The sequence below is a fragment of the Schistocerca cancellata genome, chromosome 2 (assembly GCF_023864275.1).
Source record: "Schistocerca cancellata isolate TAMUIC-IGC-003103 chromosome 2, iqSchCanc2.1, whole genome shotgun sequence".
In the NCBI taxonomy this organism is placed as follows: domain Eukaryota; kingdom Metazoa; phylum Arthropoda; class Insecta; order Orthoptera; family Acrididae; genus Schistocerca; species Schistocerca cancellata.
Genome location: NC_064627.1, coordinates 711,788,829 through 712,077,186, shown reverse-complemented (window position 1 = coordinate 712,077,186; position 288,358 = coordinate 711,788,829). Strand labels below are relative to the sequence as shown.

The 288,358-nt window shown below is 40.3% G+C and overlaps 1 protein-coding gene across 1 annotated transcript; it reads right to left on the bottom strand.

Annotated features, from left to right (window-relative positions):
• Positions 1–49,185: 49,185 nt before the first annotated feature.
• Positions 49,186–271,906, bottom strand: LOC126158058 (Down syndrome cell adhesion molecule-like protein Dscam2). The gene is made up of 24 exons (XM_049916417.1): positions 271,771–271,906; positions 263,205–263,368; positions 258,730–258,835; positions 239,420–239,703; positions 235,863–235,995; positions 232,652–232,810; positions 232,102–232,386; positions 215,976–216,144; positions 200,955–201,130; positions 200,427–200,855; positions 175,195–175,433; positions 149,315–149,552; positions 124,325–124,471; positions 119,213–119,365; positions 107,533–107,672; positions 106,955–107,223; positions 106,694–106,848; positions 101,221–101,238; positions 97,955–98,053; positions 85,774–85,959; positions 83,714–84,007; positions 83,226–83,402; positions 60,728–61,011; positions 49,186–49,677 (listed from the first exon to the last, which is right to left on the bottom strand). The coding sequence occupies exons 1-24, from the start codon at positions 271,904–271,906 to the stop codon at positions 49,564–49,566; spliced, it is 4,554 nt and encodes a 1,517-aa protein (XP_049772374.1). The 3' UTR covers positions 49,186–49,563.
• Between the last annotated feature and the right edge of the window lie 16,452 nt (positions 271,907–288,358).

Here is a 288,358-nt window from a genome sequence, read left to right as displayed (position 1 = left end):
GCAAACCCAATCAACCACATAATCAGACAGTGATTGTCATTCATCCGTTCGGCTTTACTCCGTTCAGCTCGTATAGCCCTGCACCTTTTTGTCGGCGGAAAGTTTATTTCTAGATGCGACGAGGATTCTCCTGATAGAGACATCACGCACTCAAAAATCAACTTATGATTCATTCAGAAATCAACTTAAAATGTGTGCAAAAATGTTCAAAAACCAACAGGGAAGTGTTTCAAAACCATATGAATAATCGATAGACAAACATGCGCTGGATGCTAGGCGCTTTGTGAAACAAGTTCTTTTCCTCAAGAATATGAATTTGGCGCCCCCTTTTCCCGGTAGCATCTAGCTGCTTGCTGCGTCTCTTTTTACGGACCTTGGCTGCGTCTGCTTGAGCAGCCAACAGCCACATTCCTGTAGCCAGAAGCGGGAGAATCTGAAACTCAAACGCGACTCAACTGCGCATGCGTAAGAGCCCGCTAGTACGAATCTAATGTAAACAGTTGTGACTTCACGCTCATCGGAGGCAATTTGTTGTTATGATGAATTGCATAGTCTTCTTAAAGCCTTTGACACATTTTGCTGTTGGCAGACGCTTGCATGAGCACTGTGTGGCGTTGTTGTATGTGGTGCATTTCCTTTGCAATTTAAGTTATTTTCGTTTTTTTCTCTCGTTTATGTTTTATTGTTGAAGTATTATTCTTTAATAGTGGGATACAGTAATATCCTTTGTTAGAGTATCGGTTCTTACCAGTCAAAATTACAAAAATTAACTGAAAACTAAAACAATGGAAAATTCCTGGAATTCTAAAAAATTCCAGGTTTTTTCCCGGCTTTCTCCCGGATGAAAAAATTTCCTGGTTTTTCTGGATCTCCCGGTTGTCCCGGCGCGTATACACCGTGTTAGTATAAGAAAACGCAGTTTCCTCAGAAAAAGGTTAAAATAAGAAAAAACACAGAACAAAGACATACCAAACGTCGCTTCAATACTTTGTCGAACTTATATAAAATGTGTTTCTGTTATTCACAAAAAAACTTTCGCACATATCAATAGTAACAGGAAGCTCTTGCCTCTGATCATGATGAAGAACGTTTTATTGAGTACAAAATAACAATAATTATATAGATTTTTTATGTCTGTGCATATAAACTGCACTTGCATTGAAAATAATTGCTTTTGTTACATAACAGAGCAGAAGTTACACTATCAGCTTATTGCTTATTAAGTCCAATCTATATTTTGTGAGGATATAAAATATGCAAAGGACTAATACTGAACAATGTGCGATTCTAATTATGTGCAAAACAAGCAAGCAAAAAACAAAAAGAAGTCGTCCGCTCCCGATTTCTGGTAGGCTTTCATTTTGTTTCCTTCCCTACCATTGCTACCAATACTACCGGCAACCTTATCATTTACCACGTGATTCACATACCAAAACTGCGGAACCGTTGGTAGAAGGCCAAGGAAAGTGACCGGTTGCACACAGTATTTCTGGCGTTTATGGGGAGGGAGGGGAGGGTGGTTGCCTAACAGGTCGTTTCTGTAAAGCAGAAGGTTGTTACAAATAATAAAAAGTCATAAGGTACTTATACGTACAATGTTCTTAATTTTGATGTCAATAGTACAACTTTACTTAATTTTATTTATTTATTGCCGGCCGTGGTGGCCGAGCGGTTCTAGGCGCTTCAGTCCGAAACCGCGCGACTGCTAAGGTCGCAGGTTCGAATCCTGCCTCGGGCACGAATGTGTGTGATGTCCTTGGGTTAGTTAGGTTTAAGTAGTTCTAAGTTCTAGGGGACATGTGCTTTTTTTCTAAAAAAACTGAAAATGCTTTTAGCCATTACGTCATCAACATCATCAAGATAGCGGGACCGTAGAGACATCTATCGGTACCTCGGCGTTTGAGCTTACGCATACCTGTTTAGCATTACCATCGCCCACTATTAGCGGGCGACGGCACTACATGCTTGTCGAACTGGCTGCCAGCAATTCAGTTGCCGCAGCTTCGAAATGCTTGAAACAATCAATGACATAGCTTTTCCCACCAAATACTGAACTGCTATCGTTCGTATTGCAATTACCAACACGAAAAAATGAAATAAAAAATTTACGTCCGTGAAATAAATCTTTGGCACTCTTCCAAGTTCTCAACATCGTAAAAAAATTACTTTGGCGACGAAAATGTTTAGAGGTACGCATCCCTCAGCGTTCCCCCAGAAAAACAGCACTGGTTATGACGTTCCTTTTCCTGTTTTCGGTAAGTCCATGAGAACGGCCGCTGCCCTCCCTCGTCGCTGTACTGTAGGTGACGTGAGACGCACTCCGTTGCGCAAAGTAATTTTTACTACATCATGATCGGTAAAGGAAACGTTAAGTACATTTTTATCGATGGTTCTTAGAAATACTTAAAGATTCGCTTTAAATCACTAGACAAGAATATTTCGTCATAATTAGTATGCCACCGATTTTAGCCCCAGCTGTAGATAAGTCAATTTTCTCAATAAAATTCCTTCTTCAACTGTTACCTTTAGAGTCTAACCAAACAATGCCATGCTCAAGTTAAAAAAAAGTCTACCACCTGTTCCCACACCCAGCAGGATGTCTCCTTGTGCTCTAGACTTCCCAAGGGTTTTTGCTGGGTCCTCTTAATCTCCAGTCTGCAACACATTCAGTTTAGATTAGTCGCAAGGTCTCACACTTGTCCCGGTCCCGCAGATGCTTAGAAGGACTTTAGTGTTACTGTAGACAGAGAGTCAACTTTACACCTCTCACAAGGGGAACACCCCATAGCACCCCATTCAAATTTAGTTGCAAGATGACACAGTGGATAACCCGTCAAAAACTGAGCACAAATCAAGCATGAAAACAAGAAGAAGGTGTACTGAAGTGTGGAAAAAAACACAGAATAGAAACAGTGCACGGTCCAAGCTCAAGATGTCCAACACCGAGCGAATTAGAAGAACCACGCCGGCCTGATTATGTGGTCAGGGTGTTTGACTTCACGGGGGAGAACCTTATTCGAATGTCTCTCGTGCCCATTTTTTTTTCTTTTTGTCACAGAATTATTAGCTGTCCGTCCGGCCGTCAGCGTGTCTGTTCGCTGTATTCAAATTTGCGCCTGTGTCGTAATGTAACGTCCGTTTGCAACAGTGAAGTGTAAGGAAGGGACATCCAGACATACGTACCTGATATTTGTTCTACACGAGTACCACATATTATGACTCTGGTGTCCTGTTTTCGAATTTTTGAATTCCTTGGTTATTACATAGTTCACATCCGTTTATTTCTGTTTTAATTTCTGGCTATTTGTTATAAACAAGTACTGCTTGTTATGGCTCTTGCGTTCCGTTTTGGAAGTTTTGAATTCCTTTGTTGTTACGTAGTTCACACCCGTTTATTTGTTGGTCTCGTTTCTGTGAGCGGTCTATGCTGCATCTCACCTGCTCTCACTATTCATCACATTTACTTGCGACGGTAATAGGTTCTTATCACATGACTCATATTCTATACCCACTGTACGGTATGATAGTTGTTAAACGGCTATAGAAGAAGAACAGACACGTCAGTCACCAGACGGACGGTTCATAATTTTGTGGGAATAAAATGGGAGCATGAGGGAGATTTGAACACGGATGTCACCCTTCACGTTCCAGTAGCTTGACCACACAAGCATGACGCAGCGCGACTTGGTATTTGCTTGATGTAGCACAACTTTAGTTTGGATCGTGCACTGTTTCTACTTCGCTTCTTTTTCCACAGTTTAGTACACCTTCTTCCTGCTTTAATGCTTGACCTGTGTTCAGTTTTTGACAGGCCATCCTCTGGGCCATCTTACCCTTAACTCTAAGGGGGCTGCAATGGGGAGTTTCCCTCGTCGATACATCGTTCTCTATTGCGGAACGTTAGCACCACCGAACTGATGTCGTAGGAGCATCGCGATGCGTACTCTGTGCATCAGTGTTTCAGAACACTCTAACGAAACGAAGATCGGTCGCTTACCCTTCCACGTCTTCCAAAACAACATGGTTCACGACCCCCTGTAATCTCCCCATGGAAAATTACCCTCTACCACGCACCAATTAATCATTGTCAATCAAACCATCCACGTTCATTCACTTTGGAAAAGTATCTGATCTGATTTTCTAGTAATATATGCGCCGACAGCTCGTCGACGCCAAAGTATTCTCTAGTACGTTTATTCTTTGGAATAACAGAGAAACAGGTATGTATTCTCCAAGGTTGTTAGAGAGGTAACTAGGACAGCTTCGAAGTATCTGTTAAAGGATTGAGGTGTTTACCGAGAGATAAATATTTGCTTTTCTTCTCGCTAAAGCGAGCTATTAACATTTGTGCCACTAGCGGGTTATTTGAAGAGAAAGAAATTGTAACGGAAAATAATTAAGACTTGGAACCAACAGAAATCTGGACATGTAATGGAGATGGATTGAGTATACAATTTCCTTCATAAATAAGGTTTGTGACCCTTTTATTCTGGAGTGAATGAACGAATGAGTTCTTTGTCGGAATCATTGATGATCGCGTTGGCCCTGTAATTAGTGGGGAAGTTTCAGCTGTGTCGAAGAGAGCCTGCAATCACCGAGTCTTTGTTAAATCGTCCAAAAAGGCTTCGTACACACCTGGAACAATTCGAAATCTTTCGTAAAAGGAACGAATTGTTCAAACGATTGATTTTCCCAACTGAATGCAGCGCTTAACAATAATAATAAATGTAAAGATCTCTTACAGCAAGCCAGCCGCTGAATACTAAGACGAAGGGCTCCACCAGAGATTCTATTGGGCTGATTTCACGTAATGAAATATTATATTTAAAACTGTACATAGATAAAGGAGAGAGAGAGAGAGAGAGAGAGAGAGAGCGAATGAAATTAGACAAAATACTAATAATCCTCCATTAGTCTAATTTTTCGCCTGTCTTATCACGGATCAGCCTAAAGACAAAACGGGAGGCCCTTACTTTACTGTATAGATTTATGTGTGAAAGTGGAGGGATCTTAAAGGCAACAGATACACGTCTATACAGACAAGACATTACACAAAGTTAGTGGCAAGCTGCATGCATTCATCACGCATCATCTATTCTTCTTACATTAATACATTATAATGGCCAATCCGTGACAGGACACGTTTTTGGACGTTGCTAAAATAATTTTGTTCTCTGTTTCATGTGAACTACGACGAGCTAACTTAACTGACGCTTGGAAAAGAGAGGAAATACTCGCAGTCAAATTAATTGGAGCTACAAGTAAGAACGAAAGACAGACAACACGCGGGGCATAGAGAAAAGGCCAGATCTATAATTTTATTATTAGAGCTTGCTAGTACAGATGAAGTATACGCTTTTCTGTTTAGTATTATTGGATATCTGATCATTGATTAATTGTGTTCATGCTAGATGTAGTTTGATTGACCTGCCCCAGTTGCATTTATTTGTATAAGTACAGTAAGAAAGTAGCCACAGAAGTACTCTTGTGGGAACGGAGTTACACATAGTGACAGTAGAAGGGATATATATATATATATATATATATATATATATATATATATATATATATATATTGACAGTAGAACATTTATATGGTTTTTACTAGGGCAATGTTTAGGATGAGTCAAGCAGAGCATAGCAGCACGCAACAGCCTTCAGCTGTTAGCACTGATAATAATGATGCAGTAAGAAGTGTTGTAGAACCGATCGCTACAGATAGCGCAATAGAACGCCCTGTAGACACGGCTGGAGATGTAACAGCAAGTACGCAACATGGATTAGATCCATTGGTGATTATCATGAGACAGATGCAGATGATAACCGAGAGCATGAATAATATGAAAACCGACATTAACGCGAAATTAGCCTCAGTTACTGAAGGGCAAAATGATTTGAATACAAAATTAGCCTCAGTTACTGAAGGGCAAAATGATTTGAATACAAAATTAGCCTCAGTTACTGAAGGGCAGGAAATTCTGAAAACCGACATTAACGCGAAATTAGCCTCAGTTACGGAAGGGCAGGAAAATCTGAAAACTGAGATTAAGCAGCAGTTACAAGACAGTTTTTCCGAATTAGAGCAGCGGATAGAGGCGAAGACTAAGGAACTCAAAGATCAGGCCGAAGAGACGGAACGAAAATTAACGGCACAAATAGAATTGGTGAAAGCTCAATGTGAGGAATCTACTCACCGCGTACGTGTAGAAATGAAGGAGTATGTGGCTATTAAGATAGATACTGTACGGGAACAGGTGGAAATGGTTCCGCAATTAGTACAAAAGCAAGACGCCATGTCATGTGCAATTGCGCAACTTCCTGAATTGGCACGTACGCAGACTAACCTAAAGGAAAGTGTTGAACATCTGACAGAGCGTCAAGACGTTATAGACCACCAAATTAACGTATTAACGGGTAAATTATCCGAAATCACATTAGAAAACAAAAGGCTAATGTGTGAAAACGTTGAGCAAAATGTTAAGGCAGCATTCCAGAGTTTATCTGGCAGACAGGAAGAGAATTTGTTTGCGAAAGGACTTGAGGAGGTGCGACAGCAGTTAGGGGCTGATTTCGAGCATTGGAAACAAACGATAGAAGAGTCGATGCGCGCTTCACAACAAAGCTCAGAACAAATGAATACAGGCCAGCAGCAGAAGTTGGCAGCGACTATAGAGCCAGTTACTGCACATTCGCACACGATACCGACTTGTGTAAGTAACTCAAACATTAAATTGCCACGAGCTAGTTGTTCGCGTGAATTCTTATCTAACGCAGATTACGAAAGCCTTTGCCATGCCGAAGAAAAAATGATAAAGCATCGGCAATTCCAGATTTTTAACCCTGACAAAAGGGGGTCCATCCAATGGTTTTTATTCGAAGTTTCAGAGGAGTGCTACCCAGAAATTGGTCGGAGTGGCAGAAGATCAGTTTTGTTACAGGATATATACAAGGTTCGGGGGCGATCTGGGCCTCGGACATGACTTCGGTTTGCTCGACATATGACGATTTTGAGAAGGCGTTTTTAGCAAATTTATGGTCAGAAGGGATACAGGAACGCCTAAGGCAGGAGGTGCTCTACCCAGAGCCTTTCTCCTTTTCGAAAGGAAGCCTTAGAAAGTATTTCGAAAAATATATAAATAAAACAAGATACTGGGACAGACCTATGCCCTTGCCAGACATAATAAACATACTTAAGGCAAGACTACCAACTAGCATCCGGAATCAATTGATTTACGGCAACGATAAAGACTTGGAGTCGTTCCTCGCGACGTTAAACCATATAGATATTATCGAGGAGAACAACCAGAAAGCCCGTAATAACAGATTCCAATATAGGGAGATAGAACCTCCGCCAAACGGTAGGCAAGGGAATGAACAGAGATCGTTAAATAATGGAGAAACCCCTCAAAATCTCAATAGTAATCCCGTCAATAGTCTTGCGAGGGGCTATCCAAGGAACAACAGGAATGGGAAAAGATACAATCCCGTGTGGGGGAACGAAAGGAATTTCAGACCCCAAGCCTGGAATAATAACAATAATAGAAAGTGGAATCAACCGGGGGGAATGAATTCAAATAACCAACATCAGTGGGGACGGACATCTGCGAATCAACCGGTAATTACCGAAGTGACGGATGATGTCAACCAGCAAACAAATCAAAATCCAACAAACTTGTAAGGACCCACTCGTGCCCCGGAGGAGCGGTCAACAATTGGTTGAGGGGCAACAGGATATGTGTACCCATGCTAACGTATAATGATGGACGATTACTGGCAGATGAACTGACCGAGGACTTAGAACCACAAGATGAGGATAAGGAACAGGTGGCAGTAGCCGAAGTGCAAGTCATTTTGGAGACCGTACCTATAGTGGCGGTTTTAGATACAGCTGCAACCACAAATGTTATTTCGGAGGCTCTATTCAACAAGATTAGAAATATAAGACGAGTACCAATTTTTCCCGTTCAAAATTGCAGAATAATAGGCGCCGTTGGGGCTAGATCGGCTAATGTAAAATTGTAGTCACTACTTAGTGTAGAAGTCGGAAATGTAGCAATATTAAGCACATTCCTTGTTGTGAAAAATTTGGTGGTAGATTGCATTATCGGAGTCGACAGCCTACGTCAATACGGATGCAGAATAGATTTTAAAACAGGAAAAATTTGGTTGAATGTTAATAAACAAGAAATTGAGTTGGAGTTGTTGGAAAAAGAAAGCCTTACGAGAAAATATAAAAGTGGGATCAGTGTGCAAGTAATCAGGACGGCACAAAATTCGAAAGAGGACGTAATTAATGAGTTCCAAGTTAAAGATGATTTCGGTCAATTAGTGTTTGAAAAGTTAAATGAATCCGACTGCATTATCGAAGATCAGAAGAAGCAGCTCAAAGAATTATTATTAACGTATAAAAACGTGTTTGATGAAAGGCCAGGAGTTATTAAGGGATACATATGCCATCTCTACGTTAAGCCGCACGAAACGTATTGTAGAACTTTCTATCCTGTTCCCTGGAGGTTAAAGGCTCAAGTTCAAAAGGAAATAGATCGCATGTTGAAATGGGGTTTGATCGAACCCTCTACAAGCCCATACTGCTCCCCATTGTTAGTCGTGCCAAAAGCAAATGGGACGGTTAGACTGGTACTCGACGCCAGAGAAATAAATAAAATCATAATTCCAGTAAGAACACATCCGGAAAACATAGACGAACTTATACAACGGTTCCAGGATGTCCAATATTTGACGAGCATTGATTTGCGGAGCTCTTATTGGCAAGTCAAGCTGGATGAGTCATCAAGGAAATATACGGCTTTCATTTATTCTGGAAGAAGTTACCAATTTACTGTAGTTCCTTTCGGACTCAACATTAGTGCTGGAATCTTTATAGCAGCTCTAGATTATGCACTAGGCCCAGAACTCAGAAGCAGGATAACAGTGTTTGTTGATGATTTGCTTATTGCATCTAAAACTTGGGAGGAGCATATTACCTTACTGAGCCGGGTGTTGGACGTGTTCAAAACCATGGGAATAACTGCTAACCTACAGAAATCCCATTTTGCAGTAAACAGAATCAAGTTCCTGGGGCATATAATTGACGCAAAGGGAATTTTACCAACCAAGGAGAAGCTAATTGCGATTAGTAAGTTTCCAACACCCAGAAATAGGAGGCAATTAAAAGGGTTTATGGGTCTTGCCTCATTTTTTTGAAGATTCATAACAAATCAGGCCATGAACGCAGCAGCTCTAAATAGTCTGCTGAAGAAGGATGTGCCCTGGCTCTGGACATTAGAGTGTCAAGAAGCATTTGAAGAGATAAAGAAGCAATTAGTAAATGCACCGCTTTTGTACCATCCGGACATGCAAGAAGAATTTTTCTTGTCAACAGATTCGTCGAATGTGGGTATTGGAGCGTGCCTTTTCCAAGTACGCAAGATAAATAGACAACTCACCTTCTGTCCTATTGCGTTTGCTAGTCGTGTTTTGTCCAACTGTGAACGAACTTACACGACGACAGAATTAGAGGCTCTTGCGGTCATCTGGGGATTTAAAAAATTTCATTATTATCTATATGGGTCAAAGACTATCGTATATTGCGATCATCAATCATTAACGTTTTTACAAACGTGTAAAATGTTACACCCCAGACTGGCTAGATGGACTCTCGCTCTGCAACAATACCAATTTAAAATCGTGCATGTCTCAGGACAGCAAAACATTATTGCTGACGCTCTATCAAGGTCACCACAGGGTTTGACCAAAGAGATTGAAGTAAATAATAACTCAGAGTTCCCTGTATTGCTGCTGCAGGAAAATCCATTTAAGACGTACTACGTCAATTTGTGTGCGCATATGGCACAGTTACAGAAAAGAGATGCTCAATGGGGAAGTGTCATTCAAAGGTTACAACAGCAACCTTCGGATCAGATGGCAAATTAATACAAGCTGGTAAATGGCGTATTATTTTTCCGCTGTGGAAGGCCAAACAAAGTCCGTTGGTGTGTTTGTATACCTGAGGCGCAAGTAGAGAAACTCGTATGGTTCACCCATTTAACCTGGGGACATTTCGGTGCGACAAAATGTGCAGACAAGATAAGTGGGTACTGTTATTTTCCCAACATAAAGCGCAGAGTGCATGAGGTCTTGAAGAAATGCATAATCTGTCAAAAAACAAAGCCGGATTCAAAAGGGAGTAAGCACCCATTATGCTCTATATTAGTCCAAGAACCAAAAGAATTAATTTCGTGCGATCTGTGTGGACCGTTACCGACGTCAAGAGGTGGTGTTAGATATGTGTTGGCTTTCTCGAGATGTGTACGAAATACGTAAAGCTATACCCGATAAAGGCGGCTACAGCCAAAGTAATTGCATTAAGATTGACAAGGGATTATCTTCCACATGTTGGTATACCGAAAGCAATCATAACAGACAATGCTAAGATATTCACGGAACTCCGATGGAAACAGGCTTTGTCTCAAGTCGGTGTGAAACACATACTAACATCATTTTACCACCCACAAGGAAATTGGGTTGAGAGAATTTTTAGAGAGTTCAATCGATTTATGAGGACGTATTGCCATAATAAGCAGACTGCGTGGGCAAATTATGTGGAAGAATTTGAACAGGTATACAACAACATGCCCCACTCCTCCACTAGATATACACCTCATGAATTGATGTTCGAGGCAAAAGAAGAAAACTTCTGGACTGAACATATGCCCAAAACTCAGGAAACTGAGATGCCTTGGGAAGAAAAAATAAGACAAGCCATCATAAATATGACACAAAAGGCTGATCAGAGAAAGCAACAATATGACAAATTAATCAAGAGGGTACAGGCGTACCACGTCGGAGAGAAGGTGCTAGTCAAAAGACATACCAAATCATCCTTAATAAAGAAGAGTATAAAGAAATGGGAGTTATTATATACTGGCCCATACATCATTCTACATATTCCGAATCCTGGGGCTTATCTGTTAACATACCCGGGATCTAACAAAATTAAAGGGTTATTTTCCCATAACGACTTGAAAAAATTTTATGAAGATTAGAAGATAGGGAGGAATGGTGTTGCGAGTGACAGAGATGAACGCTCGTAAAAACATAACAATAAACTGTGTGTGTGTAGTGTTAGAAACCTTTAAACTGAAATAATTAATCAGTGACACAGATTATAGAAATAGTGACTAACTATTACTATCGAGTACTGCAAAGAAGATAGTGGAGATAGGCTTCACCTGTGTTTGGGTAATGTCATCAAGATTTATAAAGGATCTGACTGACCTTCAAGAAGAATGAAATGTTTCCCGCAAATGACGCTGCATAATCAAAAGAGGTTCCTAGTGAATGTTCATATATTATTTCAAGTGCACGCTTAGATGTGTAAACGTGTGAAGGGGTGCGTTTAGGCAGTGAATCATGAGTGACGGTTAACGCCGCAAAGATAATTTCCCGCGCAAAACAGTTGACGTCGGCGCGAGAGTTAGAATCGATATAGACGACACAGATATGCTTTGTAAGAGACTCGCATCAAACGCGAGGGTAAACTGATTGATGTTGAACTTTAAAAAAAAAAAAGTGTTATAATTAGACGTTAAAAGTTCTTAATTTATTGTTGAATGTTAAAAGAAAGTAATATTCATAGAATTAGTAGTTATTTAAGGGGTCTTGTTCGTTTTGGAATTTTGTTTGAAAAATCCATTTCCATATATGTGCATGTATGAACGCCGGATGAATCAGAGAATAAATGAAAGAAGTGAATCCGCATTCCTCAATGCTAATAACTTTTACATTACAGCAATCAAGCGGAGAAATATATGTATTTAGGATAAAAAATTTTTGAGTATAGATAAATTATATGACTTTTCAAGGAAATGATGGATTATGTCTTTATATAAAATGAACCACACTTTCCATTATTCGATGATTTGAATCCAAAATCTACTGTAAGTTGCATGAATCCTTTAAATTACGAAGAATAAATCATTGACAAAAACGTGTCAGAATTTTTGGACTTATAAGCACAAGTGGAGATGCAAAGTCCAAAAGAATATTCAAATTAGAGTAAATATGATGATGTTTTTGGCAACAGCATTAGTCAATGGCTAAATGGAAAACTTACGTCAATGACTAAATTCCTTGCAGTACATCGTAAGAAAAAGGATGCATGAAGCCATAAGGATTTCGTTTTCAAAAAAGAGAATCTTGGACGGTGCAACCTAACCAGTTCTTTTACAGGAAGAGTTTCCCTTTCGGTCATTGCTAATTCTTTTGGAATGAATGTTGCATGTGAATTCGGGTATCCCTGTCCCTTCTGCTCTTCCCATTGTGGGCCGCATAGAAGACCGACTACAAAGGTGGACGTCGGGGACATGCAAGATCCGGCGGAGTTTCACCACCGCAACGGGGACCTGCAAGATCCGGGGGAGTTTCAGCACCGCAAGATATTGTCCTAGAAACAAGATTGTAAAACGAAAACTCACGTTATTTATTGTAAAATATTTTTTTTTTTATTTTTGCTAGAGGCACAAATCACTCTTCTCCAAATCGTTATATAAATCGATCCCTATCTTTCCTTTAGAGATCAATTTCAAATTTTTTTTTTCTTCTGTAGGCTTTCCTATCTTCTATGTACCGTAGGCTGGGGGTCTAGGCTTAAGAGGTTTTCCAAGGTTTCCCTGCTTAAGAAAGTTCCCGAATGGGTAGACCCTGATAACAGTTTTATGAAAGATCATCTTCCTTGGTTGTGAACAGCAGACATAACACCTTGATGCACGTAAAAGCAATACAGCCGCGGTACCTGTCTCTTCATTTCTTCTGTTTTCAATATTTCTTTTCTTCGTCTGTCTTAAACATAATTTTTTTTTTCAGTCGGAGGACTGACAATCATCACTTCCGGGTTATCCACACTAATAGATAGCTCGCGAAGTGTGTTCGGTAAATCAAAATTAAGCTCACAAACTTCGCTCGCTGCGAGGGGCATTGTAATCTCCCCATGGAAAATTACCCTCTACCACGCACCAATTAATCATTGTCAATCAAATCATACACGTTCATTCACTTTGGAAAAGTATCTGATCTGATTTTCTAGTAATATATGCGCCGACAGCTCGTCGACGCCAAAGTATTCTCTAGTACGTTTATTCTTTGGAATAACAGAGAAACAGGTATGTATTCTCCAAGGTTGTTAGAGAGGTAACTAGGACAGCTTCGAAGTATCTGTTAAAGGATTGAGGTGTTTTCCGAGAGATAAATATTTGCTTTTCTTCTCGCTAAAGCGAGCTATTAACATTTGTGCCACTAGCGGGTTATTTGAAGAGAAAGAAATTGTAACGGAAAATAATTAAGACTTGGAACCAACAGAAATCTGGACATGTAATGGAGATGGATTGAGTATACAATTTCCTTCATAAATAAGGTTTGTGACCCTTTTATTCTGGAGTGAATGAACGAATGAGTTCTTTGTCGGAATCATTGATGATCGCGTTGGCCCTGTAATTAGTGGGGAAGTTTCAGCTGTGTCGAAGAGAGCCTGCAATCACCGAGTCTTTGTTAAATCGTCCAAAAAGGCTTCGTACACACCTGGAACAATTCGAAATCTTTCGTAAAAGGAACGAATTGTTCAAACGATTGATTTTCCCAACTGAATGAAGCGCTTAACAATAATAATAAATGTAAAGATCTCTTACAGCAAGCCAGCCGCTGAATACTAAGACGAAGGGCTCCACCAGAGATTCTATTGGGCTGATTTCACGTAATGAAATATTATATTTAAAACTGTACATAGATAAAGGAGAGAGAGAGAGAGAGAGAGAGAGAGAGCGAATGAAATTAGAGAAAATACTAATAATCCTCCATTAGTCTAATTTTTCGCCTGTCTTATCACGGATCAGCCTAAAGACAAAACGGGAGGCCCTTACTTTACTGTATAGATTTATGTGTGAAAGTGGAGGGATCTTAAAGGCAACAGATACACGTCTATACAGACAAGACATTACACAAAGTTAGTGGCAAGCTGCATGCATTCATCACGCATCATCTATTCTTCTTACATTAATACATTATAATGGCCAATCCGTGACAGGACACGTTTTTGGACGTTGCTAAAATAATTTTGTTCTCTGTTTCATGTGAACTACGACGAGCTAACTTAACTGACGCTTGGAAAAGAGAGGAAATACTCGCAGTCAAATTAATTGGAGCTACAAGTAAGAACGAAAGACAGACAACACGCGGGGCATAGAGAAAAGGCCAGATCTATAATTTTATTATTAGAGCTTGCTAGTACAGATGAAGTATACGCTTTTCTGTTTAGTATTATTGGATATCTGATCATTGATTAATTGTGTTCATGCTAGATGTAGTTTGATTGACCTGCCCCAGTTGCATTTATTTGTATAAGTACAGTAAGAAAGTAGCCACAGAAGTACTCTTGTGGGAACGGAGTTACACATAGTGACAGTAGAAGGGATATATATATATATATATTGACAGTAGAACATTTATATGGTTTTTACTAGGGCAATGTTTAGGATGAGTCAAGCAGAGCATAGCAGCACGCAACAGCCTTCAGCTGTTAGCACTGATAATAATGATGCAGTAAGAAATGTTGTAGAACCGATCGCTACAGATAGCGCAATAGAACGCCCTGTAGACACGGCTGGAGATGTAACAGCAAGTACGCAACATGGATTAGATCCATTGGTGATTATCATGAGACAGATGAAGATGATAACCGAGAGCATGAATAATATGAAAACCGACATTAACGCGAAATTAGCCTCAGTTACTGAAGGGCAAAATGATTTGAATACAAAATTAGCCTCAGTTACTGAAGGACAAAATGATTTGAATACAAAATTAGCCTCAGTTACTGAAGGGCAAAATGATTTGAATACAAAATTAGCCTCAGTTACTGAAGGGCAGGAAATTCTGAAAACCGACATTAACGCGAAATTAGCCTCAGTTACGGAAGGGCAGGAAAATCTGAAAACTGAGATTAAGCAGCAGTTACAAGACAGTTTTTCCGAATTAGAGCAGCGGATAGAGGCGAAGACTAAGGAACTCAAAGATCAGGCCGAAGAGACGGAACGAAAATTAACGGCACAAATAGAATTGGTGAAAGCTCAATGTGAGGAATCTACTCACCGCGTACGTGTAGAAATGAAGGAGTATGTGGCTATTAAGATAGATACTGTACGGGAACAGGTGGAAATGGTTCCGCAATTAGTACAAAAGCAAGACGCCATGTCATGTGCAATTGCGCAACTTCCTGAATTGGCACGTACGCAGACTAACCTAAAGGAAAGTGTTGAACATCTGACAGAGCGTCAAGACGTTATAGACCACCAAATTAACGTATTAACGGGTAAATTATCCGAAATCACATTAGAAAACAAAAGGCTAATGTGTGAAAACGTTGAGCAAAATGTTAAGGCAGCATTCCAGAGTTTATCTGGCAGACAGGAAGAGAATTTGTTTGCGAAAGGACTTGAGGAGGTGCGACAGCAGTTAGGGGCTGATTTCGAGCATTGGAAACAAACGATAGAAGAGTCGATGCGCGCTTCACAACAAAGCTCAGAACAAATGAATACAGGCCAGCAGCAGAAGTTGGCAGCGACTATAGAGCCAGTTACTGCACATTCGCACACGATACCGACTTGTGTAAGTAACTCAAACATTAAATTGCCACGAGCTAGTTGTTCGCGTGAATTCTTATCTAACGCAGATTACGAAAGCCTTTGCCATGCCGAAGAAAAAATGATAAAGCATCGGCAATTCCAGATTTTTAACCCTGACAAAAGGGGGTCCATCCAGTGGTTTTTATTCGAAGTTTCAGAGGAGTGCTACCCAGAAATTGGTCGGAGTGGCAGAAGATCAGTTTTGTTACAGGATATATACAAGGTTCGGGGGCGATCTGGGCCTCGGACATGACTTCGGTTTGCTCGACATATGACGATTTTGAGAAGGCGTTTTTAGCAAATTTATGGTCAGAAGGGATACAGGAACGCCTAAGGCAGGAGGTGCTCTACCCAGAGCCTTTCTCCTTTTCGAAAGGAAGCCTTAGAAAGTATTTCGAAAAATATATAAATAAAACAAGATACTGGGACAGACCTATGCCCTTGCCAGACATAATAAACATACTTAAGGCAAGACTACCAACTAGCATCCGGAATCAATTGATTTACGGCAACGATAAAGACTTGGAGTCGTTCCTCGCGACGTTAAACCATATAGATATTATCGAGGAGAACAACCAGAAAGCCCGTAATAACAGATTCCAATATAGGGAGATAGAACCTCCGCCAAACGGTAGGCAAGGGAATGAACAGAGATCGTTAAATAATGGAGAAACCCCTCAAAATCTCAATAGTAATCCCGTCAATAGTCTTGCGAGGGGCTATCCAAGGAACAACAGGAATGGGAAAAGATACAATCCCGTGTGGGGGAACGAAAGGAATTTCAGACCCCAAGCCTGGAATAATAACAATAATAGAAAGTGGAATCAACCGGGGGGAATGAATTCAAATAACCAACATCAGTGGGGACGGACATCTGCGAATCAACCGGTAATTACCGAAGTGACGGATGATGACAACCAGCAAACAAATCAAAATCCAACAAACTTGTAAGGACCCACTCGTGCCCCGGAGGAGCGGTCAACAATTGGTTGAGGGGCAACAGGATATGTGTACCCATGCTAACGTATAATGATGGACGATTACTGGCAGATGAACTGACCGAGGACTTAGAACCACAAGATGAGGATAAGGAACAGGTGGCAGTAGCCGAAGTGCAAGTCATTTTGGAGACCGTACCTATAGTGGCGGTTTTAGATACAGCTGCAACCACAAATGTTATTTCGGAGGCTCTATTCAACAAGATTAGAAATATAAGACGAGTACCAATTTTTCCCGTTCAAAATTGCAGAATAATAGGCGCCGTTGGGGCTAGATCGGCTAATGTAAAAGTGTAGTCACTACTTAGTGTAGAAGTCGGAAATGTAGCAATATTAAGCACATTCCTTGTTGTGAAAAATTTGGTGGTAGATTGCATTATCGGAGTCGACAGCCTACGTCAATACGGATGCAGAATAGATTTTAAAACAGGAAAAATTTGGTTGAATGTTAATAAACAAGAAATTGAGTTGGAGTTGTTGGAAAAAGAAAGCCTTACGAGAAAATATAAAAGTGGGATCAGTGTGCAAGTAATCAGGACGGCACAAAATTCGAAAGAGGACGTAATTAATGAGTTCCAAGTTAAAGATGATTTCGGTCAATTAGTGTTTGAAAAGTTAAATGAATCCGACTGCATTATCGAAGATCAGAAGAAGCAGCTCAAAGAATTATTATTAACGTATAAAAACGTTTTTGATGAAAGGCCAGGAGTTATTAAGGGATACATATGCCATCTCTACGTTAAGCCGCACGAAACGTATTGTAGAACTTTCTATCCTGTTCCCTGGAGGTTAAAGGCTCAAGTTCAAAAGGAAATAGATCGCATGTTGAAATGGGGTTTGATCGAACCCTCTACAAGCCCATACTGCTCCCCATTGTTAGTCGTGCCAAAAGCAAATGGGACGGTTAGACTGGTACTCGACGCCAGAGAAATAAATAAAATCATAATTCCAGTAAGAACACATCCGGAAAACATAGACGAACTTATACAACGGTTCCAGGATGTCCAATATTTGACGAGCATTGATTTGCGGAGCTCTTATTGGCAAGTCAAGCTGGATGAGTCATCAAGGAAATATACGGCTTTCATTTATTCTGGAAGAAGTTACCAATTTACTGTAGTTCCTTTCGGACTCAACATTAGTGCTGGAATCTTTATAGCAGCTCTAGATTATGCACTAGGCCCAGAACTCAGAAGCAGGATAACAGTGTTTGTTGATGATTTGCTTATTGCATCTAAAACTTGGGAGGAGCATATTACCTTACTGAGCCGGGTGTTGGACGTGTTCAAAACCATGGGAATAACTGCTAACCTACAGAAATCCCATTTTGCAGTAAACAGAATCAAGTTCCTGGGGCATATAATTGACGCAAAGGGAATTTTACCAACCAAGGAGAAGCTAATTGCGATTAGTAAGTTTCCAACACCCAGAAATAGGAGGCAATTAAAAGGGTTTATGGGTCTTGCCTCATTTTTTTGAAGATTCATAACAAATCAGGCCATGAACGCAGCAGCTCTAAATAGTCTGCTGAAGAAGGATGTGCCCTGGCTCTGGACATTAGAGTGTCAAGAAGCATTTGAAGAGATAAAGAAGCAATTAGTAAATGCACCGCTTTTGTACCATCCGGACATGCAAGAAGAATTTTTCTTCTCAACAGATTCGTCGAATGTGGGTATTGGAGCGTGCCTTTTCCAAGTACGCAAGATAAATGGACAACTCACCTTCTGTCCTATTGCGTTTGCTAGTCGTGTTTTGTCCAACTGTGAACGAACTTACACGACGACAGAATTAGAGGCTCTTGCGGTCATCTGGGGATTTAAAAAATTTCATTATTATCTATATGGGTCAAAGACTATCGTATATTGCGATCATCAATCATTAACGTTTTTACAAACGTGTAAAATGTTACACCCCAGACTGGCTAGATGGACTCTCGCTCTGCAACAATACCAATTTAAAATCGTGCATGTCTCAGGACAGCAAAACATTATTGCTGACGCTCTATCAAGGTCACCACAGGGTTTGACCAAAGAGATTGAAGTAAATAATAACTCAGAATTCCCTGTATTGCTGCTGCAGGAAAATCCATTTAAGACGTACTACGTCAATTTGTGTGCGCATATGGCACAGTTACAGAAAAGAGATGCTCAATGGGGAAGTGTCATTCAAAGGTTACAACAGCAACCTTCGGATCAGATGGCAAATTAATACAAGCTGGTAAATGGCGTATTATTTTTCCGCTGTGGAAGGCCAAACAAAGTCCGTTGGTGTGTTTGTATACCTGAGGCGCAAGTAGAGAAACTCGTATGGTTCACCCATTTAACCTGGGGACATTTCGGTGCGACAAAATGTGCAGACAAGATAAGTGGGTACTGTTATTTTCCCAACATAAAGCGCAGAGTGCATGAGGTCTTGAAGAAATGCATAATCTGTCAAAAAACAAAGCCGGATTCAAAAGGGAGTAAGCACCCATTATGCTCTATATTAGTCCAAGAACCAAAAGAATTAATTTCGTGCGATCTGTGTGGACCGTTACCGACGTCAAGAGGTGGTGTTAGATATGTGTTGGCTTTCTCGAGATGTGTACGAAATACGTAAAGCTATACCCGATAAAGGCGGCTACAGCCAAAGTAATTGCATTAAGATTGACAAGGGATTATCTTCCACATGTTGGTATACCAAAAGCAATCATAACAGACAATGCTAAGATATTCACGGAACTCCGATGGAAACAGGCTTTGTCTCAAGTCGGTGTGAAACACATACTAACATCATTTTACCACCCACAAGGCTATTGGGTTGAGAGAATTTTTAGAGAGTTCAATCGATTTATGAGGACGTATTGCCATAATAAGCAGACTGCGTGGGCAAATTATGTGGAAGAATTTGAACAGATATACAACAACATGCCCCACTCCTCCACTGGATATACACCTCATGAATTGATGTTCGAGGCAAAAGAAGAAAACTTCTGGACTGAACATATGCCCAAAACTCAGGAAACTGAGATGCCTTGGGAAGAAAAAATAAGACAAGCCATCATAAATATGACACAAAAGGCTGATCAGAGAAAGCAACAATATGACAAATTAATCAAGAGGGTACAGGCGTACCACGTCGGAGAGAAGGTGCTAGTCAAAAGACATACCAAATCATCCTTAATAAAGAAGAGTATAAAGAAATGGGAGTTATTATATACTGGCCCATACATCATTCTACATATTCCGAATCCTGGGGCTTATCTGTTAGCATACCCGGGATCTAACAAAATTAAAGGGTTATTTTCCCATAACGACTTGAAAAAATTTTATGAAGATTAGAAGATAGGGAGGAATGGTGTTGCAAGTGACAGAGATGAACGCTCGTAAAAACATAACAATAAACTGTGTGTGTGTAGTGTTAGAAACCTTTAAACTGAAATAATTAATCAGTGACACAGATTATAGAAATAGTGACTAACTATTACTATCGAGTACTGCAAAGAAGATAGTGGAGATAGGCTTCACCTGTGTTTGGGTAATGTCATCAAGATTTATAAAGGATCTGACTGACCTTCAAGAAGAATGAAATGTTTCCCGCAAATGACGCTGCATAATCAAAAGAGGTTCCTAGTGAATGTTCATATATTATTTCAAGTGCACGCTTAGATGTGTAAACGTGTGAAGGGGTGCGTTTAGGCAGTGAATCATGAGTGACGGTTAACGCCGCAAAGATAATTTCCCGCGCAAAACAGTTGACGTCGGCGCGAGAGTTAGAATCGATATAGACGACACAGATATGCTTTGTAAGAGACTCGCATCAAACGCGAGGGTAAACTGATTGATGTTGAACTTTAAAAAAAAAAAGTGTTATAATTAGACGTTAAAAGTTCTTAATTTATTGTTGAATGTTAAAAGAAAGTAATATTCATAGAATTAGTAGTTATTTAATGGGTCTTGTTCGTTTTGGAATTTTGTTTGAAAAATCCATTTCCATATATGTGCATGTATGAACGCCGTATGAATCAGAGAATAAATGAAAGAAGTGAATCCGCATTCCTCAATGCTAATAACTTTTACATTACAGCAATCAAGCGGAGAAATATATGTATTTAGGATAAAAATTTTTTGAGTATAGATAAATTATATGACTTTTCAAGGAAATGATGGATTATGTCTTTATATAAAATGAACCACACTTTCCATTATTCGATGATTTGAATCCAAAATCTACTGTAAGTTGCATGAATCCTTTAAATTACGAAAAATAAATCATTGACAAAAACGTGTCAGAATTTTTGGACTTATAAGCACAAGTGGAGATGCAAAGTCCAAAAGAATATTCAAATTAGAGTAAATATGATGATGTTTTTGGCAACAGCATTAGTCAATGGCTAAATGGAAAACTTACATCAATGGCTAAATTCCTTGCAGTATATCGTAAGAAAAAGGATGCATGAAGCCATAAGGATTTCGTTTTCAAAAAAGAGAATCTTGGACGGTGCAACCTAACCAGTTCTTTTACAGGAAGAGTTTCCCTTTCGGTCATTGCTAATTCTTTTGGAATGAATGTTGCATGTGAATTCGGGTATCCCTGTCCCTTCTGCTCTTCCCATTGTGGGCCGCATAGAAGACCGACTACAAAGAGGTGGACGTCGGGGACATGCAAGATCCGGCGGAGTTTCACCACCGCAACGGGGACATGCAAGATCCGGGGGAGTTTCAGCACCGCAAGATATTGTCCTAGAAACAAGATTGTAAAACGAAAACTCACGTTATTTATTGTAATATATATATATATATATATATATATATATATATATATATATATATATATATTTTTTTTATTTTTGCTAGAGGCACAAATCACTCTTCTCCAAATCGTTATATAAATCGATCCCTATCTTTCCTTTAGAGATCAATTTCAAATTTTTTTTTCTTCTGTAGGCTTTCCTATCTTCTATGTACCGTAGGCTGGGGGTCTAGGCTTAAGAGGTTTTCCAAGGTTTCCCTGCTTAAGAAAGTTCCCGAATGGGTAGACCCTGATAACAGTTTTATGAAAGATCATCTTCCTTGGTTGTGAACAGCAGACATAACACCTTGATGCACGTAAAAGCAATACAGCCGCGGTACCTGTCTCTTCATTTCTTCTGTTTTCAATATTTCTTTTCTTCGTCTGTCTTAAACATAATTTTTTTTTTCAGTCGGAGGACTGACAATCATCACTTCCGGGTTATCCACACTAATAGATAGCTCGCGAAGTGTGTTCGGTAAATCAAAATTAAGCTCACAAACTTCGCTCGCTGCGAGGGGCATTGTAATCTCCCCATGGAAAATTACCCTCTACCAGCACCAATTAATCATTGTCAATTAAATCATCCACGTTCATTCACTTTGGAAAAGTATCTGATCTGATTTTCTAGTAATATATGCGCCGACAGCTCGTCGACGCCAAAGTATTCTCTAGTACGTTTATTCTTTGGAATAACAGAGAAACAGGTATGTATTCTCCAAGGTTGTTAGAGAGGTAACTAGGACAGCTTCGAAGTATCTGTTAAAGGATTGAGGTGTTTTCCGAGAGATAAATATTTGCTTTTCTTCTCGCTAAAGTGAGCTATTAACATTTGTGCCACTAGCGGGTTATTTGAAGAGAAAGAAATTGTAACGGAAAATAATTAAGACTTGGAACCAACAGAAATCTGGATATGTAATGGAGATGGATTGAGTATACAATTTCCTTCATAAATAAGGTTTGTGACCCTTTTATTCTGGAGTGAATGAACGAATGAGTTCTTTGTCGAAATCATTGATGATCGCGTTGGCCCTGTAATTAGTGGGGAAGTTTCAGCTGTGTCGAAGAGAGCCTGCAATCACCGAGTCTTTGTTAAATCGTCCAAAAAGGCTTCGTACACACCTGGAACAATTCGAAATCTTTCGTAAAAGGAACGAATTGTTCAAACGATTGATGTTCCCAACTGAATGCAGCGCTTAACAATAATAATAAATGTAAAGATCTCTTACAGCAAGCCAGCCGCTGAATACTAAGACGAAGGGCTCCACCAGAGATTCTATTGGGCTGATTTCACGTAATGAAATATTATATTTAAAACTGTACATAGATAAAGGAGAGAGAGAGAGAGAGAGAGCGAATGAAATTAGAGAAAATACTAATAATCCTCCATTAGTCTAATTTTTCGCCTGTCTTATCACGGATCAGCCTAAAGACAAAACGGGAGGCCCTTACTTTACTGTATAGATTTATGTGTGAAAGTGAAGGGATCTTAAAGGCAACAGATACACGTCTATACAGACAAGACATTACACAAAGTTAGTGGCAAGCTGCATGCATTCATCACGCATCATCTATTCTTCTTACATTAATACATTATACCATTATACCCCCCCCCCCCCACCTTCATGGCCACCTTCATAAGTTCTCTCCTCAATATCATTCTAACATCATGTATATTCATGGTAGGTTGAAATGTGGTCTTACAAATTCGTTCAGTACTTCGTAATCTCCCTATACTGTAGCGCTCGATGATTTTGATATTAATAAAATCTATCGCAATGCTGCTAGAAGTGCTACTAAGCACAACAAAACGTAACTAAATCAAAATCGCATCTGACGCGTTAGAAAATATCCGTTAGTAATACACCGCGATAATTAGAAATAGGCGTATTCTTTTATTAAATTTCAAAAATTGGTGCAGTATAAACCCTTATTATAGCCACCGTAAAAAGCAATTTCCCTCTTCTCGAAACATACTACAAAACTGACACGTTAATAAAGAAGACCAATACTGGTGGTTGGTGCTATTAAACAGTACCTTTTCTGCCTGAATGAGATTTTTTTGGAATATGCATTCTGTTGTTCAACTTAACGGTTATTGTTGCCATTACATTCAGATTGCCAGCCATATTATCAAATTGCAGTGGCAGTGCAAGGAGATGAAATGTTATTGTTGTTCCGGTAATGACCTCATTCGCAACTCTCCTGTTCACACAAGTTACGGAAGATGAAGCGGACTTCCGAGTACAGTGTACGGCTGTGTGTGTGTGTGTGTGTGTGTGTGTGTGTGTGTGTGTGTGTGGGTGGGTGGGTGGGTCGGTGGGGGTGTGTCTGTCTGTCTGTCTGTGTGCCTGTATGTATTCGTGTGCGTTCCCATAAAAAAGATCGACCAAATAGCAATACGATAAAACTAAATCGTTTTTCAATTTTAGTAACGTGGAACATTGATGGTCCCGTTTTCTAGAGTTATAGAACTGCACTCTGGGCATCTTTCATCTAAACGACAACTGGTTTTGTTTCACCTGCAGCTGGAAAATTGCTACTCTACTGAATACAAATTATGCGGAGTGCCAAACTATAATGAAAGTCCTGAATTTTCCGGTACGTCATAATAACTTCTGCCAGAAAATGTGCTGATACATGACAAAGAAAAATTTGATACAAACCCTGTTAGGCTACAACATCCTCTCTGTTAGCAGAAGAGAAGATAAACTCCTAGCAGGGATCGTGTAAGTTCAACAGTGACAAATTAAGTTTCCTGTTTCATTTCAAAAAGAAAAAACAAGTTTGCTACGTTCTTTCAGCAGTTAACCAAATTACGTCTTCTACATTAGTCTTTAACTTTAAACAATCAGAATGTAAAAATAAAAAAGGAACCCTATTATCTCGTACTAGTTTTCAACCACTCTTCAGTGTTTTATTTCATATTTCATCTACAAGGAAACTTTGAAGTAATAGCAAAGCTTAGCTCTGTTTTTCAACTACCCCAATTATTTTTCCTTTATTATTTGATTTTGGTTCTTATTATATTACGTTTTGTATTTTTATAATTTTGGCTTTATTGGTTAAGATGCCACTGTTTTTAGTTGAAAGTGTTTATAACGTTTGTTTTTAATTGTTATTACGGTAGCAATCGTCATTCGTTAATTTTTATGTGATTCCATGTTGAAAGGACGTTTGATCTAAGCTTCAGCCTTCTAAGGAACACGTTTCTTCATCTATCACGGAAAATGTAAAAGAAAAAAAAAATGGAAAGATCCTACCTGAATTTGTACTTCGTGGGTGCGCCGGGAATGAAATACTTCCTCACATTTAAATTACATGCAGTAGCATTTTATAACATCTCTACTTTGCCAGCATCAATTATTTTGCTAACAAAAAAGCAAAACACATCCATTACGTAATCTTGTGGGTGCGCCGCACAAAATAAAATATTTCCCACTTGCCTTTATCAAAAATTAGTGACCTATAAAACGTATCTGTTTCAGATGTGTTTGTGCAGAGGTAACCAAGCAATACATTCCCTCGTTCCTTGCCTTTCTCTGGCCAAGCCAAAGGCACTCACCAGGATAACAGTCGTATTATACTTCGAATGGAATACCGTCTTTTCGGCTTGCTTTCATGTTTCCTTACAAGTGGAATACTACAATACGCCCACTCCATTCGTTAACAACTGTTTATAAAATACCTGCTTTGCAATATTGAGCAGTAATAAAGAATAATCCGATGTACAAGGCTGTCGTTTTGTTTGTTGAGACAATGGCTAGGAAGGATCCGGGAGTTTATATTGTAGACTGAAGCACTGTTACCGCATTAATAATTGCTACAAATAGAAGTGTGTCTGTTGATGGGATGCACGGCGCAAAAGCTCTTCGCCGGTAAAAAAATTTCGCAGTTTTCAAATGTTGCTCGATTACTGGACGCAGGTGGAAAGCTGAAACACAATATTCAGTATTGCTTCTATACATACTTTCGAATTCGAACAGTTTCCTAGTCACTATGGATAAATTCGTCGTACGTTTGTCGTCATCATCGCATGTGAATATTACTAACACCGACAATAGAGAAAAGCTTGTGTCTTCTGCCAATTCCTGTAGTACATCAGGAAGAGGTGACAAGAAATCATCAAGCTGGTCATACCATGAAGGATGGAAAAACATATTTCCTTGAATTTATTACGACAAAGAATTGAACAATGTGTTCTGTAGTGTGTGCAAAAACGCTTTTTATTCCAGTATAGTACTTCCGTCGGTAACTGCCACTTCTGCAGATAAAGATTCGTGTAATGCATTCGTTCGAAATGGATTTTCTCAGTGGCAAAAGGCAATTCAAGGTTTCAGAGTTCATGAAAAGTGTACACTTAAACATTCGTCCATGACTGCTCTGGCAACTACGAAACAAGGTACCAATGTGTCATCCCTTATCTCAACATGAATTAGAAGGTACGAAAAACGCACACAAGGCTATTTTAAAGATAATAACGTCCCTCCAGAGTTTTTAAGTCAGCAAGGAGTAGCAATTCCTGGTCACGCCGATGAAGCATCAAATATTCATCAGTTGCTGCTGCTTAGAGCACAAGATGCTCCTGACTTGAAATCTTGGCTGCAGCGAATTTCATGTAAGTGGAATTCTCACGATATACTAAATTAAATTGTCTCGTTATTATCCAGCGATTAACAGCAAAAAATTGTAAAATCAATTAAGGTGCCACTATATTTTCTCTTATTGTAGATGAGACTCCCGACATTTCAGTGAAGGAACAGCTATCCATATGTTTCAGATATGTCGATGAAAATCTTCAAGTTGAAGAAGTTTTTATGGACTTCTGTGAAGTAGCTTCAACAAGTTCTAGAACATCATTTGACAAGATTACAAAGAAGGATTATTCAATTGGAGCCGAGAGCTATATTTGATCATTGTTCGGTGCGTAATTTGAGTCTGATAATACAAGATGCGATGCAAGGTTTCAGCTATCTGCCAGACTTTCTGGTGATTCTTAGTGAATTAACATCATTTGTAAGATATTCGCCAAAGAGGCTAGTGGTGTTTCAATTGCTACAAGAAGAGAATGAAGATTCCGTCGTAAAAAACATTCATAGGCTGACCTTGCTTTTCAAACCTGCGTCAATGAAGATTTATTATTCCCTTGAAAATGTTAATTTCAGTTTTCGGCAGGTCTGAGCAACTTCATTTTTCTTTTCAGAAGAAACCATTGTCATACCGAGAAATCGAAACATTGAGCGCAACTTAGTCTGGAAGTTTAGCTTTACAAAGGGATATATATATTTAGCTGTGGAAAGAAAATATTAGGAAAGCGGAGGAACTTAACATTGATGAATCAGTTTTGCCCACAAAAAGGAAGATGCCAAAACGCTACGACAAAGATAGTGATTCTCATACCTATCAAACGCAGGAGGAAATTAACAGATAACTTTTTTTTAATAATTGATATGGCTGTGGATTCGCTTAATCGTAGATGCCAAAACGCTACGACAAAGATAGTGATTCTCATACCTATCAAACGCAGGAGGAAATTAACAGATAACTTTTTTTTAATAATTGATATGGCTGTGGATTCGCTTAATCGTAGATTTTACTCAAAGGTTCTGGAACTTATTTCAAAACTTGAAGCTTTTGCTATCGGCCAAATTGACGCTGATCGGATCTTGCAGCTCTATGGTGTAGACTTTGCTAAAGACAAGCTAACACGACACAGGGACGTGTTTCTAGATGTGTACGGAACGAAGAAAGAGGAAGGGGCCAACTTGTCAGACATTACAAATATTTTAAGTAGAGAAAACAGTGGTCTCATGAGTAAAATGCTCACAGAATTTGTTAGGTTTGTTCGGAAAACTTTAACTATACCTTATTACTTCTTATACCTCTGAGCCGTCGTTTTCAGCACTTTTAGACACAAAAAGGATTGGATGATTTGGCAATTTTAGATGTTCATAAGGAATAAGAATTACCAAAATTGCAAACAAATTCATATGTGCAAAAGACCTAAGAAGGAAAATGTTTTATACTGAAAGTTAATATTTCTTGATTATTATTTGGTACGCAAAGTGGGTTATTTCACAGTTCTGTTCAGAAATAAAGCTTTGATATTTCTTTCTCCAATAAATTAAAACTATCTGATTTTCGAAGATTTTTTCATTTTGATTTGTATGAATTTATTTACCGTTAGTAACGTGTTAATAACATCGTTGCCTCTTTCAGTCATGAACACCGAAATATGTATACGTTAACAAGAAGGTCAAACGTTTAAAAATGGTCAAATCAACACGGTTTCGTAGAATCAGTCAATGCTAAATTGAGTTTAGCACGTATTATGTAAGCAATGCTTATTCTTGCCATCTCTCGTATCACTTTGATTGGTGCATGTCGGACCTCACAAAAAGCACGGCGCAGATTAGTTACTACTAAACAATGAAAATGTAAACCAAAATATTACATATAGGTAGATAAATCTCCATTCTTGTATTTAGTGTACTGAGACTGTATAATGCACATTTTTCTGAACATTTAACTTTTATCATATCTTTATTCGGCAACACTGTCAATTATCCAATAAGTATGGTGTAACTACGGGCAGTCTACTCGGTTTAGCACAACGGTTACAGAAGTTTGTAGTGTCACAAGTGATTGCTATTGTGAGAAGTTATAACAGCAGTTATCAAGGCGAAGGTCTGTTAATATTGCCGACTATTAAAATGATCGGGCAGATTATCAGTTGGACGTAAATGTGGAAAATAAAAAGTTATTTGTTTGACAGAATCCTTCAGCTTGGAGGGAAGTGATTCGAGACTGGAGACGGCTAACGAAAAGTATAGTGTGACACGAAACTATACGTATATCTGAGGGCATGCGTTGTATTCAATTCGTGGTGTAAGAAACGCACAGTTGACACCGGTATGTTTTCATAACTAAGGAAACGTGAGAACGTATGAAAGTAGGTGCTTGAGCTTACTGTGAATATGACGATAACACTGGAATCCAATAAGAAAGCTTTTCGGTGACTTACGAAAAAAATAGGAAAATCTAACAATGGAAACTTTTTGTCAGTTATCACACATCTCAGAAAGTAGAGAAAAATAGTCCTACACCCAAAAATACCTTAGCGCTTCAATGCAGAATGTCCTATCTTGTGTAGTTGGAAAAGAAATTATTAACGACATTAACGCTGCCTCTTTATTTTGTATTGTTACACAAGCAACACAGAACATTACAAAAAGAGATCAGTTAACTCAGATATTTAGATATGTCACAGTGGAAAGCCTTGTGGCGTGAACATAAATGAAAGCTTTCTAAGCCGCGCGGGATTAGCCGAGCGGTCTTGGCGCTGCAGTCGTGGACTGTGCGGCTGGTCCCGGCGGAGGTTCGAGTCCTCCCTCGGGCATGGGATTGTGTGTTTGTCCTTAGGTTAATTTAGGTTAAGTAGTGTGTAAGCTTAGGGACTGATGACTTAGCAGTTAAGTACCATAAGATTTCACACACATTTGAACATTTTTTGAAAGCTTTCTAAGTAAGCCGTGGTGGCTTTAATTTTGGCGGGCTTGCCACTCCACTGGCACCACTAAGTACTTGTACAGTTGATATTTATCCTGGCTATATGCCAGAGCTAGGGTCTTTGGTCGAGGAGTGTGTTGCTGGATTTGGCGGGCCATGATACCGGAGTTAGCGGGAGGCCACGTGGCTGGCGAATTGGTTTTGCGACTTTTTTGATGTCCGGGCGTGAAGATCGTTAAGCAGCGAGTTGTTACGTTGGTCGCAGCCAAAGTTTTCCTGCTGGATTAAGTATTGATAGCGGCAACTGGCGGGAAGGGCGGGTGACGACGCGTGCAACCTGGTCAGCAAGCAAAGGGCCAACTCTGGAGACTTGAACATTACGGCACCTGTAGATCACCTGCACGGATTGGAGACAAATTACCCCTGCTTGGAATCTTGGAAGTCAAGGCTCTATCGCACTTGAGTGGAGTTAAGTTTTGATCTTTTATTGGTACTTGTTACTGTAAGCCCATGTCTGTGTTAATGTTGAATTAGACTCGTCGTGTTCACTACGACTGCAAGTGATTGTGTGGATGGTCACCGGTCTGTGTAACTGATTTTAATTTGTTTTTTTCCAGATCATATTCATTGCAAATGTATGAATACGTTGTAAATTGAGTTGATGTAATTGGGACTGCAGTATTGTGAGCGTGTGGGTGTTATTCAGTCATTCTGCACAAGGTATTAATCTGAGATGTACCCTTTACCCTGTGGCTTCTGCAACATGCAGTTTCCACCCCCATACTACTACAGAAGTCAGACAGACGCTCCTAACGTTCTAAAGAGAAATGCCTGATAAACTTTCAGCAATAAATATCTTCTGAAGTCGCACAAAATTTCTTACGTAACTAGTGGGATACTTGGGTACTGGAGTAGTGCTAGTTGGTGTAAGAAAAACATGAAACTAACGAAAATTATTATTTATTTTGCAAAAATTCTGAGAAATCACAATGGCACTTTTAATTATGAACTGAACAAGTTATTTCTGGGTTCTTCTCGGAATGTGAAGTTACCTCTTAAGGATAGGATTCGCTAATGAAATTTCTATACAAAGTTTAAGATCATTATTGACTTGGCAGAATGGCTGAGAGCCGTACCTACTCAACTTGAATAATTATCAGTTAGAATGTTGCTAGGTACAGTCGAGGCTGTCGCATGTGAAATGCAGTGAAGTGTATTGTTGTGGAGGAAATATGGGGCTCACAAGAGCTGTAGCGCACAATACCGTAAGCTGCAATGACTGCTGTCTGCGCCACTCGCTGCTGACAACTAAGATAACTCTCGTTCTATCTGGATTGACCTTTGCCAATCAAACTCTCCCTACGTCTTGATGAAGTCAAGGACTCCTATTCACCCCTAGTCTAACTATTGGCGTGGTACACTGGTCAGATAACCAGTCCACCGTGATGCCACTCAAAAATTCGCTCGCAGGCATTTAACTATAACTCTGTTCACACCGCACAATACGTGTGGCAGCCAACACAGTGAACAACGCTTAATCGCAAGGACTCAATATAGAGTCGCACTCCGATTCGCTCTCGACAGAGGTGCTCTCCCAGTGAAGTACCAAGGAGAGACTTGTTCCTCGCTCTTTGAGTACACGTACGAGCGTGCACGCTGTCGTTACGTGTTCTCGCTCCAAGAACGACAACAGAATGGCCCCTCTCCATGCCAGACGTGAAAGGGTATATCTTTCAGTCTCTTCCATTACTACTTCAGCTCAATGTGTCAGGAATATCGTCTGCCAATCAGAATTGCTCTTCTAAAACGGGAGAATGACATTTCGTTTAAGGCGACCAATCCGGAAATCTGTAGCATTGGCGTTTGGCGTTTGCTGTCTCCCTGTGAAAATCTCTGAAACTGCGTGCTATATTTGTAAAGAATGTGTAGGCTGGGCGCTCTCACACAATGTAGCGCAATTTGCTTTTAAGCCGAACATGGGGGCGTTCTTCCTTTCGCTCGGGCAAACGCTGTCCGCTCCACGGGCGGCCGAGGTTGACTCGTCCTCTGAAGGGACCGGCCTCCTGGCGTGCGGTCTGCCTCTCTCGAACTAAAAGCTCCTGTGACCGTCATGTCTGGAATGTATGTGTGTACGCCAGCCTCGAGTATTTCAACCACGGTGCGCTTACTTGTTATTTGCATATCGTTTGCGTGAATTCAGACAATATTGATTTTATTTTATCGAGTTTGGGTTCGAATGAAGCGTCCTGATGTGCGGAATATGACTGTGAGGGCGGAATATGTAAGCAATGAAGGTCAGGAGACCACAACGTCTTACAATATAGTCTGTGTTGTCGAAGGCAATGCACTTTTAAAAGAGGTATATGGATCTGCGGGTGGTTGTAGTTCATGGCATCAATTTTAATGTAATATTAAGGAGCGTCAAGTTAGCGACTTGTATGTATAGCCACTTCTGCAATAAGTTGATATTTCCTACATCTTAGATATTGTCGTTTGTAGCCTTAGTTGGGCAGATTACTGTTTCCTTCCTGACGTATGTTGGCAGGGTAGTTCTGGCAGTGAACGAGCCGTTCCTGTCTCCCGGGCCCGGAGCAGAGCCGTGTTTTCTCCCTGCGCAGCGATACCTCCGTCGTCGCACGACGTCTAGGTTTGCCTGCAGCCAGGCGACTCCATCAGCTGCCTCGTGTTAGCTCAAGTTAAGTACATTTGTTCGTTTTTGTCGCTCAATTAATTCCCGAACCCTTGATCTATTCAAATATTGAAAGTTGAGCAAGCACACAAGCCTTAAGGTGTGTTCAAGTCTGAAGTCCTTTGTGACTATATTTGCCCTTTAACAACTTGTTTAAATCTTGCATGCCCTAGTCTGCTACTTCTGGGGTGTGTTAAGTTTTAAAGGCTTTTACTTATGAGTATGAACTGTTGAGTTTTTTTTATCCACAGTCGTTAGCCAACTCCATTCATTGTCAAACTTTAGTGGTTGCTGCCAGTTTGCTGTGATAACAAGTTGCTATAATTTGTCACCTTTCGTGTATTTTGAGGCATTATTTAAGGATTATTATTAATGTTTCTGCTGATATAAACCAGTTTGTAGGCACGTTTAGATTGTATGCCTTCCCAGCTTTTCATGTATTTTGGGGGATTGTGTATTTTATTGCTTAAGTGATTTTATTAAGGTTAATAAATTAATGGCTTTCCAACAGCCACAAACAGTGGTGTGACTTGTTACCCTTTCTCTAGTTTTGGTGGGCGTTGTCTATTTATTGCTTAAAATTTTATCCATTCTTGGGAACTGTTACATTTTTAGTGGCAGCCATTTGTAATTCATTTTACTGATAAAACTCAGTTTACTGAGTCAGCTTGCAATCACATCTCGTTGGTGTGGCTTCTTACTTGTACTTGGGGCTTATGGATATCCCTGGTTTTAAGCCCTGTTCTTAATGGTATAAATTGTCAGTTTTTTTATTAATGGATTCATCCTGTTCAAGTTCTTTAAATTATTGTGAGTTGTTATTCAATTTTGGACAAGGTTTTCAATTTGTAATCATAATAATTGTTGTTAAGCAATAAAGTGTATTCCTTGAAATAACAAATGACGAAATATCTGGGTCCACCTTCCATGTGTCTTTCCTTAAAATTATCCCAATCCTTGTTGTGGAGTATCAATAAGTTTTCGGGAAATAAAAGATCAATGAGCATTAAAAATAGAAAAGCAAATACTACGTGCAATAGATGAAAAGAGGTATTTTAACTAAATGCTGTAGTCAGGATTGTGACGGTTGTACCTATATGTTAGGCATACATATAGCTATAAGAACGAGAACTCAGTAAAGACAAAACACTGCAAAATAGTGTGCATTGTGCAGTGCAAACTTGAAGGCTAGCACTTAACGATGCTACATGTGGAATTCAAGGAGTCATGTCCTTTTACAAAGTAGTAGAAACGATGTGCCTTTTCGTCAGTCACAGAATTAAAAGATGGGGACTTTTCGTATCTTCTTGCACGTTATAAAGTTTGGCCCAACACATTTGTCTTAAAGATATCAGTCTGTAAAGGCCCTTCGTTATGCTTAAGCCTCCTAGGCTGCTTTAGGCTACGTAGAAAATAATATTGACATCTAAGTAAAGGGAAGGAAGAGAACAAGCTGTGCTTTTGAAAAACCATTTGGAGAAATGTGAATTCATTTTTCAAAATTCTGCTTCCGACTAAGAGATTCACAATGCAGGAGTAATTTTTCAAAATGGGCATGAGGAGGATTTAGCCAGTAAATTCCCAGACCAAAAAAGCTCTGAAAACAGAAATAGCCCGATTAACCTCGGTAGATCATTATTAGTAACAGAGAATTCAATCGCAGCAGTAGCATTCCAGACTAATGCACAAAATTTTAATTATTTATAACTATTCATGTTGCTGTTTATTCGGCTGAACGCTTATTTTTGAAGTTCATACTCATAAAAAAAACTGTCTGTGGAGTTCTATGACCCAAGAAACATTAGTGAACTCAATTTCCACAGTGTCCAAAATGATCTAATAATGCCAGTGAAATAATCAACACCGTCCATCATAGAAAGTAAGCCGCATGGTCCATTTTCACTTGAGGTCAAAGTGATCAGAACGAGGTTTTGTAAGTACAAATCAATCAAACAACAGATAGAACAATAGGCCTATGCTTATTGATATTGACTGTCAATCACTATAATATGTTTCGAAGCGCAAGTCGCCGAAGTGGCATCAAATCGAAAGACTTGCACTAGGCGACCGGTCTACCCGACGGGAGGCCCTCGTCACACGACATTATTGTTATTACTATAATATGTTTAATTTTTAATAACATTTATCAGTATTAATAATTTTTGTTTAGTACTTTGAATATAGTAAACGAATAATCTCTTTGTTTATATTACATTGGATTTTATAACACACTACATTAAATTTCTGTTTCTACCTACTGTACTGAAAGTTACTTTAGTTAATGACAGGACATACATTTCACGTTAAGGGGTCAGATTTTTTATTTTTGCAGGTGGGCCCGTATCGCGCACGTTAAGCTTCTGGGTTGTGGGTTAGTCCAAGTACATTTGAACCCAAATTTGATCTCATTTCTGTTGCTTTTAAGTCAGCTGTGTTACTGAATGAGCTACGGCAGCCTCAACATATGCTTATAGTACCGGTATATTTTTCTTTATCACAGCACGGATCTTTATGACACAGGCTGTGTTCATAAAAGATTATAAATGAAACGTAATCATTTTTAAAAAATATCGAGACTCCCCAGAAAACGTGTACTACATTCCGCCATTGATATACTCCCACAGAAATTTTGGGAAGTCGGCGCCCTTGCCAGCCTCTCATCAAAACCGTTGCCCCTGCAAGTACTAAGTAGGCTGCCACACCTCTTCAGGAACTATACGAGGTGCATTCAAGTTCTAAGGCCTCCGATTTTTTTTCTCTGGACTGGAAAGAGATAGAAACATGTGCATTGTTTTAAAATGAGGACGCATTCATTGTCAATACGTCCCAGAGATGGCAGCACCATATGGCAGATGGAATTTTACCACCAGCGGCGAGAATGAGAACTGTTCTAAATACCTAAAATGGCGACGTTTTCCTTACGTGAACAGCGTGCAGCCATTCGTTTTCTGAATTTGCGTGGTGTGAAACCAATTGAAATGCATCGACACTTGAAGGAGACATGTGGTGATGGAGTTATGGATGTGTCGAAAGTGCATTCGTGGGTGCGACAGTTTAATGAAGGCAGAACATCGTGTGACAACAAACCGAAACAACCTCAGGCTCGCACAAGCCGGTCTGACGACGTGATCGAGAAAGTGGAGAGAATTGTTTTGGGGGATCACCGAATGACTGTTGAACAGATCGCCTCCAGAGTTGGCATTTCTGTGGGTTCTGTGCACACAGCCCTGCATGACGACCTGAAAATGCGAAAAGTGTCATCCAGGTGGGTGCCACGAATGCTGACGGACGACCACATGGCTGCCCGTGTGACATGTTGCCAAGCAATGTTGACACGCAACGACAGCATGAATGGGACTTTCTTTTCGTCGGTTGTGACAATGGATGAGACGTGGATGCCATTTTTCAATCCAGAAACAAAGCGCCAGTCAGCTCAATGGAAGCACACAGATTCACCGCCACCAAAAAAATTTCGGGTAACCGCCAGTGCTGAAAAAATGTGGTGTCCATGTTCTGGGACAGCGAGGGCGTAATCCTTACCCATTGCGTTCCAAAGGGCACTACGGTAACAGGTGCATCCTACGAAAATGTTTTGAAGAACAAATTCCTTTCTGCACTGCAACAATAACGTCCGGGAAAGGCTGCACGTGTGCTGTTTCACCAAGACAACGCACCCGCACATCGAGCTAACGTTACGCAACAGTTTCTTCGTGATAACAACTTTGAAGTGATTCCTCATGCTCCCTATTCACCTGACCTGGCTCCTAGTGACTTTTGGCTTTTCCCAGCAATGAAAGACACTCTCCGTGGCCGCACATTCACCAGCCGTGCTGCTATTGCCTCAGCGATTTTCCAGTGGTCAAAACAGACTCCTAAAGAAGCCTTCGCCGCTGCCATGGAATCACGGCGTCAGCGTTGTGAAAAATGTGTACGTCTGCAGGGCGATTACGTCGAGAAATAACGCCAGTTTCATCGATTTCGGATGAGTAGTTAATTAGAAAAAAAATCGGAGGCCTTTGAACTTGAGTGCACCTCGTACTTTCGTCTGGCCGGTTCACAGATACCCCTCCGATGTGAATGCTTCTACGTTATGTCTACCTCTATCGTACAGCCATGCAAGCGACCCACACCTCAGCAGGATCCATGATTTATGGTGGGGTGGTCCTAACACACACAGAATCCCAGCGTCACAGTACCACTGCGGGCCTATAGCAGAAAAGCTATAAAGCGGCGCACCCCATTAACGATGTGGAGTATCTTGCGGTAATCCGTTTCCTGCATTTCAGAGGAAACGCTGTAAAATTCCATGATGAGTTGATGGTAGTGCATCCCAACAATGTACCATCATGTTACCCAGAGGTTAAGTGTTGCTGACGCTTCCCCAGTGTGCTCAAATAACTCTGAATGATGAAGGATGAATGACATTCTGTCATTCTTTGTTGGGATATCGCAGGAGAAGTGGAGACTTTGGTGCTCGAAGACTGGCATATCACGAAAGAGGCCATAGTACAAAAAATGGAAATCAGTAGTGAGTCAGTTTTTCAAACACTTGCACGACATTTTGGACACAATAAAGGATGGCACCCACGGGTTCATTCAAGAAGCGCGCCGAAAGAAGGCAGCTATGGACAAAGAAAAAGGTGCTTTTTCTACATTGGCATTCCACCGTCCACTCACGACCTACTGCTTGGACTGTCACACGCTAACTGACTAGCAAGTCGCAGTGCACTCAAGGACCAACCAAACAAACTGTAAGCAAACATCTTACCTAGCAATTATGTAGGCTGAATGGCACTGTTTCATTTAAAAAAGTACATGTTTGCGAAAAGGATACATTTTCTATTATTACACTCTGTTGATTGGCTAACAGTACGAGGTCCTGACTACCAATCCATTCTGTGAAAACTGCACATCAATAGTACTTTCCATTTCCGCAATATTTGTCGTACAAGTTTTAGATGATTCACCCTGTGTACACGGAAACGTGATGGTGGTTTGTGCTCGTTAAATCATTTGTATGTAACCACCATTGTATTTACATGTATCGGAGACTTGTAGGTTTTCACTGTTCGTATCCACTTGACAATGTAATATTACGGAATGGCAAAGGCTGCTAGTCACAAAAGAATGCTGTCGGGATGATCTTTTTTTTTTTTTTTTTTTTTTTTTTTTTTTTTGCTTCTAATGACGTGCCGATAATTTTATTTTAAATAATAGATTACAATACGCTACACATTTAATACGAAATTCTTTTCCCACTTTACACACTGCTCTCTCTCTGTCAAATCTCGCCTGAAGTAACCTGGGAGCTTGTTGCTGTATAAAATGGGATGTTTTTCAAGTTCCCGTACAACTTGCTCGTTCATCTTCGAATTAAACCCAACACACAGCTGTATTCGAGAACACGACGCAACTCAGATCGCTTAGCAACGCGGGCACCGAGTCGTTGGCAACTGGTTGACAATGCTTCGCAAGCGATTGATTGGGGAGTGACTCTACAGTCGCGTCGTCTGCGAAGCCCTATTTACATGGTGGCAGTTATTGAACAATATGAAAAAAGTAAATTAATTACAAACTACGGAGTGCATTTCAATATGTAAACGTCACTACAGGTATTCGGATTTAGTTTATGACGTGTTCGATATGCCTGCCATCATTGGCGATGATGTGGCGCAGACGAATAGCGAGGTTCTGCATGACCCACTGAAGTGACGCAACATCGATGCTGTCGATGACGCCCTGAAAGGCTGTTTTCATCTCAGCAATGGTTTTAGGGTTATTGCTGTACACACTGTCTTTAATACAGCCCCACAAAAAGGAGTCGTATGTGTTGAGATTCGGAGAATATGGCGGCCTATCGAGGCCCGTGCCAGGGGCCTCTTGAGTACCGCAGAGCCAGAATGAGGTTCCCAAAGTGCTGCTGCCCGCATCTCGTGGTCGTGCGGTAGCGTTCTCGCTTCCCACGCCCGGGTTCCCGGGTTCGATTCCCGGCGGGGTCAGGGATTTTCTCTGCCTCGTGATGGCTGGGTGTTGTGTGCTGTCCTTAGGTTAGTTAGGTTTAAGTAGTTCTAAGTTCTAGGGGACTGATGACCATAGATGTTAAGTCCCATAGTGCTCAGAGCCATTTGATTTGAAAGTGCTGCTCCAGGACATCAGACACACTCCTGCTTCGATGGGGTCGAGCTCTGTCTTCCATGAACCACATCTTGTCGAAATCAGGGTCACTTTGGATAATGGGGATGAAACCATGTTCCAAAACCTTCACGTACCGTGAAAACCTTCATCGTGCCATCAAGGATATCGCACCGATTATTCCGTGACTGGGCATTGCACACCACAACATCAACCGTTGAGGGTGAGAAGTAACACCCCATTGAAATCCATTTAAACACGTAATTTTCAACCATAAACAGAAATTTCTGACGTAAATACTATAGGGTGTAGGCAAATCTGTACTTGTGGAAAGGTTACAAAGAAAACACTTACTAAATTATAAATATATTAAAGTGCTGTAACTGGTAGGAATATTCTCCGAATCATATGTTTAATAGATAAGAGTCAATGTAATTAATGAAATATTGTACTAATTCTGAGAGATGAGTTTCTTTGTTATTTCATTGAAAAACCATTTACAACAATACAGAGGATTGTGCATATGTGTAGTGGCAGCCATGTTGGCATAGGCGCGCAGTATTTTGTGTGATTTTGGATGGAAAGCATGTGGCTTGTTAAGTAAGATTCATTTCTGTGTTGTAAGTATGTTAGAAATTATTTGATTTTTTGTAAAGAAGGTTGGATTTTTCGAAATTACAATAAACAATATTTTGAAACTTAACACTCGATTAAATATTCATTTAACGTAACAGTCTATTTACAGTTGTTGTCTAAGAATCCAGGACCATGGCTGCGACATATAATATGGATGAGTACAAACCCTGACCTCAATTCTAACTAGAACCAAGAAACTTTTCATGGGTGAAGAGACTTCTCGGTCGAAAAAGGCGGATTCTCAGTCCCCCAAATGCGCAAGTTTTGCTTATTGACGAACCCATCCAAATGAAAGTGGGCTTCGTCGCTGAACCAAACCATGCATGCGCATAATAGTTCCCATCATGCCCCGCCGGCGAACTTCCTAATGCAAACCTTTCAGAAGTTATGACGATTTTATTTTATAAATAATTTTCTCCCTGTAATTAATAACTGCACAGGAAGCGATTCGCTGTTACAAACTCACTTTGGCAACCACTTATTTTTGAGTCGTTCCGTGTGCGGAGGGCATTAACAGTCTACAACCACACTTCTGAATATGGCGACCAAGAGGAATGGGCAATGCACAATAACGGAAGTGAGAAACTGCTCGTCATGTGAAACTGTTTTAATCGAGGTCTGTATTTTCTTTGTTCTTTGGGCATGACCACATTTGTTCTCCCCACTGGGATATGTTTCACGTTACTTAAAAATACTCTATTTCAAAATATAAAAGACGTTTAATGTAAAAGGGGACAATATACGTCCCGTACTTATCTTGTCGGGGCGTTGTGACACGGAACCCAAATAAAAGATGAATCCTTAAAATACGGGACGTCTGTGTATCCCTATTAAGATGCATAGCGGAGAGTACCTTGTACCACCGAAAGTCATTTCCTTTCCTATTCCACTCTCAAGTGAAGCGAGGGAATAACAGCCATCTATATGTTTCCATACGAGCCCTGATTTCTCTTAAGCAGTCTTCATGGTGCGTAAGCGAGATATACGTAGGTGGCAGAAGGATCGTTCTGCTTTCCACTGCAAATGTCGATTCTCTAAACTTTTCCACTAGGTTTCTTGAGTTGAACGTCTTCTTCCCTTCTGAGATTCCCATGAAGCAATTTTTTGAGCCAGGAAGTTCTTCCTACCTCCAAGAATGCAGTCAGCAAATATAAACCAACACCAACCGGGACTACGATGAAAGCTACTTACAATTTGGTTTTACAGTAAAAGCCAGTACAGAAACCAGTGATAACCCAATTCTCCAATGTGTGGTATGTTTAGAAACGCTTTCAGATTAATGCACGAAGCCTTCATTATTAAAACATCGTCAAAGTTCTAATCAGTCTGATGTTTTTTCATATTACTCGTGTGGTAATCGCCGGCTGTTGTGGCCGAGCGGTTCTAGGAGCTTCAGTCTGGAACCGGGCGACCACTCTGGTCGCAGGTTCGAATCCTGCCTCGGGCATGGATGTGTGTGATGTCCTTAGGTTAGTTAGGTTTAAGTAGTTCTAAGTTCGAGGGAACTGATGACCTCAGATGTTAAGTCCATAGTGCTCAGAGCTATTTGAACCATTTTTCGTGTGGTGATCGAACCCACCAATAACTAATCTTGCAGCAAACCTCCAAATTTCCTTTAATCCGACCTCGTAGGTAACCCAACCCCTCTAACAGCACAAGCGTTTTGTACGCGGTCTCCTTGTAGATGAGCTCTACTTTCCTAGGATTCTCCCAATAAACCGAAGTCGACTATTGGCCTTAATAGCAGTCGACCTTACACGCAACTTCCATTTCCTACTGCCTTGCAACGTTAGACCTAGATATTAAGCGAAGGGCATAGCAGAGACTGTGTCAACCACACACCGTTCACACCGTTTATACTGTATTCAAACTTTATAAGATAGTTTTTCCTATCGGTACTCATCTGTATTAATTTACATTTTTCCACCTTTAGAGCAAGCTACCATTCATCAAGACAAATACACTACTGGCCATTAAAATTGCTACACCACGGAGATGACATGCTACAGACGCGAAATTTAACCGACAGGAAGAAGATGCTGTGATATACAAATGATTAGCTTTTCAGAGCATTCACACAAGGTTGGCGCCGGTGGCGACACCTAGAACGTCCTGACATGAGGAAAGTTTCCAACCGATTTCTCATACACAAACAGCAGTTGACCGAAGATTTCCTGGTGAAACGCTGTTGTGATGCCTCGTGTAAGGAGGAGAAATGCGTACCATCATGTTTCCGACTTTGATAAAGGTCGGATTGCAGCCTATCGTGATTGCGGTTTATCGTATCGCGACATTGCTGCTTGCGTTGGTCGCGATCCAATGACTGTTAGCAGAATATGGAATCGGTGGATTCAGGAGGGTAATACGGAACGCCGTGCTGGATCCCAACGGCCTCGTATCACTTGCAGTCGAGATGACAGGCATCCTATCGGCATGGCTGTAACGGATCGTGCAGCCACGTCTCGATCCCTGAGTCAACAGATGGGGACGTTTGCAAGGCAACAACCATCTGTACGAACAGTTCGACGACGTTTGCAACAGCATAGACTATCAGCTCGGAAACCATGGCTGTGGTTACCCTTGACGCTGCATCACAGACAGGAGCACCTGCAATGGTGTACTCAACGACGAACCTGCGTGCACGAATGGCAAATCGTCATTTTTCGGATGAATCCAGGTTGTGTTTTACAGCATCATGATGGTCGCATCCGTGTTTGGCGACATCGCGGTGAACGCACATTGGAAGCGTGTATTCGTCATCGCCATACTGGCGTATCACCCGGCGTGATGGTACGGGGTGCCATTGGCTACACGTCTCGGTCACCTCTTGTTCGCATTGACGTCACTTCAAACAGTTGACGTTACATTTCAGTTGTGTTACGACCCGTGGCTCTACCCTCCCTGCGAAACCCTACAAAAATGGTTCAAATGGCTCTGAGCACTATGGGACTCAACTGCTGTGGTCATCAGTCCCCTAGAACTTAGAACTACTTAAACCTAACTAACCTAAGGACATCACACACACCCATGCCCGAGGCAGGATTCGAACCTGCGACCGTAGCAGTCGCGCGGTTCCCGACTGCGCGCCTAGAACCGCGAGACCACCGCGGCCGGCTGCGAAACCCTACATTTCAGCAGGATAATGCACGACCGCATGTTGCAGGTCATGTACGGGCCTTTCTGGATACAGAAAACGTTCGACTGCTACCTTGGCCAGCACATTCTCCAGATCTCTCACCAACTGAAAACGTCTGGTCAATGGTGGCCGAGCAACTGGTTCCGTCACAATACGCCAGTTACTACTCTTGATGAACTGCGGTATCGTGTTGAAGCTGCATGGGCAGCTGTACCTGTACACGCCATCCAAGCTTAACTAATAAAGCCGATCTCAGTGATTGTAATACTTGTGTACATGTCGCTGAAACGAGTCCTACGCGAAAGGATCCAGTAGTGTTTGATTAGTGCTGTGTATGTAATGTGTGTGTAAGGGTTAGCGTCGTTGTGTGTGCGTGTATGTTGTTGTTGCTGTTGTTGTTTTTGGTGTGGTTATCATCTGTAATGAAACACGGAATTAGAGGGCCATACCCAGGATTCAGGATCCAAACACATCAATAAAGAAAGCCAGACAAGCAATTGGAAGGGAACTAATTGTTGTGGCAGTTTGGCAACCGCGAACGGCTCGGGCGTGATTTTGAGCGCTGTGACGGAAGCACAACGCATGCTATTAATCATTTGCTGGTAGGTAGGTGGGATATGCTGCAGGCGACTTCAAATCTACAATCACAGCTCCAATGCACGAAGTGTCAACTATCAAGAAATCTTAATCGGACTATTTGGTTCTGAGGCTGGAATTACACTATGTTCTTTGTCAAAGTTGATATGTCAGATATTTATGTCAAAGAAATTTGATACTGTAACAGGGAATCTCGCTTTTCATCTAAGGAATATGATCAAATCTAGGGCCTCGCCGTAGACTTGATCACTGAAGTCGTTCGTCTTCTGTTCCCTGCAATGTGGGATGTAACCGCTTGGAACTCCCGGCTTCATTACAGCTATTTGATGTCTGTAGTGTGTTTTCAAACATGGCTGCAAAGTTTAGTTAGTTTGTTTCTCCGGTTATTTTTAATGTTCTTGCTTCGACTTGCTTGACGGGGAGGGGGGTGGGATGAGCAGGGGCACAACGCATGCTATTAATCATGTGCTGACAGGCAGGATGGATATGCTGCAGGCGACTTCACAATCACAGCTTCATCTGGAAACATCCAGGCGGCTTTTCAACAAGTCAGAACAGACGAGGAAACACTCTAAAATAAAAATAGTTATTAGCTCTCCATCATATTTTGTCTATTTTTGAACTGTGGATGCCACAAGTTAAAAAGTGCTTCATCTGTTTCATACTTTGTAGTTGTTGGAACACTAATTCTATTAATTAAATTATTAAAATATATAAAAATAGTTCTTATTTCCCGTATAGTGCACTAAACGTTCATTTATCTTCAGATATTCCTCGTTCAGTGCTTTATAAATAACTTCACGCGTTGTTTTGGTTAATGTGCACTGTTGTATTCGAGAGTTGTATTGTTAGCTAGAGTACTCATGAAGTAAGAAATCGCAGTGTTATGGTGGGCATGTCTTCTGCACATACAGCATGTCTCAAGTGAGACTGTGTTTTAAAATATGAGGAACCACTTTACTGAGCAAATATTGAAATGCACTCTGATCCATCTGTAAATAATTTATGTAAGAATTGACGTCCACCATTTACGACTTTCGTAACAAATTTTGCTGAATGCTTTTACCATCTCGACGTAAAACCCATGCCTTCAAACAAATATGTTTCCTTTATTTCCTCCGCTTCTCTTCCAAAGGCATACACAAAGAAATTTTCGTGCTAGCAACTCCAGCGCATAATTAGGTTTGGCAACTTTAACTGGAGCCAAAACGGAAAACTCAAAAACGTATTATTATTATTATCATTACTATATTTTCGGTACTGTTATTACTATTATTAGTCACAACACAATACACAATACATACCTTATAGTTTCTACAAGAGGATCCATGCATTTATTTAACACTATATTCACTAAACACTGTGAATCTTGCCATTTCTGCGAGAATCTTTGCTAGTTATATTTTGAAAAAATGCTTCTGTTTTGACTTCATAGCCTTAACAAATTTAGCAATTTCATCACATTTCATATGGTAGTTAAAATTCACAAATAGTTAGGCTTTCACTATTTCCACTTTGTCTGTTTCTTTCATTGCTCCAGATATTTAGCATCACACTGAAAATCCGCTGTACAAACGCAATGGACAGTGACACTGCTAGCACATATTGAACAACTTTCAGCTTTGTTTGAAGTGATTGAGTCTGGTAAGTCCTTAATGAATGGTAAGACGTCATCCAGTGCACATATTGCAGAAAATAGTTCGTCACCGTTTGTATTTGTGTTGAAATAATCTGTAAGTTTCAGTATGTTCTCCATTTTAAGGGGCTCTTTAAGATTTAACTGAGAGCTAAGCCTGAAAACTCAATCTTCACTAAGTCGAACCATCTTTCTAGAGATTCCAGAACTCTTAATATGGATTTGCTGAGCTCCTCTGACAAATTTTGCTTGTTCATATTGCGGACATTTTTCAGCTGTTGTAACACCTTCAAGCGAAGAAATTATTTCTTTCAGTCTTCCTGGCACATTAAAGCTGTGTGCTGGACCAAGCCTCGAACTCAGGACCTTTGCCTTTCGCGAGCAACTGCTCCTACCCACTGAGATACCCAAGCACAACTCAGGATCCGTCCTCACAGCTTTACTTCCGCCAGTACTTCCTCTCCCTTCCACACTTCACAGAAGCTCTCCTGAGTGTTGAAGAACTAGCATTCCTGTCAGAAGGGAACCCTTGTGAAATTGGACAGGTAGGAGACGAGGTACCGACGAAAGTTAAGCTGTGGGAGGGGTCCAGAGTCGTGTTTGAATAGATCAGTTGGTAGAGCACATGCCCGTGAAAGGCAAAAGTCTGGACTTCAAGTCTAGGTCCAGCACACAGTTTTAATCTGCCAGGAAGTTTCATATCGTCGCACACTCCGCTGCAGGGTGAAAATTTCATTCTGGAAATTATTTCTTTTTCTGTTAATAATTTCTGCACACAACTTCAGGAACGCAGAATATACTTCAGTTATCTGTATGTAATCACTTTCCACTATTTTATGGTTATATTAAATAAATACATAACATTCTGGACAAAATAAATGTAAATCTCTGAGAGTGTTACCTCATCATTCACTTCAATGTCGTTTTCATAGACTGCAAATGTTCAAATAAGTTTGGCGGTATTGTCTTCACCCTGGCTTAGAAAATAGCATTCCAATAGTGGCCAATTCTGGAGCAATCTATCTATAGCAGAAAAAAAGAGTCGAAAAGCGTCTAGGAACGTGCCGAAGTAGTGTGGAGTACTCTGACTGCAGGAACTCAAAAATCGCTTCAGCTCACTCACCTTCATCGCTCTTGAAGAAAACTCATTAAATACATTAACCATTCAAGATTCAGCATCGAATGACAATAGTTTCAGAGCATATTTCGCAGTATATGCATGTGACAATGTTCTGCAATAAGATGTGGTGCTTTAAAAGTTTTTTCAACTCCACGATAACACACTGGTTTTTCCTGTCATTGACGGAACAGTTGTCCCCATCATAAGCAAGTAGTTGCGATCCTGAAAGACCAGTCTCAATGATGCTCTCTTTAAGCTTCTTGGCTATAGAAGTTGATGTTTCGTCAGCGTCTTTGCCAAAATCTGTAACAGCCGAAGTCACTCCCATTTCTTGGTCAAAGTACCACATATCAACAGGAAATAATTTCATATATCCTTTATTTGAAGCAACACATACAATCGGGAAAGGAGTTGTACTAACTTTTTTCAGAATTTGTTGCAGAGGATGTGGAACAATACATTCTCTACTATAGCTTCATCTTTAGTCCGTCCACAGTGAATTTTGGATAATGGTTTCGTATCTTGAAACAAAAGGTGGGATAGGAGAGAGCATTTCCAAAGCCTTGTTACAGGTAACCGTGTATATGTTTCACTCCATAATGATTTAATATTAGGACCGTTACCGCGGGCATGAAATAACCTTGGAACTGTGGATTTCATCTTGTTTCGAAAGCTGCCCCGAAAAGTCTGTTCCTTGTGGCCATTTGTCATTGAAATGACACTCACGGCGCTGCCTTTTAGCCTCTTGCATTTTAGAATCACCCTTAATACGGTATTATACGCTTGTACATATTACTCTCTCACGACAATGCCGTTCTTAAACACTTCAATTTTAAACTAAACGCTTGCTGTGTGCGATTCACCTAACAGAGCCACGAAAAAATACTTCGATCATCTGCGCGCAACAATGGGTATACTTGGCGCGTTCATTTGTTCAACAGCGGTATTCGTTTTAAAATTAGTGGGTCTTTATTGCAAGCACCGGTAATAATATGAAAATGTTTGTATGTTGTATTTGGCGCTTTATGATAAGTGTGAAGAAAAACAAATAGACATAAACTGAATTGTAGCTCTGCTTTATTGTCCATGTGGAAGTGACGTGCAGCTGTCATGAGGAAATACAAGATGTTATTAGCCTGTCTGTCCTAGTTAGTTCTTATTGGCGCAATCTTCAAATGACTTGACGACAATGGAAAAAATTACAAAGCCTCTTTGACACGGGTTGTCGAGCAAACGAACGAGCCATCCTATACTAAAATGCAATGGAATTCGTTGTGACGAATCAACAATGCTCCCAGCCTGTAACACAATCTGATATAGAATTCTGAAACCAAAGAATAATCAAACTGAAAAGTTTAACTGACTCCGTTTTCAGTATTTGTCTCCTGTAAAAAAAAAATTTAAAAAATGAAATTAGTAAATATGGAATGGCCCTAATTTAAGGGACCCGAAAACCGAACTTTTCATGTCCGGTCGTGACGTTCGTTCGGACAGCACAGTTTTTATTTACTGCCCGGTCTAAAACCAGATAATTGGCAATCCTACCCATAACAAATTTTTGTTGTGCACCGTCTTGAGCTTTGAAGTAAAATATACCGTTTTTAGCGCCATGTAAAAGATTTTTGTCAAAGAAATTTGACGAATTTTTGATCATAGTTCTTTGCCAAAGAAACAAATTTGTCTTTACTGTAAAATAAATGTTTCATCGCTCTGTTGCTATGCATTCGACTGTTCTTCGCGTTCGAAAGCAATTATTGTGACGTAATAATGAATGTATTTTTACCTTAAGGTCAGTTTAATTTTTGTAGTTGCGTTCAAGTGTCTATCCATAACGCACGATTAGCTACCAGTATCGCCAAATCAGCTGTGTTAGAGGTAAATCCAGCTTCTTAAAATCATTTCGGTGGCGAATGAATGAATTACTTAGGATCCGGAAGTATGTCTCATTTGGTTTCTTTTCCATCTTTGTTTTCTTGAATAAAGGAACATGAAAATACACGCTGATTAAATGAAAATTATTTGCAGTGAACTATGGTCCTGTAAACGCTGTTGGAGCGTAGCCGACATCAGCCAAGTACTACAACTTAACAATAATAAAGACACTTGCTCTAAACAAAGTGTATCTTGAGTTATGCAGGAAGAACCAGAAGTAATCCACTCCACAGTTGCTATAAATGAGCCACCGACTGAACTGATTTCGGTAGTTTGGTAAGTGTAAGAAATAATGCAATATTACAGTGCATGTATTGTGAAGTTTGTCCTGTATGTACCTAGCAGAAACATTATTTATATTTTTATTGCAAGGGAAAGAAAGTTATGCGAGAGGAACTGATATATAGCTGTTCATTTAAATATAGATGTTTATTTAAATACATTTTGGCGTAAAACATTATATATTTTAAAAATGGTCAGATATTTTCCATGCATATCGTATAAATCAAATGTCAAACTGTTATACGTGCATTCGAAGCACAAGTGCATCAAGAAATCGTTTCTCTAATGAGCTGCACATGGCACACCTCTAAGTAGTTATTCTTTTATTCTTTCCATAAGTTTTATACTTTTGGATATCAGTACATTTTTCTCAGGCTACTAAAGCCATTAAAATGAAATGTTGAACACGCATGTAAGATATGATAGAATGTTCCGTGGAACAAGAATGTTCCGTGGAACACTATCTCCTTAAGCTGTTTTACATTGAATTGTATACCTGAAAGGAGTAAATCTGAGTAAATTGTTTTACAGGAACTTGATTCCGAAGCAAAGAAAAGAATTCCTTCAGAATAATATCTGCATTGATTACGTTTTTTGGCTTGTGTGTGTAAAATTTGATCAAATTATTCTACATACATTTGGAGTTCTCTCTGACAATATCTGCCTTACTACATTTTCGTGCAGATCCCCCCCCTCCCCCCCACATATAAAGTATAATTACTGCAAAAATAAAGCTGCACAATAATGCACCTAGTTTTATTTCAGGTTTCTCCTGGCTTGCCTTGTAGGCACATTTGGCCTATTTCGCTTTTAAACGTTGGCAACACTCGTAGCGACTATTTGAATGACAAAAATAGGTGTAAAAAACTGTACCAGTGTGAAATAAAACGTCAATATAAATCCTGTAATGAGTCTAATGCCTATTTTCATACCGAATATTTATTCTGTGAAAGGGAAGAAGGCACTATCTCTCTGAAAACTGGCATTGGAGTCCAGTATTGCCAGTGGAAACAGCATGTGGAAGATATCAACCTCAAAGAATCTAAAATAAGCCCTAGTTTATCAGTAAAAAGAGTCAGTAAATAATTATACAATTGGTCCAGAGCCAAAGGGCATTATACATTTCAGACTTGCAGATGTAAGTATCAAATGAAAATCTGATTCTACAGCATTTGAGGCATTATTACATCAGGTAACGAAATATAAACAATACTTTCTAGAAACTGTACAGAGGCTGCCTCTTTCTTAATGGAGCATGACAACCTGTAAATTTCACAAAATAGTATGCCCTGTAGAATATGAATTATCAGGTCTGTCTCCTCATAGTGTGCAGTGCTATATATATTGGTTTATGGGGGTGTTGACTGGCACAAATCTCATTGTTAGTACTGTAAATGGCCTAAATTTGGGTAAGAGCTTTACGAAAATTTGTGTCAAACAGTTCTCTCAAACTCTTTCAGTGTTTAACTCCTGTTAATTTTAGATTGGCATGGCCATGGGCATGTGCGTTTGAGTGTCTGTGTTGTCTGTGTGATTATGTTTACTTATACTAGAGAAAGAGCAACAGCTCGGAAAGCAGTATAAAATGCTGTTTTCTAATGTGGATTCCATCCATCAGCTATAGGTGAGTGGTGGCTTTTCCTTTTATGAGTTTCTGTGCACCCCACATCCATCAGCAATAAATTGCCCTTCCTTTATTTCATGTATATCCCTTTTCATTATTGTAGCTGCAATGTTTAATTCTTGTAAGTGGGAAAGTAAAAAACGAGCAGTCATGAATCATGTTCCGTGATTTATTGTACATCAATTTTATTATAAAATGAAAGCATGAGAAAATGTCACCATACAAGCTTTAAAATATGGGTACATGTTTTGGAGACTTACAGTCCTGAAAGAAAGTTAATATCACATACTTATTAATACCACTGGTAAATTACATCAGCAGGTTTTTTTTTTTTTTTTTCTTTAATTTAAATCACATTTCGGCATTTTATCTCCTATGAGACTATTGAGAAAGTAACAGAACATGTGATCATAATACAAACATTTACAATAGTGTATTATCAATAATATGGTATAAAATGTCAGTCAAATATAAAATATAACCTTTTGTTAGTAGACACAAATTTACTGTGGTACCAAGACAAGTTAATGCTTAGAGGAAACTTTTGATATAAAGTATTTGACACATTATAATTCTTAAAATGTGTGCAAATGCCATATGTCACACAGTAACAATGATTCAAAAATATTTATTCTTTAAAATGTATAGAGTGTGATTTTTGATACAATATAAAAATCTTTTCTCCTCTTCTGCTGCTGTTGTCTCTGAAGGCACTTGAATATTTTACAGTTACTATTTGTACTTATATTCTCTTCCATGATCACAAACACTAAACACTGTTGTCAGCAGAGAAAAATCTGGAGCCAACAAGGCACAAGCTACTCCAGACTCAGTACCTGTTAGACTGATGTAGGCTGTGGAGTGGGATCCAGTCAACAACTTCGTTTTCAGATCTTGTTCTACTAGGTATTTTCATCTGGACTGATTGAATGCTGCTACTACTCTGTAAAATCCCAGTGAAATTTTTAGAATACTGGACACTGTGTAGTAACTTTGTGAGATCTAATTATCATTTATAAATAATAATAACTATAATAATAACAATTATTATTATTATTATTATTATTATTGCTGTTTATTTGTAGAGTATAAGTCATAGGTCATGATACAGGTTTCCGAGAGCTACTTAAAAGTCTCCTCAAATTACATGGTAATACTGATTTTCTTCATTATCGTCAAGTAATTGAAGGGAGCTCTCCCAGTTATATTAAACCATAACTGCACACATAATTACAAGTTCTAGTGTCAAAACATAAGCATTATTCCAAAAACAGTGAGTTGTACACAAAATATAAGTATTGCCTGTAGATATATCCTAAAAAACCATCCTGTAGAATGATCACAAGGAACTTATTTGATATACTTTCATTATTAAAGATCTGTTCCTCATGTCCTTGGTTGATTTTTCTATAGTCTGACTGTATCACACATTATGTAAATTGAATGTATAAGGGGGAGAAAGGAAAGGAAAGGGAAGGAATTCATTATGTATCCAAGCTGCAGATTTTGTATGGTGTGTGGTTCTTTTTGACATGCTCAAAAGAACAGACACCACACATTCATATATATCACACATGTTGCAATCTTTTGTCTGTGAAACTACTAGATATTTCATTTCTTGTAGCCACCACAGCTTACTCCACACTTGGCTGGAGCAGGCCACAGGTGGGCTGCCAGTTAAGAAAATCCAGTGGCAGACACTGTCATACTGCTAACTTAAGTCCTGCACGTGACAAGATGCCTTACGACAGTCCAGTTTGCTCTACATGTACACCACCTGGAACAGCTCATCTCAGTGTAAGCGACAACAAGCAGAGCTTTTTGTCACAACAGTATTGTCTGAACAGCTATACTTAGGCCTCCAAGCCCTGCAGAAGATCATTTGCACTGGGGACATGTCCCTCACCACACAACATTAGAGTTGTCGTGCCCTGACATCAGGCTGGGCTTCTGACATGATGCATAGTGCTACGCTTTGCTTTCAGTTGTGCTTTGACTCCAGTCTCAGCACTGATGCAGTCTCCCTGCCAACCAACTGCCTTTTCAGTCCACACCAGATGCTAGAGACAGTCACAGGCCTGCTAGCATCAGGTAGCACAATACTGTCACGTAACAGACTGGGCAGACTCCAGTTCAGTCATTCAGCACACACCAGCACATAGCAGTCCACCGTCTCTGTGGATCCCAGGTCATGCCAAATCTGGCTTTCTCTGGAGTTTGCTGTGTTGATCCTGCCAACTCAGCAAGGCTGCCACCAGCACTGCTGATAATACATTCTATCACTTCAGTTGCTCTTGACTAGGGGTACTAACTGACTGTGTTGTCTAGAATGAATGCCAATAAAAGCTGTATATGACCTGAGATCATTCTCTAGCTTCACCATTTCCACAGCTCTGCCATTACCCATTTCCTCAGGATACCCATAATCAACACTCAGAAGATCACGTGGCTTTCTGTGTGTACTTGGGTGATTACATTGCTGCCAGCAACCCAGACTGCTAAAGTTTGTTTACAGAAGTACTGCCAGCAAAAAAAAAAAAAAAAAAAAAAAAAAAAAAAAAAAAAAAAAAAAAAAAAAAAAAAAAGTTTAAATGTGTGTGAAATCTTATGGGTAACTGCTAAGGTCATCAGTCTCTAAGCTTACACCCTTCTTAACCTAAATTATCCTAAGGAAAAACACACACACCCATGCCCGAGGGAGGACTCAAACCTCCGCTGGGACCAGCCGCACAGTCCATGACTGCAGCGCCTTAGACTACTGCCAGAAAACAGTGAACAACTTTGTGAGGCAATTGTCTACAATGACATTCCAGCACAGTGAGTGCAGTGCAATATTTTTCACACTGGTAGTTTTGTTGTTGATTCTGTTCCTGTTGAATATCTTCTCTGTTATTTTAGGCACTGGCTTTGCAAGGTCCAAACTGGGGGGAAGATTGGGGGGGTGGGGGGGTAGAGAAGGATACTACTGCAAAATCCACTCACGCTTTACTAAATCAAGTGTTAAAGATGTAAAGATGCAGGCAGACCATACAGAATTATGCAAGCAGTTAGAGGCATTGAAATAAGATAAGAGGGAAGTCTTCATCCAGTATGTCAGCACCCTTCCTAGCTGCTAACACTTCTGGCTTAGTCTCTCCTTTTGACATTTGTGGATAACATGTTAACAATCATTATGTTGCAACTTTTATATATTAAATATGGATAAATTACATTTTGATTGGGGCCACTAAGGGATATGTAATGTTCAATGAGGAGTTAATGGAATGCAATTAGAGAGTCCTAAGTGCTGGGTTGTTACAATGGAAGAATGGCTGTAGGTATTATAGAGAAAAGTTAAACCATGTGTCACAGAAGCAAGAGGAGTCTATTGAGAACTTTGTGGACAGGATTAAAACGTTATTTGTCAACACAACAGACAGCAAGGATACAGACAGGAGCAACGATACAAACAGGGTCTTTCTGCAAGAGGCAGAGCAGAACACATTGAATGCATTTTTGTGGTGTCACCTTTTGATGTGTCAAGGAAAGTAAGGGCTGAATTCCCTAAAAATTTTACTGAAGCCATGGGAATTGCAGCAGCATTGGAAGAAGCTGATGCAGTGACACAAGTTCAGGATAGAAGTAGAGTATATTCTGCAGCAGTCAAGGTTACTATTCTGGGTGGTCAGGCCACATATGGTGAGAGTGCCTTTAGCCACAGTGTAAGAAATGTGGCCCAGTAGGGCATTGGGAATAAGCTTGCAGACAGAAAACTAATAAGGGGCATGATTGAGGGTCAAAGGAGGGGAATAGTAAGCCACCGTTAAACAGCAGTGGGGGCTCCAGGCCTGCCTGCCTGGCACTCCCAGTAAGTACAAGATGTCCATGTTAAACATATAATTATATAAAATGTAGCAACTTGAGAAGTAATTGAGATATTTATTGATGGTATATTTCTACAAGTTTGGTAACTAAAAATGTTCTGTTACACATTTAATACTTTCAATATGCACACTATTAATGGTGCGATACGCATCTAATCTGTATTACAATTCTCTCCAAGTTTTCTGCAGCGCTGCAAGCATCACATTTGCGATAGCTGCACAACTGTGATGACAGAGATCTGGTAGTCATGAACTGGTGGTTCCTGGCATGCTTGATTCATGACAAAGCCCCACAGAAAAAAATCAAGTGGCAAAATGTCTGGGCATCTAGGGGCCCAATCCAGCAATCTGGAACCTCAAGATCGAAGACATCCCTCACAGTGTCTGCTAAATGGCATGATACACCATCTTGTTGAAAGGCAACATCACGAGAAAGTTGTGGCATGGCATATAGCTTCAGCATATCTACGGTTCTGTGTTAACTGTAGGCTCTGTGAAGAAGAATGGGGTCTATGACCTAGTCCAGTCTTTCAACAATCCACACCATACATTCATTTCCAGAGAGTCAGATTCACACTCTTATCACAACGTGGGGATTCACTTCCCCCTATGCGGCAGTTGTGCATGTTTACTGTGTAAGAAATATGGAATGTGACCTTGCCCGTGAAACAGGCAAAATTGGGGAATGCATCATTGTCATCCATTTTTCCAGAATAGTCTACACAAATGCCTTCCATCGTAGCCTGTGTTCTAATTTGATTTTGTGATGAAGCTACAGTTTGTACTCCCACTGACTCAATCTTTTACGAACAACATTGTGTACTGTCGCCCGCAAAGGGGGAGAAATGGTTGCAACATTGGCTTACCTGGGGCACAAGTGTGCTACCAGTTACAGGAGTCATTGAAAGACACTGACATACTGCTAAAGCAGCATTCGTAAACTGTCTTGAGACAGGTCAGCAATGTCTTAGCCAGCACTTTTCAGGCATACAAGACAACAAGCAGTGCTTTTCTTCACAACACTGATCGTACAAATACATTTCGGCCTTCAAGTCGTGCCAAACATCACTTGCACTGCGGGCAGATATCTCATTACCAGGTATTACACTTGTACTGTTCTGATGTCAGACTGGGTTTCCTAAGTGACTACCTCTGGCACCAGGCTGTGCTTCAGCTCTGGCCCTGATTTCTATACCAGCCTCAGCACCGATGCATCTCGACCCCAGTTGGCTGCCTCCTCTGTCCATGCTGGCTGCTAGGCACAGTCTTGGGCCTGCTAACACCCATTAGACTGAGGCTCTCAGGCACTGAACTAAGTCCAGCCCAGTGGGACCATTCACCACATACCAGTGCTGTGCAGTCCACTGTCTCCGGGGATCCTGGGTTCAACCTATGCACACAGAATCTTGCCTGCCATCTCCCAGACTGCTGGCACACTTCTCTGCTGCTGTCCACTTCTCTGGGGCAAGCTGTGCTGATTCCACCAACTCAGCAAGGCTGTTCCAGTCGGCTGCCACCAACACTGCCGAAAACCCGTTTTACCACCTCAGCTTTTCCTGACCACAGATGCCAGCCGACTTTGCTGTAAATAACGAGCTGCCTATAAAGGCTGTCCCCTGAGGACATTCTCTGGATTACCATTGCCACAGGTCTGGCATTACCCATTCTCTGAGTTCACTTACACTAAACATCCTGACGGTCAGGTGCTATCCTTGGGTGACTGTAGCAGTCGCCAACCTGGCTGCTACATTATATAAACAAACACACACACACTCACATGCACACACACAGGGGGGGGGGGGGGGGGGGAAGGGGAGAGAGAGAGAGAGAGAGAGAGAGAGAGAGAGAGAGAGAGAGAGAGATAGAGGTGATTTCACTGGTTTACCTCTGAAATCTGCCTATCATGTATCTTAACTGTGAACTTAGGAATGATAGTTAGGAATTAAGAAAGCTGTGGTAACCATTGAAATGATACTCCACAAAATATAAAATTTGTACCAAGCAGACACATGTACTGTCAGGTATTTCCTCACCAGTCAACAGAATTCAAGGTAGATTAATGATTTGCAGTAAAATGACCTGTGACTCTTGACTTGGCCATCTCCAGTTTTGTTGAAATTTGTACAGAATGTACCTAATGGACATGCATAAACTTCTGCCAAATTCAGCTCCATCTATGGATTGGTGTAGACAGCAGAGCTATTTTCAAAAATGGTTCTTTCTTCAGAACAGAAAGTGTCAGAAAATGTTCAAGTTTGGCACACCATTGTTCCTGACCTAACAGAGCTAAGATTGTAGAACTTGCTGCATTAACACAACTAACTGTGCACAACATCTTGCTTTTAAAAAAAAAAAAAAAAAAAAAAAAAAAAAAAAAAATGTTGTGACAAGTTTTCCCATGTTTTTATAAGAAACTCGAATTGAGTAAAATGCAAGGGAAACATGATCCTTTGCCAGTGCATTGTCTGTCTGTCTGCCTGTCAGAAGACTAGTGATTCATGAACTTTTGTGCAAAGGTATTCACAATCAGCTTTCAAGGTTACAAAGAATACTGCGTGTACCAAACTGTCCCCATTTGTGACACTACATATCTTAAAACTGACAAACCTGATTTTTTATTGTGTTGAAAACAAAACATTTAATCAGTCAGAAACTTCTATTTCTATTTTGATGTCATGTCAGTTAAGGTGCAGAAATTACGCTTAAATTTTGGTGTTTCATCAGTGAATTTAAATACTGTTTTTAGTTTAGTGAAGAATAAAATTTTTGTTCCCTCTTTCAAAATGTGATTGGAACATTAATGCAGTGTGTGCTCATTGTTGAATTACATTAAACATCACTGCCTGACAAAAAACTTAGGTGCCCAGAAGCGAAGGAGGAAACAAAATGAAGCTGAATGGATTGAGAGGGTATATGAAGTATTTTGATGATTGCACTATTGACTCAAATTTAGAAAGAACTTGGCAGTGTGAGTCCACTTATCATTATTACAGTGCATTGTTCTGTCTTGGATGCAAGCACTAATTTCTTTGGGAGGGGTGTCATAAATCCACTGTATCCTGTCCTGAGACAAGCTGGATCACAACTGTTGTAACGGTTCCTTGATATCATAGATACTGGGATAAGGATGAAGTTGACTTCTGAGCTGGTCCCACAGATGTTTTATTATGGAAATATGTGGGAATTTCTCTGGCCACAAGTGAACATCAGCATCATGCAGATAGCATTTAGAGATGTGTGAATGAGCATTGTCCTGTTGAAAAATGTCACCATGGTAGTTTTGCATGAGAAATAACTCATGAGGATGGGAGATGTCCATGACATACCATTGTGCCATCTGAGTTCCCTCAGTTACTACCAACTGGGACCTGAAGTCACCCTGATGGCTTCCCACATTGTCAGGCTAAAAGCCTCTGTAAAAAATTGGAAGAATGGAACTTTTTTCCAGGTTGCTGCCATACTCAGCGACGTCTGGACAGATCTGCAATTAATTGATGCATACAATACAATGCCATTCATCAGCAGTTCTGGGTCACAGCACCATTCCAAATACAGCTGCTTGTTTTATGGTATTAAGAGCACCGTACTCATGGGACGGTAGTACCCTACTCTGGTTGCTGTTAGTTTCCAACCAATAGTGCGGGATGACACACAATGTTGCAGAGAGATCATTACTTGTTCTCAGATGACAGATACAGGTGTGAAAGGATTGCAATTTGCTTTGTGCACAATATGGCAATTCTCCTTTGTGGTCATCAGATGTGGTCAACAGGAACCTTAATGAGTATGTCTGCCATCACATTTCGATGCTGTCCTGCATGGGGCAATTGTCACATTTGAATGCTCTACAGGTCTGGATATTGCAAGATCTACCAGCCAGGCAAATGGAGAGCCACAATTTCAAACACTGTCAGGTATTGATAACATAGTCTCACACAAGTACACGGCACCTCTGTCCTTCATAGTGATCACTTGACGTCTGACACTGTCCACACCCTTTATATACCCTGGTAACAACATTTAACATCAACGACACTAATGCTCTCAAGTGGCTGATCTAAATGTCACAGAGAACTAATCATTTACATACCCACCAATGGTGTGTGCTTGTATGAAGTTACATTGAAATCTGAACATGTCTTCTGAGTGCTTTTACTATTTTTATCAGGCAAGTAAAAATACGCTCAGGATTCCAAGACAAGCCGCTGTCCAGCATGTAGGGAATAATCAATTATAAGCTTGCAGCTTTGAAATGTTAACAGTTCTCTGTGCCATTTGACTGTTTACCACTGCACAGGCCTAAAAGCCCCAAAAGCACTCTTTTAAAGAACAATAGCTTCAAATCAATAAAATTATTTATGCTGGGTAAAATGACTAGCTATGTTTTCATCATGAGGCACTGTTCATACACAGTATGAATTTTTAAAAAAATCAAACTATACACAGTTTGGCAAAGAGACTCAAAAATATGAATATGGCTGTGCTTAGCTGAGTTAGATGTGGCTTATCACCTAAAATTTATGTCTGATAAAGAACCAGCACAAAAATGTGCCCATAAACTAAAAAAATTCCATAAAGGGAACATCCCAGATGTTAATTCCATGTGAATTAGGTGAGGGTGATGTGATCAAGATCTATAACTACCCCAATAAATCAGTCTTTGGTATAGCACCTTCAGAATTTCAACAGATTGGTTCAAGAGATGAAAAAACCTACGCAAAGCTAAATATTCATGAGATTGGTGATATAGTTATTAAGAAAATGTCACCATGAAACTTCTTGGCAGATTAAAACTGTGTTGTGGACCTAGACTCAAAATCAGAACCTTTGCCTTTCGCAGGCAAGTGCTCTACCATCTGAGCTACCCATGAACAACACACGACCCATCCTCACAGCTTTACTTCTGCCAGTACCTCATATCCTACCTTCTAAACTTCACATAAGTTGTTCTGCAAAACATGCAGGACTGCTCTCCTGAAAGAAAGGATATTGCAGAGATATGGCTCAGCCACAGTGTGGGACAGGTCATGTGTTGTGCTTGGCTAGCTCTTTGACAGAGCACTTGCCTGTAAAAGGTAAAGGTTGTGAGTTTGAATCTCAATCTGGCACACAGTTTTAATGTGCCAGGAAGTTTCATATCAGCACACAGTCCACTGCAGAGCGAAAATTTCAATCTTGAAAATTACAACAGCCGGTGGACTTGACTGTAGAGAATTGGAGCAATCTAACACAATTAAACAGGGGCAGTTTTAAGGCTCAAGTGATACATGCCAGAATGTATCACTTGGGGTGCCAAGCTAAGAAGGGTACCAGAGGCACCACAACTGTAAGTTACAGGACATGAAACAAGTAGTAGTGACTGCTTGGTATGCCAAACTGTGAGGGCACCCAAATGCAAGATTTGTATACATTTGTATCACAGTTAGTAGGGAAAACTGATATGAGTGAAAGATATGTGGGAAATGAGGAAGAAGGGGGCTGCCAAATGATGTCACTTGTGTGGAAAAATGTTCTCAAATCGACTGGCCTTGCAAACAGGCAATTTCTTAACTGTGTATGTTGCAAGTAGCCAATCAAATAAATGAAGAAGTAGAATACATCTACCACCAAGAAAAAAATTAATTTTGAATTTAATTCCTCAAGTGTTGTCAATTAAATAGATTAAGTAGCCCTCGTGAAAATGGCTTTAGTACCAGTACCAATAGGCTACCAAGTTACAAATAGAACTGAAGACTGACGGAAGTTCATGCAGGTAAATTCTGCACAATTTTCATCAAATTTGTAGATGGTCTACATCCATGTTGGGTCACTTCACATAGAATGGCACCAAGGAAAATATTAATTTGTAAGAGAGCTATTTGACTGAGTCATCCGACTGTGACATATGGGAATGTCAGCAGCACCAACAAGTAAGATCACACAGTCTGATCATTTTAAATGAAACTGTTTGTAAACTAAGAAGATCTTATAAATAATATCTCATTCTGAATGAATGGATGTGTTCTTCCCAGTTTACTATTAGGTGACTACTAAGTACACACATGATATTGTGTTACATATACTTTAACGTCTGCTACTGCCATTTAAAAAGATGATTCATATGCCAGAAATAAAAAGTAAATTTAAAAGACAAATAGCGAAAAATTCACAGTCTTATGTACTAGGCCCAGAATTATCATTTCCTATTGCTTACTCAAATGTTAAAATGGTGGTCATTTGGAAATTCTTATGAAAAAATGTATTTATTTCATGCTATAGGGGAGATGCATATTGCAAAAATATACATACAATAAAAAGTAAAGAAAGAAACAGCTGAAACTGAAAGAAAATATAAAGTACATTCCCTGGAGCAGTATTTAGTCAAAATGCTTAAACTATCAAAATGAAGTTTTACTACTTCAGGAAGAAGTGCTGAAAGATGTATGTACTGCACTAAATAGGGAGTGAAATATCATCACAGGCATATGAAAGTACATCTGAAGACAAAATATTACATATGAGAAAAGTAGGCCAAAGAATCATTTTGGTTCTAAATAACAAAGGGTTTTCCATTCTTATTTGCTTGATCAAATGTCTAGACAATTGATACAATCAACTTCTGACAAGCAATTAAATCAGTGCATCTAATTTGCAGTGTTGGTATGCTAACATACGAAAGTTTGAACTTGTTGAAACTGTAGGCTTTAATTTAGATACAGCAAATGTGACTGCAAAAGGAATAAATGAAGTCTCTGTGCCGTTTACTCACAACAACAGATTTTAGTTCTGAAAGAACTTCATGACAAAAATGTCTCATTATCAAAAACTGTCAAATGTGGAAGATAGAAAACAGTGACAACAGTAAAGTAATAGTGTTATTAGTACTACAATTATGGAATAATGAAGCTCATTAGTCCCTAAAGTGAAAAAGAAAGAGCTTCATTGAATCAAGTTCCTCATTATCAGAAATATCAGAAACAAAAGCAATTGGCCATGAGCATTAATTTATATCAGACTGATAATCTTAATAGGCAGTTCAAAAGATTTCTGTAAAAATATCACAAAGTGGCTACAGTGAATTAAAAAATGTGTCCGAGTTGGCTTACCGGGCACTGTCTTCAGGTAAACTGATTAGGATGGTGCCATAGTCAACTTTGTCTTAAAAAAAAGGTACATCCTCCTCTAAGAAGCTCACTCTTGGCTAATCCTGTGTCCAAGCTGTAATGGTTCATTCTTGAAGTTTGAGGAATATATATTGCAAGAAAAATCATCAATATATTTTTCCACCTACACGCATCTCATAAAATGACCATGTCAGAAAAATAAGAGAAACTTGTACTCGTATGAAAACTGACAGTTGATCTTGTGTAGGCTACATCATTCATAAGTGGAAAATGCAAGGGGAGAAATAAAAACAATACACAAAGTACAATATGCTGCATACCATAATGTTCACACACAAGTGCAGCTACATTAGAATTTGTGTGAAGATATGTATAACACAAAGGTTTACAAATTTAAGCAGAAGGGCATATGAAAACTAAATAACTAATAGACTGGAAGTTTTAATTAATGAAAACTAAATGCAGTTCAGTGAAAATTGGGGTTCTAAAAGCGAGTAGGAAAGTGAGTAGTGAAAGTCAAACCAAATTTTTGATTTCAACCTTTGTTTGCAGAAAGAGGAAAAACCAGTTGTCATCATAACATGTGAAAGGGAGCAGTAAATTCCAGTCACCTGTAATTATGCTTTATCACTAATGAAAAACATCTATGGTGAAAAAATTAATTTACAGTGTGCTTGCTGTGTAGGTAACTGTACACCTGTTGAACAGTAACCAGTCTCTCATTTTACCATAACCCGATACACACTGCATTAACACTGACATTGTAATTGCAGCAGAGATGGTACACTGATAATAATGATAAGCTGATGTCATGGCACCTACAACACCAACATTTTCTATTTTCAAATCTACTTGCAGAACTGGAATTTTGGCTCCTGATAGTAACTACTGAGCAACCAGTTGTATCCTTGTACTTTGAAAATACACATTTTTTCCTTAATTTTCAATAACTGTTATATTATTCTTATTTCATTTGTGTTTGCAGTGGAGTTAGAAACTATAAAACATGTTCACAGTTAATACTCACTCTTTCAGAAGGCTGGTAATGAAAACATTGATCTGATGATAATGGGGATCCTTTATCTGAACCATCAATGTTGATATGGTTGGGAACCAGAAAAGTAGCATACGGGCTAATATCCTCCCTGCAGCCAAATGATACTCGAGATGGAGTTGAAAGAAAAGCAGCTTCTTGTGCATTTTGGCACATTACAGCTGCAGCTTTCATGTTGTTCCCTCTCACTGTAGACGTTGAATCACATCCTCCAACATTCTCCATATCTGCCACAAGTCCAATTTCTGACGGCTTTCCTTCAAAAATAAAAGCAGTCATGTTGTTTCTTATCGGCTATAGATCTACATGTAAAAATATATTTTAAAATTTAGCATGAGTTTCTTTTCTCATTAGTATAATGATAAGATACATGATGGACAAAACATGTGCAATTTGGAATAATTACTATCTTATCAAACTATTGTTGAAGAAGAAAGGAAAGACAGTTGAAATTTTGTGAAGACTAGATGAGCAACAGAAATTATCAGGAGGTTGAGTGTAAATAAATTGTTTAGTAGTGGATGAAATTTGATTGTTTTCATCTGCAAACTGAAAAGCTAGCTAATTTTTTTTACTTACACCTAGGTTAGCTCTATGAAATTATGTTCTTGATTACTACAGCTAAAGAAAAAACTTATATCATTATATGAATGCGTGGTGTCTGTTCTTTCAGACATGTCCAAAAGAGCAAGATACCATGCAGTCATGTAATTGATTCACCTCAACGGGCAATGAATCCACCAACCTCTATGCGGATACACAATTACGTCCAGCCTCCTGTGGAAGTCTCAGTAGAGCGAGCATGGGGGGAATGGACAGGCACCGCGGACAGGTGGCTCTATGTGGAAATGTGGCTCAGCCCAGAGCAATGCCGAGGTAGTCCACACAATAAACACTGTGTCAGGGTTAACACAACTGCCTAGTAAGCAGGAGATCACAGGTTAGGATGCTGGTCCTGCACACATTTTCGCTCATCTCCGCTGATTCCACATAAAGTCCCAATGCAGCTGACATCAGTACTCCCTTCACTTTCTTTTCCCTTCTCCCTCTCCATCTTCAGCTTACATAAAGAAAAAAATTATTTAGCATTTATTTTTATTTAATTTATTTATTTAATCATATGGCTAGGGCCCCCCATCGGGCAGACTGTTCGCCGGATGCCGGTCTTTCAATTTGACGCCACTTTGGTGACCTGCAGTCAGTGAGGATGGTAGGATGATGATCAGGACAGCGCAACACCCAGTCCCTGGGCATGAACATTCCCCAACCCAGCCGGGAATCGAACCCCCAGAGGACTGACAATCCATCACGTTGACCATTCAGCTACCGGGGGGCAGACATTATTTAGCATTAATGAGTAATGAAAATGTCATTTCGAATATTTGTTTCCACATCATGTAGAGGGCACTACAAACATCCGGAAATAGTTACATTCATATCTTCTTAACTGATATTTGAAGCTGATATTGAAAAGCAGTTTAAAATTAGTTGTAATTACCCTAACCACAGTATAAGACACAAATATAATTCCCATGTAGACTTTGCTTGTGTGTATAAGATTCAGTGAGATTCTGTTGCCTATAGCAAGATCTTTGACAAGCTGGTAATATAACAACACAAATAACGCATGGCCTGACAAAAAAAGAGAAGCACACAGAAAAGGAGAAGGTAATTAAATGAAACATAACATTTTGTGAAAGTAAGTAAAGTTATTTCAGTTGTCACACACTCAAGTCAAATTAACAAAGAACTACACAGTGTGAGTCATACTTATCAGTATGATGTCACACCCCCTTTGGTGTGAGTGTGTGCACAAATTCTGTTTGTAAGATTGTCAAAAGTTATTGAATCCTCTCTCGAGGCATGATGGCCTATAAATGTGATAATTGGTTCTTGACATCACAGAGTTGACATCCAATCTGGTTCCTCAAATGTTCTATTGGGAACAAGTACGGTGGTCTTGCTGGCCAGAGGGATATCTAACATCATGCAGACAGTTCACATAGGCGAATGTGCCCTGTGTGGATGAGCACTGTCCTGTTGAAAATGGCATGATGCTACAGTTGTGTGAGAGGTGGCAACACATGAGATGCAGGATGTCTGTGAAGTACCATTATGCTGTAAGAGTTTCCTCAGTCACTACCAGCCCCATCCTAGAATTATAGCCAATAGCTCCCATCACCATAACATCATGAGTGACACTGTTATGCCTCTCCAAAGCAATGGAACCTCTCCCCAGGTTGTCACCATAATCACTGACAGTGATCATCCACGGTAGTGTAGCATTGTGATTAATTGCTGAACACAGTGTGTTATCACTTATCAGCAGTCCATGCTTCCCAGTCAATGTACCACACCAAATGCAATAATTTGTGTTGTTGTGTTAAAGCAAACCTACGGGGTAGTAATTCTTTAGTCCAGCTGCTGATGGTGAAGGATGATACAGTATGTTCCAGGGAGTTCATTACTTGTTGTTGAATGGCATGTGCAAATGTCAAGGGGCTACAATGTGCTTGATACAGAATGTAGTGATCCTTCCTTGTGATGGCCTCACAAGGCTGACAAGAACCTTGATGATGAGTATTCGTATACAGCACAACATTGAGCCATTATCACATCCAAATGTCTCTCAAATCAGGATATTGCACAGTTAGTGTAACTGGGCAAATGGAGACCCAAAATGAGGCCTTTCAAACTCTATTTTATTTCTGATAACACTGTCTCCATGAATACATGACATCTTCATGTCCTTCACAGTGATCATTCATAAACTAAACTCTGTGCCATCATGACGTCACACACCACAACACCCTTACATCACAGGTCAAAGCTGACAGGTGGGATTGGACACCTCTGTTGACTCTGAAAATTATTTCGAGCAGTTAGTTCATGAGCTCACATGCATAGTAAATGGTTGTGAAAACACACTTGACCTCTTAGCAACAAATAATCCTGAGTTAATAACAAGCAGTGCTGTTTTTCTGGGGAAACGCTGGGGGATGCGTACCCCTAAACTTTTCCGTTGACAAAGTAATTTTTTTTTACGATGTTGAGAACTTGGAAGAGTGCCAGATTTATTTCACGGAGGTACTATCGAAGACAGTGGTGCCAAAGCAGAGTTACTAAACACAGCCTTCCAAAATGCCTTCACAAAAGAAGACAAAGTGAATATTCCAGAATTCAAATCAAGAACAGCTGCCAATATGTGTAACATAGGAGTAAATATCCTCGGAGTAGTGAAACAACTTAAATCACTTAATAAAAGCAAGTCTTCTGGTCCATACTGTATACCAGTTAGGTTCCTTTCGGAGTATGCTGATGTATAAACTCCATACTTGACAATTATATACAACCGTTCGCTCAACAAAAGATCCGTACCAAAAGACTGGAAAGTTGCACAGGTCACACCAATATTCAAGAAAGGAAGTAGGAGTAATCCATTTAATTACAGGCCCATATCATTAATGTCGATATGCAGCAGGATTCTGGAACATATATTGTGTTCGAACTTTGTGAATTACACTGAAGAAAATGGTTTATTGACACACAGTCAACATGGGTTTAGGGGACATCGTTCTTGTGAAACACAACTAGCTCTTTATTCGCATGAAGTGTTGAGTGCTATTGACAAGGGATTTCAGATCAGTTCCGTATTTCTGGATTTCGAGAAGGCTTTTGACACTGTGCCACACAAGTGACTTATTGTGAAATTGTGTGCTTATGGAATGTCGTCTCAGTTATGCGACTGGATTTGTGACTTCCTGTCAGGGAGGTCACAGTTCGTAATAATTGACTGAAAGCCATCGAGTAAAACAGAAGTGATTTCTGGCGTTCCCCAAGGTAGTTTTATAGGCCCTTTGCTGTTCCTTATGTATATAAATGATTTGGGAGACAATCTGAGCAGCCATCTTAGGTTGTTTGCAGGTGACGCTGTCGTTTATTGACTAAGTCATCAGAAGATCAAAACAAATTGCAAAAAGAATGGTGCGAAAATTGTCAGTTGACCTTAAACAACGAAAAGTGCAAGGTCATCCACATGAGTGCTAAAAGGAATCCGTTAAACTTCGGTTACACGATAAATCAGTCAAATATAAAAGCCGTAAATTCAACTAAATACCTAGGAATTACAATTATGAACAACTTAAATTTGAAGGACCACATAGAAAATGTTGTGGGGAAGGCTAACCAAAGACTGCATTTTATTGGCAGGACATGTAGAAAATGTGACAGATCTACCTATGGAGTCTGCCTACTCTACACTTGTCCATCCTCTTTTAGACTGCTGCTGCGCAATGTGGGATCCTTACCAGATAGGACTGACAGAGTACATCGAAAAAGTGCAAAGAAGGGCAGCACGTTTTGTATTATTGCGAAATATGGGAGAGAGTGTCACTGAAATGATACAGGATTTGGGATGGATATCATTAAAAGAAGGGCATTTTTCATTGCAACAGAATCTTCTCATGAAATTCCAATCACCAAATTTCTCCTCCGAATTCAAAAATATTGTGTTGCACCGACCTACATAGGGAGAAACGATCACCACGATAAAATAAGGGAAATCAGAGCTCGTACAGAAAGATACAGCTGTTCGTTCTTTCCGCATTCTTAACAAGATTGGAATAATAGAGAATTGTGAAGGCGGTTTGATAAACCCTCTGCCAGCAACTTAAATGTGATTTGCGGAGTATCCATGTAGATGTAGAACTGTCAGTGGTGTGTATGTGTATGAAGGAAGTCACACTTACCACTGACCATGTCTTCTGGGTGCTTCTCTGGGAAAGTTTTAGGGAGTGCGTTACTTGTTCTTGGATGGGAAGTGCAGATTTTGAGGGGTTGCAATGTGTTTTGTACAGAATGTAGTGTTCTTTCATTGTGAAGCCCACATGCGGTTGACCAGAAACTTTATGACGAGTATGCCTGCCTTCACATTCTCAGACAGTTCAACATTGGACCATCATCACATTCAAATGTGTCTCAAATTTGGGTATTGCATGATTAGTCCAACTTGCCAAATAGAGATCCACAATGAGGCCTCTTTCAAACTCTGTCTGATTTCTGGTAACACTGTCTCCATGAGTACACGACATCTCCAGGTCCTTCACTGTCATCACTCATTATCTGACACTGTACATGGCCCATTGTATACTCTGTCAGGCCCTAACAACACTAAACATGAACAACACTAATGTACTCTGGTGTCCACTCTTCTTTTCACAGAGAATTGCTACTCTAAATCATTTACACACCTACCAACGGTGTGTCAAATCAGTAATTATCAGATCTGAGATGCAAGCATTCAATAAAATTTTGCTGTGTATATGATCATATGTTTCATAGACAAATATTCTGACCAGTGTAACTGGTCTGTGGGTTAATAGCACTTGCAAGTGTGCCCCCATAGGGTCTAGAATTAAACATAATGGCTGATGGCATGCTGTATCATCAACACCAGCCAATAGGCATTAAAATAAGTACTATCAATAAAGGATGTAAGTCTCCACCTCCTCATTCTTGCTATAGAGTCATAAATAGAATTCATAGGCATTCTTAACAGACAAACATTTAGAGCATGATGAAATTACACTCTGTAAGACCTGAAAGTGGCACTGTTTTGATAGTAAACACACCATACTAAAGAAAATGCCTTGCAACTGTGGCCAAAATGTTAGTCTGTCTGTATGACAGTATCATGAACATATATCCACAAAAGCATTACTGAGAATAAAATGGCCACAGGACCTAACACTTGTGCAAGAAAGCCAATTGATCACCAGAGGTGGACATGGTGTGCTGTGTGACATTTTGTGTTGATACTTTCATTCATGTGAAATTTGTACAAGATTTTAATGCAGCAGTGAAAGATTTATGATTTTTACACAATTTCCGAACTGATACATCTTTTAAGATTGCATATTTATGTAAAACATCATATTACAGAACACTTGTGTTATTCCTGACCAGACACTAGAAACAGCATCATTGCTGTAGTTTGGCTCCCCATTTTCCACAGAAAGAAAACCATATCAAGTCTCTCCAAGCAACACAGAGTCAGCAATACTACTACCTTAAGGTAGCATTTTAAGTAGCCTTCATCCAATGCTTCCTATTTGTTAACGATTTTTTTAAATTTAGCTTTTCTTCCAGCATTGCAAGTAGCACCTGCCAGCTGAAATGGCAATTAGATTATGTACTGAGTGGGCAGTTAAAACAGGTCTTAAATTTTCAACTAAAAATGTGTGTGTGTGTGTGTGTGTGTGTGTCATTGAACACCCATGCTCCGTTTTCTACTTTTGGTATTTTAGACATTAAACAATCAGTGAATTTTCTGTGACTTACTTTTGATGAAAAGGTTAGTCGGCTGCCATGCCTGAAAGATTTGTAAGCAAGGTGCATCACAGCTCAAAATATTTTAAAATGTGTTAGCCCCAGAGCTTGGAGAGCAGACCAAACTTATCAAATCTCTGTATGATCCCAAGTTGACTATGGAGTTATTGAAAATAGTGAATGTTGTTCACCATGATGATACTAGATTGGTCACTGAAGCGTTTGGGACTGGTCCCATTCCCAAACTTTGTTCTGAGGGTGGTGAGGCACCACTCAGCATCAGGCGGCAACTCCTCATTGTGACACAAACATACAAAATGTACTCTTAGCCCCTTTTCACCTACAAACCATTCCATTGTTGGCTTTCCATGCAAATAACTCTGTAACATCTGTTTGCGAGCAGTGATATCTTTCAGAATATATGCAAACGGTTTTCATTTAGAATTGGGTGTAGCACATAATATGTTACCCAAAAGTTGGACTAAAATTCCATCCTCTGAAAATGCACAGCATTCTTTTAGAATTAACTACAGTAAAGAAAGAACCCCCCCCCCCCCCCCCCAAGTCTAATTTTATGTGTATATTTTTATACTACATATGAATAAAAATCAATTGCCACATGTATAAATATCATCACTTTAGAACGGCTTGACCAATTTGGCTTATTCTTTTTGTATTGTGTTCTAATTATCAGCACAAGGTATTTATGAAAAAAATGTTTGGAAAAGCCATGGGGAAATTCAGAAATTTAGATGGTATTTTTGTATGAAAATCTCAGTGAAAGAAATGTGATCGTTTGTTTGACAGAACTGTCGCACATTTTTATAACAAAAAATATGACTTTCAGGTTGACAGTTCTGCTGTTGTATGTTTTCATAACAACAAATTATACACTGAAAATAGATATTTTATGAACATGAATATGACAGAAAGCAATATTTCAGTGTGTTATCGGTGGTGATCATATCTTTGGTGTTTTGCAAAGATTGAACTGATGTCAGTTTATTGTAATTTGCTGCGTTACAAACATTTGATTGATTTTTGTTCATGGTTTATTTCTTTGGGGAAAAAATGCCAGCAGTGAGGCATTGAAATATCTCTCGGCTTATACACAATGCTGACTACAGAATGAGTGTTGAGACAATAAAAGGAAACAGCCTCGTATTGCAGTTAAAACCGGCTGTGCAAACAGTTTTAACATAAAACAGGAAAGTTGTATTTATGACTTATCAGCTTATGATTAGAATACTACCAGAGAATCTGAACCATCCCAAAATAGTAATTTTACCCATTTGCAGATTAGAACCATGCAAAATGTTGTCACTGAAGCTACTGTTCTCACATATCCAACATCGGTGAAGGTCTCTCCCATACCCCATGTACGAATGGTTCCAACCAATTTACCTATTCATTTTAACCAACTTAAATTCCTAATTAAGGTGTCCTTTGCAATATAAATAAACAAAGTTCAATGTCAGAGGGGTGGGGGAGTGTGGTGGACAGAGTGGGGGGAGGAAATGAACATAGAGAGCAGGAGGAAGGAGATGGATAGAAAGGGGGGACAAGGACGGTGACAGAGAGAAGCAGGCCTAGGTGATGCACAGAGAAAAGAAGGAGGAGATGGACAAAGAGAGATGAAGGTTAGGATGGACATTGTACTGTGCGAAAAATTTTTCTTAAGATTTTTTTGTTTCCCATTACATAATAGAGCCAGCTCAACTTAGTCTAGGCAAGAAAATGGATGTTTAAACTTTGTGAAAGTTAGTGTATTTCTTTGACATTATAGTATCTAAAGACCAAGAGAAAAAGCTAACAAAAACCAGCTCGCAGTCAGAGATGCTCTGTCACAAGAGCAAGTGGGTAGCAGCATGAGTAAACAATGTCACAACTACTGCAGCTGGCCACCAGAAACGTTGCCAAAGGCCACAAAGAATGATTTTAACATGTACAAGGGATAATTACTTTTTTAAGATTGTTTGAAAAATGGTCCTTAGTTCGATACTGAGTGTCAGTCTAAACTGTACAGATAGCTTGAAACAATGAGATTCCCTTCATTGTTGAGTAGCCTTTCCCTACCATATCTTCAAGTTTCAACTTCGAAACAACCATTACAGCATTTAGTACTGAGTTGTATATATTCCTGAAGGCACTGCAGCAGATGAGAGGTCATCAGAAAAAGAAGTTTCTTATCTGCTCTGACTGCCTTAATGCACTACAAGTGCTGCAGCTAATGCACACAGAAAATAAAATATTCCAAAACATACATCATTCCCTCCTTCCACTACAATGGAAGGAGAAATATGTATCATTCTTCTGGACACTAGAGCATTTAATAGTTCAAGGAAATAAGCTCACAGACACAGAAATGAAAGGGGTTTGCAGGGAACTCAGTGTGACACAAAATGCTGTTCACTTGCAGGCTGTTATCTCACCATTGTGTCAGAAATCCTTGATGCTGTGGGAGTAGGAGGCAGCTGCCAGTGATGTGCAATAAGCTGTAGTCGTGGAAACCAACTATGTGGGTGTGATGTATATCCCGCAAGTTCACTCAACAGGAATGAAGTCATCCTGTCTCCATCCTGGACACTTTCCATTAATGTGTGGCTTCATCTTGCAGTAGGAGGACAACTGTACTCCCTTGCCACTCAGTCTATCATACTTCTGGCATATGAATCACCATATGCAACATTTTAACTGTGTGTGTTTTACATTTTGACCAGTGGGCAGCACTGAAATTAGAGGGGGACGTGCCCGTTACAATGAGATGAGTGTAGCAAAACTTTTAAAATGCTGTTAATTGCCTGGACTCCAGCTTAAGTTTCTTGGTCGGACTGTTTAGTGTGTTGTAGACCATATGGCTCATCTTCTTTCTGTATCAAATTCTATACACACATCAAAAAAAGTTTTGCATCACCTCGGTTCTGAGAGTTCCGGAACCTGTACAGAAAATTGGAATAGAGATCAACATAAACATCATTTCCATCCTTTATATTGCTCAAGAAAACCACACATTGCATATTGTACCATCATACAGTAAGACCTTCAGAGGTGCTAGTCCAGATTGCTGTACATACCGGTACCTCTAATATGCAGTAGCACGTCCTCATGGATTGATGCATACCTGTATTCATTGTGGCATACTACCCAGAAGTTCAGCAAGGCACTGTTGGTCCAGATTGTCCTACTCCTCAATGACTATTCAGCACAGATCCCTCAGAGTTGTTGGCGGGTCACGTCATCCATAAACAACCCTTTTCAATCTATCCAGGCATGTTTGATAAGGTTCATGTCTGGAGAACATGCTGGTCACTCTAGTCGAGCGATGCCGTTACCCTGAAGGAAGTCATTCACAAGATGTGCACGATGGGGGCACGAATTGTCGTCCATGAAGATAAATGCCTTGCCAATATACTGCCGATATGGTTGCACTATTGGTCGGAGGATGGCATTCATGCATCATACAGCCATTACGGTGCCTTCCATAACCATCAGTGCCATATGGTGGCTCCACATAATGCCACCCCAAAACAGCAGGGAACCTCTACCTTGCTGGACTCGCTGGACAGTGTGTCTAAGGCATTCTGCCTGACTGGGCTGCCTCCAAACAATTCTCCAACAATTGTCTGGTTGAAGGCATATGCGACACTCATCGGTGAAGAGAATGTGATGCCAATTCTTAGTGGTCCATTTGGCATGTTGTTGGGCCCATCTGCACTGCGCTGCATGGTGTCGTGGTTGCAAAGATGGACCTAGCCGTGGATGTCAGGACTGAAATTGCGCATCATACAGTCTATTTTGTACTGTTTGAGTCGTAACATGACATCCTGTGGCTGCACAAAAAGCATTATTCAACATGGTGGCATTGCTATCAGGGTTTCTCCGAGCCATAATCCATAGGTAGCGGTCATCAACTTCTGTAGTAGCCCTTGGGCTGCCTGAGCGAGGCATGTCATTGACAGTTCCTGTCTCTCTGTATTTCCTCCATGTCCAAACAATATCGCTTTTGTTCTCTCGGAGATGCCTGGACACTTCCCTTCCTGGCACAGAGTAACAATTTGGATGTGAACAAAACACAGTATTGACCATCTAGGCATGGTTGAACTGCAGACAACACGAGCCGTGTACCTCCTTCCTGGTGGCCGGTGGAATGACTGGAACTGGTTGGCTGTCAGACACCCTCTGTCTAATAGATGCTGCTCATGCATGGTTGTTTACATCTTTGGGCAGGTTTAGAGACATCTCTGAACAGTCGAAGGGCCTGTGTCTGTGGTACAATATCCACAGTCAACGTCTATCTTCAGGAGTTCTGGGAACCGGAGTGATGCAAAAGTTTTTTTGATGTGTGTATTATTGCTATGATATGTCAAATTGATCATTCATTATTTAATGCTGTATGAAAGAATTGTAAATTAAGTGCCTACTGACAATAAAACCATGTTATTATCAAAATTACAATTTTGGCAGCTTATAATAACATATTTACCAGTTTGCAATTAGTGAAAACAAAGTTGTCAAATTGAAAAGAATACTACTGTGACTTCGGTAGTGCTGTTATTTTCATATTAAATTAATGAGTAGATTTTCTAAAAAGATACTGTGTAATGTCAAGGGTAAGTATTGAAATAGGAAACAGTTCAGTAGATGATAATCTTCAACATGGTTCTTCAGGGTTGCCGCAGGTTCTGGAAATCAGGGAATTTCCAACTTGTCAGGGAAATCAGAGAAATACCAGGGAAATTTTGAAAAAAAAAAGGCTGAAAAAATCTCGTTTTTGCCTCAGTAGATGAAATGGTTTGTTTACTGAGGTGTCGTGCATCATTGAGTCTGTGTCACTTTCCTACTCCCTCATTCTTACTGCTTGTCCCTTTCCCATTGTTCTCCTCAGCTTGCAGTCAGCGCTGCCACCACTTCTTGCCACTAGCCTAGCAGTTGCCAATGAGAGGCAGCGAGGTGTGAGGAGCGATTTGTGTGGATCTGATTCTCAGAGATTGTTGATGCAGCAGCCGGAGATGGCTGTTATGTGTGCATGAGTTGTGTCTGAGTTTTACTGTGTAAATGTGTGTGTGCTCTTGTTTTCTGACAAAAGCTATGGCCGAAAATTTAGTTGTGAGAGTGTGATTGTCTTTTCTACATGCCTGTCAGTGGTTCAATGACCATTTTTATGGTGAGTTGCTATCTATCCTCATTCATAGTGATTCTCAGAGTATTTTTGCAAGTTATCTGTTGCATGGATTGATCACCACGGTCTCATTTCATCAACATGGTGTCTGTGATATGTGAATAGCTGGTCACATGAATGGACTTCCACAATGGCCCAAAAACTCAGGGCATTTCTGCAGGTATCTCTAAAGGATCGGGCCTGCCGATCTGAAGCCCCTCGTTACCCACTAATGTGCAAGCCCTGCCCATCGGATCTACCGTAGTCTCACTGATCTCCTGCAGGTCGGGTCTGTTTGTGTGTGGTACAATGCAGCAGATTTTCCTTGTTTATCCAAGGACCCAGGACTGCAGTGCTCCTCGGCAGGACAATGTATTTCAGAAATTGTGTCTGTCTCACCACAAGTACGTTGCAAGGTGAGGCATTTTATAGACATTTTAATTATTCTAGTACATTTTGGCACTTTGAAAGTAAGGAAGAAGAAACTTGTGCCAGTCGCTGGTGCTTTGTACACTATGTACTCAAATATTTCTTGAAGGAAAAATCACATAATACCAGTGAAATAATAGGTGTTAGACACAGTAATAACTGACAGTAGTGAACATAACTTAAAACCAACATTTTATTGTCAGTCACCTATATTGTTGGTTTACACAACTCTTCCCTGCCTTATACACTTCTTTTGAGAGATCTATTTTTTTCCTGAGGTTATTTCTGAAATCAGTTAAAGTATTTTAAATCTGTCTTGTGACAGATATATACTTTTGCATACAGATGCATACTTTTCTCACCAAATGTGTTTCGCTTTATTGGGGGTGGGGACCCACATTGGTGGTCTTAATGAAACATGTACACCATTTGGCTTGCTTTCTCCACCTAAAAACAGGTCATTACCAAAGATGTTGATGCTAGTACTTTGGATTTTTGCTCACATTAAGAAACACCATCTACTTGCGAGTTGTATTTAGTTATTTCCTCATTTGGCACTATTGATTCTTTTACCATAGCTGTGAAGATAGATTGTCAACATAATTCTTCTTTAGCCTTGAGATCTCAAAATTCGTCAGGGAAAAATGCTAAAACTTGTCTGGAAACCACGGAAATATCAGGGGAATTTCACTTGTGGATACTTGTTGCAATCCTGTTCTTAGAATATTTAGATATTAAGTATCGTAATTCTGGCACTGAAGCCTCTGAAAATGGTAGTAATTAATATGATTAAGCACTTCAGTGGCAACTTGCATTTTAAAAAGTAAGTATTAAAAAATTAATACGGTATTTTACAAATTTTTGACAGAAATTCAAAATACATTAAAATGTGTGTCAAACATTTTACTTTTTGTTGTAGAACATACTGTTATACTTAAGTTTTCATGAATATGTAATTTTTCATTATAACATTATTAATGAACCAGAATCACACTGTGTTTTTCATCATAAATTTCTATGTTTGTATATAAATGCTGTGCAACGCCAGCAGGTTGTGGTGTGTCTTCCATGTCTTTGATTAGAATTGATGATTGTGAAAAATTATGAATGGATTTTCTGCATCTAGAAAGAATAAATAAAATATATAGAAATATTTGTCTTGTGACAGCCAGAGCGAGAGCACCAGCAGCAGCGAGTACTGTTTGTATAAAGCGTTTTTGTACTTATTTGCTGCGCTTAGCTTTTAAATAGTTTTTCTGGGAAAACCTAGCGTAGTTTTCACGTCTCGTATTTCAGTGAGTGTTTCTTGATTATCAGAGTAGCTCATCAGAAGATTATCTTGGGAATTTGTCACCGTATAGGGTAGGGTAAACATAGTCATGTGTAGGGACTGTGGTTGTTGTGAGCGGACGCAAGGAGAATTGGCCACTCTTCGGGGGCAGGTGGAGGCTTTGTCTGTTAGGCTCATCGAGCTCGAGGCACAGGCGTCGGCTCGTAGTGGCGTTCGGGCAACTGTGGTGAGACCTATGCCTACTTCGGTGGCCTTGGAATCACATGGAACCCCTGATGTCGCTGCGTCTTCCGGCAGTGAGCATCTTACCGGTCAGCCATCACTCCAGGGTGAATGGCGGACAGTGGTGGGCTCGCGCATGCCTGGCCGAAAGGCGAAGGTGAGATCTGGCCGCGTGGCAGCTGCCTTACCCCTTTCCAACAGGTACGGGGTGCTTCCTAGTGGTGATGGCATCGTTTCCGAGCCACCACAGGATGCCTCGCCTGTTGGGCCAGTGGCCGATTCTCCGGCAAGGTCCCGACAGTCACAGAGGGTGGGCCTATTAGTTATAGGGAGCTCCAACGTTAGGCGGGTTATGGAGCCCCTCAGGAAAATAGCGGGTAGGTCGGGGAAGAATGCCAGTGTGCACTCGGTGTGCTTTCCGGGGGGTCTCGTCCGTAATGTGGAAGAGGCCCTTCCGGCAGCTATTGAACGCACTGGGTGTGACCGGCTGCAGATAGTAGCACATGTCGGAACGAATGACGCCTGCCGCTTGGGTTCTGAGGCCATCCTTGGTTCCTTCCGGCGGCTGGCTGATTTGGTGAAGACAACCAGCATCGCACGCGGAGTGCAAGCTGAGCTTAATATCTGCAGCATAGTGCCCAGAGTCGATTGCGGTCCTCTGGTTTGGAGCCGTGTGGAGGGTCTAAACCAGAGGCTCAGACGACTCTGCGACTATAATGGTTGCAAATTCATCGACCTCCGTTATTGGGTGGAGAACTGTAGGGCCCCCCTAGACAGGTCAGGCGTGCACTACACACCGGAAGCAGCTACTAGGGTAGCAGAGTACATGTGGCGTGCACACGGGGTTTTTTTAGGTTAGAGGGACCCCCCCTTGGGCGAAACGATAAAATACCTGACGGCTTACCAGAGAGGACATTATCATTGTTGATAAAGAACGTCCGTCCTCAGAGACCAAAAACAGGAAAAGTTAACGTAATATTGGTAAACTGCAGGAGTATCCAGGGCAAGGTTCCTGAATTAGTATCTCTTATTGAAGGAAATAGTGCGCATATAGTATTAGGAACGGAAAGTTGGTTAAAACCGGAAGTGAACAGTAAATCCTAGACACAGAATGGAATATATACCGCAAGGATAGGATAAACGCCAATGGTGGAGGAGTATTTATAGCAGTAAAGAATTCAATAATATCCAGTGAAGTTATTAGCGAATGCGAATGTGAAATAATCTGGGTTAAGCTAAGTATCAAAGGTGGGTCAGATATGATAGTCGGATGCTTCTATAGACCACCTGCATCAGCAACCGTAGTAGTTGAGCGCCTCAGAGAGAACCTGCAGAACGTCATGAAGAAGTTTCGTGATCATACTATTGTAATAGGGGGTGACTTCAATCTACCAGGTATAGAATGGGATAGTCACACAATCAGAACTGGAGCCATTATCCTGACTGCCTTGTCCGAGAATTACTTCGAGCAGATAGTTAGAGAACCAACTCGTGAAGCTAACGTTTTAGACCTCATAGCAACAAATAGACCGGAACTTTTCGACTCCGTGAATGTAGAAGAGGGTATCAGTGATCATAAGTCAGTGGTTGCATCAATGACTACAAGTGTAATAAGAAATGCCAAGAAAGGAAGGAAAATATATTTGCTTAACAAGAGTGATAGGGCACAAATCGCAGAATATCTGAGTGACCACCATCAAACGTTCATTTCTGAGGAAGAGGATGTGGAACAAAAATGGAAAAAATTCAGAAACATCGTCCAGTACGCCTTAGATAAGTTCGTACCGACTAAGGTCCAAAGCGAGGGGAAAGATCCACCGTGGTATAACAATCATGTACGAAAGGTACTACGGAAACAAAGAAAGCTTCATCATAGGTTTAAGAGTAGTCGAATCATAGCTGATAAGGAAAAGCTGAACGAAGCGAAAAAGAGCGTAAAGAGAGCAATGAGAGAAGCATTCAACGAATTCGAACATAAAACATTGGCAAACAATCTAAACAAGAACCCTAAAAAGTTTTGGTCATATGTAAAATCGGTAAGCAGATCTAAATCCCCTATTCAGTCACTCGTTGACCACGATGGCACCGAAACAGAGGACGACCGAAGAAAGGCAGAAATACTGAATTCAGTGTTCCGAAACTGTTTCACTGCGGAAAATCGTAACACGGTCCCTGACTTCAGCCGTCGCACAGACACCAAAATGGAAAATATTGAAATAAACGATATCGGAATTGAAAAACAACTGCTATCACTTAGTAGCGGAAAAGCATCTGGACCAGACGAGATACCCTTAAGATTCTACAGTGATTATGCTAAAGAACTTGCCCCCTTTCTATCAGCAATTTATCGTAGATCGCTGGAAGAACGTAAAGTACCTAGCGACTGGAAGAAAGCGCAGGTCGTTCCCATTTTCAAGAAGGGTCATAAATCAGATGCGAATAATTATAGGCCTATTTCGCTTACGTCAATCTGTTGTAGAATAATGGAACATGTTTTGTGTTCTCGTATTATGACGTTCTTAGATAATACAAATCTCCTTCATCATAACCAACATGGATTCCGCAAACAGAGATCATGTGAAACTCAGCTCGCCCTATTTGCCCAAGAAATTCACAGTGCCGTAGACACTGGCGAGCAGATTGATGCCGTATTCCTGGACTTCAGGAAGGCATTTGATACGGTTCCGCACTTACGTTTAGTGAAAAAAAATACGAGCTTACGGAATATCGGACCAGGTTTGTGATTGGATTCAGGATTTCCTAGAAGAAAGAACACAACATGTCATTCTTAACGGTTCAATAATAATGGAATAATGGAACATGTTTTGTGTTCTCGTATTATGACGTTCTTAGATAATACAAATCTCCTTCATCATAACCAACATGGATTCCGCAAACAGAGATCATGTGAAACTCAGCTCGCCCTATTTGCCCAAGAAATTCACAGTGCCGTAGACACTGGCGAGCAGATTGATGCCGTATTCCTGGACTTCAGGAAGGCATTTGATACGGTTCCGCACTTACGTTTAGTGAAAAAAAATACGAGCTTACGGAATATCGGACCAGGTTTGTGATTGGATTCAGGATTTCCTAGAAGAAAGAACACAACATGTCATTCTTAACGGTTCAAAATCTGCAGATGTAGAGGTAATTTCGGGAGTACCGCAAGGAAGCGTGATAGGACCTTTATTGTTTACAATATACATAAATGACTTAGTTGACAACATCGGTAGCTCCGTGAGGCTATTTGCAGATGACACGGTTGTCTACAAGAAAGTAGCAACATCAGAAGACTCGTACGTACTCCAGGAAGACCTGCAGAGGATTAATGCATGGTGCGACAGCTGGCAGCTTTCCCTAAACGTAGATAAATGTAATATAATGCGCATACATAGGGGCAGAAATCCATTCCAGTACGATTATGCCATAGGTGGTAAATCATTGGAAGCAGTAACGACCGTAAAATACTTAGGAGTTACTATCCGGAGCGATCTGAAGTGGAATGATCACATAAAACAAATAGTGGGAAAAGCAGGCGCCAGGTTGAGATTCATAGGAAGAATTCTAAGAAAATGTGACTCATCGACGAAAGAAGTAGCTTACAAAATGCTTGTTCATCCGATTCTTGAGTATTGCTCATCAGTATGGGACCCTTACCAGGTTGGATTAATAGAAGAGATAGACATGATCCAGCGAAAAGCAGCGCGATTCGTCATGGGGACATTTAGTCAGCGCGAGAGCGTTACGGAGATGTTGAACAAGCTCCAGTGGCGGACACTTCAAGAAAGGTGTTACGCAATACGGAGAGGTTTATTATCGAAATTATGAGAGAGCACATTCCGGGAAGAGATGGGCAACATATTACTACCGCCCACATATATCTCGCGTAATGATCACAACGAAAAGATCCGAGAAATTAGAGCAAATACGGAGACTTACAAGCAGTCGTTCTTCCCACGCACAATTCGTGAATGGAACAGGGAAGGGGGGATCAGATAGTGGTACAATAAGTACCCTCCACCACACACCGTAAGGTGGCTCGCGGAGTATAGATGTAGATGTAGATGTATTGTCATGGTGTTGTTTTATGATAGAAAATCATGAGCGTGCTACTTCCATGTGGATGATAAATACAAAGGTTATTTTTGTTCTAAAGACATCCCGTTAACTAATAGTATGTTGTGATATGTCTTGGTTGATTAATATTTTTGAAAAAAAAAAAAAAGAGACAACTCACTGAGGAAACAATCAAGTAGTAATGTTAGGGTGCCAACACACACTTAGAAACTTCAGAAAAATATTTTATTTTTATTCTACCATAGGTTTCATTAGTCATGTGAACCACATTCATCTCATCAGTTTTTAGTGAGAGCAAAAGACCTTGATTCCACTTGCCCAAACAATCATAATCATCATCATTAGGTCAGACAGAGATTTAGGAACCAGGTTTTAAATTGTAAGACATTTCCAGGGGCAGATGTGGACTCTGACCACAATCTATTGGTTATGAACTGCAGATTAAAACTGAAGAAACTGCAAAAAGGTGAGAATCTAAGAAGATGGGACGTGGATAAACTGACTAAACCAGAGGTTGTACAGAGTTTCAGGGAGAGCACAAGAGAACAATTGACAAGGATTGGGGAAAGAAATACAGTAGAAGAAGAATGGGTACCTTTGAGGGATGAAGTAGTGAAGGCAGCAGAGGATCGAGTAGGTAAAACGACGAGGGCTAGTAGAAATCCTTGGGTGACAGAAGAAATATTGAATTTAATTGACGAAAGGAGAAAATATAAAAATGCAGTAAATGAAGGAGGCAAAAAGGAATACAAACGTCTCAAAAATGAGATCGACAGGAATTACAAAATGGCTAAGCAGGCATGGCTAGAGGACAAATGTAAGGATGTAGAGGCTTATCTCACTAGGGGTAAGATAGATACTGCCTACAGGAAAAGTAAAGAGACCTTTAGAGAAAAGAGAACCACTTGTATGAATATCAAGAGCTCAGATGGAAACCCATTTCTAAGCAAAGAAGGGAAAGCAGAAAGATGAAAGGATTATATAGAGGGTCTATACAAGGGCGATGTACTTGAGGGCAATGTTATAGAAATGGAAGAGGATGTAGATGAAGATGAAATGGGAGATATCATACTGCGTAAAGCGTTTGATAGAGCACTGAAAGACCTAAGTCGAAACAAGGCGCCGGGAGTAGACAACATTCCATTAGAACTACTGACAGCCTTGGGAGAGCCAGTCCTGACAAAACTCTACCATCTGGTGAGCAAAATGTATGAGACAGGCGAAATACCCTCAGACTTCAAGAAGAATATAATAATTCCAATTCCAAAGAAAGCAGGTGTTGACAGATGTGAAAATTACCGAACTATCAGTTTAGTAAGTCACGGCTGCAAAATACTAACGCAAATTCTTTACAGACGAATGGAAAAACTGGTAGAAGCCGACTTCAGGGAAGATCAGTTTGGATTCCGTAGAAATATGGGAACACGTGAGGCAATACTGACCCTATGACTTATTTTAGAAGCTAGATTAAGAAAAGGCAAACCTACGTTTCTAGCATTTGTAGACTTAGAAAAAGCTTTTGACAATGTTGACTGGAATACTTTCTTTCAAATTCTGAAGGTGGCAGGTGTAAAATACAGGGAGCAAAAGGCTATTTACAATTTGTACAGAAACCAGATGGCAGTTGTAAGAGTCGAGGGACATGAAAGGGTAGCAGTAGTTGGGAAGGGAGTGAGACAGGGTTGCAGCCTCTCCCCGATGTTGTTTAATCTGTATATTGAGCAAGCAGTAAAAGAAACAAAAGAAAAATTCGGAGTAGGTATTAAAATCCATGGAGAAGAAATAAAAACTTTGAGGTTCGCCGATGACATTGTAATTCTGTCAGAGACAGCAAAGGACTTGGAAGAGCAGTTGAATGGAATGGACAGTGTCTTGAAAGGAGGATATAAGATGAACATCAACAAAAGCAAAACGAGGATAATGGAATGTAGTCGAACTAAGTCAGGTGCTGCTGAGGGAATTAGATTGGGAAATGAGACAATTAAAGTAGTAAAGGAGTTTTGCTATTTGGGGAGCAAAATAACTGATGATGGTCGAAGTAGAGAGGATATAAAATATAGACTGGCAATGGCAAGGAAAGCGTTTCTGAAGAGAAATTTGTTAACATCGAGTATAGACTTAAGTGTCAGGAAGTCTTTTCTGAAAGTATTTGTATGGAGTGTAGCCATGTATGGAAGTGAAACATGGATGATAAATAGTTTGGACAAGAAGAGAATAGAAGTTTTTGAAATGTGGTGCTACAGAAGAATGCTGAAGATTAGATGGGTAGATCACATAACTAATGAGGTGGTATTGAATAGAATTGGCGAGAAGAAGAGTTTGTGGCACAACTTGACAAGAAGAAGGGACCGGTTGGTAGGACATGTTCTGAGGCATCAAGGATTACAAATTTAGCATTGGAGGGCAGCGTGGAGGGTAAAAATCATAGAGGGAGACCAAGAGATGAATACATTAAGCAGATTCAGAAGGATGTAGGCTGCAGTATGTACCGGGAGATGAAGAAGCTTGCACAGAATAGAGTAGCATGAAGAACTGCATTAAACCAGTCTCAGGACTGAAGACCACAACAACAACAACAAACAATAAGGTCAATGACACCTATCCGTTGCAAAGTCCAAGAATACATTATAAGTTTCACCTCAGTGCCATGTACTGAATAAAACTTGTGTTTTTAATGATTCCTGAAACAATAATCTTGTGAAACCCAGCTTAATTCGAATATTCGTGAAAGATTAAAACCTTTTTCCAGACTGCGGCGTGAACTTGAATTTTAGTCTCAATTATACAGTTTTAATTTGTCAGAAATGGGTAGTACAACAGCACGATTTTCATTTCAGTAATCACCTCATTCCTGTATGTTCACAGATTTTTACAGCTGCAGTCTCCACAACATTCTTCTGAATTGGTGAACCCTTTATAGTGAAAAACAATGATCCAAATGTTTGGCCACTGCTGCAAGTGGCCTTCATTAAGTAATGTAACACAACCAAATCCATGCAACTTTAATCTAATGCCTTTATTTTATTTGTAAATCCCTTATGTTTCCTAAGTCTTGCCTTTCTCATTTCCTTCTCTAAATGCTATTTTCCTTTCATTGAATATCCTAGACCACTGCACAGGCTATCAGATTCTTACAGTGAAATACTCAAATCAGTTCAGATACAAACTGTGGTGTCCCCGCCAGACACCACACTTGCTAGGTGGTAGCCTTTAAATCGGCCGCAGTCCGCTAGTATACGACGGACCCATGTGTCGCCATTGTCAGCGATTGCAGACCGAGCGCCGCCACACGGCAGGTCTAGAGAGACTTCCTAGCACTCGCCCCAGTTGTACAGCCGACTTTGCTATAGATGGTTCTCTGACAAATTACGCTCTCATTTGCCGAGACGATAGTTAGCATAGCCTTCAGCTACGTCATTTGCTACGACCTAGCAAGGCGCCTTTATCAATTGCTATTTATCTTGTGATGCATGTACCGTCAGACCAGTGTTCACCAATTATGAGTTAAAGTTAAGTATTCCAGATGTTATGTACTTATATTTACTAGACTCAATTCCCTTAACTGTTCCAGACCTCACGCCAGCCTGCGTGAGCTTAACGCTTGCTTTTTGGCTACCGGTCATAGTGGCTTGGCTGTCTTGCCAAGTCACAACACAAACAATGCAAAAGCATTGGTTAAGTGTGAGTGGCATAGCATGATTTGGTTTATCAATAGCTGCAGAATTCAGTGTTCTGAATTAAAGTGACAGCTAGACCAAGCTATTGGGTGTTCTAAGCTAATACTGAAGGTCACAAATGGTGATAATTAGGCTAGCAGCTGTTGTTATTATAATCCCTCTGTTGTTATATAGGCCTTCTTGACCGTATTCAGAATGGGCAATAAGCTCTGGGGCCACGAAACATGAAATCAGTGGAGCATATTATTACTTTTATGACTTGTGTGTAATTTATGCTTTATCTCTGTTATTTTCAAGAGAACTGCAAAGTTTTTGTGATCCAGGTCTATAATATTCATGAATACTAATTAAGCTCTACGCTATGTGTAGATTTCTCAATAGTATTCACGCTGCACTTAGGGCAAGAGGGCATACAAGCACCTTCATGTCCTTAGAGTATTCATCAAACTATTCTGACACAATTAAGGAGCAATGGGTTCTGCATTATCTTGCTAAAGGAGCAGATCACCTGCTGGATGCTGAGAACAAATGAATGGATGCACATGATTATACAGTAGGTTCCTGTACCATTTGCAGGTGAAGGATGATGAGAGACCTCTATGGGGCCACGTGAACACAGTATAAATGTCCCCCACATGAGAATATCGCAACCATCTGCCTAAAAAGATACTTCATAGTGAGCAGAATGCATTTCCTTGTTTGATTAGTGACATATTTGTGCCCTTGCATTGGAATGTCATATGAATGAGGAGACTTTCTACTTTACTTAAGGCAGCCAGTTGTTGTGTTCGTAATCTCAGTGTCCTAGGGGGAAGGGGGAGAAGGTTGAAGATGCTTCTTTAGCCTGCAGTGCTAAAGTAGATATGGATAATACGGCTAATCACTAGTTGCTGCTCTCAAGGTTTGAACTGACAAGTGGCACGTATCTCTGTTGTTAACATTTGTGAAACTGAATGCATCTCAAATGATCAACCTATTGTTGCCCCTCATCAAAGTAGCCACTGTTCATTCCTTACATGATTTTAGAATTGGAGTGTCCCATCTGCCAAGCAAGTGTGATCCGGCCATGATATCATCCATATTGGCCATCCATTGCTTGACTTACATACCAATTGCTACATCATGGTCATCACAGTCACATGTTTTAGCAAACTGTTCAATTCGCCGATACAAGAAGAGCATTCTTGGACACTTCTGGTATCTTTAATTCAATAGGTCATAATCATTTACAGCAAAAATTAAGCTGAACATAAATATTCTTTTTTACAAGAGATGATGTGTCTGTCTTACCTCCATACTTGTTGGCTAAATACGTTTCATGCTTCTTCTTCATGTACAAGAAAAATCCCAGACTGGAAACTCCTACAATAATTAGGCTGGCAACTGTTGTTATTATAATCCCTATGTTGCTGTATATGCCTTCTTGACCATATTCGGAATGGACAATAAGCTCTGGGGCCACGAAACCTGAAATTAGTGGAGCAACGTAATTAGTGTTATGACTGTTTTGTGTAAGTCATGCACTTTGAATATGTGCATTACTAGGCAGCTCTACTGTTTTCCCACAGATTAAATTCTACTTGTGAGGTGTGCTGGGCTTTTTGTCTTAAATGCTTGTAATTTTAAGTTGAAATATTTTTCATGCACATAAATTTTCTTTTCAGTTGATAATGACTTCAGCACATGAACCACATTTTTGTTGGTAGATATATTTGGTAATTATAGCAATTTACATATGTAGATCTACGCCTGTGATATTATTCTACACAAGATCTTACCTCCTGAATGTGTGAGTGTCACGAAATCATATGTGGAAACAGTAGAGCCAGCACTGTTGTGTGCTGTCATACGAAGAGTATACCAAGTTTCAGGGTTTAGATCAAGTACAAAATATTCTCTTTGTTCAGCTTTTAGGTTATTTGATACAAGTGTCCAATCAGTTCCATGTTTCAATCTGTACTCCACAACAAAAGATGTTATGGGACAGCCACCATCCCTCCATGAAGTAATATTCAAAGCAATTGATGTTGAATTCACATGTATAAGATCAAAGTTACTGGGAGCAACTGGTGCTGTAAAAGAAATGAATCAGTTTTCATTAATTTCACAAATTTATACAGAGGAATCATTTCTTTTTGTGTGTGTTGTTGACAACCAAGCAATAAAAGTAGCAGTAACATTTTTTTACACTGTATTGCCCATGTAGTATTCACTGCATATACATGAAATTGCATTATCAATATGTTTCAAGGTGTCACAAAAGGAAATCCATTTTGAAACTGATCTGAGGAAAATGTTTGGTCCTTTAACATGATCCAAATGTTTTCACAGAATAAAACTACATGCCATAGAGGCACTCAAATAAGAACATCTCATACTCAGAACATGTCATACTCAGAATGATAAACTTGGGTACTGTAAAACACTTCTGATCTTTCAAGTTCTGCAGTGATTTTCCTGCTAACCTGTTTTATGACACACCACTGTCTCGAAAGGTAAATGAAATGTTGGTATGTAACAAAAGGCAACTTTTATGTGTGACCATTACTATTATACATTTATTCAGTGTTTATGCAAAGTCATTGTGGGTCATTTACTGCTCACATATTTAGCTAAAAATGGGTTACATTAAGCAAGCAAAGATTTTCAGTACTTTGCTGACATGTCATCATGACCAAAAAATTACTATTTTCTGTGATTTAATGATTTTCTTATTTGTTTACTTGTTGTATCCTTCAAGTGTCCTTAATGTATATTCTGTTACCTAGAGGGTCTACCTATGTGAATCTAGTAAAGTCTGTACATGACTGATTATTTGTAGTCACTGTACTATCTACCATCATGAAGAATAACTGCCGAAGTGCATAACATCTCTTTTCTTTGGCTATTCATGATGCTTTAACATAAAAATGTTTAATATACATGTAGGCTTCCACAGCCATTGTCACAGTCAGTAATTTTTTTTTTTTGGGTTTGTGACTGAATTGTCAATATATAAAATTGCCAACGTTTTATTGACAGTAAAAATGTTAATTGAATATCAGTGTCTGTGGTCTCATTCTGATATTACCTGTCCAGCTGCTCCACAGTTTAATTCAGAAAAATGGTTTTCATTTTATCACCTTTGTTTTTGGCACACAATGTTTTGGTTTAATATTAAGATTCTTTTGCTCTAATTTACATCACCAGTCTTGGTGAGAAACTAGATTCAAAACAACAGGATATATTTAAGTAGACTAAACTTAACAGGCTGTTTCACACTCATTAACAGGCTATCTAGCTCAAATACCCATTTTAATATTATTTCATTATGTAACTAACTGAAGAACAATAACTTTGAAACAAGTATTTAAGTGTAGTTTTAGTATGACCTTTTGCCTCTGTTGGGAGTGTTGCTACAGGGCATAAACCAAAGCTTACAAATTCTTGATTCTTATGACAATCAAAATTAAAGTCCCCACCTAAAATGACTTTACAATTATTTTAGAAAAGTCTTGTTCAAAAATCCCCATGGTGCATAATGGAGCTTAAAACATTTGCTGTCTATGACTTTTAGACTGTTAAGAGTACCAACCTTTATGTTTACTAGTGTGAGATACTTTGTTTGTTAAGATCTAGGATCTGGGACATGGCATTCCATTTTGGACACATCAAACTTCCATGCTTTTGGAGATGAAGTCAGATTCAAAAGAAGATCAACAGGTTGAAACCATATTATGCTTTAATTAATTTCGTGGACACATTGTAAGAAATGGGTGTTTGCCTGAAGTGGGTAGCTATTCTTCTTAAAAAAAACACTCATATTCAATAATCAGAGTAGTTTGAGAAGATGACATACCAGCTCCTTGAGTGTGTAGAGACACAATTGGCGTTGGAGAACTTTTCCCTAGTTGATTGAATGCCTGTAGATAGAGCTGGTGTCTAGTTCCACACTGTAGACCTCTGACAGTATAGCTTGTTTCATGTGCTGGTATACTGATCTGCTCCCATTCTCCAAATTCTCTCTTGAAGTGAAGATAATAACCTGAAAACTATCACTGCTATAAAAGCTAAAATCATTTCTTCAGTCTTAGAATTAAAGAAACTTTATTGTCACATTTTCCATTCTTTTACATTAAATGGCCTTTTCCTTTACAAACAATGCATATCTGAAATGGTAAATAAAATTAACTATACCAAATTTAAAATTTTCTGCATAATGCAAAATTCCTAAGTTTGACATGTACAAAGAAAATGCCTTAAAAATTTCATGTGTAAGTGAGAATACCAGACACAAACAAACAGGAAACTCCATGTCAAACATGTGAACATACACTCTCTCCCCTCCCTCCCCATCGAGCGAGATGGCGCAGTGCTAAGACCCTGGACTCGCATTCGGGAGGATGACGGTTCAATCCCGCGTCTGCCCATCCTGATTTAGGTTTTCTGTGATTTCCCTTAATCGCTCCAGGTAAATGCCGGGATTGTACCTTTCAAAGGGCACGGCCGACTTCCTTCCCCGTCCTTCCCTAATCCGATGAGACCGAAGACCTTGCTGTCTAGTCTCCTTCCCCAAACAACCCAACCCAACCCCTCTCCCCCCCCCCCCAACTCTCTCTCTCTCTCTCTCTCTCTCTCTCTCTCTCTCTCTCTCTCTCTCTCTCTCTCCCCTCCCCCTCCCCCTTTCAAGAATTTTTGTACTTCCGTTGCGTTGTTTATCATAGCCATTTGGTAAATTTTTAGTGCAACAGTTCATTAAGTGAGGTTATTATTTACTTAACAATATTTCTAACTTCCTTCACTTTAAAAGTGATAGGTAGCAGAACAAAGATACGCATTTCTAAATAAAAATAAAGCACGCAAAACAAGAGAAAGACAACCACTCAGCTATAGCGCATTTGTGTGGAGCACAGCAACAACAGGAAACAGCATTTTTGAGCACTAGCTATTTTTCTGGCACGGGGTTGTGGTTTTGGGTGACTATGGGGTTGTGTTTGTCAATGTGTGTACTATTGCTGGAAAAAGAGCTAGTGCTCGAAAGATAGTGTAAATGATCTTAGCGGTGTTACGGCACTCCATGCATCTGTCTGCTATAGTTGACTGGTTGTGTTATTGTTATAAAACTGGAGTATGCTTTCTGGTTAGCTGCTTTTATATGCAAGAACAAGAGGGATGCTTATTATTATTTAAAATTTTAAACAGTTTGAAATAAATAGACTTTAAGAAATGGTTAAATACATCCCACATATATGTTGTTATGGTCTTCAGTCCAGAGACTGATTTGATGCAGCTCTCCATGCTACACTATCTTGTGCAGGCCTCTTTCTCTCCGAATAACTACTGCAACCTACATCCTCCTGAATCTGCTTAGTGTATTCATCTCTTGGTCTCCCTCTACGATTTTTAACCTCCACACTTCCCTCCAATACTAAATTGGTAATCCCTTGATGCCTCAGAACATGTCCTACCAACTGATCCCTTCTTCTAGTCAAGTTGTGCCACAAACTCCTCTTCTCCCCAATTCTATTCAGAACCTCCTCATTAGTTATGTGATCTATCCATCTAATCTACAGCATTCTTCTGTAACACCACATTTTGAAAGCTTCTATTCTCTTCTTGTCTAAACTAGTTATCGGTCATGTTTCACTTCCATACATGGCTACACTCCATACAAATACTTTCAGAAAAGACTTCCTGACAATTGAATCTGTACCCGATGTTAACAAATTTCTCTCTTTCAGAAACACTTCCCTTGCCATAGCCAGTATACATTTTATGTTCTCTCTGCTTCAACCATCATCAGTTATTTTGATCCGCAAATAGCAAAACTCATTTACTACTTTGAGTGTCTCATTTCCTAATATAATTCCCTCATCATCAACTGATTTAATTCAACTACATTCCATTTATCCTCATTTTGCTTTTGTTGATATTTATCTTATATCCTCCTTCAAGACACTATCCATTCCGTTCAGCTGCTCTTCCAGGTCCTTTGCTGTCTCTGACAGAATTACAATATCATTGGCAAACTGCAAAGTTTTTATTTCTTTTCCATGGATTTTAATTCCTACTCCAAATTTTTCTTTTGTTTCCTTTACTGCTTGCTCAATATACAGATTGAATAACATCGGGGGTAGGCTACAACCCTGTCTCACTCCCTTCTCAATCACTGCTTCCCTTTCATGGCCCTCGATTCTTATAACTGCCTTCTGGTTTCTGTACAAATTGTTAATAGCCTTTTGTTGCCTGTAGTTTACACTGACCACCTTCACAATTTGAAAGAGAATATTCCAGTCAACATTGTCAAAAGCTTTTTCTAAGTCTACAAAAGCTAGAAACATTGGGTTTATCTTTCCTTAACCTATCTTCTAAGATAAGTCATAGGGTCAGTATTGCCTCATGTGTTCCAACATTTCTATGGAATCCAAACTGATCTTCCTGAGGTCAGCTTCTACCAGTTTTTCCATTCATTTGTAAACAATTCATGTCAGTTTTTTGCAGCCCTATCTAACTAAACTTATAGTTCGGTAATTTTCACACCTGTCAACACACGCTTTCTTTGGCATTCGAATTATTATATTCTTCTTGAAGTGTGAAGGTATTCCACCTGTCTCATTCATCTTGCTCACCAAATGGAAGAGTTTTGTCATGGCTGGCTCTCCCAAAGCTATCAGTAGTTCTAATGAAATGTTGTCCACTCCTGGGGCCTTGCTTTGATTTAGGTCTTCCAGTACTATATCAAATTCTTCTCGCACTATCATATCTTCCATTTCATCTTTGTCTACACCCTCTTCCATTTCCATAATATTGCCCTCAAGTACATCACCCTGGTATAGACTCTCTGTATACTCCTTCCACCTTTCTGCTTTCCCTTCTTTGCTTTGGGCTAGTTTTCCATCCAAACTCTTGATATTCATACAGGTGGTTCTCTTTTCTCCAAAGGTCTCTTCAATTTTCCTGTAGCCGGTATCTATCTTATCCATAGTGATACAAGCTTTTACATCCTTACATTTGTCTCTATCCATTGCAGCTTAGCCATTTTGCACTTCCTGTTGATCTCATTTTTTAGACGTTTGCATTCCTTTTCACCTGCTTCATTTACTGCATTTTTATAGTTTTTTCTTTCATCAATTAAATTCAACATCTCTACCATTTTCTGAGGACTTCTACTAGCCCTTTTCTTTTTACCTACTTGATCCTCTGCTGCCTTCTCTATTTCATCTCTCAAAGCTACCCATTCTTCTTCTACTGTATTTCTTTCCCCTGTTCTTGTCAACTGTTCTGTAATACTCTCTCTGAAACTCTCTACAACCTCTGTTTCTTTCAGTTTATCCAGGCCCCATCTCTTTAAATGCCCATATTTTTGAAATTTCTTCTGTTTTAATCTACAGTTCATAACCAATAAATTGTGGTTGGAGTCCACATCTGCCCCTGGAAATGTCCCAACCCACATATGCTAGAAAATCAACAGAAAATAATTCTGCAATATGATAATGAGCTGATAGTTCTGTACGTGATTCTCAAGAAGTTAGAAAGAACCTGTGGAACATGTGCTGGTGCAGATGGACTTGTGGTTTTATTTTCAACTGTTTTCTTTCTTGATATAAGAGGTGACCATAGGGAAAATACAATAAAGATAATATGAAATGTGGTTCACATTCCAGAATTTTGCCATGCCGACTTATGTCTGATTAGACAACAGTCACATGTGCATGAGGTGTGTGTGTGTGTGTGTGTGTGTGTGTGTATGTGTGTGTGTGTGTGTGTGTGTGTGTGTTTGAGGTGTGTGTGTGTGTGTGTGTGTGTGTGTGTGTGTGTGTGTGTGTGTGTGTGTGTGCGTGTGTGTGTGTGTGTGTGTGTGTGTGTGTGTTTTCTCCTGTCTTTTCTTAAGAACATTTTGCCCAAAAGCTCAGTGTGTAACTGACTTTTCATTATGTCTGTCTGCAACTCAACGTATCATCTTTACGGTGAGTAGCAATCTATCCATTTCAGAGCTGTGTTGATATGCAACCTGGACTTCCAATTGTTTGGTTGTGTATCTTCTGTTATCTGGCTCTGCCAACCATGGTACCTTTTCTTATACCATGTAACTGTAGCTGTACCACAACTGTTTACTGTGTAACAGTTAGGAAATGGGTTTGTTCTAATAGAAAAATCTATATTATTTGTAACCAAGCAATTATAAAATGAGAAATAGCATGGTAATTATCAAATTGTTTCCAAGCTTTACTTCACATTAAATTTTAATACAGGCATTGTTTACTTTATACACTCCTGGAAATTGAAATAAGAACACCGTGAATTCATTGTCCCAGGAAGGGGAAACTTTATTGACACATTCCTGGGGTCAGATGCATCACATGATCACACTGACAGAACCACAGGCACATAGACACAGGCAACAGAGCATGCACAATGTCAGCACTAGTACAGTGTATATCCACCTTTCGCAGCAATGCAGGCTGCTATTCTCCCATGGAGACGATCGTAGAGATGCTGGATGTAGTCCTGTGGAACGGCTTGCCATGCCATTTCCACCTGGCGCCTCAGTTGGACCAGCGTTCGTGCTGGACATGCAGACCGCGTGAGACGACACTTCATCCAGTCCCAAACATGCTCAATGGGGGACAGATCCGGAGATCTTGCTGGCCAGGGTAGTTGACTTACACCTTCTAGAGCACGTTGGGTGGCACAGGATACATGCGGACGTGCATTATCCTGTTGGAACAGCAAGTTCCCTTGCTGGTCTAGGAATGGTAGAACGATGGGTTCGATGACGGTTTGGATGTACCGTGCACTATTCAGTGTCCCCTCGACGATCACCAGTGGTGTACGGCCAGTGTAGGAGATCGCTCCCCACACCATGATGCCGGGTGTTGGCCCTGTGTGCCTCGGTCGTATGCAGTCCTGATTGTGGCGCTCACCTGCACGGCGCCAAACACGCATACGACCATCATTGGCACCAAGGCAGAAGCGACTCTCATCGCCGAAGACGACACGTCTCCATTCGTCCCTCCATTCACGCCTGTCGTGACACCACTGGAGGCGGGCTGCACGATGTTGGGGCATGAGCGGAAGACGGCCTAACGGTGTGCGGGACCGTAGCCCAGCTTCATGGAGACGGTTGCGAATGGTCCTCGCCAATACCCCAGGAGCAACAGTGTCCCTAATTTGCTGGGAAGTGGCGGTGCGGTCCCCTACGGCACTGTGTAGGATCCTACGGTCTTGGCGTGCATCCGTGCGTCGCTGCGGTCCGGTCCCAGATCGACGGGCATGTGCACCTTCCACCGACCACTGGCGACAACATCGATGTACTGTGGAGACCTCACGCCCCACGTGTTGAGCAATTCTGCGGTACGTCCACCCGGCCTCCCGCATGCCCACTATACACCCTCGCTCAAAGTCCGTCAACTGCACATACGGTTCACGTCCACGCTGTCGCGGCATGCTACCAGTGTTAAAGACTGCGATGGAGCTCCGTATGCCACGGCAAACTGGCTGACACTGACAGCGGCGGTGCACAAATGCTGCGCAGCTAGCGTCATTCGACGGCCAACACTGCGGTTCCTGGTGTGTCCGCTGTGCCGTGCGTGTGATCATTGCTTGTACAGCCCTCTCGCAGTGTCCGGAGCAAGTATGGTGGGTCTGACACACGGGTGTCAATGTGCTCTTTTTTCCATTTCCAGGAGTGTAAATCAAATGGAATTGATGTAAGCAATTGAAAAATAAATAAAAAGAAGAAAACTTTTAGAAAAGTGAGAATGTTGTGAAAGGAGTAAATGGTATTCTCTAGAAAACTACCACTTTTATGATAACTTTCAGTTTTTCTGTGTTGCCTTAAGATATGTACATCAATTTTGTCGGTCTTAATATGAGACACTTATGTCTAAAATAAATCCTCAAGTAGCTAGTGGAATATGCAACAAAGCTTTGCAGGTAGTAACAACATTTGTACTCTTTACCATACATTTATGTTAACCTTTCCATCAGTCATACAGTCTAGAGTCAAGATTGTTTATCGTTTGTAGAAGAGAAGAAAATTCAGGAGTAAGAACAATGAAGTAAGCTCAAAAATTCCTTTTTTAAAATTAATTTGATTATGGTGTTGAAAAGAAAGAATATGTTTCAGACTGAATAGTGCCAGAAGAAGGTTGCACTAGTACTTTCGTCTGTAGGTGAACATGATAATGGTAAACATCGAGTTACAGTTCCCCTAACCATTTCTCCTTGTGGGAGACTTCAGTGGTCATAATGCACTTTGCAGTCTGATACCAACTGCCTCAAGGATCAGTTTGACAGGCTCATACTGTGAGAGAAGCAGTGCATTTGGAATATTATGGTAGAACACACGTCAGTAGCACAGTGGGAGGTAGTCTCCATAATCAGTATGACTTACATAAAAGTGAGTTTTTCCTTGTTGATCTAAACATCAGATAGAGGCTTAGTAGAACAGTCCACATGATATTCAGCTCATTGGTTGTTTCTGATCAATGCACATAGCAATCAAACCTGGTCAGGACACATAACAAGTAAGATCTGCCATGTTGTTGATGCACATATCCCATATCACCATGTTAGACGAAGAGGCAAGCTGTCTCATAGTGAATTGGTGAGTGTCACCATGCAGTAAAGATCAAGAATGTCACACTTTTTAGAACCCCAATTGTCTGCAAACGTCCTAAGGAGCATTTCAAATGAAAATTGCAGACGTATAACAACAAAAGAGGTAAATAAAAGATAATGATAAATGTTTTGGTCTCAATTAATGATTGAGCTGGGTGCACAAAGGCACAGAAACCATCAGTAATACAGTAGACAGCAAAAGCTCGTTTTAATTTGTTTCTGTGCTGCAAAAGTATGTTTGCAAACAACATTGGAGACATTATTTTGACAATGACACAGTGTTTCTCACTTGAATTATCAGTGAGAATTGAATTATGGGATACTAATACTATAAGTGAGTGGGAATAAATTCTATTGAGTAGAACTAACAATGGAAAATCACGATGAAATAATGACAATATGAAAAGGTAACTGCTATTCAGTATGTAGTGGAGATGCTCATTCACAGATAGGCACAACAAAAAGAGAGTCAAACAAAGCTTTTGGCCATACAGATTGGTTGGTAGCTTTGTTTGAAGTCATTTTGTTGTGGCTACCTGCAACTCGGCAAGTTTACTGAGTAAAACTACTCATCCCTACTAATTTTTTATGTAATTTTTTTCTCCTGGAAGACAGTCTACTAATTTGTAATGCATGTAACACACACTTTTCTGTATGGACACTGCATTGGCAAATAAATATTTACTTCCAGACAGCTATATTATTTTTCTGTAACTTAAGGAGTACAGGTAACATCTCCCTGAGTAGTAGAGGCATGGGGTCATTGATGGGGACATAAACAAGTTTTTTGGACTTTAGAGAAAACACACACGCACACAAACACACACACATGACTGACTGTATTGGGTAGAATGGGCTAGAGAAGAAAGGAGGTGGGGAGTAAGGAGGGTTGGGATTGATGGCGTCTAGAAGAGGCAGAGCAGATGTGCAGGATAAGAATGCAGATGAGAGGGGTACCAGAAGTATGGGAATATATGCATCATGAGCATCTGCACCAGTGAGATCAAGTTCCTGTAGCCCACAGTTATGTCAATAAGTGGAATGGGAAGGAGTGACAGAAAAGAGAATGGGAAAACTACAGGGAAAAAAATATGGGTCTAGGATGAGTGAGGTTAGGATCATACAGAAGGTGTGGAGGTGTGGGTGTGCTGTGTGGGGCTAAAATAGATGGGTTGGGTTGATTTGGGAGAGGAGACCAAATAGCGAGGTCTTCAGTCTCATGAGATTAAGGATGTATGGGGGAGGAAGTCAGCCATGCCCTGTCGAAGGAACCATCCCGGCATTTGCCTGAAGCAATTTAGGGAAATCATGGAAAACCTTGATCGGGATGGCAGAACACGGGATTGAAACACTGTCCTCCTGAATGTGAGTCCAGTGTGCTAACCACTGCGCCACCTTGCTCGGTATCGGAGGATTTTCAGGAAGTACAGTTCACATCTATGTAATTATGAGAAGGTTTGTGAAGCAGCCAAGGAAGTCAAGCATGTTTTGCTCAGTAGCATGGTCTGCCACTGGGTGGTCAACTATGCTCTTGGCCACTGTTTGACAGAGGCTGTTCTTTCAGGTGGACACATGGCACTGATCATGCCCACATAGCCTGCTGTGCAAAAATTGTAGCAGAGCTAGTATATGAGATTAGTACTTTGATGTGGCCCTTTCTCCTATAGGACAATGTAAGACTGATAAGACTGGAGTAGGATATGCTGGAGGGTGGATTTCCAAGACAGGGTATGGTTGCACCAAGGATATTTTTTAGACTGGGTGGGGCTCAAAAGAACACTTTGCAAAGTGTGGGAAGGATTGTTGATGGGATGTTCCTCATTTATGAGTGTGACAATAAGAAACTGAAGCCCAGGTGAAGGATGTCGCTCAGTTGTTCAGGTCAGGGATGGTACTGGGTAATGGGAGGGGAGTGCTCCTTTGCATCTGGTTCTTGGGCATAGTCAGAGGATTAGGTGTGTGAGAGTTTATCATAGTAGGAAATCTGTTAGCAGACTAGGTTTGGAGAATAGTGCCTGCCTGTGTGAAGGCCTATGGTTGATGAAATTGAATACTCCACCTACTATACTAACATTTCATTACAACTGATTTATTGATACAATATTAAAAATGTGTTACTATGATTGGAGAAAACTGTCATCAAGTATGTAGCTTCCACATGATAAAATAATACCTACAATTTAGACCATTTCTTATTATGCAGCTAATAGTTAATCAAGATAACTTCACTAATAATTTTATTTTAGTATGTTTTACTTTTTATGTTTTTTGTGTTAATATGTATAAAATGTAATAACTTATAATTTTAGTGTTTTGTTATTTCCATATCATGCTTCTTTATACAGGTGTCACACAGATTGCCTCAGGCAGTTGGTAACTACTCGCCAATATGTGCACATCTTATGATCAGTGTTTGGCTTTCATCACACCATTTTCAATTGGTGAAAAGCACTAAACTAGCAATAAGCACCCAGCATTTTTCAGTTGATGGTTAGGATTCAATTACCAGTAAGCACCAACGTGTAAAGTTCAACAGTTAGTACACTAGTAAACTTCTAGGTCAGGATGCTTTGTCACTTGTGAATTTGTGCAGCCATTGATAATCTATGCAATGTGCCAATTTGTTTTAAGAAATTTATATTAATACATACAAGCAAGGTAATGGTCAAAACTGAGTTTAGTATCAATAAATGGGAGGAGAATGAAAATGTAAATTTTAGAATTGTGCCTATTTATTCAACAACTGTTCACTATATCAGAAATCATAGAAGAGAGATCAAAGAAGAAATTCCACAGGGACTATGAGATCTCAGATAGGTTGGCAATACTTCAACACATCTTGCCTTTCCAATACTTGACTGTCAACCCGCCAATCTGTACAAGGCCTGATGAAATCCCAATCTTGCAGAATGTATCATAGATCTATTTACTTCACAATGTCAAAAAAGGGGACTGACGCTCTCCAACACATCACTTGTGTCTGATTCAGTTGCTCATGAATGTATGAACTGTAGCCATCATCTCAAACAAATAAAGTTGTGTAATTCATTTTTTGTATGTTTGCTGGTGTGTCCCTGCAGTTCTGGTATGTGCTGAAATCTCTCCACCACAGTAACTCTCTCACTTCTAAGGCAGTCAAAACTTAATGGTACAACCCATCTGTATTTTGTCAATGGGCTGTGCCAACTTGTTGTTGGTCCTCTAGCAGCATACTACTATGGTATTGTGGTACCAGCAACTTATCGGTTTGATTAAAGCAGCTATCTTCAGTAAGGCACTCAGTATCCTTCTTCTTATATCTTTGCAGAAATTTGAGAACCAAACATGTGGTCTCAGATCATGAAGCCAGATATTTCCCCATTCTGTTACAATGATGGTACACTTGTGGTAGATGTTGTTATTTTATATGTGTCTGAAGCAGCTCAAATTTTCTACATCTACATATATACTCTGCTATCCACCAAGCAGTGTGTGGGAGAAGGCACTATTCGCACCGAAGTCATCCCCCCCCCCCTCCCCCTCTGTTCTTCTCATGGATCGCACGAGGCAAAAACGACTATCTGAATGCCTCAGTACAAGCTCTAATTTCCCTTATATTTGAATGGCGATCATTGTGTGATTTGAAAGTTAGTGGTAATAATGCTCTACATCCTCGGCGAAGATCAGATTTTGGAATTTAGTGAACAGCCCCTTCCATTTAGCGTGTTGTCTATCTGCAAGTTTGTCCCACTTCAAACTTTCTATGAGACTTGTAATGCTCTCACAATTGCTAAATGTACCAGTCACGAATCTTCTCAATCTCTTGAATCAGACCCAACTGGTAAGGGTCCCATACAGACGAACAATACACTAAGACTGGACAAACTAAAGTAATGTAAGCAATTTCCTTTGTTGAAGGACTGCATCGCTTCAGGATTCTACCAATAAACCACAATCTAGAGTTGGCCTTACCCGTTACTTGTGTAATCTGATAATTCCATTTGAGTTCATTTTGAACCATTTGAGATCATTTCAAATGGTCACACCCAGATACTTGATGGATGTTACCGCTTCCAAAAACTGGGTATTTGTTTCTAACTCATACATTAATGGGGATTCTTGCTTTGTTATAGGCAGTAGGTTACACTTACTAATATTGAGAGATAACTGCCAGTCATCACACCACGCGTTTATTTTGTAAATCATCATTGACTTGATCACAACTTTCATGTGATACTACTTTCCTGTAGACTACAGCGTCATTGAAAAACAGTCTAATGGCGCTGTCAATACCATCAACCAGATCGCTTCTGTAAATTGTAAAAAGCAGTGAACCTAATACGCTGCCCTGGGGCACACTTGAAGTTACACTTGTTTCTGTTGAAGTCACCCTGTTCAGGACGACATACTGTTCCCTGTCTGTTAGAAAACTTTCTATCCAACTGCATATGTCATCAGATAGACCAGAAGCACACACTTTTTGGAGCAAGCGACAGTGTGGAACTGAGTCGATCCCCTTTCAAAAGTCGAGGAACATGGCATCAACCTGGGAGCCAGTATCTATAGCGTGTTGTATATCATGCACAAAGAGGGCCAGCTGTGTCTCGCATGACCGCTGTTTCCTATCACCATGCCGGTTTCTGCAGATGTGCTTCTCAGAGTCTAGAAAGGTCATTATGTCTGAACAAAAAATATGTTCCATGATTCTACAACTAATCAATGTCAGTGAAATTGGCCGGTAATTATGTGCATCTGTTTTTCTACCCTTTTTATAGATTGCTATGACCTGGACCTTCTTCCAGTCCCATGGAACTTCCCACTGTTCCAATGACAGATGATGGATAAGATGGATGATGGATAAGAATGGTGCTATATTTGTAGCATAGTCGACATAAAATCTTATGGGGATACGTCTGGGCCAGATGCCTTCCTGGTGTCTAAGGATCTTAACTGTTTTACAATACCAGATACACTAAACGCTATGTCAGCCATCCTTGCATTTGTTCAGTAATAGAAAGGGGGGAATGGGGTTGCAGTCCTCTACCGTAAATGAGTTTTTTGAATGCTAGGTTTAGAGTTTTAGTTTTCTGTTTATCATTATCCATTACATTACCCATACTGTTGGCAAGAGAAGGTATTGATTTATTTGTAGCATTCATAGATTTTATGTATGACCAAAATTCTTTGGTGTTATTATCTGCAGATAAAATATTGCTTTCAAATTCGTTAAAAAAATCTCTCATAGACCTTTTGACAGCTTTTGACAATTTTACCGCATAGTGAGATGGTATTTAAATGTGTTTTTCTATTTGTTAAGTAATACTTTTCATTCATGGACCATATTCATTTTAAAAGCAAGGAATAAGTTTAGTAGTGCTTCTATTAATTCTGAATGCATTAAACTACACATGCTATGCAAATATCAAATTTTACCTTACCTTTGATGGAACTACCCATTGCTGTTGGTGGCTGCCACTCAACATAAACACTGGCTGTAGTAGATGATGAAGCTTGAAAATTTGTTGGTGCTGAAGGTACTGCGGTGACACAGAAGATATAATTTAATAGAAAAATGAAAAGTATTACTGTGAAGCACATTATGATATGTTATAAATTTATAAAATTATTGATAAAAGAAGATATAGGTGCTGAACAGTGCAAAGAAAACGTGAGTCTCATTTCAAATAGGTACCCCACATACAATTACAGTTGGTGGTGACTTCAATCTACCCTTGATATGCTGGAAAAATTATTCATTTAAAGTTGGTGGCAGGCATAAAATGTCTTCCAAAATTGTAATGAATGCTTTCTCAGAACATTATTTTGAACAATTAGTACATGAGCTCACTCGAAGCATAAATGGTTGCGAAAGCATACTTGACCTCTTAGCAACAAATAATCGTGGACAAATAGGGAGTATCATGACGAATACAGGGATTAGCGATCACAAATCAGTTGCTGCTAGGCTAAATACCATAAATCGTACAACCATCAAAAAGAAATGCAAGTAGATCTATTTTAAAAGCTGATAAAAATGCTCTTAACACCTTTTTAAGGGACAGTCTTCACTCTTTCCAATCTGATCATGTAAGTGTAGAAAAGTTGAGGAATGATTTCAAAGAGATAGTATCAACAGCAATTAAGAGATATATATATGTACCACATAAACTAATAAGTGATGGTACTGAACCCCCGTGGTACACAAAATGGGTCAGATCGCTGTTGCAGAAGCTGTGGAAAAAGCATGCCAAATTTAAAAGAACACAAAATCCCCAATACTAGTGAAGTTTTGCAGAAGTTCGAAATATAGCACGTACTTCAATGCGACGTTCTTTTAATGACTTCTACAACGAAATTGTCATGAAATCTGGCAGAAAATGCAAAGAGATTCTGGTCATACATAAAGCACACCAGTGGCAATACCTTCACTGCGCGATAACAGCGGTGAAGTAACTGATGATGACAGTGCCACTAAAGCAGAGTTATTAAACACAGTTTTCGGAAACTCCTTCACCAAAGAAGACAAAGTAAATATTCCTGAATACCAATCAAGAACAACTGCCAAGATGAGAAACATAGAAATAGATATCCTCAGTGTAACAAAGCAGCTTAAATCACTTAATAAAGCCAAGGCCTCTGGTCGAGATTGTGTACTACTCAGGCTACTCTCAGAGTATAATGATACAATAGCTCCACATTTAGCAATTATATACAACCGCTTGCTCACAGAAAGATCCATACCTAAAGACTGGAAGCTCAAGTCACACCAATGCCCAAAAAGGAAAGTACAAGTAATTCACTGAATTATAGGTCCATATTAATAACACTGATTTGCAGTAGGGTGTTGGAACATATACTGTATTCAAACAGTATGAAGTACTTCGAAGAAAACAATTTGTTGACATATAGTCAGCACGGATTCAGAAAATAACATTCTTGTAAAACACAACTAGCTCTTTATACTCATGAAGTAATGAGTGCTATCGACAGGGGATGTCAAATTGATTCCAGATTTTTAGATTTCCAGAAGGCTTTTGACACCGTTCCTCACAAGTATCTTCTAACCAAACTGCGTGCCTTTGGGATATTGCCTCAGTTGTGTGACTGAATTTGTGATTTCCTGTGAGAAAGGTCAAAGTTCATAATAATAGATGAAAAGTGATTGAGTAAAATAGAAGTAATATCCGACATTCCCCAAGGAAGTGTTATGTGTTATAGGCCCTCTATTGTTCCTGATCTATATTAATGACATAGGAGACAACCTGAGTAGCTGTCTCAGATTGTCTGCAGATGATGCTGTCATTTACCATCTTGTAAAGTCATCAGATGACCAAAACGAATTACAAAATTATTTAGATAAGATCTCAATGATGGAAAAAATGGCAATTGATCCTGAATAAAGAAAAGTGTGAAGTTATTCTCATGAGTACTAAAGAAAAATGCTAAATTTTGATTATGCTATAAGTTGCACAAATCTGAAGGTTGTAAATTCAGCTAAATACTTAGGAATTACAATTAAACATAGCCTAAATTGGAACAGTCACATAGATAATGTTGTGGGTAGAGCGAACCAAAGACTGCAATTCATTGGCAGAACACTAAGAAGGCGCAACACCAAGCTTGTCCACCTTATTGTGGAGTATTGCTGTGTGGTGTGGAATCCACATGAGGTGGGATTGACAGATGACATTGAAAAAGTATAAAGAAGGGCAGCTTGTTCTGAATTATTGCAAAATAGGGGAGATAGTGCCACACACATGATACATGAATTGGAGTGGTAATCATTAAAACAAAGGTGGATCTTCTCATGAAATTTCAATCACCAGTTTTCTCTTCGTATTGGCACCCACCTACATAGGGAGAAATGAACATCATGATAAAATAAGAGAAATCAGGGCTTGCACAAAAAAATTTAAGTGCTCGTTTTTCCCGTGTGCCATTTGAGAGTGGAACGGTAGAGAGACAGCTTGAAGGTGGTTCATTGAGCCCTCTGCCAGGCACTTTATTGTGAATAGCAGAGTAATCATGTAGATGTAGGTGAATGTAGCCTAATTCCTTTCTGGAGTTAATATAGTTGTCATAAAATAATAAAGTAGTAGTTTCACACCCCACCCAGTCACCACTCCCATCATGCAGTGGTGCTACTGCTCGCTGTGTGGTTCCAGTCGCCTGAGACTGCAGTCCTGCATTTGCATGAGTGTGTGTGTGTGTGTGTGTGTCTGTTGTCTATTGTTGATGAAGGCCTTAATGGCTGAAAGCTTTATTTGTGAAAGTCTTTTTGTTGTGCCTATCTGTGACTCAGCATCTCTGCTATATGGTGAGCAGCAACTTTCCTTTTCATAGTATCAAAAATAACTAATTTCCAATGTTGTAGAAACATTATTTGTAGGTAGGTGTGAAACTGCAAATGTAAAGACTCAGAGCTATCTGTTGTCAGTCAAAGGATTTTTTTTTTTCTGTTTGATTATTGCTTCTTTTATCTGTTGCAATTATTAGCACATGCAAAAAGTGACAAGATATGTCACAGTTTCTCTATTAAATGCTCTGCATGTCATTGCAAAGGTCACAGTAAAGCAGCGATATACCACCTCCAATAAGACCATTCTTAGTAAGGCACTACGTTGTTCATATCAACCTTCAGGTTGATGACAGTTTTAGTTCAGAAATATAATATTATTGTGAGTATGTATATGCTTTTACTTACCTCCTCTTATCCTGCTCTCTTCAGGGAAAATTCAGAAAGAAAATAAAAACTGTATTAACTGTCTCTGCAAATACATTTTTGAACAAACAATATATATAATTTCTATTAAGATGATATGTTTTACATTGTAGTAAGTGAACACTGTGATTAACATCATTGTATTTTTTTTTAAGTGTAATTATTTGTGCACTTTCTATGAAAAGAATATGAAGTCCAAAACCAGAAAACAGTTTTAAACTTTCATTGCAAAGTTAATATATTTCACACTTTATGGGAAGATCTATCTTGTAAGTCACTTTTTTAAGCATATAAAAAATATTTTTTTGCAAAATTTGTGATACAACAACTAACTGTTGCAGTACTTGGACATGACAGCAATATGAGTAATATCTTACATACTAACAAAACACTGAAACAAGAAATAAGTCATTGAGTCTCACATCATCTGCTGGGAAATATGATGAGTGCTGTGTCAAGGGGAGGCAAATAGAAAAGGGTAGGGTTTATTAATCATCAGCAGTTCAAACATACAGTTAATAGTGGTACCCATTAAGGAAATGGCAGCAAGGGAAGGGAATCAACACCATGTGCTCTCAGTGTGTGTGCCTAGAAGCCTCATTCAACATTTGAAGAGACAGTTCCGGCAACCATTGAGGATAATGGAAATACCGTGTGGCAAGGGCCTCCCATCGAGTAGACCGTTCACCTGGTGCAAGTCTCTCGAGTGCATGCCATTCCGGCGACTAGCATGTTGATGTGGATGAAATGATGAGGACAACACAACACCCAGTCCCCGAGCGGAGAAAATCTCTGACCCAGCTGGGAATCAAACCCGGGCTGTTAGGTATGATATTACTTCGTGCTGACCACTCAGCTACCAGGGGCAAACGACCATTGAGGGAACAGTGTGTAATCACATGCAGATTGTGTAATTTATTGAGGCAAATGATGCCTTGGGTTCTAAGGTCATACTTGGATTGTTCCAGTGACTGGCAGATAATGCCAGCCTTGTTCATGGAGTTTCAATGAAGCTCACAATTGACAGCATAGTCCCTAGACCAGATTCTAGCCTCCTTGTTCTGAATTGAATGAAATGCCTGAAACTGTGACTGAGAAAATCCCAAGGCAATTAGGACATGACTTCCTGGACTTGTGTCATATTGTTGAGAACTGTAGGGTCCCCATAAATGGATCAGTTGTGCACTACACATCAGAGGTTACTGCTCAGGTGACTGTGTAGGGTGCGAACAAGAACTTTTGGGAACAGGCAACTCTTCATTCAGTCTAGATAATTATGGCTGTAGCAGACCTGGAAGTATCAGTGTAAAATCCTAGGGGTTGACTGTAAAAGCATTCCCAATAAAGTACCATAGTTTGAAACACTCCAGTAAAGCAGTGAAGCTCACAAAATACTAGGTACAGAAAGCTGGTTGAAATCCATAGTTGGCAGCAGTGACATTTTTGTGGTACATATAAGCATATATCGAAAGGATAGGCTAATGGGGAGTGGAGGTGGTGTATTTGTGGCAACAGACAGGAATGTTGAATCGAGACAGTAATTGAAGCTGCATGCAAGATGGTTTCAGCAAGTTTCCTTATCAGAGGTGGTCATAAAATTATAATTAAGCCTTCTATTGACTAACCTTCTGATGTAACCAAAAACTTTAGAGAGAACTCTTTTCACTAACATGTAAATTCCACAGTCATACTGTAATCATCAGAGGAGACTTTAATCATCTAACAGTCAATTGGGATACTTACGGTTTTGTTAGTGGTGGATGGGACAAGACATTCTGTGAAACATTAGTAAATGCATTCTCTGAAAAGTGCATGGAACAGATGGTTTGGAATTCCACTCATGATGAACATATTTTAGATCTGATGGCAGGAAACAGACCTGATCTCTTTGAAGATGTCCACATATAAACTGGTGTCAGTAACCATGAGGGAGTTGTAGGAATCGTGACTACCAAAGTACAAAGGACAACTAAAACAAGTAGAAAGACTTAAGATATATCTTTAGTAAATCAGATAAAGCAGCAGTGGTCTCATACCTAATGAGGAACTTCAAACTTTTAGCTTGGGGCAGAAGCATGAAGAGGAAATACAGCCCAAGTTTTAAAAAATAATTACAATACATCATAATATATCTCCCCAATAGAGCAGTTCATGGTGAGAGGAACCCTCCATGGTATACAGTCACTGTAAAGAAACTGCTAAAGAAACAAAGCCTACTGCCTGATAGATGTAAAACAAAGCAAAGGCATATAGATGCAGAGATGTTGAATGAAACACATTTGACTGTCAAGAGAGCAATATGTGGAACTGTCAGTGAGTACTGTAGCGCAATATTGTCAAATGATTTTTCACTAAATTCAAAGAAATTCTTCTCATATGTAAAGGCTGTTTGTGGCACCAGTGATAGTGTCCTGTTGCTCATGGACAAGAAAGGAACTTACCGTATTTACTCGAATCTAAGCCGCACTTTTTTTCCGGTTTTTGTAATCCAAAAAACCGCCTGCGGCTTAGAATCGAGTGCAACGCAAGCGGAAGTTCTGAAAAATGTTGGTAGGTGCCGCCACAACTAACTTCTGCCGTCGAATATATGTAGCGCTACAAGGGGATGCTTTGTAGGCACAGAGATAAATACTGGCGCCAAAATCTCTGCGTCAGTAAATAAATTAAAAACAAAAAAGGTGGAAGACGAGCTTTTTTCTCCGCCTTATCCAACGAAGTAAATACAAATTCCGTATTGTTCATCTTCGAATGTAGCAGAATTTCAATGTACTACGAAAATCCGACTGGCCAGACTGTTTGGGATGTTAGTCAATATGGCCATTCTACGTGTTGAATTTTTTACTACCTGTGAGAAGAGGTGGTTGCTAATAGGAACCTGACGAAATGTGAATCACATGCAGTATTCTCTTCACCATAAGAATAATATGAATGTAAACATTATGCCACGTATTCTTTCGTGTTTGCTGCTATTTCATTTAAATCCTATCTGCCTAATAAACTACGAAACTAGAGTGAGACAACAGCAAACGCGGAAGAATATACGTATCGTGTCATGTTTACATTCGTATTTTTCTTATGCCTAATAGTGATACAGTCAGAAATTAAGCACGGCAACTGATTAGATTTTTAAATCTAAGATGACTAATTCCTGTGCAGAATTTGACGTACTAGAGAAGCGGCCGCAAAGATTTTCAACCGGAGAAAAATTTTCGCCTAAATCTCGTTCAGAACATATTCTATCATATGCAGTCTATTATTTGGTTCTTGTTGATCATTATCAAAGAAAGCAGTGTAAGTAACAACAAATAGTAGTCTCTTGCCATTGTTTCGCTAGTGAGACGATTCCTCTCTTTTCTTGTTTTTTAATTGTAAGCGGCGGTAGCGCGCACAAAAGCAAGCCATGCGCGCGGCGACAGGCCGTAAACACGCACTATCAGAATGAGACAAACAATGCATTACACAGTACAGTAATGCATTTTCAGCTCAGAGTGACGTTAACACCTATAACAAAGAAAACGGCACTTATCTGATCAAAGCAAAATAAGCAATCGATTCAAACCAGACGAAGCACGTGAAAAGGAAGGGTACCCATATAAATACGGACGGAGCGCCTGACGTATAGCAATGGCTACCTGGTAAAACTTAACTGTTAACCTTACGACTCGAACCAAACTCCTGTAGCTGTATCGTCATTCATTCGACCTAAATTGTGTCTCGTATTACAATGGACCAACTTTGTTTTGATTTGGAGGTGCGGCCTAAAACTTTTCTCTCCCCTTGAATTTCGAGTCTCAAATTTCAGGTGCGGCTTAGATTCGGGAAAATTTTTTTCCTCGATTTCGAGTCTCATTTTTCGGGTGCGGCTTAGATTCGAGTGCGTCTTAGATTCGAGTAAATACGGTAAATTGAGACTAGTATAGCAAAAGTGGAAATGCTTAACTCAGTTTTCAAATATTCCTTTACAAATGAAAACCTAGGAGTATTACTCCAATTTCATCCTCATACTACACAAAAGATGAGTAAAACAGGTACTAGTGCCAATGGCACTAAGAAACAGCTGAAATCGTTAGAACTAAATGAAGCACCAGTGCTTGATGGCATCTCTATCAGATTCTATACTAAAATGATGGTTGAGTTAGCTATAATCTACCATAGATACCTGACACAAAAATCATACCTAATTCATCCAATACCCTTGATGTGTATTTGTTGTAGAATCTTAGAACATATTCTGAGCTCTAATTTAATGTGATATCTTGAATAGAATGCCCTCATCCATGTCAAATAACAGGAATTCCAAAAATGTTTATAATGCGAAACCCACGTTGCACTTTTCTCATATGATATCGTGAAAGCTATGGATAAAGGCAAACAGGTGGATGCAGATATCTGAAAGGCATTTGACTAAGCTTATCATCAAAAGTATGATCATAAAAAATACTAAGTTAAATCTGTGACTGGATTCAGGATTTTTGGTAGGTAGGACACAGCAAGTTATCTTAGATGGATAGTCATCAACAGATGTAGAAGTAACTTTGTGTGTGCCACAGGGAAGCTTGTTGGACCCTTGCTGTTCATGTACTATATTAAGTACCTTGCAGACAATATTAATAGTAACCTCAGACTTTTAACAGATGATGCAGTTATCTATAATGAAGTACTGTCTGAAAGAAGCAGCACAAACATTCACTCTGACCTTGATAAAATTTCAGGATGTGGAAAGATTGGCAATTTGATTTAAATGTTCAGAAACATAAGGCTGTCTACTTCACAAAATGAAAACATGTAATATCCTATGACTTCAATATCAGTCAGTTACAGCTGAAATTGGTCAACTCATACAAACACATTGGTTCAACAATTAACTATGATATGAAATGGAATGTTCATGTAATCTCAATAGTAGGTAAAGCAGGTGGCACACTGCCAGTCCATTGTAAGAATACTAGGGAAATGTAATCAATCTACAAAGGAGACTTAATACAAAATACTCTTGCTACACATCCTAGCATAATACTCAAGTGTGGGGCCCATGCCAATTAAGACTAACAAGGGATGTTGAACAGGTACAAAGAAGGGCTGCAAGGATGGCCATAATTTCATTCAACCCATGGGAGAGTGTTATGAAGATGCTTGAAGATGGATGCAAACCATCCCATGAAAACTTACTTAGAAAGGTTCTAGAACCAACTTTAATCTTGGAACACATTACAACACACTACATAACACTTAGAGGAGGATCACAAAGATTAGATTAATCACAGCATGCAAAGAGGCAGGTAAGATTTCATTCTTCCTGTGATTCATATGTTCTTCAACTAAAAATTTTAAAACATTATCGTCACCCAAGCTAGATGTATTGCTTTAAGAGCTATATTCATCACTCAGTCTTGTTTGTAATGCATTATGAGAATATTGCATTATGCCATGTTGGCTATCCATATTGTTACCTTACCTTGCACAGAAACAATGTATTGGATTTCTTCTTTCCCAAAAATATTTTCAGCTGAACATGAATAATTCCCAGCATCCGTAATTTGTACTGAGGCTATATGAAGTGTGCCTTCAGAATTTACTTGCAAATGGTTGTCCTCATGGATTCTCTTGGCGCTGTCAACATATAAGACCTCTGCATTATTACATGACCGTATATCTAATTTTTTTCACCTTAATGCCTAAGATATTATTTGATGTAAAACTGTTGAAGATTTATTACTTTTTCTTCCACTGAATGTGTGGATTTGGTTGTCCAACTGTTAAGCATGGCAACTTGAGCTCTTCTTTCCATACAGTTATGACGTGCCCACCAAATGAGGCAATACGAGCAGGGACATGGTTAACTGCTGACTGCACAACATGCCTCGATGAAGTTCCTTCACCAACAATAGTACTGGCAGTCACCCAGAACTCATATCTGTGATGTGCAACCAAGTGGCTAATACTATAATAGGTCTGTTCTGAGGGCAAATCATATTGATCTCTTTCCTGTACAACAAACAGAAAGGAGAAAAAGATGAAGTAATTTTATATGACAATAGTAACTAAAAGAGGACTGTCATTCCCATGTAACAGAAATATTTAAGTAAGGTCAGAAGGAAGTACAGTTTGTAGAGCTAAATGTATGTAATTATTTACTTCACTGAAGTAAAGAGTGGCAACGTAATTTCAAAGAGAAACTCGTCTGAACATAAGGAAGGAATAAGTGTTGGTAAGGCATTCATTACAAATGTTAACTGAGACCAGTTTGTTTAATAATGTTCGTAATTTAGTGGATAACACATATGCAGTACAGACCAGGCTAACACCATCCAGTGACTTCAAGTACACCTTGTATTTTCTGATTCTTCCATTTGGATATCTGGGAGGCTTCCAGGAAAGAAGAATTGTTCTGGAATCCATTATTAGTGCCTTTATGTCTTCTGGTTCACTTGGAACTGGAATAAATTACACTGTAAGTCTATATATCATAAAACAAACATTTTTGTATGACTGGTTATGGAAAGAAATGCAAATTAACTTAATTCACGAAAAGTTTTTGAATGTTATACACACATCAAAAAATGTTTTGCATCCCGCTGGTTCCCAGAACTCTTGAAGATAGGCGTTGACTGAGGGTATTGTATCAGAGACACAGTCCCTTTGGCTGTTCAGAGATGTCACTAAACCCACCCAAAGATGTAAACAACCATGCATGAGCAGCGGTTATTAGATGGAGGGGGTCCGACAGCCAATCAGTTCCAGTCATTCCACGAAGAAGGACATACACAGCTCATGTTGTATGTAGTTCAACCATGTCTAGATGGTCAATAACGCAGTTTGATCGCGTTACTTTGTGCCAGGAAGGGCTTTCAACAAGGCGTCTTGGAGTGAACCAAAGTGATGTTCGCACATGGAGGAGATACAGAGAGACAGGAACTGTTGATGACATGCCTCGTTTAGGCCACCCAAGGGCTACTACTGTAGTGGACGACCGCTACCTGCGGATGATGGCTTGAAGGAACCCTGACAGCTATGCCAACATGTTGAATAATGCTTTTCGTGCAGCCACAGGACATTGCGTTATGACTCAAACTGTGTGCAATAGGCTGCATGATGTGTAACTTCACTCCCAACGTCCATAGCAAGGTCCATCTTTGCAACAACGACACCATGCAGCACGGTACAGATGGGCCCAACAACATGCCAAATGGACCGCTCAGTATTGGCATCACGTTCTCTTCACTGATGAGTGTTGCATATGCCTTCAACCAGACAATTGTCAGACGTGGTTGGAGGCAACCCGGACAGGCTGAAAGCCTTAGACACACTGTCCAGTGATTGCAGCAAGGTGGAAGTTCCCTGCTGTTTTGGGGTGGCATTATGTGGTTCCGACGTATGCCACTGGTGGTCATGGAAGGTGCCATAACAGCTGTACGATACATGAATGCCATCCTCCGACCGATAGTGCAACCGTATTGGGAGTATATGGCAAGTCATTCACACCCCCATTGTGCACATTTTGTGAATGACTTCCTTCAGGATAACGACATTGCTCAATTAGAGTGGCCGGCATGTTCTCCAGACATGAATCCTATTGATCATGCCTGGGATAGACTGTAAAGGGCTGTTTGTGGACAATGTGACCCACCAACCACTATGAGGGATCAACTCCAAATCACCATTGAGGAGTGGGACAATCTGGACCAACAGTGCCTTGATGATCTTGTGGATAGTATGCCACGACAAATGCAAGCATGCACTAGTGCAAGAGTACTCGCTACTGGGTGGTAGAGGTACCGGTGTGCACAGCATTCTGGACCACCACCTCTGAAGATCACGCTGTATGGTGGTACAAAATGCAATGTGTGATTTTCGTGAGCACTAAGAAGGGTGGAAATGATGTTTATGTTGATATCTATTCCAATTTTCTGTACAGGTTCTGGAACTCTCAGAACCGATTTGATGCAAAACTTTTTTTGATGTATGTATTTGAAAATAATTTTCTGCAGTCTCAGAACTTTCCAGCTTTGCTTTATTTTGTTCTACAACATAAAAAGACCATAAAATTTCAATCAGCAGATCATAATGATAAAATAAGTAGCTATGCATATCAGTAGGAAGACACCATAAATCAGCTCTCTCTCTCTCTCTCTCGCTGTGTGTGCGAGCACGTAGTGCTTGGCAATAAGCTATAATATAAAATACAAAATGTAAAAAGTTAATCCAACAACAAACTTATGAACAATGACATAAGTTTTTTGTCAGTAAGGTAGAAAGCTGTATTTAGGACTCCATAGGTGGAATGTCACGGTTGCAAGATACTATCACGAATTGTTTACAGACAAATGGAAAAACTGGTAGAATCCGACCTTGGGGAGGATCAGTTTTAATTCTATAGAAATGTTAGAACACGTGAGGCAATACTGATCCTATGACTTATCTTATAAGACAGATTATGGAAAGGTAAACCCACTTTTCTAGCATTTGTAAACTTAGAGAAGGCTTTTTGACAATCTTGACTGGAATACTCTCAAATTCTGAAGGTGGCAGGGGTTAAATACAGGGAACACTAGAGTATTTACAGTTTGTACAGAAACCAGAGTTGAGGGCCATGAAAGGGAAGCAGTGGTTGGGAAGGGAATGAGGCAGGGTTGTAGCCTACCCCCAATGTTATTCAATCTGTATATTGAGCAAGCAGTAAAAGGAAACAAAGGAAAATGGAGTAGGAATTAAAATCCGTGGAAAAGAAATAAAAACTTTGCAGTTTGCCAGTGACATTGTAATTCTGTCAGAGACAGCAAATGACCTGAAAGAGCAGTTGAATGGAAAGGACAGTGTCTTGAAAGGAGGATATAAGATGAGCATCAACAAAAGCAAAACGAGGATAATGGAATGTAGTGTAATTAAATCAGGTGATACTGAGGGAATTAGATTAGGAAATGAGACACTTAAAGTAGTAAATGAGTTTTGCTATTTGGGGAGCAAAATAACTTATGAATGTCAAAGTAGAGAGGATATAAAGTGTAGATTGGCAATGGAAAGGAAAACGTTTCTGAAGAAGAGAAATTTGTTAATGTCCAGTATAGATTTAAATGTCAGAAAAACATTTCAAAAAGTATTTGTATGGAGTGTAGCCATGTATGGAAGTGAAACATGGACGATAACTAGTTTAGACAAGTAGAGAATATAAACTTTTGAAATGTGGTGCTACAAAAGAATGCTGAAGATTAGATGGGTAGTTCGTGTAACTAATGAATAGAACTGGAGATGAGAGGAATTTGTTGCACAACTTGTGATCAAGCAAGCTGGGATCTTTTTAGTTCCTCTCTTGTTTTGCCATCTGACTCCTTAAATCCATTTTTGTTTTTTTTTTGTTTTTGAGGAATTATTAACATACATGAGTATAATCTGAATTTTCATAAAAGAGAAAGGTTAGCCCTCAGTTTTAAAGAATATAGCACTAGATCTAATGTTGTGCTTAGTTTTGTGTATGTAATTAATTTCATGATTTATTTTGAATATTTCTAGTTAATATATTTCATTAAAGGGTGAAATCAGTAATTGTTCCATGACTTAAATTCTATTGTTGACTTATAAACAAATATATATTCTGTTCTAATTATAAACATTTGGAAGACGAAACACTGGCATTCTTTAATTATTTATTTGGCCCTATTTGAAACCAAATTAGCAAAGCAGCCCTAAATTAATTCCAAATTAATTACCAGTTTTGTCAAAAGGTTTTTGTATAACTATATCTGTTGATCTCATCATTTAAATAAATAATTTGGCTTAATCCTTGTGGTAGAAGAAACTGTTAAGAAAGAACCAATTTTCAATGTATTTGGTTAATTTAATGACTGATGTTTTAATTGTAATTTCTGTAAATTAAACTTCAAACAATGTATAGTTTCAGTACCTATTATTATGATGATATACAAAGGCCTGATTTTTGGTCCTGAGACAGTCAGTCTGTGGCCAATATTCAGATGAGGAACCCGAATTGATTAGATCAACAACAATGCATCAACTTAACTGTGAAATAAGTGTAATACAAATAGGCCGTGTGTTAAAACAATGACAGTGTCTGTTCAATACGTACTGCATTATTCTGCAAGAATTGTGAACTGTGTTGTTTGGTTTCTACTGATCATAGATATGCAACAGTAAACTATGGTAGCAACATGCTGATGTTTGCCTGCTTATCAACATTTGCCAATAGTTAAATGCTCATATAAATGTGTAACATTTGGGGGGGGGGGGGGGGGGGGGTGTTGTGGACAGTTAAAGTAAAGAACTGTGAAATGCAACTTTGCAACTGCTGGCTACATCATTTTCAATAATCAGTGTTGCACTTCCATCCCCCATTTTTCAGCTACTATAACAACACAGTATGTCGACACCGAAGACTATCAATGAGATAATAAAGCAGGTGAACGTCACAAACATGACTAGAAGAAGGGATCAGTTGGTAGGACATGTTCTGAGGTATCAAGGGATCACCAGTTTAGTACTGGAGGGCAGTGTGGAGGGTAAAAACCGTAGAGGGTGACCAATAAATGCAACAACAACAGATGGAATGTGGAACGAGATTTCAACACTGGAAAGGTAGGGGCAGCAACTGCAAATGATTGGTACTTACTGTTGATGTGGATAACCCAGAACTTAAATAGTTGAATTCTCAACAACAGATTCAAAAAGAAAACCTGACAACAGAATGTCCCACAGCTGAAAATAGGTAGGCTATTTACTTACTGGTATATGGTATGGCATTATAGTGTGTCTCTTTCATTATATCCAACTTTTTAGAATTACGTGTAATTACATCCAGAAACCACAAAATGTAGTAGTATTATTATGTTTAAAATACTTTTCAGATGTAATAAATTTACTTATGTTACGTAATTAGTAAAGTGCCAATTGAATGTGTAGTGCACAGCACCACAGATATACGCAAAAGATTGTAGTGAAGGTCCAATAAATGTAAGTCCAAAAACAAATTCTTGTTGTGTTATGAGACATTATCCTATGATAGCCATTTGTTTGTTGACAATACAGGAGATGTTCAGTGTGGTTTCCACTAATTCTTACACATCTTTCGGTCCTTCTCCCCAAAGAACCGTGAACCTGTACAGACATACATGACTGTTCTTAGACTAGGTCATGTGCATGGTACACAAATCAGAGTGGCAATTCTTCTGGAAAATCAGGAACTCTCAGGGAATTACATTTTACCTGAAAAAAAAATCAGGGAAATCTCAGGGGATTTCAGAAACTTCATAAAATCTCCGGGAATTCTGTGTTTTTAACTTAGCATTGTAATTAAATTTTATCAAGCTTTATAAACCACAAATTTTAAAATACCTAATGTTTCAAGGCTACCGTATTTACTCGAATCTAAGCCACACTTTTTTTCCAGTTTTTGTAATCCAAAAAACCGCCTGCGGCTTAGAATTGAGTGCAAAGTAAGCGGAAGTTGTGAAAAATGTTGGTAGGTGCCGCCACAACTGATTTCCGTCGTCGAATATATGTAGCGCTGCATAGGCATGCTTTGCCGGCACAAAGGTAAATACTAGCGCCAAAACCTCCGCGTCAGTAAATAAATTAAAAAAAAAAAAAAAAAAGGGTGGAAGACGAGCCTTCTTCTCCGCCCCGAGTTTCGATCACTGCATTTTATACATTATCCACAAAGTAAATACAAATTCCATATTGTTCATCTTCGAATGTAGCAGCATTTCAATGTTGAATGTACTATGAAAATCCGACTGGCAAGACTGTGATGTTTTGTCAATATGGTCAACCCTACGTTCTGAATTTTTTCCTACCTGTGAGAAGAGATGGTTGCTAATAGGAACTTTAATGAATTGTGAATCACATACAGTATTCTCTTCGCCATAAGAATAATACGAATATAAATATTTTGCCGTGTATTATTCTTATGCCTAATAGTGATACAGTCAGAAATGAAGCACGGCAATTGACTTGATTTTTAAATCTAAGATGACTAATTTCTGTGCAGAATGTAATGTACTAAAGAGGCGTCTGCAAAGATTTTCAAACGGAGAAAATTTTTCGCTAAACTCTCGTTCAGAATGCCTTCTATCAAAAGCAGTCTATTATTTGTTTCATATGTTGATCATTATCAAAGAAAGCAGCAGTGTAAGTAACAACAAATAGCAGTCTCTTGCCATTGTTTTGCTATGAATCGATTCCGCTCTTTTTTTTATTGTAAGCGGTGGTAGCGCCCACGAAAACAAGCCATTCCGCGAGCGAGTACAGGCCGTAAACACCCATTATCAGAATGCGACAAACAATTCATGACAGTACAGTAATGCATTTTCAGTTTAGAGTGACGTAAACACCTATAACAAAGGGAACGGCACTTACCAGATCAAAGCAAAATAAGCAATCAATTCAAACCAGACGAAGCATGTGAAAAAGGAAACGTACCCGTATAAATACGGACGGAGCGCGTGACGCATAGCAATGGCTACCTCGTAAAGTTTAACTGCTAAGCTTACAACTCGAACCTACTGTAGCTGTATCGTCATTCATTCGACCTAAATTGTGTCTCATATTACAATGGACCAATTTTGTTTCGATTTGGAGGTGTGGCCTAAAACTTTTCTCTCCCCTTGAATTTCGAGTCTCAAATTTCAGGTGCGGTTTAGATTTGGGGAAATTTTTTTTGTTGATTTCGAGTCTCATTTTTCAGGTGCGGCTTAGATTCGAGTAAATACTTCTACGAATATTGGCCACAGTCTTTGTACAGCTTCGTTTGTCAGTATTTCAACCAAACATCAAAGGGTGTTGTAGCTAGTATCGATATGGTGACCACACATTGTCACTATGTAGTTTTGCCTCTTGTTTCGAAACCTGAGGTTGACTGAATGCCACTTGTACTTCCAGGTAGGATTATTCAAATCATAATCTCATGAATAGTGGAGTGTTTGAGTTAATTGAACTTTAACAGAAAGAAATACATTCATGTGCATATGTGTACAATTTTATACCTTATTTAAAACCTACTGATTTCAAAACGTGAAGTCTTACAGCCCACCAACATCTTTTATATGTTTTTCTTCTTTTTGTTTTGCAGTGACACAATATAATTATTAACACTCAGAAGCACAAATGCAATGGCCACAATCCATGCATCATATATGTTTACGTTGGCTGCATCTGAGTTAAACTGAAAGTTGTCTTGATTGTGTCATCATCGTCTAATAAATATTGGCCAATGTTGGCACCAATGTCCAATCAAAGGGAACAGAGACCTGCATTGCAGCATTGTAACAATTGTATTGTTAAATAATGGTTTTCTTAGAAGTTAATATGCTCCAGTCATTAAATTTTATTGTCACGTTCGAATTGTTGTAAGAAAGGTGAGGTAAAAATAGTGTTTTCAGTACAACATTTCATTTATTGAAAAACTTGAAAGCTATGGTATTCATGGACATGCAGCCAAGTGGATAAAATCATACATCAGCAGCAGAGAGCATTATGTGGAAACAGAAACTAGATGAATTTTAAATCTAAAAAAAGACAATGTTCATGGTGTTCATAAGTAGAGAAAAGGAAGAACACATAGATATATTCATAGATGAAACAAGACTGGGAGAAGATACCACTAGTAAATTTTTGGGGATTGCAGTTGACAATAAGCTCCAGTGGAATCAACATGTGGATAATGTTTACTAAATTAAGCACTGCAATATATGTTATGAATCAGCTTGCACTTTATGCCAACAAGGATCTTCTATGTGCAGCGTATTATATTCTATTTGAGCCATACCTACAATATGGAATTACTGTTTTGGGAAATTCTAGCAGCAAAAATACAAAAAGAATATTTACATTGCAAAAGAAAGCTGTTAGGACCGTCTTGAACAAGAAACAAAGAGACTCATGCAGAACTGTCTTCCATAGTCTAAAAATACTGACATTTCCATCTCTATACATTTACAAAACAATAATATCATTAATAAAAGGATATGCAGTACTAGAAAGAAATGCAGATATTCATACATATGAAACAAGAAATAAAGGCCAGCTATACAACAATGACTGAAAGTTGCTGAAAAAGGTCTTCGATATGTGGGTGTCAAACTCATGAAGTGCATTCCAAAGAGTTTGCAGGACGATGTGAGCAAAAAGACATTCCAAAAACTTTTAAATGATTATTTAATGGAAAAAGAATTTTACAGTGTAGAAGAGTATGTGTATCAATGAATGAAAACTGTTACTATTACTGATATAGAGGTACTGTAACTAATTGAACGTATTATGATATGTAAATTACTTGAGAACATGAATACTGAGAGAAAAAAATAAATATGAGTATAATGTAGTATGTAAATAATTTTCAGGACCTGAAAAATGGGTAAAAAATACATGCAACATTATTATAAGTATTACCACTTTGATGTATTACATAGTAAAAAATAGGTTCAATATTGCAAGAAAGTAGGTTTAAATTGACTTGTCCTGTATTACAAGTACACACTTTGTACAAAATGTAATCAAATGGGACCAAATAAAAATCAATCAATATTACATGTTTACAAGGTGTTTTCACAGTCAACCTTAGCAAATAAGCTTTTTCAACATATGATCTGAAGTCAACATAAAATGCAATATGCGTCTCATGTAAACTAAAACTGATATAGCAGATTACTGTATGTAAACACGAAACTAGGTAGCTCTGCATTCACATGATAACACGTGAATTTAAATCTCATTCATGTTGATTTGAACTTATTCTACATTTTTTCTTTTCTTTTTTTCTCAGTATTTAGTTCATTACCCTCTACTATGTTCTCTGCTGGTGGTTAAATGTATGTTTTTGGAACGGTTGGTTTAATTTGTTGATGTTAAGAAAATCGTTATTGTTCTGCATTAATGAAAAAGAGATACATAGGGTTCAGGGTCATTATGAGTTCTGAAGGTGCATATACACTGAGCTTGAAACATGTTTTCAAAATATATTTCTGGTTGCTGCTTGTGGACGCCATTTTGAAACCTCTTATGAAATATGGAAATAAATACCCGTAGCGATGGGATCGAAGGAAACAGTTTTTCAGGCGGCCAATACATGTTACTGACTCACTGCTGCAAGACACTAGTGCATGTTTACATATTGTGTCTGGTGTACAGAGCCAAAATGTATTAAATTTTTGCTTGTTGTTGTGAGTTTTTCCAAAAAAATTGGGTGGTCAGTGCAGAAGACTATCAAATTGTTACACATCTCGGTAGGTACCAGGCTGAGATCTGCTTGATGAATGCTTGAAGCAAGCAGTAAAAGAACAGTTCAAAAAGGGCACTCTGCAGAGAATTGCTGCTATGATCACTCTTCTGTCACATTCATAAGCATACCGGAAAGTAACAACATTTGCGAGGAAGTAATTTTTGATGATTTATGCAGAATCATACCAACTGAATAAAGATCTGATAACAGTGCATATTTAACAATGTTTCTCATTTAGTTACTGTTACAAAAACCATGAGGACTTCCACCAATGCCCCTCTAATTTCAGGTACTATTTGGAATCCAAAATCGGTGGATGACATCCAAGTGAAGTTACAACAACCAAAGCCATCTTCCATATTCAGCTCCTATAACAAGTTATTACTGCCAGTTGTTCTCTAGTATATTTTCGTCCATCAACAGCGACATGACATTTTACTTTGTTTCCACAAGGTATTAAAAAAAAGCACATCAATCAACTTAGCTCCTGCCAAGGAAGAAAAAAACTGTTACCAGCAAAAAACATAATTCTAAGTTTTGATACCCGCAAAGAATTAAAGAAACCAGTTCGAATGTAAGAACTGTCAATATTCTTAAGTTCTGACAAGAATGTAAGACAAGTCTTCAAACATTTGTCATGAAACTTAATAACAGGTCACCCTTCAACTACCCACTGACACATGCAGTTATGTGTCTTGACCCAGGTTTAATTGTATCAAACATCAGTTTGGCAAAATTACTTCTTGATAGGCTGCTTTGTATTCTCACAGAAAGTAATCACCCAAGTGGAACTGCATCAGATAATATAAGGCATGGATTCGAGAATCTGACTCTCTACCACATTTTATCAATTATTTTAAAGAACACAGCAATTCTGAAAAAAAAAGAGACGATTATTTCTAGTGGGATATCCTTAATGATAAATACCAAAATTTGATGGTTGTCATGAAATTAGTTTGTAGTCTTTCCCATGTAAATGTTAACATTGAAAGGGGCTTTTCAATTAATGGTGAATGCCTCTTTCGAAACATGAGGCAGAAATCAGTTGTTAAACATAGCCAAATATGTGATGCTGTGTCCAATACAGGCGATATTGAAAACTTGGATATTCCAAAATTTCTTATTCACAGCACAAGGAATGTACACTCACATTATGTAGAATATTGTAATCAACTCAAAGAATACCACCTTGCAGAGGAGCATTTTATAAAAAAGGAAAAAAAGACTCAGTAGTGAAAGAGTCGGAATCAAAGTGTTTGAAAATTTTAGAAAGTGCTACAAAAGAAGTGTTTGCACTTGAAGAACAAATAAAGACTTTGAAAAATTAGATAACTGCATTATGACAATGTTTGTGTTTCATAAATAGTGAAATTATAAGAAAAATTCAAAAGTTTGCTCCTCTGCCAACTTTCTAAATTTTTATGTGTTTTGAGGTGGTACTTGAATGTTACAAGAAATCCTTGGGACCAGCATAATTGAAATATTTAAATTGTAAGTACACATTACTTGTTATTGAAAATAATATTGAAAATGGTTTTTTTTTTTTTCCTTGCAGATAATTGTTTTATGTTATATAAGCCCGATTAATTTTTAGTAGATTTCTATTCCTGTAATATTTTTGGCTTTATTTGTGAGTGGCCTTTTAACAGCTATTTTTAACTGCTTCATTTTAAATCTCCTATAATAGTGTAGGATATCCAACCAGAAACGCACCCTCTCGAAACCTGGCGAGCAAGCTACGCCGCGATGCAAAGCGCCTCTCTTGCAGGGTCTGCCACTTGAGTTTGCTGAACATCTCCATAACGCTATCACGGTTACCAAATAACCCTATGACGAAACGCACCGCTCTTCTTTGGATCTTCTCTATCTCCTCCGTCAATCCGATCTGGTATGGATCCCACACTGATGAGCAATACTCAAGTATAGGTCGAACGAGTGTTTTGTAAGCCACCTCCTTTGTTGATGGACTGCATTTTCTAAGGACTCTCTCAATGAATCTCAACCTGGTACCCACCTTACCAACAATTAATTTTATATTATCATTCCACTTCAAATCGTTCTGCACACATACTCCCAGATATTTTACAGAAGTAACTGCTACCAGTGTTTGTTCCGCTATCATATAATAGAACAATAAAGGATCCTTCTTTCTATGTATTCGCAATACATTACATTTGTCTATGTTAAGGGTCAGTTGCCACTCCCTGCACCAAGTGCCTATCTGCTGCAGATCTTCGTGCATTTCGCTACAATTTTCTAATGCTGCAGCTTCTCTGTATACTACAGCATCATCCGCGAAAAGCCGCATGGAACTTCCGACACTATCTACTAGGTCATATATATATATATATATTGTGAAAAGCAATGGTCCCATAACACTCCCCTGTGGCACGCCAGAGGTTACTTTAACGTCTGTAGACGTCTCTCCATTGATACCAACATGCTGTGTTCTGTTTGCTAAAAACTCTTCAATCTAGCCACACAGCTGGTCTGATATTCCGTAGGCTCTTACTTTATCAGGCGACAGTGCGGAACTGATATGTTGTAATTTTGAGGAAAAACTAAAAGGAAAGAGAGTAAGAGATAATGATATTTAATAAATGACAATTTTGTGTGTGATATTTGTTAATATGAGTGTCACTTGCTCAAGTAGAATTGACTGCTAGAAAATATGGAGGTCTCAAACAGTAATTCATTCACAAAATAGCAATACAAAATATAGTAATTAAATAGCTGAAAACAATGTACCATCCTCTTGTGTTCGACAGAAAACTGGGTTGCTTGCTGCACCATCTCCTTTTCGAGTGTAGGCTTTCACTTCTATACTATAATTGCAGAAAGGTATGAGGTCCAGCAGTTCAATTTTATTTTCTGATGTTTGTTCTTCCATTGTTTGAAGGTCTGGAAAGAAAAAGAAACAGAAACACACGTAAATGATTGTGGGAGACATTGTTCAGGAGTCAAATTAGAGTAATTTTGTATGTCATTGATTATACATCTTTTAAAAGTAAGTGAAGTTATGTGTCTCCTGTAAGGTATGTTTCCATTACTTCAATTTATGCAGATTCTTGGCAAAATATCTTTGCCATTGTCAGTGAGTTTTGTTTACTAAACAAAAATAACATATGTAATCAGAGATAGATTATTGGTTTCATGGATGGTTAGCTGGCATTTTAAGTAGTGATACATAGCATGCCTGTAAATTATTTGACTGCACTAATTACACTAGCAAAAAATGAATGCATGAAAGATTGCTCTGTTGCTTTGAAGAATCTACTGGGTCAGCAAAAATTGTAAACATGCCACACTGGTGTCAGTGCACGTAACACAGTTAACTGATTCAAGAATGACTTACAAGCTGTACATCCTGATTACGAAGATTGGTAGTGTACAAATTTACACTTGATTACTGCATTTAACAAACAGCCATTGCCTTTTGCATTGATCATAACACAAATTAGAACCAATACTACAACCAGAACGTCAGCTATGTCTATCAATAACTGAGGGTTTAAGTAACCTCTATCTTATGAATACAGATTAAGAGATAAAATCAAACAGTGGTAAATCCTGGATGGAATAATGATAGTAATATGAAAAGGATAGATTGCTACTCACCATACAACAGAGATGCTGAGTTGCAAATAGGCACAATAAAAAGACTGTCAAGCAAGTATACTTCCAGCCAAAAAGGCCTTCTTCTGAACTAGACAGTGTACGCACACACACACACACACACACACACACACACACATAATTAAATACCTTTGTAGAGATAGTTAACTAATATCTGAGAAATCTCTGAGGAATGGATACAGGACTTGCAAAGAAGTATATTGTCAGCTTTCTATTTTCTTAGTTACAGACAGTTTGTTGTTGTTACATGTTTGCTTCAGTTCTATCCTAATTTCCAGCTTGGGTCTGTGGTATTTTTTCTTTTGAAGTGTTGTCTTCTGATGGTTAAATGAAATGCTCAAAATGTTTACCATTAGCTCTGAAACAAGGTCCTAACTGCCAAATCACGGATTGTCTTACTCATTCCCATATTCCAGGTGTCTGCTGTATCTGGTGAAGAATGTCATCATTTGCAGTAGGTCTTGAATACACTATATCTTTAAATGCTCCGCAAAATAAAAATCCAGTGGACTGAAATCAGTAGATCAATCAGGCCAAGATGTTACTGCCCCTTGACCTATCTATTTCTTTGGGAAACACTGATTTAACATTGTCCTTGCTTGAAAAGCAAAGTGAGGTGGTGTCCCTTAGTGTAAGAGCCACATGTTCTGACATAAGTGTAGTGAAGTTTCTTCAGCAAAAAATTAGATGTTCCATTAAAAATTTACTGTCCAATAGAAAATGAAAGATCCACTTAATCCGCCCCCAATTATGCCAGCCCATATATTGCTGCTAACTGTTGTTGATGCCTTTTTTACCACAACTCCTAAAGCATTCCCATCTGCCCATAAAAGAATGTTGTGGAATTCTGCACTCCATTCCTGGTAAAATTTGCTTCATCAGTGAACAGCTGAATGTGTTGATCCTGTGCACACATCTCCAGCAACCAAGTACAAAACGCTTTTCTGTAGTGAAAATCTCTTTCAGTAATATGTTTCACTCACTGAAGATGTTTCGCTCACTGAAGATGGTATGGATAAAGGAGATACTCCTGTATCACATTTTTTACACTATCACATGACTCACATTATCAGTTTCTGATTTCTCTAGCACTACTGCCATTATTGTCCTGAGTGTGATAATGTACTCAGTCATTTAACTCAGGTGTTCTAACACTATTTGCCTTTTCCCAAAAGACTCTGCCTACACAAGACATTAATGTATTCTGTGGAAGGTCTTGTTGTTCGGTAAATGTTTATTAGGAAATCTTTCAGACTTTAAATGTCTGGATTAAGACACACTGCAATTTGCAAGTGCATACATCAGATGTGTTTGGGAACAGCTGAACTGGTTCTTGGTGTGAGAGGAATATTCACTACACTAAACACTAGCCCAGTAAGAACTGCAGAGTACGCTTCCACTACTGATTGCGTTCTCAATACTCAAAGAACTTGTTTGTTTATTAGTACCATGGCAACTATGAAAAAATATAAGAAAATAATAGAGGGAAACATTCCACGTGGGAAAAATTATCTAAAAACAAAGATGATGAGACTTACCAAACAAAAGCGCTGGCAGGTCGATAGACACACAAACAAACACAAACATACACACAAAATTCAAGCTTTTGCAACAAACAGCTGCTTCATCAGGAAAGAGGGAAGGAGAGGGAAAGACAAAGGGATGTGGGTTTTAAGGGAGAGGGTAAGGAGTCATTCCAATCCCGGGAGCGGAAAGACTTACCTTAGGGAGAAAAAAGGACAGGTATACACTCGCACGCACACACATATCCATCGCACATACACAGACACAAGCAGACATTTGTAAAGGCAAAGAGTTTGGGCAGGGATGTCAGTCGAGGCGGACTTCCGGACTTCCGCCTCGACTGACATCCCTGCCCAAACTCTTTGCCTTTACAAATGTCTGCTTGTGTCTGTGTATGTGCGATGGATATGTGTGTGCGTGCGAGTGTATACCTGTCCTTTTTTCTCCCTAAGGTAAGTCTTTCCGCTCCCGGGATTGGAATGACTCCTTACCCTCTCCCTTAAAACCCACATCCTTTCGTCTTTCCCTCTCCTTCCCTCTTTGCTGATGAAGCAACTGTTTGTTGCAAAAGCTTGAATTTTGTGTGTATGTTTGTGTTTGTTTGCGTGTCTATCGACCTGCCAGTGCTTTTGTTTGGTAAGTCTCATCATCTTTGTTTTTAGATAAAATATAAGAAAACTTTGAATTGATGAACACTTCCCAAAACAAACAATATTTGAAATAAAAAATATCTACTTTTCCATCTACACTCTGCAAGCAACTGTGAAGTGCATTGCGGAGGGTATGTCCCACTGTACCATTTATTAGGGCTTATTTCCATTCCATTCACATGTGGAGTGCAATAAGAATGACAGTTTAAATGCCTCTTTGCATGTTGTAATTAATCTAATCTTGTCCTTATGATCCCTACAGGAGTAGTATGTGTGGGGTAGTAGTATATTACTACAGCCATCATTTAATGCCACTTTGTGAAACTTTGACTCTCTCTGGATAGTTTCTGTCCATTCTTAAGAATCTAACAGTTTAATTCTTTCAACATCTCTGAGTTATTCTGTGACACTGATCAAACAAACCTATGGCCACAGATGAAGCTGCCGAAGTTACTGTTCTTGCTTCCGTTGCTATGAATCCACATGTGAGCACACGACAGATTGAACATGAGATTGACAGTCCTAAAACCAGTGTACATCATATTCTTACATATCACCAGTTCCATCCTTACCATGAACACCTACATCGAGAATTGAATGTGAATGATTTCCAGAATCATGTACAGTTCTGTCGGTGGGCACAGCAGCAAATCCTTGCCATCCCGAACTACTTCCCAATGTTCTATTTACTGATTAATGTACCTTCTCAAACAAAGGACAGGTAAATACAAGGAACATGCATTATTTGTCCAGCGACAACCTACGATGGCTTAGACAGGTGGAACATCAGTGTCAATGAAGAGTTAACATCTGGTGTGGGATGCTTGGTACTACAATTATTGGCCCGTGTTTCATCAATGGTAGTCTAAACGTCACAGCATATGCTAACTTCCTCAGACGAATTCTTCCTCCTCTTCTGGACCAACTGCTGCTAAGAACCAGAATGCTTATGTGGTATCTACATGATGGATGTCCAGCACATAATGCCTTGCGTGCACATCATGTTCGAAACGGAAGCTATCTTGACAGATGGGTTGGTCGAGGAGGAACAGTTACTTGGCCTGCTGGGTCTCCTGATTTAAATCGTCTGGACTTTTTTCTTTGGGATGTATTAAAGACGTTGTCTATTGCTACATTCGATCAACTCCAGAGGACATACAGGAACGTATTGTGCTCGCTTGTAATTCCCTTCAGCAGGCAACATTGGAAGCAGTAAATAATTGTTACATTCAACGAGTGCACCACTGTATCAGTGTCCAGGATCACCACTCTGAGCACCTTTGAATGTTCTTCTCCTGGGCAATGGTACAGGAGAGTCAAAGTCAATTTTGTGCTATGTTTTTACTTGGTTTTCATTTGTTTCCTGACAACTCCAGTAAGTTGACAAGATTGTGAACCTGGGCTCAAAGTCAGTGTTGAGTTATGTAATTAATAATGTTGTGTCTCAGCTAATGGTACACTGTGATACATTTCTGAACAGGTTTTTAGGAGAGGAAATGAATTACCGAATAAAAAATACAGGGTGCCATTTCTAAAAGTCATACCGCTGTTCATATCTTCGTAAAAAACAAAGCTACAATGAAGGCAATCATGCTGATTGATGTCCCCCTGATGGCTAAAGAACATCTGCTTGAAACATTTTGTAATTTGCATCTGGACAAACAGTTATTTAGGGTGGTCAAGATAAATGGGACACCCTGTATATGTAGAACAATAGCGGACCTAAGATTGAGCCTTGAGGAACTCCATATGCTTTAGAGTGTTCTCAATATTTCACCTCACACCAATACGGAATGTGAGTAATTTGGTGATAAACATTATGCAACTACTGTAACTGGGAAGATTTTGTGTGTAAAACTGAATAGGGAAATATCTAATGACAATTATAATCATGCAAAAGTTGGTCTATCAAGTATTAATAAACTGAACTTATTTTAAAGTTGATATTCAGTTAGTATATATAGAAAAAAATTAAAAATAAATCAGTGCTTCTTACAAAACCATAACTGCAGAAACAAAGCTAGGTACATGTTTTAGTGGTATTACTTACCATCCCAAGTAGACAGTGCACGGTACACTATCCGGTAACCCAAGAGAATACCATTAATCTCATTGGGAAGTGGTGCTGACCACAAAACTAAAATGCTGTGGGATGTTAATGAAGTACATTGTATGTCAGTTGGAGGTCCTCCTGGAACTGGAAAATTAAAAAGTGTGTAAGTAAATTATTTCAAGTAAACAATTTATTTATAAATTATGGTGAGCTTATTCATTGACCACGCTACTGAAAACTATTTCAAAAGAGGTATATAAGCCAGATATACTGTAATTTAAATTGCAGATTGTGAGTTACTGTTCAGCACTTTAAAAATATGCTTTAAACTGCTTTAAGTGCATGACAGTAGGTACTTCTCGTTATCCTATACAGTATGTGGCTGAACATTCATGGAAGTGACACTGAACACACACTGTGTAACAGCAGACATTGAAGCCAAGAGTATACAACTATTAACTACAATTCATTAATATCCAGGATGTGTTTTCCATCGGAATGAACTAAAGGAGAGAATTGATTGTATTTGAAACATGCATAAGAGTATGGGCACAGAGTTCGGGAATTCGATCAGAGAAATTCTACAGTTATTACATTTCATTAGGTCCATCGTTAACACAATGGAACTATAATTTTACATTCTCCGATGTTATGTTTTTGCGATTTTACACCATAAATTTGTAGCCCCTATGGAAAACTCTGCTAAAAACTTCTCAGTTTTACATATCTTCCTATTAAGGTTTACCTTGATTCTAAGTTCTTACTTGACATCTTGCCTGAATCCATCCTGTTTTCTTCATATTGACATTTGATGTATCTGGACAAGTTATAAGCAGCTCAAAATACAGATGTTTTGGGTGGTAGCAGAATTAAGGAAATATTTTAGACCATTGTGGAGAGGGGAGATGTAAGAGAGGAAATGCTGACGTAATCACTGATCTGTGTTGCCAACACAGCTTGCAACAACATTTAGCTTCAGTGCACAATTATGATACAACTACTATTAGGTTGCAGAGATAATGGAAAAACAAGACAGTCGATGCGAAGCATTGCGGACTGAGCCAATATGTGATGAAGAGACCCTGCCACCACCTTTTCTTGTGCCACTTATAACTCAATTTCATCTTTTTGTATGTATTTCCAATGTACTGTATTCAACAACAATATCAATCATCAACCTTTTCAATTCAAACACTTTGAGTCTTTAGAAAATGCCGAGTCATAATTGAGGAAATGTCACCCATTTACAGCTAGTGAACTCTTATTGGTTTGCGACTTGAAGTCACCCAACAGCCAGCACAGCCACTGTACCACACCAACGCTCACCTGCTCGATGTTTGGAGAGCGCAAGTGGCCCTTCAGTGATCGGACTGCAGGTGGGGGTGAAAGCATTTTGTGGAGTGCTGAAAATATACTTTTTGTGTAGATGATGTGCTGTGACAGAAGTGTCACACAGAAGTAGAACAAGGGTTTTGCAATAGCACATTTTAAAGACTTTTGTGTCCAAATCTGACAGGAAACAGTTGCAACAAATACATACACTACTCATGTAAATACTTTGCACCGCCTACACCACACAATGAAGATCATAAAGATTGGCAGTAGTGATAGAGGGCATGAAGAAAGACTTAACACCTGAGCTTTCTTTCAAATTTAATTTTTACACAGTGTACAGAAATTCACTGAGACAACTTCTAGTCAGCTAGTAATGCCAGTTGGGGAAGTAGACTCATTTTTCACATCTCTCATTCTCTCATCAAGCCTAAAATCACACTTTAATGGTCGTGAGCACATGAAGTGTGGCTCATAATAAAAGCATTAAACAAAACAGCAATGTATGTCATTAAGCAGATGTCCAGATTTATGCTTATGGTTTAACCACTTAGCTGCTGTGATGTTTTTGGTTTAATGCTACATGTTCATCAATTTTTGCTTTTTTCTGGGTGTACACAAAGGGTAACCTCTCAAAAATGTATGTTTTGAACATATAATTTTTAGTCATAGCCTGTCAGAAAACAGCTCAATTACCTTGTTCCCAGATACCAGTTTCAATTTTTTGATGAGTTTTTACTGGCTGTTACACATTTGTGATTTTTTAAAGAACTGACAAAATACCATACCACACATTATTACACAAACATTGTGTTGCACACAAAGTATTGGAGAGGATTGTGATTTGTAATCATATATGCCAATTGCGTTTGCTTTTGATCATATTTGGGGGTTTTAACATTTTCATCAATTCTGTATTTTCTCAGTTTTGCGTTTTTTGAGTCTCAACCACACAAAAATGTAAAGCAGGGGTTTCACTGTACTGTTATTATGTAGCGATCTTAGTAACACTAAGTCCAAGGACTGAACTGGTAACACCAAGAAATAGTGGGCACTCAAATTTCAAAGAACAATGTAGAAGCCTGTCTTTGAATACTCTTAACTATTGCCAGAACTTTGACTGAAATCTTGATAAAGAGATCGGAGATAAAATGATCTGTTAAGAAGCAATAGAACTCGATTTTAAGAGTTTTGGTGCTGCTCAGAGCCACAAAATTGGAGAATGGAATTACCGGAGTATGATGTGAACATAGTGAAATTAGTGGTATGTTTTGGGATAATATTGCTTATTTGTCCTTGGCTCAGTAGCTGTGATTAAATGACAAAATGAACGTATGTTTAATTTTTTTGCTTTTTCCAGTGTGTATCATGTACAAGAAGGTCTCAAGAAGACAGCAATGTAGGGATTAGAAATTATATTTCCTACAATGTATGAACTCAATACATATGGTACCAAAAGAGTGCTCACTGTGGAATTGGAAACAGAAGTAAAACTGCCAGTTTTGGATGTTGACCAAGGAGAAAGCCAACAACACAAAGGGGTAGTGTTCATCTGACCTATACCTTTGTACAGCCATAGTTTTTTTATCAAATACAGGTGCAAAACGCGACTAACTTTCGAGCAAACACAGGCGCAGAACGTGACTTTAAGTGTGACACTAGGGCGTGAACCTTGACCAGATTCTCTACCCCATTGCCACCTCATGTAGAAAGGTGGGAGGGGCACTCACATGTATAAAGTGAGAGTGCTCCATACTCCGAAGTTTATTCCATCACTACCTCAATGATGATAGCGTGGTCTGTTGACAGAATATTGTGCAAGTCTGTTATCAGATGAAAAGGGGGAAGAATGGACATCTGAAAAGGCATCTCCTTCTTACATTCAAAAAGCATTTGAATGTGTAACTAAATTGTTCAAATCAGTGAGGCAATGTAATAAAAATAATCACAGCTAAAAAGCTGACCAGCTGCTTGAATACAGGAAAGTAGGTGCATTATCTTTTGTGGTGAAAACATATGGTTCCTTAACTAAACCTATGGTGTTGCATGCTTGATACTACAAATATTGATGCAAAAGAATTGCTGAATGAATGAACTGATGAGAGAGTAATAAATGTGTAGAACATTATGAAGTGGGTCAACTATGAGCTTGAAAAGACTGCTACCTTCATTATAAATTTTGTTGCTCCAAACATACTGGAGCACTTTAAGCAGGATTACTCCTTCTGAAAGTGCAGCAATCCATACTAAGACTTCTGAGATGTTTTAAGTGGCTGCAATATGGCCATACAATGCTTACAAACAACGGGCAGGCAACATGTGGCAGATGTGGAATGAAGCATCTGTTCCCTCTCACATTTCTATGTCAGCTGCTCTAGCAATCAAACAACATTGAAAAAAGCTGCAAAATATTTAGACTGAAAAGAAAGTGCAAGGCATATAAGCAACCAAATAAGTTTCCTGTGCTGAGGCGAAAAAAATGATACTGGTTGATGCAGCCTAGAAACAAATATACGCTCCTGCAAGTAAGGCTGGGGGGCAAAAAAAAAAAAAAAAAAAAAAAAAAAAAAAAAAAAAAAAAAAAAAAAAAAAAAAAAAAAACTTCCCAGTAGCAAGTAAATCTTTTATGCAGAGTTCTGTGGGCACAAAAATAAGCAAGCCCCATCACATTAAAGCTTGTTGCAAAGCATAGCAATCAGCTTGCCAAAACATTTGTCACATCCAAGAAGAAATTCCATTTGTATAAACACAAGCAGAGGATAGTCAGCCAAAACCATCATATTATGCTACACTTGCTCTGACTTACTAGTTTGAAGAAGTCTCATTCAAGGAAGTAATAAAGTATGAAGCTGTTGGAGGGAACCAACCATCTCCTCCTCTGAACCATCAACAGCCATATATCTGCAATCTCAGCAGCAAAATAAAAAAGGAGATGCAGAAGAAATATTGTTGATAATTTGTATCCTGTACTGCAATGGAACCTGAATGAGTTCAAGGTTTATGTGGAGGGACTTAAGACTGTTGGCACAAGGTATGTTAAGGAGTATGACAACCCTTTACTAATAGGCTACAGTTTACACAGAGAGGCTGATCTTGGTGGAGAGGCATCTGAAGGTGGTTGGCCATATTTAACAGTGACAAGTACCACTACTGGCCTCCCTTCTTCATTGCAAACTTGCAAGCAGTTGCTGGAGTAGTACACGTCCCATATAGGATGAAACTAATCTCCCTGTACCTATTTCCTAACAAAGACATGGTTCACTAGGCTCTCAGCAGTGTTACTGCATCGCTCCCCTATTCATTCCTCCTGTGTAGGGATTTTGGTGTATGCAGATTGCTATTGGGGTCTACCACAACCTGACACCATGTCAAGCTATTAAAAACCACATGTCTTTAGAAGCGTTATGCCTTCTGAACACGGGGCACAGCTCATACTTCAGCTCTGTTTTAGGGTGTTCTCCACCATAGATCTCTCAATATGCTCTCCTGGGATAGCCTGCATCAGACAGAGCAAGGAGCACAAACACATATGCCATTAAAGTAGAGGCTGAGAACGGCTAACTGTACACTGCATAGTAATAAATGGAAATGCCGTGTAGCTAGGGCCTCTCGTCAGGTACACTGTTCGTCTGGTGCAAGTCTTTCGAGTTGACTCCACTTCAGCGACTTGTGTGTTGATGGGGATGAAGTGATGATGATAAGGACAACACAACACCCAGTCCCTGAGTGGAGAAAATCTCTGACCCAGCCAGGAATCAAACCCAGGCCATTAGGTATGACATTCTGTCACGCTGGCCATGCAGCTACCAGGGGCAGACACTGCATAGTAATCTCAGTAATCTGACTGTGTTTGAGTATTGAGACAGCATCCAGAAATAGGTGGACAACCTTGCTCCAATTTCCCACAAAGCTGCCGATACACCTACTCCACGATCTTCAGACAAGACCTTCTTAGACCTGGTGGAAAGAGGAGCATTGCTCATTATCAGGTGGATGGCATTGCACAGGTTCAGATGATACTGCACAGAGTCACAACCAATTTGAGTACAACCAACTTGAGTACAGCATACTGCAACAACTCAGAAAGGAATCGAAGAAAAGTCTGCTAGAATTTGTTGATGGAATATGGCAGACGACAAATGGAGGGCGGCAATTTTGGTCCTCTTTGTCAAATCAGGGAATTACTGAACATGCACCAGAATTATTGGATAATTACCTTAGCTAACTATGTAGGAGAGATCTGGGAACACATAGGAAACTATTATCTGGTCTAGATCACAGAGACCTAAAATCTCCTTGGCCACACCAGTGTTGGTTCAGTAGACACAGATCCACTAGTGATAACCTGATCCTGCTGGAAGTGCTCATGCAGCACACTTTCCCATGGAAACAGCTTTTCAGAATTATATTTTTCAACACAGATAAGGTACGTGGTACTACTATGGAGCACAATTTACTTGGATAGGTCTTGAATAGGACTTCTGTGCATACCTACTTACACTCATACAGTTCTTCCTATCACAGTGTATATTTACAGCAAAGTGCTCTCTGACATACACTCCTGGAAATGGAAAAAAGAACACATTGACACCGGTGTGTCAGACCCACCATACTTGCTCCGGACACTGCGAGAGGGCTGTACAAGCAATGATCACACGCACGGCACAGCGGACACACCAGGAACCGCGGTGTTGGCCGTCGAATGGCGCTAGCTGCGCAGCATTTGTGCACCGCCGCCGTCAGTGTCAGCCAGTTTGCCGTGGCATACGGAGCTCCATCGCAGTCTTTAACACTGGTAGCATGCCGCGACAGCGTGGACGTGAACCGTATGTGCAGTTGACGGACTTTGAGCGAGGGCGTATAGTGGGCATGCGGGAGGCCGGGTGGACGTACCGCAGAATTGCTCAACACGTGGGGCGTGAGGTCTCCACAGTACATCGATGTTGTCGCCAGTGGTCGGCGGAAGGTGCACGTGCCCGTCGACCTGGGACCGAACCGCAGCGACGCACGGATGCACGCCAAGACCGTAGGATCCTACGCAGTGCCGTAGGGGACCGCACCGCCACTTCCCAGCAAATTAGGGACACTGTTGCTCCTGGGGTATCGGCGAGGACCATTCGCAACCGTCTCCATGAAGCTGGGCTACGGTCCCGCACACCGTTAGGCCGTCTTCCACTCATGCCCCAACATCGTGCAGCCCGCCTCCAGTGGTGTCGCGACAGGCGTGAATGGAGGGACGAATGGAGACGTGTCGTCTTCAGCGATGAGAGTCGCTTCTGCCTTGGTGCCAATGATGGTCGTATGCGTGTTTGGTGCCGTGCAGGTGAGCGCCACAATCAGGACTGCATACGACCGAGGCACACAGGGCCAACACCCGGCATCATGGTGTGGGGAGCGATCTCCTACACTGGCCGTACACCACTGGTGATCGTCGAGGGGACACTGAATAGTGCACGGTACATCCAAACCGTCATCGAACCCATCGTTCTATCATTCCTAGACCGGCAAGGGAACTTGCTGTTCCAACAGGACAATGCACGTCCGCATGTATCCCGTGCCACCCAACGTGCTCTAGAAGGTGTAAGTCAACTACCCTGGCCAGCAAGATCTCTGGATCTGTCCCCCATTGAGCATGTTTGGGACTGGATGAAGCGTCGTCTCACGCGGTCTGCACGTCCAGCACGAACGCTGGTCCAACTGAGGCGCCAGGTGGAAATGGCATGGCAAGCCGTTCCACAGGACTACATCCAGCATCTCTACGATCGTCTCCATGGGAGAATAGCAGCCTGCATTGCTGCGAAAGGTGGATATACACTGTACTAGTGCCGACATTGTGCATGCTCTGTTGCCTGTGTCTATGTGCCTGTGGTTCTGTCAGTGTGATCATGTGATGTATCTGACCCCAGGAATGTGTCAATAAAGTTTCCCCTTCCTGGGACAATGAATTCACGGTGTTCTTATTTCAATTTCCAGGAGTGTATTTGAGCAGGAGAATGGCATTTATTAAGTAGTTTACACCTATCTTCCATTGCCCTAATTGGTATTATGACCATGATAAGAAGCCCTGTGTAATTACTACTATTTGTGGAAAACTTTGCAGTTTTTTGTTCCTCTTCCCATCCTACAAAAGCAACTAGTCACCTGAAATTTACAATTAGGAGGATGGGATGCCCACAGAGAGAGGGTGAATTGATTTTAACAGCATTAGACAGATTTTCTATTTACTTAACTTACAAAGACGTGGTGCAGTTCTGGATCTCATGTCTGATCTGAAGCTGTCACAGGTATACCTACTGTCTGTGCTGAGGCCCATGAGTTTCCATTGCCATCCGGTAGCAATTCCTCATGGTCTGTTATGTGTACAGATTTGTTGCTATTCCAGAACCACTTCTGTACCAAACTGTGTCTTGCTCTCCCATGGAAGAAGTTTTTACAAATTGTCCATGAGCAATTAGAACAACAGAGGAAAAGAATGAAACATATACAAGATAGTTACAGTCAAATTGTACAAAGCAGTGATGGAAGTATATAAAAAAATGAGGGGGAGTGGAAATCGGGTCCATCAAATAAAAAAGAAGAGTGTGGGAAAGCAAATATTAATGAACTGGAGCTTCTTAGGAATCAGAATGAGGTGAGGAAATGTTATAGGAAAATAAATACTGCCTGGAAACCCTTCACTACAAAAACTACCTTGGTAAAGGATGAAACAGGGAAAAATCATAGGTGATTCGAAAGAGATTTATGAAAGATAGTGGTAACATTTTGATAAACTCTTCAACTTCAAACTGATAGTAGTAGAGAAAGATCCCATAGATGTGCATGGATGATTTAGATGAAAATCCTGTCCCACCAACTCTTGAACGACTGCTTTGAAAAAAAAAAGAACAGAAGAGCACCAGAAACAGATAATATTCCAACAGAACTATTCAAGAAAAGTGGCAGGCACTAGAACAGATTTTCCTAAAGGTGGTCATTTCATTATGAGATGGAAGGAAAATGCCCGCACAAGTGAAGAGAAGGAATTATATGCCCTGTGTACAAGAAAGAAGACATATTGGGCTGTGACAACTATCAAGGAATTACGAAATGTGGTATATGAAGTATTCTCCAACATACTGTCTATCTCCTCCCAACTCTTCAGAGAGAATGAGACTTTCTCCCAGGGAGACCGACAGTAGACCAGATCTTCAATCTAAGGAAAATTTCAGCAAGGACAGTTGAATTTGGGATTGGAACACATCACTTTTTTTTTTTTTTTTTTTTTTAACAAATCAATTACCAGTTAGCAAATGACATTGACAGGGGGAAACTTGATTGAACTAAGACCTCCTTAAAAATTATGAAGTTTCCTGAGAATAACAAAGAATGAGGTGCTAAGATAGCCTAATGGTATGGCAATCACTTGCAATAAGTGGAAAAATCCAGGTTCGAGTCCTGGTCCAGCACAAATTTTCGTTGTCGTTGCTCCATTATACAGTTGATGGTTGTCCATATTTGCAACTGCAAATACATGCCATGTATTTTGTAATGGCTGTAATCATCACAGTGCTTGCTCCTTCGGATATGCATTCATGCCTGAAGAAACACTGCATCATGTTTCTAAACAACACTGGCACTGCAATATTAAATGATGTCAGATTCACTAGATATATGAGATAGTGTAAGGCAAGGAAAAGCTCTGGCACGTCTCCTTTTTAATATTACCTTGGAGAAGATCATGAGGTACATAAACCTGTAGAGCAGAGGAATTAGCTTGTACAAATCAGTGCAGATACTCACTTATGCTTATAAAATAAATATCGTTGCAAGAACTCAGAAGGCAATGAAGGCAACATTCATGACACTTGAGCAGGTCAGTAGGAGTAAGGGACTGAATACCAACTAACATAAAACAAAATATATGGCTGCTGGGAGAGCACACAAGAAGAACATGCCTTCCTTAATAACTTTGGGCAATTATACTTTTGAGACAGTTGAACAGTTTAAATATCAGTTTAAATATCTGGGATTTATGGTCAACCACTCCAATGACACCCCTTATGAAATTGAACACAGATTAATAGCAGCCAACAGAGCCTATTTTGCATTAAAAACCTATTTTACTGAAGGCCCTTAATAAGAAAATTAGCATTTAACGTCCTGTCGATGATGCGTTCATTACAGATGGAGCACCAATGAAGGATAGGAGAGGAAAGCCTTTTCAAAGGAACCATCCTAGCATTTGCCATAAGAATTTTAGGGAAATCAAGGAAAACCTAAATTTGGATGATTGGACTTAAATCTGAAATGTTGCCCTCCTGAATGTGAGTCCAGTGAGATAACCATTGCACTACTCTTAATCTGATCACCAAATTAATTATTTATGAAACACTTGTGAGACATGTGCTTACCCTAAACCTGGGAAACTTGGTCACTGGCATCTAAAGGTATTGGAATATTAGGTGTCTTTGAAAGAAAGGCACTTTGAAGAATTGATGGCCCAACCATTGAAAGAGGAAGACGAAGGAGGAAGCGCAGTCATGAGCTGTTTGCTAATATAAAGATCCACCCATTAAAAGAATAGTGTATTTAATCAGACTGAAATGAGTGTGGCATGTGGAAATAACTAAAATAATATTAGATGGAAAGCCAGGGGGGTCGAAGAAGATGAGATCTCTGAGAACCACTTGGATAAACTGGGTCATGGAGGATGTGCAAAAATGGGATTACAGGATTAAAAAAAATGTGATAGCTGCTGGATTGTTGTTGGAAAGGCCAAGGTTCTCAATGAACTGTAGAGCCACAGAAGGAAGATTAAATTTTTAATGAGCACCACAGTTAATAAGCTGTATTTACAGATGTGTCTAAGAAGTGGGGACTCTTGGTTGCTCTGTGGTTTCCTGAGCAATATTTGTTTACAAAATGAATTACTGTATGTAACACAGAATTACATACAATGTTGAGTGTACTAGAGCAGATGGGATGAATTTGTTCTGAGAATTTGTCTTAAATCTGTTCAACACAAGCACACAGCAAACAAATATACTGCCTGACAAAAGAAGTGATGCACCCAGAAGAGGAGAAGTAATTGGAATGAAACTTCAAAGGTTGAGAGAGTATGTGATATTATTTCAGTGATTACAACATTGACCCCCCCCCCCATGAACCATGGACCTTGCCGCTGGTGGGGAGGCTTGCGTGCCTCAGCGATACAAGATGGCCGTACCGTAGGTGCAACCACAACGGAGGGGTATCTGTTGAGAGGCCAGACAAACGTGTGGTTCCTGAAGAGGGGCAGCAGCCTTTTCAGTAGTTGCAGGGGCAACAGTCTGGATGATTGACTGATCTGGCCTTGTAACAATAACCAAAACGGCCTTGCTGTGCTGGTACTGCGAACGGCTGAAAGCAAGGGGAAACTACAGCCGTAATTTTTCCCGAGGACATGCAGCTCTACTGTATGATTAAATGATGATGGCGTCCTCTTGGGTAAAATATTCCGGAGGTAAAATAGTCCCCCATTCGGATCTCCGGGCGGGGACTACTCAGGAGGACGTCGTTATCAGGAGAAAGAAAATTGGCGTTCTACGGATCGGAGCGTGGAATGTCAGATCCCTTAATCGGGCAGGTAGGTTAGAAAATTTAAAAAGGGAAATGGATAGGTTAAAGTTAGATATAGTGGGAATTAGTGAAGTTCGGTGGCAGGAGGAACAAGACTTTTGGTCAGGTGATTACAGGGTTATAAATACAAAATCAAATAGGGGTAATGCAGGAGTAGGTTTAATAATGAATAAAAAAATAGGAGTGCGGGTTAGCTACTACAAACAGCATAGTGAACGCATTATTGTGGCCAAGATAGACACAAAGCCCATGCCTACTACAGTAGTACAAGTTTATATGCCAACTACCTCTGCAGATGATGAAGAAATAGATGAAATGTATGACGAGATAAAAGAAATTATTCAGGTAGTGAAAGGAGACGAAAATTTAATAGTCATGGGTGACTGGAATTCGTCAGTAGGAAAAGGGAGAGAAGGAAACATAGTAGGTGAATATGGATTGGGGGGAAGGAATGAAAGAGGAAGCCGTCTTGTAGAATTTTGCACAGAGCATAACTTAATCATAGCCAACACTTGGTTCAAGAATCATAAAAGAAGGTTGTATACCTGGAAGAATCCTGGAGATACTAGTAGGTATCAGATAGATTATATAATGGTAAGACAGAGATTCAGGAACCAGGTTTTAAATTGTAAGACATTTCCTGGGGCAGATGTGGACTCTGACCACAATCTATTGGTTATGAACTGCAGATTGAAACTGAAGAAACTGCAAAAAGGTGGGAATTTAAGGAGATGGGACCTGGATAAACTGAAAGAACCAGAGGTTGTAGAGAGTTTCAGGGAGAGCATAAGGGAACAATTGACAGGAATGGGGGAAAGAAATACAGTAGAAGAAGAATGGGTAGCTCTGAGGGATGAAGTAGTGAAGGCAGCAGAGGATCAAGTAGGTAAAAAGACGAGGGCTAATAGAAATCCTTGGGTAACAGAAGAAATATTGAATTTAATTGATGAAAGGAGAAAATACAAAAATGCAGTAAATGAAGCAGGCAAAAAGGAATACAGACGTCTCAAAAATGAGATCGACAGGAAGTGCAAAATGGCTAAGCAGGGATGGCTAGAGGACAAATGTAAGGATGTAGAGGCTTGTCTCACTAGGGGTAGGATAGATACTGCCTACAGGAAAATTAAAGAGACCTTTGGAGAGAAGAGAACCACTTGTATGAATATCAAGAGCTCAGATGGCAACCCAGTTCTAAGCAAAGAAGGGAAGGCAGAAAGGTGGAAGGAGTATATAGAGGGTTTATACAAGGGCGATGTACTTGAGGACAATATTATGGAAATGGAAGAGGATGTAGATGATGACGAAATGGGAGATAAGATACTGCGTGAAGAGTTTGACAGAGCACAGAAAGACCTGAGTCGAAACAAGGCCCCGGGTGTAGACAACATTCCATTTGAACTACTGATGGCCTCGGGAGAGCCAGTCATGACAAAACTCTACCATCTGGTGAGCACGATGTATGAGACAAGCGAAATACCCTCAGACTTCAAGAAGAATATAATAATTCCAATCCCAAAGAAAGCAGGTGTTGACAGATGTGAAAATTACCGAACTATCAGTTTAATAAGTCACAGCTGCAAAATACTAACGCGAATTCTTTACAGACGAATGGAAAAACTGGTAGAAGCCGACCTTGGGGAAGATCAGTTTGGATTCCGTAGAAATGTTGGAACACGTGAGGCAATACTGACCTTACGACTTATTTTAGAAGAAAGATTAAGAAAAGGCAAACCTACGTTTCTAGCATTTGTAGACTTAGAGAAAGCTTTTGACAATGTTAACTGGAATACTCTCTTTCAAATTCTGAAGGTGGCAGGGGTAAAATACAGGGAGCGAAAGGCTATTTACAGTTTGTACAGAAACCAGATGGCAGTTATAAGAGTCGAGGGGCATGAAAGGGAAGCAGTGGTTGGGAAAGGAGTAAGACAGGGTTGTAGCCTCTCCCCGATGTTATTCAATCTGTATATTGAGCAAGCAATAAAGGAAACAAAAGAAAAATTTGGAGTAGGTATTAAAATTCATGGAGAAGAAGTAAAAACTTTGTGGTTCGCCGATGACATTGTAATTCTGTCAGAGACAGCAAAGGACTTGGAAGAGCAGTTGAATGGAATGGACAGTATCTTGAAAGGAGGATATAAGATGAACATCAACAAAAGCAAAACGAGGATAATGGAATGTAGTCAAATTAAGTCGGGTGATGCTGAGGGAATTAGATTAGGAAATGAGACACTTAAAGTAGTAAAGGAGTTTTGCTATTTAGGGAGTAAAATAACCGATGATGGTCGAAGTAGAGAGGATATAAAATGTAGACTGGCAATGGCAAGGAAAGCGTTTCTGAAGAAGAGAAATTTGTTAACATCGAGTATAGATTTAAGTGTCAGGAAGTCGTTTCTGAAAGTATTTGTATGGAGTGTAGCCATGTATGGAAGTGAAACATGGACGATAACTAGTTTGGACAAGAAGAGAATAGAAGCTTTTGAAATGTGGTGCTACAGAAGAATGCTGAAGATAAGGTGGGTAGATCACGTAACTAATGAGGAGGTATTGAATAGGATTGGGGAGAAGAGAAGTTTGTGGCACAACTTGACTAGAAGAAGGGATCGGTTGGTAGGACATGTTTTGAGGCATCAAGGGATCACAAATTTAGCATTGGAGGGCAGTGTGGAGGGTAAAAATCGTAGAGGGAGACCAAGAGATGAATACACTAAGCAGATTCAGAAGGATGTAGGTTGCAGTAGATACTGGGAGATGAAGAAGCTTGCACAGGATAGAGTAGCATGGAGAGCTGCATCAAACCAGTCTCAGGACTGAAGACCACAACAACAACAACATACAACATTGAGTCAATTTACAAAGAGCATGACAATGTGAACTCATTCATCAGTGTGATGTTGCACCATCAGTGGCCTAGATGCACACACTGATCCAGGTGGGAAGGTTTCCATAAAGCTATTTCATTCTGTCTTGAAGTGAACTGGCTCATACCTGTTGTAATTTGACATTCATATCCTTGAGACTTTCACTGGGATGTAATTGATGTTCAAGCTGGTCCCCCATCTGTTCTATTGGGGACTGGTCTGAGAATCTTTCTGGGCATGGGAGTTCAGCAACATCATACACACAATTCATAGAGACGTGAACTGTGTGGATGATCATTGCACCATGATACTGTAGCATTGAAGGTTATAGATTAGGAAATAGGACACCTGTGATGTACTTTTGTGCCATCAGATTTCCTCAGTCACTACCAGCCATCACCTGAAGTCATAACCAGTGGCTCCCCACATCTTACGTGAGGGGTAACATTGCTGTGCCTTTTCAAAAAAATGGAAGAATAGGGCCTCTGCCCAGGTGAACTTGTACTTACTGATGAGAGTCATCCAGGATAGCGCAGAACTGCGATTCATTGCTGAACGCAGTATGATGCCATTCATCAGCAGTCCATGCTTCCCAGACATGGCACCACTCCAAATGCAGCCTTTTGTATTGTGATGTTAATGGCAGCCTATAGATGGGATGCTAACTTCTTCGTCCAACTGCTGCTAGTCTCCAATCAATGGTGCAGTATGAAACCTAATGTGGCAGGGAGTCCATTAATTGTTCTTGGATGGCCGATACAGATATAAAAGGTTTATGATATGCAGACTATGGTGATCACACTCGTGGTGGTCAATTGGAACTTTAACGACAAGTATGTTGGCCGTCACATTCCCACACAGTCCAGCAACGGGCCATTATCACATCCAAAAGCCTTATGAATCTGGAAACTACATGATTCCTCCAGCCAGTGGAGAACCATGATGCAGTTCCTTCAAAACTCTCTGTCAGCTGCTGATAACGTTGTCTCACATGTGTAAAAGGCACCTCTGTGTCCTACACAATGACTGATCAACATCTGGCAGTGTTCACATGTCTTATATAGCCTATCACACCCAGTAACAACACCACTAAACATGAACAACACTAATGCACTGTGATGGCTGTTCTACCTGTCACAGAGAATTACCACTGTAATAATTTTTATATCTACCAATGTTGTGTATGTGTACAAAGTTTTGTTGACATCTGAGAATGTCTTCTGGGTGTTTACTTCTTTTGTCAGGGAGCGTATGTCCAGAATATCCAGAGGCTGAGGGATAGATGACAGATGTCAGTTTTCTGGGTATCAGGTCACAAGGAAGTTCAATGGATTTCACAGTCGAGTGATTATGTACTCCAGTTCTGATGGCTTAGTGTGCTATTCCTCTGCTTGCTGTATCCTCACTGTTGATGTGCAGTGTAATGTATTGGTAGAAATAAAAGTGCCTGGAAGACAGAACATAACTTGTGGTTGGTAAAATCAACTACTTGATCATGGTATTCTTCCTTCTAGCCACTGAGATTAGGTGATGTCCTTTTCCCTTGCCTTCATGTAGGGCACAGTTTGAGAATACTCGGCTTTCTGCTCTTGTGAGAGGACCCTCTGCACTACAGTGGTTATGGCATACAGATTTCAATACGTTAAATTTTGATTCAGTGTATTTTGTTTTTGTTTTATAGGATAGTTCACCCACTGACATGTCTTCTATTTTTTCTATTTTAGTGTACAATGAGACAAATGTGATACAGTTTTTAAATATTTGTGAAATGTCTTTCTCCCTAACCTGCTAGGAGAAGGTTTTAATGTGCTACCCAGGTGGCATACTTTGTGTCACCCAGCCACAGTTTCCTATATTATTTTTAGCATTTCTCTGTAGTTCACTTAAAATTTTTTTCAATCTCAGTTTAACATTGACTATTTTGCACGTGAGAAGTGACAGGATTGCTCAGCTGGTAAGCATTTTCCCACTAAAGGTGAAGGTTCTAGATTTGAATCCCAATCTGACACTCAGTTTTAATTCTTCAGAGCTTACGAGTGTTCCACAGCTGGTTTTAGATTTAATCTGTTAAGAAGTCTTCTAGGTAACCTCATAGCCAACCTCACAACCTGTTCATAACACAATTTGAATGTCGACCTGTACATATTATTGGAACTGTTCTGCAGTTAATGTTTAAAACCCATAGAAAAAATGCTGTCAGATTTTGAAATACATTTTGAGAAGTCACTGCTTTCATTGTTATGCAGTAATATTGTAATGTCATTTGTTCACTTGTCTATTGAGTGTTGAAGAAGTCGAGGCAAAGTGTGCAATTCTATTAAAGGTTCAGAGTCAAAATACATCCTAAGATTACACGGTATTTCTCAGCTTCAGTAAGCAACAAGCTGAGTTATTTAAGGCTGACAATGAAAGTGGCAGAGATGATCGAAGTAAAGAAATGAGTGAAATGAAATCGTGTGCTGAAAATGTGCCATTCACATGTGGGCCTACTTCTCCCCCTAAGTAGTGTTGATTGTGATCTTTCTGACTGTTGGACAATCGAATGAAAAGAATATTTCTGTAAGAATGAGTGGTTGATAGTAAAAACCCAGATATAGGGCTGTAGAAGTTGTAAGAAATTTGAGTCATTGGGGCAGGAAATAAGTAAAAAAGAAATGAATATTTTCAAACAATAGTCAACAATTTCAGTGTCATGCTTTGGAGAAGGCAAAACAGACCAGATGACACATCTCAAAAGAAAATCTTTAAACACAAAGAAAGTTCAGCCCATAAAGCTGGGTTGAAAATATTATCTGTGGTAAGTGAAAATTCTTTGGAATCTGTCTATGTTCAAGCACTGGAGAATGACAAGTCAGTAACACCTAATGTTTTCAGAACTGTCTACAAAGTTGCCAAAAAGAGTCAACTTTTGAATGATTTTGAGTTGAAATTTGATGTTCAGGAATTGTTCATTCCAGGTTGGAATGTGTCAACATATTGAGTCATATGTTGGAGAATTCATAGTCAGGATTATCAAAAATATAAATGAATCGGATAACAAAATTTGCTTGATGCTTGATGAAAGTTTAACATTCAGCCAACTGTCTTCATTGATTATTTGTATTCGAACAATGTCACCTAATGTGACAAAATCAACTTATATTTTCCTTGATTTGATTGAAATAGAATGCATGACAGGTGAAGGACAATTGCAATGGATAATTTAAAGACATGAGATTTACACCAAGAGTTTATAATGAAAATCTCATTTCTTTTGCCACTCATGATGTGGCAGTTATGTTGGAGAAAAATAGAAAGTTGCAGCTGCATTGCTGAAACAAGCTTTCCCAGATGTTTTAAAGTGGCGCTGTGGAATGATAAGCTGGAGCTATTTGGTGATATAAGAAAAGTTTTTCCTTCTCAAATCAATCATTGTAAATCTTTCGTGGGTAAGCTCTACCATCAACCAAAAATGCCTGAGAACTAAGAATACATGCAGAAGAACTTGAAACCCAAATTCTTAAAATTAACAGAGTGGGTTGCCTCTAGTTTTAGAAGTGTGTCAGTAGTTTGGAGTAATTATGAGGCACTAGTTTCGAAATTATGAGGCACTAGTTTCATGTCTTCTACAGAAAATCGCCAGTATTAATTATATTTTGGTTCTTGGTTTAATGTGTGGCATGCCACAGCACAGGAGTTATCTGATCTTGTTTAAAGCTGCAGACCTATGATGTCAGTCCCCCCCTCCCCCCCCCCCCCCCCCCAAAAAAAATAATGAAAACACAACTCAAAGTGTTTGAAGAGAGAAAGGTAAACAGAATTCCATATTATAATGATGCTTTCAAAGCAAAGGAACAATATTACAATTAAAGGGGGTTTCTCGTCAGAAAGAAAATGAAAAGAAATATACTGCTAGGCCTAATTTCTATGACTCAAGATTATTTTATGAAAGCTTATGCAAGTTAATGAAAGACTGACTTAAGTGACAAATATATTTCTCCATGCACTAAAATACTGGATCCTTCTTACTGGCCTGACAATTATGCAGCAACTTTTGCTGCTAAAGAATAAAATGTAAAAACGTGTAAAGGTTCAGATTTCCTGAAGGAAAAATAATCAAAGGTTTTTGAAACTGTCTAGAAGAAAGGAAATGCTCAGCTTTTCTATTGCCTGTGATAAACACAGTTAACTGCCTACTGATATCCACCAGGGAACACGAGAGAGTATCACTGCATACAAAGACAATTGCCAAATTGATGTTCGTCAAACTAGCAGGACCTGCTTTACAGCTGTTCAACCCAACGCTTTATGTGAAGAGCTGGTTTCTGAAAGGAAGACTGCAGGCTACAGACATGAAAAGTAAGGAGTGAAAGAGAGAAATATGACAGTGATATTTTGATGACAGTTTGGAACTTGCTTAAACAACCAGATTAATCAGCAACGTACCTCTTTTAATCCGAATTCTAGATATTATACATAAATCTAAATTATTTGTTTACTTCAAGGTATGCCACAAAAGCATTTTACAGTTTCTCACAGTAATAATTTTTAAACATTTGGCATTTCCTACTGGTCTCTCAGAGTACCACTTAACGTTTTTCCAAAAAAATCAGCACTGCATCTATCAGTTAAGTCCAGTGATGGCATTAACTTGCGATACAGAAAGCTGAGAACATTTCTGTTTCCTGTTATCAGTTGTCTAGAAAAGAGATTGACAAATACCTTCTTACAATGGGAATTAACTACTTTGAAATGTGTGTAATAAATAATTGTGGGGAATGCACTGAATGCAATGGTGAATAAACTATTATCCCAAAATAAGCAGTAATACATAGATTGAAGGAGCAGATCCCTTCACCTAAATATACAGAATTAAGTTACCATGCACTACAATTACACAAATTTTATTACGCAGCCAACATACATCTGTGATGAAACTGAAAAAAAAAGAACTATGCAAATAAATTTCTTTAAACATCTGTTGGTGGAAAATTTAGTAACCCTGCCAAAAATGAAAATGGAAGACACAGGTGTATTGATATGTGTAACATCACCTATGTCCAGCAACAGCACCTGCAGTGGAACATGCCTGAAATCACAACCACAAGTGGCCCAATGGGACCATCCGACCGCCATGTCATCCTCAGTTGAGGATGCGGATAGGAGGGGCGTGTGGTCAGCACACCGCTCTCCCGGTCGTTATGATGGTTTTCTTTGACCGGAATTCTAACAATGCCTCTGATTTATTGATTTTATTGCAAACTGGAAAGAAGATGCAATTCAAACAAGCTATAAATCTGCTCCATCAAGAAATAATTAGTCTGAAAACACCAAAAGATTTATCAAATGAAGAAAAAGAAACAGGACTCATCAGCAGTGTGGTGCTATGGAAACCCAATCCCCTACAACAAATAAGTTTGCAAGGTGCAGAGGTGATGTTTTTATAGCAAACCACAAATAAGTCCACATACTGTACAGAAATTTCATGTTCTGAGCAATCAATGTAACAACATTTTACTTGGCTATCAAATGAAACAAATACAAACTCTTTATAAATCAAACACGAACAGATCGTCCTCTGAAGATACGGCATCCCATTGCATTACAGATGTGTAATTGTGGAGCAGTTCAAACAGAATCCAGGTTTGTTTGGGCACATTATGCACATGTACGATGTATCCATATGCTGGCCCCGTTCTGTACACACTGTACATAACTTCCTCATAAGCTGCTTCTTCCCTTCAGTTGCATCCCGCTTTCACATAACATGTGTGTCTATAATATTTGTAACGTACACCTTTTGTAATGTCCATTGGTGGAAGTACTTCCTTTATTATTTGTATCCTATAATCATACAAAGTCAGTTTATGCCCTGAGAGTATTTATTATATAGGCAACGTGAATTGAAATTAGCATGTCAACTACATGGAAGAATAGTTCCTTTGGCCAGCAGATAGTCTTTTGTTCACATAAATAATACAACAACATCTGGTCCTGCCTATCGGTCCCAGACATACAACTATTGTATTTGATAATCAGCAGTGGTTTCGATACTATTTGCTGGCGTTCATTCGGCACATGTCCCATTGTATTAGTATATTCCGTGGAAGTATAGGAGACCTCTCACCTATCCTTCCATTTGCCAATCATTATGCCGTCCAAATATTGCAATAGTGTCTCCTTTCCCCAGTTTTGTGCATACCACATCTTTAGGGGTATTTCTCCTATTTACCCTTAGTGTCCTGGTGTAATGTGTTTTTGAATTCAAGAGGGATTTAGGTAAAGCAAAGCTGTTGTAAAAATTTTCCATGTAAACATGATGGCCAACATGCAGCTTCTTTTCCAACAAATGTAATACTATCTTTTCAGCATGCCTTTTTTCCCTTATATCACTATGCACCTCCGTGTACACAGCGCATTTATTTACGAAACTGCCTGGATTATTTAGCATGAACAATTTGATGCCATATTTATTACTTTTTTTCTTTATATATTGTATAAATGACAGTCATCCCCTCCAAATAATCATTCATTCATCTAAAGGTATATCCCTCTCTGGATAACACACCTGACACATTCTGTTGTTAAAATAATTCAATATAGGGCATACCTTGTATAGTCGATCATCTGGTTTCAGGTCTCCTGACTGGATTTTTTGTAAAATGCAGTGAGCATAAGATGAGCAAACATCTGTCCCATACTCATTGCTATTACTCTATTGTCAAACAGTGGGTCTTTCTTCCAGCAGTCATGTAATCGGGAATATTTGACATTACCCATATGTAACGAAATATCCAGGAAGACTAGTATTTCTCCTATACTTACAGGTTACCAATTACTAATCCTAGAGTCCTCTTTCATATTTCCGTTTGCAAATATATTGTGTTGATTTCATCAACTACAATCTGCAGTATGTCATCTGTAACTAGTAGCCTAAAGAAACCCATTGGAGTATTACCAGGAGGATTTATCTGCAAACATTTTGCTTTAGTAAATGGATGATACTGCATCCCTTGTGGCTCTTCGTGCCAAGTTGCACCTGGTTTGCTTGCTTCTGTGAGTGCGGGTTCTTTATCGTCAGCGATTTCCTCATCATTGTTGTCTGATTCCGAACTGTCACGAAACATATTCAACAGTTCTGCTTCCACACTGTCGTCACTATGGTATGTTTCTGCAGTCTCCAAATTCCAGCCACCCTCCTCTGGTTCGTCCCCTCTGAACTCAACATCACTGTCTTCTAACACACTCAGTAACTCATGGTCAGTACATTGTTAACTCTTCCTACTCATTTTTTGGGTTAGAAGGCGCCAGTGTCAGTTGATTCGCCACCATTGCTAACAATTCACAGCACAGAAGACTAAAGAAAACACACCACTGCAGACAGGAAAACATTATGTGGTATTTCCGTGATTGCTTGTACTAACATGAATGCACAGCTGAACAAACTGAAGTGAGTACTGAGATAGTGAATGTGCCACTTATAAGCGTTACCCACACTGGCTTGTTATTGGCAGAAAAAAAAAAAAAAAAAAAAAAAAAAAAAAAAAAAAAAAAAAAAAAAAAAAAAAAAAAAAAAAAAAAAAAAAAATTACCATGCTGCCATTTCAGGCAAATGATATTAAATGTCAGTATCACCTAAGGGCCCTTTTGTTGTCTATGAATCCTCAGCTAAATTACTTGATTCAGAAGTTAGCTCCATTGTTACTGTAGTCTACGATATTCTCTTTATTATGTGATCATTTTTCTAACAAGATGCATGTGATAGTGACAAGGCTAAAATTCTTACAACATTGCAAGGCAGATGCTGTAAGTTATGCATATTGAGTTGCAGATTTTCAAGAGTGGTATTGAGAATGTAAATTCATATGTGGGTGTTGTAAATCATATGCAGAAAGCTTAATACATAATGTAGCGATTCACATTGCCTCAGATAAGGAGGTCCATGTGTAAGCCTTAAGACACTCTGATAACTCCCCGGCTGAAGTATTGTGAACTGCACATGCATTTGAAACTTTTTCAGCAGACATAGAGATTTCACATTTGACTCAGAGCCATGGCCACCAGGTTTCAGTAACAGACTCGAAAGTAATAAACAAGTTGCATTCGGCAGAAGTGTTCTCTGCAGTCATGGGCTAGTACCAGTCATTGTTTGTGGTGATAAACTTGGCTTCACAGTCTCCCAGATTGTTTTTCCTTGTGTTCCAGATGTCAGTGTCATTATTATGAGGACAAAGTGTTATAAGAGTCAACACAGAGGTCACATTGCAGAAGTATGTTGTAGTGCAGAGGGCAGCAGGCAGCAGAGATTCAAATTAATAATATTTCAAGCAGTGATCAGATGCTAACACCACATAAAATTTTGCCACAGGCAACAGTGCAAGGCGGCCTAGTGATTTTCTTTTCAATTCTCACACACTAGTCTTGGTTATAAACCAGTGTATGTACATTAAAGTGGGTACCCCCTCATTCGGTGAAGTACAGTCAGAATGGTGGGCACATGGCCACACTCTTTTAGATGAAACTGACAGTCACTTATAATCAGGTGTTCTGGCCATTATCATTGTTGGTTGTGGCAGATCTATCAGACAAGAATATATTTGGCCCCAATGCATATCTCGCTTTGGGATTTTCATTACATTATGAAATGAACTCCTCGACTCATTCAGGACCCTCTGTTGCTGTGTTTATACTTAGAACTCAGTTTGCACAACCGTTTAAACCCAGTGTGGGGAAAGTGGTTGATTTTCAAGTCCACATTGCCTTAAAGCCAAAGGTGGGTTTGATATTATGCAAAAGATGCTTGATTCTATTGGCCATTAAGGATGAGCTTAAGACTGAACTAGATAGTCTAGAACAACAATACATTTTATCTCCCATTTCCTAGAGTCCATGGGATTTGTTATTAAGGTGGTCAGGAAATCCAGGGGGCTTTCTCCACTTATGTGAGGACTTGAGGCAAACCTTAATGCTTGAGCGGACACTTGATTCTTATCCCTTGCCTCATCGAAATGAACTCTTTTCTGAACTTTTAGAAGGTAAACAAAAATTGCTCTAATGGAGGTGTATTTTCTGTTGCCTCATCTCAACGAATCAGTAAGATATTAGTCTCCAATATTCTGTTTGGACTGTATCAATATGATAAATTTTTGGAGTAACTAAAATCCCCACCATATTCAAGATGTTTCTTGAACAAACTACAGCACACTCTGTGTCTGGTTTTTGTTGTCGTAGCACAGAAAGGTCTTAAATGTAACATTTCCAAATGCACCTTCTTTCAATAAGTAGTCGTTTATTTAGGCTATATCCTCAGTGAAGACTGCCTTCAGTCCATCATAGAAAACACTCAGAACATGCCTGTGCTTAAATCCAATAAGAACATTCAAATATTTCTTGAAAAAGTGAATTATTATGTGTGATTTATTCACCACATAGCTTTCACAGCCCACCTGTTAAATCAACTTTCTTTTTCAGTGGCCCATAGAGTGCCATTGGGCTTTCCAGACATTAAAATCAGCCCTCAAATGAGCGACCTATGTCGTGACTTACCAACTCCATCTGCCACTGGTATTGGTAACATATGTTTCCCAACATGGTATCGGGGCTTTTCTCTCTTAGTTGGAGGATGGTAGAGTGAGACCAACCGTGTTCATGTTAAAGAACCTTAGTTCTGCACAGGTACATTATTCTCATATTGCAAAGGAAGCACTCGGTATCATCTTTGGTGTCCATAAATTTCTCTTACTTTATCATAAACTACTCGTGTCACTTTCTGACTGAAACTGAAGTTCAGTTTGCCAGTGTGTATAGTGCATGACAACTGTCAATGAGGCTCTATTTGACAAATTCCTATATTCCGTTAACTTACACACTTTCAGCTCAGCATGGACGACAACCTGGAGCAACTACTCGATGAATACCCTATTATTTCTTAGAATATTGTTGCAGTGTATAGGTGTCTCCCACTTCTTTAACAGTTTCTGCAATATATCTCATCAGGTTGGTCTTCCAAGATCTCCAGTGCAGATCTGATGTGTCTTTCCCTGATTCTTTCATCAGCAGTGTGTAATGGGTTCTTCACTACAGCCTGTTCAATAATCTATCTTCAAACAAGACACTGGCCATTATTTTGTAGTTAGTTTATATTGAGTGCCGCATCATGTGTATAGTTTTAAATTTTTATTTATCTTATTTGTGGGTTGTTGGTCTTGTTGTCTTCATGGAGTATGCTGCTGGTCCCAAGTCATTGCCCTTGCACCAAGAAATAGTGAATGGTCAGAGAGTTGTTGTTCAGGTAATTTTTAAGGTTATTCCAATAAATGCATTTTCCGAGCTTTGAAATAGATGTATTCTTCAGCATTTCCACACTCATCACCAATAACATATAACACTTCTGTCTTCAGCAGTACCAAAAAATAATATCAAGTCCCTTTGCAACTACTCTGTTGCCAAGAGCATCTATTCCCTGATGTTCCTTACAGAAGATAATGACTATTGTTGGGTGGTGATACCATTCTCCCTCCTACGTCTGGTCCTTCAGCTCATGCAGCAGTTCAATTGGGGGCCTTTAGGGACAATTAGGTTGTAGATTGTTCAGCAATGTACTGTTTGCCAGGCGCACCAACCAGACCCACCGGAGTAACAGAATATATAACACTGTTCACCAAATAGAGGAGGTGCTGAGCAGCAGAGCTGCAGATATAAAAGGTAATCTACTGCTTTTGAGCAAAATCTTTTGACTTTCATTTCCAGCTCATAAACACACACACACACACACACACACACACACACACACACACACACACACACACACGTGTGTGTGCACCCCTCTCCCCCCTCTTTGTGTTTGGTGGTAATTGATCTAGCCTTAAATAAAAAGTTACATAAAAATTTGCTGATTGAGATAGTAAAGTACAATGTCAATAATTATGTAGTGGGCATAATTTTCTCCACAGAAACTAAAACAAAATTTAACCCACTGTAGTTTTCATTGCAGTAAGTCATTTAATGTTTATCAAATCCTCCTCTTGCTCTTCCTGCAGTTGTACAGTTTCTAATGTGCAAGCATCAATAAAATTACACACTATTACAGTATATGTACACAAATATCTGAATTATATATCATACCTTTAACTTTGTGTACTTTTAGCTAAAATAACAACAAATTTAACAGCTTAGGGATGTCAAACTAATTATTATGTGGGAAGATAATTTGAACTCTTACCATCTTCATCAGTTGACACAATGATGCTATGACTGTGTGGTCCAGTTCCTGCTCTATTATAAGCTTGTACTGTGATGCTGTATTCTGTGAATTTCAGCAAATTTGTGAGTTTTGTATGTAGATCCATCCCTGGAATTACTTCAAATGTCTTGTAATGCATTGATTCTGTTGAGTTTCTCACACAGTAACCTATGTAATATCCAATAATTTCTCCATTGTGAAGTTGAGGTTCTGGTGGCTGAAATTAAGAATAGTACAACCTCTTATAATCTAGAAAGGGTTTTTATGATCTCACCAAAAGTTAAGCTTCAATAGACAATTAGAACTCAATGAACAATTATAATACTTCAGTTATTGCTGAATTTTTTGATTTGTTCTCAGACCTACTCTGAGGAGCACTACATGTGAGCAGTTTATGGTACAACAATTTAATAACTGTTATTATCAACAGTGTGAGATAGTGAGAGCTGAACAAAATTCAGCAAGCTAATAAGCAGGGAGAAATGCAGAGAGCTACAGACACAGTCCATAAAAAATAAAAATCACATGAAATTATCATTGTTCAACAATCATTTGCAAATGCAGAAAAACATGGACAAAATTATAACTTAGTCCAATGAATAGCATCTCCCTTCACAACTGAATAAATGCAACATAGCATCTACAAAAGAAAATAAAGATTCAGTTACGAGGTTAGTGGCGATCTTCTGGAGTCAGTCACAACCAGTAAATACACTCTAGATTGGGGGGGGGGGGGGCAAAAAAAAAAAAAAAAAAAAAAAAAAAAAAAAAAAATGATATGCCATGTCAGAATTATTTGAATAGGCTGGAAATTGATAGATGTGTTGTACATGAACTGACAAACAAATGATTGAAATTTCAGAAAAAATGGCTGATTATTCAAGAGAAAGAGCTTGACAAATTGAGCAAGTCAGTAGTGCATTGGTCCACTTCCTGAGGGATATCGTGCCAAATTCTATCCAAGTGGCCTGTTATAGTGTCAAAATCCTGAGGTGTTTGGAGGGCCCTGCCCAATGTTACAAAAATTCTCAAATAGGGAGGAATCCAGTGACCTTTCTGGCCAAGGCAGCATTTGGCAAGCATGAAGGCAAGTAGTAGAATCTCTTGATGTGTGCAGACGGACATTGTCTTGTTGAAATATAAGCACAGGATGGCTTGCCATAGAACATCGCTCCTGGTTGTCGGATCATATGGTGGGTGACAGCCAGATTGGTATCCCACAGCTGATTGAAGCATCTCTAGACACATCTTCAACCTGCTATCTCATTGAATGGAGTAGAAGTATCTTCAGTGGCGAGTCCTACTTTGTACTCAGCCCTGATGACCAGCGAAGACATACCTGGAGATGGCCCAATCAGTAGTTGGTTACCAACCTGATTGTCGCCACCGGGTGGATTGGCCGAGCAGTTCTAGGCACTACAGTCTGGAACCGCGGGACCGCTACGGTTGCAGGTTCGACTCCTGCCTCGGGCATGGATGTGTGTGATGTCCTTAGGTTAGTTAGCTTTAAGTAGTTCTAAGTTCTAGGGGACTGATGACCTCAGATGTTAAGTCCCATAGTGCTCAGAGCCATTTGAACCATTTGACTGTCGCCCACTATATGGCTAAACAGCTGGGAGTGATGGTCTAGGATGCCATTTCCTATTGTAGCAGAACCCCTTTGGTACTCATCCACCCCTTACAACACAGTGGGGTGTCAACGGTATTCTGTGCCCTGTTTTGCAGCCAATCATGCATGCCATCCTGGGATTACATTTCAGTGAGATAATGACCAACCGCGCATGGCAATAGTTTCTGCTGCTTGTCTTCTTGCTCGCCAAACCCTACCTTGACCAAGCAGGTCACCATGTATCTCGCCAGCTGAGAATGTTTGGAGCATTGTGGGCAGGGCCCTCCAACCAGCTTAAGATTTCACCACTCCAAAGTGCTAATTGGACTGAGATTGTCACAGTATTCCTCCCGAGGACAGCCAGCAACTCTTATCAGTCAGTGCCAAGTGAAATACCTCTTTTCATAAGAAACAGAGATGCACCAATGTGTTATTGGCCTTTTCAATTTTTGATGCTCTTTCTCTTGAATAAATCATCCAACTTGGCCTTTTCAATTTTTGATGCTCTTTCTCTTGAATAAATCATCTAATTTTTCTGAAATTTTAATCATTTGTTTGTCTGTACATGCATATCACATCTATCAATTTCTTTTCAATTTGGATACTTCTGTAATTCCTTTGTGGTGCATCCTTTTTTCCCCTTAGAGTGTCTGTAAGGTTAATACTAAGCAGTGATATGGAATGGGAGGAATATGTTAAATCTATAGTAGGAAAGGTGATTGAAAGGTTTGAGTTTATAGGAAGGGTTCTGGGAAAGTGCAGTAAATGTGTTAAACAATCTGCATACATCATTCTAACATGAACCGACTATAGCACCATCAGAGTCTTCCAACGTAGTTGATCCAGAGGCTATTTAGATTGTAGATGGACTTAATGAAAATTATTTTAGTGGGTTATTGTATGTTTCAGTATTAAATTTTTAAGCTTATTAATTTTGCATTAAAAGACTTTCAAATTCTTGAGTACTGCTCAAGATTAGGGGGCCTCTACCAAATAGACATGACAGTACACATGAAACCAATTCACAGGCACATTTCTAGGATCATAACAGCTTTGTGTAGCTCATATGAATGTGTAACAGTCTTAAATAGGAATATCTCAAAGAAAGATGACTTTGTTCTAGCAAAAACCTGTTGAAAAAACTTAGAGAATCAGTTTTGGATGAAGACAGTGTAACAGTGCTGCTGCATCCAACATATATCTCATGTAGGATTCATGAACATAAGGTAAGGAAGTTTAATATGTGCACAGAGACATACACAGTTTTTTTAATCACATGCTCAGTAAACAAATGGTATGGGACAGGAAACAACTAACACTGGTATGAAAAACCCATGGCACTATTTATGCAGTGGCCTTTGGAATATTAATGTCAATGTATATATGATCTCCTCAGTTCTAAGATTTCTCATCAGAATTTGTGTCAAGATGGTTTGCAATCAGAAACACAGGTCCATCTTACAAACTTACTATTTTGATCTGTCAACAGATCTTTAATAGATCAGAACATATCAGAAATAATGATGAAACATTGCAATGAAATCTGTACTGATTTGGCATGGAGACAAAGAAGCATCATGCATCTGAATCTTCCCGCTGATGATCAGCCAACGAGAATAAAGGGGAAAAAATATGGAAGCCACTGTAGTACTCACAGGAGGGTATTATGTAGACTACTATTATTAATCATCTGCTTTTCAGTTCCATTTATGCAGGGGCTGAGGGGTAAATGAGTGTTCATACGCCTCTCTGTGAGCCCTAATTTTCCTTGTTTTGTCCTAATGGCCCTTAAGTCAGAAGAATATAGAAGGCACTAGAGTCATTCTACTGTCTAGCATAAACATTGGTTCTCTAAACTTCCTCAACAGCATTTCACAAAAATATCATTCTTTTTTTCTACCTCCTCTGTAAGGTCACTGAACATTCATGTATTAATTAAATTGACTGTTACTGTATTTTAGGTGTGCAAAACAGATCTAGCAGCACATCATAGACGCAATAAATCACCATTAGATTTTAAAAAGCTTTTATTTAACGTTCTTTCATTATTTTCGACTTTAAGTGTTTTCAATTGTTAAATTCTGCACTAAGTAAAATGCTACCTGGCAGCTTCTCATTTCATAATTTTCCCTCCAGTTCATGTTATCCTAGTACTTTTCCTTCTCTTTGTTTTCTCAATATCAAATTCCAGTTTATTCTCTCTTATTGTACCAAACTATGTCTTTTATTTCGTGATTCATATTTTTTAATCTTTTCATCTTCACTGTGAAGTTTGTTGTCATGTACATGAGAGGTAGTTACATAGTTTTACTCATCTACATGAAAAAAATACAGTTATGTAATTAAGCTTTTGTGCATTTGCTGAAACATGTCAGCAGTCCTGGCACACACTGAAATACACTCCTGGAAATTGAAATAAGAACACCGTGAATTCATTGTCCCAGGAAGGGGAAACTTTATTGACACATTCCTGGGGTCAGATACATCACATGACCACACTGACAGAACCACAGGCACATAGACACAGGCAACAGAGCATGCACAATGTCGGCACTAGTACAGTGTATATCCACCTTTCGCAGCAATGCAGGCTGCTATTCTCCCATGGAGACGATCGTAGAGATGCTGGATGTAGTCCTGTGGAACGGCTTGCCATGCCATTTCCACCTGGCGCCTCAGTTGGACCAGCGTTCGTGCTGGACGTGCAGACCGCGTGAGACGACGCTTCATCCAGTCCCAAACATGCTCAATGGGGGACAGATCCGGAGATCTTGCTGGCCAGGGTAGTTGACTTACACCTTCTAGAGCACGTTGGGTGGCACGGGATACATGCGGACGTGCATTGTCCTGTTGGAACAGCAAGTTCCCTTGCCGCTCTAGGAATGGTAGAACGATGGGTTCGATGACGGTTTGGATGTACCGTGCACTATTCAGTGTCCCCTCGACGATCACCAGTGGTGTACGGCCAGTGTAGGAGATCGCTCCCCACACCATGATGCCGGGTGTTGGCCCTGTGTGCCTCGGTCGTATGCAGTCCTGATTGTGGCACTCACCTGCACGGCGCCAAACACGCATACGACCATCATTGGCACCAAGGCAGAAGCGACTCTCATCGCTGAAGACGACACATCTCCATTCGTCCCTCCATTCACGCCTGTCGCGACACCACTGGAGGCGGGCTGCACGATGTTGGGGCATGAGCGGAAGACGGCCTAACGGTGTGCGGGACCGTAGCCCAGCTTCATGGAGACGGTTGCGAATGGTCCTCGCCGATACCCCAGGAGCAACAGTGTCCCTAATTTGCTGGGAAGTGGCGGTGCGGTCCCCTACGGCACTGCGTAGGATCCTACGGTCTTGGCGTGCATCCGTGCGTCGCTGCGGTCCGGTCCCAGGTCGACGGGCACGTGCACCTTCCGCCGACCACTGGCGACAACATCGATGTACTGTGGAGACCTCACGCCCCACGTGTTGAGCAATTTGGCGGTACGTCCACCCGGCCTCCCGCATGCCCACTATACGCCCTCGCTCAAAGTCCGTCAACTACACATACGGTTCACGTCCACGCTGTCGCGGCATGCTACCAGTGTTAAAGACTGCGATGGAGCTCCGTATGCCACGGCAAACTGGCTGACACTGACGGCGGCGGTGCACAAATGCTGCGCAGCTAGCGCCATTCGACGGCCAACACCGCGGTTCCTGGTGTGTCCGCTGTGCCGTGCGTGTGATCATTGCTTGTACAGCCCTCTCGCAGTGTCCGGAGCAAGTATGGTGGGTCTGACACACCGGTGTCAATGTGTTCTTTTTTCCATTTCCAGGAGTGTACCTGTCACTGTAGGCCCTACTGAAGCACACCAACAAAAGAGTTGAATCAAAACAGCACAGCCTGTTGATAAAATTGCGTATTATATGTATGTTAAATTGTTCTTTGGAGATGGAATAAAAAAGATTGGGTGAATTCTGTGATTTTCAGTGACTATTTCGTTAGTGAACTGAATAGAGAAATGAAGGCCTACTGTGAGAAAGAAAAAATCGCTTTCAGAATTCTCCTCCATCGTAATGTTCCCATCTATCCACTTTTCATTATTGATTCAAATAAAAACATTGTAGTCCTGCTTCTGCCACTAAATACTAAATCTATCCTGCAACACATAGCCAGATAGTTATTTCTATATTCAAGGTATACTATCCGCATAAAACATACTCCATTCTCATAAAAGAATGTGATTTAAATAACAATCTTACCATCAAGAATTTCTGGTGACAGTTTAATATTCAGGTGGTGGTTGATGTTATATAGCTCCTAAAATTATGAATGGTTTAGGGAGGAAACTATGGCCCGATGCTGTGTCAGTGCTAGAAGATGAAATGAAATCTTCATTTCAATGAGGTAAATTGTGGACATTGCATGCCAGATTGGATTCACTAATGTTGATGAAGAGGATGTTTGTGACCTCGTAAGCTCTCATTCTGAGGATGTGACCAATGAAGATTTGCATATAAGGAAATTTGTAATGGCAAATGAACTGACTATAGTATCATCAGATTCTTCCAATGTAGGTGATATGGAGGCTATTTAGTTTATAGATGGACTTAATGAAAATTATTTTAGGGTATTATTGTGATTTTCAGTGTTAAATTTTTAAGTTTATTAATCTTACATTAAAAAGCATTTCAGAAAGACAATAATGGTTATTTTTGGTAAAAATATTAAGAAACTCTGCAATTTTAAACTTAATATATCAGTAAATGAAGACCTAACTCCATATCTTACATAAAAAATTACTCTCAATTACATGAATTTGGTATGCATAGTGATTCTGCCAAACATCATATACCGGTATAATGAGATTTATCTGTATCTGAAAACAAACAGAAATTAATTATGGACTTTTATATTTTTTTGAAGTGATAATTAAAACTTTATGACCACCCCTTGCAGTTGTACTGGTACAACTGTGGTGAGTCAGGAGCTTTGTACCTATCTTATCTATGACAATGAGTTCTATACGCTGTTCATAATAGTTCACTTACATTCCTTTTTTGTTTGATTTTGTGTTGATAAGCTTAACTCGTGTGAACAGAAATCCTTTTCTTACTTCCATCACACTTAATTAATTTCCACAGTACCTACCCTTGACCTCTCTACTTCTTTTCACAAGTTCAGATTAGATTAGATTAGATTAGATTAATACTAGTTCCATGGATCATGAATACGATATTTCGTAATGATGTGGAACGAGTCAAATTTTCCAATACATGACATAATTAAGTTAATTTAACAACATACTTAAGTTAATATAACAACTCTTTCATTTTTTTGTGTTTTTTATTTTTATTTTTTTTAATATTTTTTTTTTTTTTTTTTTTTTTTTTAAATTTATATCTAAAAATTCCTCTATGGAGTAGAAGGAGTTGTCATTCAGAAATTCTTTTAATTTCTTCTTAAATACTTGTTGGTTATCTGTCAGACTTTTGATACTATTTGGTAAGTGACCAAAGACTTTAGTGCCAGTATAATTGACCCCTTTCTGTGCCAAAGTTAGATTTAATCTTGAATAGTGAAGATCGTCCTTTCTCCTAGTATTGTAGTTATGCACACTGCTATTACTTTTGAATTGGGTTTGGTTGTTAATAACAAATTTCATAAGAGAGTATATATACTGAGAAGCTACTGTGAATATCCCTAGATCCTTAAATAAATGTCTGCAGGATGATCTTGGGTGGACTCCAGCTATTATTCTGTTTACACGCTTTTGTGCAATAAATACTTTATTCCTCAGTGATGAATTACCCCAAAATATGATGCCATATGAAAGCAACGAGTGAAAATAGGCATAGTAAGCTAATTTACTAAGATGTTTATCACCAAAATTTGCAATGACCCTTATTGCATAAGTAGCTGAACTCAAACGTTTCAGCAGATCATCAATGTGTTTCTTCCAATTTAATCTCTCATCAATGGACACACCTAAAAATTTGGAATATTCTACCTTAGCTATATGCTTCTGATTAAGGTCTATATTTATTAATGGCGTCATACCATTCACTGTACGGAACTGTATGTACTGTGTCTTATCAAAATTCAGTGAGAGTCCGTTTACAAGGAACCACTTAGTAATTTTCTGAAAGACAGTATTGACAATTTCATCAGTTAACTCTTGTTTGTCAGGTGTGATTACTATACTTGTATCATCAGCAAAGAGAACTAACTTTGCCTCTTCATGAATATAGAATGGCAAGTCATTAATATATATTAAGAACAACAAAGGACCCAAGACTGACCCTTGTGGAACCCCATTCTTGATAGTTCCCCAGTTTGAGGAATGTGCTGATCTTTGCATATTATGAGAACTACTTATTTCAACTTTCTGCACTCTTCCAGTTAGGTACGAATTAACCCATTTGTGCACTGTCCCACTCATGCCACAATACTTGAGCTTGTCTAGCAGAATTTCATGATTTACACAATCAAAAGCCTTTGAGAGATCACAAAAAATCCCAATGGGTGGTGTTCGGTTATTCAGATCATTCAAAATTTGATTGGTGAAAGCATATATGGCATTTTCTATTGAAAAACCTTTCTGGAAACCAAATTGACATTTTGTTAGTACTTCATTGTTACAGATATGTGAAGCTACTCTTGAATACATTAATTTCTCAAAAATTTTGGATAAAGCTGTTAGAAGGGAGATTGGACGGTAATTGTTGACATCAGATCTATCCCCCTTTTTATGCAAAGGTATAACAATAGCATATTTCAGTCTATCAGGGAAAATGCCCTGTTCCAGAGAGCTATTACACAGGTGGCTGAGAATGTTACTTATCTGTTGAGAACAAGCTTTTAGTATTTTGCTGGAAATGCCATCAATTCCATGTGAGTTTTTGCTTTTAAGCAAATTTATTATTTTCTTAATTTCAGAGGGAGAAGTGGGTGAGATTTCAATTGTATCAAATTGCATAGGTATGGCCTCTTCCGTTAACAGCCTAGCATCTTCTAATGAACACCTGGATCCTACTATATCCACAACATTTAGAAAATGATTATTTAAAATATTTTCAACTTCTGACTTTTTGTTTGTAAAGTTTTCATTCAATTTGATGGTAATACTGTCTTCCTGTGCTCTTGGTTGACCTGTTTCTCTTTTAATAATATTCCAAATTGTTTTAATTTTATTATCAGATTTCAGACATGATACACATACTTCTGGATTTTTTAATAACTTTTCTTAATATAACACAGTAGTTTTTATAATGTTTGATAGTTTCTGGGTCACTACTCTTTCTTGCTGTCAGATACATTTCCCTTTTCCGGTTACAAGATATTTTTATACCCTTAGTAAGCCATGGTTTGTTATGAGGTTTCTTACGAGTATATTTAACTATTTTCTTGGGGAAGCAGTTTTCAAATGCATTTACAAAAATGTCGTGAAATAAATTATATTTTAAATTGGCATCAGGTTCACGGTACACCTCATCCCAGTCTAACTGCTGTAGGCTTTCCCTGAAATTTGCAATTGTTAAATCGTTGACTGAACGTACTACTTTGGAGGACTGTTTAGTATTGCTGAATGGAGTTATGTCATATATTGTAACTAGCTGTGCACCATGATCAGAAAGACCATTCTCAACAGGCTGAGCATTTATCTGGTTAAACTTATCTTGGTCTATAAAGAAGTTATCTATCAGTGAGCTGCTATCCTTTACCACCCGATTAGGAAAATCAATAACGGGTGTCAAATTGAAAGAACCGAGTAATACTTCGAGGTCATTTTTCCTATTACCCTCTTTCATAGAATCTACATTGAAGTCCCCACAAATAATAATTTGCTTCCCCCTGTCTGACAGATAGCACAACAAGGAGTCCAAATTTTTCAGAAATAGATGAAAATTTCCTGATGGGGACCTATATACAGTTACAATTATAAATGTGCCTTTATTTAATTTAAGCTCACAGGCACATGCTTCTATATGTTTCTCTACACAAAACTTTTTTGTTTCTATACTTTTTGCACAATGATAACTTTTGACATATATGGCAACTCCTCCTTTCTCCATATTTTCTCTCATTACATGTGCAGAGAGCTTATATCCACTTACATTTACCTTATCCATATCAGTAACAATGTGATGATTCATTAACCTATTACAGAGTAAGGTCACACAGTTGTAAGATATTGGGCTTGTATTTGGGAAATTAGCAACTCAAATCCTTGTCCAGTCATCTAGACTTAGGTTTTCTGTGATTTCCCTAAATCTCTTAAGGGCAGAAAGTTTCATTTGGAAGTGTATTACTGATTTCCTTGAACATTTTTCCCCAATTTGAAATTGTGCTGCTCTTTAATGATCTCACTGCTTACTGGACATTAAACTCTAATCTTTCTTCTTTCCAGCTGACCAACACCAGTAAGGGATGGAAAATATGTATATAGTACTTTATTTTTTTCTTATGAAAAAACCCTCCTGAGTAGTCCCTGCCTGGAGATCCAAATGAGAAATATTTCACTTCTGTAATACATTATTCAAAACAATGTCGTAATCATTAAACCATGAGGTGGAACTCCATGTCTTCATGGAATAAAATGGCTCTAGTTTTCTCTTTCTTTCTGTTGTGCATCAGTAACAGTGTAACAAGGCCATCTTGGCTTAATGTTACAAGGTGTGCTTGTGAAATCTTATGGGACTTAACTGCTAAGGTCATCAGTCCCTAAGCTTACACACTACTTAACCTAAATTATCCTAAGGACAAACACACACACCCATGCCCGAGGGAGGACTCGAACCTCCGCTGGGACCCGCTGCATAGTCCATGACTGCAGTGCCTTAGACCGCTCGGCTAATCCTGCGCGGCAATATTACAAGGCCATACTGGTTAATCATCGAGACTGTTGGCCCTGTAACTACTGAAAAGGCTGCTATTCCTGCTCAAGAATCATGTTTTAGTCTGGGCTCTCAATGGGTGACATAGTATCCCCCTACATTTCAGCTGTCTGTATCACTGAGGCATGCGAAGTTCAGTTAGGAATCAGCATAAAGCCAAGGAAGTAAATTATTATGTATTGTAGTGTCACATATCACTTTGGTAAAGTGATGTGTTGCACAGCATTTAACAAGATGATGAATGATAGTCGTCAGCGTAAAAGTTTCATTTAAGTCATGAGCTACTATAATATGCTGTTAATAGATTGTTTCCTTATGTGCAAGAAACCTGGAGTGGATGGATGCAGAATATCTGTAGGCTCAGACAATGATGGCAATCTCACAACATTTCATGATATCTGCTGTATGGGAAATTTATTCTCTGTCTTTGGGTTCTGAGGTGGAGACATGATTGTGACAATTGCAGTGACATCACAAGGACAAGAAAAAAGCTGTTCAGTTTTCAAGATTGTACATAATGGTGCATTTGTGGTGTTCCAAGTTACAAAAATTTATTATGCAAGATCATTGTAAAATGGTGTCATTTCTGAGAAGTGTCATATTTATTTCAAGAATTTGGATATTGTACTCTTGACATCCAATGATAACTGCAACTTTGAGAAATGAAGTCTGATGATATTGGTGAGTGTGAGAAAGTAATCAAGTGAGCAAATTGATGACAGTCAATTGTAGCTCCCATGCAATCTTTAGGTCACCACTTAATAACATATGGTACATCACACTATTAACCCATTGAAACAATTCTAAAGGAGTTACGAGGCCTTATTCCAGTATATATGATACTGAACATCACAATCTGATTTAAAAAATATGAAGAATGTAAGGGGGCAATAAATCATCAATAGAGAGAAGAAACAGGAACAAAAAAATTTACCAAATGAAAATAGAAGAATAGAAAATAAAATGAGAAAGGCTAAAAATATTGAGTTATGAAGCTAAATCTGTTGATCACTTTCTGTGACATCAAGAACTGATATTTATGAAAAGAGTTCCTTAACATAAACAGCAAAACTTAATGGTATTTTGTTGAAAAGTGACATTCTGATCCATTGGCTGCATACACAATATAGGCTGACTCTTACATAGAAGATAACAGCAAACAGCCAATTTTCACAATGCGATTTATTTATTTAAATTGTGCCATTGCCAGTTTCTAACTGACAGGCTCATCTTCAGATGGCTAGTTCACATTAAGGTACATGTGCTTTCACTTTTTGTTTCTCCAACTGATAAAATTTCCTTGGGGTGGTGTGCCCTACAATCAAAAATCATCTTGTTTTGGGTGTAGGGTGCCACCACAACCAAAACACATCTTGTTTTAGTTGTAGGGCACCAGTTGTGAAAACAAAAGGCAAAAGCTAATGTAAAATGTATCTTAACATGAACTAGCCACCTGAAGATGAATGTGTCAATTTGAAACCAGTAATGGTGCTATTTAAATAAATAAATAGCATTGTAAAAAGTGGCTGGTCACTGTTATCTTTTATGTAAGAGTCAGCCTATAACAGCTAAACTTGGAAGATGTACTGCTTATTTTGACAATAAAACTGTATGACTATTTACCACTTCATGTTTCAAATATCGCCTTGAAAGAGAAACATAAGTAAACAATAAAACTATTCAGTCAGTGAATACATGCTACATTCAAAAATATTCTTATAGGCACATTGTATAATTAGAATTAAAATATGTATAGGTAGATGAGTAGTAGATTCAAGATGTATACTTACACAGGGTGTAACGGTATTAAATTGTATATAGGTAGATTACACGGTGCATTTAAAATGTGTAATTATGTATGATGTTACTGTATTTAAAAATTATGTACCATTGGTAATTAAATATCTTATATGATTATTATTTTTTAAAACTGACAATGCAAGTACTTGTATCTGATCTTTATATGTACATCCAAAGCCCCAAATTAAAATAAATAAAAAATAAAATTAAAAAAATATTGTAAGTACTCAAAGAAAAATGTCATCCACCTGAAACCAACAAACAGTAACTAACCAATTTGTGTACAAAATATGGGTCACATGTGTCTATGAAAGTGAGGAAAGGAGGTGAAGATATAACCCTCAACATATCTACAGCATTCGATAATTTAAATGATCTTGGATTAATGGCAGATGACAAGCATCTGGGAGAGCTAACACAGACTAAGTTGAGTATGGGAGTGTTGAATGAGAGGTTCACGAGACAGAATCTGATGAGAATCATGACATCGGTATTACTGTAATGCGGGGATGTGATTCAGTACCATTGGGCACAGTGTTGAGCTTTGTGTGTCACAGGAAACTTGGTTTAGCTATATGTGTTCTACATCTACATCTACATTTATACTCCGCAAGCCACCCAACGGTGTGTGGTGGAGGGCACTTTACGTGTCACTGTCATTACCTCCCTTTCCTGTTCCAGTCGCGTATGGTTCGCGGGAAGAACGACTGTCTGAAAGCCTCCGTGAGCGCTCTAATCTCTGAGGAGATCTCTGTTGAGGAGATGAATTACTGTTGAGGTGAAACAGTTATCAGCAGTCAATCTTTGCCCTTAGGATTATATTCCATGCAATAAAAAGACTTTTTTTATAATTTTTGGATTGTCATTTCGCAGTGAAGATACCCATTCATTACAGAGCATCAGAAATGGCAGGCCTCTTGAGTGGCTATTCTTAAAAATAAGTATCCTAACATGAAATACCCAATGGGTCAACACGTGAAGAGGGTATCTTCAAGAAGATCACACCCTTCATATCCTGAATAGTCTCAAATGTTTAGATCAGTCACTAAAATCTGTAATCTCACTGTACAGTGTAATATTAATTGTAGGAACTATGATAGTGCAGTGAGCCAAAACTTCCTGAAAAGAAAATAACCGAGGGATTATCCCATTGTAACAGAACCACAACACTTTGTGAAGTATAATATATTGATTGGAAAAAACTTCAACACCCAAAAATAATTTATGTAGACTAATGAAATTTTGGGAATACTTATGTCTGTGGCAGGTTGTGTCAGGTGGGTGGGTAGACATAGAAAGAGGTGGGAATCAAGGGGAGGGTCTGGGGAAGGATAAGGGAGGGTTTGGAGGAGGGTAGCTGGTGGTTCAGAGGGAAGCAGCAGGTATGCAGGCTAGGAATGCGTCACATTAGCAGAGGAGATGCAGAGTTCATGTGACGCACAATGACAGTGACATGGAGGCATGGATTGGAAGAGGATGACAGGAGTAGAACAAGGAACCTGTTGCATAGAGGGTATGTGAGCTGTGGGTTAGTAGAGAGTGAGGCCAAGAGGACTACAGGAGAAAAGGATGTGTTGCAAGGGCAACTCCACTGTGTGTAATTCAGAAAAGCTAGTGCTGGAGGGAAGGATCCAGATGGCATGGATTGTGAAGCAGCTGTCCAATTCAACCATACTGTGCTCAGCAGCATGTTTCACCACTGGATAGTCAACTTGTTCTTGGTGACGGGCATTCATTCTGGTGGACAGCTGGTTAGTGGCCATGACTACATAAAATGCTGAGATGAAATTCCAGCAGAGCTGGTATATTACATGGCTCCTTTGACAGGTGGCCCTGCCTCTGATGAGACAGGATAAGCCTGTGACAAGAATGGAGTAGAAATGTGTGCTTATGTGAGCCAGGCAGGTCTTGCTCCTTGGTCTTCCATAGGGACATGACCCCTGTGGCAAGTGGTTGGGAGTGGGAGTAGCATAGGAAAGGACCATCATGTTTCAGAGATGGGTGGTTGACAGATTAGGAGAGGTGGTTGGGATCATTGTAGGATGCCCCTCATTGGCATATATGATGGTTGATAGCTGAAGCCCAGGCAAAGGACATGGTTCAATTGCTGTTGTCAGCCTATCCACCAAAAATCTCAGTCCTACAGAAGTTTCACTCCTATCTAAAGTCCTGACCTCCAGCCCCACACCCAAGTTCAAATATGCTGATTTTATAAAAGACCTACATTCTTTAATCTGGTTCCTACTGTGGAAAAACTACTTTGCTACCAATCCCACCAACCAAAGCCAGCCTGATACCAACATTGAACCTTCTCAGTTGATATTATGATCCAACAATGAGTGCCCCCCCCCCCACACCTAATCACCCATTGTAAAGATCCAGGAATTTCTTACGTCCTATTTGGACTCACCATCCTTCCCCAGGTCCCTTCCTCAGAACACAGGCATTCAACAGACATCTGCGATCTCAAGACCGACACTGATTGAATCATTCTCCCTGCGGACAGTCTCCACTACTGTCATAATAAATAACAAAGACTTCTTGGCAGAAGTTGTCAGCCAGCTGACTGACTTCTTCACCTACAAGTTCTGCCATAGTGATCCTATTCCAGAAGACCAACACAACCTTCCATCCCTATACAAATTCCTTGGCTCATCCCAAGACCTCCCCTCTGATCCATCTCCCTCCACCCCCCACTTCAATGACCCAACCCCCCCCCATCAACACTCCCTCTACATGTTCCCAAAATCCGTAAATCCAGAATACTGGATGCTTCAGTGTTAATTTTTTATTTGCGTGCCAAGTTCCATAGCACTAAATTGAGGAGCCAGTCTCCATGATCATGGAATGAGTCAATAAATGAAATCACATCAGAAAATTAATAAAAAAAGTATATGTGAATCCTATGCAGATGACAACATCCTGATTATATATTAGCATAATCAACAATATAACTCTGGAATTTGTTAAAACTTTTCCATTGACTCCCTGACAGAATAAAATGTGAGATCCATGAAGAAATTCTTCAATTTAGACTTGGAAGTATGAATATTACTGCTAATATTTTTTAGCTCTTGTGGCGACTTATTGAAAATGGATTCAGTGGAATACTGTATACCTTTTTGCACCCTAGTCCAGGGCCTTGAAAGGAAATGTTCTGAAATCAGCTCCGTGTAAAATAGCCAGTTAACTTGTATCCCAGTACAGAAAGCCTGTGAAATGTTACACTGTCTAAATGGCACTCTGATATAACAATAATATCAGAGCCAACATGTATAAGCAGTTCACTAACTTTTATCTGTCATACCTCACATGTTTTAGTGAAATATGCTAATTTCTTCATCATTTGATATCTGACATTTGTGAAGGGAGTTCCTTTGTTAGAGAGACTTTCCTTAAACAGGGATACCTATCAGTTGGCATGAATCAAAGAAAGGCGCAGCTCTAATACCAATTACTACAGGAATTTTCCCATATGTGATCCCCCTCACTATGACATGTAAGCTTTGCCAGTCTGCCCTTTTCATACCTATTGAGTTGCCTGCCATTCCTAAAGAACCCCAATTTATCAATAGACTCAACTGGCATCACTGCAGTGTGAGCCATATCCTTCAGTTCCCTCTCTGTCATCATGCTAATACACCTAACAGCTCAATTGAAATGTGGCTGAGAATGATGTTAAAACAGCTGCACAAAGTGCACCTTCATGAGCAGCTATCTTTTCCAGGTCACAACTATATCGTATTCCCTGTTGCTACCTCAGTAGTTAGGCAGAGTGCTACCACTGAAAGAGCTGCTTCTCTTGTTGACCAATACCTCCAATATATTGCCCAGGCCTAGCCGTTCATATAAAAGATACAAATAACTTCCTTTACTAGACTCTTGACCATCCCTAACCCAGTACCACCTCGATCTCTACTCATTACTGTTGATGCTGCCTCCAAGTGCACCAATATCCCTAATGCCCATAGTCTTGCTGCCATCAAACACTAGTTCTTCCAAGGTCCTTCTGACTCCAAACCCACAACCTCATTCCTTATACACATTATCAATTACATTCTCACACATAAATACTTCTCCTCTGAGGTGAAGATACAGGGTGAGTCAGGAGGGAAGGTACATGCTTTGAGGGGTGATTCTAGTGGTGATTCTGAACAAAAAACTCCTAATAAACTTATGCCCTTTTTAACCATTTCTGGGTAAATTAATGAAAACAACCACGAACAGGAAACATGTAGCGTCGTCCTTACTAACCGTGTCAGCATGCAGTTCACTTGCGCGTGGTGCAGTTGTTTATCTCAAGTCTCAGTCCGAAATTGCTTGTCATAGTGCATGATACTACAGTGTTGTTATGTGAACAATGAATACTGTTTTGTGTAGTGAAAATGCCACAGATCTTCACACATGCAGAGTATGCTGACATGGTGTTTGTCTACGGTTTGTCCAATGGGAATTCAAGAGCTGCTATGCGAGAATACCAACAACAATTTCTGAATTGCAGAGTGCCAGATAGCAGGGTGTTTAGCAGGGTGTTTCTACATCTACATCTACATCTACATTTATACTCCACAAGCCACCCAACGGTGTGTGGCGGAGGGCACTTTACGTGCCACTGTCATTACCTCCCTTTCCTGTTCCAGTCGCGTATGGTTCGCGGGAAGAACGACTGTCTGAAAGCCTCTGTGCACGCTCTAATCTCTCTAATTTTACATTCGTGATCTCCTCGGGAGGTATAAGTAGGGGGAAGCAATATATTCGATACCTCATCCAGAAACGCACGCTCTCGAAACCTGGCGAGCAAGCTACATCGCGATGCAGAGCGCCTCTCTTGCAGAGTCTGCCACTTGAGTTTGTTAAACATCTCCGTAACGCTATCACGGTTACCAAATAACCCTGTGACGAAACGCGCCGCTCTTCTTTGGATCTTCTCTATCTCCTCCGTCAACCCGATCTGGTACGGATCCCACACTGATGAGCAATACTCAAGTATAGGTCGAACGAGTGTTTTGTAAGCCACCTCCTTTGTTGATGGACTACATTTTCTAAGGACTCTCCCAATGAATCTCAACCTGGTACCCGCCTTACCAACAATTAATTTTATATGATCATTCCACTTCAAATCGTTCCGCACGCATACTCCCAGATATTTTACAGAAGTAACTGCTACCAGTGTTTGTTCCGCTATCATATAATCATACAATAAAGGATCCTTCTTTCTATGTATTCGCAATACATTACATTTGTCTATGTTAAGGGTCAGTTGCCACTCCCTGCACCAAGTGCCTATCCGCTGCAGATCTTCCTGCATTTCGCTACAATTTTCTAATGCTGCAACTTCTCTGTATACTACAGCATCATCCGCGAAAAGCCGCATGGAGCTTCCGACACTATCTACTAGGTCATTTATATATATTGTGAAAAGCAATGGTCCCATAACACTCCCCTGTGGCACGCCAGACGTTACTTTAATATCTGTAGACGTCTCTCCGTTGATAACAACATGCTGTGTTCTGTTTGCTAAAACTCTTCAATCCAGCCACACAGCTGGTCTGATATTCCGTAGGCTCTTACTTTGTTTATCAGGCGACAGTGCGGAACTGTATCGAACGCCTTCCGGAAGTCAAGAAAAATAGCATCTACCTGGGAGCCTGTATCTAATATTTTCTGGGTCTCATGAACAAATAAAGCGAGTTGGGTCTCACACGATCGCTGTTTCCGGAATCCATGTTGATTCCTACATAGTAGATTCTGAGTTTCCAAAAACGACATGATACTCGAGCAAAACACATGTTCTAAAATTCTACAACAGATCGACGTCAGAGATATAGGTTTATAGTTTTGCGCATCTGCTCGACGACCCTTCTTAAAGACTGGGACTACCTGTGCTCTTTTCCAATCATTTGGAACCTTCTGTTCCTCTAGAGACTTGCGGTACACGGCTGTTAGAAGGGGGGCAAGTTCTTTCGCGTACTCTGTGTAGAATCGAATTGGTATCCCGTCAGGTCCAGTGGACTTTCCTCTGTTGAGTGATTCCAGTTGCTTTTCTATTCCTTGTACACTTATTTCGATGTCAGCCATTTTTTCGTTTGTGCGAGGATTTAGAGAAGGAACTGCAGTGCAGTCTTCCTCTGTGAAACAGCTTTGGAAAAAGTTGTTTAGTATTTCAGCTTTACGCGTGTCATCCTCTGTTTCAATGCCATCTTCATCCCGGAGTGTCTGGACATGATGTTTCGAGCCACTTACTGATTTAACATAAGACCAGAACTTCCTAGGATTTTCTGTCAAGTCGGTACTTAGTATTTTACTTTCGAATTCACTGAACGCTTCACGCATAGCCCTCCTTACGCTAACTTTGACATCGTTTAGCTTCTGTTTGTCTGAGAGGTTTTGGCTGCGTTTAAACTTGGAGTGAAGCTCTCTTTGCTTTCGCAGTAGTTTCCTAACTTTGTTGTTGTACCACGGTGGGTTTTTCCCGTCCCTCACAGTTTTACTCGGCACGTACCTGTCTAAAACGCATTTTACGATTGCCTTGAACTTTTTCCATAAACACTCAACATTGTCAGTGTCGGAACAGAAATTTTCGTTTTGATCTGTTAGGTAGTCTGAAATCTGCCTTCTATTACTCTTGCTAAACAGATAAACCTTCCTCCCTTTTTTTATATTCCTATTAACTTCCATATTCAGGGATGCTGCAACGGCCTTATGATCACTGATTCCCTGTTCTGCGCTTACAGAGTCGAAAAGTTCGGGTCTGTTTGTTATCAGTAGGTCCAAAATGTTATCTCCACGAGTCGGTTCTCTGTTTAAATGCTCGAGGTAATTTTCGGATAGTGCACTCAGTATAATGTCACTCGATGCTCTGTCCCTACCACCCGTCCTAAACATCTGAGTGTCCCAGTCTATATCTGGTAAATTGAAATCTCCACCTAAGACCATAACATGCTGAGAAAATTTATGTGAAATGTATTCCAAATTTTCTCTCAGTTGTTCTGCCACTAATGCTGCTGAGTCGGGGGGTCGGTAAAAGGAGCCAATTATTAACCTAGCTCGGTTGTTGAGTGTAACCTCCACCCATAATAATTCACAGGAACTATCCACTTCTACTTCACTACAGAATAAACTACTACTAACAGCGACGAACACTCCACCACCGGTTGCATGCAATCTATCCTTTCTAAACACCGTCTGTGCCTTTGTAAAAATTTCGTCAGAATTTATCTCTGGCTTCAGCCAGCTTTCTGTACCTATAACGATTTCAGCCTCGGTGCTTTCTATCAGCGCTTGAAGTTCCGGTACTTTACCAATGCAGCTTCGACAGTTTACAACTACAATACCGATTGCTGCTTGGTCCCCGCATGTCCTGACTTTGCCCCGCACCCGTTGAGGCTGTTGCCCTTTCTGTACTTGCCCGAGGCCATCTAACCTAAAAAACCGCCCAGCCCACGCCACACAACCCCTGCTACCCGTGTAGCCGCTTGTTGCGTGTAGTGGACTCCTGACCTATCCAGCGGAACCCGAAACCCCACCACCCTATGGCGCAAGTCGAGGAATCTGCAGCCCACACGGTCGCAGAACCGTCTCAGCCTCTGATTCAGACCCTCCACTCGGCTCTGTACCAAAGGTCCGCAGTCAGTCCTGTCGATGATGCTGCAGATGGTGAGCTCTGCTTTCATCCAGCTAGCGAGACTGGCAGTCTTCACCAAATCAGATAGCCGCCGGAAGCCAGAGAGGATTTCCTCCGATCCATAGCGACACACATCATTGGTGCCGACATGAGCGACCACCTGCAGATGGGTGCACCCTGTACCCTTCATGGCATCCGGAAGGACCCTTTCCACATCTGGAATGACTCCCCCCGGTATGCACACGGAGTGCACTTTGGTTTTCTTCCCCTCCCTTGCTGCCATATTCCTAAGGGGCCCCATTACGCGCCTGACGTTGGAGCTCCCAACTACCAGTAAGCCCACCCTCTGCGACTGCCCGGATCTTGCAGACTGAGGGGCAACCTCTGGAACAGGACAAGCAGCCATGTCAGGCCGAAGATCAGTATCGGTCTGAGACAGAGCCTGAAACCGGTTCGTCAGACAAACTGGAGAGGCCTTCCGTTCAGCCCTCCGGAATGTCTTTCGCCCCCTGCCACACCTTGAGACGACCTCCCACTCTACCACAGGTGAGGGATCAGCCTCAATGCGGGCAGTATCCCGGGCAACCACAGTCTTAGTCCGATCGGGGGATGCGTGGGACGAGCTGGCCGTCCCCGACAAACCCCCATCCGGACCCCCACAGTGATTCCCATTGGCAACAGCTTCAAGCTGTGTGACCGAAGCCAACACTGCCTGAAGCTGGGAGCGAAGGGATGCCAACTCAGCCTGCATCCGAACACAGCAGTTGCAGTCCCTATCCATGCTAAAAACTGTTGTGCAAAGAACGTCTGAACTAATCTACAGAGAGCGCAAACAAAACGACACAAAATTTAAACGGTTATTAAAATACAAGATTGCCTAGTAAATGCAGTAATGCTGCCACTTGCGCACTGCTGACACACTGCTTGGCGGCGGAAGGAGACTACGCGATTTTATACTATTCGGGTACTAAAACACGATGCTACAACTCTCAAATACTATAATACGCCCGAAATTTATGAATTAAACAATGCAAGTACCAAAAACACGCAAAGAAATTAAGAATTAAACTATGTAACAAATGAGTGAGCTAGGAGTATACGACTTGCTGCTGCAGCTACTTATCCAACGGCGGCAGGGAGCACACTGGCTGTGACCAACCGACACTGGCCGTTCAAATCAAAAACAGATGACAGACGACTACGCGAATTTACACTATTCAGGTACTAAAACGCGATGCTACAACTCTCAAATACTATAATACGCCCGAAATTTATGAATTAAACAATGCAAGTACCAAAAACACGCAAAGAAATTAAGAATTAAACTATGTAACAAATGAGTGAGCTAGGAGTATACGACTTGCTGCTGCAGCTACTTATCCAACGGCGGCAGGGAGTGTGTGAGCATGGTATGCTTCCCAGCATAACTGTTGTCTCTGAATGTCCTGTACAACAAACTCTTAATGAAGTTGAGAACAATCTTCAAGTAGTGGAATGCAACCCTACTACTAGCTCTAGAATAATTGCTGCCCAACTTGGTATTCCACAAACATGAGTGATACGCACAGTACACGAGCACAGTCTGTATCCCTTTCATCAGCAGAGTGTACATCTGCAAGGAAGCAGATGCTGCCACCTGGCAAGAATTGTGTCAATGGATCATTGTCAATGAGCGATTAATTCCACATGTTATGTTCAGTGATGAGTCAACATTTACCTGCAATGGAATCAAGAACTCACGCAACTCTCATCTATGCGCAAATGAAAATGTGCTCGCTAGTGTGGAAACGAATTTTCAACGACATTTCTCAGTCAATGTATGGTGCGGAATTATTGATGAGCAACTCATCGGTCCAGTTATTTTATATAACCGTCTTACTGGGACATGGTACCTTGAGATTCTTCAAAATGTGGTACTTTCAACATGAGGGAGCTCTTACACACTCTGTACAGCCAGTGACACACTATCTCAACACAAAGTATCCTGGCTGTTGGATACCTTGGAGACATTGCTTGGCCACCGAGGCCACCCGATCGTACCCCTTTGGATTACTGTTTGTGGGGGTGGCAGAAGAGTGACATCTACAATCACAGAGTAGACACAAGAGAGGAACGTGTTACTCATATTTTACATGCTTGTGCCCAGGTAAAGGAATGCAAAACTGAGCTCCGATTGGTGACACAACACCTGTCTACAGGAGCAGTAACATGCACTGAAGTTGACAGCGGACTGTTTGAACATCTTCTGTGAGGAAATGTACACAATTAAACAAACCATAACATAACACTATCTTAATTTACCATCACTTACACCTTTCCCATTCCTAGCTATTTTCATTGGTTTACCCAGAGAAGGTTAAAAAACAGGCATATATTTATTAGAAGTCTTTTGTTCAGAATCATCAGTAGTATCACCTGTCAAAGCATGTACCTTTCCTCCTGACTCATCCTGTATATAAACAAATCCACAGCATGGCTGTGGGCATCAGGACGAAGTCTTTGTAGCCCCCCCTCCCCTAACTCCTTGTCTGATTCAGTTTCATTCATGATATCTTCATGATCTGGACCAGGTGCAATACAGCCTAGCCTCATTTCTCCACAAACTCAGTACCTTCTCTCCCATTTAGTTAACATGGGGATCCTCAGCCCAGCATGTCACCTTCCTGAACACTGACCTCCATGTCACTGATCACTCCATTCATACCTCTGTCCATATCAAGCACACTAACCATCAACAGTAACTGCACTTTGACAACAAAAAAGTTGATACCACTTAGACTGGCCACCCGTAGATAGCATATGAACAGTGATGAGAATTTCCTTGCCCAGTATGCAGCAGGTCTCACAATGGCATTCATAGATAGGCACTACTCCACAAATCCAGTGGTCAAACAGATTTACCATGCCACATCATCACCCCCCCCCCCCCCCCAAATCACCCCTTGAATCATGGACCTTGCCACTGATGGGGAGGCTTGTGTACCTCAGTGTTACAGGTAGCCATACCTTAGGTGCACTCAGAACTGAAGGTATCCATTGAGAGGCCAGACAAATGTGTGGTTCCCAGAGAGAGGCAGCAGCCATTTCAGTAGCTGCAGGGGCAATAGTCTCGATGATTGACTGATGTGGCCTTATAACATCAACCAAAATGGTATTGCTGTGCTGTTACATGAATGGATGGAAGTAAAGGGAAACTATAGCCGTAATTTTTCCAGAGGGCTGGCAGCTCTATTGTATGGTTAAATGATGATGGCATCCTCTGGGATAAAATATTCTGGAGGTAAAATAGTCCCCAATCTGGATCTCCAGAACAGGACTTCAGAATGAGGGGTTATAAATACAAAATTAAGTAGGGGTAATGCAGGAGTAGGATTAATAATGAATGAAAAATAGGAATGTGGATAAGCTATTATGAACAACATGGTGAATGCATTACTGTAGCCAAGATAGACATGAAGCCTACAACTACCACAGTAGTACAAGTTTATATGCCCACTAGCTCCACCGATGAGGGAGAGATTGAAGAAATGTATGATGAGATAAAAGAAATAGGAAGCATTGGTAGCTTTGAGGGATGAAATAGTAAAGGCAGCAGAGAATCAAGTAGGTAAAAAGATGAGAGCTAGTAGAAATCCTTAGATAATACTAGAGACATTGAATTTAATTGATGAAATGAGAAAATAGAGGACAAATCTAAGTACGTAGTAGCATACATCACTAGGGGTAAGATACACTATGTGATCAAAAGTATCTGGACACCTGGCAGAAAATGACTAGTGTTTATGGCACCCTCCATTGGTAATGCTGGAATTCAGTATCGTGTTGGACCACCCTTAGCTTTAATGACAGCTTCTGTTCTTGCAGGCATATGTTCAGTCAGGTGCTAGAAGGTTTCTTGGGGCATGTCAGCCCATTCTTCATGGAGTGCTGCACTGAGGAGAGGTACTGATGTCAGTCAGTGAGGCCTGGCACAAAGTTGGCATACCAAAACATTTCAAAGGTGTTCTATAGGATTCAGGTCAGGACTCTGTGCAGGCCAGTCCATTACAGGAATGTTATTGTTGTGTAACCACTCCACCACAGGTCACGCATTAGGAACAGGTGCTCAATCATGTTGAAAGATGCAATCGCCATTACTGAATTGCTCTTCAACAGTGGGAAGCAAGAAGGTGCTTAAAACATCAATGTAAGCCTGTGCTGTGATAGTGCCACGCAAAACAACAAGGGGTGCCAGGCCCCTCCATGAGAAACATGACCACACCATAACACCACCACCTTAAAATTTTACTGTTGGCACTACACGCACTGGCAGATGTCGTTCACCAGGCATTTGCATATCCACACCCTGCCATCGGATTGCCACATTGTGAGCTGTGATTCATCACTCCACACAATGTTTTTCCACTGTTCAATTGGCCAATGTTTACACTCCTTACTCCACACGAGGTGTCGTTTGGCATTTACTGGTGTGATGTGTGGTTTATGAGCAGCCAATCAATCAAGAAATCCAAGTTTTCTCATCTTCCGCCTAACTGTCATAGTACTTGCAGTGGATCCTGATGCAATTTGGAATTCCTGTGTGATGGTCTGGATAGATGTCTGCCTATTACACATTGCAACCCTCTTCGAATGTCAGTGGTCTCCGTCAGTCAACAGACGAAGTCGGCCTGTACGCTTTTGTGCTGTACATGTCCCTTCACGTTTTCACTTCACTATCACATCAGACACAGTGGACCTAGGTATGCTTAGGAGTGTGGAAATCTCGCGTACAGATGTATGACACAAGTGACACCCAATCACTTGATCAGGTTCGAAGTCCATGAGTTCCGCGGAGTGCCCCATTCTGCTCTCTCATGATGTCTAATGACTAATGAGGTCACTGATATGGAGTACCTGGCAGTAGGTGGCAGCAAAAGGCACCTAATCTGATAAACGTATGTTTTTGGAGGTGTCCGGATACTTTTGATCACATAGTGTAGATGTAGCCTACAGGAAAATTAGGGACACCTTTGGAGAAAAGTGAATCAACATTATGAGTATCAAGAGCTCAGATGGAATACCAGTAGGTAAAGCAGAAGGGTGGAAGGAGTATGTAGAGGCCCTCAGCCCAGTCCACCAGCTGAACTGCAGTCCTGGCACTGTATGTTCAGACAGCACAATGTAGCTGCACAGGTGTGTTTGTGTGTGTGTGTGTGTGTGTGTGTGTGTGTGTGTGTCCTCTAGCTCATTAAATGATTCTTTTTTGTGTGCCTGTTGATGACTCAACACTTCATTTATTCAGTAAGTGGTCTTCTTACCATAAGCATTTACTCTGACATTTAAGTCGCCATGTTTTCCTGATTATATTAAATCTTGATTTATCAGGCTGAAGTTACGACCATACAGTCTGAATCCTAGGACGTATTTCAAGTGTCAAAATATTAAGGCATTTCACAATTTGACATAAAGTTTAGGCAACTACAGTGATTTTCTGTGCTTAAGAAATAAAATACACAATTCTCAAATCCAGTGTTAGTCGGTGCCCAGTGTGAAGCAGCTACAAAAGATGCTGAAACATTCACTCTCATACTGTGTGTGTGTGTGTGTGTGTGTGTGTGAAAACTTAATATGTGAGGTATGAGATATGAAATGAAAATAGCCTTCTAAACAAACAGATAAGTAGAGAAACAAAATGAGTTGTGAGAAGATCAATCATAAATGCATCAGAGGACTAGAAAGCACTTGAGGAATATGAAAGTCAAAGTTAAGAAGTAAGTCAGCTGACTGAGTCTGCAAAAATTTTCTTTCCTGCAAAATTTCCATATATGTTTCATTGAAATAGATCCTAAAATATTATTATAAATTGTAATGTATATCAACAATTTGAAAATTTTAGTTTTTATCTCTGACTTAGGTTTTACAGACATATCATAAGTACGTTACAATAGATGACTGCAGATGGTGTACTACCTTCCAACTGACATACAATATTTCTGAGTTAATGGCTCTAACTTTAACATCCCTTGGTGGTCCACTGGGAGCTTCTTCAGATGTAGTTACAGAAATGGATTCACTTGCATTGGAGACACCCACAGAATTTTCTGCAAGTACGCGTATCTCATAGCTATGGGCTGGCTGCAATTCTGTAATTATAGCACTTGTCTGACTGCCATCTATCACCATATTATGGCTACTTCCTTGCCAGGAACCTAAAAACCAGTAAAATGTTTTTTTAATTTAAAATTCTCAGGGTACCTGTTTTATGTAATGATGGAAGTAATAGTCATACTGCATATAAAATTGTACATGTTGTAACACATAAAAATAGTGATAAATTTATGAATTTTATCCTCATGACATAAAAAGCAATATTTATCATTATATGTTTTGCATTTTGTTCACATTGCAAAGCATACTTTATAGGTTATCAAAAATTTTGGATAAATAACTCTTGCATGTTTTCTATCAATGATATAAAATGAAAAATAAAGCACGGAACTGGAAATATTACCTTATTTAATCCCTCTCTGCACTCATTAATAATTAAATAAGAAATTCATACCTAGCAGTGTGCAAAATCTTGTTTTGCCCTAATAAATCTGCAGGATGTTGTGGTATGGATATCACAAGGCATGAAAGCAATGGGAAACTGTCCTGATCCATGGCTACTCAACCGTCACCACAGCTTTCACTGGTTGATCAGAGCGAAGGCTAAAGCATACATTTCTCACTAAATATCATTCCAGAAATGTTAAATACATTTAAATCCAGATTAGCATTGGTGAGCCACGCAAACCGCTTCACCCCTGTAGAATGTCCATATACAATGAAACTGCTGAACATTGTTAAATATTGTTGTATTACAGCCCCAATATTGGTTATAACACAGTTCAAGACTAGTTTTTCAAGATTTCTTGTGAAAATAATCTTCAGTGGAATAGAGCAGACATTCCTGTATGTTCACAGGCATGGATGATACCAAATGTTTCAGTGTCCCTCTTACATCGTACATAAACATCTCCTACACGTTGATATGTCTGGCACCTGCCTGAATGACCTGTTGGTAAGTGAGAAGCATTGCCTTCATTGGTTTTCATTGTACTCATACACTGCTGTCAGCACGCATAAATGTGTATCATAGCTGATCAGTTCAAACAATCTTTTCAAAAAGCTCTTCACAGATTGTGAGGCTAAGGTCTTTTTGGTCCTGAATCATGAGCTGTGGGATGCACTTGGTGGCAACATTATGCATTCCAAGATGCTGTGTCAAGATTTCATGATATGGTCCAACTGAAGTGTTACATTCTTTTTCTTTGATTGGCACACACAGTTTCATCAACATTCCTGATATGAGTGGCATCGGTAGACATCTGAGGTAATCCTGAACAAGGGTCATTTTTAACTTCCACCCAGACATTTTTAAACCGTGTGAACCTATCCTAACATCAAGTATGGCTAAAACACTCATCACTGTATGCTTCCTGCATCATTTGGTGTGTCTCTGTAAAGGTTTTCTTGAGTTTCATGCAAAATTTAACACAGAAGCATTGCTTCTCTAACTTCTGCCATCACAGAATTCACAAACTGTGCCACACAACATTCTACACAATACAGCATTGAACAATAACTAACAGGCATACAACAGTGAAACTTACAGCAGTTACACATTAAACACAAGTATGTGCAGGGATGCCAACCACATTTTGCTCCAACACACCATTGGAGCGAAATTATGAATGTTCTGGAAATTTTTGAACAGACCTCATATTTGAACCATTATTTTAATATAAAAATTATTTAATGGTTCTTGTAGGGTCTGCACATTTGGTTTCTGAAGGCAGTGTTTCTCTGCAAGTATGCCCCTATGATAGTTTGTAAAGGGGGGAGGGGATGAACCTGGAGGTATGGAGTGTTTTTTAATATTTTGAAAGATGAATGGCAACCTGCAAGTAGCCGTAAAAAAAGGTCCAGTTTTGACCCTGTTAAAACCTGCCTAATACCAATTTTTAAACCATTTTCTTGAAAGAAAAACACCTGATCACCTGACTACAATGTATTTCTTTTATTCCCAGAGAGTTGAGGGAGGGGGCAGCATGCACCCCCCCCCCCCCCTGCCCTACCCTACTTTCCCCTGCAAATGTGTCCCCTTGTTTCTGTGCCCACTGTAATCTCTGTGCTCTGTGAGGAGCATAAAGCAGGTTTATACATGGATGTATCGGTTTCTGTTTCTCAAAACAAGGAAATGGCTCTGGATAGTGTGTCAGCTCACTTGTCATTGTTGTCCAGCAGTTAGAAAACTTCTTATTTGGATGTTCAGTTGATTTTAATTGTGATCTTTCATTATGATGAGGAACAAATGCTTCATACTTTCTCAGTAATAAATATGGCAACTGACCTTCTACATGATAATTTTATATTAATCCCTATGTTTAACTTGATTGTGACTATTCACCATTCAGAAGATGCTGTTTTGTTGTGTACACACCCTGATTGTTTTCAAATATGGTATCTAAATTTGTGTTAGGTAGACAGGATGGAAACCAGTTACCAAAAAAATCACTGATGCCATAATATTTTAGTTTCTCTAGAATACTGCGAATTGCATGATCAAATACTTTTGACAGATCACAGCATGCAGTTCTAATTTGATTACCAATAGGTGTAAATTATCTAAATATATGGATTCTTTGATTGTATGTTTTCTACAGACTCATAAGCAATAATATTTATACAGTTAGTCTGTTGTTAGGTATTTACACATTTACAGAAATATGAGGGGCACAGTGGAATGTGAATGAAGATCAGCATCATAAGTGGTATTTTTTTTTTAAAGAAAGGAAGAGGCATCACTGTATACTAAGACATATGTTCACTTGGAACCTGTGAGATGTTGCAAGTAAATAATGACACTGTGCAGCCATATTAAATGAGGTTGGTATTGGTATGTAGTTGACCTTAGTACTTCTGGAGCTACTAGCTGTCATTTCAGCCCTCTGTCTACTACTATTTGCTTTATAGTCTTGGTTGTAGTAGTGCCACAGTTATGGTTGACATAAAAGTCGTGCAGTGCATTAACCTAAAAGCCTTAAAACAGTTGCCAGCAAAATATCTTCAAGTGTTAAAGAAGATGTTTGCTGATAATTCTATGTCATGTGATTTAGTTTCGCAACAGCACAAATGCTTTTCTAAAGCCTGAGAAGAACTCAAATATATTGAACATTCAGATCAACTTTTGTCAACAAGAACTCAAAGAAATATTAATGAAACTGCACAGAAATACCAATGTCTTAGCAATCAGATGATCACCAACATGTTAGATACTAACAAAGAAATAGTAAGATAACAATTTTAATGATAAATTAAACATGACAATAGTTTGTGGAAAAATGGTCCCAAGAAACCTTACTCAGGAGCAAAGAGATTTGAAGAACATTTGCTCATGTCATAGAACAAGTAGACATTATATGGATCAACTTGATGAGACATGCAATATTTTAATCCCAGGTGGGGTCAGAGCCATGATAAAATTGTCATTTAAGAAATAATATATTCAATTCAGGTTGGCATCAGGCTTAACTACATGAATAGAAAAAGGATATGAGGGTGAATCCAAATATGAAACACAATGTTCTAAGTTCTTAGGTGTTTTTTATATTAATACGAACCTGAAATGTAGGTGTTGCAGAATTCCTTAAATCCTCAAGATCTGCAACTTTTGTGTTGCAGATGATATCAGATTTTTGAGATGGAAATGTCAAAAAGCTGACTTAGTTTTCTTATTTTTATCCACTAATGTCTTATGGCATTATATTCTGTGGTAACTTGTCATTGAGGAAAAAATGTCTGTTACACAAGAGTGTACCATAAGGATAATATGTGGTGTCCACTCCATAATCTCTTGTCGATAGCCCTGTGCACCATTGTGCATACTGTCAATACAGTAATTCACTCCTTTGTGAGGTCTGGTGTTAGCAGCCAATCACAGTTTGAAAACGATTGTAAAATTCATAAATATAATACTGGAAAGACCAATGATTTACGGTATCAACAACTCAACATTAGTATGGCATAGAAAGGAGTAAAGTATTCAGTGTGTTTTGTGTGTGTGTGTGTGTGTGTGTGTGTGTGTGTGTGTGTGTGTGTGTGTGTGTGTAATATTCTGAATTGCAAGCATGTTGCTATATTTTTCAAGAAGAACATGGGCTGTAATTCTAAAACTGACTCTTTACACATGATATCAAGAGGTCATAATTTTGGTACTTGGAATATGTAAATAATTAATGAACATCACTGGTGATGAAAGAAGATTTTTCCAGTATGAACTGAGAGAAAATGATCAATCAGTGCACTAGAAAGACCTCCAGCTCTCCAAATGGAAGAAAAATAAATGTTTAAATCAAAACTGAAGGTAATGATAGTTTTTCCTCTTGATACTGAAAGTGTTGTCATGATTGAGTGAGTGTCTGTAGGTCAAACCATTACCCAGATACACTACAAAGAATTGCTAATCAAGCTGTGGGGAAGAGTAAGGAGAATAAAGTTGCTTGTTTGGTTGATTTGGGGAAGGGGACCAAACAGGGAGGTCATTGGTCCCCATCAGATTAAGGAATGATGAAGAAGAAAATTGTCCATGTCCTTTCAAAGAAATCAGCCTGGCATTTGCCTGAAGTGATTTAGGGAAAACACTGAAAACCTAAATAAGGATGGCCAGATGGGGGTTTGAACTGTCATCCTCCAAACTGTGATTCCAGGTGGTAATCACTGCACCACCTCAATCTGTACTGAGGAACAGTAGATTAGATTTATTATAGAAAAAACTCATGGATTCTGCACCAGGGTAACATGTCACCTTACAGGTCCCTGTCTGTTGAGCAGTTTTTAATGATCAAAAGCATTCCTATGCTCCAGCATTCTTCACATTCACCAGTTCTTGCTCCATGTTATGTCTGTCAGTTCACAGAAGTGAGAAGTGCACTGAAAGCAACGTATCATATATTCAGTCTGTAAAAATGGTAAAAGAAAAAATGATAGAGTTGTTGGACTGATGAGCCATAACATTGTTTTCAGCAACAGAAGGCATGTATGCAATTAATATACATAAGGCAAGAGAATATGTTGAAAGGGGTAAAAGTTAGTTATAACTCAATTGCAGTAAGTCACATTTCTTACACCAGTCAGATTACTGAACAGTCACACTTACAGGGAACCCCTTGAGTGCAAGGTCACAAAAGACCAATGATTTGTACAGCATTCGATGATCTACACATTGCCTACCTCACAACCACAATTTTGGTTGCTAATGGCAACAGGGGGTGGGGCTGGAAGTATCAATATTGAGCACAGCATGAGGCTACAGACCATAGTTGAGCTACTTAATCTCCAAGTAACTAACTGGAGTGCTGCAGTGCTAGTGGTGTTGACACAAAGCAAAGCAATGGCAATGATAAAGCAAACATTGCATTATATCTACAACAACAGTTTCAAAATTTAACATTTCACCAGAAAGCTGAATCAAAGAATTCTGAAAAGTGAGAAAGAGATAGCAGGTGAAATATTAGTGATTCTGCAAGATGAGTCAGTGGCAAGTGTTGTGTTGTATATGCACAACTGTGCGGACAATGTACATGAGAAATAAAGTGATGATGATATGTGCTTAACAAGTGAAAGTGACATTGAAACAAGTGTCACGCCATGTAATTCATCATCCTTTTTGGGAACTGAGCCACAAATCCCACCTGGAGTGAAATGTAGTAAAGGACAGTCACTGTACTAAACATAATTACTTCATAGAAGATCATTCACAGTATAGTAAAAAATCAGATACAAACAGATTTTGAATAAGTCTGCAGCAACACGACCATGTAGTGCATAAGGAAAACTATGGATATTCATGGGAGGACGTGGCACACTTGTTGCAAAAACTGGTGTTTGTGCATTTCAAGGATGGTCGGTACAATTTACAGGATGTGCATGATAGTGACCTACTATGTTATGCGCATCAGACTGCACATGATGTAGATAACAATGATTACAAGGGAAGCAGTGGATGGTTGAATAACTTCAGATAGTGTAACAGAACTGAAAGATGTAAGACAATGGAAAAAATAAGAAAAAAAAAAAAAGAAAGGGAAAAAAACATCAACTTGATGAAACTGCATATTCAGCTCAAAAATTTATTGATGAAATAACCAAACTTACCCATTATTCAGCAATGATTTCAATTATTTTACTGAGTGAGGAGGCACAGTGGTTAGCACACTGGACTCACATTCAGGAGGATGACAGTTCAAACCCACATCCAGCCACCCTGATTTAGGTTTTCTATGATTTCCCAAAATTGTTTCAGGCAAATACCAGGATGGTTTCTTTAAAAGAGCATGGCCAACTTCCTTCCCTAATCCGATGGGACGGATGACTTCTCTGTTTGGTCCATCCCCCAAATCAACCAACGAATCAGTTGGTTTAAGCTCTGACCAACTGGAATTTGAAGAGGAAATACATATGAAAGGAAACCTGGAAATTGGAGGTACCAAGGGAGTTTTATCAAAATCAATTAACATCAATGCCTTAAGGCACTCACATGCAATTATGCTAACTGTTAATCTGGATGGTAAATTGGCTGGAAAGTTATTTATTGTGCTGCAAGAAGTTGGAGGTGCTTTGTACCCTACAATTCTTTCACATGTACATAATCTTGCAATGGAAATAGGGAATATTTACATCATAGCAAGCAAGAGTGGTAAAAGGTTGTAACAGAACAACAACTATGGTATGAGCACTGCTTTTGGCCAATAGCTGGTCCAGATAATTTGCCTCTGCTTCATTCCTGGTCTGCATATAAGAATCATACTCCTTTAGAGCAAACAATCCTTCCTGAAACGTGCATAACATTTTGATTCATACCACTTGGAACTACTGGAGAAATTCAGCCTCAGGATGTTTTTCTTCGTGCCTATAAAACAAATCATACACTACCTGCAACTACACCTTAGAGGATAAACAGTTGCTCAATAAGCTCCATGACAGACTGTTTCTCATTTGGTTGCATGCCATCACATTTCATCAGTTCTCATCACCCTGGTACACGAATATGATTCTGAATGCATTCTGTTAGAATGGGTATGTAGCTGAACATCCTGCATTTTTTGTAACTCCCAAGAAGTTCACCTTCGATCTTGGTGGTCTGAACCTCTGTGATCACTGTGGCATGCCATTTTTCATCCAGTGTTCACGGTGCAAGTTAATGGTTTGTTTTTAACATTTCTTGAATGTCAATGATGTCCATTTTGTGAAGTGTAATACATACATACGATAGAAGCTTGATCTCTGGACCTCCTGGATATTCATATTCTTTTGCCTTCCTGATACACATGGTGAGTAATTAGCAATTAATATTTTTCCTGTTGTAATTGTTTACGCAACACTTTCAAATGAGCATTACTAAAGATTGAACTTGTGACCTCACACTCAAGGGGTTCTTTGTTAGAATGTAAGTGTACAGTAAAATTAATTTGTTTGATTAACATATTCTCATTAATACTTGCTGCTAATGTGTTCCGTCTCCTGTATACCCCTAAATGTCCTTTTGCATGTGGAAACTACACAGAGTGAGTGGTCCAGAGTTCAACCTTCACTCAGATTCTGCATTTTACCATGTGAGCTCTGCTTTAAAAGGCAATTATCCTCAACATAGGTTTCATTGTGCTCACAAGTGCTATTTTCCACTGTCAGAGTCTTTATGCTCACAAATTTAACCAGCACATAATGCCCTTTTATATTTGCATCAGGTTTCAGGGCCACTGGAGTGAAGGCTGTGTTGTTTGTTGCTTGTTTTTATCATTAGACACTCATGTAAATGTCTTTTCTGTGTCTTTTGTTAATGAACATGTGTTGATTTCTTCTCAATATTGCCTTAAGAGGAAGCTTCTCCACTCTTGCTGTTTTCTTTTACAGAAATGTGGTGAACCAGTACCACAGCAATTTACATGTACAAAGAAATAAATTTTATATACATTCATGTCATAATGAGAAACAAAGTACGGCTTTCAGCTAGAGAAAAAGTTGGGAAACAAAAGAAACAGCAATCAAAGATGCTCTCATCTCATTGTGCCTACACATAGTAATATGGTTAGAAATATAAGTAAAGATCTGGCAGAATGTAAATATTTCAGAGATAAAGGAGACCACTCACTGAACAGCAGACATACTATGTCCATTATCAGCAGTAATGGCCAACATGCTTATGGAGACTTTTGAAGAAGAAGCTCTCAAATCAACAGTCTACAAGACCTCTTGCTTTTTTCGATATATAGATAATACATTTGTTATGTAGTCACATGGATGACATCACCTTCAAGACTTTCTGCAGTGTCTGAACTCACTGCACCAGAATTTCAGGTTCACAATGGAGGTGGAAGAAAACAACCAGCTTCCATTTCTATATGTTCCCATCAAGCGAAGACCAGACGGCATACTAGAACACAGTGTTGACCATAAGCTGACACAGTGAGAAGGTGTCCTGAGCACACTGGCGCACAGAGCACACGAAATCTCGGAACTGACAGCCTAACATCATTTACAGGCTGTGTTCTGAATGACCGGTTACGACAACCACCAGATAAAATGCTCCTTAAGACCAAAGAAGCCGAGACTGCAGCCTTCTGAGGATGAAGACAAACCAGCTGCGATGGCAATTATACCACACATTGGGAACACAGCAGCCAAGATGGACAGCATACCTCAAAAATATAATGTCAAGTGTGTGTTTCACCACCAAACATAACCAAGACATTATTAGGCTCAGTCAAGGATGACTTAGGACTACGGAAATTGGGAGTATATCACATTCCTTGCCAGTGCAGGAAAATGTATACAGGCCAGACCATCTGAATGGTATGGGAGAAATGCAATGAACATAAATGCCATACAGACAATGCACAACACCACACAGACAATGCACAGCTGACCAAGTCCGACATGGCAGAGCACTGCATCTAACATGGACATGACATAAACTACGATGGCGCAAAGGTGTTACAGAAATCGAACACCTTATGGGACCATATCCTCAAAGAGGCTGCATGATGAGCTAATAGGTAGACAGCAGTTTCCAGTTAATCAAGGCCTTGGTTCCAGGCTTATGATTAAAATACAATGACAGTCTACATGCATATCCGCTCCTGTCAGGACATTTGAAACGGAAGACACATTGTCACAATAGTGGCTGCGTTCCAGAGAGGGCCGTGGCTGTAGAGGGACTGTGATCCATGATCTGCCGCAGAGCACAGCGCTTTCCCCACCACCTGGTGCCACACTTCCCCCACCACCATGCTCAGACTCACAAAAGTGCCACAACAGAGGCTGTAGGAATGGGGTAAAGATTATACAAAGTCAGCACCCATAAAAGATCAATGAAACTCTAGGAACACCTAAAGATGGCAAGAAGTCAGCTTGCTGAAATATCATGCCTGTTGGACGACGGCACCTGGCTGAATACCCGAGAAATTAAAAAAAAAAATGTTTTCATTCAGTTTTGTGTGTCTGTCAACAACTAAATGTTTCTGCCATTCATTTTGTAAAAAGGAGAAGCCACACAGCAGTTGCTTAATACACAATCTTTTATTGTGTACATAACCAGTTTCAGAACTCTTAAAGTTCCATCATCTGGTCTAAAAAATAAAATCACTTAACGATCTGAGATCATCCCTGCCCCCCAGTGTTGTCATGGAACCAAAGGTTTCATGTCAAAAGGATAAAAGGGTTACAAATTTCATAAGAACTGTTCTGCTATACTGAGTTCCCTGCTGCATGTCCAAAAGAACAGTCACCATGTAGATATAAAGAGTATATCCGAAATGACTGTAGGAAACCAGAGGGCTGGCAGAGTAGGTTTGACAAGCATATTTCACACAGCAACCCATGTCCACATCCCTTAGAATACAGTGCTAGGCATTGTTGAACAGCATCGTGTGGCGCCAAAAGGGTAGGCACACAATGTGCTATCTGAGGCATCATGATAGCAGGCCTGCAGGGCAACAATTTCAATGTTTTTATGACATCAAGGTAAAAGAGACATTAGGTTGAAGTTTTATGACATGCAAACCCTGTACCTGATATATTTGCAGATATTCCAGGCTGGCCAACACTACATATTTTCTGCCTCTTACTGGGATGTGAATGCATTGCTTTTGACTGTGCAAATGCCCGTTTGATAGGTGTTGCATAGGAGGCAGCACTTGTGCATACTGCGGACTCTGTTTTGCCCTGGGTCAGTTTGTCATCAAACAGGGACACTCTTGTGTTTGTTACTGTGTTGAGTAGACAGGAACTGGAGTGCTGTTCTAGAGTGAAAGGGCAGACATGCTTATAGGGCATGCTTATGGGGCAATAGATGGAAATGCTCATGCTGCCCAATGTTTGTACATTTGGCAGTTTCTGAATCATCGAGTGGCAGATCCACAAACATTTAGTTTCATCCTGTGGTCCCTACAAAAGACAGGTTCACTTGAGGTATGTTTTCCACCGGCATGTTCTCATAATGGCTCTGTGCATTTAAGACCCACTTCGAAAACCAGTGTATTCATTTTGTGTTAAGGGTGAGAGGGCCTGACGGACATGGCTGTCAATGCACAGTGCATACATCAGGGCTTGAGTAGGAGACATTAGCATTGCTGGAAAAGCACACCCTCAATAAGCTCATGGTATGTTACATGAGAAATGGGCATAAGCCTTTCCACAATTTGGCTTTTGTGGCATGAAGATGATTTGCACCCTTATCACCTCCAGATACCCTTGACCCAAACTATTTTCTACATCAAATTGAATTCTGTCAGTGGTTTTTGAAAAGGTATGCCATTCAATGGGCCTTTCTGAACCATGCAATTTTTATGGAGGAGGCATCCTTTACACAAGAGGGTATGTACAACAGCCACAATCAGCACATGTGAGTAGGGGAAAATCTGCACGCTGCCTTTGTTCATGGTCACCAACATCACTTCGCTGTCAACATTTGGGGTGGCTTGGTAGGTCATAATCTGGTCAGTCCATACATGTTCCACCCAGTGACTGAACACAAACAGATACTTAATTTTTTTTGTGAGAAACTCTGCCAGAGTTGTCGGAACATGTTCCACTCAACATGTGATGGTGAATGTGGTACCACCATGATGGTGCACCTGTGCACTTTGCAAGTGCTATGCAAATGCATTTGGATAAAGCCTTTGGTGAGAACTGGATAGGGCACAGTGGGCTGGTGTCATTACCTGCACATTCCCCCGACTTGATGCCCACTGATTTTTTTTCTTCTGGGGTCACCTGAAACCTGTCGTCTATGAAACACCCATTGAGACTGAGGAAGAGCTAATAGCATGCATCATGGCACCCTCTGATGCAGTTTCCACTTCGCCATAAATGTTTGAAAGAGTGCAACAGTCACTCCAAGGTCATTGCATGGCATGCATTCAAGCAGGAGGGCATTATTTTTTAGCACATTTTGTTATTGTTTTCAAATAAAGTTTATAGAACTTCACCCCGACTTCTCATTTACCTTCATACCATAAATACACTGAAATTGTTGCCCTACAGACCTGCTACAATGAAGGCCTGGAATGCTTGTTGTGTGCCTACCCTCTTGGCGGCGTGTAATGCTGTTCAACAATGCCACATCCTAAGAGATGTGAATATGGTTTGCTATGTGGAATTTGTTATGATCCACTCTATCAGACCTCTAATTTTCTTCATTCATTTCAGATACATCCATTATAATTAAAGTGAGACAGCCAAAGATTGCTTGAATGCAGGTGCACACCAGCCTTGAACTCTTACAGGAATTAGCAAAATGCTATGAATAATAATGATAATGGGCAAGGGACACCACATTAGTAGTGTGTGGATAAGTTGAGTATTTGGATATGATGGGAGGCTGTGCTGTTGCAATGACCACTGTATCTGGATGGCTCAGTAGTCAGATCATCTGCCCAGTAAGCAGGAGACGTTGGTTCAAATCCCACTCTGGCACAAGTTTTCAACTTTCCCCATTGATTTCAATCTGGCATCACTGTGTGTCGTAACTCATAATGGCTGCTGGATCAAAGTGGTGTCTGTTCTTTCAGACACATGTAGAAACTTATACTGACGTGAAAGTGGGTGTGGAACTTGACAGGCAACATATGGCAAATATGTCAGTATCTCAGAAAATAATAACTGGAATTTCATGAAACAAATTTCATTTTGCAAATAAAACTGCAGTGCATTTGAATTTCAATTTTTGGATCACTTCTTGTACATGTCATCCTTGAAAGTGCAATCCTTATAGCTTTACAGATTTTGAAATTAAAAAATCAAGTAAGTCTCTAGCTGTCTGCGGTTCAAAAATACATTGCCCCAGTTATAACTCTGCCACACTATCAATGCTGTTTACAGATACAGGATGATTTAGTTACTATTCGTACGTACCTGGAAATCACTCTGACTGCTATCAAGTAATTAGAAGCTGCAGTGAATGGCCATACTGGTCATACTACTGAAAGTGACATGCCAGAGACACCAAAGGTACCTCAGGTACTGTCTTCTCTTGTTGGTAGTATCCAAACTCCAGGAAGTACAGGAGCTATCTATTTTCAACAACTAGATTACAAGATGGGATTCGCTAGTACACTAGGGTAACTGTACAGGATACTCACGATACTGCATTCATCCTTCTTACCAATAAGTTTGAGGAGCTGTTTGTAACCTAAACTGATCCAGGATCACACATTTTGATTACAGGGAAGCCTGCTGTGTCTCATGTGAGGGGGGAACTTATGGAAAAGATTAGGGGTTTGTTACCATATTTGACCACAGGACCCTGCAGACTGTAGGGTCCACCTTAATTTTTAAGCAGTTTTTTTTAAATAACATTTTTATTATTTGATTGAAAAGCCAGTCTAAAAAAAATCTCATTTTATAAAACCAAAATGACCTTTATTTATCCCTGAAAATTGTTATCTGAACTTCCTTCTTCTTTTTCTTCTTCTTCCTCATCATCATCATTGTCCTGTTCATATATATGTTCTTCAGTGCCATGAAAAGTGTTATTTAGGCCACACTTCTTTGAAAGATTTAACAATAATATCTTCTCTCACTCGAGACCATGCCTGCTTCATCCAGTGACAAACTTGTTTGATTGTTGGTCATTTTGAAGCTCCTTTTGGCATGAATTGATGTTGGGTTTCATCCATGTGTTTCAGTCCCCTCTCATATACATTTTAATTGGTTTATTTATTGAGACATCAAGAAGCTGCCGTTGTGAAGTAAGTCCTCCCAGAATAACAGCAAGCTCTGTAATTCCCTGTCTCAGTTTCTCTTTCACAGAATTTTTCAAATGACTACTAAACTAATCTAGCACAAGAAGAGAACTCTTCTTCAACAAAGCAACTTCCCTTCTCTCCCACACTCTTATTAACCCATTTCATATCAGCCTCATTCATCCAACCCTTGTCATGTATGTGAACAACATCCAGCAAACAACATCCAGCAGTATTTCAGAAGGTTTTGGCATTGTTTTGTGTTTTAAAATGACCACTGCATAAATTTAGTGCTGTCAGTACCACATGACCGGACAACAGTGTTGTGAATTTTTTCGGGTCCACTTGTTTTTATGGTTACAGTTTTAGCACCTTTTTTAGTGACAGTTCTGTTATTCGACACATCATATGTCAGAGGAGTCTCATCCATATTTGCTATTTGACTTAGTTCCGCACGTTTTCTTTTGATGTTGAGTAATAAAGTGATGGAAAGATAATATTTTCTCTTCATACTCTTGTGGCTTTTTCTGAGATATTTCGGTTTTGGTTTGCATGCTAAGTCCATGATGTTCCATAAACCTGTAGCACCAGCCAACTCCATCCTTAAAGTCTGTTGAGCGTGTATTTGAATCATTTTTGTATTACTTCCAATGCCATTTTAATTGTGTCCTTGAATGCATGTCAATATGTCATCTTCGGTCAATTTTCTATCGGTTTCCTATTTGAACATTTCTTCTACCTCATTTTTTTCAATTCTTCCTTAGTAGTCTGCCAATCATGAATGGTTTTTTCTGTAGTTGGAGGGCCAAAACTTCCACTCAGCTGTTCTGTTTCCATGTTCTGCATATGCTATTACTTTCAATTTATAACTCGCATCATATGAATACTTTTTTATTCTTTTCCATCATGAAATTAGCTACTAACTAAAGTATTGTACTGTTACCGATAACACTGAACACTTTCAGTTCGAGTTCACTGGCACCACAGACTGCAGTGACACATCATAGGCTAGACAGTATTCTGTATTTGTGATGGTGGAGGAGGAGGGAGACAGTGTTAGCAAACTTGCAAATCCCCACAACTCATGCGTATTGCATTGGTGTACTGCTGCTGCCAGTTGAATCCTATGTTGGCTCTGCTGCAGCATTGAATATATGGCCATTTTTAAGACTGGCTGGAATTTTAAATCAAATGCTGGATATTTTTATACTAATTTTGAGTATAAGATGTACCTGAATTTTAGAGACAATTTTTTGAAAATGAAAGTGTGTTTTATAGTCTGTAAAATATAGTAATATTCAGCAGTTCAGATGTTCAGTGAATAATGGTACACTTTAGGGAAATGGCAGCAAGGGGTAAGATTGATTAACCTGCACACACCGTGTCTAAACCTGGGGCCACATTCAACATGTCAAAAACGCTGTACTGGCAGCCATTGCCTGTTGTATGGATTTTTACATCTTACTTGGATCATTCCAGTGACTGGCAGAGTAAGATGAAAGGACCAGGCTTGCTCACAGAATTTTAATGAAGCTGAAAATGCTTTCTAGACTTGTGACATAGTATTAAGAACAACAGTAAGGTTCCCTAAATTGGGCAAGTGTGCACTTTGCATGAAAGGCTATGAGTAAAGAGGCTAATTGTTTGTGTGTAGTGCACAAAAGTGTAGCAGATAAACTATTAAAGTAATGGTGATAAGCTGCTGAAGTATCCACAAAAAAATCCCAGAGTATGATGCACATCAAAAACGCAGGGGAGCTCTTACAAGGTGCACTCAAATAAAAGTGAGACAAAAGAAAAAAAAATAAGTAAACTGTTTATTATTTCAGAGGAAATCACCATAACTGTTAATAAATTTATCCCACTGTGAGACAAGACAATGCCTTAATGGAAAAATGTTGTCAGTTGTATATGGAATCAGCATTGTACTGAGGCATGCACCTCTTCATCAAAAGAAAACGATGGCCATGAATGTCTTTCTTCAGGGCTCTGATCATATGGAAGTCATGTTGGAAGAGATGGGGACTGTATGGACTGTGTGCAGGCACTTTGTAGCTAAACTGGGAGTGCATGCCTGTGTAAAATCATGGTTATGTAAGCAATTGCAGATATTTTTGATGAAGGTGTTGTCTTGTCTCATAGAGGGATAAATGTATTAACAGTTATGGCACTTACTTTTACGATAATAAACAGTTTTCTTACTTTTTACCATCTGCCTGATTTTCATTTGACTGCGTCCTTTAACTCTAGATGCAGAAATCTGATTAAAACCCAAAATTGACAGCAGTTAGGTTTTTGGAGTAAATATAACTGTACACCAAAAGCATAGTCTAATGAGAAACAGAAGTGTTTTATTCATCACAATTTGTAAGAAACTCAGTTAAATCAAGATGGAATTTGAAGCTGCATGTGAGATTGTTTGAGTAAGACTCAGTATGGAAGGTAGCCATAAACTTACACTGAAGAGCCAAAAAAACTGGTACACCTGCCTAATATCATGTATGGCCCCTGCAAGCATGCAGAAGTGCCGCAACACAATGTAGCACAGACTCAACCAATGTCTGAAGTAATGCTGGAGGGAATTGACCCCAAGAACCCTGCAAGGCTGTCCATAAATCCCTGAGAGTATGAGAGGGTGGAGATCTCTTCCGAACAGCATGTTGCAATTCATCCAAGATATGCTAAATAATGTTCATGTGTGGGGAGTTTGGTAGCCAGCGGAAGTGTTTAAACTCGGAAGACTGTTCCTAGAGTCACCTTGTGTCAATTCTGGGCATGTGGGGTGTCACATTGTCCTGCTGAAATTGCTGAAGTCTGTCAGAATGCACAATGGACACAAATGGACGCAGGTGATCAGACAGGATGCTTACGTACATGTCACATGTCAGAGTCATATCTAGATGTATCAGGGGTCCGATATCACTCCAACTGCACATGGCCCCCACCATCACAGAGCCTCTACCAGCTTGAATGGCTGCTGACATGTAGGGTCCATGGATTCATGAGGTTGTCTCCATACCCATACACATCCATCTGCTTGATAGAATTTGAAATGAGACTTGTCTGACTGGGCAACAGTCCTATCTCAGTGTTGACGGACCCAGGTGGTGTAAAGCTTTGTGCCATGCAGTCATCAAGGGTACACGAGTGAGACTTCATCCCCAAAAGCCCATATCGAGAATGTTTCATTGAATGGTTCACACGCTGACACTTGTTGATGACCCAGCATTGAAATCTGCAGCAATTTGCAGAAGGGTTGCACTTCTGACATGTTGAACAATTCTCCTGAGTCACTGTTGGTCCTGTTCTTGCAGGAACTTTCTCCGGCCACAGCGATGTTGGAGATTTAATGTTTTACTGGATTCCTGATATTCACAGTACACTTGTGAAATAGTCATACAGGAAAATTCCCATTTTATTTCTACCTTGGAGATGCTGGTCCCATCATTTGTCTGACTATAACACCATGTTCAAACTCACTTAAATCTTGATAACATGCTATTGCACCAGCAATAACTTATATAACAACTGCAACAGACACTTGTTGTCTTATATAGGCATTGCCGACCACAGCTCTGTATTTTGCCTGTTTACATATCTCTGTACTTGAATACGCATGTCTATACCAGTTTTTTGGTGCGTTAGTGTATAACTGGATCTGCCTACTGACCACCAGACTCACCCCCTTTGAGAAAACTTCAGCTTGCTAGTACATTTGTTTTCCAATCATACTTCATCGCTGTAGGAGGCATTAACAATTCAACAACTGACTGGGATATTTACAGCTTTCTAAGTCATGAATGTGATAAGACATCCTGCGAAACAAAACTAAATGCTTTCAGTGGACACTACTTAAACAGATGTAAAGACAGCAAATACTCCTGACCTCTTTGAGGACAATGTCAGTGACCATGAGACAGTTGTAGCAACAATGATTACCATATCAGTGACCATCAGACAGTTGTAGCAACAATGATTACAAAAGCATGAAGGATGACTAAACGAGTAGAAAGATTTATATATTAACTGAACCAGATAAAGAGACACAGTAGTGTCATATCTCAAAAAAGGACTCTAAACATTTAGCTTCAGGCATGAGCGTGTAGCATAACAGTAGCTCAAACAATGGAAGGTCCAGGTTGGAATGTCAACAGTTATGGAAAGGATAGATTGCTACTCACTGTAAGGATGACATGTTGAGCTGCAGGCAGGCATAATGAAAAGACTGTTGCACACTAAGCTTTCACCGAATGCTCTCTTCAGAAAAGACACACACTTCCACACAACCAGGCAAATTTCATACACACAAAAACGCTATCTCTGGCTGCTTTAGCCACATTAAAACTTTTGCATTGAATGAAAACAGCAATTGGGAGTGGTTCAGTAAAGGGGGAAGGATAAAATACTGGTGGGTGCACTGGCAGAGAGTGAGCACAATGAGGGTGAAGGGACATGAATTGGGGGGGGGGGGGGGGAGATTACAGAACAGAGGGAGTAGAAACCATTGGGTGGAGGTGTGGGGACAGCAGGTTATCATAGGTTGGGGCTATGACAGTTTTGAGGACAGTGAATTTGTGGTAAGGGTAACTTACATCTGCACAGTTCTGAGAAGAAAGTGGTGGGAGGGAGTGTCCAGGTAGCCTGGCCTGTGAAGCAACCATTAAAATCTGGTGTGCTATGTCCAGCTGTATGATGTACTACTGGGTGGTCCACTTTGTTTTTGGCTGCAGTTTGGTGGTGACCATTAATCCTGGTAAGCAGCTGATTTGTAGTTATACTATTATAAAAACCTACATAGTGATTGCACCAGATTATTTGTAAAGGTCTGCCTCAACTGATGTCCTCTCACCCTCATTATGTTTGCTCTCTACCAGCATACCCACCAATCTTTTCCCCTGTCTCCTCCTCTCCTTTCTCATCCCCCCCCCCCCCCTCCCCCCTGTCCACCCAATGCTGCCTGAGCCTTGTCCTGCCACTTTCTACAGTAGTCCTTGCACACACTGCCAGACAGCAATCTTCTCTCTTGCCACCCATACTCTGCTATCCCTCCCCTTTCCCTGCCTCACTCCCAGTTGCTGCTTTCGTTAAATGCAACAGTTGCAGTCAGGCTAAAGCTGCTAGAGATAGTAGTCATGTGTGTGTGAAGTGTGCCTGCTTGTGTGAATGTGCGTGTGTTTTCCTCTATTTTGTGAAGAAGGCTTTGGTCAAAAACTTAATGCGTAACAGTCTTTCCACTCTCTCTCTCTCTCTCTCTCTCTCTCTCTCTCTGCTGCTGCTCAAGGTGTCATCTTCATGGTGATAACTGTAACTCAAGTTTAGAAAATAATTGACCAAGCACTGGATAGATATGTAATTAGTAGAACAGTTCATGATAGGAGGGATCCTCTGAGGCATACTGTCACTGTACAGAAACAGCAAATACTGCAAAATAGCTGTAAAAGAAAGAATATGTCTATGCATAGAGATATGCTAAATGAAAGAAATTCTGTTTACTTGTGAAGTCTGCCAGAGGAATCAAAGTTAATGTACACAAATAGATGGTGCAGAAACCAAAATTAAGGGTAGAGAAGTAAATGCAGGTGTGCTGAACTCTGTTTTCAAATATTTTGTTTATAATGCGAGATCTATGAGTATTGCTCCAATTTAATTGAAACACAACTGCAAAGGTAAGTAATATAGTTATTAGTGTTAGTGCACAACCGAATGCTCCAATACATGCCAAACAATATCGATTTTGAAAACATTGACTATACTAAACTCAACTTGCACTTTTCTCTCGTGATAGCCTGAAAGTCATGGATGAAGGCAGACAGGTGAATGCAGTATTTCTTGACCTCCAAAAATCTTTTGACTCTGTACTACTCCAAAAATTATTAATAAGTGTGTGATAATATGGGGTATTACAAAATTTGAGTGTGGATCCAGGATCTCTTGGTAGGAAGGATGCAGCATGTGAGCTTTGAAGGAGAGGCATCAAGAAAATCTACCCACAGGCTTGCCTCAGGGAAATGAGATGAGATGAGATCCTTTCTATTTTTGTTGTATGGTAACGACCTGGCAGATAATATTGACAGCAACCTCAAACTTTTTGCGGAACATGGAGTTATTTTTAATGAAGTACGACAAGAAAAAGCTGTACAAGTATCTAGTCAGATATCCATCATTTTACAAAGTGGCAAAAAATATGCAACTTCCTTTAATTGTTCAAAAATAATCTGAAGGAAAAGAATCACAACACCAAGAAGGAGTTGTGTGATATAAATAAAAGTTGGTAGGTGCATTTCTCCATATGAAATATGATATCTATTCAGATTTCATGTCAGCCATGTAAGAGTGGCTCTAGTAGTGCCACTATGAGTATGCATATCAGGTTTGCTTTAAATACACTCTGTAACAATCATGAACGTTAGTTACCTCTGAGATTGAATATGATGAGTTGAAGTTAGCCAAGAACGCCTTCAAGGCATTGAAGACATCATTATCAGGAGTAACTTAGTTTGAATGAGATCATGTAATAGGGCTTCCTTCTATGATATTGCAAAAATACGTGGCGGGAATGTAGCCAATGTGCATGATTGCTGGCAGCAGTTACCACAAGAATGTAAGGTCACAGAAAACTGGACTCCTGCTGGCCTAGAGGTTTATCCGGAAAGGAAGACTATCATCTTCGATGTATGGCTCTGGTGCATCATGCTCCATCTGCAGCCACAATTTGAGCAGCAGTTGGCACCACAGTGACACAATGAATTGCTACAAATTGGTTGCTTTAAAGGCCGATCTGAGCCAGATGCCCTGTAGCATGCATTCCACTGGACCTAAACCACTGCCATTTGTGACTACAGTGCTGTCAAGTGAGAGCTCATTGGAGGGCAACTTGAAGGTCTATTGTGTTTTCTGATGAAAACTGTTTCAGCTTCATTGCCAGTGATGACTGTCTGTTGGTTTGACGACCAACCTGTCTGCATTCTAGACTTCCTAAATATATACTTGGAGTTACAGTCTGGAGTACAATTTCGTATGACAGCAGGAGCACTCTCATGGTTATCCCATGTATTCTGACTGTAAAATTGTATGTCAATCTGGTGATTCAACCTGTTGTGCTGCCATTATGAACAACATTTCAGGGGGTGTTTTCCAACAGATTAATGCTAGCCCATGTACTGCTGTTTAACCAAACATGATCTACAGATTGTCCTTGTGTTGCATGGCCTGCTTGGTCACCAGATCTGACTCCAATTAAGCATTTATGGTACATCATCATATGACAACACCAGCATCATCCAGAACCAGCATTAATGGTTTCTGCATTACCCAATCAAGTGCAACATGCATGGAACTCCATCGTACAAACTGACATCTGGCATCTGTGCACTGAAATGCACACATGTAAGCATTTCAATGTTAATCACTTAATTATATTACATGTTGTTGTTGTTGTGGTCTTCAGTCCTGAGACTGGTTTGATGCAGCTCTCCATGCTACTCTATCCTGTGCAAGCTTCTTCATCTCCCAGTACCTACTGCAACCTACATCCTTCTGAATCTGCTTAGTGTATTCATCTCTTGGTCTCCCCCTACGATTTTTACCCTCCACACTGCCCTCCAATACTAAATTGGTGATCCCTTGATGCCTCAGAACATGTCCTATCAACCGATCCCTTCTTCTGGTCAAGTTGTGCCACAGACTTCTCTTCTCCCCAATCCTATTCAATACTTCCTCATTAGTTATGTGATCTACCCATCTAATCTTCAGCATTCTTCTGTAGCACCACATTTCGAAAGCTTCTATTCTCTTCTTGTCCAAACTATTTACCGTCCAGGTTTCACTTCCATACATCGCTACACTCCATACAAATACTTTCAGAAACGACTTCCTGACACTTAAATCTATACTCGATGTTAACAAATTTCTCTTCTTCAGAAATGCTTTCCTTGCCATTGCCAGTCTACATTTTATATCCTCTCTACTTTGACCATCATCAGTTATTTTGCTCCCCAAATAGCAAAACTCCTTTACTACTTTAAGTGTCTCATTTCCTAATCTAATACCCTCAACATCATCCGACTTAATTCGACTACACTCCATTATCCTCGTTTTGCTTTTGTTGATGTTCATCTTATATCCTCCCTTCAAGACACCATCCATTCCGTTCAACTGCTCTTCCAAGTCCTTTGCTGTCTCTGACAGAATTACAATGTCATCAGCGAACCTCAAAGTTTTTATTTCTTCTCCATGGATTTTAATACCTACTCCGAATTTTTCTTTTGTTTCCTTTACTGCTTGCTCAATATACAGATTGAATAACATCGGGGAGAGGCTACAACCCTGTCTTACTCCCTTCCCAACCACTGCTTCCCTTTCATGTCCCTCGACTCTTATAACTGCCATCTGGTTTCTGTACAAATTGTAAATAGCCTTTCGCTCCCTGTATTTTACCCCTGCCAGCTTTAGAATTTGAAAGAGAGTATTCCAGTCAACATTGTCAAAAGCTTTCTCTAAGTCTACAAATGCTAGAAACGTAGGTTTGCCTTTCCTTAATCTTTCTTCTAAGATAAGTCGTAAGATCAATATTGCCTCACGTGTTCCAGTATTTCTACGGAATCCAAACTGATCTTCCCCGAGGTCGGCTTCTACTAGTTTTTCCATTCGTCTGCAAAGTATTCGTGTTAGTATTTTGCAGCTGTGGCTTATTAAACTGATTGTTCGGTAATTTTCACATCTGTCAACACCTGCTTTCTTTGGGATTGGAATTATTATATTCTTCTTGAAGTCTGAGGGTATTTCGCCTGTTTCATACATCTTGCTCACCAGATGGTAGAGTTTTGTCAGGACTGGCTCTCCCAAGGCCATCAGTAGTTCTACTGGAATGTTGTCTACTCCGGGGGCCTTGTTTTGACTCAGGTCTTTCAGTGCTCTGTCAAACTCTTCACGCAGTATCGTATCTCCCCTTTCATCTTCATCTACATCCTCTTCCATTCCCATAATATTGTCCTCAAGTACATCGCCCTTGTATAGACCCTCTATATACTCCTTCCACCTTTCTGCTTTCCCTTCTTTGCTTAGAACTGGGTTTCCATCTGAGCTCTTGATGTTCATACAAGTGGTTCTCTTATCTCCAAAGGTCTCTTTAATTTTCCTGTAGGCAGTATCTATCTTACCCCTAGTGAGATAAGCCTCTACATCCTTACATTTGTGCTCTAGCCATCCCTGCTTTGCCATTTTGCACTTCCTGTCTATCTCATTTTTGAGACGTTTGTATTCCTTTTTGCCAGCTTCATTTATTGCATTTTTATATTTTCTCCTTTCATCAATTAAATTCAATATTTCTTCTGTTGCCCAAGGATTTCTACTAGCCCTCGTCTTTTTACCTACTTGATCCTCTGCTGCCTTCACTACTTCATCCCTCAGAGCTACCCATTCTTCTTCTACTGTGTTTCTTTCCCCCATTCCTGTCAATTGTTCCCTTATGCTCTCCCTGAAACTCTGTACAACCTCTGGTTCTTTCAGTTTATCCAGGTCCCATCTCCTTAAATTCCCACCTTTTTGCAGTTTCTTCAGTTTTAATCTACAGGTCACAACCAATAGATTGTGGTCAGAGTCCACATCTGCCCCTGGAAATGTCTTACAATTTAAAACCTGGTTCCTAAATCTCTGTCTTACCATTATATAATCTATCTGATACCTTTTAGTATCTCCAGGGTTCTTCCATGTATACAACCTTCTATCATGATTCTTAAACGAAGTGTTAGCTATGATTAAGTTGTGCTCTGTGCAAAATTCTACCAGCCGGCTTCCTCTTTCATTTCTTACCCCCAATCCATAATCACCTACTACGTTTTCTTCTCTCCCTTTTCCTACACTCGAATTCCAGTCACCATCACTATTAAATTTTCGTCTCCCTTCACTATCTGAATAATTTCTTTTATTTCATCATACATTTCTTCAATTTCTTCGTCATCTGCAGAGCTAGTTGGCATATAAACTTGTATTACTGTAGTAGGTGTGGGCTTTGTATCTATCTTGGCCACAATAATGCGTTCACTATGCTGTTTGTAGTAGCTTACCCGCATTCCTATTTTCCTATTCATTATTAAACCTACTCCTGCATTACCCCTATTTGATTTTGTGTTTATAACCCTGTAGTCACCTGACCAGAAGTCTTGTTCCTCCTGCCACCGAACTTCACTAATTCCCACTATATCTAACTTTAAACTGTCCATTTCCCTTTTTAAATTTTCTAACCTACCTGCCCGATTAAGGGATCTGACATTCCACGCTCCGATCCGTAGAACGCCAGTTTTCTTTCTCCTGATAACGACATCCTCTTGAGTAGTCCCTGCCCGGAGATCCAAATGGGGGACTATTTTACCTCCGGAATATTTTACCCAAGAGGACGCCATCATCATTTAATCATACAGTAAAGCTGCATGCCCTCGAGAAAAATAACGGCCGTAGTTTCCCCTTGCTTTCAGCCGTTCGCAGTACCAGCACAGCAAGGCCGATTTGGTTATTGTTACAAGGCCAGATCAGTCAATCATCCAGACTGTTGCCCTTGCAACTACTGAAAAGGCTGCTGCCCCTCTTCAGGAACCACACATTTGTCTGGCCTCTCAACAGATACCCCTCCGTTGTGGTTGTACCTACGGTACGGCTATCTGTATCGCTGAGGCATGCAAGCCTCCCCACCAAAGGCAAGGTCTATGGTTCATTACATAGACAAATGTATTCCCAAAATTACCCTACATTGATTATTTTTTGGTGCTGTGATTTTTTTTCTGCCAGTATATAAAATTGTCTATTTCACAAAATGTAAAATCATAGTATCATATGATTGCAGTATCAGTAAGTCAGATAAATGGAGTCAATCAACTCACACAAAAACCTCAACATGCTAGTTTGTGGAAATATGAAATGGAATGATCCCATACACTCAGTTGCAGGTAAAGAAGGTGGTAGATTGGTTTTGTTGTAGGATGCTGGGGAAATACAAAATTAGACAAATTACAGTGGGAACAATAGCATTTGAGTACTCATTCTTCTTGTGTTCTAAATGTGTGTAGAGCAGAAAGAAACCATAAGACATGGAGCATTGAAAAGTATCACCTGTCATGCCATGAACAGTTGTTTGCAGAATATGGATGTATATTTAAACACAGATGTGCTTTTTATGGTCCCATTTTTGCCACTGCATTTTCTGCTGTTGTTAGCATTATTCATGGAATTTGGTGGTCAATGATATGAGTCTATCAACAGTTGCCTTGCAACTATTGTTTTGCTTTTTTGGTGACAGAGTGAAGAATTTTGCAGTATTGCTTCTAGCACCTTTTGAAGCGTTGATTAATGCTTGTTGATTAAGTCCCCTGCAGTACATGAATATCTCTGTTCCTGGCACAAGTTGCTTTGGTCTCAGATGTTAGCCACACTTTCTCTCAGCTTCCACTATAATTGTCTCTCATATGTTGTAAAGGAAAACTGGATTCACATTATTGAGAATATTTTAAGGAACAAAATAAGTTTCTCATTTATTGTGTGCTGTTCATAAACTTATTTATCATCTTGTTAATTGTCTAGTATGGCAGTGCATGCGTACAGGTGTGTGTGTGTGTGTGTGTGTGTGTGTGTGTGTGTGTGTGTGTGTGTGTGCACTCACAAATTTTTCGGGCTTGTTGTTATCTCTTTCAGTGACTCAACACCTCTACTATTTGGTGAGTTGTCACCTTCACTCCTGAAATTATTTGCATTGTATCTAGTACCCAGACTTTCCATTGCCAGGTTCTGGCGTGTGTTTTAATTATTTTGGGGAATGTGCATCACTTAAATATATTTTTGTAGAAGCTATGTGATGGAATCATTAGCATGTTAGTATTTTAACTATAGTACTTTATCTTTATATGATATCATTTTCTAAAATTGCCTCACCTGAAGAGTTCTTGATCTGGATGATGTAAGTTCTTATTGGACTGTTTCCATTGTACGAAGCTTTCCAAGTAATATTGACTGAGCGACTATAAAAATCTGTCAAATGAACTTTGGCTGGTGGATCTGGTATTTCTTGCACTATTAAGTAGAACTCTGAAAGATCACTTCCATATTTGTTAGTAGCATTGCACACAAAACAAGATGAATCACTTCGTAATGCATTTTTTAGTGTCATCTTTGAATGAATTTTGAAGTCCATGGTTTCTTCAGTGATGTCCACTTTAGAGTGAAAGTTTAGGTCAGATGAATGATTACCAAGCAGCCAGTTTATTTTAATTGGTTTATCTCCCTCTACAACACAGTCCAAAGTGGCAGTTTCACCTTTTTTAACTGTTACATTCTGAAATGTTCTAGAGATTCTTGCTGGCACTGAAACAGAATAAAGAGGATTGTCATCTTTAAATAGCACAGATAAATTGAATTTATATAATATTAATGTACATTACGAACCTAACTCAGGATACTAACCATGCACAACAATGTGAATTGTCTTACTCAGATTGTTTCCTACACCATTGACAGCTTCACAGATGTAGTAACCTTTGTTTTCTTGAATCACATTCTGTATCCACATGCTACCATTTTCAAAAACTCTGCAAGAACAATAAAAACCTCCTGCAATTTGTGACTCAGCATTTACAGAACTACAAATAGAATCAGTTTATAAGATAATGAGATAAAAGTACCCTATTTACATGCAGTTTTGTTCTGTGTAAAAGATATATATTTATCAGTACAATGTTTGTAATTGGTTATTACAAATACAAGATGTGTTGACAGTTGGTCTTACATTTACATGTCAACTGTGTACATTCAAACTACAACTAATACATTAGTTTAAAATTAAAAATGAAGGCTTCTTAGATGTGATATAGGAAAACTTTTCAGTCATAGGGTAGTAAACAGATGATTAAAGGGAATAATGCAGTAGGGCTCACTGTGAAGGGAACCGTGTAGCAGAGGGTCTTATAAATTGACCACCTGTCAAATTGTACCAATAACTTACCTAGCAAACTATCTACATGATGATGTGGCCTGTTGGACTGAATTTGTATTAGGTTATATCCAGCTGTTTTACATGACCAGCTTGACAGACTTGAGATTTCTGTCACATAGTGCTTCAATTTTATATTGTGCTTTGAGGAATTAAAGATTTGTTAGTGAAGGTAAGCATTGGTACTCTTACAGATATGTAAAGTAATTTATATAGTATATAACTATACTTATTCAGTGATAATAAAGCATAAAAATATTTAAATTCGCCTTGCTACTGTGCAGTAAAAAGTATATGTAAAAAGTGGCTTCCTCTTATAAATTGTAGTGCCACTTTTGATACATATTGTGCCAGCAAATTTCTAAATAAGGTTCACTATACACTTTTTGAAGTACTGATTTGATCTAATAACAGTAATACCATATGTATTGCCACTTGTGAATATATAAATACATCGACCTTTTTACAGGTTATGTTTTGAAGAATATTACACATTTTATTATTTCATTTTATTTAACTGCATAATAGAACAGTCTATATTAGATGTATGATTACAATTTTCAAATATTGTCGTGCTACATTTTCATGTGCCACATCATTTTATGGAAACTTAATAACGAGACATGAGTTGTCAGTCATGTAATTAAAAAAAAAAAAAGTATGGAGAACTTAACTGTGGATCTTGCAGATCAACCACTAGGTACCATCATGCTACTTAAATCCCACCTGTATGTTTGTGACCAGACTTCAAAGGCTAATCTCTGATTCAGCAGAAGCAAATGAGGTTACATATCAGTTTAAAAATGGTATGGCAGGTAAATACTGGTACTATAGCTTCATGTCTTGGTATCCTGAATTATCTGTGCACCATTTTTTCAAGCTCTTTCTGATTTAGTGGCACAAGTGTTTTCCGGGCTACACAGTTGTTCAATATGGATGAGAGTAGTCTATCCACAGTACATAAACCTCAGAAGATCATTGCATGATAAGATTAGATGTACTCCACAACAAATATTAACAATGAAAAACAAATATACTAATTTACCTTCTATGGATCCAAAGTGAAATGATGGTCCTGGATGTGGAATGGATTAAAAAGATTTTAAACGTATTTTCATTTGAAAAGTAATAAATACTAAATAGAAAAACCATTTCGCACTACTTATTTTGAATGATCTCGTTACTGCACTGAATTTGTACTCAAGTCAGATTTTACTAATACTCACTCCAGCAACCTGGCAAGAGTGACTACAAATTGTGGTCATATCTGTATGAGGTGTGCTTGCTTGTGTGAATGTGCATGTGTTTTTCTTTTCTGAAAAGGGTCATTCCATGCCAAGTGGTCTAGAGGCTCCCACATGACCCTAATGGATTTTGATGAAATTTTGTATGAACATTCACACGTGTTCTCAATGAACACTGGTAAAGTTTCAGTTTCAGAAATTCAATACTTTCGGAGATACAGTCACTTGTTTAAGACCATAGCACAGCTTTCTATATTGCGTCCTTGAATTTTCAGCAACTTTGAGATGAGATATCTCTGTAAGTATTTGCATGAAAGAAACAAAACTTGGCCATCTTATACAACTTTTAGAGCTCTTTACAGTAAAATATTAAGAAAAGGATTTCTGAGCAATTTTCATATAGATAATTTGAAGCAAAGTTGGGCGAAAAAATAGCTGTTTAAAAAAAATGCGAGCTTTAGTTTTTTATATCTCCAAAAGTAATTGTGGGATGTACATGAAACTTTGCACACCATAACTCACCAACACAAGGTCTTAGAATATAAAATTTCATTCTCCTATTGCTTTCCATTATTTCAAAAATCTAGGGTAAAGTTGACGATTTTTCAAAAAGTGCTAAAAGTGGGTATTTTTAGTCAAATTTTTCAAAAAAGTATTTTCTCCAAACTCTTCTAAACTATGGTCATTAGAAAGAGCATATTCTAAACTTTTTTGACTAAAGTTCAGTCTTGATCACTCATGTATGTTTTAATGATATAGGTAACTGGTTTCGGTTCTTTCTACAGAACCATCATCAGACCCATGGCTCCCTTAGGATGGTAGGCGGAGCTCTCCTCGCTGCTACGCAGTCAACTGCACACAAAATGTTACAAGGAGTGCAATGTGTTCTCAGATGGCAGGTAGGTATCTGAAGGGTTACAATGTGCTTGGTGCAGAATGCTGTGATCTACCATTGTAGTGGTCAGAAGTGGTTGACCAGAACCTTGGTGACAAATCTAAATATTGCATGATTCAAGCAGCCAGATAAATGGAGATCCACAATAAGACTCCTTTTAAACTCTGTCAGGTCCTAAGAACACTGTCTCATACAAGCATGTGGCATCCCGTGCCCTTCACAGTGCTCACTCAACATTTGGCACTGTTCAAACTTCAGTAACACAAATGCAACATGGTGGCCATTCTACCTGTCACAGAGAATTGCAGCTTGAGTAATTTACATTCTCACTGGTGGTGTGTAGGTGTACAGACTCAAACTGACAACAGATCATGTCTCTTGGGTGCTGACACAACTAGTGTCACAATTAACGATTTGAGGGAAGTAAGACTTTTTGGGAGGGTATCACCTGCCAGGCTTTCTCTCATTCCTCGCCACCATGAAGCCACTGCTGATGGTATAGTGAAATACATAGGTAGTTTCATCAGTGGCATAAGGCTTCATCTACTGATAGGAGTAGATTCTGCATTGACACCTGTGACAATTATTTTCAAGTATGGTGTCACATAAAGGAGTATCCATTACCAGTGTGTTGCAGGCAACAACTCAGAATGCCATATCATGGAGAAATGTAGCCAAAATAACTGTACATCTTTAGCATTTATTGAAGAAAAAAAAACTGAACATGTGGAATACATTCAAAACATCATCAACCCATGCTGCCTTGGTTTCTGCAATGTCAAGCAGTTGTGCACTTCCAGCAGGACAATACTCCTATAAACATGGTTTATGTTACACAAATGTGCTTTATAAGATATTCTTAAACTGTCTTGACCAGCATGAGAACAACACTTTGTTTGCCATTCAACATTGGGACATAATGGAATTACATTTGGTTCACTTTATCTTACTGCTAACACCCATTGTTTGACGTTACCACTAGAAAAAGAGGAAGTGCCATGGAACACAATCCCATAAGATGATTCTAACATTTCTGTGGTAATCTTTGTGCATGATTTGTAGAATTTAATTGTAGCCAATGGAGACAGTACTAGATGCTGGTACTGAAGTATTGTTACAAAAAATTGGCAGATAAGTACAGATTCCTGTTATTATGAATTTATACAAAATACAATCTGTGAAACATGTGAATAAATCTTTAGTCATACAGAATTATCATTTTCTAATGTTCAAACAATGAAAAATCCAGGGTGGAATAATGACAATATTATGAAGAGGATAGATTGCTACTCACCATGCAGTGGAGATGTTGAGTTGCAGACAGGCATGACAAAAAGACTGTTAAGAAAGTAAGCTTGTGTCTGAAGAGCTTTCCTACTGGAGTAGACTACATGCACTCATACATTCAAGCAAATACAACTCAACACACGTGAACACTGTCTCTGGTACAGGAGCCAGATTGTGAGTAGTTGAGCATAATTGGAGAAGCAATCTGGGTGGTGTTGGTAATGAGGAGGCCGGGGTATGGAGTGAGAGGGATAGCAGGTTAGGGGTGGTTGACAGTGAAATGCTGCTAGTGGGAGCACACACAGATGAGGTGGGGAGAGGGTAGTGCAGGTATATGCAGTTGGGAGAGGTTTCGTGGAGGTGTAGTGGGCAGGGGAAAGGCAGCAGAAAATGAGAGACATAAAAAGACTGTGGGTGTGTTGATGGAACAGAAAGGTGTGTAGTGCTGGAATGGGAAGGGGATGAAAGTCAGTGACTAACAAAGGGTGAGGCCAGGGGGGTTATGGATACATAGGATAAGCTGCAAGGAGAATTCCCAGCTGCCCAATTCAGGAAAGCTAGTGTTGGCAGAAATAATCCAGATGGTGCAGGCTGTGAAGCAGTCATTGAAGTGAAGAACATCGTCCTGTGCAGCACGCTCAGCAACTGGATGGTCCAGCTGGTTTTTGGCCACGTATGCAGACAGACAGCTTGTTGGTTGTCATGCCCATGTAGAATGCGGCACAGTGATTGCAGCTTAACTTATAAATCACTTGACTTTTCCAGACAGTCCTGCCTTTGGTGGGATAGGTGATACTTGTGACTGGACTGGAATAGGTGGTGGCAGGAGGATTTATGGGAGAGGTCTTGCATCTAGATCTATTACAGGGATATGAGGCAAGGAGTTGGGAGCAGGGGTAGGGTAGGGGTGGATGAGTAGGTTCAATGAGGGTGGAATTCCACAAGGATATGTAGGATACTCCTCATTTCAGGGCATGACAAGAGGAAGTCAAAACCCTGGTGCAGAATGTGATTCAGTTGCTCCAGTCCAGGGTGGTACTGAATTATGAGGGAAATGCTTCTCTGTGGAGATGATGGTTGACTGGAGGGATAAGGCATGGGAGATCTGTTTCTGTACAAGGTTGAGAGCATTAGTAATCAAGGTCTGTGAGGGCCTCAGTGAGAGCCTTTGTATATTTGGAAGGGACTGCTCATCACTACAGACATTGTAGCCATGGGTGGCTAGGCTGTATGGAAGGGACTTCTTGACTTGGAATAGATGGCAGCTGTCTAAGTGAGTTATTGCTGGTGGTTGATAGGTCTTATGTGGACAGAGGTACTGGTGCAGGTGAAGCCATCTTTTAAGCGGAGATCAGCATTGAGAAAGGTGCCATGTTGGGTTTGAGGAGAACCAGGCAAAACGAATGGGGGAAAAGGTGTTGAGGTTCTGGAGGAATGTGGATAGGGTGTCCTCACCCTTGATCTGGATCACAAAAATGTCATAAATGAATCAGAACCAGGTGAGGGGTTTAGGATTCTGGGTGCTTAGGAAGGATTCCTCTAGATGGCCCATGAATAGGTTGGCATAGGACGGTGCCATGTGGATGCCCATAGCCATACCCCAGATTTATTTGTAGGTAATGCCTTCAAAGGAGAAGTAATTGTGGGTGAGGATTTAATTGGTCATGGTGACTAGGAAGGAGGTTGTTGGTTTGGAATCTGTTGGTCATTGGAAAAGGTAATGTTCAATAGCAGTAAGGCCATGGGCATTAGGGATGTCAGTGGGAAGGAAGGTGGCATCAGTAGTTATGAGCAGGGCATCATGTGGTAAAGGGACAGGAAATATGGAGAGTTGGTGGAGGAAATGGTTGGTATCTTTTATATAGAAGGGTAGGTTCTAGGTAATAGGTCTGAAGGTGTTGGTCTATAAGAGCAGAGATTTTCTCAGTGAGAGTGCAGTAACCAGCCACAGTGAGGCTCCCTAAGTCTTTAGGAAACATATAGAAGGTAGGAGTGATTGGAGTGGTAGAAGTGAGGAGAGAGACTCCAGGGAGAGGTTCTGGGATGGGACCCACTATCCTTCCCATCCCTCCTAGAGTGGAATTTCACTGTCCACCAAACCTACAAAATATCCCCATTCATCCCTACCCATCCTTGCTTCCAACTTCTCACCTCATGTGTTATATCCCTGTATTAGATCTAGATGCAAGACCTGTCCCATACATCCTCCCACTACTACTCCAATCTGGTCACAAACATCATCTGCACCATCAAAGGCAGAAGCTGTCTGTGAAAACAGTCATATGAACTGCAAGCTAAGCTGCAACCACTGTGCTGCCTTCTACAAGGGCATGACAAACAACGAGCTGTCTGCCTGCATCAATGGCCACTGATAAATTGTGGCCAAACAATAGCTGGACCTCCCAGTTGCTGAGCATGCTGTGCAGTCAACATTCTTCACTTCAATGACTGCTTCACAGTGTGTTTCACCTGGATCCTTCCCACCAACTCCAGCTTTTCTAAATTGTGCATGTGGGATCTCTACTTGCAATGTGTTCTATGTTACTGGTGCCCTTCTGGCATCAACCTTTGGTAGTCACTGCCTTTCACCCTTTTTCCTGTACCCACTCCAGATCCACACATCCTTCTATTCCATCAACACACCCACAGTTGTTCTGTTTCTCTCCTTTTCCTCTCCTTTTTCCCTCCCCTCTCCCCTGCCCTCTGTCTAAAATCCCAACTGCACCTTGTTGCCCTACCAATTCCGCAGCTTTTCACTGTGTGCTCTCACAAGCAGCACTTCACAGTCCCCCACCCCTAACCTTCTGTCCCTCCCCTTCCCAGCCGTAGACCCCCTCCTTATCCCCACCACCCAGATTGCTTCTCCCATCATGCACAGTTGCTAACATACTGCTTCAGCAGCCAGAGACTATGATCATGTGTGTGTGAGTTGTATTTGTTCAAATGTGAGTGTGTGCTTATTGTCCACTCCTGAAGAATGCTTTGTGCTGTTAAGTTTACTTGTTTAGCAGACTTTCGTTGTGCCTGCCTATGACTTCATATCTCCACTGTACGTCTTTTCACAATATTGTTATTTTAGAATATTCCTTTTTTTATTAACCATGCATGTATTTGTGAATGGAAGACTTGTTATTTTAGAAAATTCCTTTTTTTATTAACCATGCATGTATTTGTGAATGGAAGACCACACTAGCTGCAGGAACAACTAGAGCATGCCAGGCAACATGGAGGATGAGCTGAAAATGCGAAATTTAACATTTTACTGTCTATGAATAATATACAACATTATTGTGGATAAAGATAGGCTAACTTCAAGTTGTCCACATTCTCTTGTTCATTGTCATTAGCTGACAACAGTATTTATCCATCGTTTAAACAGAAAATAAACAGAAAATCCTATTAAGAATGTAATTCCAGCACATGGGGAACAGTCCGCAGCTCGTGGTCGTGCGGTAGCGTTTTCGCTTCCCGCGCCCGGGTTTCCGGGTTCGATTCCCTGCGGGGTCAGGGATTTTCTCTGCCTCGTGATGACTGGGTGTTGTGTGATGTCGTTAGATTAGTTAGGTTTAAGTAGTTCTAAGTTCTAGGGGACTGATGACCGTAGATGTTAAGTCCCATAGGGCTCAGAGCCATTTGAACCATTTTTTGAACATGGGGAACATCATCGGATCCATATCATCTGCAGTGTCTTTGCTATATTTTAATAATATGGCTCCATGTTTTGTGTGCTGAATAATTGTGTATGATTTGTTTTTCATTTTCAAGTAACTACTTAACTGAAACTATTTTTTCTGGACATTTTTCCAGAAAATCACAAATTTGTAAGTCACTGTGTAAATTATCCCATTTTGTAAGGCAATAAGGCAGGCTAGAGTGACAGTTATATGGCTCAAATCTTGGCACTGGAAGAAATGTCTATGATGAACGACATTGATGGAACAAATGGATGTGTAAAGTTCCTCACCACCTATACTCTATGCTATGCACCAATGTCCTTCACTAAATCCGAAACATTTCTGTAGACAGTAATGTACTTCTTTTTGTTTTCAGTTTAGTAAAGCTCAAAACAAACATTTACTCAGGGTGTGTTGACTAAAAAATAATATTAAACTAGGTAGATTTGATCACAAAGGAAATCTTGAAAACCAAGTACAAAATGTGATTGTTGAAGTTTCGACAGCATGAGTATTCCATGAGATTTTGAGATTGCAGGTGGATGATGATGACATCTTACGATGATATTTCAGCTGACAGCCATTTGACCCTTTCAAGTGAGTGTTTTACACTGAAGATTGCTGGTGTACATCTCTAAGTTTATGTCAGTAATTGGCGTGGATGTGCATGTGCATAGGTTACTGCTATGTGATTGCCCTATGTCAAGCTGAGCTTCCTCTGTTGAATACAGCTCTATCTCATGTGTGCAGATGCATTTATAACAGTAACCCACCCTCTGTTGAATTGCATGCCCACAGAGTTAAAATTCAGTGGTCAAAATTTTAAAATTAATTATTGCTAGAAATGTCATCATTCTGAAGAAATTAATCACCAAGTCCCAAGACTTAGCAAGTTGAAAGCCACCCATAGTGATTAATAAGAGCTTTATTTGCAAATATTTTGACAGATTCCTTAGTAATTGAATCCTAGAAGTATTTCATTGTGACCAATATTTCTGTGGCAAAATAATCCATAGACTGTCTTATGAGATACGATTCTCATTCTCAGCTATTTCAGACTTACTGGGCTGTGAAATGTGAGGGTGGCAATCATGTTCCACACACCTTTTGTGTACTGTGCATGTGATCTGACCAATGTAGGCCTTTCTATACTGATAGTATTCTGTAGATTCCAGCTTTGTGCAAAACTAAACCATCTTTTACAAAGCCAAGAAGAGCATAAGTCTTCATATGTGGCTGGATGATTTCTGTAATGTAATGTTTCTTTAGGATTCTGCCTAATTTCAAAGAATGATAGGAATGTCCTGGACATGAACAGTTTCTACTCCTCTTCATCTTGTGAATGGTCATGTTTCTTCCATGTTAAACTGTGCTGTCTGATTTACAAAATGTCAATTAACTTTGAACACAGGTTGTAGGTGTCCCACTTACATTACAAATTATTTTATCAGACATAACATGTGCCTGCAACAATGTTCAAAGGATGCCTATAGTTTGTGAAGGTTGGTGGCAGCTAGAAACATGCAAATATAGCCTGCATTTGTGGGCTTATAGTAAACAAAATGTCTTAATAATCTACTTTCCAAATAACTAAGAGATATAGAAATTGCACACAGCTACCATTTTCTATTTCCATCATACATTGGATACTGTTGTGAACTGAATTTAGATGATGTAAAAACTGTGACAGCTCTTATTTACTGTGAGGCCACACTGCAAAAGTATTATATTATATACATGTTGCCAAAAGATTTCCAATTTATGTCCTGCCAAATTGAGTGTCCTCTCCGCAAAATCTTCCATAAAACATCTCGGCTATGATGAAATTTTTCTGGGATTCTATTATTAAAGAACCTATGGAAAAACCTGGTAAGGCTTGGGACCTGGTGCTTTCTTTAATATCTCCAGAAAGAAAAAAAATATGCTTGATGATAATTAATTTTAAAATTTTGACCACTCATTTTTAACTCCATGTGTTCAGTTTTAAATGGGCCATGCGTGCAATGCCAGTTTTATGCATGCACCTGTGTGCCTCATACACCCCAGTACTTGACAGAAGGCACTAAACTTGACTGAGGGATTCATGCAGTGGTGACATGTGCACATCTGTCTCTACACCAGTCTTTGGTGTAATCTTACTGACATGCACTAAGAATCTCCTGCGTGAAACACTCATTAGAAAATGACTGAATAATTGTCAGCCATAATATTGTAACGCCATCCAGATATAATCCTATAACCTCAGGGAGTACTCTACAGTATGATAGTGGCACATCTAAGAGTAATGAACATCTTTAAACATTGAGAACTTGGCCTCAGAATTTTTATGATTGACAATGTGCCATGACACCAGGCCATAACTGTTCATGATTGATTCGAAGAATGTGGAACTATATGGTATCAATTAACAGAAAAAAATATATATTTTATGGATTTTCATTTTTGAAAAAAATCGTGTTTCATCAATTATAAAAAAAAAGTTCAGAATGCTGTAGCAAAATAACTTTGATAGGTAAGTCCAAATGGTGGATTTCTTTGTAATCACGAAGCAACTATCTTCCAAATAAAAAACTCCCAACAAAATACACTCCTGGAAATGGAAAAAAGAACACATTGACACCGGTGTGTCAGACCCACCATACTTGCTCCGGACACTGCAAGAGGGCTGTACAAGCAATGATCACACGCACGGCACAGCGGACACACCAGGAACCACGGTGTTGGCCGTCGAATGGCGCTAGCTGCGCAGCATTTGTGCACCGCCGCCGTCAGTGTCAGCCAGTTTGCCGTGGCATACGGAGCTCCATCGCAGTCTTTAACACTGGTAGCATGCCGTGACAGTGTGGACGTGAACCGTATGTGCAGTTGACGGACTTTGAGCGAGGGCGTATAGTGGGCATGCGGGAGGCCGGGTGGACGTACCGCCGAATTGCTCAACACGTGGGGCGTGAGGTCTCCACAGTACATCGATGTTGTCGCCAGTGGTCGGCGGAAGGTGCACGTGCCCGTCGACCTGGGACCGGACCGCAGCGATGCACGGATGCACGCCAAGACCGTAGGATCCTACGCAGTGCCGTAGGGGACCACACCGCCACTTCCCAGCAAATTAGGGACACTGTTGCTCTTGGGGTATCGGCGAGGACCATTCGCAACCGTCTCCATGAAGCTGGGCTACGGTCCCGCACACCGTTAGGCCATCTTCCGCTCATGCCCCAACATAGTGCAGCCCGCCTCCAGTGGTGTCGCAACAGGCATGAATGGAGGGACGAATGGAGACGTGTCGTCTTCAGCGATGAGAGTCGCTTCTGCCTTGGTGCCAATGATGGTCATATGCGTGTTTGGCGCCGTGCAGGTGAGCGCCACAATCAGGACTGCATACGACCGAGGCACACAGGGCCAACACCCGGCATCATGGTGTGGGAGTGATCTCCTACACTGGCCGTACACCACTGGTGATCGTCGAGGGGACACTGAATAGCCACGGTACATCCAAACCGTCATCGAACCCATCGTTCTACCATTCCTAGACCGGCAAGGGAACTTGCTGTTCCAACAGGACAATGCACGTCCGCATGTATCCCGTGCCACCCAACGTGCTCTAGAAGGTGTAAGTCAACTACCCTGGCCAGCAAGATCTCCGGATCTGTCCCCCATTGAGCATGTTTGGGACTGGATGAAGTGTCGTCTCACGCGGTCTGCACGTCCAGCACGAACGCTGGTCCAACTGAGGCGCCAGGTGGAAATGGCATGGCAAGCCGTTCCACAGGACTACATCCAGCATCTCTACAATCGTCTCCATGGGAGAATAGCAGCCTGCATTGCTGCGAAAGGTGGATATACACTGTACTAGTGCCGACATTGTGCATGCTGTGTTGCCTGTGTCTATGTGCCTGTGGTTCTGTCAGTGTGATCATGTGATGTATCTGACCCCAGGAATGTGTCAATAAAATTTCCCCTTCGTGGGACAATGAATTCACGGTGTTCTTATTTCAATTTCCAGGAGTGTATTTTTTTAGAACTGTTCCAGGGATACAGCTTTTTAATTTTTTTTCCAAAATTCGCATCTTCAAAATGGTATGTGCAGTGTCTGTCTTCTTTGGAGCACTGTACCTCGGAGCAGATTTTTTTCTTTTTTTTTCTTTCTTTTTTTTTTTTTTTTTGGAGAAAACAAAAAAGTATGTGTTCCTTACATAGTTCTTCATTTTAAAATATGCTAAATTCAATAACATCCCAGACTACGAAGGTAAGACTTTTTCCTAGCTTGCCTGAATTCATATGGACTATGATTATAACTGTGTGTACAAGTTTTGTGAAACTGTAAAGTAGAAACAGTGAAACTTATAATTCATTTTAAAGTTTTTATCTTGTAATGTAATGATTGCTAATACTATCTTTGTTAAAATTGCTACTGTTTTCACTCTGCAAATTGTCTTGTTGTACATTCGAATAATTTGCTCTCATTAGTGGTTGTTTGTAATACATAATCTCCATTAACAAATTAACTCATTACCAAGACTCATGATCTCATTTCTTCATTAATTTTTAAGTAACTGGATGTTTGACTAGGTAAGTCCATCCACAGTGATCTTCAACTCTTCTTAATATAATCTGAAGAGGTAGGCTGGTAATCTTTGTTTGATCCAACCATGTACTTGCTGTTTTTCCTCGTAGTTTTCTGCCTTAGATTTTGCCTTGCAAGATAGTGTTTTCTGATTTATCTCCTTCTCTTTTCAAAATGTGTCCAAGGAAATGGTGGTCTCTTTGGCTGACATGGGGAGATAAACTTCTTGAGATACTAAGTTCTTTTGTAATAGAAGCATTCTTTCTTCTTTCTGTCTATAGGACACGTAACATCGTCTGCCAATACCACATCCTGAAGACATCAGTTCAGTTCTTATCACTATCTTTCATTAGCCTGGTCTTGCAGAAACACAAGAATACAATAAACACCAATAATTTCACCAAGCGCATCTCTGGTTTGGATATTGCCCGGTTCTGCCAGATCTTACACCATTGCAGCTCAACCAAGGATGATTCTTTTGTTTTATTTCTTTGTCAAGCATCCCTGTGTCACTGACCAGGGATTCTAGATAAAAATTCACTACCTTTAGATCCCTTAAGCATTCTGTAAGTTGAATTTTATCTAAGCTTTGGTGATTAATAACAATTAGTTTTTTTTTCATGTTTATCACTAGACCAAAACATAAGCCAATAGTTTTTACCCTCTAGAACAGATCTCTAAGCTCTCCTTCACTTCCTGCAATGAGAGCCAGTATCATCTGCAAGGATAGGTTGGTTTTCCTACTGCCAAATAAAATTCCACCATCCCAGCCATTTATTGCTCACCCAATGACATACTCTGTATAGTTGTTACAGAGTGAGATGACAGTATACAAGGTTGTCTCACTTAATTTGTCAAATGGTAAACTTCTGATTATTCACCATCCACCATTATGGTAGCAGTGTGGCTGTTATAAAAATGTTTATGTAATGATAGTAGGTGTTCTGGAATCCCAAAGTTATTGATTACATGCCATAACTTGTCTCACATGACACAATCAAAGGCCTTTTTATAATGCAGCACACAAATGAAGGTAGGGACACAGAACTCAGGACTTTTTCAGTTGTCTGCCTCAAATTCACCTCTCCAGCACCTTTACCTGCCACAAAATATGCTTGTTCTGCAGAAAACTGGGGTTCCAGGAATTTTTGTAGGTATTGACCGATTATGTGCAGGATGTCTTTGCTAGCAAGCAATATTAATGCTATAGTCCTGTAATTGCGGCAGTCCATAACTTTTTTTGTGGAGAGGAATTGGAACACATGTAGTCCAGTGTTTAGGCGATTCACTTACACATTAAATGCAAAGCGTGTATATCTCCCTCTGTCCTCCGCATCTGTACCTGCAGGTTTGCTAGTTTTCAGATGCTTGATGGCAGTTTCAGTTTCACTAAATAGAATATCATGTACCATGTCTCATTCCATACAAATGTTATCTTGCTTAATATTTCTTTTTCAGTATAGCATTTTATAGTGTTGATTCCACCTAACTATTTCTAATTTACATATTCCATTACCTACATGTGCTGCTTTTTATTTAACTTTAGATGCTGGTCAATTTTATTACAAATACTGGTGAAATACTGTGTCTTATAATATAAGCAACTGCACTGTATTTTGTAGCAATGAACTTTGCATGTTTCTTCGTAAAATGATCACACAATATGAATACATCATCAAAATGCAGTTGGGATATCAAAAAGTTGAAAATTCCCATTCCTCTCAACTGGGTTCCTGGAAAGAACCAAATTACAGCGAAAAAGTTTTTAAGGTTTAATAAACTGGAAATAATTAGATTTGAAAAGGGTAAGTAAGGCAACCGTGAAAATAAATACAGAAAAAAAATCATTTAATTACCTTATTCATCGCCACAGGTAAAGGATGCCACACAAGTTAGGAACAGATGCATGGTAGAGCTTCATGAAGCTGGAGCACAGTCTGTATGTACAGCCCTGCTAACAAGCATGTTGCTCTCCCACTCCAGGCTCTGGTGTGCATCTGTTTCTAGCTTGTGCAGCATCCTTTACATTAAGGGCATTAAATTATGTTTCAGTGTTTATTTTCATCATTCCATAGCTGCACTTTTCAGATCTAATTACGTCCAGTTTATCAAACCTAAAAAATGTTTCCATTGCAATTTTTTGTCATTCTAGTTCTTCCCAGCTACTGAGTTGACAGGCATGACAATGTTCAATCTTTTGTTATCCCAGTTGCATTTTGCTAATGTATTTGCTTCATATAATCATTTTACAGATGGCATGTGCAGTGACCAGTTTCGATAAGTTTGATGAAAACTTTTCCCATAGGGTGTGCTTTTGTGCAAAACGGGATCAGGACATTTCTTTTCGCCTACCACAGGTGAAATACATCATTGACATTTGAAAATAGAAACCCGTGCCTGCCAGGGAGAAATGATCATAATAATAAAATAAGAGAAATCAGAGCTCACACAGAAAGATGTAAGTGTTCTTCTTCCCCCACCCTGTCTGAGAGTGGAACCATTGAGAAATATCTTTATGGTGGTTTGACGAACCCTCTGCCAGGCAGAGTAATCTTGAAGATTTAGATGTAGATGTAGACCTAGGATGACTAATATTTCCTTTTTAGGTATGATTATGATTTTTTATGAGCAATCTGCTGTAGTAGCAGTATAAACTTATGCAATCAGAATCAAAAAGAAGGAGTACATCAGAGTAAACAAGTGACAAATGGTAAGCCAAACTGTGTAGGTATAGGCATGAGTCCATGAGTCTGTTGGGAGCACTGAAATGAATCTTTGCGCCATCTTTCATTTTTAAGCTATGTGTCTAAACTATTAAACAATTCTGGTTTCACCTGTAATTTTCTGTTTTGGATAGTTCCTGGAGAGGATGTTCTCCAACTAGTGACTGCTTCCTCCATATAATTTGAGGAACTGGTGATCCATCAGCTGCACAGTCAACTCTAAGACTGCTCCCAAGTACCGCTTCAGTGTCACTTGGTTCAACTTTCCAGCTAGGTGGAACTGACATGCAAAGAACATTCATTTACTAAAATATCTTACTGACAAACACCAAGATCTTAACATTTTTTATGTAAAACTTTGAGTGATAGTGGTAGTAGCAAACATTTAATCTGCTGTCATAATCTACTCATTAAAGGGTATGACCTTACGTTAAAAGTTTAACACTCTAAGACAAGTATTACAGTTAGAAATTTTGTGTTTATCTTAAGGCAGTGTAACTGACTGTGCACAAATACTTGGACCTTATTCAAACAGTGTTTGAGAATGAGAGCACTTAGAAACATCCAACAAACTTCAAACATAGTTTCAAACCTTTACAAAACTTTCTCTTCCTGACACCCCTCATAAATGATGAAAGGAAAAAAGTTTATTACATACAACATTTTTGCTGTTCATGCAGTACAACTTCAACATCAAACATGGCATTTTCATTCATTACTGCTTTACTACCTACACTATTCACATCAGAATACAGTTTACAGACAGTATCCTTGTATACTACTGAATGAACAACAAAATTATATCATTGTACAATACATATTTCAGTGGATATAATGTCTCAGATGTGAAAATATGTGAAAAACTAGCTTCTGCTGAAAATGGCGTGCAGTAAAACTTCAACATAAGGCATGACTTTTTAATTAATTACTTCTTTAGTACTAAGTCTGTTCACAACACACTTTGCAGACAATATCTACTTATATCACTGAATGTTCCTGCACACTTATATAATTATATGGTACATAGTTCAGGAGACACATCATAAACATTGCGACAAGTCCTCGTTCAACTCACCTGAAGATGGCTGGCAGTTGTCCAGCCAAAATATCATGCAATGAAGTTTACGATGGCCAGCTGCAAGCCCGAAATATTTTTGAACAGTTGAGATGTATGAAAAGCTTGCTTTCACTTGTAATGGGCTGCAAATTACGTAAACTACATTCATCCAGTGTTTCACAATGAGAGCACTTAATGACTTCCAACAGACCTAATTTTTTTCTTCCTTGTTATATGACACATTAACTCATCTGTAAATTAATCGGACTTTGAAGCTGCTTTATGTATGGGGGTTTGATTCTTTAAAGAATCGGTGGTGTACTGATACTAAAGAAATGATAAAAATACTGGATAGTTGTATGAGTAATATTTATTTGAAATTAAATTCATGCAGAGGAACAGAATTTCTCTTCAACAACAATATGAATAAATAATTCTTTTTAACCAATCTGTGTGATTCAGAACTGTAACCCACTGGCAAATTTCTGAAGCAATACCTCAGAAAATGTTGATTTTGAAGAATCACAGAAATACATAACAGAAAAATTTAAAGAAGTGGCATCTGGAAGAAAGTTATGTATACGAAGGGGTAACAGGGGAAAAAAAAGGTATTATTATTTTTAAAAGCTATGTGTTTTAAAATTGCTTACAAAACAACCTTAGCCCTTGCAAATACTTTGAAAATACTTTCCATTACAATTAACACATTTGTCACACTGCTGCTCCTACTGTTCGAAACATTTTTTGCAGTCATCTTTAGAAATGGCTGACGGCTCTTCCCTTGTTGTTTTTTTTTTTTTTTTTTTTTTTTTTACTTCTTCAATGTTGTCAAATCGGTGTCCTTTCATGTCTCTTTTCTTGTGTAAAAATAAGAAAAAGTCACACTGAGCCAGGGCAGAAGAGTAAGGTGCGTGGGGCAGCAGAACCAGGCCATTTTTAGACAAAATCTGTCTAACAGAGATGGCTGAGTGCAGGTGCATTGTTGTGGTGGAAGAATCAGTCTCCTGTCTGTTGTAAATTGGATCTTTTTTTATGAACACTGTTGCGCAATCTTCTTAAAGCTTCCAAATAAAAGGTTTGATTGATAGTCTGACTTGGGGGAACAAACTCTGAATGAACTACACCCTTGGCATCAAAAAATCAAATCAGCATTCTTTTGACGTTTTAACTTGACAACCTTTTTTTGGATGTCTTCTGTTGGCTTCACTATTGCTTTGTTTCTGAGTCATAACCATAGAACCATGACTCATCACCAATAATGACCCTTTACAGAAAATATAGATCAATTTCAAGCTGTTGTTTCAAAGCACAATATGTTTCAACTTGACATTCCTTTTGATTTTCAGTCAGAACCCGAGGAACAAACTTGTAAGCAACCCTTTTAATTTCCAAATCATGTGTTAAAATTCACTGAACCAAACTCCAAAATAACCCACTAATCTCTGACAGTTGAGCAGTTGTCTGTAGATGGTCTGTCAGCACAAGCTCTTGAATTTTTCAATATTTTGTCAATCTGAGCAGTTGATGGATGTCCACAATGATATTTGTAATCAACTGACATTTCACTATCTTTAAATCGATCAAACACCTTGTACACTTGAGTTTTTCCCAATGCTTCATCTTGGTAGGCTGTTTTCAATATTAAAACAATTCCAGCAGCATTTTCACTGAGTAGAAAACAAAATTTCATAGCTGCACATTGCTTACTTAAACTTGCCATCATAAAAACAAAACAATCACTGCAGATGAACAAAACAAGCCATATTGACAGCAAATGTGGCACAGAACTGGCAATGAGTTGCACTATACACGCCTAGCAGCAGAAATGCATACTACACAGGTCCCCCCCCCCCCCCCCCCCCCCCAGCAATGTTACTCTGTTTTTGTTGGGTACCCCCTTGTACTGATGGTTTGAAATCAACATTCTGTTAGCACTTATGGAATATTTGAATGTGGGAACTAATATATTCCTTAAGAATCAAATATAAGGTAGCTGAACTACAACTACGTTTATAAAAACTGCGCACTCGACAAGTCACTATAAAGCATTATGTATGTATCAAGATTTCTTAGTGTTCCATTGACAGATGGCAGAATAACAGTCACTATGTGAGCTGTTATTAAATCTGATTTTATCTTCATTGTTTATACAGGAGCAGTATAGGAAGGGTTCAGAATTAAAATGAACCAATTCCATTTTTCATTGTCAATAAACTTTACCAACAGCCGTACACTTAAGATATTTTATTTTATTCTGAAAGCAGCCAGTTTCAGCAATTCATTTTGCCATCTTTAGGACCCATACATTTTTTTCAAATAAACAAACTTGCTATATAGTACCATAAAGCTTGATATTTTGAATTCCAATCATTGTGCAGATGCTTCATACGAAGACGTGACAGCAGCTGAGTTGCTGTCATGTCATCGTATGAAGCATCTGCACAATGACTGGAATTCACAATATCCAGTTTCATGGTGCTATACGATAAGTTTGTTGACTTTAAAAATTGCCGAGACTGGTTGCTTTCATAATAAAATAAAATATGTTAAAAGTGTACAGCTGCCGGGTAAAGTTTATTGACGTTGAAAAGTACATACCAGCTGACGTATCATGGTCATAATGGACTAACTGAGATTTAAAGTTGATTTTTGGTTATTTTACAATAGAGCTTATCATTGTATTATGAACCAAATCAGAAGTTAAATTTTCATTCACCTCTTAGTATTAGACCTCTATTGCTCAGAAGTAAACACATTTCTTTTTGGAGTTGTTGTGAACCAAGTCAACAGTGGTCTTGTTTTATTACACTTCTGGCTGTTAGGAGTGAAGTTTTGTCTTGATCTAAAGTAGCATGTTACACACTGGCAACAATGCTGAAAACAACTGTTCATACGGTTATTGCTCTGTGCCCACAGTATTAATCATATGTTGTATATACGAAGTGTTTTTATAAAAAGTGCCATGTTGTTAATATGGAGGAAAATAAGTGGAAAAAGTGGTGTGCTCTCCAAACTGATCCACAACTGGAAAGGATTTATTGCTGAAAATGTATTGTCTGTATAAAGACAATAGAAAGGGAGAAGAAAGGTTAAAGTTACTACTACCAACAAAGAAAAGACATGGAAAGAAGTTGCTGTTGACTTTAATTCAGAGTACAATCACGACTGGACAAGTAATGGAACAAATCATGACCTGTAAAAGGTTGAAAATGTGTTATGACTGTGTAGAGTAAAGTATCAAGGAAACACTTGAACTTAACAAGGTGTAATTTTAAGTCACAATTTGAAATTACTACATCTCATCTTTATGTAATTACGTGTGGCATGCACACTTAAGCAAAAACAGAGTCAAAACTTTTTGAGATTGAAATGATTAAAACTGGAGATCTTAATTTCATCTGGCCTACTGTTACAGAAAGCAGATAGAAGCTAATTGCAGCTGTGCAGGCACAATTTATTGCTATTAAGCCTTATGATGGCAATTCAGATTTTCATTGTGAACTGTACACATTTTAAGAACTCTGATAAATTTTTTGCAACAAATTTGCTGTATAAAAGGTAGTTCATAATATTATTTCTCATTTTCAGTTTTGTAGCTATTTGGTGTAAATAAATTGTTAATAAATGCCATTCTCTCTGCATTTTGGCTCCTGTTAGATTCGTTTTCTGTAGGTACTGGAATTTATTCATGGACTCTCCTCATAAGGAGTACAGTGTCATCCATGTCAGGCTCCTCATCCAATGCACTGACAGCTATATTTCCAGCACTGGTATATGTGGTGTAATGCAGTGATTAGCATCACTATCTGGTGTGCTGGTGTCACCAGATCAAAACTGACCACCAGGAATTACTTGCCATTTGGCATCTGTGATTTCTGGAAGGTTCTTGAAAAATCTTACATTTGTAATTTTTTTTATTCTGGAATGTTCAATTAAAAAAAAAAATACTGGCAGGTCAGTTCTGTTCTGGCTGTATGTTGGTGTCAGTAATAAATGTGCTTCTAGTGCTAAACATTGTGTTTCATTGTTGACTCTGCTTTCAGATTTTGACAGTGTGCGATTTGTGCTTTTACCAGTGGGGGGGGGGGGGGGGGGGGGGATGTCTTAGAGGGTTAGTATAACTATATATGTTACTAGCTTGGACCATGGCATTACACATGGTTAAACAGTTATTTATAAATATATGTTAATGCCGAAACTCATTATTCACGCGTATGCACTATCAGAAAAGCCATCCCTGGTTATATCTTTAAAAGTACATTATAGGTAAAGTTTATTTACAAAATGATCTACATTCAGGTATATGAAGGGAATTCAAAAAGTAAAGGCACATTTGTGAAAAGCTGTACTTATTCTGATGATAGAAAATTGATACATGCGTTATTTTTCTACGTAACCTCCCTGGACTTCAATACAGTTTTCCCGACGTTTTACGAGTTTGTTTATTCCATCAGAAAATACGTTTATCGGTTGCATCTGTAACCAATTTTGCACCGCAGCAATGACGTCTCCATCACTTTCAAATCTTCTTCCCAGTAGTGATTCCGTCTTGCAACATTGTGGCATGCTACGGAAATGTGGCGTGCGTCGTCTAGTCATTTAGTTCTAAATGTTTTGAAATGCTTACCTACTACATAACACTTTTTCAAAATTAATAAGCAAACATATTAATAGTAAGACTGTATTAAAAACTTTCAGTGTTCGGCTCCACAAATTTAAATTATATGTGAAGGTTTACTCCAGTGCATGGGAAATAAACATCCCAGGTTGGGATGCATAAAGTAAAACCAGAGGAGGGGATGGTCTGATGGAGAGGGAGGGGGCGGGAAATCCCCCCCATCCCCCCCTGCAAATCGCACTCTGGATTTGGACTTGGTTGTGTTTTTTACATGACACTGTTTGGTAGAGACACCAGGTACATCAAGACATTTACATTGACATAGCTCCGGTTAAACAACATAAGAGCCATTGCGTACACAGACAGGAACCAGAATAAATGCAGTACATCATTCCTAAGATGCATATTCAAGAGATTGATGGATTCCAAGACAGCAGTAAGTCAGCTGCACATCAGGCATCTTTTGATGTTTTCCAAAGATACCAGTCAGGATCCATCAAAATGGCTGTAAGGATTCTTCCAATTTGCCAAATACAACAGATGGGATGACATGATGTGTTTGGCAGATGTATACTTAGGGGACATAGCCCAGCAATGGCTTTAGAACAATCGAGAGAACTTCAATAGCTGGAACAAATTCCAAGGCAAGCAGAAGAAAACTTTTGGGGGCAATCAGCAGCAAGTCTGCTTAGCAACTGAAGAGCAATGCCAAATGTCATGGCCAAACAACACGGTCATATATACAGAATGTTTTGGCCCATAGCAATACTGTGAGGTCAGATATCGCAGAAGACAACAAAATCTCACATCTGATGAAAAAAGTCACAGAAGATATGTACCACACAAAATATTCTGATGAGAATATCACAAAACATAATAATTCATCAACTGGTGCCAGTGCGTCAAGGAAATGCAGCAGAAGAGAGGCTGATGAAAGAGGTATAATATTCTCCTGAATGTGGTGCCTATGGAAGTTGTTTAAGACTATGATGATATTGCTTCTTTCATGCACCAGGTTTAATGAGAAGAAGTACAGTGTTTTATGGCAGACCTAACACATAAGAAATAGCAGCCATGAATGTCAACCCCATAAACAAGGAGGTAACAGAGAATGTTGAAGAAGAGGTGTATCAGTCTTCAGCACCGGTCTCCACCACCATTCAAATACACTATCAATAATGGCCTCAAACAGCTCTGACATATGCTGCTGCCATCAAATGACAAACTGGCATCTGATCAATGCAGGTACAACCATCTCCTCCACTGAGTAAAATGAATCACAGAAGAACAGCCATTTGGAGCACAACTGACAACATGCTGCTCTGTTTTCACTGTGGATACCCTGGACATGAAGTGTGGTACTGCAGAGAAAGAATGTAAGCTTTAGATGACTATTATGCTGCAAGACATCAGCCATCAGAGCACTACTATTCTGTCAGTCAACTGCAGACAATTATAGTTGACCTGTGGACTGAAGCTCATCACCATAGCCTAGATGATGTGAGGACAACATGCCATAGCCAGTCCCCATCACCACCAGTCAAGATGCTCAGTTAAACTATGAAGCTTTGTTTGATTGCAGAAAGCTACTCAGGCTTACAAAAGAAGTCTACATGTCAGTGATGATCACAAGCATTGTGGGTAGCAAGGAGAACTTTGGATCGCTAGGTGTCACAAGTGCCACAACATATCCCTAAAGGTATGTGCATAGGGACATTTGAACCAGTTCAAGAAGGGAAGATTACTGTCATCTATGAAGGTTCATGCTCTGCTACAACTATTATCAAATTTCCAATAGGGTCTAGCCTGACTAAGGAAAAACATCAGATAGTGACAGCCATACTTTGTCCATTTTCAGATGCTTTCAAGTCCACAGTGGAGGAAAGATAAACCAAGCAGTCTGAGGTAAAACACTGTATCAACACAGAAGGTTGTCCACCAGTTAGCCAGCACTCATAGAGTGTTGCCAACAGAATATGGGAGAAAGTGGAGAAGATGCTGCAAGATGATCATTGAACTGACTGTCAGTCGCCTCACAACACACTGGTATTACTTATGTTTTAATGTTTGACCTTTTGAAGAACATTATGTTTTACATTTTAATGTATGACTTGAGCAACTCAGCTCTTAAATCACTGTACATCTTTGACGATATGTTCTTCCTGTAATTACCTTACCTTCTGATGAAGTCACCCTTAGAGGTGACGAAACCTGCTCAAGGTATATAGAAAACCTGTGCAACCGGTTGGCTGATTTTTACATATTTTTCAAACAAATTATTTCTCAACTATGGACATTGTAATGAAAATGTTCAGCTCACCTCATTTTTAATGAGGTATTGTAGATAACAATGTATCAAATGATAAAGTAATTACCTTCTTTTATATCATTAATATAACATTTATTGTTTCCTATAATCATTGCTTTTATGAAGTGTTAAATTTATTTGTGTCTTTTTAGAAACAACTTCGGTGATATTGATACTGTACAAATATCTTTGTAACATGAAAGGTCGGTGTATTTTCTAATATTTGAGCTGCAACTTTATGTATCACTGCACTTGTCGATTTGTGTGTGTAACAAGCAGAAGTCAGTCTGAGTCTAGTTGAGTCATGAGTCAGTTGTAACTGTATGATGGCATAGTTGGTTGGACTTTGGAATCTGATATTGTAAGTTAAGATGAAATTAGATGGATGTGAGCCTGTTGAGCTCTGTTGAATATTGGTTTTTGTAAATGTTTTCTTCTAAATATGCCCTGTGTGTTGAGTACTGTGAAGTGAAATTTCAGTTCCTGCTTCATTATTGCATTTTGCCATACATATATGAAAGAAACAACACATTCCTCTTGAAGGAAGTGAAATCATTGACCTAGACAACCTGCCAAAGAAGAATCTCTACATTAATGAGGACAAAAGTTAGAAACATATATTGTGTTTCATAGCCATTTGCTCATTATATATTATCATGCAAATGGTCACATTGTTATTAAATGCCTATATTTGCTATGTTAGTTGGTTTTCCTGTTACTGATGCCAACAGAGCAAGGAGGCATATTAAAACATGCAGAAAGGCTTCTAGCAAATTGAGGTTGATGGACCAGGGGGGGGGGGGGGGGGGGGGGGGAAAAAAAAAAAAAAAAAAAACGCCTTCAAAGGGATGTGGTTCAACACCTTAAATGAATTTTAAATGAATTACAGGTATTTGCTGTCTGCATGACATTGGCTTTTTTGAAGGTATTTGAAGAACATCTAAGTAGCCTGACAATCATGTTGATGTGTGTCCACACTGCATGTCTCTGCCTGAATCCAAAAAAGTGCCTCTTTCACCCAAGAAATAAATATCTTGGGACACATAATGAATGGTAATGGAGTCTGTCCCAGTCTAGAGTAAATAAGATCAGTTACAGTTTTTCCAATTCAGCATATTTGTGAGATGAGAAGTTTTCTTGGAATGTGCTTGTACTACTGGCAATTCATAAAGGACTTCTGTATCAAGTCAAGTCCCTTGCAAGGACTCCTGCAGGGTGATGCTAAATTTATATTATACAAGGTGCAAGAAAGATCTTTCATTGTCCTTATGAAGCTGCTAACACTTTCTCCAATTCTAGCATTATACAGTGAGAATGCAGAGGTAGAACTTCACACTGATGCTAGTGGTTTTGGGATAGGGCAGTTCTAGTACAAATTCAGAGAGGTGTTGGAAAGGTTATGCTTAAACTCTCCAAGTCCATGATGATTTGCTCCATAACTGATTGCCCTTTAGTGCTTTGGGCTATCAACAAATACCAGCCACATTAATTCAGTAAACCACTCACCATTGTGATGGATCAACATTCTCTATGCTGAGTGACTAGCCTGAAGGCTCTCTCATGTCAACTGGTGAGACAGATACTGAGGCTCCACGAGTATGTCACCACAATCATATACAAAAACAAGTGCAAAGACAAGGGTATTGACTGTCTTTCAAGGCATCCTTCGTCAGAACACAGCAGCAGCAACGAAATTTCAGTCATCACTGCGTTAAATGATACTGCAACTGAACAGAAGATCCAGCATTGTTGAAAACCACAGAAGCCTTGAATTATGAGGAACCAACTGAAGGAGGATTCCAATTAATAAACAGAACATTTTATAAGAAGAACTATGATCCAGTGGGGTGGAAGTGGTTGATCATCATCCCAGCTCATGTGGAGGCAGCAGTCATGAAATATTTTCATAACACTCCCCCATCTGGTCACCTGGCTTTTGTGAAGACTCTAGACTGAATGAGCTGCAGGTATCACTAAGCATGTGTCTGTCAGTCCTTTAGACATTGTGTGAGTCACTGTAAGGAATGCCAATGAATGAAGCATGTGCCACAGTTACTTAAGGGGCATTTGATACCTATCATGCCTGCAACAGTGCCATTCCATGAGATTGAAAGTGACCGTCTGGGGAGGTTGCCAAGGTTGACAAATGGGAATTGACTGATAATAGCCTTCCATGACTACTTCACCCACTGCAATGTCCCCAAAGGTATGCTGAATTCTGAAGCCACCAGAAATTGCAATGTTTCTTTTAAAGATATCTTTTTGAAGCACCCTATGTGATGATCTATCATTGTGGAAAAGTATTTGAGTCGAGACTCATATCAGAGATAGTTTCATTGTCAGGATGACAACCGTCTACCATCCACAGTTGATTAGCTTCACAGAATGCTTTAATAAGATGTTGGCAGATATACTTGTGATGTACATTTATGTCAAATAGAGAGACTGGGATAGAATACTACCTGTCGTGAGATTCACATACACTGCAGCAAAGCAAGGCATTACAGATTTCACACCATTCCTTCTGCTCCAAGGTCTTAAGGCTGTAACAACAATGCATACACTGTTCTCAATACTACCAGGCAATAATCACAATGACTATGTGAAATATGTCTCACCAGAATCAAAGAAGCAATGTGTATAGTATATGGACCCTGGGCACCCAGGATAAAGACCAAGAGCTCTGTAACACCAAACATTAGCCAGTGAAATGTAGTTCAGGATTTTTACATCTGTGTGGAAAATGAGACTATTGGAAAAGTTGCTAAACGGTACTTTGGGCTGTACTGTATCATTGACGCCTGTTGGATGTCACAAACAAAGTCAAGGATAATGACATTTCATCAAGAAGACAAAAACAGAGAGATTGTCTGTGTCTTCTGTATAAAGCTCTACTGCAGTTCAGAGGTGCAGACCAATGATAAGAGATTCAAGCAAACTGAAGACCTACTCAAATACAATGAAGTTTTGATGGAATGGGCTATGGTCAATGCTTTTCATGGTGAAGAACATGTAACAGTGTGATCAAAACACAAGGGTCTGCCATTATCAACATATAGAGCACCACTGACAAGATCTAGCTGCAGGATGATGTAGTTGGCACCAATCAGTACATCTGAAAGAGCAAGATGATGCAGTCAGCTCCAGTGAGAACTTCTGAAACAGCAGGTCACTGTTTCTCAGAGAGAGGCAACAGTACCACGAGCTGTGGTAAATGCATTGTAGTGTAGCAGTTAGCATTGCATGCTGTGGGTTACCAGATGAAACCCAACAATCACCAATTATTTATTATTTAGTATTTGTAATTTCTGGGAGGTTCTTGAAATATCTTACATTTTTGTGATGTTTGTATATTTTGTAATGTATGAGTTTTCTGTCCTGATTGTACACTGGTGTCAGTGGTAAATATGCTTCCAGTGCTAAGTGTTGTGTTTCAGTGACACCTTGCCTTTGCATATGGACTGGATGTGGTTTCGATGTGACATTATTGTAAAGAACAAGTGCTGTGACTGAAATAACAGCTGCACAGTTCAGTTTTACTTTGAGTCTTAAACTTAAACAACTTGGCATTTGATGTATTAACAAATATTTCCACTGGCAAAAAAGTGGCAGGTAGAGTCCTTTCTGAGAACTGACCTGTGACCTTATTTTTAATAAAAATGGGCCTCTAATATCCCATACCAAATACTCTCCTGCATGTTTATTTGGAAAACACAAAAATGTAATTTAAAAAGAAAAACTTAGTTTGAATGAAACTAATAGTCAAGAAAATAAAATAAAATAAATTTGAAGCCTCCTGCTTCTCCCAAATAGACAATTTTTTGGATCCTCCTTTGGCACTTTCTTCTGATGTTCTTTATTTTTATTCTGACTATAATATAGTACTAACCCAAAGTTACAAATGTGAGGAAAGGTAAAGCATTTAATGTCCCTTCATTCCTGTGGAGGAAGTTTATTAACTGATTGACTCAGATTATTATTATTATTATTATTATTATTATTATTATTATTATTATTATTATTTTTACCTGAGACTGAGCTACTGAAAGAAACTTCAGTTGAAGACTGCCTGAAACATGTAACTCTTCTAATTGACTTACATATGCTTACCAGTATTTATGTTCACTTATGTGCATGAGGCTGTTATGTAAGTTTAAGCACATATTAGGTTGTAAAAATTTGATAGACTTGTGTAGTTACTTCTATTCAAGCTAAGAGATTATTTCTGTATGGAGGTGCTCAGTCGTTATTGGCTACTGTTCAGCTCCATATACTTCACTGTTCACTGCAAATATTTCAAATTTTCATTTCCTATTCTGCTGCTAAGTATCTATAAAATGACTTTAAAGTAATTACATCAATTATGAGTCATCTCCAAGAACTGTTACAGGTCAGTTATTATCTGCAATCACTACTTACACAGCTGACATTTTCTTTCACATAACCTTTTTATATCTTCTCATAAGCACTGCCATTCAGGCCACAGATGGGACAGGTGGGCCCGACTGACTGCCATGTCACACATCAGCAAATGGTTTAATAAAATCACTTAACCATCAGAGATCATCATCACTATAATGTTGTCATGGGGCAGAAGTTCCATGTCAAAAGGATAAACGGAGGGACTTAGAAAAATCTGGTAAAAACTGACATCATTATCAGACACTAATAATCACCAGAATCTTAAAACATGTAAAGTACAGTAAAGACAAGAAGAGAAAGCACATATTGTGTGGAATTACCAACAGAAATTCCATAAAAACCATTCCCCCATGCTGCCTGACTGGGAACACTAACAGGAAAACAGTGTAATAGTAAGTATTAGGTGTGAGTACTGAAGCTGCATATGACCCATAGTACAGGCACAGTATGAAACAGATATGTGATTTGTGAACTGTTTAAACTGGAGAAGCAGGAAGTAACAGCAGAAAGGAGTCGGAATCATTACAACAGTAGAAGGAAGAGAACCTGTGCATTTAAAAAAGAAAGAGTAGGGAAAATTATTACATTACATGCTCACCTTAACCTACCTAAATAATGTCATATTTAACTAGAATATTTTTGTGATGCATGTCTGTGCTTTCATTAATTGTATTGAGAGGAAGGCAATGAAGACTTCGTAAGATTTAAGTTTCTTTCAGGTCACTGAGTATCTGATCTTTCTGTGCAGGGTGTAAGATTAGATTAGATAGTAAGACAGTTATCACTAACCTGTTGCAGCTGATGCTGATTGTCAATCAAATGCATTGTCAAAGCCAACTTGGAATCGGCCAGGTTTATGTGTTCTTTAATGTAATAACACAATATTTTTCCATTTAAAAAAAAAAAATTCATGTTCCCCTCCCTCCAAAGGCTGTGATGTTTCTATTTCATTTCTGTTATTCCCTCCCACTTTTCCAGTTTAAACAGTTCACCAATCAGATATCTGTTTCATACTGTGCCTCTGCTATGGGTTATGTGTGGCCTCAATACTCAAGGCTAGTATTTACTGTTACATAGTTTTCCTGTTCGTGCTCCCGGTTGGGCAGCATGGGGGAATGGAACGGTTTTTATGGAATTTATGTAAGTAATTCCACACAATATATCTCTACCCCTCTTTATGGCGTTTTACATTTTCAAGATTCTGGTTACTTTTGGTGTCTGGTCTATGTCAGTTATTACAGATTTTTCTAGCCCCCACCATTAATCCATTTATTGGAGTTTATGTCAGCTCTGCTTTATTTATTCCAGCTTTGATAGCTGATAGGTGGAGTAAATGCATTTATTGTTATGCGCCACTTGCGCTGCAGCACATTGCATCATAATTTAATTTTAGTTACAATTTCGAATTGCCCAGAAAACTCCTCTTCACTAACTGATACCTTACTCCGTTCTTGATAACAAGATGACAGTGTACTGATATCATTTCGAAAATTCATAATGCTGTTGTAAGGATTCATTAAACTAGTTAGCCTCACTGAAAACTACGGTGACTGCTATGACGCACTACAGTATCTTTGTGAAGCCATTACGATCATATTTTTACAATGAACTGTATTTATTTTAGTTTATATATTCAGACTGGATTAGTGAATAGTTTGCATGTCACTTGATGGCTTTCATATGTGTGTGAACAGCCTCAGATTTATGATATTTCCGAACCGGGGCAAAAACTAGATAGTGGCGCCCCTCCCCCAATCCTTTTGTGTGCTTGACATACGAGTAAAAAAATTAAAACAAAATACTGATTTTTCAAAAATATGTTCATTTTGTAGAGCACATATTTCTGAATAGTTTGATATGTAAAACATATATGTTGGAAGAAATGTAAGAAATGTTGTTTGGTCTTAAGTGTGCCAAAGTGCAGTGCCACACCTCTTCACACAGCATTCTTCTATTGCACATCACTGTACTTGGCTCTGTGGAACTTAAATGTGTATATTTTGTAATGGAAGCCATCAGACCTCTATTCAGGACATTGGACATTAAAATGTCCTGTGATGCCTCTCCTGCTCCTAGTCTCACAATTCATACTGTTCGATTATTTGTAACTGGAGAGTAAGAATTCCTCAGAAAAAAACTTTCATGTGACATAATATTAAGTAGGCTTTCAGGAAACATAAAACCAGTAAAGACAAGAGACAAGCAAGACAGTACAAATTTCTTCAATCCTTAGTTCACAGCATTTTTTCCCCTCTAATGCTACAGCCTTATGCAGTGTGCTTTCCTTTCTGCTAAAGAATCCATTACCTCATCAAATGTTTCACTACATGGGAAATCAAAATGTCATTGTTAATACTGAAAAATAGCTGTTAACATGAATAGTACCCAAGACTGGTGTTGTTTCTCGATTTGAATACATCTATTTTGTCAGTGTCTATAGATAAAACGAAATAGGCCTTTCTAATATTTCAGCAATTGTAACACACCCCAAATAAGCGAGACTGTTTTGGCACAAATGGTCATTTTATCTACCTCATTTACATAAATAAAACGACAGAATATAATTCACGAAGTGCCAATATCAAATGCCTACTAGGCCTACCACAAGCAAAAATTTTTATGTTATGAAACTGTTCCATATTTCATTCCTATGCTCCAGTTTCTCTGGCATGCAACTGAAAAGTTGTAGTATGGTATTTTCTTACAAATTTGGAATCTTCATATTCTAACATATAATTTATCTAATGTCCCCGTTTCTTCTCCTTCCTCGTTATAACAAACAATTTTGTCCTCACTAATTCTGTAATTATTCTTGCCATTATCAAAACCAACTGGCCCTTAGTAGTGTATTGATCTGCAAAAATTACCTGCCAAATTTCATTTTCTAGGATACATAGAGATGATTAATAGGTAATCTTTCTTACCATATTATTTCTGTTACTCATTTATTCCCACTTTGGTAGTTTAAATCTACAGATTTCGCTAATAATTATAAAAACACTGATCATTCACACACCCAGTTAGGCACATAAATTGACAGTGATTGGCATTCACCAATTTGGGTTTATTTTACTCAGCTCGTATAGCCCCGTCCCCTTTTGTCTGCGGAAAGGTTTTTTTATTTCTCGATGTGATGGAGATTCCCCTGGCAGAGACATCATGTACACCATGCATGCATTCAAAAATAAACGTATGATTTTATGATTTGTTTAGAAATCAACTTAGTATGTGTTCAAAAACCAGCCGGCCACAGAGGCCGTGTGGTTCTAGGCGCTTCAATTCGGAACCGCGGGACTGATACGGTCGCAGGTTCGAATCCTGCTTTGGGCATGGATGTGTGTGATGTCTGTGGGTTAGTTAGGTTTAAGTAGTTCTAAGTTCTAGGGGACTGATGACCTCAGATGTTAAGTCCCATAGTGTTCAGAGCCATCTGAACCATTTTTTTGTTCAAAAATCAACGGGGATGCGTATCAAAATCAAACAAATAATCAATAGACTAACATGCACTGGATGCTAAGCGGTTTGTGAAACTACCCTTTTTTCTTCAAGAAAATGACTTTGGGGCCCCCTGATATTGCTGCCTGGGGCAGATACCCTGGTTCCCTCCCCCCCTTCCCCCCTCCCCATTCTAGACCAAGGCCTGTGTGTGAATGTTTTTAGATATTATTGTACCTTTGGGTTGTAGGAAATGTGCACAATGCACAATTTGTTTGCTTCTACATCTTAACATTCCATGTTACATCCCATATACAGCAATAACAACAACAACAATAATAATAAGAATAAATAATAATGCATTTGAACAATGATAGGATTATTAGTTGTGACATACCATTTACAACAACAGGCACTGTATAGTTCGCCACAGCTACAGCATTTGTTGCTCGACAGGTGTAATTTCCTGTGTGTTTCACAGTAAGACTGCTGAAACTCAAAGTACTTGAGAAGTCATCTATAGTCTTTTCTGTAATTCCTTGTCCTTGAGAAATATTTGAGCCATCTTTCAACCATACAATTGATACTGGACTGTCTCCTTTGCTCACAATGCATGTCAAATGTATTCTCATACCTCTCTGCAACTTTGGTTTTATTAAAATAGGATCTATTTCTGGTGCCTCTGGAATGGATACAAGCGTGATTCACATATTACATATTTTAACAATCTTGATCAATCTCATTAAAGTCCCTGTGAATGTATTGTTTCATCACTTATAAAATACAAAATACGCAAATACTAAAATATCCAACACTTTGGCCACAATGCTGTGGTCTTCCTCAGCACATAGCCTGAAGAACAAAGCTCTCAACAGTTCTAGATTGAAAGGAATAAATGCAGGTATTATGTACATTAACTTCCACTGAATTAGTTCTGTTACACATACCTAATACTTGAACTTTAACTTTTCTTCTGGCTGAACGCCCACTAGGATTTCTAGCAATGCATACATATACTCCACTGTCCTCAGATTTATCAACATCTTTTATTGAAAGTGTACCATTGGGAAACAATGTTCGCCTCTCAGTTTCATTAAGGGGTCTTCCTGAAACAAAGAGTGTAAGGAAAAATTATCTGAATAGAGCTGTTGTATACTATAATTATGTAGTTTTCACATAGTTCTGTGTAATACAGTCTGCAAAATACTGTACTCACTAATTTATTGGTTTAAATGTGAAGAATATTAAAACAGGATAGCGATACATCAATGTATTAATTACCAGTAACAAAGAAATAGAAACAGTCCTCACTTACCAGCCTTAAATCTTGTACTTTTAAAGGGAGGGCTACAAATAAACTGAAAACTACCCAAATTAAGATCTGGATGCCAGTGATATGACAAACGAGGGTATTAAAGAAAATGGGAAAGGCATAAACAATTTCAGAGAACGCAGTCTATCAAGAACATGATAATCAAGGGGAACAGTTTTCAATACTGTATAAAGTGCTGCTACTCTTACTAGTCTTTCAACTAAAATAAATTCTGTTACTGAAATGCCTACGATTTCTAATGGTGTCTCCTCTGAGTAAGAAGTTTTTTGTGTCACTCCCAATGAAACAGAGCTACAACATGTTATCCTACATTCTGTGAAATGAAGTTTGCTATGAAGATGATGATTAATATTAAATCACAATCCAACTTGCTATTTATTTTTCGTTCATAGCAATTCCTGAAAGCTTCACTGGGAAAGTTAAAACTAATTTTATGCTTTAGTAGCTTGAGTAACTGATCACAAAGGAGTAAAAATACATCATGATGCATCATGAAAAGACTTCAAGTCACCCATAAGTTGATTTGAGCCATAAATATTGAGGCAACTTCTTCAACTGGCATTCCAGTACTGTTGTGTCTTTGTTCTATTGAGCAAGATTTCACAATAATTAATGAGATAAGTTCATACTGTGAAAAGTTTATTTTGAAATAATTTTAGGTTTCTCATGATGTATATAAACCACCTAAAGCAAATGCCAGAACACTTTTTTCTAACGAGGTCATGGTTGATTTCTTCTCTGTATTGTGACTATTTGATTGAGCACCCTATCTTTAATAACCATAATTTTGTTGAAGTTTTAGGCTTTACCATATGGTAAGTCTCCCCTGACCCACAGTTCTCGGTGATTTTCTCAGAATCTACCCCTTTTCTTAGACCTCTCCAGTCCTTTTCCTTCATCCTTCTTCCTTGCCCTTCAACCCTTCTGCCCGAAAAAGGAGCTACTGGCTTCGAAAGCTTGACAGTCACAACAGTCTTTTATGGGTGTGTTCTTCTGTTGCTTGGTGAGTAGATTTTTTACCTATCCAATTAAATAATTTTATCAATAATTGATAGTTTCTGTTGTTATAAAGAAGACAGTTTGAATGATGAAATAGAGATGCTGTCTACAGAAGATTAAAGTAAAAATATAAATATATAAATGTCCAGAATCTAACTTTTTCCTTCTCTGAGAAAGTGTATGATATTTGTAAATGTACTCACATGTTACACATCAGAAGTTGTTACAGATCTGATCCATTAACAACTGTCATTGTGTTTGCCAAGAGTGTTCATCTTTTCTTATGGACACAGGCAACTGAAATTCTGTGATAGTTAACAGTGTAATCATATAAATATTAAGAAAGGTGTAGTATATTAAAACTGGTCACTTACTATAGCTGAGGAAGCAGAAGTAACAACTTCTCAAGTAGCAGAGTCGCTGTGTGATTGAAAGGCACACAAACAAGACTGAGTACATTTCGAACTTTCAGATGAATCATTTTCTTGAGCTGCAGGGGATAGGAGTGCAGCATTGGCAGCAGTGAGCTTGTTCTGACCACTGGCTGCGGTATTTATGTGCAGTACAAGGTGATGTTAAGATCTGCCTATGTTTATTGGCAATGATATTAGTATGAGCTCCCACTAATAATGAAATATTCCAGATTTACAACTGTTCAGAAGCTTTTTTTGCTTTAGGTATTTTTTAAATTTACAAATAGCAAATAAAAATTGCAGAATGTTTGTTCATTTGGCTTTCAGGCATAAACAATAGAACAAGTGACATGCACTCTCTCACTGGCACCTTTACAGTAGACAAAACCAATACTTGGCCATCTTGAAAAATATGCATGTCATAGCTATCAAAGCATCTGCTTGCTGCACCTACCAGTATCTACATTTAGAGCTATATCCTGCAGGTCACATTATGGTACATGGCAGAGGGTTCTTCTGTTACCATTATTTCTACTGTTATTTTATATTCCATTAATAAATGGCATATGGATTGTTGGTAAAGCTCTATATGACATTTAATTTATCTGTTTTTTGTTGTTGTGATCATTTTGTGAGATGCATGTGGCAGGAAGTAATGAACTGCCTGAAACTTGGTGAATTCCTATGGTAAACCTGCCCATGATTCACAATGCATTTCTTGTAGGGCCTGCCATTGTAGTCTGATAAGCATTTCTGTACCAATCTCATGTCAAGTAAATAAACCTGTGATGAAACACATTGGTCTTCATAGGATATCTCCAGTAAATCATATTAGATACAATTCCCAGTCAGATGAACAGCACACAAGAATTGCTTCAATAAATGAGCCAAGACTTATATGGATGAATTACATTTGCTTCAGGTCTCCCTACGAATCTCAGTCTGGCATCTACTTTTCCTACTATTGCAAATTCCAAAGTAATAATTAATATTGTTAGCTGTATAAAATCCTCCAATTCTGCATGGCATGATTGCCACAATGGTAATGCCCTAAGAATGTGTAGACAATAATGCATAAGTCATGCTCACCTTTTAAGATTGAACTTTATGTTTGAAAAGAAAAAAAAAAGTTGATAGGAAAATAAGTAGCTAATCATGAAAATTCATATATGTAACTGTCCCTTGTTGCAATCAAGAATGTGAATTATGATAAATAAATCAGTACCACCAATAATGAACACTATCTTAACTAATGAAATAAACAGAAAGAAATAAACACATGTTTATTTGCCATTTGGAAAGGAGATAAGTTCTAAAACCCAATTTTTTTTATGGTAGGAATAAATTTTTCTCCAGAGTAAGTAATGTTGGCTCAAACAGTGGCTTTTTATCCACACACTTTTTGCAGCTCACCATCCTTTTCCCAGTGGATGCTGCTGATAGGATGTCCTGTGACATAGCAATTGAAAATAGCATCTGTACCAGCTGTGACAGTCTTGTCTTGCATAGGCTTGATGAATGGTGGTCCAAGTATATGAAGGTAGGCCTGTGGGGAATAAAATGCTGTGTTATGAAATTCGTTATGAACACACGTGTAAATGCAGGCAAGGTAAGTTACACAGTGACTGCTGATAATGTCTGAAACATACACATCTACATATTGTGATATTATGGGATTGCAGTTGGATGTCACTGACTTCTTGCAACTCACCTGAAGAGGATGGCCTGGCTCTCATCATAAATGTTGTGCCAAGAAATTGACATCATCCACTCGCTATCTCAGAATTTCATGGAATACTCATTATGGAGACAATACTTCAAGATACATACACACACACATGTCATTTTTAAAATTTTTGTATTGGCTAAAGTGAAGCTTTGTGATTCAGGTTCAAAATAAAACACATTATTACCTTTCAGTGCGAGCATGAAAAGTTACCACCAAAAAGGCTTGCTGATAATGTAATTAAATTTATTGACAATGAGAAGAAAAAGCAACGGCAGTGCTGATGGGAAAGATGGTGGAATGTGCACACAAAATGTGAAAGCTGAGTACACTATGTGATGAAAAGTGTCCGAACACCCCCAAAATCATATGTTTTCATATCAGGTACATTGTACTGCCACCTAGTGCCAGGCACTCTATATCAGCGACCTAAGTACTCAGTAGACATCGTGAGAGGGCAGAATTGGGCACTCTGCAGAACACACGAACTTCGAAAGTGGTCAGGTGATTGGGAGTCACTTGTATCATACATCTGTATGCGAAATTTCCACACTCCTAACCATACCTAGATCTCCTGCTTCCCATGTGATGGTGAAGTGGAAATTTGATGGGGCACATACAGCACAGAAGTGGACAGGCCGACCTCATCTATTGACTGACGGAGATTGCTGACAGTTGAAGATGGTCATAATGTATAATAGGCAGACATATATACAGACTATCACACAGGAATTCCAAACTGCATCAGAAGCCACTGCAAGTACTATGACAATTAGGCAGGAGGTGAGAAAACTTGAATTTCATGGTCGAGCGGCTGTTCATAAGCCACACATCATGCCAGTAAATGCCAAATGATGCCTTGCTTGGCGTAAAGAGCGTAAACATTGGATAATTGCGCAGTGGAAAACCGTCATATGGAGTGGCAAATCATGGTACACAACGTGGTGATCTGATGCAGGGTGTGGGTATGGCGAATGCCCGGTGAACATCATGTGCCAGTGTGTGCAGTGCCAACAGTAAAACTCGGCAGTGGTGGTGTTATGGTGTGGTCGTGTATTCCATGGAGGGGGCTTGCACCCCTTGTTGTCTTGCGTGGCACTATCACAGCACCTTCTTGCTTCCCACTGTTGAAGAGCAATTCGGGGATGGTGATTGCATCTTTCAACATGATTGAGTACTTGTTCATAATGCACGGCTTGTGGCGGAGTGGTTAGACAACAATAACTTCCCTGTAATGGACTGGCCTGCACAGAGTCCTGACGTGAGTCCTATAGAACACCTTTGGGATGTTTTGGAACGCCAACTTCCTGCCAGGCCTCACCGACCGACATCGATACCTCTCCTCAGTGCAGCACTCCGTGAAGAATGGGCTGCCATTGCCCAAGAAACCTTCCAGCATCTGACTAAACGTATGCTTGCGAGAGTGGAAGCTGTCATCAAGGCTAATTGAATTTCAGCATTACCAATGGAGGGCGCCGCAAACTTGGAAGTCGTTTTCAGCGAGGTGTCCGAATACTTTTGATCACATAGTGTAAGTCAATGATGTTGAAATTTCATCAGAAGAGAACATGGTGAACGAAGTGGGATTGACGTACTTACAAGCAAAGTGCACACAGAAAAATTTCCAGCCAGATTATGAACAAATGTGTTACCAGGCAAGGATTTATGTTATTTTATCAACAGTACAACTAAACATTAACTTTGCAAAAACCTTATAGCATTTGTTGCATGGAACTGATCTTCAAGGCTAGGGAGGAAAGTCCACGAAAAAAATATTCTAACTATAAAATTTTGGTTTTCAAAAGTTCCAGGCACATCGCTGTTTCCAAAATGATATATCATTAAGTTTTCACGAAAAAATGAAGCACTAGAATTGAAGCAGGCAGGTGTTTAATCCAGATGAAATGTGAATTAATGCCGGCCGGAGTGGCCGAGCGGTTCTAAGCGCTACAGTCTGGAACTGCGCGACCGCTACGGTCGCAGGTTCGAATCCTGTCGCGGGCATGGATGTGTGTGATGTCCTTAGGTTAGTGAAGTTTAAGTAGTTCTAAGTTCTAGGGGACTGATGACCTCAAAAGTTAAGTCCCATAATGCTCAGAGCCATTTTTGTGAATTAATACGTATTGCACTGTTAATAAATGTTGCTAATTTTGGAAGAAGTATTGTCAATCAGAAGTGTCAGTCACTGTTTAATTGTTACAATACATATTGGTGTATAAATGTACAGTAGGTGTTCCAGCTCCACTTGTAAATGGGACTCGGATTGGGGAGGCCGACAGTTTAAATCCTTATTTGACCATCCTGATTAAGGTTTTCTGTCATTTTCCTAAATTGTGCCAGGCATATGTCGGGATGGATCCTTTTGAAGGAAACAGCCAGTTCCCTTCCGATCCTTCCCTAGTCTGAGCTTGTGCCCCATCTATAATGATCTTGTTGGAGATGGGATGCCAAACACTAATCTCCCTTCCTTTAAATGGACCACTGCATGTGCAGTTTAACTGTGTAGCTATCTGTGCAAGTCATTGGCTGATTTAACACAGTGGTTGGCAGGCACACTGGACTTGTATTTGAGTCGACGATGGTTCAAATTCGCATCTGACCATTTAGGTTTTCTGTGATTTCACTAAACTGATTAAGCCCTATGCTGGGATGGATCCTTCCAAAGGGTATGGCAGACTGTCTTCCTTATCTTTCATTAATCTGAGGTTGTGTTCTGTCTATAATAACTACACTGTCAGTGGGATGTTATACAGTAATCTTCCCTCCATCAAAGTCAGAATTTGTACAACTGCCAGTATATGAACTGAAGGCATGTAGGCTACACCTCGTTTTGCCCTGAGTTGTCAGTTCTGACATTCCAAGGAGTGTTTGTGACAATCAGGTGACAGAAGATGACTGGAAAAGGAGAGCCTACAGTTACCTTTGTGACTGCAGCTGGACTGCTTCTTTAACTGTTTCCTCTTCCTGTGTCTCAAGCACAAACACGATGATGATGATGTCACTCTGGCCAGGCTTTGTGGGGTAATATGTATTCATGGCACTTTGTTTTCTACAGAGCACAGGAGATTCCAGCCGCTCTGTCTGGTTGCGTGATACTTTTTTTCTGATCTGTAACTTTTGTTTTTCCTTTTTTTATGTAATTTGGATAACCAAAAGTTCTGAATTCTGGCTGGCGTTTAGGTAATCAAATGTGTTGGGGTTTTACGGTAAGTGATTCGTGTAGCTTATGTTGGAAGTTGCGTACCTGGTGCGTGACGGAACCGACGGCGTTGCTGGCTGTACAGGTGTAGCGGCCGCCGTGCTCTGGCGCCAGGGCGGACACGTTGAGGTAGCTGAGGACGCCGTCGGCGGTGACGCGGTTGCTGACGGCGACGCGCTCCCCGCCCGGCGACGACTCGAGCGACGCTCCGTCCAACGCCCAAGAGACGGCGGGCGCCGGGGAGCCCGACGCCTCGCACTGCGCAGACCACGCCGAGCCGGGCGCCAGCGTCGCGTTCGCGAACGTGCGTAGCAGCACCGGCGCTGCGTCTGCAACAGCCGGGACGTCCTGAACGGCAGCGCCAGAAAACTGGACGCAGACGTATGACAGTACTCTCAAACACGGCAAATTTTTGCGAAAACTACAACATCATAGAAGAATCAATCAGGTGAATGAATTCAATCTCGACAGATGTGCCAAACATTGTACTAGTAATAGGTGATTTATATTAGTAGGACGTAGCGTAGAAGCGGCAGGGCGTGGGGGGTGGGGGCACTCTAACAAAGACACTGTGATTGGTCGCTCTCGTATGACGTCAGCAGGCAGACAACCGCCGGCCGCGCCAGGCAGCTCGCTATATGAAAGCAAGGTTGCGGGAAGGTTTAGGTAGCATGCGACCTCCGCTAACGGGGTTTAAACGTTTCCAAAATGAGTTAAAGAAACAGAAATATATAAATAGGCCCTAACAAATACGAGTACATATTTAAAAATAATTCCTCACTAGATGCAATAATTCAATTCGGTAAACGAACATACCTACATCCTGTTAATTTTAAGCGTATGAATCGGCTGTTGTGAGTGAAGGCCGGCCGGGATGGCCGAGCGGTTCTAGGTGCTACAGTCTGGAACTGCGCGATCGCTACGGTCGCAGGTTCGAACCCTGCCTCGGGCATGGATGTGTGTGATGTCCTTAGGTTAGTTAGGTTTAAGTAGTTCTAAGTTCTAGGGAACTGATGACCTCAGATGTTAATTCCCATGGCTCTCAGAGCCATTTGAACCATTTTGTGAGTGAAGGGAAGCGAATCTTCAACTTTCACGTGGTCGAGAGGCTGTCCACATCTAATTCTTCTTTGCTATGTTTTTCTTCCATGCCTGCAAGTGCTTCTCTTTACACAAATGCATAATGTGGATAAATGTTCTCGTTCTATCATACAAACAAATTACATCTTTGTGCACCAGAGGAAACTTTGACGTCAAAGTTTTAATTACTTTGTCACAGTTAGAAATGGTATGTCCATGAAAACCAAAAAATATGATTTCGATCTGTTTTGTTGTGTTTAACCAGTCTGCTGTAGGATTTAAAAGACCCCCTCGAGAAACAGTAGACATCCAGGAATCAGAAGCTGTTCCAGGAACTGAGCACATTTCAGTTCGTGATCACAGGGATTTTTCAGTGGCTCGACACTTAAATGCAAGTGAACACAGTCAGGCGAAACGTCCTCTGCAACAGTTTTTTCCCTTTATTTCGTGGCCTGTTCTCAGGAATTCTTCTTCTCTTACCAGTAACTGTGTGTTACACATGGAGCTTTCAGTTGGTTTTTCCTCTGTCATGTCGGTAGAAAGTTCACTGGTAATCGTGCATTCTGGTGTCTACGGCAGCTGTGCTGATTCTCTCATCAGCAACCCATGCATTTTCTGTTAAAATAAGAAGTCGAATGTTGTGCTTGACCTCGACTGCTGAAGGGTTGTTGTAGGCGGCATTAATACCTCGAATTCTAGAAAAATAATTTTCTAGTTAGTCCTGATTTTGTTGGGATGTTCGGATATGCCATCCTTTATCTTTTCTTACTTGTTCAATCAGTTCTAGAAATGACGTGATGGAGATGATAAATCCCTTTTGAAACGGCAACAAAAGCTTTTATGTTTCCAAAGCGCACATCATGACAAACATCTCGAAACCGTCTTGAAGTGTTCTCTTGTCTTGAAAGATTCAGACCGTACCCACTTCGTAGAGGTGTGCCATGCTCAAAGGGAAGTCTACAATTCGAAACGTCGAACACATTATTGACTAATTCAAGGAAAATACTTTCACTTTTCTTTCCTGGAACATACAATAGTGCTTTAATAGTGCCGTGTGAAAATATAAACGAGCACCCATCCTACCATTCTGTCGTGCTCTATCTGTGATACTGATGTGAGCTCGTGATAAGTGGTGTGTTATATTCAGGGCACATTTCTGACTGTATAAAAGGCTCCCTATTAACATTAGGCAGTACTACTCGTTCATCCAAAAAGTGGTTTCTAAGAAGCTTTAGTAAATGAGGCACATCGTAGAAAACCCAGATCTTCCATTCCTTGTCCGCTGGGTTTGTGAAAAACGTTTCGGGTGGGTCGACGCAAAGCTCATTCCAAACTCTAGAAATTTTTCCTCCCATATCACACGTTACGGTCACAACGTGTAGCCATGAACGTTCAACTTTTATTATCATATCTTGGAGCAGGTTGCTGTTCACTGTCACATCAAAATTATAATAAACTAGTTGCATCCAAGACTTACATAAACAACAACTCATCACAACTAATACATCGCTGTGAGGTCCCAAAATCTTGTCTTCCTTCTCATCGTAGCGATGCAGCCGTCAATATTCATTTCTTCAAAACGCAGCGTAGTTTTGTAACACAGTAAATGTATTACCGGTACTCTTTCTATCAAAATTGTCAAAACATTTTCCGAAACACCTGCACTGCGCTTACAATTTCTAGTCTAATTTTGAAGCGTTGGACAACAGGGCAAAGGAATGTTATACTTTCGCAAGTACGTATAAGCTTTTCGAGAAAGGGCCTCTAAGTTAGTGCGCTGAAAATATTCTGGGAACTCCATTTAACACGGGTGTTGCCTTGTAACAAACAGCGAATTTGTCCCGGAGTGATACATTTACATAATAAATTTTATACCTTCTTCCTTACCACACATTCTTTCACAAGTGTACTTAATTTTCTCTTTTATAACAAGACGCACAAAACAGCTTTGACCCTTTTCAGGGCTGCATCTTGTTCTTTTAGGGTTATTTCTAGCACTGCATTTGTTGCTTGGTCCAGTTTCTTCTTGTTTTGGGATACAGATTCTAATACTCTGACCGCTCTCTTTCGCATATATCTATCTTCATAGCGTAGAGCTCGCTTATTGAGCCTCGCGTTACGTTTAGTGTACATTACACGCGCCAATCGCCAGCTGCCGGCTGTCTGCCGGATGACGTCACAACGCGAATGGCCCTGTGGGAAGCTTGGCCGCGGGTCAATCCGGAATGGATTACGTTATAGCGTTATGCTACGTTGAGTCTTACCATCGCTCCATCTTGTACGATCGGAAGGACAAGTTGTAAAAAACATGGAAACAAATGACGGTATGCCTCGTTCGCGTCAAATGGAGCAGTATAAGCGCGTGAATGGAGTTCGAATAGATTTGTGATGATATTTTCACAGTGGCGCATGTATGGAAATTGTCTTTCAGTGAATCATCAAGTGCTTGTATTTATCATGTGTATTTCTGTTTCGTGTGCTTGTGCAACTGAATATTGTTTTGTGTTATTTCGGATGAACATACGACGGTAGTTTGAGAAGTCTGGTAATAAAGCAAGCAGCTCACCTTACTTCTCGACATAGCCTCCTTTGAGAGATATAAACTTGGTACGGCGATCCTTAAGCTTCTTCATCCCGTCGCAAAAATAGGCTCTATCATACATTACAAAATACTCATTGACTGCCACTATCACTTCCTCATTTGAAGGACATTTCTTCCCAGGTAGCCAAAGTTTCAAGTTAGGGAACAGGAACAAGCCACTTGGGGCTAAGTGTGGTGAATAGGGCTCTTGAGCAACCGAGTCAAATCCCAGTTCATCCATTTTCATCGCTGATGCGTGGGTTTGCCCATTATCCTGGTGGAAGAACTCTTTCTTGTGTGCCAACCTTTTCCAGTCAACGAAAGTTTCAAACGATCCAATAATGAAGCATAATAGGGTCCAGTTGTGGTTCTGCCTTTTCCCAAGTAATCTCTACGGATTATTCCTTGGGAATCCCAAAAAACAAGTGGCCATCACCTTATCAGTTGACAAAATGGTCTTTGTCTTTTTCGGTACACTTTCACCAGCCTTTGTCCATTGTTTTGCCTGCCGTTTTGACTCTAAAATGAAATGTCCTGTGGCTATGGCCTCCTGTCGGATAAACTGGTCGCCTGGTGCAAGTCTTTTTAATTGATGCCACTTCGGCGACTTGCGCGTCGATGGGGATGATGAGACGATGACAACACAACATCCAGTCTCTGAGTGGAGAAAATTTCTGACCCAGCCGGGAATCGAAGTGGGCCCCTTTGCATGGCATTCCGTCGTGCTGACCACTTTTTTATTTGCTTTTTTTCTTTTTTTTAAAAAAAATTTTAAATGCCTACACCAGTTACTTTGGCGCTTCAGTCTATGTGGAGACTGAAGCGACATATGAAAGTTTATACCAAGGCCACACACTCTTGTACAGTTTTTTTTATTGAACAAACTAACAGTACATATATATACACAATGCAACAGTTCTTCAAGGTACAAGTTAAACATATATAAATGAGTTCTAGTTTAACAAAAATATTAGAAAAACATTAAATACAACAAAATATTACACATTCTGTCTTTTTTTTTCAATGCATGAGAACGTGGATATGGGTGTTGCATCTTGTGACGGGTAGGCATGGCACACCCCAACTTTGAGCGGGGATCAAGGAAGACGCTGCGGACATAACCGGCGAAAGTTTGTCGGTAACATGGTTTTCGGGTGAGGGTGCTATGCGCGGTCACAACTTAGTACCAGAAGTCGAGGACTGTATGCCGACCTCTCTGAAAGAGGTATTCTAAAGCATGTCCCCGAAACCAGATGAGTGTATTATGCTTAACAACAGGGGCACATAAGACGGTGCTCGTCGGTGTCTTCGAGCTGACGGTCAGGGCAAAGTGGGGAGGTGGTCAGTCATATACGACAAAGTCGACTATTAGTCGGGAATTTGCCATAGACTAAAATATACCAGCGTGCAGACACAGACGACAGTAAAAAGAGTGCATGCACACAACCCCAAACCGTTAGCCAGCACCATGGGGTCGCAAGGGTTGGACAGCATAAACAAACGTTAATAGTCTTTTGTACAGGGAGGACGGGTGACGGGAAGATCGGCCCGAACGTAGCTGGGTTCTATGAAACAATTGGCGAAATGGTACAATAATGGAGAAATTGGTGCCACATTGATCGGTGGATCGAGAGAATCTGGTCGGAGGATATCTAAGATACTGTGTGTTAAGGACGGGATCGACCCCCGCCAGTGCCGCAACATAGTACGGACAAAGAGTGCAGAAGATCGTGCCCGCACGTTGACGAGTCCGAGGCCTCCTTTTGCAGGAGGCAGTGTTAGAGTGTTGTTGCGGATTTTGAAAAGTGCCCCTGCTGACACGAAATATCTAAAGACTGATTGGACGTGGCGGCCAAGGAGCAACGGCATTGAGAGGATCTCGGCGACGTGTACCAGTTTAGGGGCGACATACATGTTGACTTAGGACACATGTTGGAGGTGGTTAAGTTACGGCGCACCTGACCGCCAACGTGTTGTCGAATCGACTGCAAAAGCCGCCGGTAAGCGAGGGCCACTGTGCGGTGTGTGGAGCTCGTAAATTCGATACCCAAGTAACGAACGGTGGTATTGACTGGGAGTGGGGTTGGCACCATAACCGGGAGGCCACACCCAATGTGTATCATAGTCGATTTGCGGACATTAAGAATGCTACCCGAAATACGTCCATACTGGTGGATCCATTGGATGGCGTCATTGAGTTCCGTGGAGGAGCAGGTGAGATAGAGGAGGTCGTCCGCATAAGCCCTGCAGTGAAAGGCGCAGTCACGAAAAGTGAGACCCTGCAGTCTAGAGGTAAGACCAGTGATGAGGGGCTCAAGTGCAATGGCATATAGTAAAGTAGACATAACGCATCCTTGACGTACAGAGCGGCGTATAGGAATCGGTACTACAAGCCTCCCACTGACTTATACCATCGAAACCGCGGGAAGTAGTAACCGGCGAATGGCATCTACAAAGAGTAATTGGAACCCCATACATGTCGTCACCCTGAGGAGGAATGGATTTCGAACGCGATCAAAGGCACTCGTGAAATCGATGGATACCAGTGCTGCACGAAGGCGACAATTGCCGCCAGCGCGACAAGGTCACGGCATTCTCCTAAGGCTGTTTGTAGGGTGGCTCCACAACCACGTGCAGTCTGCTCCGGTGAAAGGACCGTAGGTAAGACGGTAGGTATGCGCGCTGCTAAGAGGCGTGCATAGATTTTATAGTCTGCATTCATTAATGTAAGGGGCCATATGCAGAGACATTAGACCCTCCCTTCGGTTTAGACACAGGTAGAAGAATGTCAGTGACGAATTTAGATGGAATTGGGAAGAACGGAGTAAGGAGTTCCTAAATCATTTCCGTCCAGTAAGGAAGCATTAACGTGGTGAACGTCTGGTAAAACTCCACGGGGAGACCATCCGGTCCTGGTGATTTGTTCTTGTCCCCCTTGTTGATCGCATCTACCACCTCTTCAGCGGTGATTGCAGACATCACGGACGTTGATTCCGCTACAGTGAGGGTCCGAGTAGGGGGAGGTTCAAAATGGCTCTGAGCACTATGGGACTTAACTTCTGAAGTCATCAGTCCCCTAGAACTTAGAACTATTTAAACCTAACTAACCTACGGACATCACACACATCCATGCCCGAGGCAGGATTCGAACCTGCGACCGTAGCGGTCGCGCAGTTTCAGACTGTAGCGCCTAGAACCGCTCGGCCACTCCGGCCGGCGATTAGGGGGAGGATGGAGATCATCAGGTATTGCCGTTGCCATCGGTTCGTCGTCATAAAATTGGCGATAATGTTCAGCAGAGGCAGACACCACTGCCGCTTGTGTTTTGTGGTGAACGTCGTCGGAGGTCGTGATGTTTGACGTATACGACGATGGTCGGATCCGGCATGGATTGTGGTTTGCGTTTCGTCGTGGAGGAGGTTGTGTCGTCGGAACCGCACCACGACACCATACAGTCGTGAACGGTGGAGAGAGAGGAGACAAGCTTTAGTTCAAATGGCTCTGAGCACTATGGGACTTAACATCTATGGTCATCAGTCCCCTAGAACTTAGAACTACTTAAACCTAACTAACCTAAGGACAGCACACAACACCCAGCCATCACGAGGCAGAGAAAATCCCTGACCCCGCCGGGAATCGAACCCGGGAACCCGGGCGTGGGAAGCGAGAACGCTACCGCACGACCACGAGATGCGGGCAGCTTTAGTACACTGTCGTTCGCTGCGAGTTCACGCAGGACGGCGTAGTGAAAATTTGTGGTGTCTCGATGCCATGCTGCTGCTTCTTTGCTACAGTGCATGAAGACTTTTCTGATCGCAGGTTTGGCACATTAGAGCCACCAATGGAATGTGGATGTGCACTGCGGGAGGCGTCTATCGCAAGACGCCCATGTAGTGGCAGTAGGTTGTCGGCAGTGTGGATCATCAAGGAGGGAAGCATTAAGCTTCCAATATTTTTTGCTGCGCCATACTGACTGGGGTGGCAAAGCCAGGGAGCAAATGATGGTGCAATGGTCCGAAAATGAAAGGGGTCATCGTTCTGCTTGGGAGACTTAGTTGCCAAGGTGGGCAGAGACATAATACCGATCCAGTAATGAGTAAAACTGGGGGTATTGCCATGAATTTTCTCCGAAACGTCCACTGAATGAAAATCTTCGATTAAGGTGAGCAGCGCCGGGCTTGGCGAATAACCAGGCATTTGGTCCTGCGGATGGAGAACGCAGTTGAAATCGCCTCCCATGATAAGGCGATCATAGCGCCCAGAAAACAAGGGCGCCACGTCATGTCCGAAAAAAGTGGATCGCTGCCGACGGTTCGTGGAGCCAGATGACGCGCGTGTCGAAGATGGTAACAGCCATGCCCCTACCAGAGGGAAGGATTGTCATGTCCGTGAGTGGGATTCCTTCGCGCATGTAGATAGCCACTCCACACCCTGATTGATCACATGTGGACGTGTATGAGTCGTAGCCGTAGACCAGTGGTAGTGTGGCAACGCGAACTTCCTGAAGAAGGGCGACGTCGACGTCAGAGACCCGAAGCATGTCACGTAGGAGCTGCAGCTTGGGTGCAATGCCTATCATGTTGATGTTCAATGTGGCGAACCGGTACGTTTGTTCCAGTGGCGGTGGATGCGCATCTACCATCACCAAGGGGAGTATGAGGAGGGCACCGACAGGAAGTCCCGTCCCATCTGCTGCAGTGCCTCGCTTTTGATATTATCAGGCAGCCAAGTCCAGGGGAGGCAACTCATCCGGAGGAGGGGGCGTACCTTTCTCAACGTCGTCGGCACATGCTTCTGTGCCGTGGGTCTGTCCAATGTCCATGGGAACTGCATCGTGGTGAGAGAGATCTGGAGCTGTCGGCGGGGAGACAGGCGTCTCAACCTGCGCACCGATCGTTTCATTGTGCGTGGCGACTTCCATGGTGGTCCCGCGCTGCGAAGCGTCTTGTTCGTCGTGAAAGCTGTCCGCCGACGTCTGCGTGGAAATGTCGGCTGGTTGGGTGTCGTCTTCGTCGTCTTGGGTGGCGACGCTTTGAGAGCCCGTGGGTGAACGGCGGCGACGTTTGCGCCTACGTGGCGAACGTTGTTTGCTCACTTGTTCCTCAGTGTCGGAAGACGGCAAGGAGGAGCGTCGACTCGGTTCGAAGGCGTCGGTGGGTAATATGAAGTTGTCAGACAGGTGTTGTGATGTACTGGTCTCCTCAGCGTCCGGTGCGGTAGCCTGTTCGGCGGAAAGGTTGTCAGTTGGGACGTCTGCACCGTCCTTAGGTGAATGGGACGGTGGGACGTGCCGATCGGAGGGACCGGGCGACGGGCTGGACGAAACTGTAGACGTGGCAAGAGCCGCTGCTTAAGTGACCGGTAGGGCGGTCATCATGTGTGTGACTGACGCTTCCGACAACGGAAGCTGCGCGACACGTCGTTGAATGCATTGAGACCATAAATGACCTTCTTTCCCCTACCTGGAACAAGTGTGATGGCCGTCGTACATTATAATGGCACGGCAATCTCCTATACGTAGATAGGAAGGTACGTGTTTCTGCAACTCGATGCGGACCTGTCTGACACCGTTTAAAACGGGATAGGTTTGAAATTGTACCCATCGTTTGGTGACATGTTCCGGAACGTTGCCATAGGGACGGAGCGCCGCGATGACGACGTCTGCAGGTAGTTCGAACGACAGTTCGAAGATCCTTATCGTTCGTGTGCCGAGACCTGCGTGATTGACGGTAACGGGTCCGACGTTGCCGTCGGAATGACAGAAGCGCAGTCCACGTTTTGCCTCTTGAAGCACCTTGTCGCATGCCGCATCGTTGATCATTTTGACGTATACGATACTGCTAACTATGGATAGGTGGATACCAATTAGATCCGTTGGTGATATTTTAACTTCGTCACGAATAAATCGTTCTGCCTTCAGGGCCTTGGGTCGGGCGAAGTCTGAACGAAAGTTGAAATGTTATGTCTTCTTCCGATAGTTGTACGCTATGGTGGTCTAGAAGGAAAATGGCACTTACAGCGGCCGAAGTAAACACAAACACACGGTTCGCGCCTCACCTGCAGCGCTCTGGCGCGTGACCGCCTCGCAGTACTGCCGGCGGCACACTGCCACTCAGCCATTGAGGCGCACGTTTCGACTCTGTGGTGTAACGATGATCCAGGTTTCATCAAGGTCACAAATCGGCACAAAAGTCGTGCGGATTACGATTAAACATCGCTAGACATTGTGTTGAAATGCTGTGCCGGATGAGCTACTGGTCAACCGTGAGCAATCGCGGCACCCACCTCGCACATACCTTTTTTCATAGTCAGTTCTCCATGCAGATATTATGCATTCGCTTATATGAGATGCCTGCAGTCTCAGCAATCTCACGTACTTTTGTTCGGCGATCTGACATTACCATACCATGGATTTTGTCAATGATTTCCTCCGTGGTGACGTCAAATGGACGTCCAGAGTGCACTTCGTCTTCGGAGCTTGCCCCACCACGTTTAAATTTATTAGCTCAAAAGTAAATGGTCTCCAAGGATAGTGCAGAGTCTGCGTGAACTTAATCCAATTTTGTTTTTATTTGTCCAGTAGCTCAGCAGTTCAAGAGAAAATGTTTAATAACAGTACGGAACTCGGTTTTGTCAATTTTCAGTCACAGTCGACACTCCGACCAATTCAAACGGCTGCCAACTGTACGCCGGACATTGTTGAAATTCATTATACGAGCCTTGGAATAATTAAACTTACAAACCATGAAGAGGCAGCAAATGTTCCATTCTAACTTGGAAATTTACCAGACGTACCAAACCACCCTCGTACATATAAAAGGAGGACTAAACCTAGTGCCAGAACATTGCCTGTGTTACTTGATGAAGAACTTGGCCAATTGCTACTGTAAAGCAGCGTGACATTTGCTTTGTTAACTGGAAAAATATGGATGGATAGTTTTAGTACGACCTGCATACGTAATGGTCGGCCTCCACGTCATGTAAGTTACCAAGCTTCGGTAGAAAATGATTCAGTGCAACATGGACATACTTACCTAGAATGGTGCAAGGGATTGGGGGCGGGGGAGCTTAACGCTGATTTCTGCGAACAGGTCACAACCTAGATTGTCACCTCCATTCACTATAGTGGATGCTGTGGACGTCTTCAGGATCCAGCTCATGACGTAAACATGAAGTCTCGTGATCAAAACTATACGTCGTCACATTTTCGCGGTTTGCTACTAAATTCTGGCTATGAATATTTCTTCCGCAACTAGAATTACAACGATTTACTTCCTCGTCGAGCGCCAATGCACTGATGTGCATGGCCACCCTGGTTACGGAAAATGGTTATAGACACGTACGTATGGAATGTAGAATGTGAACTGCCAACATGCTCGGAGATCAGAGAACAGCGCTGCTTATGATACACATTATAGACTACTGTTTTCGGATGTTCGTGATTAATACATTACAAAAAATATAAGAACATAGGTATATGCAGGTGTGCAGTGGTTAGCACTTTTGTGCATATACAAGTATACGGCCATGATGTGTACCATGTTGATGGTTCTTACAGTGTTTGGGGGAACTGATGGTCAATCTTAGTTACAAAAACTTTTGGGTTTTGTTTACAAAATAATGGCCTCAATGCTACACAACGTAAAGTTAATTGGAAATATTTGGATTGAAAATACGAGTCTTAATAGTATAAAAATGTAGATGACAGGATATGGATTAGTAGTAAGCTAAGGATATACAATTTTTTGGAGTTTGAATCATGTGTTATACAATTTCTTGGAGTTTGGAAACTCTTTGTTGGATGCTGTAAGGTTCGTGGTGAATATAAGTTTGTAAGATTGAGGATCATTCAGTGACGAAAACATTTAGTTTCTTTTTTTTCAGTTTCTTTTGTTGGGATAAATTAAAGATATAAAATATATAGGTAGTTTACAACGTAGTAACATTTTTTAGTGTTTTCTGTCAGACGGGAGGGTCGCGGTCCGGATCCAGTGCCAGGAGTGCCATTGTGTTAATATTTTTGATGCTATGATGATAATCTGTGCTGAAAGTTCATGGCTGTGTATTGGGTCTAGGTTGGTTGTTAGTGTGTTGTGTATGATTGTTGGAGGACGGAATGTGTATTTGAATTTAGGTTTGTTTGTGAGAATCTGTGTATGAGGTCAGGGCGACTTCCTAATATGTGGCGGCCATAACGTTGCTAGTCTCGGCTGTAGCTTCATCGTATGCTTCTTGTCTAGGGGCAGTGGGTGGGAGTCTTAGTAGGCTTAGTAACATGCGTCTTTCAGTCTGACGAAGTCTTTCAGTTTTCGTTCGTGACATAAAGGCTAGGAGCAGCCGCATACTCGAAAAGGGGACGTACAAATGTTTTGTATGTGTTTATCGCTGTTTTATCATTGCAGCCATGGAATTATCCCCAGAACCTGTCTTATTAGGGGCTGACGTTGCCTAGTCTTGTTTAATGTTCGTTTGATGTGTTCGTCAAAATTTAAGTTTTTATCTAGAGTCAACCTAGGTGTTTCGCTTTGTCGATCATGTTTATTTTGGTTCCCCACATCGTTAGTGTGATGTTTTCTGGGTGTTGTTTCGTCTTTTTGGGTATGTTGCGATGTTTATACGGGATTAGTTTTGTTTGGTTCGGGTTTGGTTTTAAACGCCATTTCTGCATTCGCTCTTTTGTTTCATGATGTATGTCTTTTTTTCTCGGCCGATGGAGGGTGTTGAGCCGGCCGGAGTGGCCGAGCGGTTCTAGGCGCTGCAGTGTGGAACCGCGCGACCGCTACGGTCGCAGGTTCGAATCCTGCCTCGGGCATGGATGTGTGTGATTTTCTTAGGTTAGTTAAGTTTAAGTAGTTCTAGGGGACTGATGACCTGAGAAGTTTAGTCCCACAGTGCTCAGAGCCATGTGAACCATTTTTGAGGGTGATGAGTTGAGTTGAGTTGAACTTGTTCTTTAGGTCTGGTGGTGGTCGGTTTGTCAGTGGCGTATAATGAGTATAGCAGAGGGGATATTATTGCATTCTGCACTACCCTGCTTGTGGGGAGGAGAGGGAGAATGTTTCGTTCTTTACATGTGCTTGAGATAGTCTGTCTTATAGTAGTCTTGGGAGGAAAGCCTAATTTCAGTAATTTGAACAGTAGACTGTTATGCCAAATCTTGTCGAATGCACGCTCGATGTCTAGAAAGACCGCGAGCGCGCATTGTGCCAGATTCTGATTGGTTTAATGTGGAGTCTGATTAGAGATGCGGGGTTATTTGTAGTTTGTCTGTGTAATTGGTTACCCTGCCGGTAATTATCTTCTCGAAGGTTTTTCTGAGTACGTCTATTAAGAATATGAGGCAGTAGGATTCTGAGCCTGTCTCAGGTTTTTCCGGTTTGTGTATTATTATTGTTTTCGCTTTTTTTTACACGTTGTGAGGATGATGTCATGCGCCATGCTGTAGTTAAATAATCTCAACTGCGGGGATGATTGTCATACGGGGGTATCTTCTGAGGTGAAGTCTCTGAATGCCATTTTCGCCTGGGGCAGAGTTTTTAATACACATGATGGCGTCTTCGACCTCTTTTTCAGTGATACGCGCGGCCGAGTTTTATCCCCACCCCCTCACGGCTGGCTGCGCGTCGGCGGTCGTGGAGACGCTAGCGTCGGCGTCTGTGGTAGCGTTGGTGTAACTACTCTGTCTGCCCTGGTCGCCGGATCGTTTAGTTTGCTGAGAATCTTATAATTAAACCAACTGACACTAATTGTATCTGGCGGGCCGCTTGAACTTGCGCGCGCAACAGTCTGATTGACTAACTTGAAAGCTAATTAACTCGGAAACAGCGCAAAGTATCAATTTTTTTTCTTAACAATTATTATCCACCAAAACCTACCGTGCAACTTCATCAGAAGCTTTGGCAATACCATCACAAGCTTTTCAGACTGTTTCTCACCAGTGAACTGTAGAACGGTGTTCACATTTAGTGGAATCACTACCTTTACCGTTTGAATATAATTAGCTTGAGAGACGAATTTTTACCTGATAATAACGGTAAATGAACATCGGTGTTGGCGATCGATCCCTCAAGGGTCACATGGCCGCGTCACTCACAGATTACATGCTCTCAGTACAAAAGCTACAACATTCCACAATCGATACCTGAGCTTTGTAGGACTTCATGCATCTTTTTAGAATTATAGTTTAGACTCCTAATGGATTTTAGTGCAATTTTCTTTCCTCATAATGTGTGTATGTGTGTGTTAAAAAGAGAGAGAGAGAGAGAGAGAGAGAGAGAGAGAGAGAGAGAGAGAGAGAGAGAGAGATAGAGAGAGAGACTCGTATAACCTACAGCCACTGAAGTCCATGTTTTCGTCTGCTAGAGTAGTAGCACACTTGATTGAAAAGTGAAAAGTATGTCTTTAAGTAGTACTTCGAGCATGGTGTCTAGTCAACTAATCAAGTTGCTTGGCGCTAGGATAGCCGCTTTTTGATAAAAGAAGTAAGGGTCATGTGCCTATAAAACTGGATTTTTCACAAAAGTACGGGACAGTTCATAAATAATTGGAACCAAACTTTATGTACTAGTTTCAAAAAAAAAAAAAAAATGTCTCTGAGCACTATGGGATTTAACATCTGTGGTCATCAGTCCCCTAGAACTTAGAACTACTTAAACCTAACTAACCTAAGGACATCACACATATCCATGCCCGAGGCAGGATTCTAACCTGCGACCGTAGCGGTCACGCGGTTCCAGACTGAAGCGCCTAGAACCGCACGGCCACAACGGCCGGCTGTACCAGTTTCAGTTACATTATTATTAATTCCATTAACAGTGTTGTATAATTATTGAAATTCGTAAAAGAAATTAACTTACACCCTCTTAACAGTACATACAGTACAATGCATTAGGCATGACAAAGCATGCAGAAAAGGAAATTAATAGAAGTACTACGATTTACATTTATTTAGTCTCGAAACAGCATGAAGAATCACATTGCAAATGGAAGGGAAGACATACGGAAGTACGTGGCGGAACACGAGGAAAATAACTAGCATGTCATCTTCACCAGCGAACTGCAAGGCATCACGAGATTTTTCTTCTTCTGGAGCTCCAAAGAGAAAAATAATGGAACTACTGTGAACGTCAACGGCGCTCGAATCAAGTATGGATTTTAATATATTTAGAGACAAACAAAGAAAAACGTTTGTTTTTTACGGGGCAGCAGTTCATAATAGGGACGCACAATTCTCAACTTAAATACGGGGTATCCTGTACAATACGGAACAGGTGGCAACTCTAATTGGCGCTGATAATGGAAACTCCCCACCGCACCCGCCTCAGGTTTAGTGATAAAATGGCTAGTGAATAGCCAGTCAAAAACTGAACACAGATCAAGCATGAAAACAGGAAGGAAGTGTACTGAACTGTGAAAAGAGAAGACACAGTGAACGGTTCAAGCATAATATGTGCAACATCGATCAAATTGCAAGAATTACGTGGTTATGGTTCTCTGGTCACAGTGACGGACTGCCTGTTTTCAAATCTCACTAGTGCCCTACTATTTTTTTTTCAGAAAATTATGACTTTCATCCGGTCACTGATGCATCTGTTCTCCTGTAGTAGCCTTGGCAGTTGTCATAGTATACATTGGTCTTATAGTACGAGTCATGTGGTACGAATGTATTACCGTCGCAAGTAAATGTGATGAATAGTGAGAGCAGGCGAAATGCCGCGTAGACCTCTCACAGAAATGGAAACAACAAACAAACGGGTGTGAACTATGTTACAACAAAGGAATTCAAGAGTCAGAACTTCCAAAACGGAATAAAGGAATCGTAACATGTGGTACTTGTGTAGAACAAGTAGGAGGTACATATGTCTGGATATCCCTTTCTTACTCCTAGCTGTTGCAAACGGACGTTAAGCCACGATACAGACCAAATCTGAATTCAACGAACTGATACGTCAATGAACAGTTCATAATTTTGTGGAAAAAAAGAAAAAGAGTGGGCACTAGGGAGATTTGAACACTCTTCGCAGTCCGACACAGTGACCACATAACCTCGACATCATGCATGTTAACGTGCCTCGACGTTGCAGTTCTTAAGTTTGGACCATTCACTATTTCGATTTTGCTTCTTTTTTCAAACTTTCTTTCTGTTTTCATTCTTGATCTTTGTTCAGTTTTTGACGGGCTGTCCCCCGGGCTATCTTACCACTAAATCTGCGGGGACGAGATGGGGAATTTTCTTTGTGAGTTTCCAGTTCGATAGGGCAGCTTGGACAGGCAGTCTACTACTGTTCTTCTTCTCAGCCTGATGATATGAACATCGTACTGCCTGCTGATGACTTGCATAATATGTCTATTATGTATTACCTGCTCGCACGACGCTGACGTAATTCTATATTATACGGTTTTCAAGTTCATTTTTGAGATATGCTTAGCAACTGCTTGTTCATGGAAGGAAAGTTAGCTCATTGTTTAGTTTGTGTCTTTGCTTGAATATGATAGGATCAATATCTACTTTTCATTGTGTCATCCGAGCATATCAGTTGCGTTGTACACTACTCTGCCGCTTCCAAACAATATTACGAGGATTAGAAAGCATATGGGGTTAGTTTTCTTCTTTCTAAATATTAGTACTGTACAGCCATGTGGTGCGATAGGTGTGCTATTCACCAACTTTCGTGTCTATTTTCTGAATAATGACTGAATATAAAGTCAGATATCGCGTGAATTTTTTTCTTATGAAGTCATTTTCCAATCTAATGATCTTTAAAGTTCACGTGCACAAATGCTTATTTAAGCTGTGTTATTTCGAGCATCATGTACGAGTGCACCATAACTGAAATGAACTGCTTTCAGCAGAATTAATCTTTCCAGGAACTGCCTTCAGCGGTCAGATTTTTTACCGATTTTATGTACAATTAACAGTTAAATCAGATGAGTGCGGTTCACACTGAACTTCAAGACACTTGGCTGCAGCAATAAATGCTAAAGACTCTACTTTCAAATGAATCACTTTTTCTTTCGATACGTGTTAGAACATACTGTGTGCAGTTACATCTGAATTTTACGCGTTTTTCTTACAAGAAAGGATACACGGTTACTGATAGGCTGTACTAGGACAGTTGAAGATCTTGGTCGCAACTTGGCTTCATTAACTTTGTGTTAAACGTCCCACTGTTGTTCCGTTGAGTATGAAAGTATGTTCACTACCTCATATTTCATTAAATATAATCAGATCCCTTTTTTTGTCCATTAATGGGTCAAATTTCATAGAAAAGGAAATATTTTCAGGCCATAAATATTAGAATCGTAACTTGCTGTGCTCTCACAGATAAAGTTATAAAGTAATGGCAGCTTTCGGTGACTGTGTGTATTTGGTGGAGAGAGGAGGGGGCTTAGTGCCCAATAACCCGTTCTTCAGGCAGAATACGCAGGCAATTCAATTAATAAAATTATGATATCACCTTACAAATCTAATATTTCATAAATTAATCTAAGTTTTTCAACTGGATTGTTTTGTGATAAGGATAGTCAAGGCAGTGACTTCAGACTATAATAGATGACAAGAGCTTACATTTCGAAATTTTACCAGCTGCTGGAAATAAAGGGAGCAAAAAGTCGAAGTAAACTGGGAGGAATGTTGTGAACGGGATTGGAAACGGAGATGGACGTACAGCTGTGCATGAAATGACAGATGTAAAGTCAACCTAAAAATTCAGAAAAAGGGAAAGTTCCGAACTAAATGTAGATAAATGGACAGTAAGTGTTAAAATGTTGTTGAAAATAGTTGGATGTAATCGCACAAGGCAGAATCTCATTACAGGAATAAAATATTTGAATCTGCTTTGTGCGAGATGACTAAAGGGTAGGGATATGACACCGAACGTAAGAATATGCAAGCGTTGGGATTTGTGTATTACTTGGACCGCCTCGAGTGACGCTGTTGAGGGATTTCGAACATGGATGTTGAAAGAGGTGTGGAGTCACTTGACTTGGTTGTATACGCCCCGGGACAACCGGGAAAAACGCAAGAATTTTTTAGAATTCCGGGAATTTTTCATTGTTTTAGTTTTCAGTTAAATTTTTGTAATTCTGAGTGTTAAGAACTGATATTCTAACAAAGAATTTTACTTTAGCCTGCTACTGCAGAATAATACTGCAGCAATAAAACACGAAAGAATAACACCAAAAAACGTTAGTTGAAAAGAAAATGCTCCACTTTACAACATAACGCAGTACACACAAAAGTGTCTGCGACACCAAAATGTGTCAAAATGTCAGAGGCACTAGGACGAAGTGAGCCGGCCGCTGTGGCCGAGCAGTTCTAGACGCTTCAGTCCGAAATCACGCTGCTGCTACGGTCGCAGGTTCGAATCCTGCCTCGGGCATGGATGTGTGTGATGTACTTCGAGTCCTGCCTCGGGCATGGATGTGTGTGATGTACTTAGGTTAGTCAGGTTTAAGTAGTTCTAAGTCTACTGATGACCTCAGATGTGTCCCATAGTTCTTCGAGCCATTTGAACCATTTTTGATTTGTCACAACTGTTTATCTTTGTAACAGATCGCGGGAAAATATAACGAATTTTAGTTTGAGAAGCGTTACTTTCAAGGTACATTATGTTAATGTGCGATGAATTTCTTAAAACATTGAGCGTTTGACTATTATTCAAAAGTTGCCATTATTTTTAGTGGCTCATTTGAGTTTGATCTATGTTAAAGCGCAACATACGGTACAAAAGACCGATATTACACGTGACAGCTTAGCGTTTCTTGTAGCTATAGTGTACGTGTAATACATGAAACCATTAATTTTTCCTATTAGTGTGCTCGCGCTACTTATCAGACATGTTGCTATTGGTTGACCACACCATGTGTGCTACCTACTATCTTTGGCTAGCGAGATCACGCGTTGTTAGCTATAACTGGCTGACAAAAGCGATCAATCACTGTGCTGCATTTGGTGGCATTCGTATTTCTGCTTTAGTAATACGAAAATATGCAGTCTACTTCTTGCCGCGCATTAAAGATCTCTCCAAAACGCGTTGTGCCGGTAAGTTTTAAACCGGTGTGTACAACTTTTACAATTCAAGGTATTGGTAAGTTTTACAACTCTGAGGGAAAGTATATTGTCACTTAACACGAAAATAAATGTACTTTCAAGCGGGGCATAGTGTTTTTTCATCCGGGAAAAAGAGTGTTTTTAACCGGGAAATCCGGGAACAATTCGAGATTGTTTTTCTGCCCGTCTATACACTCTTGGTAGTTGCTTCGTTATTACGAGTATATTTCGAGATTTGTTCTGCAAGATATCTGAAAGCAAAATATGAGCCCCAGGCTGCTGTTGATACTGCTTGGCTGTTGCTAATGTAGTCGGCACGTGAAGGCACAAAATTCGGTGGCAAAGTATTGTGATTAACCTTATCCCCTCCCATCCCCATACGATCAATTTGTTTTCGTTTCGAGAAGAAAATTTTGAGAACCTGGCATCCCTGCTGGTTATATCATGAACAGCTCACGAGAAGCAATGTTCCTGCAAATCATGGATAGCATTCCACTGTTCTTGAATGCCCTGTTACTGAAATTCTACTTGATTCAATGTCGTTTTTGTTGGAGATTTAACTATCCATGCAACTGTTAAATCACTACTAAATTTAAAACATTATAACTTAGCGCTTAGTAACAAGAAAACACAGATTCATACCTCCGAGTTTTAGCTGTGCAGTCCCTTGGGCCGCTTCTCCACCATTTGACACAACGCACTGGTACATGCCTTTGTCTGTCCGTTCCACGTGCTCTATCTTCAGCGTCTGGAATCAGAAAACGTTAAAAGGAGAATGAAGTCAGTCGGGTATATCACTAAAAAGAAATATGTTTCGAGAATACTTTTGTAAGTTTTACAACTGTTAAAATATTATACTGATGCTTACAATTGTGTCACGCTGGTACGCTTCTCATGTTATAACATTATTTATATCTTCAAAGGTAGAGATGAATAGAAGTAGAAAACAGTCTGGAAATCCGGGAGTTTCCTGAGCAAAAATTGACGGTATTTCAGCATCTTTTAGAGAACACGAAGACATTTCAGGAGATAAAGATGCGAACGATATTGTTCTTTTTTACATAGGCCCCGAAAGGTACTGATACTAGACTGATCGAAAGAAACTTTATGTTGTTAATGTTATACAGAGTCCCGCAACGAACTTGCGGCGTCACACTAGTTTACCTGCCCGACAGACATTGCGAACTCTCGGCTCCATCCGGGGACCACGGGAAGTAAGATTACCAACTGAAAGGTAGTCTACCAACTAAAGGTCTTAACTGCGTGATGTGTTATAGTCAGATTGCATGATTTAAACGCGCAGTTAGGAATTATTAAACTTCAGTTAGGAATTATTAAACTGGTCTGAAATAGTAAGTCGCTCCCCACCGGAGACGGTCACTGGAACTCGTACTGTTGACTTTGTTTTCGACACATTTCGGTAAGTCTGAAGTCACTGCCTTGGCTGTCCTTATCACAAAACAATCCAGTTGAAAAACTTAGATTAATTTACGAAATATTAGATTTGTAAGGTGATATCACAATTTTATTAATTGAATTGCCTGCGTATTCTGCCTGAAGAACGGGTTATTGGGCACTAAGCCCCCTCCTCTCTCCACCAAATACACACAGACACCGAAAGCTGCCATTACTTTATAACTTTATCTGTGAGAGCACAGCAAGTTACGACTCTAATATTTATGGCCTGATAATATTTCCTTTTCTATGAAATTTGACCCATTAATGGACAAAAAAGGGATCTGATTATATTTAATGAAATATGAGGTAGTGAGCATACTTTCATACTCAACGGAACAACAGTGGGACGTTTAACACAAAGTTAATGAAGCCAAGTTGCGACCAAGATCTTCAACTGTCCTAGTACAGCCTACCAGTAACCGTGCATCCTTTCTTGTAAGAAAAACACGTAAAATTCAGATGTAACTGCACACAGTTGTTTATGTTTGTACGACGACTTGTCAGTGTGTGGTATGAAGTGCTCTCTGGAATTGTGCTTGTGTACTCAGCAGTGAAGTTATTTACTCCTGAGGAACTCGCAGTTCGTAACAGGGACGGTGACTTCTGTACCCATCAGCGAGGAGATTCCTCAGATGTACGTTCTCGTTGGTTAGGTTAGGTTATCCGACATTGAATTGGTGACGGGTTTATGTGTTGTGATCTCTCTAACCGCTGATATTATGTGTGCGTTTTTAGGTGACAGTTTTAGGTGGAGGTTTTCCGAACCATGATTGCGTAAGGTACTGGCAGAGGTCGGGCCTCAACTTTCACATTTGCAGTACTGCCAGCAACAGCAAACAATTGCTTTTCGCCCGTTACCGAACGCTTTGTGATTTGGCTGTAATCTGTGCTGTGTGTTGATCGTTGTTTTCTTCCCTTCTTTTGAAGAAAGTGAAGAGACTGATTCTGAACCATGATGGGGTTCGAGGATGACCCTAACAACACTAGAAGGAAACTTTCTGGCAGATTAAAACGTTGTCCCGAACTCGAGACCTTTCTCTTTGGCGGGCGAGTGCTCTACCGACCGAACTATCCAAGTACTACTCAAGAGCCCTCCTCACAGCTATACTTTCGCCTGGACCTTGTCTCATTCTGGAAACACAAAAGGAATTAGCGATCCCTGTGCCTGTATATTAGTTATGCCTTCGCAGCAGCGCAGAGCACGGATGTGGTGTGCCAGCCCTGCGAGAGGCAGACGGAACTTGTTCCTCTACGCCGGTCCTCCTACCTCGGACGGTCTAACAAGAGAATATCACCAACTCCGCCTCATATTTTATGGAGAAAAAAACATTCTTGCAAGGTAACATCCCCAGTAGTCGATCCCCGAGCGAAATTTGGTCCATAATTCTGATAGTAAGCAGTTATGACCTAAAAGTACAGTTTTCAAACATTCGCGCGTACCTGTTGTTTGTCAGTCGCTCTGTCCCCGTGCAGCCGCGTAATTCTCGAGTCCAAAGGACTGTACAACAGTGTGAGTAAGACATTTCTGTTCATAATGTCGTTGCAACCAACCGATTTACCCATTAATTTTAAGCGACATCAATTCCCAATAAAAGTTTTGTTGGCAATAGCAGGACTCAAGGTCGCAGAGGGGAAGAGGAGACGGACAGAGAGGGGGCGGGAGGAGTAAATGGACAGAGATAGGGGAAAGGAGGAGAGGGTCCGAGCAAGGAATGAGGAAGATATTGACACAGGGAGAGGAAGGGTGGGGGGAGGAGAATGGCCTTCACGTAGTCTTCACTTATTTCTTTTTCGTGTAAAATAACGAGAGTTCAAAACACGTTTGGCAGACGTGGCCACCTCCTCTCCTCTTCCCTCGTCATCTACATAGTGGGCACTGGTTGCCACTCTACGCTACCGTCTTCGCGCTTGGGCATATGGCGGCTGCCATGGTGCGAAGCGAGTGAGAAACTCGCCAGGGTTTAAAAAGCTGTGCTTTCACGTAATCAAAACTGCGAAGTATCGAAATTAGGTAATAATATGGAACACCTACAGCCGTCCTTACGATGTTATTTATTGTATGGCTACCAGTTTCTGTGCTTCAGTGCACCATCTTCAGACCTTAATCGACGCTGAGGGTGTTGACATCAATCGTATACAAGATTCATCAGTGGTCAACATCTATAAACTTATTTTCGCAATCTACCTGCAACAACGACGTTGTGTCTCCAGGTAGTCTGCGAAAACCAGTTCATAGATTTTGACCACTGAAGACTTGTGTGTACGACTGGAGTTAAGCCCTCAGCGTCAGTTGAGGCTTGAAGATGGTGCACTGAAGCACCGAAACAGGTAGCCATACAATAAATAACATCGTAAGGACGGCTGTAGGTGTTCCATTTCATTACGTAAGTGAACGGCCGAACTCCCTCAAACTTCCAATCAAAAGGTTGGACATACAAAAACTATCAAAATTAGGGCCCAAACTTTCGCGACTGATATCTTGCGAGTGTGCTTTTTTCTCCTTAAAATATGAGGTCAAGTCGATGATGTTCCCTTGTAAGTTCTGGTGTGTTGACGCTCGCGGAAACTGCAATATAGTGTCTGCTCCAGTGGCGATGTCGACGTCGACTCCTACTATTACCAGTTGTCAATGGCAACTGACAGTAGACGACGCAAATCGAAGCACCTACGGTACAAATTTAACACAGCGGCGCATGGAAAGCCCATTGCACGCACCTATTTGGCAGTGTAGTGACTCATGCGTCGAGGACCCACGGACTAGCCAAGATCAAGTGCAGCGACATTGCAACGCTCAATTGTGTTGTCGTCGGCTAGTATAAAGTCTGTCGACTTTTCAACCACTGGACACGGCAGACTGTTCTGTTCGTCATAGCGACAGAAGCATTCTGCCTCCAAAACAGTACCTATCTCTAATTACATCATTCACGAGTGCGAATAGACTTTTCTGTTGCTAAGATGATCCACTTTTCTGAATAGTCCAAGTTTCGTTCGTAAAATAAATTAACGGGGCAATAAATTGGCATGGTCAGAGACTTTTAGTTAGCGGTATGCTAATAGATGGAGTGTGCGAGTGTTTATTGAATCTTGCGTAGTTTACAAGAGATTTTAAATAATTCTTCGGTCATTTTTTGTGTTTTGGTTCCTTACTCTGCCCAAAACCAGCGCTGTGTTTGAAATAAAGTAGTGTTATGCCAATTGGGAGAGTGAATACGAAGTTAAATTTCGTCTTTTTGAGAAATTACCATAGTTCCAATTAAAAAAGCGAAATTGGTGCCGATATCTTTGTAATTATTATAGCTATGACAGGAGAATACAGCTCGTTAGTGAGGACTTAATAAAGCTCACCTGAGTGCAAACATAATTATAATATCTTAAACAGTTTCAGACAGCTGAAACACTGTGTGTAATTTTATTGTGGGCTGAATCTAAAGTCAGTTATTCATGAAAAATAAAAGCTTAATTACAATATGTATGTCTTCCATTTCTGCACATACATTCCTTTTTCTCTTTGTTCATTTAACTACCTCTGCCATTAAAGAGTATCATAATTTATTTAATTAAATTGTAAAAAAAAACTGAATTTGATACATTAGGTTAACCCAGTGGACCACAAGATTGGCCCCTACACGGGTAGCTTACCTGTGTGACAATCAGCTTACCTGTGTTCCAATCAGGCGCACACGACTTGAAGGTGTGATGAGACGTCCGTCCTTGAGCCATGTTACGGATTGCTTTGGATGACCATCTGTCGTGCAGTTGAACAGGGCAGCTTTCCCCGCATCAACAGTCTGCACTTCCGGACTGATATACGCTGACAGCGGTTCTGTGAAAAGGTGCAACGAGCATTAGAGGGGGAAGGTGCATTGAAGGAAGAGATTTTTTACAACATTGGTCGAAATGACGGAAATGCGAATCCTTGTTCTTGTGTAGCCAGTCCGCTGGAAACATGAGCGTTCGTAAGATTGAGCGCAGATTCTTTTAGTCCATCTTAAAACAGATATGCCACGACTTCTATCTCTTACCAGTATTAAACCTATCGTCGTTCATGATGCAGCGGGACGTTATCAAGTTTCAGAATACGGTATCATATCCTCCTGAAAACTTAGAAGAACCCAGGAGTAGATCACAAGTAAACAATGTAGACTATCACTCGCAGGGCACTATGTACTTTTCCACACAATAATGGTCGGTTACGTATCTCCCATAAAATGATACACGTAAAATATGAATTACCTTGTTGTCAATTTATACTAACGTTGACCCGTGGCTCATGAATTCAGTCGAACTTCTCCCGAGTTCGGCGTGACCAATGAGGTATATATGTTTCTAGTCTGCATTGGCTCTAGGTGGGTGATTGTGGTTTCGTTCCTCTCACGCTCTCCTGTACCTTGAGATGCCAAACCAGCAGACATATTTTTGTAAAGCTAAGGCGTCTGTAGTCTATTGTGCAGAGAGAGGGCGTGATAGGGCTGTACATATATTGTTTTCCGTGATTCAAATGACGAGTAGCACTTGTACTGAAATCTCTCAGCCAAATGTTACAATCGAATGCTGTCACTCACAGTCCCAGTGGTGTAATCAACGTTGACCCCTGCAGCTGACTTAGACTAAGTGATTTTACCGTAGTCGAGGTACTAGCCGATACATTCAGTGACATGCAAAAAGCTTGTGCCTGCACGACTTCAGAAGTGCAATGCCTCGTGGCGCGAATCTATAGGCCACGTCACGCTGACAAGTTTATTCATCTTCGCCGGCCGGTGTGGCTGAGCGGTTCTGGCGCTTCAGTCCGGAACCGCGCGACCGCTCCGGTCGCAGGTTCGAATCCTGCCTCGGGCATGGATGTGTGTGATGTCCTTAGGTTAGTTAGGTTTAAGTAGTTCTAAGTTCTAGGGGACTGATGACCTCAGATGTTAAGTCCCATAGTGCTCAGAGCCATTTATATTCATCTTCGACCAGAGGGCGTGGCTGCCAGCATGATATGCCACGCCGGAAGCGGGATCGCTCTCTGGAAGTTCGGCAGTCGGACAGAGATTCGCAACGCGGGATTAGCCGAGCGGTCTTTGGCGCTGCAGTCATGGACTGGGCGCTGGTCCCGGCGGAGGTTCGAGTCCTCCCTGGGGCATGGGTGTATGTGTGTTTGTCCTTAGGATAGTTTAGGTTAAGTAGTGTGTAAGCTCAGGGACTGATGACCTTTGCTGTTAAGTCCCATAAGATTTCACACACATTTGAACATTTTTGACAGAGTTTCGCTGAAGAGCAGAGCCGGTAGTGGGCCACAATTTTACTCCGTGTTGACTTGAGCAGCCTCGTATTTTGGGTCCGATGCTCTTCCTGGTATCCGCGGGGCGTGCTGGCCGTGGCGGCTTGGACGGACGAGAGTGGCGCCTGGGTTCAAATGGCTCTGAGCGCTATGGGACTCAACATCCGTGGTCATAAGTCCCCTAGAACTTAGAACTACTTAAACCTAACTAACCTAAGGACATCACACACATCCATGCCCGAGGCAGGATTCGAACCTGTGACCGTAGCGGTCACGCGGTTCCAGACTGAAGCGCCTTTAACCGCACGGCCACACCAGCCGGCAGTGGCGCCTGCTGAGCGGAGGAAGCCACCTGGCGTTTACCGGCTTAACAGCGTTATTGTGGGCAGCAGCTAGAAGCGGAGTCCTTCCACTGGGAGGAAAGTGGCTCAACCTGTGCCCTCTTGTCGGACACTTATTATGGGTGAGTACGTTTCGGAACTTTCCCTGTGGTGAGGTCATTGTGCCGCACGTTGTGGCCCTGGGGCAAGACAGTTTGCTGTGTGACCAATTCCTTCAATCTTTTCAGTGGCTTTAACCGACGATGGTGTGTATTCTGCCCCTCGTGTTCCTACTTGTTGTAAGTCTGACTTTCCAAGATTTAAAAAGCTCGTTTTGTTAAATATGTGTGCAGTGCAACTCAGTCTTTCTTAATGCGTTTCTGGTTTCCGTAATTAATAAGTTTTTTTTGTGCGGTTGTGCTTCATTTGAACGGACTATTTACTCAGGATAACTTGTGAAAATCGGATGAGTAAATTCTGTTCCCTTTCTGTGTTTTGACGGGAGTTGCCATCCTTATTTATCTTTGTAACTGACTGCACCATAGGCTTCAAGTGTAGTTAACACGATGAAGCGGATGTATGTTTTCATTCCTCATTTACTGGTTTGGCATGCAAGTTATGTTTGGATTTAGATGGTTTGTTAAAGAAACTGAGTCTTGTTTGACCCAAGTTATTTATTGTAACGATAGCTTGGACGCCTGTGAGTCGTTATTTAATTGCTGTCTCTAGAGAATCGTTTTAAACTAATTCAGTGTGTGCCCTCTGTTTATAGTGGGAGTGCTTCCATTTTCATTAAAACTGCTAGATTTTAAATAAATTATAATGACTGAAGCGAACGTTATAATTCTTGTTTGAGAGCAAATGCGTTCGCCAGAAACTTGACCCTTGAGTTATTAATCTTGGTGGGTACCTAATTTGCCTTATGAATCTGTTGGTAATTTGCTTAAGATATGTATCTTGCTCGCTGTTTTGCACGGCAAAGTGTCCAAGGAATAGAAAAGCAACTGGAATCACTCAACAGAGGAAAGTCCACTGGACCTGACGGGATACCAATTCGATTCTACACAGAGGACGCGAAAGAACTTGCCCCCCTTCTAACAGCCGTGTACCGCAAGTCTCTAGAGGAACGGAAGGTTCCAAATGATTGGAAAAGAGCACAGGTAGTCCCAGTCTTCAAGAAGGGTCGTCGAGCAGATGCGCATAACTATAGACCTATATCTCTGACGTCGATCTGTTGTACAATTTTAGAACATGTTTTTTGCTCGAGTATGATGTCGTTTTTGGAAACCCAGAATCTACTATGTAGGAATCAACATGGATTCCGGAAACAGCGATCGTGTGAGACCCAACTCGCTTTATTTGTTCATGAGACCCAGAAAATATTAGATACAGGCTCCCAGGTAGATGCTATTTTTCTTGACTTCCAAGGCGTTCGATACAGTTCCGTACTGTCGCCTGATAAACAAAGTAAGAGCCTACGGAATATCAGACCAGCTGTGTGGCTGGATTGAAGAGTTTTTAGCAAGCAGAACACAGCATGTTGTTATCAATGGAGAGACGTCTACAGACGTTAAAGTAACCTCTGGCGTGCCACAGGGGAGTGTTATGGGACCATTGCTTTTCACAATATACACTCCTGGAAATTGAAATAAGAACACCGTGAATTCATTGTCCCAGGAAGGGGAAACTATATTGACACATTCCTGGGGTCAGATACATCACATGATCACACTGACAGAACCACAGGCACATAGACACAGGCAACAGAGCATGCACAATGTCGGCACTAGTACAGTGTATATCCACCTTTAGCAACAATGCAGGCTGCTATTCTCCCATGGAGACGATCGTAGAGATGCTGGATGTAGTCCTGTGGAACGGCTTGCCATGCCATTTCCACCTGGCGCCTCAGTTGGACCAGCATTCGTGCTGGACGTGCAGACCGCGTGAGACGACGCTTCATCCAGTCCCAAACATGCTCAATGGGGGACAGATCCGGAGATCTTGCTGGCCAGGGTAGTTGACTTACACCTTCTAGAGCACATTGGGTGGCACGGGATACATGCGGACGTGCATTGTCCTGTTGGAACAGCAAGTTCCCTTGCCGGTCTAGGAATGGTAGAACGATGGGTTCGATGACGGTTTGGATGTACCGTGCACTATTCAGTGTCCCCTCGACGATCACCAGTGGTGTACGGCCAGTGTAGGAGATCGCTCCCTACACCATGATGCCGGGTGTTGGCCCTGTGTGCCTCGGTCGTATGCAGTCCTGATTGTGGCGCTCACCTGCACGGCGCCAAACACGCATACGACCATCATTGGCACCAAGGCAGAAGCGACTCTCATCGCTGAAGACGACACGTCTCCATTCGTCCCTCCATTCACGCCTGTCGCGACACCACTGGAGGCGGGCTGCACGATGTTGGGGCGTGAGCGAAAGACGGCATAACGGTGTGCGGGACCGTAGCCCAGCTTCATGGAGACGGTTGCGAATGGTCCTCGCCGATACCCCAGGAGCAACAGTGTCCCTAATTTGCTGGGAAGTGGCGGTGCGGTCCCCTACGGCACTGCGTAGGATCCTACGGTCTTGGCGTGCATCCGTGCGTCGCTGCGGTCCGGTCCCAGGTCGACGGGCACGTGCACCTTCCGCCGACCACTGGCGACAACATCGATGTACTGTGGAGACCTCACGCCCCACGTGTTGAGCAATTCGGTGGTACGTCCACCGGGCCTCCCGCATGCCCACTATACGCCCTCGCTCAAAGTCCGTCAACTGCACATACGGTTCACGTCCACGCTGTCGCGGCATGCTACCAGTGTTAAAGACTGCGATGGAGCTCCGTATGCCACGGCAAACTGGCTGACACTGACGGCGGCGGTGCACAAATGCTGCGCAGCTAGCGCCATTCGACGGCCAACACCGCGGTTCCTGGTGTGTCCGCTGTGCCGTGCGTGTGATCATTGCTTGTACAGCCCTCTCGCAGTGTCCGGAGCAAGTATGGTGGGTCTGACAAACCGGTGTCAATGTGTTCTTTTTTCCATTTCCAGGAGTGTATATAAATGACCTAGTAGATAGTGTCGGAAGTTCCATGCGGCTTTTCGCGGATGATGCTGTAATATACAGAGAAGTTGCAGCATTAGAAAATTATGGTGAAGTGCAGAAAGATCTGCAGCGGATAGGCACTTGGTGCAGGGAGTGGCAACTGACCCTTAACATAGACAAATGTAATGTATTGCGAATACATAGAAAGAAGGATCCTTTATTGTATGATTATATGATAGCGGAACAAACACTGGTAGCAGTTACTTCTGTAAAATATATGGGAGTATGCGTGTGGAACGATTTGAAGTGGAATGATCATATAAAACTAATTGTTGGTAAGGCGGGTACCAGGTTGAGATTCATTGGGAGAGTCCTTAGAAAATGTAGTCCATCAACAAAGGAGGTGGCTTACAAAACACTCGTTCGACCTATACTTGAGTATTGCTCATCAGTGTGGGATCCGTACCAGATCGGGTTGACGGAGGAGATAGAGAAGATCCAAAGAAGAGCGGCGCGTTTCGTCACAGGGTTATTTGGTAACCGTGATAGCGTTACGGAGATGTTTAACAAACTCAAGTGGCAGACTCTGCAAGAGAGGCGCTCTGCATCGCGGTGCAGCTTGCTGTCCAGGTTTCGAGAGGGTGCGTTTCTGGATGAGGTATCGAATGTATTGCTTCCCCCTACTTATACCTCCCGAGGAGATCACGAATGTAAAATTAGAGAGATTAGAGCGCGCACGGAGGCTTTCAGACAGTCGTTTTTCCCGCGAACCATACGCGACTGGAACAGGAAAGGGAGGTAATGACAGTGGCACGTAAAGTGCCCTCCGCCACACACTGTTGGGTGGCTTGCGGAGTATAAATGTAGATGTAGATGTAGATGTAGATGAAGGGATGTTGGCTAACACGGAAAGGTCCCCATCCGTGGGATCAACTTTTTGAAACCATCTATACGGTTATGTAGGTTAAGATCCCACGTATCACACACTGCAGCCATTCGCCCTGGTGCGAGTAACTGACGAAAAACAATTTCGGAATTTTTTGTGACTCAATAACATTTAAAAAGTTATATCAAATTGTCTGATTGTGTGGTCAAGCAGTATATTGCTCCCTCCTACGTATATCTCGCGAAGAGACCATGAGGATAAAATCAGAGAGATTAGAGCCCACACAGAGGCATACCGACAATCTTCCTTTCCACGAACAATACGAGACTGGAACAGGAGGGAGAACCGATAGAGGTACTCAAAGTACCCTCCCCCACACACCGTCAGGTGGCTTGCGGAGTATGGATGTACACTCCTGGAAATTGAAATAAGAACACCGTGAATTCATTGTCCCAGGAAGGGGAAACTTTATTGACACATTCCTGGGGTCAGATACATCACATGATCACACTGACAGAACCACAGGCACGTAGACACAGGCAACAGAGCATGCACAATGTCGGCACTAGTACAGTGTATATCCACCTTTCGCAGCAATGCAGGCTGCTATTCTCCAGAATGGAGACGATCGTAGAGATGCTGGATGTAGTCCTGTGGAACGGCTTGCCATGCCATTTCCACCTGGCGCCTCAATTGGACCAGCGTTCGTGCTGGACGTGCAGACCGCGTGAGACGACGCTTCATCCAGTCCCAAACATGCTCAATGGGGGACAGATCCGGAGATCTTGCTGGCCAGGGTAGTTGACTTACACCTTCTAGAGCACGTTGGGTGGCACGGGATACATGCGGACGTGCATTGTCCTGTTGGAACAGCAAGTTCCCTTGCCGGTCTAGGAATGGTAGAACGATGGGTTCGATGACGGTTTGGATGTACCGTGCACTATTCAGTGTCCCCTCGACGATCACCAGTGGTGTACGGCCAGTGTAGGAGATCGCTCCCCACACCATGATGCCGGGTGTTGGCCCTGTGTGCCTCGGTCGTATGCAGTCCTGATTGTGGCGCTCACCTGCACGGCGCCAAACACGCATACGACCATCATTGGCACCAAGGCAGAAGCGACTCTCATCGCTGAAGACGACACGTCTCCATTCGTCCCTCCATTCACGCCTGTCGCGACACCACTGGAGGCGGGCTGCACGATGTTGGGGCGTGAGCGAAAGACGGCATAACGGTGTGCGGGACCGTAGCCCAGCTTCATGGAGACGGTTGCGAATGGTCCTCGCCGATACCCCAGGAGCAACAGTGTCCCTAATTTGCTGGGAAGTGGCGGTGCGGTCCCCTACGGCACTGCGTAGGATCCTACGGTCTTGGCGTGCATCCGTGCGTCGCTGCGGTCCGGTCCCAGGTCGACGGGCACGTGCACCTTCCGCCGACCACTGGCGACAACATCGATGTACTATGGAGACCTCACGCCCCACGTGTTGAGCAATTCGGCGGTACGTCCACCCGGCCTCCCGCATGCCCACTATACACCCTCGCTCAAAGTCCGTCAACTGCACATACGGTTCACGTCCACGCTGTCGCGGCATGCTACCAGTGTTAAAGACTGCGATGGAGCTCCGTATGCCACGGCAAACTGGCTGACACTGACGGCGGCGGTACACAAATGCTGCGCAGCTAGCGCCATTCGACGGCCAACACCGCGGTTCCTGGTGTGTCCGCTGTGCCGTGCATGTGATCATTGCTTGTACAGCCCTCTCGCAGTGTCCGGAGCAAGTATGGTGGGTCTGACACACCGGTGTCAATGTGTTCTTTTTTCAATTTCCAGGAGTGTAGATGTAGATTTATATGTGCGTTGTTAATTTTTTTTTTGGCATTGATTGCGCTCAAGGATGAACTCAACTAGGTTTTAAAAAGGCCCTTGTCACCAATGGCCTGTTAACCTGATCTGTTGTTATTGTATGCATTTAAAGGTTGCTTTTTAGCATGGAAGAGTGTCTATGTTCTTTGATCAGCGTAACTTTTGGAGCGTCCCGATTAGTTGGAGACGTTGGAGTTCAATTCCAGCTGGTATTAAATATTTGCGCTGGTAATTTCATATAATCAAGGAACTTAGTTATTATAATAAAGTGAACTTAAAATTTATTTGTGTCACGAATGGTCTTCAACCCCTTTTAGCCCAGTCCTTACATTTCCAAGGCAACCAGCCAGCTGGCTGCGTTTCAGTACACGCCTTTTTAGTTGGAGTACATTGCAACAATAGAGAAGCTTGTGCCTGTATTTCCAGACGTCGATGTTTCATTGCTCACTGCCCCCTGAACCTGTCACTCGAAAACCCTTGCTCGTTGTGCGTTTCTACATTATGAAGCTGTTTGTGACTAAAATTGCAAGAATTGCCGTATGCATCCTCCGTGAAATACACTCAACTTTTCGACTTCCATTTTCGCGTATCCATACAACGCTTTGAGCTACTGAATCAAAGCGGCGACAAAACACTTATTACATATAATTGTATCAGATGGTGTAAGACAAGGGATTAAACAGTTTAGTGAACTTCGTACTAGCAACGTGTGTGCAGACACGTGCAGCATGGAGAACCCACCATGCGAACCCCCACCACTGCGCCACAACACTTCGTGTCGTGTATGAGGTAGTATGTTCTTAGTGGAGATCCACAGTAGTGTCCGACTAGGGATGGGTGAGGGAGGCACTCACTGGTGACGAGCAGCGAGGTGGAGGCGCGCTCGCTGCCCACGCTGTTGCTGACAACGCAGGTGTAGCGGCCAGAGTCCTCCAGCTGGGCGCTGCGCAGGTACAGGCTGCCGCCCACCTGGATCACGCGCTCGTCCATCACCACTGGAACGTTCTGCCCGCCGCGGCCTCGGTACCACCTGCAGAGGAAGACGATGCACATGAGAGGGTAGCGTGTGTTGCATGACTTCATTTAAAATACAACCATCTGAGGTCTCTAAACACGGTCTGGACAGCAGCGTCAGACCTAGAGGTACCACTCCAGAAAATACTGCTGAAAGAAATTTTCAGCGTCATAATTTTACCCGATCAGAAGAGGAGCTGGTGCAGCTTATAGGGTATAAGCATTAAATCTTAATTTATAAACCAGGCTTCGCAACCAGGACACCGTCGGATTCTATTTCATAAGACTCAGGTACTGGCAGCCACAAGCGGTTGCTATGGAAGGTTATACTGAGAGGCCATAGGGATTACTAAATGCCCGAATAATTTTAATCGGAAAGAGGAGGGTGTGAAGCTAACTGGCATATGGATTCTGGTGCTAAAGAAGATGAATACCACTCTTCCGCTATGGGGTAGCGGACGTCAGCAGCTGAAACGGCCAGTTGCGCTCGAGTTTTCAAAACATGTGACGTTACACTTCCGCGCGGGAGCCCGCGGAAATGGACTTTTCTCTTCAGTTAGTAGCCAGTCAGGGTACCCGCGAAAGATTCTTGAAGGGGACGAAACGTTGCGTTACACTAAGAAATGCATCCGACCACGGCATTAGAGCGCGGAATCCATAGAAATTATGAAAAGAGATGTACTGATATATACTTTATAGGTACGTACGTATGTTGCACATATCCTTCTAAGCCATTTGATCGATTTCAACAAAACTTGCTACACACATCATTTACTATCTGGAAGGAGCCACTGTTGGGCTAAGAACCACTCACCTGTCAACGGGTTTGGGGTGAAAAAGCAGTGTAACCCACGACTCGAGCATACCGACCTTGTAGTTAAGGAGATAAGACGTCATAAACACTGAGATGCGTAAGAAACTACGGCATCGAGCACGACGTTTTGATTCGTTACTTCTTTATTCTTCAATACTAGCCCTATTCACAACCCATTTTGCAGCTGGTATTCATAAATGCCGCTGAACGTATCTACAAAAATATATCGTTGCACGACATAGAATTCAGGAGATATGACGTCATAATCGCTGTGATGCGCGAGGAGCTGCCGCGTCTTGTATGACGTTTACATTTAGTACTCCTTTACTACTAATTCTGTTCACAACGCATTTGGCAGATAATAGGCACATATACCACAGTATGTGCCTGCAAAATTATATCACTGTACAGCACATAGTTCAGCAGATACGTCGTCATAAACATTGAGCTGTGTGAAAATGAAACTGCAGGGCGAAATTCGCTAGACATACAGGTGAAAAATGTGTACAAAACGCGTGAAAAATGTTAAATACGTGTGAAATGTGTTTGATATGAGGGTATGCGGGAAAAGCCACGGGTAAAGAGGCCATCCTACACGCTGGAAAGGGTCTCTGCATGAGCCTCTTCATGATATGGAATACCTCACAGCTTCATTTGTATGCCTCTGGCACCTCAGTTGTTGGTGCAAATGGTCTGTTACCGTAGATGTAAAGAAGAGAAGGGAAAACACTGACCAGCTGAGTGTGTCTGTGGTGGCCACAGTATACTATCCATACTTCGTTTTAACATTTCATTACGTTATTGGTACTTGACAGAGCCCCACACACATGTGTGAGACATTTAAGTACCATATTTCAACGTATCTTTTCTTCTCTCTTCTTGTCCGATCATTTGAATGTATGAATGAAAGTCTGCAAGGATTTCAGTGTGTAGATCCGTGGGAGTGTAGTAGTCTGCCACTGTGTCAGAACAGCCAACTGTAGGAATCACGTACCAGGTAGCAAAGAGGTTTCTGTTTGCCTTGGACGAATCTTTTGGATAGGTTGTCACCATAATAGGGATTCCTCTGACCACTGTCTTAGGTATGGGGAGCGGTTTTGATTGGAGAGCGAAGGCTTGTAGAGCGTTCCGTGGGACGCGAGACGGGTGAGACCTACTGGCGGTAAGAGTGCCTTTTCGATGAGCAGTTAATACTGTGTTTTTTGTAAGTTTTTTAAAGCTATTCAAAGTAAATGGTTCCTTTCATCGTTCATAGTTTATTATCGTGTGTGACAAATTTTATTTGCTAATTCGCGAGTGTTAAATGCGTTAAAATCCAGGGACGGTGTAGGCTACTGTTCAGTTGATCTGTTGATCAAACACATGGAGCCGTGTTGAGTTTATTGTGATTCAGTCTATTTTGTTTAGTATCCCTTTCGCGAGAACATATATATTGCGTATGATTGCCCTGATTTTACGACTGAATTTTGTGCAGTTCGTCTAACTCGATAACTTTCTTTGTGCACACTTTTGTTTGGGGAAATGTTTACAGCGCCAAGGCCATAGTGATCTTCCGCTCTAGAATATCAGAACTAATCATGATTCTTAATTTTGCTTCATTTTTATAGCAATTCACTTCAAATAGCAATTTTATTCATTTATCCTGCATGTTGAAATCAAGGGAACAGCCCCTCTTGCTACCCACGTGTGCTGTGGTGAAGGTTTTCAGTTCTTTTCCTCCCTGTTAGTCTCTCAAGTGTGTGTGAATGTAAGTGTTCGTAATTAAACCATCGTTCGAACATTCCTCTTCCATAGATCATAGACATTGCAGGGGACTCCGAAGTAAAGTTCTAGGGTTAACTGATACGCGACGTAATAGATTGCAGGCAACAGCAACCGTCATATTACTCACTATAGTCGTTAATGTGTGCAATTTACCGATAGAATAAATGTTCTTTTGCCAGAATGTTTGTTTACACTCTCGCTGCTAAAATTCCAGTCCAAGATTCATTCAGCTCTGATGTACTGCACATCCTACTGCATTCCGTTTGCACGACAGTTGTATCGAGGCCACACTTTACCCCCAATATTCAGATTAATTGTAAAGATACCCCAGTATTGTAAAGATACCCTTCACAATCAAATTTGGTTCGCATACTAGTTACAATCTGGAAAGAAATACTGTAGAGTTAACTACAATTAGCCCCCTATTGAGGTGAGTGTGATAACGTGGAAAGAGAAGGGAAGACGAGGAGATGGACAAACTGTGACGTGGAAGGAGGAGATAAGCACATGTAGGAGGAGGAGGAGAAGAAGGACGGAGATAGGAAGGGGTAAATAGAGAGGGGAGAGAGGAGGAGATGGTCAGAGAGAGGGGAGGAGGAAATGGAATTAGACGGACGAGGGGGAGTTGAACAGAGGGGAAGGAACAGATGGACAGAGGGGGGGAGGAAGGAATGAATAGAGAGAGGGGGAAGGAGGAGATGGACTAATAGATTCTTCAATGTGAGAGCGGTGTTTGTATGCCGTAAATAATAATATTTTGTCCGAGAAAAGCAGGAGTTTGGGGTTCACAAAATTTCAACGTACAATAATTTTATGGATGATTGGCGTCCAAATAGATAGAGATGCATAAAGACAATAGCAATGGGAGCCAAAGAGAGAGGAGATAGTGATGGTCAGTGTGATACAGTGGCAGTAAAAGAGAAAGAGAGATGGTTGGAGATAGCAGTGGGTGCAAAAGAGAGGGGAGAGTGAAAATGAAAAAGAGAGGTGACTGGAGACCACAAATAGACTTTTGGGGGAGTTGTCTGCCTGTCCTCCCTCCCCTCCCCCCCAGCCCTCCCTCACGGCCCCTCCCTCCCCCCCAGACCACCGAGCTTTCACTAGAAAAAATTTTCCCACTTTCCTCCATCCCATATACCTACGTGTAGGTGGTAAATTTTCCCTGTCTAGGGATCGAAAACCCAAGCAAACCATTTCCAAGGACATGTGTGGAGAGGAGTCAGCAAACTGTATGTGAGAAAGAATGAGACAGCGGCAATGAGAGAGAGAATGGAAAAACACAAAGACATTGGAACAGTAAGACACTAAAAGTGGCACATAAGAAGACAGTGGTATGGAAGAGCGAGAGAGGTGGATGAAGAACAGTGACAGTGGGAGAGACCGAAAAGAGAAAGTGACAACACTAGGAAAAGGAGACAGTGGGAAATGACATATATCGACAGTGTTAGTGAGAGGGAGATGCTCAGTATGAAGGCGTCACTACAGAGAGAGACAAGAGGAAAAGGATTTAGAATGTTCTGTGTTAAGACAGCGCGAATGTGTTCGCGTGCTGAAATTTTTGGTAAGGAAGGTGAATGAGAATTGAGGCAGTTGGTTCCACACTTTTCTGTCAGTGTTGTAAAGAGGAGCGTATTCTCCTTTTTTGTGTTCCAACAGAAACATTTTCCATCTGGTTGATAATAAAATCGGCACATATTCGACCTGAGGTGCCGTCTCACAATGTCTGTACTGGGTAAGTTAGACGACCCCTGCTTCGGATCATACAGATGTTTATCTCAACAGGGATGTTTCTGTGTCAGCGAATCTGCTTATGGCTGGTAAGTACGTAATGCCACAGCCTATATTACGACTGTGCCATTTTATGTGGTCTGTTCAATATTCGCACCTTTTCAAACTCGGTTGGCGGATACCTTACGCGCGATTGTTTTGCACATAGTACGAAGGAATTCCGCTCACTTACGTGATAGAGAATTGTCAACAAGCTGAACGTCATCCAGACTAAATACAGAGCTGAGACTGCTATCTGTCGTACACGGTACGAGTTTAAAAATGTAATCAAATAACACAATTACATCAGAATTACCTGATCCAGCATGATGTCCTCCGCTCGTTCAAACAGTTTGAAGCACTTCATAAGTAAAACTGTTGGTTGATGGGAGCTATTTTCAAGTTACACGAAGGTACAATCTCCACAATTTTAGAGCTCCGGATAAAGTACCTTGCAGTTACCACCTACAATATGAATATCTACTACACATTGAACGGATGAAGAGGGACAGCAGAATTAGATAAAAACTAACATTGTCGTTGAAACAGCAAAAGCATATATTTTACAAGCGGCTTCTATACTGCTCGAGGGTGGGATTCTGTTGAACTACGATAGTCTTAAAAAATACCGGCGTATTTTTGTTTGGAATCAATGCCAACGTGGCATGCCTGCATAACTATTATATCTGTAATCAGTTCGGGTATCCGGAGACTAATGTGAACAATATTCAATAGACAGACTGTGGTACAAAAATAATTCCGGTGAATATTCGTTCATCTTCCTGCTGCCAGTAAATGCCACAGCTTCTACCGCGCTGGCTGCCAGTCTGCGACTTTTTCTGCGGTAGAATTTTCAATAAAGTTTCAGGGAGTATCGGAAAAATGTCCTACGGCTGGTGTCATCCTCTATAAAAATTCAAAAGAGCATCTCTCACGAAATTCCGAGCGATCTGCAGTGCTGGAATTCCGAGTGGTGGTATTTCGATCGTAAAGGAATGAAACCCTTCCACTAGTGTTGCCCTTTGAAATAAAGAATATAGATGTTAATAGTTATTTACAAATTTACAACACTACTCTTCTCGAAGCACGGTATACGTCTTAGACAAGCACTTCTTGGATCTTATAAAACGATCACAACTGACACATCTCGCACAAATATCACAACTGACATGTGAGTAGATGCTGCGTAGTTACTGCAGATGAAATGTGCAATGATTCGACAGGGCATTCTGCTTCATATTTTTGCTCATCAGCAGTACATCCTCTTCTCTATTTCATCTTCTCCCGTTCCCACTCTTCGTTTTCGCTAAACTGAACGTAAAACTTTCCCGATATCAGTATTACATATTGCATTTTGATCTTTGAAGTCCCCTTTAGTTTTAAAATTGTCTGTTCATCGCTATATTAGCTATTTTCAGATCTTGGTGTTAATCTCCCTCTAATACGTGTCTTATTCCAGGAAAGGTAAGCCTTACGATTCTTTCCTCTTTTAATTTGACAATTTGTCGTTCACAAAATTTTAATATCCTTTGAAAGCATGAGCTTAAAACATTTATATTGCTTTTTTTGTAATTTCCCAATATCAGCGTAATATTTATATACGGTGTTATTTTTACGGTCCATAAATTGGTTGCTCGAAGTTACGGAAATGTACACAAAGGAGTTAGCTGCCACTGGGCATTGATTAAAATAAGTGGGGAAAGTTGAATGTTTGACATTAGTATGTAATGAGTACAAGGCGATTCGGGATAAATGAAAAGGGTAATATGGACTGTATCGAGTTAAAAAGCTCTTATAAACATTTGTCCTAATTTGCAGTGGCTGTATATGCAGTTGAAAGAATCCTGAAAAAGAGCCAAGAACGCTCTGCGACGGAACCGAACGCTAGATGGCGTCTCAGCTACTAAGTCAGACAGTTCGCACGTGATTAATTTCGCTAGTATGTGCTTTCAAATAATTATTTTATAATACCTTTTCCTGTTGTTCTGCGCGAAGCTGCCCTGCTCGAGGAGGAAATGATGCTACAGAAAATAACTCATAAAAGGAATTATCAACTGAAATTTAAATTTCGCAATTGACGCCATGTCGTAGGAACTCTGATTTCTTTTGTTATCATAAAAAACTAACACCGTCTGCATCACTTCTTATATTACCGACTGAAGGTCACCAGTCTCGTTTTGACCTGTGGGACTGGGTTATGTTTCTCACTGCTCTACAGTCAACAGCTAAAAGTTTTGTAGTTATCTAACTACTTTTCCGGCTTTTCAAATGATTCTGATTTAAAGCCGCACAGACTATAATTATGTAAAGAATGTCTATTTATATAGCGTTCGTAGACGAATTTGTGACTGAGTTGACGGACGGAATGCAGCACCATATCCTGGACGCAAGTACACAAACTGATGCAGAAGTAACATGGGATGTGACCCATGGAAAAGTTTTCTGTATTCACTTGTTAACTAGCTGAAATCCCAGACTTTTTTCAGTACATAGTTGTCTACGGCTGTCACCAAAAACCAGCTTTCAGATCTTATTTCTTTGTCTCAGGAAGGATCAAAATTTATTTCCTTAACGCAGATAGGCGTCCTTTGTGGGGCACAACCTGTAAGTGATTGCGTATATGCTCTCAGTTTCTACTGAAATGACGATGTGAACTGATGGAATTCGTTTCGTGTGTACAGATATCGGACGCTAATATTGTTCTCCTTCCTATCTTTTACACCAAACTGCTTAACAACTGCCATTACTCGTGGTAAGTTCTAACTGCCGACGATTGATACACACGCCTATTTGCATATGGTAATATGGTAATCTTCAGTGTGTATTAGGTTTCAACAAATAATGACAATTGTTAGTTATCTGATTAGCTTCACTCCTTCTTTACAAATGCATGGGTAGAAGGTTGTAGCAAAAGCGATTTTGCACATTAGAATGAATCTTTATCTGATAGCCAAATGACAACAGCAAAGAATAAACAAGAATGTTATAAAGGATAATAACATGGCGATCGGCCGGAGATGATATTTGTGGTGGATAGCTGCAATCTGATTTGCATTTCTGCTCTCAGAAATCGATTCGCAATTAATGAACAACCCTTTCACACAAAAAAATCTCTGAGAATGACGTATGTTCGAACTGTAAATCAAAACTAAATGGATTCTTTCATTTTTCATCTGAGCAAGGCGACTTTACAAACAGCTGAAGCAGGATCGGACTCAGCGTAAGTTCTGAGCAGTAATAACAGATAAAAATAAAATGTTTATTAACCCAAAAAAGTCAAGCCATTAGTTTAAGTAAACGCCATCAATAATATAACCTAAGAATAAGCTTAATTTTTTAAAGGAAATCCTCAAAGGAATAGAAGGAGTGGCCCATGAGGAAACTCTTCAATTACGATTTGAAAGCGCGTGGATTACTACTAAGATTTTTGAATTCTTGTGTTAGCTTATTGAAAATGGATGCAGCAATATACTGCACACCTTTCTGCACAAGAGTTAAGGGAGTTCGATCCAAATGCAGGTTGGAGTTTCGCCGAGTATTAACTGAGTGAAAGCTGCTTATTCTTGGGAACAAGCTAATGTTGTTAACAAGAAACGACAATAAAGAATGTATATACTGAGAGGCCATTGTTAAAATACCCAGACTAGCGAACAGGGATCTACAAGAGGTTCGCAAACTTACACCACTTATTGCTCAAACCGCCCGTTTCTGAGCCAAAAATATCCTTTTAGAATGGCAAGAGTTACCCCAAAATACAATACCACACGACATAAGCGTATGAAAATGAGCAATGTAGACTAATTTTTGTGCCGCACGATCACTTACTTCAGGTACTGTTCGAATAGTAAAAATGACAGCATTAAGTCTTTGAACAAGATGCTGAACGTGGGGTTTACACGACAGTTTACTATCTAACTGAACACCTAGAAATTTGAACTGTTCAGTTTCACTAGTCATATGCCCATTCTGTGAAATTAAAATGTCAGGTTTTGTTGAATTGTGTGTCAGAAACTGTAAAAATTGAGTCTTACTGTGATTTAGCGTCAGTTTATTTTCTACAAACCATGAACTTAGGTCATGACTAGGGGCATATCATTTATATAAATAAGGAACAAGAGTGGTCCCAGTACTGATCCCTGGAGCACTCCCCACTTGACCGTACCACACTCAGACCCCACATCACAGCCATTCTCAACAATGTGAATAATCACCTTTGGCTGACTGTTGTTAGAGTAAGAGGTGAGTCAGTTGTCAGCTACTCCCTGTATTCCGTAATGGTCCAACTTCTGGAGCAATATTATGTGATCAACACAATCAAATGCCTTAGTTAAATAATAAAAAAATGCTTAGCGCTTAAAATCTTTTGTTTAACCCATCCAGTACCTCACAGAGAAAAGAGAATATAGCATTTTTCAGTTGTTAAACGACTTCTAAAGCCGAACTTTACATTTAATAGCAAATCGTATAATATAAAATGATCATTTATCCTTACATACACATCCTTTTCCATAACTTTGGCAAACACTTATGGCATAGAAATAGGTCTAAAATTGTCTACATTATCCCTTCTCCCGTTTTTATAAAGCGACTTTACTACTGAGTACTTTAATCGTTCAGGAAACTGACCATTCCTAAAGGAAAAATTTCAAATATGGCTAAGTACAGGGCTAACACGTGCTGCGCAGTACTTCAATATTTTTCTAGGCGTTCCATCATATCCATGAAACTCCTTAGTCTTTAGTGGTTTATTCATTAACTCAGTCTCCCCTTGTCTGTATCACAGAAGAGTATTTCAGACTTCAATCTCGGAAAGGCATTTGCCAAGAGAGTTATATGATTCCCCGTAGAAACGAATATTTTGTAATTCACCAGCAATGCTCAGAAAATGATTGTTAAATACTGTATATGTATCTGATTTATCAGTAACAGAAATATTTTTACTACGAACTGAATTTATATCGTCGACCTCGTGCTGTTGACCAGACACTTCCTACAACATACTCTTTGACTTCCTAATAACATTGAAAGAACCTTAAAATACTGTTTGTAATGTGCTTCTGTAGCTTGATTGCGAATATTCCTAAATTTGTGTATAATTCCCGCTTTGTTCTACATGATATCCTTATCCCACTAAGTCCGCAGCTCGTGGTCGTGCGGTAGCGTTCTCGCTTCCCGCGCCCGGGTTCCCGGGTTCGATTCCCGGCGGGGTCAGGAATTTTCTCTGCCTCGTGATGACTGGGTGTTGTGTGATGTCCTTAGGTTAGTTAGGTTTAAGTAGTTCCCCAAGTTCTAGGGGACTGATGACCATAGATGTTAAGTCCCATAGTGCTCAGAGCCATTTGAACCATTTCTTTTATCCCACTAGTCAGCCACCCAGACTGCCTTTTACTGCTGGTACCCCGTTTAGAACGTTCTAATGGAAAGCAACTCTCAAGAGCATGAGAAATGTGTTAAGGAAATCATTATATTTGTCATCTATGTTATCGGCACTATAAACATCCAGCCATTCTTGTTCCTTGACGAGGTTTAAAAAACTCTCTATTGCCGTCGGATTAACTTTCCTACATACTTTGTAATTATATGTGACATTTGTTTGAGTACGAAAGCCTTTTAGTGTTAAAATTTGTGAATCATGGTCTGAAAGACCATTCACCCTTTTACTAACAGAATGCCCATCTAGTAATGAAGAATGAATAAAAATATTGTCTCTGACTGTGCTACCGTTCCCCTGCACCAGAGTTGGAAGAAACACAGTCCGCATCAGTTCATATTAATTTAGGAGCTCTACCAACATTCTTTCCCTCGCATAATCATATAAAAAATTAATACTGAAGTAATCACATATAACTAATTTCTGGTACTTCCTATAAAGTGAATCAAGAACCCAATCTAGCTTGAGCACAAATGATCTGAAGTCAGACTTAGGGGACCTACAAACAACAAAAATTAGAAGTTTAGTTTCACTAAATTCAACTGCCCCTGCACAGTATTCAAACATCCGTTCAGTGCAGTGCCGTGGTACGTGTATGAACTCAAATGGAATACTGTTGTTTTTACGTGCATGGCCACTCCCCCACTCCGCAAAGAACTCCTTGTAAAACAACCAGCTAATCTGCATCCTGGTAAAGGAATCCTCTGAATTGTCAAATTATTTAAGTGGTGCTTCGATATACCAATAATTTCAGAGTCGACATATGTAAGAAGATCACTAACTTTATCTTTAATACCTCTTATATTTTGATGAAATTTGCTAATTCCTTCTCTACTCGGAAACATGATGTCCTCTGAAGGTGATTCCTTAGTTAGAGGGACTTCCTTTAAGCGGGTATACCTATCAGCCGACTTCGATCTAAAAAAGTTTCATCTCTAACACCAACTACTACAGGAATTTTTCCATGAGTGATCCCTCCACCACCCACTACACTGTCACCTATAAGTTTTGCCAGCCTCCCTTTACCATACCTACTGAGGTGCAGGCCATGCCTAGTGAAAACCGATCTACTGATAGACTCAACTGGCACCACTGCAGTGTGACCCATGCCCTCTGTAATCAGTGCCTTCTCCAGCCCTATGTTAACATGCCTAACAGCCGCATTAAGATGAGGCCGATCATGACGCTGAAACAGTTGCACGAAATACACATCAGTGCCACCAGTTTGAGTAGGCAGGTCACCACTTACATCATATTCCCCTTTCCTAATGAGACTATTCCCTGCTCCACCATCTATCACTATCTGATACTCCTTCGTAAAATTCGTACATAACTCCCCTATGCTGTTAGTCACTTGAGCCAACCCTGCACTAGGCTTCACAATGCTGGTGACCTCGTAGTCGCTCCCCAACACTTCCTGCAACTGCTGGCCCACACTTCTACCATCTGTACTACCTGGCACCAGAACATTCCTTGTGTTAGGCTTTGCAACTGACTTAGGGTTCTTAACTACTGATGACTGCACCTACACCTACAACTACAAGAGGCTCCTCTCTACTCAACTCTGACAGTTGGTCAAATCTATTGCATATACAGAAAGTGCAACTGTCTGAATACCTCCTCCTTCTAGCTGCCTTCTTACCAACTGCCAGGTCCCATTCACCAGCACCCTTCAACCTCCTAAACCTACCTAGTTCCTCCTTTGCGTATTGTAACTGCATCTGAAGGGCACCGATCTTACGCTTCTGCTCCTCTATCAAGTTATTTGTACTACAGATTCTGCGTTCCGAGGAGAGGGTCTTGCTAGAATGTCCACTGGCTTCCCCACTGCATTCCGCCCTATGAAAATACTTTGAACAAATCCCACACCGTAACCCACTGCTCACAAACCTACGACAGAGCCAACATTTCTCACTCGTGGTAAAATTCTACAGTTACTGAAAAAAAAACTAAATGTCTACGTTACCTAAGTTCAGTTACACCAGAGAACTATTTATAGAGCTAACAGTAGCGGTCTCGAAATTCTGTCTCTTCTAAGAAAGCAACAACTTTTATTAATACTACTAAACCACAACTAACACCGATACCAACAAAACCTCACAAAATTTGCTAGCTAAATCCGAACATTGAAGCGGCCACTGGAACACTCAACGAAGTTAAAATAGTGAATGAAAATTTTACTAAAATATCTCACTAGGAACAATAAGAAACATTGTTCCTGTGAAACACAACTATCTCTTTATTCACATGAAGTGCTGAGTGCTATTGACAAGGAATTTCAGATCGATTCCGTATTCCTGGATTTCCGGAAGGCTTTTGACACTGTACCACACAAATGGCTCGTAGTGAAATTGCGTGCTTATGTTACATCGTCTGAGTTATGTGACTGGATTTGCGATTTCCTGTCAGAGAGGTCACAGTTCGTAGTAATTGACGGAAAGTCATCGAGTAAAACATAAGTGGTTTCAGGCGTTCCCCAAGGTAGTGTTATAGGCCCTTTACTGTTCCTTATGTATATAAACGATTTGGGAGAGAATCTGAGCAGCCGTCTTCGGTTGTTTGCAGACAACGCTGTCGTTTGTCGACTAATAAAGTCATCATAAGATCAAAACAAACTGCAAAACGATTTAAAAAAAAATCTGAATGGTGCGAAAAGTGGCAATTGACCCTAAATAACGAAAAGTGTGGGGTCATCCACATGAGTGCTAAAAGGAACTCGTTAAAATTCGGTTACACGATAAATCAGTCTAATCTAAAAGCCGTAAATTCAACTAAATACCTAGGTATTACAATTACGAACAACTTAAATTGGAAAGAACACACAGGAAATGTTGTGGGGAAGGCTAACCAAAAGTGCGTTTTATTGGCAGGACACTTAGAAAATGTAACAGACCTACTAAGAAGACTGCCTACACAACGCTTGTCCGTCCTGGTTTAGAATACTGCTGCGCGGTGTGGGATCCTTACCATATAGGTAAGGTAGCACGTTTTGTATTATCGTGAAATATGGGAGAGAGTGTCACAGAAATGATACAGGATTTTGGCTGGAAATCATTAAAAGAAAGGCATTTTTCGTTGCGACGGAATCTTCTCACGAAATTCCAATCACCCACCTTCTCCTCCGAATGCGAAAATAATTTGTTGACACCGACCTACATAGGGAGGAATGATCACCACGATAAAATAAGGGAAATCAGAGCTCGTACGAAAAGATATAGGTGTTCACCCTTTCACGCGCTATACGAGATTGGAATAATAGAGAATTGTGAAGGTGGTTCGATGAACCCTCTGCCAGGCACTTAAATGTGATTTGCATAGTAACCATGTAGATGTGGGATGTAGGAACATCAACTGAAAACTAAAGCACGAAATTTACTAAATGACTTCAACACAAAGAAAACTCTAAGAAACACAACGAGTGAACATTTCTAAAAGTATATTAAATTGATATTTCGCCACAACCAGCACGAGATAACTGTATAACAGTGCACAAACAACTTTGTCAGTACTTAGTTTTGTAGCCTCTGCGACTGCAATCGTACACTGCGAAATGTACACACAAATCTGAGATCATATCTCCTCCACGCTAACCAACATCGAGTCCGCAAACATCTACCATGTGGAACCTATTTATCATTTTTCCCGCATGAAGTATTGAAAGCTTTGGATCGGGGCACTTAGATTCTTGATTTCCGAAAAATATTTGACGCAGTACAACACCTAAGGTAAAATTTTCACTCTACAGCGGAGTGTGCGCTGATATGAAACTTCCTGGCAGATTAAAACTGTGTGCCGGACCGAGACTCGAACTCGAGACCTTAGCCTTTCGTGGGCACGTGCACTACCAACTTAGCTACCCAAGCACGACTCACGCCCTGTCCTCACAGCTTTAATTCCGCCAGTAACTCGTCTCCTACCTTCCAAAGCTCTCCTGCGAACCTTGCAGAACTAGCACTCCTGGCAGAAAGGATATTGCCTAGGAAATGTTTCTAGAATGAAATTTTCACTCTAGATTTTCATTCTAGAAACATCCCCCAGGCTGTGGCTAGGCCATGTCTCCGCAATAACTTTCTTCCATCACCTTTTCCAGCACTACAGTAGTTGGTCTTACGCCACGTATATACAGGGTGTTTCAAAAATGACCGGTATATTTGAAACGGCAATAAAAACTAAACGAGCAGCGATAGAAATACACCGTTTGTTGCAATATGCTTGGGACAACAGTACATTTTCAGGCAGACAAACTTTCGAAATTACAGTAGTTACAATTTTCAACAACAGATGGCGCTGCGGTCTGGGAAACTCTATAGTACGATATTTTCCACATATCCACCATGCGTAGCAATAATATGGCGTAGTCTCTGAATGAAATTACCCGAAACCTTTGACAACGTGTCTGGCGGAATGGCTTCACATGCAGATGAGATGTACTGCTTCAGCTGTTCAATTGTTTCTGGATTCTGGCGGTACACCTGGTCTTTCAAGTGTCCCCACAGAAAGAAGTCACAGGGGTTCATGTCTGGCGAATAGGGAGGCCAATCCACGCCGCCTCCTGTATGTTTCGGATAGCCCAAAGCAATCACACGATCATCGAAATATTCATTCAGGAAATTAAAGACGTCGGCCGTGCGATGTGGCCGGGCACCAACTTGCATAAACCACTAGGTGTTCGCAGTGTCGTCTAAGGCAGTTTGTACCGCCACAAATTCACGAAGAACGTCCAGATAGCGTGATGCAGTAATCGTTTCGGATCTGAAAAATGGGCCAATGATTCCTTTGGAAGAAATGGCGGCCCAGACCAGTACTTTTTGAGGATGCAGGGACGATGGGACTGCAACATGGGGCTTTTCGGTTCCCCATATGCGCCAATTCTGTTTATTGACGAAGCCGTTCAGGTAAAAATAAGCTTCGTCAGTAAACCAAATGCTGCCCACATGCATATCGCTGTCATCAATCCTGTGCACTATATCGTTAGCGAATGTCTCTCGTGCTGCAATGGTAGCGGCGCTGAGGGGTTGCCGCGTTTGAATTTTGTATGGATAGAGGTGTAAACTCTGGCGCATGAGACGATACGTGGACGTTGGCGTCATTTGGACCGCAGCTGCAACACGGCGAACGGAAACCCGAGGCCGCTGTTGGATCACCTGCTGCACTAGCTGCGCGTTGCCCTCTGTGGTTGCCGTACACGGTCGCCCTACCTTTCCAGCACGTTCATCCGTCACGTTCCCAGTCCGTTGAAATTTTTCAAACAGATCCTTTATCGTATCGCTTTTCGGTCCTTTGGTTACATTAAACCTCCGTTGAAAACTTCGTCTTGTTGCAACAACACTGTGTTCTAGGCGGTGAAATTCCAACACCAGAAAAATCCTCTGTTCTAAGGAATAAACCACGTTGTCTACAGCACACTTGCACGTTGTGAACAGCACACGCTTACAGCAGAAAGACGACGTACAGAATGGCGCACCCACAGACTGCGTTGTCTTCTATATCTTTCACATCACTTGCAGCGCCATCTGTTGTTGAAAATTGTAACTACTGTAATTTCGAAAGTTTGTCCGCCTGAAAATGAACTGTTGTCCCAAGCATATTGCAACAAACGGTGTATTTCTATCACTCCTCGTTTAGTTTTTATTGCCGTTTCAAATATACCGGTCATTTTTGAAACACCCTGTACGTATCAGTGTCGTGAAATTCACTAAAAATCGGCATTACAAAAATTAAAAAAAACCTACAAACATGATAACAATTCGTCGACTACGAGTGCTCACACACATCAGCAACTGAGTTAGTTGTGAGCTGTCGAGGTGTGTGAGCAGTCGTAGGCGGCGCGTTACTACTATGTTTGTACGACGTATTTTTTTATATTTTGGAAATGCGGATTTTTAGTGAATTTCACGACTCTGACATGTTTGTACGTGGTGTACGATCACTTACAGTACTGATGGGAAAGATGTTGCAATGTTATAAAGCATAATATCCGAGTAGCCTTGACGAAATCGGTTCTCTAGATCTACTAAATATTTTACTAGTGATCTTGGAGTTTGAAAGTTCCTTCAGAGTCTACACTATTGCAGATTACCTCCACACTGAAACAGTGTTAGGAATATATAATTTTCATCTACTTTCAATATCAATTAATTCCTTACTTATGAGTTTCTTTCATATGTAGGGTATACCCTACGGCATGCAGATAAATAAAGTCTTATATTTGAAAGGTAAGTACACAATTGGATGATTTTTTTGTGTTTCTGGCCCATTTCTTCCATTTGAAAATCAAATAATTTCTAAATTATAGGAAAAATATACATTATAGAATTAATAACAATCGTTATTAAGCGAAATATTAACAGAAATTTTATATTTTTTATATTTCCACTTGGTTTAAGAGATAACACATTTTTAATGGAGCTAGCACAATACTTTGACTGAAGAAGATTAAAATATATATTTCTGTTACATAGGAATGTCTATGCAATATTTACATAAAAAGAAAAGCAACCGAGCGAATCAGTCTGGAATGGATGTGTGTGATGTCCTTAGGTTAGTTAGGTTTAAGTAGTTCTAAGTCTAGGGGGACTTCAAATGTTAAGTCCCGTAGTGCTTAGAGCAATTTGTACAATTTTTGAAAGACAACCCACTTCCATGTCACTAC

Excerpts from the sequence above, each read along its gene's own strand:
- LOC126158058 (XM_049916417.1), bottom strand. The coding sequence starts at position 271,906 with ATGGACGAGCGCGTGATCCAGGTGGGCGGCAGCCTGTACCTGCGCAGC. Across the intron at positions 263,369-271,770 it reads CACCTCGCTGCTCGTCACCA|AACCGCTGTCAGCGTATATC; the intron begins GTGAGTGCCTCC and ends ACCTTTTCACAG. Across the intron at positions 49,678-60,727 it reads ATTACCAGCCTTCTGAAAGA|AGTAGTAGCAGCATTCAATC; the intron begins GTGAGTATTAAC and ends GGGATTTTACAG.